We start from the raw sequence: 272,675 nt of genomic DNA on the forward strand, positions 1-272,675 counted from the left end.
TTTACTTTGAAAAAATTAGTGTGGTCAAAGCTGGCCGCTTGCATTAATCAAGAACGAAAGTCGGAGGTTTGAAGACGATCAGATACCGGAGGAAAGGTGTATGGGGAAAGGGTGTATGACAGGGAGGATGCTGCTGAGGGAAGAGGAGGAGATGACGGTGATGACGCCAGTCCAGCCCCTGCCTCTCGGCGCTCCCCCCGTGCTCTTAAATGAGTGTCCCTGTGGTCCGAAGCGTTTACTTTGAAAAAACTTGCCTAAAAGTCGCCATTAAAATCATCAATAAAAAGAAGTGCTTCCATGAAAATGTGGAGGACCAAAGCGTTTACTTTGAAAAAATTAGTATGGTCAAAGCTGGCCGCTTGCATTAATCAAGAACGAAAGTCGGAGGTTTGAAGACGATCAGATACCGGAGGAAAGGTGTATGGGGAAAGGGTGTATGACAGGGAGTTAAGGGAGGTAAAGAGGAGGGGAAAGTGTGTATGAAAGGCCATGGCAAAGTCAAATTTCCATTTGAGCGAGCGAGAGGGACGGCATAGAAAACGATGCCGACTAACCATTCACCACAGGAGGCCATGGGCAAGTCAATATGGGCCGCACTGGTTGGAACTACACAAATGAAATGCTTGCCCTGTAGCCAGGCAAAAACAGCCACAGGGGAAATGTGCAGCAGTGTTATCTTTTTTTTGGAAATATTTTTTAATTTTTTTTAAGAATAAAAGAAGTATTTAGCAGGAAAATGCTTGCCGACAACAATTTGCAAATGTGCAGTGTATTCCTTTTTTTCCCAGTATTTATTTTTTTAAAAGAATATAAGAAGTATGTGCAAATTTGCAGTGTTTTTTTTTTGGAAATATTTTTTAATATTTTTTTTAGAATGGGGATGATCTACAAGGGCAATGTTCCCGCATACAGCAGGCAATAGTTATTTTAGCGTACACTGGAGTAGAGGAGTGCCTCTTTTCTGGGCACCCCAGAGGCGAAGCCCAACAGGCAGAAAGGGACCGGCAGGGAACAACTGGGGAAAGGGTGTATGAAAGGGACTTGAGAGTTGGGGGGAAGTGTACACAGGAGTAGAGGAGTGCCTCTTTTCCGGGCACCCCAAAGGAGAAGCCCAACAGGCTGAAAAGGGACTGGCCGGGAACAACTGGGGAAAGGGTGTATGTATGAAAGGGAGTAGGGGGGGGGGGGAGCGTACACACAGGAGTTGAGGAGTGCTTTTCCGGGCACTCCAGAGGCGATGCCCGACTGGGGAAAGGGTGTACGAAAGGGAGATGGGGGAAGCGGACAGGAGTACTTTGGCCACATCATGAGGAAAGGTGAAGTCAAGCTGGGCTTTGAGAAGGAATGTAGTAGTAATTTAAGGCAACACAAAGCAAAGTACACATCAGGACAATGTTCCCGCATTCAGCAGGCAGTAATTTAAGGCAACACAAAGCAAAGTACACATCAGGACAATGTTCCCGCATTCAGCAGGGAGTAGTAATTTTAGGCAACACAAAGCAAAGTACACATGGTGATCAATGAGGGCAATGTTCCCGCATTCAGCAGGGAGTAGTAATTTAAGGCAACACAAAGCAAAGTAGTACACATCAGGACAATGTTCCCGCATTCAGCAGGGAATAGTAATTTAAGGCAACACAAAGCAAAGTAGTACACATCAGGACAATGTTCCCGCATTCAGCAGGCAGTGGTAATGTAAGGCAACACAAAGCACAAAGCAAAGTAGTACACATCAGGACAATGTTCCCACATTCAGCAGGCAGTGGTAATGTAAGGCAACACAAAGCACAAAGCAAAGTAGTACACATCAGGACAATGTTCCCGCATTCAGCAGGCAGTGGTAATGTAAGGCAACACAAAGCACAAAGCAAAGTAGTACACATCAGGACAATGTTCCCGCATTCAGCAGGCAGTGGTAATGTAAGGCAACACAAAGCACAAAGCAAAGTAGTACACATCAGGACAATGTTCCCGCATTCAGCAGGCGGTGGTAATGTAAGGCAACACAAAGCACAAAGCAAAGTAGTACACATCAGGACAATGTTCCCGCATTCAGCAGCCAGTGGTAATGTAAGGCAACACAAAGCACAAAGCAAAGTAGTACACATCAGGACAATGTTCCCGCATTCAGCAGGCAGTGATAATTTAAGGCAACACAAAGCACAAAGCAAAGTAGTACACATCAGGACAATGTTCCCGCATTCAACAGGCAGTGGTAATTTAAGGCAACACAGAGCACAAAGCAAAGTAGTACACATCAGGACAATGTTCCCACATTCAGCAGGCAGTGGTAATGTAAGGCAACACAAAGCACAAAGCAAAGTAGTACACATCAGGACAATGTTCCCGCGTTCAGCAGGCAGTGGTAATGTAAGGCAACATAAAGCACAAAGCAAAGTAGTACACATCAGGACAATGTTCCCGCGTTCAGCAGGCAGTGGTAATTTAAGGCAACACAAAGCAACACAAAGCACAAAGCAACTAAGGTGATCTACGGCACAGAGCAAGGTATCTCCGGGTAGCCCAAAACTGGCAAGTTGGCCTTTAAGAAGACCAGCTTTTCCACCGCAAGGGGGTCGAACGAGGTACGTTGGAGGGTGACGACATCTCCTGCCAGGCTGACCTTCTCACTCTGCACGCTAGTTGGTGGGCAGCTGAGAAACTTGCGTGCTACGGTTGAGAGGTCAGGCCATATATTGCTTCGGGAGGACCAGTATGCCAATGGATCGCTGTGTACAATCTCCTGAGGCTCATCAAAGTACCGATTGATGGAGAACTCTGCCGAGTCCATCTTTGCCGCCTGGGCCGACAAAGATGTTCCTTGCCCTGCCATCGAAACGATACTGTCGGTTATGAAATGCTCCACTCTCCTCTTTTTCAGCTGCAGTGCTCTTCCTTCATCCCTGGTAGGTGGCAAGGTGGGACTAATGTTATCGGTGCTGCCGTAACCGCTGGTGTTTTGGGGAGTAACGGCAGAAGGAATTTGCTCTGAGCGTTCCCCCACCCTCCGAGAGTATTCTTCTCTCACGAGCGAGAGAAGTTCGGCCTTCCACTTTGGCAGTTCTTTGGGGCAGACAGAGTCCTTGATGCAAGGGTCGCAGAGTGCTGCCAAAACATGAGTCTTACTCTCCGTCAACGGTAGAAGACGTTTACGGTGGGCAAAATTCAACTTTCTGACCACCTCCTGGGCCTGTGGAGTCAAGGGCCCAGCCATACACTGCAATGTACTTTGTCCACACAGCGACTCCAAATGGCTCTTCAAACGTAAGATGGCTGAGTAGTGCTTTCTGTCCTGAACGTTTTTCGGTGGCCAGTTTGAATGGTTCTAGGATCTCAACCAGCTGAGTGATGGTCATCCACTCCTGGTTGTTGGGGACCAGCTTGTTTATCAGAGCCGCAATTGACAGCGAGACAGCGTGGACTGCCCTCTGTTGCTCCACCATGCGCTCCAACATGATGTAGGTGGAGTTCCAGCGGGTGGGGACATCCTGCAGTAACCGGTGTTGTGGGAGGCACTCCAGGATTTGCCTATCACGCAGCAGTTTTGCGGACTTAGAGCTACGGTGGAAGAAGCCCGCGATTCTGCGGCAGCGCTCAATGAGTTGAGAGACGGCGGTGGCGCTGTTCTCATCGGGCCCCTTGAAGCCATCTTTTACGCAGTTATGCAGCAAGTGCGCCATGCATGTTACGTTTGTGAAGCCGGCACTTTCGACCGCCCGGATCATGTTCCTTCCTGCGTCTGTGACCATGAATCCCGAGTTAGTACCACCGGAATGAGTATGCCGCATCCAGTCTCTCATCATCCCTCGCAAGTACTCAGAAATGGTGTCGGCCCTGTGATCCGTATCGATCACCTCAAGGGACAGGAGTGCCCAACGATGACCCGAGTCTAGGCAACCCTCCATCTCCCACCAGTGAGCGGTCAGGGACAAATAGGAATGCCCTCCTCCCGTGCTCGTCCAGATGTCTGAGGTGAAATGTACATGGACGGGTTGTGACTTGTTCAACAGGGTTCTGAGACGTTGCTTGCATCCCTCGAACAAAGCGGGAATGACTGTTCGAGAGAAAGTTCTGCAACTTGGGATATTGTACCATGGTGCCAGGAGGTGAACAAATCGGCGGAAACCTTCCCGTTCCACCATATGGAAGGGCTGGTGGTCCAGAGCCATCATCTCTCCCAGGCGACGTGTTATTTCCTTCACTGATGGCGGCTTAAATCCAGATCTCACCCTTGTAACTTGCAGGTCCCAAGCATCAATGGTTTTCTGCATGGGGCCTGTTGGTGTGTTTGGAGTGCTCTGTGTACTGCTGCATGTGCTGGCGACTTCAACTGCGTCCAACTTCACATTTGGGTGGTGTCTCTTAATGTGCATCCTTAGCCCTGTTGTGGCAAGATGACTCATATCTTTTCCTCTGCTGACGCTCACACCGCAATGTCTGCAAACTGCCAAAGTGGCCCTCTGATTATGGACGTCGTAATGATCCCAGAGGAGCGATCTCGGCCTACCCCTACTACGCACTTCAGATGTACTCATGCTCGTGTTTGGACTGTCGGTGTTTGTGGAAAGGATTGTTGGTTGTTTCTGTGGCTCGCCCTCCAGCAGCATGCAGTCCTCTTGATCACTAATTCCTGTGGTGGAAGCAGATTCCATATTGTCTTCCTCCCATTCCTCAGACACGTCCGCCTCCTCGCCCTCCTCTTCATAACAAGTAGTATCAGAGGTACTTGGAAGGACATCAGGATCTGAACGTAGAGTCTTTCGAACTGATGAATAAGGAGGAGGTCCTGCCATCTCACAGCTGGTTGAAGCATCTGTGGGTGTTTCAATAACCATCTCGTCGGTTGAATGTTCCCTTCTTGTCAATGTGTCCATCTTCAGTCCCCTGCCTTTCTTAGGTATTCGCGATAGCACGTGGCCCTTGCGACTAGAAAAGCCGGGAAGGAAGCATTTAATCACAATGGTTGGAACTAAACAAATAATGAGCGAGCACTGTATTATATAGCAGTTTGTGTTGGCAAAAGGAGCGCACTGGTTGGAACTACACGAATAATGAGCGAGCACTGTATTATATAGCAGTTTGTGTTGGCAAAAGGAGCGCACTGGAACTACACGAATAATGAGCGAGCACTGTATTATAGCCCTTTGTGTTGGCAAAAGGAGCACACTGGAACTACACAAATAATGAGCGTCGGTTGAATGTTCCCTTCTTGTCAATGTGTCCATCTTCAGTCCCCTGCCTTTCTTAGGTATTCGCGATAGCACGTGGCCCTTGCGACTAGAAAAGCCGGGAAGGAAGCATTTAATCACAATGGTTGGAACTAAACAAATAATGAGCGAACACTGTATTATATAGCATTTTGTGTTGGCAAAGGGAGCGCACTGGTTGGAACTGCACAAATAATGAGAGAGCACTGTATTATAGCACTTTGTGTTGGCAAAAGGAGCGCACAGGTTGGAACTACACAAATGACAAACGCACACACAGGCACACAAAATTCTTCTCTTTTTTAAGGTTATTTTTTGAATTTTTTGAAGAATAAAAGAGAAATATTTATCAGAAATATTTAAAAATGGAAAATTAACCAAAAACTTGCCCTGCTGTGGAGCAAACACAGCCACAGGACAGGGACAAACGCACACACAGGCACACAAGATTCTTCTCTTTTTTTAGATTATTTTTATAATTTTTTGAAGAATTAAAGAAAAATATTTATCAGAAAAAATGGAAAATTAACAAAAATCTTTCCCTGCCCTGTTGTAGGGCGAGAACAATGCAAAAATGAAAGCAAGAAATGAATGCAAGCAATGAATCCCAAGAGCCAAGCCTCCCTCCCGATCCTCCCGTCTTCTCCCTCGCCTTCGCAATGAGCAATGCGGCCACGCGGAGCCGCTTTTAAAGGGCTTCCCAGCCAATCACAATCAGCCACGGTGCTTGGGTGCTTGGGAGCGCCGGATTGGCTCCCAGGGCACCCAGCATCCTCCATCCCTACAATGTCATTTCCGAAACGGGCGGAAGCTCGTAAAAAGGATGGAGGATGCCGTTTCGTTATTGAAAAACCCTTCCGGGTTTGAAAATATATCTTGAAATCATTTTGTAATTGTTAAATATAACGAATATTTAACGAATTACAAAATTAACGAACGAAACCGCCCAGGCCTAATAGATAGATAGATAGATAGATAGATATAGATAGATAGATATTAGGCCTGTAGGTTTCGTTTCGTTAATTCGTTAATTCGTATTAAAATCGTTTTTTTTTCATATCCGAAGCGATATCAAAACAATATTTTTAAACCCGGAAGGGTTTAAAAATATCGAAGCAGCAGCCCCATGTATTTTACGAGCTGAAGCTCCGCTCGTTAATGGCATGGAGGCTGCTGCTGAGTGGTGCTGCAGTGGTGCCTGGGAGCCAATCCGGCGCTCCCAAGCACCCCAGCAGTGCACCATGGCAGAAGCCGGATGGCGCGCGGAGGCCGCTTGTGAGCGCACGCGCCATCCAATGGGCTCTGGCTTCTGCGCCCCCCTCCTCCTCCTCCTCCTCCTCCTCCTCCCAGATGGGAGGAGGAGGAGGAGGAGGAGGAGGAGGAGGGGGGCGCAGGAGCCAGAGCCCATTGGATGGCGCGTGCGCTCACAAGCGGCCTCCGCGCGCCATCCGGCTCCGGTTCCTGCGCCCCCCCTCCTCCTCCTCCTCCTCCTCCTCCTCCCAGGAGGAGGAGGAGGGAGGGCGCAGGAACCGGAGCCGGATGGCGCGCGGAGGCCGCTTGTGAGCGCACGCGCCATCCAAGCGGCCTCCGCGCGCCATCCGGCTCCGGTTCCTGCGCCCCCCTCCTCCTCCTCCTGGGAGGAGGAGGAGGAGGAGGAGGAGGAGGGAGGGCGCAGGAACCGGAGCCGGATGGCGCGCGGAGGCCGCTTGTGAGCGCGCGCGCGCGCCATCCGGCTTGTGTGTCAGTGTATACCATGTTCCAGAAGCATTCTCTCCTGACATTTTGCCCACATCTATGGCAGGCATCCTCAGAGGTCTGTTGGAAACTAATGGTGAGTTATATATCATCTCTCTAATACTATGGAATGTCCAGGGTGGGAGAAAGCCATTGGTGACCATTACTGCAACATTCACACTTAGCCTGTTTGATCAAGAAAAATTTTTTTTCTAAAATGTTTTGTAAATAATAACGAAAATTCGTAAATAACAAAACATTTTTTTGGTAAGTTTTGTAAATATTTTTAATATCGAAACAAAAAAACACCCCAATTAAGAATCGAATTTAGAAACAAATTTTTTCTTGATCAAACAGGCCTAATAGATATGGATAGATTGTACTATATCATAAGCTGTAGTATTTGTTGTTGTACATTAGTTTAGTCGTCTCCGACTCTTCGTGACCTCATGGACCAGCCCACGCCAGAGCTCCCTGTCAGCCGTCACCACCCCCAGCTCCTTCAAGGTTAGTCCAGTCACTTCAAGGATGCCATCCATCCATCTTGCCCTTGGTCGTCCCCTCTTCCTTTTACCTTCCACTTTCCCCAGCATAATTGACTTCTCTAGGTTTTGCTGTCTCCTCATGATGTGGCCAAAGTACTTCAACTTTGTCTCTAGTATCCTTCCCTCCAATGAGCAGCCGGGCTTTATTTCCTGGAGGATGGACTGGTTGGATCTTCTCGCAGTCCAAGGCATTCTCAGAAGTCTCCTCCAACACCACAGTTCAAAAGCATCTGTCTTCCTTCGCTCAGCCTTCCCTAAGGTCCAACTCTCACATCCGTAGGTTACTACAGGGAATACCATGGCTTTGACTAGGCGGATCTTTGTTGCCCATGTGATGTCTCTACTCTACTATTTTATCGAGATTGGACATTGCTCTCCTCCCAAGAAGTAAGCGTCTTCTGATTTCCTGGCCACAGTCTGCATCTGTAGTAATCTTTGCACCTAGAAATACAAAGTCTGTCATGGCCTCCACACTTTCTCCCTCTATTTTCCAGTTGTCAATCATTCTTGTTGCCATAATCTTGGTTTTTTTTATGTTTAGCTGCAACCCAGCTTTTGCGTTTTCTTCTTTCATCTTGATTAGAAGGCTCCTCAGCTCCTCCTCGCTTTCAGCCATCAGAGTGGTGTCATCTGCATATCTGAGGTTGTTAATGTTTCTTCCAGCAATTTTCACCCCAGCTTTGCATTCATCAAGCCCCGCACATCGCATGATGTGTTCTGCATACAAGTTAAAAAGGTTGGGTGAGAGTATGCAGCCTTGCCGTACGCCTTTCCCAATCTTGAACCAGTCTGTTGTTCCGTGGTCAGTTCTTACTGTTGCTACTTGGTCCTTGTACAGATTCTTCGGGAGAGAGTTGTAGTATATAAGATACTATTTAAAGGAGGGAAGGGAGAGTGGGTTGGTGGGCTGCGTATGCGCCATAGAACCCCTTCACCTCAACATCTTCAGTGGCAGCGCAACCTAAAAAGGCGGTCCGCCATTCTGTGCATTATATATTATATTATATTATATTACGGGTTCTTATACCCCGCCCTTCTCATCCCGGAGGGGACTCAGGGCGGCTTACAGAAGCAAGGCACAATTTGATGCCAGCATCACAGAACAATCAAACACAAAATTATTGCAGATTCACAGTTAACAACAATTCATGCATTATACCAATAAAATCAATAAAACCAACAAAACCAATACAAACCCAATTCCTCCTCCCACACGGTCAGCGTTTGCTAACTCATAGTTCTCATTTTTCGATTCCACTTCTTCAATCCTGCTGGTCTTACTCGTCTGATTGTCTTATTTAATTTACAATAATATATATGGGTTCCTGAGTGAAATGTATATAACAAAAATACCACTTGTATAACATAAACAATGATATAATTCAACAACAGTATATAAACATGCTGCACTGTTAACCTCACAACGACAACAAACAGTATGGTGCAAACCTTTAGTACAGTCGTATTTTCTTATAAGTAGCTTGAGTAACAGCCTACCACAATTCAACAACAATATATATACATGCTGCACTGTTAACCCCACAGCGACAACAAACAATGTGGTGCAAACTTTTAGTACAGTCGTGTCTTCTTATAAGTAGCTTGTGGGACAGCCGACCACGACCGGTTTCGGCCTACCTCAGGCCTTCCTCTGGTGGACTGTAAGTGTACAAATCAACGTTTTACTACAGTAGCATACATATAGAACATCTGTATCATTAAACATCATAGGTTACAATACACTTTAGTACTTCCAAAAGTTATACACTTGAACAATAATACATTTGATAATACATTTAAATACTTACAAAATTATGCACATGAAAGTATGTTCTCCACGGGAGATACAAATCTTTTTGGGTTGGTATCTATACAAAAGGAACGTAATGTGGCTGTAAGTTTTGTAAATTATTAAGTTAAGAATGGTTATATTGTAGAAATATTCCAGTATTTACACTTAAGAGAGGGTACTCACGAGATACTCTGCTTTGAGTTTAGTTCTGGCTGCGAGTATGGGAAAGGTCTTTGGTATTCCTCCATTTAAAGGGGAAGAACTACTTCAGGTGAAGCTCAGTTAAAGCCATAGGAGCAAGGGTTGTGAACAGCAACCACCAGATGGCACTGTGGGTGCTCTCCATGTAATTAAGAAGGAATGCATAGTACAGTAAAGGTCCAGAAATTATGTGTAACAATTGTACAAATTTGTTTCATTCAAACCATGTGGGTATTCTGTCATTAATCTAAAAATCCAGTATGCTTCTCTCCGTAGAAGTTTGTTGTGGAAATCAATTTGTTGGGAATGAGTGACCATTTCAAGGATATGGAACTTAAAGTGTTCTGGGCTATGGTGTAAATCATCAAAGTGTTTGTAGAGTATAGACTCCCTGGAATGGTTTCTGATTTTACTCCTATGTTCAATAATCCTAGATCTTATCTCTCTGCAAGTTTGACCCACATAGGAAAGATTGCAACTACAAATGAGTAAATAAACTAATCCCTTTGAGGTGCAGGTCGCAAAATGGGAAAATTTGAACTCAAATGATAGATGTGGATGTACGAGAATTTTAGTTTCCACCAGTAGCGAACAAACTGAACAGTTTATATGGAAACCGGCAGACAAGGGTGGGGCCATAGTATTAATGAATCGCATTGATTACATGAATGAGATCCACAGACAACTGTCAGTAAGAGAACATTATCTCAATATAGAACAAGATCCCACACACCATATCCAGTCTATCATTAAAACAGTAACATTAGAAGGGCTTTCGCTTGGTTATATATCAGAGGATGTATACAAGTTTTTGCATACTCCATGTCCAAGAACTCCTGTATTGTATACTCTTCCTAAAATACACGGACTTCCGGTTGGGTTACTGAGGAGAGCAGACGCACTTGAGGGGAGCTCCGCATGACAACAGTAAGCTAACTTAAACAGACCTAAATGCCTTTCCTTTCAACAAAATAATTTGAATGCTGGACTAGACCAAACACACTGTGTTGCTGATAAGCTAATAAGCCCGGTGGCAACAACATGAGGAGAAAGAAACGCCTGAGAGAAGCAGAAAATAATACTCCCCTGTCAGCTCCTACACCCAAACAAAAGAGAATCTCTGACTTCTCCTTCTTTCCCTCTTTCCTTCCTTTCTTCTTTTTCTTTCCCTATCTCTTATCTTTCTTCCGTCTCTACCTGTTTCTTTCCTCTCTTTCTTTGCTCTTTGGTTACATCTTTCCTTCCCTATCTTTTGTTCCTTCTCTCCTTTCTTGCTTCTCTTTCTTTCTTTCCTTCTTTCCCTCCCTGCTTCTCTCCTTCCTTCCCATTTTCCCTCCTCTTGTTACTTCTTGACTGTCCCTTCCATTTAATATTGTATTTATCTCTTAGAAAGAAGGAAAGGAAGAAGGAAGGAAGGAGGGACAGGAAGGAAGGAAAAGAGAGGCAGGAAGGGAGTGAGGCAGGAAGGAGGGGATGAAGAAAGAAGGGAGGGAAGGAAATGAGGGGGAAGGTAATGAAAGGGAAAGAAGGAGAAAAGGGAGGGAGGAAAAGAAGGAAATGAAGAAGGAAGGAGGGTTAGGAAGGAAGGAAAAGGAAGGGAGGGAGGGAAAGAAGGGAAGGAAGGGGAAAAAAGGAGGGACAGGAAGGGAGGAAGGAAGGAGAGAGAGAAAGGAGGGAGATGAAGGAAGGAGGGAGGGAAGGAAATGAAGGGAAAGGAAATGAAGAAAGGGAAAGGAGGAAAAGGAGGGAGGTAAAGAAGGAAAGGAAGAAGGGACAGGAAGGAAGGAAATGGGGAGGGAGGGAGGGAGGGAGGAGAAGGAAGGAAGGAGGAAGGAAGGAGGGGAAGAAAGGAGGGAGGGAAGGAAATGAAGCAAGGGAAAGAAGGAGGAAGGAAAAGAAGTAAAAGGAAGGATGGATAGGAAGGAAGGGAAGGAGGGAAAGAAGGAAAGGAAGGAGAAGGAAGGAAGAAAAGGAAAGGAAGGAAGGAAGGAAAGGGAGGAAAGAAGGGGAGGGAGGGAGAGAAGAAAGTCCTTCATTCAAGCACCGTGGACCTTCCTCCTCCCCCTCCCCCCTCCTTGTGTGGATGCTCCGTGGATGCTCCGTTGCTGCTCCTTTCCCAGCAGGCTTTGAGGCGGCGTGCGACGCGGCGGGACTTGGAGTGGGCGGGGTTTCGGCTTTGGGGAGGAGGAGTGAAGGAGCATGGAGGATGGGGGCGTGGCCTGTCCCCCTCCTCTCCCCCCCCCCCCCGCCTTTCCGTTCCCTTCCCAGCACTCGCCTCTTTTGCTGCTCTCTCCTCCCATCGGCTGGGGCTTTTTTTCCTGCTGAGGGAAGGCTGCATGGGCAAAGGGCTCCACGTAAGCTAACTTGGGCTCTCCGGCTTTGCGTGGCGAGGGAGGATGGGGGCAGGGCTTCGTGGAGGGAGCGTTGGCCGGCAAGCCATGTGCGCGCGCACGGGGGAACTGGCGGCTGGCTGCCATTGCGCATGCTCAGTTGTTTTGTCGTTTTGTGGATGTGTTGTTTTGTTGTTCTTAATTCTGATTCTGTTTGTTTGTACCTAGTGGGTTAAGGAAGGTGCATGGGAATTTTGGTTGATTTCTGTTGGGGGGGTTTTTGAGTTTTGCTTCCTCGTAGGACGCCACTTCGGATTTTATATATATAGATAGCAAACTCCTCAAAACTGGTACTTTCACCTAAAAAAGTCTGCTTAACAGTTTGCCACTACAGAGGAATGCTTCCCCCTGGAACAACATCTACCACTCTAGAAGACATCTGCAACATTTGCTGAAAAGAGAAGTGAAACAAATCGATCTCCACTCTGTAGAAACACTGAGCTCTGACTACCATCATACAAGGGTGCTACTAAGCTTCTCCTCAGAACATATACCTTCACTACTGCTGCGCTTAAGATCTAATCTTGCATCAAAAGGCCTCTTCCCAAGCCGAGTGTTTCTCAATAACAGGATTCTTCCCCTCATCTCCAGAGTCAAACACTCTCAGCAGAGCACAGGAAGCTTAAAGGGATACACTCCTGAGATGCAGCCCCTTCATTTGGAAAAACCCTCTAAGGACTACTCTATGGATATTGAAAACCATGATCCTGAAACTGCAGATCTAATTACCCTGGACTACGAGACCCCAGGGAACCATGTTGAGCTGTCCAACCCCAGTGCCAATTCTCCACCTAGAATCTTTACAACAGCATCAATCGAAACCCCAACCAAACCCCACTCCATCAGTGACAATGCACCTTCTAAATCCACTACCTGCCTAATCGAGGTAAGCCTGGAAACGGGTCCTGCCAACAACATACTGATGCTGAATAAGGAGGAGAACGAGGCCGCCACCTTGACCCCAGTACAGTGCCTGGTACCAGAACTGCCAACGCTAAAACAGAACAAACCTATTACGGAAGAACAGCCTCATCGACAACACTCCGAAAAGAAAAGAGACCCCTACAACAACTGTGTGTTCACTGGGGACATTGGTGGCATCACACAAGTTGCAGATATAAATTGACTATCAGAACCTCCACCGCTTACACCACCAGGCAAGAATAAACTCAGCATTCTGACATGGAATATTGCAGGGTGGAAGTCCTCCATAAAAGATCCCTCTTTCCTAGACTACCTAGCCCAGCACCATATCATATTAATGCAGGAAACCTGGGCAGTAGATTATATATCAAGTAATGGATTCCAAGCCTACTCAACAAAGGCAGAACCCCCAAATAGATATGGGAGAGTCAAAGGAGGTTTAACAATCCTAATCTCCAACAAGCTATGGGTAAAGGTAACATCTCTTCCCCCGCTAATGTCAAATGTCATGGCCATCTTAATCCAACTTACTAACCACAAAGTGCTGATAATAAATGCCTACATACCCCCTATGAGGAAGAAAGCCCAAGTTAAAGCTGCATGGATGGAGCTAGAATCCTACGTTGAGGACCTTATAATGCAGAATCCTGATGCATCTATAGTGTTGGGAGGCGATCTTAACACAAGGATGGGCCCAGATGACCTCTCTCTCTATAAGCAGCAGAACTGCCCACCACCAGCCTGTGAGGATGAAGAACCCCTTCTGCCCCGCTGGTCCAAAGACCAGAAATCGAATTTTGCAGGCCTATGCTTAACCAGAACAACATATAGGCTAAATCTTCACATCTTAAATGGGGCGCTGAAAGGAGATTATCCAGGTGAATTCACCTTCCTCTCAAGTGAAAAAACTAGCACTATTGACTATATAGCAATCTCTAGGGATTTTATCCCCTATGCTAAAACTCTTAAAGTTATGTCTAAACCCGAGAGTGATCATTTTCCAGTTCTGCTTCAATTACATCTTCCCCCCCAGGAAATCCATTTAACGGAATCCTATAAATCTTCGATACAGCCTACAGAAGGATCCTATAAGTGAGCCAAGTGGACCCCACACATGAATCAAAGAATAACAGACCTGCTGGCGACAGAGCGGCTTACAAGCCTCCGCACTTCTCTGATCTCTGCAGAAACTCTCAATGTACTCATGGAAACCTACAGAAACATTGTCGAAGAGCTCCAAATTCAGTTACGCCAGGGCAATAATACAGAGGGGACACAGCTACTTCAGCAACCATATCAACAGTCACAAACATGGTTTGACAAGGAATGTCTCTCTGCTAAAAACGCCCTCTCCACTGTTTATCAGAGCTATAAACTCAATCCTACCCCAATGGCTGCAGAAGATCTCCTGCTGTAAAAGAGACAATACAAACAACTACTAACACGCAAGAAGAGAGAGGCTATGAAAAACAACTGGGATCGGCTCATACAAGCTGTTAAGGCAAAGGACACAACCACCTTCTGGCGCATTACATCTAACATACGAAGCTGGGACCGAACTGCAGTTGACTCCCAAATCCTGCCAGCAAGATGGGAAGTATACTTTCAAGAGCTATACAGGGACACCTATTCAGACAATGCGGGCACAAATTCTTGCTCTAATACATCAATGGAAAACCTCCCTATCTGGCCACCTGTGACCACTGCAGAAATAGAGAGACTAGTAGCCCAACTAAAAGCGGGAAAGGCACCAGGAGAGGATGCAATCCCACCCGAGGTCATTAAGAACAATTTGGATTTCTGGGCCCCTATCCTAGCATCTTTATTTACCTGTATTGATAAATATGGCCAAATTCCTAAGGATTGGGGGCTGGCAATTATTGTACCAATATACAAAAGAAAAGGGAGGCAGGACGATTCAGCAAACTACAGGCCCATTAGCCTCCTTAATACCATTAGTAAAATATACACAAGTCATCTGTATTGGAAATTGTTGGACTGGATGGAACAAGAAAACATGCTTGCGGAGGAGCAAGCCGGCTTCAGGGAAGGTCGGTCCACCATTGACCAGTGCATAGTTTTACAGCATCTTATAGAAAAATATACCTCCCAGAGAACATCTTCCCTCTATGCTGCATTCATAGATTTTAGAGCAGCTTTTGACTCTATCTCTCGTATCAAATTATGGGAAAAACTTGGGTCCACCTCAATAGATAGACGACTATTGCAATTAATTCGCATACTACATGAAGGGACCATATTGAAAATAAGATGTACCTCTCAAGGTCATCTAACTAAGGCCATTGAAACTGAGAAAGGTGTCAAGCAGGGATGTACTTTGGCTCCACTTCTATTTAACTTTTATATCAACTCCTTTACAACTTGGACTACCACCCGCCAAAACTGGCAGGAAGACACGTGTCTACCCTGCTTTACGCAGACAATGCAGTGATACTATCCAGAACTCAAGTAGGCCTGAAAAGAGCCTTGAGAGCCTTAACAAAATATTGTAATGAAAAACAGCTTCATCTTAATTATAAAAAAAACCAAAATTATGGTATTTGCGAAACGACCCAAGCATCATACCTGGAGACTAGATGGACACAATATTGAACAGGTCTCCAGCTTTAAATACCTGGGAGTATTCTATCACTGCACAGGAAACAAGAAATGTGGATTACGTAGCAGAGGCAGCACAAAAGAGCTCATATGCTATCCTAAAGTTCCTCAAAACGGGAGGAGGCCACTACATACCAGCTGCACTTAAGCTCTTTGAGGCAAAATCCATAGCACAAATGATGTATGGAGCCCAACTTGGTCCCTTCACAAACTATGCCCCTCTGGAGCAAGTACAATCAAAATTTCTAAGATCGGCGATGCAGGTCCCCAGATGTTTCTCAAACGCCACCCTGCGATTAGAGACAGGCCTTGTGAGAGTGGAGGCGAGAGTGTGGACAGCCACCCTCAATTACTGGCTGCATCTGTCTTTCTCAACATGTGGCCTTGCCCCATTAACTCTGAGAGATGAATTTCAGTCTACATGGAATAAGGCAGTGGCAATCAAAATCGCAACTCTAGGCTTCTCTCAAGGAAAACTGCTAGGTATGGGATGGGAACAAGCCAAGGATCTTATTAGACAACGGATCCTGGATACAGAGCGACAATCAGACTTAGCCTGCTCTCCAGCATTCACCAGTAGCGAAGATAACAGATATCTCATCGCTCCCATGCCTTACTTAGCTAACCTGGAGGTGCCTAAACACCGAAGAGCTTTCACTTTGGCAAGATGCCATGCCCTTCCATCGGCAGTACTGGAGGGGAGGTACCGGAAGACCCCTGCCCAGGAGATACTATGCCCGTGTGAGTCTGTCTACATCGAAACAACTGAACATGTGCTTCTCCAATGTGTGTTATATAGAGACATTAGAGCTAATTTCATCACTCCATGGCTTTTAAAACATCCAGGGCGCACTGAAAGATATTACACCTCCCTGTTGCTCTCAGACTCTTGCTCTGCAACAACCTACAGTGTTGCCAAGTTCTGTGCAGCAGCAATTAACATTAGACGGCTGATGACCGACTCCACCAGGCAACTTCCTGCTGGGAATATAGATAGAATGATTTGTAATAACTGAAATGCTGTAAATGCTCCCCTCTCATCCCTTTTATAGCTTCCCAGTCGTCTGATATTTGTTATTAGCCGCCCCCTATTTTAGATTCATACATGCACTTTAAACTGTAAGTTTAGTCTGTTTTATCTTTTTAATTTGTCTCTTTTATAACATGTTTTTAATCTGCTTTTATACCTGATCTACTTGGGAACTGCGATTCCCTTCCTTGGGCACCGATGCCCCATTCTGTACTGTGCTGGTCAAAGACCGTAATAAATCATTGATTGATTGATATTCCTAAAATACACAAGAATGTCAGGCCAGTTCCTGGCCGTCCTATTGTATCTGGATCAGGCTCTGTTCTGGAACCACTCGCCAAATTTGTGGACTATTATTTACAACCCTTTGTTAAACAGACTTCATCCTATGTCAAAGACACTAAACACTTTATCAATATTATTGAACCATTGGTGATCCCACCGGATGCGGTTCTAATGTCCGTAGATGTAACATCATTGTACACCAACATTCCCATAGAGGAGGCACGTAGTATTTGTGAATCTACCTTGAACAGGAGGTCTAATTGTCACCCGCCCACTTTCTTCTTGCTGGATCTCCTTGACATTATTCTTGAAAAAAATTATTTCAAATTTGATCAAAAATATTATTTTCAAGTACAAGGAGTAGCCATGGGCAGCCCTGTCGCGCCTTCTATAGCAAATTTATTTATGGACAATTTGGAGAACAACACAATTCTGAACCATATGAATAATCCTGTAGCACACAGTATCCTTAAATACTGTAGATTTATTGATGACATCTTTATCATTGTTAATACACACCATGGGCAGTCACTTTATTATCTTGGATTAACACTATTCACCTCAACATTAAGTTTACAGGCAATATCAGCTCCACATCCCTTGTGTTTCTAGATGTCTTGGGCATAAAAAACAATGACCGTTTGAGAGTAAAAAACCACCATAAAACCACTGACAGAAACTCTTTGTTGCATTACAATAGTTACCACCACTGGGCCTTAAAAAACAACTTGTCTTATACACAGATGCTCAGAATTAGGCGTAACTCCTCAACCCCCCAAGATTTCAATGATGAGGTTGAAGTGACTAAACATCAGTTTAGAAACAGAGGATATCCTGAACACATCATACAATCATCGTTTTCAAAAGTTGCCAATACCCCTAGATCTAAACTTTTAAAGGACACAACCAGACCTGAAGTTGATAGATTGATATGGCCACTCACTCTTACAAACATGTCTAATCTGGCCATTAGAACAGTCAGGAAATACTGGAATCTTATTAGAGACATCCCGGGATGCCAGAAACCCCCATTGATAGCACACAAAAGGACTCGAAATATTGGTGACATATTAGTACACTCAGATGTAACCCACAGAACCCCGTCCCCTAGGTCAGTTTTGGTCGGCAACTACCGTTGTGGACACTGTTCAGTTTGTTCGCTACTGGTGGAAACTAAAATTCTCGTACATCCACATCTATCATTTGAGTTCAAATTTTCCCATTTTGCGACCTGCACCTCAAAGGGATTAGTTTATTTACTCATTTGTAGTTGCAATCTTTCCTATGTGGGTCAAACTCACAGAGAGATAAGATCTAGGATTATTGAACATAGGAGTAAAATCAGAAACCATTCCAGGGAGTCTATACTCTACAAACACTTTGATGATTTACACCATAGCCCAGAACACTTTAAGTTCCATATCCTTGAAATGGTCACTCATTCCCAACAAACTGATTTCCACAACAAACTTCTACGGAGAGAAGCATACTGGATTTTTAGATTAATGACAGAATACCCACATGGTTTGAATGAAACAAATTTGTACAATTGTTACACATAATTTCTGGACCTTTACTGTACTATGCATTCCTTCTTAATTACATGGAGAGCACCCACAGTGCCATCTGGTGGTTGCTATTCACAACCCTTGCTCCTATGGCTTTAACTGAGCTTCACCTGAAGTAGTTCTTCCCCTTTAAATGGAGGAATACCAAAGACCTTTCCCATACTCGCAGCCAGAACTAAACTCAAAGCAGAGTATCTCGTGAGTACCCTCTCTTAAGTGTAAATACTGGAATATTTCTACAATATAACCATTCTTAACTTAATAATTTACAAAACTTACAGCCACATTACGTTCCTTTTGTATAGATACCAACCCAAAAAGATTTGTATCTCCCGTGGAGAACATACTTTCATGTGCATAATTTTGTAAGTATTTAAATGTATTATCAAATGTATTATTGTTCAAGTGTATAACTTTTGGAAGTACTAAAGTGTATTGTAACCTATGATGTTTAATGATACAGATGTTCTATATGTATGCTACTGTAGTAAAACGTTGATTTGTACACTTACAGTCCACCAGAGGAAGGCCTGAGGTAGGCCGAAACCGGTCGTGGTCAGCTGTCCCACAAGCTACTTATAAGAAGACACGACTGTACTAAAAGTTTGCACCATACTGTTTGTTGTCGTTGTGAGGTTAACAGTGCAGCATGTTTATATACTGTTGTCTTATTTAATTGCCAGATTGCCCGAAGGCCTGGTCCCAAAGCCACGTCTTCACCCTCCTCCTAAAGGAGAGGAGGGATGATGGTGCCATGATTTCCCCCGGGAGTGAGTTCCACAGGTAAGGGCCACCACTGAGAAGGCTCTGCTCCTCGTCCCCACCAGCCTCACTTGTGACAGTGGTGGGATGGAGAGCAGTGCCTCCCCATCTGATCTCAAACTCCGTGGTGGGACGTAGAGGGAGATACGTTCGGACAGATACACTGGACCGGAACCCTGCGGCCATGGATCCTTTCCATTAAAGAGCGGGAAGGGAGGGGTGAGTGGGTTGGTAATGGACGCATGCGCCTTGGAGGCCCTTTTTTTCTGAAGGGACGGGCCAGTTTGGGCACGCATGCGCTCAGTGTTCTTCTCGTCCTTAGAGCGGAAAGGGTTTTTTACTTACCTCAGAGGCGGCGCAAAACGGAAAGGGGCTATCCGCGCATGCGCGCTTGCCGCCTCCCCCCTTCTCCTCAGAGTCGGCGCAGAGCCGGGGCGGGAGAGGCCGCTCCTCTTCTTTCTCCTGGCGGGCGATGGGTTCGAAGAAGGACTCGGAATCGCCGCGCTCGACTACCCTCCCCACCGCCGCTCCCCCTTCGCCGCCACCTCCGCCGGCCAAATGCCCCGGAAGCGGTGGAGGCGGTAGCGCCAGGCGCCGCCGCCTCCTCCGCCTCCTCAGCTTCCAGAGCGTCTTCTCGGCCGCCGCCTCCGCTGCCTCGTCGGGGCCTGGAGTCCGGCGGAGGAATAAGGCCAAGGCCAGGCAGGAGGAAGAGGACGAGGCGGCCAAGAAGGCGGCTGAGGAAGGCCCACCGCCGCCGCCCCCTGCCCCGGAAGAAGAGGCCTCCGCCGCTGCATCTTTGGCCTGCGAGGTCTCTGAGGAAGCGGAGGAGGAGGAAGAGGATGGGAACGGCGACGGCAATGGCAGCGCCCCTCCGTCGCCGCCTCCCTCGGAGCTGGAGTGCCCCTTGTGCCTGGTGCGGCAGCCCTCGGGGAACGCGCCGCGCCTGCTCTCCTGTCCGCACCGCTCCTGCCGCGCCTGCCTCCGCCAGTACCTCCGCATCGAGATCACCGAGTCGCGCGTCCACATCAGCTGCCCCGAGTGCGCCGAGCGCCTCGACCCCGCCGACATCCGGCACCTCCTGAGGGACTCACCGCAGCTGGTGGCCAAGTACGAGGAGTTCCTCCTCCGCCGGTGCCTCGCCTCCGATCCCGACTGCCGGTGGTGCCCGGCCCCGGACTGCGGGTGAGAGGGAGGGAGGGAGGGGAGAAGGGTGCGAAGAGAAGGGCATGGAACGGGCAGGGGCAAACGACAACTCCCAGGATTCCATAGCATTGAGCCTTGGCCGTTAAAGTGGTGCCATACTACATTTATTCTACAATGTAGAGAAGACATGGGCAAACTTTGGCCTTCGAGGTGTTTTGGACTCCAACTCCCACCATTCCTAACAGCCTCAGGCCCTTTCCTTTTCCGCTTAAGCGGCTGAGGGGGAAAACGTTTGGAATTGTGGGAGTTGGAGTCCAAAACACCTGAAAGGAGGGCCGATGGAAGGCAGGAAGGGAGGGAGAATGGGGAAGAAGGGAAGGGAAGGGGGAAGAATACAGGAAAGAAGAATGGAGGGAGACTGGGGAAGAAGGGAAGAAAAGGTGGGGAAAGGATACAAGAAGAAGGGAAAGAAGGAAGAAGGGAGCGAGAATGGGGAAGAAGGGAAGGTGGGGAAAAATACAGGAAAGAAGAAGGGAGGAAGAATGGGCAAGAAAAGAAAGTGGGGAAGAATACAGGAAGGAAGAAGGGGAAGGGAAGGTGGGGAAGAATACGGGAAAGACGGAAGAATGGAAAGAGAGAATATAGAAGGAAGGAAGAATTATGATGATGATACTTTTTTATGCCTCGCTCTATCTCCCCAAAGGAGACTCAAAGCAGTTTGACATAAAAGCATGAGCGTACCATTTAAAATATACATTTTTAAAATAAACTTCGAAAGGGAGTTAAACACAGCCTTAAAATGTTCACAGTTAAAATCAGGCATTGTTATTGTTATCATGTCACAGCAATTTCCTTGTATTCTGCACAATTAGCATACATATTGTGATTGCCTCACAATGTCATAAAGAAGGGGTCCACAAACTTTTTAAACAGAGGGCCAGGTCGCAGTCTCTCAAACTGTTGGAGGACCGGATTATAATTTGAAAAAAATATGAATGAATTCCTATGCACACTGCACATAACTTATTTGTGCAGTTTTGTACACTTAAAACAATGCAAAAGTTAAAATAAAGAACAATTTCAACAAATATAAAATTATTAGCATTTCAATGGGAAGTGTAGGCCTGCTTTTGGCTGATGAGATAGGACTGCTGTTATTGTTGTGTGCTTTCAAGTCATTTCAGACTTAGGTTGACCCTGAGCAAGGGCCGGGTAAATGACCTTGGAGGGTTGCATCTGGCCCTTGGGCCTTAGTTTGAGGACCCCTGTCCTAAAGAATCTATAGTACTGTAATGCCTAAAGGAAATGACAGTTTTTTATTTATCGTGTCAGGCAACCAAACAGTTGTATTATATTTTTGGCAGAACAAACAAACAAACATACAAAAGACACAGAGTTTGCAAGCTTGGTAGTTGATTAAATGTCCTTTGACCAGTATCTGGCCACTTGGAGTGCTTCTGGTGTTGCCGCAAGAAGGTCCTCCATTGTGCATGTAGCAGGGCTCAGGTTGCATTGCAGCAGGTGGTCTGTAGTTTGCTCTTCTCCACACTCGCATGTTGTGGATTCCACTTTGTAGCCCCATTTCTGAAGGTTGACTCTGCATCTTGTGGAGCCAGAGCGCAGTCTGTTCAGCACCTTCCATGTTGCCCAGTTTTCTGTGCGCCCAGGGGGGAGTCTCTCATTGGGTATCAGCCATTGATTGAGGCTCTGGTGTTCCAGCGAGTGTCTCTGTAGATCTTAGAAAACTATTTCTTGATTTAAGTCATTGACGTGCTGGCTGATGCCCAAACAAGGGATGAGCTGGAGATGTATCTGCCTTGGTCCTTTCACTATTGGTTGCTACTCCCCGGTGGATGTCAGGTGGTGCAATACCGGCTAAGCAGTGTAATTTCTCCAGTGGTGTAGGGTGCAGACACCCCGTGATAATGCAGCATGTCTCATTAAGAGCCACATCCACTGTTTTAGTGTGGTGAGATGTGTTCCACATTGGGCATGCATACTCAGCAGCAGAGTAGCATAGCACAGTGGCGGATGTCTTCACTGTATCTGGTTGTGATCCCCATGTTGTGCCAGTAAGCTTTCATATGATATTGTTTCTAGCACCCACTTTTTGCTTGATATTCAGGCAGTGCTTCTTGTAGGTCTGGGCACGGTCCAGAGTGACTCCCAGGTATTTGGATGTGCTGCAATACTCCAGTGGGATTCCTTCCCAGGTTATCCTCAGAGCTTGGGATGCTTGTCTGTTCTTGAGCACATGTCTGTGTTTTAGATGGATTAGGGATCAGCTGGTTTTCCCTGTAGTAGGCAGTAAGAGTACCTAGAGCTTCGGAGAGCTTCTGTTCAACCATCTCAAAGCTCCCTGCTTGAGCAGTAATGGCATGATCATCAGCATAGATGAAGCTCTCTGTCCCTTCTGGCAGTGGCTGGTCATTTGTGTAGATGTTGAACATGGATGGAGCAAGCATGCTTCCCTGGGGCAGACCATTCTTCTGTTTCCGCCATCTATTTCTCTGGCCCTGGAACTCAACAAAAAAGCTCCTGTTTTGTAGCAGGTTTCCTATGAGGCAGGTGAGGTGGTAGTCCTTTGTGATATTATACATTTTTCTCAGGAGGAGGCAGTGGTTCACAGTATCATAAACTGCGGACAGGTCTATGAAGACAGCTCCTGTGATCTGCTGCCTTTCAAAGCCATCTTCTATGTGCCGAGTCAGGTTCAGCACTTGCAATGTGCAGCTTTCGCCTTTCCTAAAGCCAGCTTGCTGTGGGATCAGACATGGGTCTATTTTTTCCGTAATTCTATGCAAAATAAGTCTCTCCAGAACTTCGTAAAGGTGGCACAACAGGGAGATTGGTCTATGGCTTTTTGGGTCATTACGGTCTTTGCCTGGCTTCAAGATGGCGATGACTTGCTTTCCTCCAGATTTTGTGGATCTGATAGGATGCAGTGCAGGAAATGGCAGTGGTAGCTAGTCAGTAGGTTCTGGATCTTACTGACTTATTACAAGCAAATAAATTACTTGGTCCAGATGGAATCCATCAGAGAGTTCTTGAAGAGCTCAGATTCGAAATTGCCGCCCTTCTAACAAAGGTATGCAAAGTGCCTAAGAATTACCCTCTGTCACCGAACTGGCCAACACAATACCATTACTTCATCATCATATCATAGGCTATCACCTGTGGCTGAGTATGATTACTTTCCAAGTGTAGAATCTTGGTGGTGGATCCATAAGTGACTGAACACCTATTCTGGATCTACATGGTCTTTCTTTCACAATAAGGACATTGATTTCCAGATGGAAGGCGGTCCCGACAAGGGTTGGCTTGATGCTCCTTTCTCTTGGTCCATTTCTCCCTTTCATCCTCCATTTGTGCCTCATAAAAATCCACAGTTAACTCCAGTAACAGTTAACTCCAATTAGAACAGTTAACTCCAATTAGGTAACAGTTAACTCCAATTAGAATGCTCTAGGGCTAGGACTTCCTAGTTCTCAGTGTCTATGCCACAGTTTTTAACTGTAAACCCATCTTTACATTCTTTAGCTGTCCACTGACATTCCGTTTTCTGTTCTTGAGCTGAGGGTAGAGTACCTATTTTGGAAGACTGTGAGCAGGCATTTGGACAATGTGGCTGGTCCAGCAAAGGTGATAGCAGAGGATCATTGCTTCAGTGCTGGTGGTTTTGTCCAATATGCAGGATTTTTTGGAGGCAACACTGATGGAAGCATTCCAGAAGTTGAGAAGGACGTTTATAGATGGTCCACGTTTTGCAGGCCTACCATTATTTCAAAAAGAGTGAGGTCAAGCAAGGATCCAGGAAAAAGACCTGCCAGTTTGGGATCAGTTGGTGGAAGGGTGTGCTTCATAATACAACCCCCATGCCCCCCTCCCAATATCAGTGTGTCTCGGTCACTGGGAAGAGCAAGTGGGTTCAAGAGGTCCTGTTGTACTTATAGCCTGTTTATGGACTCTCATAGGCAACCTTTGGGATTCTGTATGAACTGAAACTTGGTCTGGATCCAGCAGGGCTCTTCTTAAGTTTTTATTAAGGGACATATGAGCTGTGCCTTCTGGTGAAGGGCTTTCAGCTCTGCACAGAGGCTAATTTAGTTCAGTATCAAAGATAGTATGTAGAAGGGTGCATAAAAGGTTTGTAGTTACAGAAGGATGGTTTTGTTCTCTGCTTCTTACATGTATTATGAAGGATCTTTTATCTGGTAGATTTCCTAGATTAGTTTCTCTGTGAGATGATGGCAAAAGCATTTTTCAAGATGCATAGCATGTAGCATATTGATGTCTTCTGCATCCCACCCATGCTTTAATCAGCCTCATATAGTGGCAAGCTTAGCGATTCTTCCTAGAGAGGTAAATTGCAGACATAACATGATGTGTTACCATGGCAATGCTGGTCTTCTGGTGCATCTGCATACAAATCTGGAACTACCTTTTTCTTTGTGGCCACAGCTCATACTGCTATCTGGCATTTATTGCTCCCTATTTTTCTCAGGGATGTTAGGGAAATTTCAGGGCATGAAAACAATGGCATTGTGTTGGCAGGATTGGATTGAGCAGAGCAGAATATGTGTTAGGTGGAGCTTTGTATGATGTACTTGTATTGACAGCAGGAGTGGAAGTTAGTAGGTAGCTTAGTAGATGAAACCAGAGAAGGAGCAGTATCATATCTACTAATAGATATTTTGATTCTGCTTGCTGTTTAGCAAACAGTGGATAACAGTGTTATCCTTCCACAATAGAGATACTAGTATGTTAAAGAAAACTCCAGAGTTTGCAGAGCAAACATATTTTAGAGACATCCCTCTTCTTCCCAATAGGACATAGAACAGCCAAATAACCGAGCATGCTCTATGGGCTGAAGCTACTTACTACTGAAGAAAAACAAAATACTAAGGAATGAGATGGAGAGAAAATCATTGAAGGTAATTTAGACTAGTGCATTCCCAGCTGAAAGACGTTGTGTTCTGGAGGTCCTACTTCTGCATTCTGTTCTCACACCAGACCTCTGCAGCAGCAGAAAGGCCAGAAGCTACTGTTACAGTTGAACCTTTATTCAGAAGTGACTTGAAACAGGTGGGGTAGGACAAATATGTGTGAATATAGCTGAGCTGACATTGGTGTTCGGCCACTGAAACCCTATGATTGTATGTGTAGTATGTTCAGAGGCAAAACATGAAAGAATTAAAGTAGACTTGAGAATTCTTGCTTTCTATTTCTACAGACTAAAATTCATTCTAATACTGTGTCAGTAATCTTGTTGCTATCAGCTGTCCTTTTAACTTGGGTTGTGAAACAGAATATGTGTGAGGCAGCAGTTGTCTCCTAGATATTAATGGGCCAAGATAGATCCCTGGAAGTTCCTCAGTTCTAAGAGTCGTGTTGAATAGTTAAAACCCATATCCCCACCTGTTAGGGGATTATCAGTCTTACAGAAGGGCAGTAGGCAGCATGAATTCTCCATCAACTGCTGACAGAAGGCTGAGATACTAGTTTTCCCATCAGACACAGACATGGTTCATTTGGACTTTTGTGCCCTGAAAGGAAATGTATATCCTGCAACATAAATGAGTTGTGCAAGATAAGCATACTGTCTCTATGTTAAATGAACTTTATGTGGGCTGCATTTCAAGAGCATTAAGTGCAGGACCATGGTAACTCCTTGAAGTAAGCAGGGGCTACATACTGCATTAGTTTTCTAAGGACAGTCCCTATAGTGTTCTCAGTAGAGTTGGCTTTTCACATTTGCAGGTTTCATTAATCACATATTTGATTGAAACATTCTCTCTAGAGCTTCCTGATGTTCTCTCAGTTTTAAAAATAACTAATCTTTGGATTCATAGGTTTTTTTTACTTTTGCAAGGGTACTCAGCAACTGTGAAGGGCTGACTAATTTAGTCTGGAAGTTACTAGTATAGGTAATAGATGGAAGACCCACCTTCTCTAAACAGCATTACAGCCTAAACCCGTGATGGCGAACCTATGACATGTGTATCAGTACTGACACACGTAGCCATTTCTACTGACATGCGCCCGCCGGATATTATTTGTTTATTTATTTTATGCCATTTAAAAAAATAAATAGGAAAGAAAGTACTTATTCCATAGAGAGAAACCCAGGCTGCAGTAAGCCTCCATAGAATCAATTCTGTGCATGCATGGAAAGGGGCCTCTTCCCTACTGCTCGCAAAAGCAGGCCGAAGCCCTGCCCAATCTTCATTTAAGTAAAAGCCCTGGGCGGGAAAGGCCATGCCTCTTCCTTGTACCTCCATTCCCATTGGCTGCCTGGAAAGAAGGCCCCACCCCGGGAATTTCAAAAGTTCCTGGGCCCACCTCTTCAGCCACGAACAATTCCTTTCTTCCTGGTTATGTGAGGCTGCTCCGCTGGTTCTTGAGCCAGGGAGCTCCACCCCCGCCCCACAGGCTGCACGCACAACACTGAAAATGGTGAAAAAAGGCAGCGTGTGAGGAGGTAGAATGAAGCCCCCCCTCCCCCACAGCTGAGTCCTGACTGCTGTTTGATTGAAGGTAAACTCTAAATCCAAGGAAATCCCAGATGTCTCCTCCTTCTCCTCCTCTTCTTCTTAATCAGAGGCTGAATGGCCATCTATCAGGAGTGTTTTGATTGTGTTTGTCCTTTATAGCAGAAAGGGCTGTATTGGATGGTTCTTGGAGGTCCCTTCCTACCCTAGAATTCGATTGTTGTTGTTGTTAAGCAGAGAGTGAATGTTCATATCTCAGGAGTGCTTTGATTGTGGGGCAGGATTGGATGGGCCTTGGAGGTGCTTTCCTACCCTAGAATTCGATTGTTGTTGTTGTTGTTGTTATTAAGCAGAGAGTGAATGTCCATCTGTCAGGAGTGCTTTGATTGTGGGGCAGGATTGGATGGACCTTGGAGATGTCTTCCTACCCTAGAATTCTATTATTACTATTATTATTATTATTATTATTATTATTATTATGCAGAGAGTGAATGCCCATCAGGAGTGCTTTGAATGTGGGGCAGGATTGGATGGATCTTGGAGGTCCCTTCCTACCCTAGGATTCTATTATTACTAATACTATTATTGTTGTTGTTATTATTATTAAGCAGACTTTCTCATTATTTAATTTTCCATACCACCAAACTGTGCCACCTCTCAGGCCAACAAGTGACAATCACTCATAAAAACACTAAAAAACATAGCAGAAGAGACTTAAAAAGCCAAAAATAAAAAAAAATCCATTACAATGCATGCACAAAACCACATATATACACATATACACGAATATATACATACACACACAATGCACATATACACAGAGTGGGCCACAGCAATGTGTGGCAGGGGCAGCTAGTTTAATATAAATATGTAAACGCCTTAATATTTAGGAAACATTGCAAAATAATATTGGTTTATTAAATTATTAAATAAACTAATACTATTTTGCAATATTACCTAAATATTAAGGAGTTTCATATTTAAACTGAATGATAAATAATATTACTTTGCTATATTATTCAAATATTTAAAATGCATTAAATTAAATGTCAAATTAAAATTCAACTTAGCATTTCATTTAATGCATTCTGAAATATTTGAGTAATATAGCGAAGTATTATTTATCATTTAATTTAATTTAAATATGTAACTCCTTAATATTTAGGAAACATTGCAAAAATATTTAATTATTATTAATATTTAGGTAACATAGCAAAATAATATTGGCTTATTTAATTATTAAGTAAATGAATATTATTTTGCATTGTTTCCTAAATGTTAAGGAGTTACATATTTAAATTAAATTAAATGATAAATAATATTACTTTGCTATATTACTCAAATATTTCAGAATGCCTTAAATGAAATGGTAAATTGAATTTTAATTTGACATTTAATTTAATGCATTTTAATTTAATGCATTTTAAATATATTTTAATATATGCCATATATATGTATGTATGCCTTAAATATGATAAATTAAATATCAAAATATTATTTTGCAATGTTAATTTATTATATAATAATAATAATAATAATAATTAGAAATACATTAAACAGCATATTAAATGCTAGAAATACATTTAAATTAAATTAAAAATAAATAATATTTTGTTGGGTTTTTAAAATTATATTTTTGTTAAACACTCCAAAAAGGATATTATTTACATAAAGAGAGGTAGAACAACATGATAAGAGAGAAAGTGGGAATTACAATTGGGAAGAGGTGAACACAACGATGGACAGGGTATAGGGATTTTATCTTTGAAGATCCCACCGCTATCACCAATTGCGAGGAGGTGCTTGTGTGTTGCTGAGGTTGACAACGGCAGGCCCTAATAATGGAGGTATTTTACCTTAGGCACATTTTAATCCCACTGCTGCCACCAATTGTACAGATGTGGATGTTATGGAGGGAATTTACCTCAGGCCTCAATTGTGTAGAAGAGTATATTATGGAGGAGGCCAATTATTATTTGTAAATTAAGGTAACTGCCACCAACGTGAGGTATTTGAGGTACCACCGATGAGATCTGGCTCTACAGACGCAGATTAATTGAGATGAGACGGTTTTCAACAAAAGATAACAGGTTTATTGTGTACAAAGCTTATGGTTGCAGGCTGTTAAATAACTTATGGAACTTGGAATATCACGTGGTTTATAATACAGTCCACTCTTCCAGATAACACAGCTTGTGGCTAACTTTCACTGAGGTGAAGCTCTCTGGTGAACAATGTTTCACTACTATAAATAGCCTTCCAATTTGATCTTCCCTCAATCAAATCTCTGATCTCTAGTCCTTCCTTAACTAGGGATCTTAATTAGGCTTCCTTTAGTCTTCTTTGACTAAAGAATCTGGCCAGGTTTCTTTCTTCAGACCTCCTAGACTGAAAAAACACCAGCCGCTCACCCACAAGCCTCTCTCTCAGGCCTTTCCAAGCCTCTCTCTGCTGTTTTTTTTTAAACGCCCATAACTTTTCCTGCTTGGCTCCGCCCACTTCTCCCTCTCATGAGCTAGCCAGCCTTGTCTCCTTGGCAACGCTCACTGTGGATTCAAACCAGATGACTCCAGTTTTAGCTACTGTTACAAACATACTCTAACAGTTAAACACAAACATAATAACAATGACTTCTGCACAACAATTATATATTTTTTGTTATTTAAACTAAATATTGCGAAATTATGGTTTTTTTCCTTGAAGTGACACACCACCTGAATTATGCTTGGTTTTTTGGCAAATTTTGACACACCACACTCAAAAGGTTGCCCATCACTGGCCTAAACTGATAAAACACATTGTTGCTAGTCATTGTTGCTACCTTACACAGAACTGTGCACTTAATTGTTACTTTAGAGGACATGTTATCTCATCTGTACCAGCTGTAACCTTCTTACCCAACTTAACCATTTTTCCATCTCACAGAATTTCTTCCTTCTCACTGCAATCCTCCTTGGGGGTTGTAGTGTAAGTTAGAGCCACATGCCATCTGATCTGCAATGTCTCACCAAACCTGGTGTCAGTTAATTGAAACTTTTCTCTGCTGATATTCTCCTCTGCTTTTATTCATCTACACTCCCCCCTTTTTAACTGCTATGACTGAAAGAGAGTCTGACCTTGGTTCTAGATCTGAAGCCCAATAAAAATAAGACCACCAAACTCACTGACATTTACCCCATCCACAGACAAAACTCAACAAAAATACAAAAATGCTCTGCTCCTAGAAATGGGTTTGTCAAAGTGTTGCATCTGAATCCCAAGCCCAAACTCCAAGCCATTATAGGAGATGGGAAACCTCATTTGATAATAAATGTGTACTCTTATGCTTGGAGTACACAATGTCCGTTGGGGGGTTTTTTTTGGCCATGTTAATTATTTCTGAGGTCTGAAAGGAAGTTACCTACATTTTGCCAGGATCTAGATCACTAGGCTAGGGCAATCTCAACTTAGTTCAATGCATCTTGTCAGGCTAGATGAGTTGTAAAGATACACTTTGTTTGGCACAGTCCATCATGAGCCCAGAAGGCAGTCAGCCCACTTGCTCTTGCTTCACTAACTGTCATGCCATTTTCTCCCCCGCTCCCCCCAGGTATGCTGTTATTGCCTATGGATGTGCCAGCTGCCCTAAATTGACATGTGAGAGAGAAGGGTGCCAGACTGAGTTTTGCTATCATTGCAAACAAATATGGCACCCAAACCAAACGTGCGACATGGCCCGCCAACAAAGAGCACAAACTCTGCAGTTGCAGACAAAGCACACCTCAGGCCTCAGTTACGGACAAGAATCCGGCCCAGGTAAATCTTTAAAGGCTTACAGGCTGGCTGCTGTTTCAGTTGTGCTGGGAAATGGTCATTGTGACTGAAAGTCTGGTGGAGAAAGCTACTTCTTGATGGGACAAATGGGGCTGAGGTGAAAGTGTAGGTGCTAACACTTAGCAGTGGTTGGATTGGAATGCCTTTGTGATCCCTTCCAACTCCTTAAAATTCTGTTTTTCTTTTTTTCCTCCAGTTAGTCTCATGCTAACCCTCAAAGTTCTGTTGCTGCTGCATTATTAACTGAAAAGAAGCTTGGAATTCTCAGTGTTTTAGTAATTGTGGTGGTAAACCTGTATTGCCAAGAGAGTCCATTAATAATGTACTAGCACACTATTTAATGTAGTTGTATGCAACTATTCTCCTCCAAAGCCTGAACACTAAAGAGATTTAAATACTTAGTTTTTTACATGACCCCTGAAAGCTTGTGTTAAACATCAAGCATGACAAAAGTGGCCAATTGAATAAAGAAAGTGGGCAATTGATTCTTATCATATACATCTAATAAAGTTTGAACAAAGACAGGAAGTTGCTTTATATCCAATGGGTTGTCAGCTTTGCCAAGTATTGTCTATTAAAACTAGGTCTTAGACAGCTCTTTCCCCATCACTTGCTATTTGATCTTTTTTAAATGAGAGATATCTGGGATCTGGCATATAAAACCTGTGCCTTATCACTGAGCTGTGCTTCTATATAGTACTCTCTTCTGCTTGTAAACTGTTTAAATCTGATGAAACTCAGAGGATATTCATAACATTTTAATGGATAGACTTATAATCTTGGACATGCAATCAGTTGGATAGGAGTTACTCCAGGACTTACTCTTGGAGCATAGATGGTCATAAAATTGAACAAGTTACATCCTTCAAATATCTAGGTGTAGTTTTCCAATCTAATGGTAGCAGAAGAGCTCTTGGGGATCAAGTAGCCAACACCGCTCAGGGGAGCTCAATTGCCATTTTAAAATATCTTAAGACAAGAGGGGGCCACTTCACACTGGCAGCACTCAAGCTGTTTGAAGCCAAGTCATTAGCCCAACTCTTGTATGGTGCTCAGCTGGGCCCCTTCCTCAGTTTTGCCCCATTAGAGGTGGTTCAGTCCAAGTTTCTGAGATCGGCCTTGCAGGTCCCTAAATGCGTTTCTAATGCCACCCTGCAACTAGAGACGGGTTTTATGAGAGTGGAGGCCAGGGTATGGGTGGCCATACTCAACCTCTGGCTCAGACTGTCCCATGCACCCCTTGGCCTTGCCCCACTAACCATGGAGGATGACTTCCAATCCACATGGAAGCAGGCGGTAGCATCCAAAATCTCCTCGTTGGGATTTTCTCCAGGTGTACTATTAGCTATGGATTACAATCAAGCCAAAGCACTTATTAAACAACGTATCACAGACACAGAGCGCCAACTAGATCTGGCCCTGGCTCCAACCTTCCTTATCAGTGAAGACAGCAGATACCTTGCCTCCCCTATGGCATATTTAACAAACTTAGAGGTTCCTATTCATCGAAGGGCTTTCACCCTGGCCCGATGCCACGCTCTCCCATCAGCTGTACTCGAAGGCCGCTACCGGAAGATCCCTTTCCCAGAGAGACTCTGCCCCTGTGACTCGGGTCATGTGGAAACAATAGAACATGTGCTCCTTCAGTGCCCGTTCTATAGGGATATCCGTTCCAGGCTTATCTTACCTCTGATAGACAAGCACCCAGGCCATTCAGGACAATTTTATATCTCCCTGCTACTGGCAGATACTAATTCAGCTACAACATACAATGTCGCAAAGTTCTGTGCAGCAGCATACAAAATCCGCCAGGAAATGACTAGTTCCAAAAGTCAGCTGTGTGTCCAGTAATCTTCCCTGAATCTACAATTTGGTGATGGATCTGGGCATTGTTTTTACCCTGTTTTTACCCTGTTTCCCCTTCTGCTCCCTCACCCATATTGTGCTTTTAGTAGTTATATTTATATTTTTAATGTACCAAACATGCCAGGTTTGTATGGAAATGTGACTCTATTTCCTGTGCTGGTCAATGACCGAAATAAATGATTTGATTTGATTGATTGACTTATAATCTTGGACATGCAATCAGTTGGATAGGAGTTGCCGATAGGCTGAGAAAGGCAGTATACAAATGCAGTAAATAAATAAATAAAATAATAAATAATAAATTAGTGATATTTGCGAGTGTTAATCTGCCAAGTAATTTAACCACTTTTTTCAAATTTAAAGGTGGCTGAAGTCACATGGTTAAGGCCCTTCTGTCTAACGATGAAAGATCTTTATAAATGCCAGTGCCTTCTAAGAATTTCCTTGATGTGTGCAGAACCTGATTAGCTTCTCTTCTTTACTCCCACAGCAGATGACATTAAGCCATGTCCACGTTGCAGTGCCTATATCATCAAAATGAATGACGGCAGCTGTAATCATATGACTTGTGCAGTGTGTGGCTGCGAGTTCTGCTGGTTATGTATGAAGGAAATCTCTGACTTGCATTACCTCAGGTAAGGTCTGGGTTTCCTCTGCCTTCAAGGCAACATTTGTTCCTGGATGCTTGTTGTCCAAACCAAAACTGCCCAAGTACACAGTGTCCCCATTAGGCTTTGTCTAAATATAGAACAGCTATAGTGGTTTTTGTTCTTACTCTGAGGCCCCTTCTACACTGCCATATGATCCAGTTCAGAACAGATAATCTGAATTTTATATGGCAGTGTAGAAGGGACCTGAGAAACTGAATCTTTGAGGAATAACAAAATTGGGATGGGAAGCACCTCTTGCTTTAAAAGCATTTGGTTTGTTTGGATCAGAAATTGTTTATATTCTCCAGATATTGTTGGACTAGAACTCCCAGCATTCCCTATTTTTCACTGTACTGGCAATGGCTGCTAATGCCTGCAGCCCAGAAACACCTGGAGACTGCATGAATTCCACCATTGCTGCAGGTGTATTTAGCCATTTGGAAAAAGAGGTTTCTAAGAGCTTTGTCAATCCATTTTTTGCTGTTTTGAATTCTGACCTTTTAAGGGCCAATTGTAAACTCTCTTGCAGTCCTTCTGGTTGCACTTTCTGGGGCAAGAAGCCATGGAGTCGTAAAAAGAAGATTCTCTGGCAGCTTGGGACGTTGATTGGTGCCCCAGTAGGTATTTCCCTCATTGCTGGTATTGCGATTCCAGCCATGGTCATTGGCATCCCTGTTTATGTTGGGAAAAAGGTGAGTGTAAGATCTTTGTATGCATAAGATACCAAACAAAGGGCTTGAACATTTGAGTGGGGTCATTGGGTCCTGTGGGTTGTTTTGTTGAGAGAGAGAGAGAGAGAGAGCAATCCTGACAATCTCTTGATACAGAAATGTATTGCATTTGGTGACCAATGATTCATGACATTCCTCCATAATAGGCCTGTGATGAACACTAACTGAATCTTAGTTATGTCTTGCCTATGTGATATCTTGGTAACAAAAAAAAGAACTTCCTTTGGATATACAACATTGATCATTGTTTTTCCAGCTCAGATTTGTGTTGGTTTGAGCAGCAGTGAGGGCCTTAGCATTCTTCAGTCTTCTTTCCCTTTTCTGGAGAAGATTCTGTGCTCTGGCCTGTTATGAAGTATCTTGAGTTGTAGGATGGTTTCCTTTCTTTTCCTGGTGGAATTGCCTGCTGTAGCTTTGATTCTTCCTCTGCCAGATTCACAGCCGGTATGAGGGAAAGAAGACCTCCAAGCACAAGAGGAACCTGGCGATCACTGGGGGCGTGACGTTGTCTGTGATTGCGTCACCTGTTATTGCTGCCATCAGCGTAGGTAAGCATCATGAGGTGGACTTAGAGGGAACTATGTGGTGGGCTACAGAACCCCTATGATCCTTGTAAACCTACTCTGGGTGGCTGGGAAGTCTCTCACACAGGTTCCTTTGGACTGGAGGAACTTCTGGTTCTGTTAATCCTGGATATAATTTACATCATAAGTGTATTCTGTGGAGGAACTTCTGGTTCTGTTAATCCTGGATATAATTTACATCATAAGTGTATTCTAATACCAAAAGTACACATTCAGTGACATAACCCATAATATTTGCAAGTAACGTGTGTTCCTTTTCCTTGCCAGGTATCGGAGTCCCTATTATGTTAGCCTATGTCTATGGAGTTGTGCCGATTTCTTTATGCCGGGGTGGCGGTTGTGGAGTTAGCACAGCCAATGGAAAAGGAGTTAAAATTGAGTTTGATGAAGATGATGGTCCAATTACAGGTAAAGACGTAATGCCTGTGTGATCTTTTGGAGAAGAAAATGTATCAGGGTTATGTTGTAGGGTTATGTGTAGAGTATGATTTTAATGCCAGGTTGAATACTGTCTCCACTTAAACCTCACAGGCATCTTTAAGCCTGTTTTGCGAGTAACACTTTCAGCATGCTTTGCTGTTCTATTCTGAAGAAGTGCTCCAAACTACACAACCCTTTCATTATTAAAGCTGCATTGCTTCTAGGGGTGGGCTAACTGGTTGGTTTAGTGTACGAATGCTGCTCTCAGGTCACCTTTTGCCTCACATGCCATAACTTATCATCTTGGGGGATTTCAACGTCCATGCTGATGCAGACTCTTGTTCATTAGCGGCTATGTACCTAGTGTCTACCATGAAGACACTAGGACTCTCGCTTTGTAGTACTGGGCCCACGCATAAGCGGGACACACGCTAGATTTGATTTTCAGCGCAGGAATTCAAGTGACCCAAGCCTCCACGATAGAGGTTCCATGGTCAGATCACTGCGCCCTGAAAGTCCGGTTGGAGCATGCCTACCCACCCTGCAAGGGCGCCAAGCCAATTTGGGCTCACCCAAGGAGACTTATGGAACCCAGTAGGTTCCAGAATGCTCTGAGGGATCTGGAGCCTGTCAGCGACTCGATCGTGCAGGTGGACACATGGAACATCAGGTTATCCAATGCACTCGACGAGATCGCGGGAAAAGAGACAGCTAGAGGGCGTGTGGCGAGAACTCCATGACGGAGCATCGAGATCAGCTTATGAGGCATTTAGGGAGTCCTATGAGCATTATATCACCGAGGCAAAGCAAGTATAAAATGCTTTGATAGCGTCTGCTAGCCCACGCCTGGCAAAATTGTTCAAAATAATTCGATCTCTAATGACGGTTCCTATCATCCCAAAAAGTGGTGATCGGGTCCCTTCAGCTGAGGTTTTTCAGAGCTATTTTGCAGACAAGATCTTGCTAATTCGCCAGGACCTCCCTGCCACAATTGATACAGTGAGAGAACTTGAGACTCCATGGCCACTTGCTGGGCCCATCCTCGACCGGTTCATCCCGCTGGACGCAGGGGCTGTTGATAGGCTCATAGCTGCAGCTAGACCGACCACTTGCTCCCTCGATCCGTCTCCCTCTTGGTTGGTGAAATTCTGCTTGGAGGGATTACGTGACCCTCTGTTGGAGATTATAAACAGCTCCCTTGAGCAAGGAGTTTTTCCAGAAGGTTCAAAAGAGGTGGTGGTCTCTCCCCTGCTGAAGAAACCAGACTTAAGATTGTTCGGTCCCCTCCAGTTACCGTCCAGTTTCGAATCACTCGTTCCTGGGCAAGGTGATTGAGAGGGCAGCAGCGGAGCAGTTGCAGTAATTCCTAGACGACACAGCCGGACTAGATACCTTCCAGTCCGGCTTCTGTGCGGGGCACGGGACAGAGACTGTGCTGGTCTCCATCACGGATCACCTTCGATGCCAGCTTGACCAGGGCGGGTCAGCGCAGCTTGTGTTATTGGATCTCACAGCAGCATTTGACACAGTCGACTACAATCTTTTTACCCCCACCGCCTTGCTGCCGTTGGAGTCAGGGGGGACAGCTTTAAATTGGCTGTCCTCCTTTCTTCACAACCGTGGACAGTGAGTGGAGAGGGGAGGCCTGGTCTCTGAGAGGTCCCCTTTATCTTGTGGGGTTCCTCAGGGGGCCATTCACTCCCCTCTGTTGTTTAACATCTATATGTGATCACTTGCTCAGCTGGTTCAAGGTTTTGGGCTTGATTGTTATCAGTACACCGATGACACTCAGCTGGTGCTGAAGATGGAAGGCCGACCGGACTCTATACCTGATTATTTCCATCAGTGCCTTGAGGCCGTTACTGGATGGCTGCATGCCAGCAGGTTGAGGGTGAATCCAGCAAAGATGGAGATCCTATGGCTGGGTCAACCGGGCAGTGGGGATATCCAGCTGCCTACCCTGGATGGTGAGGCGCTACGCTCATCATCATTGGTAAAGAGTCTGGGAGTCCTTTTGGACTCTCTGCTGACGATGGAGGCCCAGGTATCCGCCGTTAGCAGAACCGCCTTTTTTCACCTGCGGCAGGCTAAACGGCTGACCCCCTACCTGTCTAGGGACAACCTAGCTACGGTGATCCAGGCTACAGTCATCTCAAGACTGGACTACTATAACGCCCTCTACATTGGCCTTCCTCTGTCGGTGATCCGGAACCACAAGTTGGTACAAAATGCAGCTGCTCGGCTTCTTGCGGGAATTCCGATGAGATGCCACATAACACCAATCTTACTGCAGACCTTGCATGGTCTGGGGCTGATGTACCTGAGGGACCGCCTCACCCCCTACCAACCCCAGAGATCCCTCCTTTCTGAGGACCAAGATCTATTGGAAATTCCCAGTGTCAAGAACTTGCGTCTAACAGCAACCAGACGCAGAGCCTTTACAGCAGTGGCACCATCACTCTGGAATACTCTGCCACCTGAAGTCCGTGCCTTGTGGGACTTATCAGCTTTCCGTAGGGCATGTAAGACATACCTGTTTCGACAGCCCTTTGATTTTTGATATTGCTGTTTTTAAATTGTTTTAAATTGTTTTTAAATTGTGTTAGATTTTAGCCATTCTTGTAAGTTGCTCCGAGCTCCAGGGGAGTGACGGCATATAAGTTTGAATAATAAATAAATAAATAAATAACTTGTTTTTGGTGCAGTGGCGGATGCGTGGAGAGCCCTGAAGAATCCCAGCATTGGAGAGAGCAGCATCGAAGGCCTCACTAGTGTCTTGAGCACCAGTGGGAGCCCCACGGATGGGCTCAGTGTCATGCAGGGCAACTACAATGAGACGGCCAGCTTTGCAGCCCTCTCAGGAGGCACTTTGAGCAGCGGAGTGCTTTTGGGCGGGAAAGGAAAGTACAGCACGTAAGCATTCCTTTAGCCAGAGAATTCCTCTTAGAAATATATGCGGAGTCCTGTGGGATTTGGCCTCTGTTCATAACCCAAAACGAAGTGGCTTCTGTTTTACAACTCCTGAAGGGTATTTTCCTCCAACACTTGTACCATGGTTACTTTGCAAAAATCCACATGAACCAGTGACTTTCCAGATAACTAGGAAACTTCCTTCATCTTCCTACAGATGCTACTTTCTTAGTGAAATGAGAAGGTTACAGCACACTTGTTTCCTCCTAGTCAGCCTCCAAGTTAGGAGGATGTGTAGTCAGGCATCCTTCACACAATGAGTTTACAGCCCAGGAAGGTGCTGCTCAGACTGGGGCCCTTGGTTTCATTTGTAGAGTTCACAGGGGCTGAATAAACCTGGATTGATAGCACTTAACAAGAACAGCTCCAAAACATATATTCCACAGAAATTCTGTGAATCACTGAGATAGGCATGATTCAAGTGCTGCTCAAGAAAAAAAATGAGCAAAGTAAAGGTTCCGCCAGTTGAAGATGGGAGTGAAGCAAAATGTTGTTCTTCGAAGCTGAGTCACTTGATTCTTAACTCTTTTGATACTTTAAATGAGTCTTTTGCTGTAGTAAGTGGGACTGAGGGAAATGGTATCAAGACAAGCTTTTTAAACTGATTTCATATATTCGGCCTAGACTGGAAGTGCAAGCAGATGTGCAGAAAGAGATCTTCCCTAAGGACTCAGTCAGCCTGGGAGCCATCAGTGACAATGCAAGCACACGAGCCATGGCTGGCTCCATCATTAGCTCGTACAACCCCCAGGACAGGTAGGCCAGTCCAGCAAATGGTATCACGAGTTAAAGCCAGTGCTCTCTGTGGAAAGCTTGTCCCTTCAGCTTCTGATCCCTTCTAACACGCCTTTTGCAAAGGGAGGCATTACTTGCTTTCTGAGGTCTTTGCTTGTGTCTGGCAGTGGGATGTGAACAGAAAGCAGAGACCTGTTGTTGTTGCTGTTGTTCTTGCATTCATTTATTCCAATCTTTCCTTGACCATCTTGTAATTATGGGATTCGTTTCCAATTTCAATGGAGATATGCCAAACTTGAGTTGTTCTCTGTGTAGAAATGCTGGAGCAATAATTCATTCATTTATTTATTTACTTTGCTTGAATACCGCAGTTTCTCAGCCCGTAGGCGACTCAACGCGGTTCACAACAAGAGCAAAAAGTCAATCCAACAGGCATAAAATATTTAAAAAACCATTAAACAACATAATATACAGGGTAATAACACATCAATACCAACACATTAACGTCTCGTAACTAGAATCATGATCCAATTCGTCGTCCAAATTCCGTATCCTATATTCATCATGTACAATTGCACAGTTTATCCGAACGCCTGTTCAAACAGCCAGGTTTTTAGTTTTCTTCGAAACACCATTAATGAAGGGGCTGATCTAATGTCCAAGGGAAGGGCGTTCCACAGCCCTTTGGGCTGGTTTTAAGTGGCTAGCTTATATCATGACGTCTTTTTAAGTGTCCACAACATTTTTATGTCTTTTGGCTCTTTCTCAGATGGTTGGGAGGTAGAATGAAAAATGTATACTTTTAAAAAAAGTTTTCAGAGTTCTAGACTGAATTGCAAGCAGCATACAAAATATTGTATTGATGCTCTATGGTGTTATTCGTATCAAGGTTTGTAATAAATTTTGAAACTATTAACCCCAGAGAGTATCTATATATTTGTATGCTATCGGTATTTTAATGTAGATTGAGGGTTCATTCACTTTTTGTTAAGGGTTGTGTTTCTGATTTCAGTGGCTTTACCCTGGCACTAGGATAGTTTAAAGTTTGTCTTTCTTTCTGCCACTCGCTCTTATGTTTTTCCCCATCCCTATCAAACAGGATGCCAGGAAGGGTTAGAAATATATTTCTCGAAATGTGAACTGAGTGCTTGCTTAGGCCTTTTAAGATCATTCTCAGGACTGCTAAATTGCCTGCTCCCACATGATGGATTTAATATGGTTTAGACCTTTAAAGAGGAATTGTGTTTACAAGCAGTCTGGAACTTTCCCTTTTTGATTGCTGTTCACTATGAATACATGCCCCCTCCCTTTGGTTTTAGAGCGAAGCAGGTCCAGGTCAACTCCCAGGCCAGATCGAATATGCTAAACAGCACACTGTAATATCCTTTTGTTTCATGTACAAGGCAAAAGGCCAGATAATTCCTTTTCTGTGTGTCAACGCAAAACAGAAACTTTCCTCTAATCCTGCATCAGGGTGAAGGAAAGGCTGTGAAGCTCCCTAGGTTTTTAGTGGAATAAGAAATGAGAAGACATTTCTCTTTGTGTCTGTTTGTGCTTGTGTAGAGGTAATTCATTTTGTAGTGCATTTTTAAAAAGTAAGTGTTGTTAACATGCTAAACCCTTTAGGACACATGTGTCAAACATAAGGTCCCTGGACCAAATCTGGCCCTCCATGTCATTTAATGTGACCTTCCTCCAGATTCTGGACTGCAACTCTTACATTCTTCATCATTAGACATCTTTTTTTGTGTGTGTCAGGAACAACGAGAAATAGCAAGTTGTTTCTGGTATGAGAGACGATGTTCAAAGGATGCTCTGATGTTTTATGTTTTACTATCCTTGTGGGAAACTTCTCTCATGTCCCTGCATGGCGAGCTGGAGCTGAGAGGGGGAGCTCAACCCGCTCTCCCCGGATTCGAACTGCTGACCTGTTCTTAGCAATCCTGCTGGCACAAGGGTTTAACCCATTGTGCCACTGGGGGCTCCATTAGACATTATGACTAGAACTGATGAGAGTTGTGTTCTAGGAACATCTGGAAGGCTGCCGTTTCTTCTGCATAGTTGAGAGAGTGCGGCCTGAAATGAGATACAAGGCTTGTGGAGACAATGTCTTTTAGAAAATACCCTTTAACCTTTCCCCAATCTCAGAGCCACAAGGGCTGTTTCCATTATTCCCAGTCTGCATGATGGATAATCCAAGATGATGGGAGTTATCATTCAGTAACACCTGGGACACAAACTGGGCTAAAAAGCACCGATCACTATGTAAAAAATGATATAGTTGGTCCTCTAGGAGACAGGGAGTCTCTGATTCTACAGCCCTTTGAAGGCAACCATAATAAGGCTGATGTGGCCCTTGATGGAAATGAATTTGACACCCTTGCTTTAGGATCAGGAATCACAGAAGAAGTGACGACTAATACTAGAACTAACTCGGCCTTTTCCCTGCAGAGAGTGTAACAACATGGAGATCCAGGTGGACATTGAGACCAAGCCGAGCCACTACCAGCTTGCAAGTGGAAGCAGTACAGAGGACTCACTCCACGTTCAGCCCCAGATGGTGGAGAATGAAGAAGAGGAGGAAGAGGAAGGTGAGGAGGACCAGGAGCCGCTATGCCACCATCAAAGCTGTGAGCTGAAGGACTGCACGACCAGCCAAACTTGGGACATCACGCTGGCACAGCCGGAGAGCATCCGGAGCGACCTGGAGAGCTCTGACAGCCAGTCGGATGATGTGCCAGACCTTACCTCGGATGAATGTGACTCCCCCTACCCCCAGACCGCCGCCTGCCTGCCTGTTCCATGCCCCAGAGGTGCTGAGAGCCCAAGTGCCCACATCAGCCAGTGCGCCCAAGCTGAGGGCCACCAGCTGGAGGAGATCGTCTCCACTCTGGAGTGCATCGAGGCCCGAGTATGAGGCTGAACTGGTAGCTACCTCTGGAGAAAACAAGGAAGAAAGGAAGGAAGGAGCACACTGATTGTTACTCCCTCCATGATGGAGGGGCCCAACCAGGGGAGCTAAGGGTGGGGTGGGGAGGGTCAGAGTTTGTGGCAGCAGTGTTGGATGTGCCCCTGTTGCCTTTTGTTTGTTTCTAGTTCCCCCAAATGCTGTCCTGACCAGACCAGGGCAGGGCAGGTGGAGGGGACGTCATTTCTCCTATGAAGATAACGGGCCCTTGGTCTCTCTTTTTGTTCTTTTTAATTTATTGGTTCAAGTGCTTGGTGATGCTCTGTGAGTTGTGTGTAAGAGTGTATATAAAACATGTGCGTATATCATCATATGTCTGCCAAACATACGCCTAAGGAAATGCCTTTAAAAATAAAGATTTCTCTTGGCATTGTGTGAATCCTGTCCTCCTTTTCTCTGAACCAGCGTCTTTCTGTACTACATGGTTTGAATGAATCCTGGGTGCGGCTTTGAGGCAGTCTCAGCAAGAGTTGGATGGAAACATGTGCTTTTGCTGCCCCTAAGAGGCTTATCTGGTCCCTGCAGCTGTCATTTTCCATGGGCAAACTTCAGCCCTCTAGGTGTTTTGGACTTCAACTCCCACAATTCCTAACAGCTTCAGGTCCCATCTTTTCCTCCTCAGCTGCTTAATGAGACTCGAAGGCTCATAACAACAGCAACCGACCATTGCTGTTAGCAAAACCCAAACCACATTAATTCTACAGTGTAGACTAGGCACGGGCAAACTTGAGCCCTCCTGGTATTTTGGACTTCAACTCCCACAATTCTTCAGCTTAAGTGGCTGAGAGTGCAAAGGAAAGGGCCTGAGGCTGTTAGGAATTGTGGGTGTTAAAATCCAAAACACCTGGAGGGCCAAAGCTTGCCCATGCCTGCTTTAGGCAAAAGGTTGCATGAATCCTTGATGCATCTGGATGACAATGTTGTTAGAGTTTTTTTTCCCAGATGCTGATGGGATGTGCAGTCCAGCCACATCCTGAGTCCACTCCAGATATGTCAGGGTAGTTATTCCAAGGAATATGAAACAAGGATAATATTTTTGAAGTGAAGAATATTGTATTTACTCAAGTCTCATGCACCATTAAATCTAATAAGGACCTCAGTTTTTAAATCCCAGAAACACAAAAAAATATTTGCTGCCAAATGCAATGTGCAACAGCAAAAATTTTCCTCTTTGTCATTTGGTCATTACTATGGCTTCCTGCTTAGAATTCCTTCTTTAAAAACCAAATTGTTAGGACACCAAAGCTTTCAGAAATGCAAAACAAAACCTTGCATGTATACTGTAGAATGAACCCACTTTTAACTGCCCTGGTTCAGTGGGATGGAATCCTGGGGGCTGTAGTTTTACAATAATAATAATATTAACTTTATTTTTGTACCCCACCTCCATCCCTCTATGGCTCCGGCCCAGCGTACCTGTCCAAATGTATATCCTTCTACATCCTGCCTAGGAATTTAAGCCCCGCCCTTGTCACAAACGAGACTGGTGGGGACAAGGGACAGGGCCTTCTCGGTGGTGGCCCCCACCTGTGGAATTCATTCATCGTCATCCCTCCTCTCTTTTAGAAGGAATTTAAAAACATGGGTATGGGACCAGGCCTTTGGGTAATCTGGCAGACTGACAAGGACAATGACGACAAGAGCTTTGGAAACGAATTATGTATGATAAGCCGAATGGAATCACTAACTACAGAACTCAGCAAAACGATGGCCACCAGGCTGGCTTCTTTTCTAGTAGATTTTATTGTATCAACTCAATGTTTTAATTATTTATAATTACTGTTTGTTGTGTATTTTATTGTGTTTAATTGTAGGCATCAAATATGTGCCGCTGGAAGCCGTCCTGAATCCCCCACTAGGGGGTTGAAAAGGACAGGGTAAAAATACCCGAAATAAATAATAATAATAAATAATCTCCTCGAAGGGACTCGGGATGGCTTATGTATGGTACAAAGTACCTAAAACTATGCATAAAATAAACAAGAGTACAATACAAAAATAAAACCAATAGCATATAAAACAACAATTTGAACTCAGAACAGCACCCAATATCCTATGGTGAGGTCATAAAACATGGCCAACTGTAAATGAGAACAAGGGAATGGGATAGAGTAAGTTGTAGCTAAGGAACAAGGGCATGGGATAAAAGTGCAGTGCTGTGTGATTAATTGTGGACCATTGGGGCTAGACATTCTCAAAGGCTTGACTAAACATCCAAGTCTTCAATTCCCTCTGGAAAGCCTTGAGCTTTCTCTGCCAAAGAATGTGGATGTCTCACCAAACTACAAATCCCAGCATTGCATAGCATTACGCGATGGCTGTTAAATTAGAGATAATGTCCCTGAAAGCAGCTCCAAGGGATTCTGAAGTATCTTCCCCTTTTGCTTGGGCTCAGCACTAGGCTTACTGCGTGACATGAATTTAATGCACAACCTTATTTAGGCAAAGTAATTTAGCCAAAATAATAGGGCTGGGCGGTTTCGTTTTGTTAATTCGTAATTCGTTAAAAATCCGTTTTTTTTTTATAACGAAGCGATAACGAACCATTCTGGAGCAACTTAAAAATGAAATGAATTTTTAAATTCGTTTCGTAAATGCTTCGGATTTGTTATGTATTCGTTTCGTTATCAGTTTGAGGTCGTTTGGTTATTATTTCCGCATGTCTGGGGCAAGTTTTATAGTTGTTTTTTGTTTAATTAGTGAAAAAAATTATAATATCACACCAACAGTCAACAACAGAGGGAGAGGAAAGCTTCAGAAGTTCCCCCAGTCCCATTTGGAGGTTTTTTAGCATATTGCGCGGTCGCGTCCGCCATTAACGAATTGATTCGTTATTGTTTCGTATTTGTTTCGTTAATGTTTTGTAATTTTTTTTTTACATTTACGAAATTTTGTAAATATCGAACTTTTCAAAGGAAAATTTCGGAATACTTTTAAATATCGAAACGCAAAACCCCCCCAAAAACGAATCGATTTTAGAAACAATTTTTTCCGTTGTTACCCAGGCCTACAAAATAAGTGAGAGATTTGAGTAAATTATAGGGTATATGACCAGCTTGTGTGACAGCTCAGACCGCTCGAACTCCCCCGTCCCCCCTTTTTTACTGATATTTACCACAACTGAGGTCTCAATAAGAAGTCAAGGATTGCTTCTCCAGTTGTGCTGCAGGGAGCAACACGCACAAAGAGACGGAACAAGCTGAATCCAAGGCCAGAATTTGTGTTAGAGGCCTGGAGACAACTGTCCACTCAATGATAAATTTGCTTAAAGTGAGAGCGTCTTGTAATTCTGTGTTCCTCATTTGAGCGGTGTAGCCTAGTAAGAAGGTATCTGGAGGACGATAAGTTGCAACTTGCAAAGAGGGTGTGACACATGAATTATTCAGTGCATGGAAAGTGACAAGACATGAAAAAGTGGGATGTAATCTAGCATTCCCTTTAAGTAATGTTTTGGGCTGAGCTTTTGTGGATTTTAATCCGCTTCTTCAGATGCATTAATATACAGTACTAGCTGTGCCCTGCCAGGCGTTGTTGTAGCCTGTAGTAAGAATTTTCGAAGTAGAGGTGGATATCTGGACTGTTATGAAAGAGAGGTACCAACCTATTCCTCCCCCCACTTTTTTCTTTCCCTTCCCCTTTTTCTCCTTTCTTCCTTCTCTACCTGTTTCTTTCATTCCTTCTTTCACTCTTTGGTTTCATCCTTCCTTCTCTCTTTCTTTCCTTCCCTCCCCCTTTCTCTACTTCTTCCTTTGTCTCATTTCTTCCTTCCGTTTCCTTGCTTCTTTCACTTTTTATTTCCTTTTCTCCTTCCTTCTTTACCTCTTTCCTGCCTTTCCTTTCATTTCTACTTATCTTCTTCCTTCCTTCCTTTCTTTGGTACCTTTCTTTCCTTCTTTCTCTCCTTCCTGCCTTCCCCCCTTCCTTCTTTCCTGTCTTTTCTCCCCCAATAACATGGTAGAGTTCCTTCTAAGTCTATTTAATATAGTAATATATAGTAGTAACATATTATATAGTAATACATATAGCAATAATATATATAATACTAGCTGTGCCCTGCCACGCGTTGCTGTGGCCTATAGTAAAACTTATCAAAGTTGAGGTAGATATCTGGACTATTATGAAAGAGAGGCACCTACCTATTCCTTCCCCCTTTCTCTCCTTTCTTCCTTCTCTACCTCTTTCTTTCTTTCCTTCTTTCACTACTTGGTTTCATCCTTCTCTCTTTCCTTCATTCCCTCCCCCTTTCTTCCTTTGCCTTTCTTCCCTCCCTGTTTGCTTCCTTCTTTCCCTTTTTATTTCCTTTTATTTTACCACCATCATAACAATAACAATAATGCAATGCATTGCCTCCGGGACCTGACACCTCTCCCATTCCCCCTAAAAGGGTCTCATAGGAATAATAGCATCATAATAATCATAGAAATAACAACCTTTACCCGCCACACATTGCTGTGACCAACCTTCCCTCTTTCTCTCCTTCTTTCCCTCCTTCCTTCCTTCCCTCCCATCTTTCCTTTTCCTCTTCCTTCTCTATCTCCTTCCTTCCCCCTTTTTCTTTCTCTTCTGGCCTCTTTCCTTCCTTCTCTCTTTCCTTCTTTCCTTCCCTCCCTCTTTCTCTACATCTTCCCCCTTCCTTCCTCTTTCCTTCCTTCATTCCCTTTTTTCTTTCCTTCTCTCCTTCCTTCCTTCCCCCTTTTTCTTTCTCTTCTGGTCTCTTTTCTTCCTTCTCTCTTTCCTTCTTTCCTTCCCTCCCTCTTTCTCTACATCTTCCCCCTTCCTTCACTCCCTATTTCCTTCTTTCATTCCCTTTTTTCTTTCCTTCTCTCCTTCCTTCCTTCCCCCTTTTTCTTTCCCTCCCTCTGTCTCTCATTTCTTCCTTCTCTACCTCTTTCCTTCCTTCCCCCTTTTTCTTTCACTTCTGCTGTCTCTCTTTCCTTTCCTTCCATCTTTCCTTTTCTTCTTCCTTCTTTCTCTAACTTTCCTTCCTTCCCCCTTTTCTTTATCTCCCTTTCTCTTTCTTCCTTCTTTCCTTCCTTCCTGTCTTTCCTGGATTTTGACAGGGCGGGAAGGGGTGCGGTGGGGTTTGGAGGTGGCGTGAAGTAAAAGGAGGTAAGATTGGGGCAGGTGAGTGATGGAGCGTGAGGTTGTGGGTGTGTGTGCGGCAGCGGGGGGAGTGATGGAGCGTGGGGTTGCGTGTGTGTGTGCGGCAGCAGGGGGGAGTGGGGTTGCGCGTGTGTGTGTGGCGGTGGGGGAGTGATGGAGTGTGGGGTTGCGTGTGTGTGTGCGGCGGGGGGAGTGATGGAGCGTGGGGTTGTGTGTGTGCATGCGGCGGGGGTGTGTGTGTGCGGGAAGCGGCGCGGCGGGGCTTGGAGTGGGCATGGCTTCTGCAGAGGGAACTGTGTGGGCACGCCAGGGAACTTGCGGCTGGGCACCAATGCGCATGCTCAGTTGTTTTGCCGTTTTGTGAGTGTGTTGTTGTGTTGTTTTTCATTTTGAGTAGATATGTTTGTACCTTATGGGTTGTGTTATGGGCATGGGAATTTTGGTTAAGTTTCGTTGGGAGGTTTGTGGGTTTTGATGATTTGCCGTTTTGTGAGTGTGTTGTTGTGTTGTTTTTCATTTTGAGTAGATATGTTTGTACCTTGTGGGTTGTGTTATGGGCATGGCAATTTTGGTTAAGTTTCGTTGGGTTTTTTTTAGTTTTGTTGTTTTGCCGTTTTGTGAGTGTGTTGTTGTGTTGTTTTTCATTTTGAGTAGATATGTTTGTACCTTGTGGGTTGTGTTATGGGCATGGCAATTTTGGTTAAGTTTCGTTGGGGGTTTTTGAGTTTTGTTGTTTTGTGAGTGTGTTGTTGTGTTGTTTTTCATTTTGAGTAGATATGTTTGTACCTTGTGGGTTGTGTTATGGGCATGGCAATTTTGGTTAAGTTTTGTTGGTTTTTTTTAGTTTTGTTGTTTTGCCGTTTTGTGAGTGTGTTGTTGTGTTGTTTTTCATTTTGAGTAGATATGTTTGTACCTTGTGGGTTGTGTTATGGGCATGGCAATTTTGGTTAAGTTTCGTTGGGGTTTTTTGAGTTTTGTTGTTTTGCCGTTTTGTGAGTGTGTTGTTGTGTTGTTTTTCATTTTGAGTAGATATGTTTGTACCTTGTGGGTTGTGTTATGGGCATAGCAATTTTGGTACAGTTTCGTTGGGGGGGTTTTGAGTTTTGTTTCCTCGTTGGATGCCCCTAACAAATTTATATATATAGATTTATGTATTATATAGCAGTATATATAGCAGTAATATTAAAAATATTGTAATTATATATGGTGTGTGGGGGGGAGGAAGGAAAGAAAGGGAGGAAGGGAAAGGAGACAAGGAAAGAAAGGGTGGGAGGAGTAATGGAGAAAAGGAAAGGGAACAAGGAGGGAGAGGAAGGAGGGAAGGCAGGGAGGCAAAGAATTAAAGGAAGGAGAAGGAAGTAGAGAAAGGAAGGGAAGGAAGGAGGGAAGGAAGGAGGAGTTGGGGTGGATGAGAGAATGAGGAGGGGGAGGAGAAATTGTTCATCTGGATAGTAGTGGGAAAGAAAGCTGGATCGGGACCAAACTTGGGATGAATACTCAACATGGCCAAATGTGAATTCTGGTGGAAATTGGAGGAAATTGACCGTGGGGGCTGCTTGGATGTCCAGCTCAGCTGCAATTAATGAGGAGGTGGAACTGGGCTCTCCCTTTCCTTCCTTCCTTCCTTCCTTCCTCTGCTTCATTAGGGGCAGGGCTTACTGGAACCCATGAAGGCGGCACCCAAGGGGAGAGCTAAAGAGGAAGAAGGGAAGGAGGAAAGAGAGAAGGAAAGAGGGGAAGGATGAGGGAGGAGAGGAGGAAGGGAAGACATGAAGGAAGGAAATGGGGGAAGAGAGAAGGGAGGGAGAGAAGGATGAGGGAGAGAGCAAGAAGGAATAGAAGGAAGGAAGGAAGGAAGGAAGGAAGGGGACGAAAGAGGAAAGGGAAAGAGTGTGGACTACAATTTGCATGGCAGAGCATTAAAATGGAAATTCCTTTCCTTGGCCTTGTCTTCCTTCCTGCTACTAAATTGGACCTCCTCCTCCTCTTCTTTCTCCTCCGGCATACTGATTTCCAATCCCTACTCCCGAGGCAGGAGGGAGAAGGAGGAAGAAGAGGCCTCTCTGCCTCCAGCTGCCTTGGTCAGGCTGGTGAATGCCTTCCTGCTGCAGAACCTCAAGGAGCTGAGGCTGACTCCAGGCCGTTGCCAGCACAGGCTCCGCCACGTGCAGCTACCCTGTGTGAGCGATCGCGCGCACTCTCCCTACCTGTATGCATGCCCAGTGGCATCTTCTCCTTTTTTTAGGATTTGTAAGTTCTTTCTTTTGTTTTTTATTATTGATGGTCACACATTGTATGGTGAGGAGTTTTGTTGCCAAATTTGGTGGGTATTGGCCCAGTAGTTCTTTTGTTTTTAAGCCATTCATTACGACAGGAATCATTATATAGATTAGCAGTTGTGTTGAATACAATTGGACTGTATCAGGTTACAGAAGATGCCTGTTTGTAACTCTGGCAATAAACCTCGAGAGCAGTGTTTCTCAACCTGGGGGTTGGGACCCCTGGGGGGATCATAAAGGGGTGTCAGAGGGGTCGCCAAGCATCATCAGAAAACACATATTTCTGATAGTCTTAGGAACCCCTTCAGCAGAGGAGGCTGAAGATCTCTCTGCCTGTCCTTCTCTTCCATTTTGAAGCATTTTCTGTTGGTCACAGGAGTTCTGTGAGGGAAGTTTGGCCCAATTCTATCATTCTATATCAGAATGCTCTTTGATTGTAGGCGAACTATAAATCCCAGAAAATTTGTTTGAGAGGCGGAGCTCTCTGTGTTTAAAAATTAACTGTTTTGTTTGAGAGGCGGAGCTTCCTGTGTTTAAAAATTAACTGCTTTGTTTGAGAGGCGGAGCTCTCTGTGTTTAAAAATTAACTGCTTTGTTTGAGAGGCGGAGCTCTCTGTGTTTAAAAATTAACTTCTTTGTTTGAGAGGCGGAGCTCTCTGTGTTCAAAAATTAACTGCTTTGTTTGAGAGGCGGAGCTCTCTGTGTTTAAAAATTAACTGCTTTGTTTGAGTGGCGGAGCTTCCTGTGTTTAAAAATTAACTGCTTTGTTTGAGAGGCGGAGCTCTCTGTGTTTAAAAATTAACTGCTTTGTTTGAGAGGCGGAGCTCTCTGTGTTTAAAAATTAACTACTTTGTTTGAGAGGCGGAGCTTCCTGTGTGTTAAAAATTAACTGCTTTGTTTGAGAGGCGGAGCTCTGTGTTTAAAAATTAACTGCTTTGTTTGAGAGGCGGAGCTCTCTGTGTTTAAAAATTAACTGCTTTGTTTGAGAGGTGGAGCTCTCTGTGTTTAAAAATTAACTGCTTTGTTTGAGAGGCGGAGCTTCCTGTGTTTTAAAAATTAACTGCTTTGTTTGAGAGGCGGAGCTTCCTGTGTTTTAAAAATTAACTGCTTTGTTTGAGAGGCGGAGCTCTCTGTGTTTAAAAATTAACTGGTTTGTTTGAGAGGCGGAGCTCTTTGTGTTTAAAAATTAACTGCTTTATTTGAGAGGCGGGGCTTCCTCTTCTGCTTCCTGGTTACCCTATATAAACCAGGGTCAGTAATTAACTGCTTTGTTTGAGAGGCGGAGCTTCCTGTGTTTTAAAAATTAACTGCTTTGTTTGAGAGGCGGAGCTTCCTGTGTTTTAAAAATTACACTCATATAAAAATTACACTCATACACTCAGTAACCTACACTTTCACCCCTGCATACAGACAATAACATAAAACACACACCAAGAGGAGGTAATTAGCAACCCCCAGATGGAACAAACACAAAATCTTCCAGTCTCATGCACAAGCTGTGGCATGTTCAGCTTTTTCACACTACAATTACTCAATTATATTTGCCCCAAGTGTAAACAGATCACTCACATGGAACACAGGATCCGACAACTCGAGGACCATATTAAGACCCTTAAGGGCATTCAGGAACTTGAGCCGTTCTTAGACACCACATAGCATGCTGTCCTAGACACGCAGCCCATATCACATCAACATTATGGGGAGGCTCAAGAGGAGATCACCTGAGATGTGGACAACCCTCAGGCTTGGAGGAATGTCACCCTTAGAAAGAGACATAGGACCCGGAAGCCTCCTCAGAATACTTCTTCTCAGCTGCAGTTACACAATAGATTCCAAATTCTCACACAGCTATCACTTGACCAAGAAACACAACACATTGAGGAAGACTAGAATGGCTTAGATACTGATCAGTGGCTCATCCTTGACCAGTGTGAGGGGGATAGCCCTGTTTGGGACAACACTTCACAACATTCACACTTACACAATCATGCAGGTGTACCATCCCCAACCATAGACCAGGTGCAACAGGAACACATACAGGAGAATGCTAGGCTCTTGGATGAATCTCAATGGATTGTCCTTGATGAATGCACTGGGGATGTCGAGGAAGAGGACAACACTTTACACCTACACAATTCACACCAACAGGATCACTTTTCTGGGGACCTACACACTACAATGCGCAAAAGGGGCCCTGCCAATCCTGAAAGTAAACAGGTCTTGGTAGTAGGCGACTCCCTCCTTAGAGGAACGGAAGTCGTCATTTCCAGACCAGATGGGATGGCTCGAGAAATATGCTGCCTACCGGGGGCAAAAATACACCATATCACTCAGAGGCTCACCAGGCTCCTCAAGCCCCATCACTGTCCTCCCCTCATGTTGATTCATGTAGGAACCAATGATACTGCTAGGCATACTGTTCAAAAGATCACAAATGATTTTCGAGCTCTAGGAACAAAGCTAAAGCAATGTAATGTACAGGTGGTCTTTTCATCCCTCCTCCCAGTCATAAAACACGGTCCTACAAGGGCCAGAAAAATAGTACAGGTCAATGACTGGCTTAGAAAATGGTGTCAGGAGGAACGCTTTGGCTTCCTTGACCATGGCCTGCTTTTCCAGGAGGATGGTCTACTGGCAAGGGATGGGGTGCATCTCACACAAGTAGGAAAACACCTTTTTGCTCACAGACTCGCAAACCTCATCAGGCGCACTTTAAACTAGGCCCACTGGGGAAGGGGGACAACAGCCTTGCGAACAGTATTTTACCCATAATGTCCGGGAACCGCCAGAAGGCTAAACGGAGGGCTGCACAAACACAAAAAGGACCAAGTACCGAAAGCACAATAATCCCAATTAAACAGCTCAGGGGAAGATCTCAGGGGCTCACATGTCTTTACACTAATGCACAGAGCATGGGAAATAAACATGACAAACTCCAACTTTTAGCACAACACCACAAATATGATATCATAGGCATCACTGAAACCTGGTGGGATGACTCCTATTGCTGGAATGTAGACATCGAGGGCTATAACCTCTTTCACAGAAACCGAACAAAGGGGAGAGGAGGCAGAGTAGCCTTATATGTAAAAAACTCGTATGCTGCAGAAGAAATGCATGACAGCAATCCGGGAAACCAGCTTGAAAGCATCTGGATAAGAATCAAGGGAACTGGGACTCAAAAAGATCTTGTTGTAGGAGTCTACTACAGACCTCCAAGCCAGGAGGAAGAACTTGATGAAGTCTTCTGCCAACAGTTGACCAAACAGGCACAGAGAAGAGGTGTAGTAGTCATGGGCGATTTCAACTATCCCGATATTTGCTGGAAAACAAACTCAGCCAAGAGTACAAAGTCCAACAAATTCCTCGCTTGCCTTGCAGACAATTTCATGGTCCAGAAGGTAGAAGAGGCAACAAGGGGATTGGCTACTCTTGATCTCATCCTAACAAATGTGGAGGACCTGATCGATGTGGTTGAAGTGGTAGGATCCTTAGGGGCAAGTGACCATGTGCTCCTGCAATTTGAGGTACAAAGGAAGGCCAAAACTAAGACAAGTCAAACCTGCATTTTGGACTTTAGGAGAGCTGATTTCCAAAAAATGAAGGAAACGCTGAGAAGCATTCCGTGGACACAGATACTAAAAGACAAGGTAGTTACGGATGGATGGGAGTTTCTCAAGAGTGAAATACTCAAGGCACAGTTGCAAACCGTGTCAACAAAAAGAAAAAATAGGACAAGTGCAAAGAAGCCAGAATAGATGTCCAAAGAACTTCTAACTGTGCTGAGACACAAAAGAGACATGCACAAGAAGTGGAAAAAGGGAGAAATCACCAAAGAAGAATTCAAACAGCCAACAGCTGTAGGGAAAATGTCCGCAAGGCTAAAGCACAAAACGAGCTCAGGCTTGCCAGGGACATTAAAAACAATAAAAAGGGATTCTTTTCTTATGTCAGTAGAAAAAGGAAAAACAAGGAGGCGATAGGACCTCTTCAAGGAGAAGATGGGGCAATGCTGACAGGGGATAGGGAAAAGGCAGAACTACTAAATACCTTCTTTGCCTCGGTCTTCTCACAAAAAGAAAGTCATCTTCAACCTCAGCAAGACGGAGTGGATGAGGGATTTGAGGACATCCAACTCCAAATTGGGAAACAAGTCATACAGGAATACCTGGCCGCTCTAAATGAGTTCAAGTCCCCAGGGCCAGATCAACTACACCCAAGAGTATTGAAGGAACTAGCAGAAGTCATTTCGGAACCATTGGCAACCATCTTTGAGAGTTCTTGGAGAACAGGAGAAGTTCCAGCAGATTGGAGGAGGGCCAATGTGGCCCCAGTCTTCAAGATGGGAAAAAAGGATGACCCAAACAACTACCGTCCGGTCAGCCTCACGTCAATACCAGGCAAGATTCTGGAAAAGATTGTTAAGGAAGTGGTCTGCAAACACTTAGAAACAAATGCGGTCATTGCTAATAGTCAACATGGATTTATCAAAAACAAGTCATGCCAGACTAATCTGATCTCTTTTTTCGATAGAGTTACAAGCTGGGTAGATGCGGGAAATGTCGTGGATGTAGCGTACCTGGATTTCAGTAAGGCCTTCGACATGGTCCCCCATGACCTTCTGGCAAGGAAACTAGTCCAATGTGGGGTAGGCAAAACTACGGTGAGGTGGATCTGGAATTGGTTAAATGGACGAACCCAGAGGGTGCTCACCAATGCTTCCTCTTCATCCTGGAAAGAAGTGACGAGCGGAGTGCCGCAGGGTTCCGTCCTGGGCCCGGTCCTGTTCAACATCTTTATTAATGACTTAGATGAAGGGTTAGAAGGCAGGATCATCAAGTTCGCAGACAACACCAAATTGGGAGGGATAGCCAATACTCCAGAGCACAGGAGCAGGATTCAAAACGATCTTGACAGATTAGAGAGATGGGCCAAAACTAACAAAATGAAGTTCAACAGTGACAAATGCAAGATACTCCACTTTTGCAGGAAAAACGAAATGCAAAGATACAGAATGGGGGATGCCTGGCTCGAGAGCAGTACGTGTGAAAAAGATCTTGGAGTCCTCGTGGACAACAAGTTAAACATGAGCCAACAATGTGATGTGGCGGCAAAAAAAGCTAATGGGATTTTGGCCTGCATCAATAGGAGCATAGTGTCTAGATCTAGGGAAGTAATGCTACCCCTCTATTCTGTTTTGGTTAGACCACATCTGGAATATTTTTTTTAATCGTTTTTATTGAAATTTTCATTGTCAATACATCAATTGACTGGTTAATCATTGGTATATTGATTACGTCTTAAAAGCTAGGGAGGGTGGGTAGCCTGGGATGGGTTGAAGGGGGTTGGAGAGGTACCTTTCTACTGAATGGGAAGAGTAGCGGCGGAGTTTGAAAGGGGTAGGACGACCCTATTCTAACCGGGAAAAAGTGAGGGAAGGGGGGAGGGGTGTGCACATGGTTGGGATGTGAGGAGCGGAGTGTGTTAGTATATTTTTAAATCGTTTTTGTTTACTCATTGTTTTCCCCATAGTTGGTTAGTACTAGTGTGATCTTCTGAGTTGCTCTTCTTTCTTCTCTTGTCTTCTCCCTGTTTGGTATACGATTTTAATTATTTTCAAGATAGTTTCTGATTGGAGACCAGTCCGTTTTATTTCCGCTTACATTTTGCTTTGTTCTTAGGTGTTGCGTCAATATGTCCATGTTCCTTATATCCATTAACTTTAGTCTCCAATCCTCTAGTTTTGGAATTTCTTCATTTTTCCATTTGCTTGCTAGTACTAGTCTTGCAGCCGTAGCCATGTGGAATAAGAGTCTATCTGTGTTCTTGTCGGTCTCGAAGTCCAGCATTCCTAATAGATAATATTCAGCTTTCTTTTCTATCTGTAGTTCCAATATGTTAGTTGTTGTTCGATGTACCTCCGTCCAGAACTTTTTGACCTTCTCACATGTCCACCAAAGATGTAGGAAGGTGCCCTTCTTCTCTTTACACTTCCAGCATCTTTAGTCAACGTTTTTATAATATTTGGCTAGTTTATTTGGTGTTAAATACCATTGGAACATCATTTTTATCCAGTTTTCTCTAAGGCTATAGGAGTTGGTCCATTTTAGCTTTATCTTCCATATTTTTTCCCATTCCGTTTTATCAATGGTGTGGCCCAGGTTACTTGTCCACTTTGTAGTGTAGCTATCTATACTGTTTCTGTCCGATTTCCAGCTTAGTAGCATTTTGTATAGTTTCGTGATGCCTTTTCTCTCTGTGCCCATTATCCTTTCCCATTGTTTCTCTCTGTCATCGAATCCTTCTTTCTTGTCCTTGTTGAATGCTTCTATTATTTGTCTGTGCTGGAACCACGTAATTTCACCGTATGTTGATTTTATCTCTTCTTGCGTTTTAAGCTTGTAGCCTTCCCTGTCTTTCTTTAAGATGTCTTTATATCTGGGCCATTTTTCCCATCCTAGCTCTCTTCTCTGGGTTGCCTCTAATGGAGAGATCCATAGAGGAGTTCGTTGGTGGAATTTGTTTTTATATTTTTCCCAGATCTTAATGAGTGATGACCTTACGAAGTAGTTGCCGAAGTTTTTTTCGATTTTCTTCTTGTTGTACCATAGGTACGCGTGCCACCCACTGCGTAAGTCATGCCCTTCTAGCGTTAAGATTTTTGGATTATTAATCTTGGCCCATTCCTTTACCCAGTTCAATCCGCAAGCATCATGGTATGTTTGGAAGTCTGGTAATCCCAGTCCACCTTTATCCTTATTTTCAATCAAACTTGTGTATTTTATTCTTGATTTTTTCCCACTCCATACAAATTTTAGTATCTCTTTGTTCCAATTCTTGATGATTTGAGTATTTCTGATTATCGGGATGGCTTGAAAGAGGAAAAGGAGTTTCGGTAGTATTGTCATCTTGATTACCGAAATTCTGCCCAGTATTGAAAGATTTTGGTGCTTCCAATTTGCCATATCATTCTTTATTTCTTTCCACTTTGACTCATAGTTGTTCTTAAGCAGGTGAGAGTTCTTTGCTGTTATGGTTATTCCGAGGTACTTTATTTTATCTACTACTTGAATCCCACTTTTTTCTTCCAATATTTTTTGTCGTTCCTTGGTGATGTTTTTTGTTAACCATTTTGTTTTCTTTATGTTTATCTTTAGGCCCGCCAATTTGCCAAATTCTTCAATTTTATTTATCCATAATTCAAAATTTTCTATTGGGTCTTCAATTATACATATTATATCGTCCGCAAATGCTCTTAGCTTATACGAATATTTCCTTATTTTTGCACCTTTGAGTCGGTTGTCCTTTCTTATACTGTTTAGTAACACCTCCAGCGACATTATGAAGAGCAGCGGCGATAATGGGCACCCTTGTCTCGTACCTTTTGATATTTGGATATTATTTGTGGTGTTCCCGTTTATACTTATTTTTGCTTCTTGTATGTTGTAGATTGATTCTATTGAGTTGATGAAATAGTACCCCATATCTAGTTCTTTTACTAGTGCTAAGAAGAACTCCCAGTTAATCCGATCAAAAGCCTTTTCTGCGTCCAATGCAAGTAGTGCACATTCCTTGTCTATTTTTTTTCATAATATTCAATAATGTTCACTACTGTCCTGATGTTATCCTTTATTTGGCGGCGAGGCAGAAAACCTGCTTGCTCTTCTTGGATCCATTCGGTGAGGAACTCTTTTAGCCTTTCAGCAATTATACTTGCATATATTTTGTAGTCCACGTTGAGCAAGGATATTGGGCGGTAATTCTTTACGTCTGTTTTTTCTGTTCCTTCTTTGTGGATCATTATAATTTTTGCTTGTCTCCACGTGGTTGGTATTTTTTTTGTTTCTAGTTCCTGATTCATCAGTCTTTTCATTTTAGGTACTAATTCTGTTTCATATGTTTTGTAATACATGGCCGGAGTTTTTGGTCCCGGAGTTTTTGAGGTGTCTAACTTCTTTATTGCATTTTGTATTTCTTGGTTTGTAATTTCTTTATTTAAGTTTTCTCTGTGTTTTTCCAAAAAAATTTTCAAGTTTTTGTTCACCTAAATATCTGGTAATGTCGTTCATCTGGGGTTCCCTTCTTGAGTATAACTTGCTATAATATTCATTGAATTGGTTTATAATGTCTTTATCTTTTGTATATTCCTTTTGCTTGGTGATAATCTTTGTGATGAATTGCTTTTGTTTCTTTTTCCCGATCTTCCTTGCCAGCCATGGTCCAATTTTGTTTGCATTATAAAAGTGCGTTTGCTTCACAAATTTGAGTTTTTTTGCCATTATTTCTGTTTCGAGCTCTATTCTAATTTTTGGAGTTTTGCTATTGCATGGGTCAATTTTACATTTCCGGGATTTTGTTTAAGTTTGCTTTCTGCAAAGGATCACAGTTGTATTGTGATCCTTTGCATCTGTTCATTTCTCTTCTTGTTTCTTATTGCCATCAGTTGTATACATATTCCTCTTATCACTGCCTTTCCCGCATCCCATACTGTTTGCATATCTATGTCTTCTGTTTCATTTGTTTGGAAATAGTTGGTAATGTGTTTTCTGATTATTTGTTGTGTTTCTTGGTCTTTCAGTAGTGCATCATTCATTCGCCAGGTGCCTTGTCTTTTTCTTTGATTGTAGATTATCTCAATCGGGCTGTGGTCTGAATCCTGCCTTGTTAGAATTTCTATTCGATCTATTTTTGATAATAGTGACTGTGAGCTCCAAACCATGTCTATTCTAGACCAACTTCTGTGTCTTCCCGAAAAGAATGTGAAGTCCTGCTTGCCTGGGTGGTGATTTCTCCATGCATCTGATAGGTTTAGTTCTTCCAGCAGTTTTATCATGATCTTGGGTAACAAGTTTGCCTTTGTTATTTTCGAACTTTTAACCTCCGATTTTCTGTCGCCTTTACTGTTTATTATTCCATTGTAATCGCCCATTATTATTAGATGGTCGTATTCTTCTTCTTGAATTAGGCTTCTAAGTTTTTTTTGTGAATTTTGATTTGGGTCCATTTGGCGCCTAGATATTGCACACTAAAGTTTTTTGGTTGTCCATTGTTAGTTTTACTCCTATAATTCTCCCTTCATCGTCTTTGAATGCTTGATGTGGATCAAGTTCTGGGTTAGCATATATCACCACGCCTCTTTTTTCCCCCCTGCGCTAATGAGTAGAATTCTCTGCCTAATTGTTTTTGAGTTATATGTTTTGAGTGTTTTTGTGCTATATGGATTTCTTGCAGAGCGATCAGGTCATATCTTCCTTGTTTGATTCTATTAAATACTCTCCTCCTCTTGTTTGGCGAGTTCAGCCCGTTGATGTTTTGATTATAGCACTTAATTGTTCTTTCCATGTTCGTCCGGTTTTTCTACAATCCATTCTAGTGTTGCTGTTGCCGTCGATGTGTTTGGGGTTTCCTCTTGTTTTTCTGGTGATTCTGTTCTGCTTCTTTTAACTTGCATCTTTTGTCCTAGGATGTAGTGGTACTCTTGTTCTTCCTTATTCTTCCTTATTGTTTTCAAGAAGTCTATCGCTTTCTCCTCTGAAGTTATCCAGACCTTTTCATTGCTGTAAGTGGCCATTAAGCCCTCACCTTTTCCCATCTGAATCTCTTAAGTTCATCAGCTAGGTCTTTATATTTTTTCCTTTTCTGTAATGTTAGCTGTGTATGCTCTTTTAAGATAATAATCTTTTTGTCTTTATAGTATGGTGGGGATTTGGCGCTCTTCTTGAGAATTTCATCCCGAATGTGTTTCCTCCCAAATTGCACAATTACATCTCTTTCCACTTTGTGTTTCTTTGCATATCTTGTCGTTATCCAGTACGATCTGTCAATATTGGTCTCTGCATCCTCTTCCGATATTTCCAGTAGTTCAGCTGTAATTCCCACTATTATTTGCCTCAGATTTTCTTGTGATTCTTCTTGGATGTTTCAAAATCTTTTTTTAATTTTTTTAAATAAATTTTTATTAAATACATAGATACATAAATACATAGATAGAGGGAGAACAATATATAGCGGATAGTGCAGTAGGAAAAATACAGGGGTGCCCTGTTATTGGCGATACTCCCAAGGGATGTAGGGTGGGGAGGTAGGTAGGGAAGGGGTCGGGTGGAAATGGGGTGGGGGTAGGGGGGGGGGTGGGTGGGCTATGGGGTAGTTAAAAACTTTGAGCTTCCATCTATTCAATTAGGATTTTCTATAAATATTTTCAGTTTAGCTTCTTTAATGTTTCTTCCTTTCTTGCGACACTGGATTTGTGATTTACTCTTTTGTGATTTTATTTATTTATTTATTTATTTTTATTTTTAATAAATGATGTCTATTTTCAATTTCTTAAGGAAGACCTTTACTAAGCCCCAGTTCGTAGGTTTACTTGGGATGCCATGGTTTGGTGTTACCCAATATGTCAGTTCATCCATGGTCATTATATCAAGGATTTTATTGATCCAGTCTTCTCTTTGAGGGGCTTCTCTCTGTTTCCATTTTTTAGCGAATTCAATCCGTGCTGCTGTAATTAAGTAATGGAATAATTTGTCATTATTTTTTTCCTCCTTAATGTCATACATTCCCAGGAGAAAGAATTCTGGTTTGTTTTCTATTTGTATTCCTAAGATCTTTTGAATATCTTTTTGAATAATTGTCCAGTATCTTTTGGCTAAGGGGCAAGACCACCAGATGTGGAAGAAAGTCCCAATCTGGTGTTCGCACTTCCAACATTTGTTTGAAGTGTTTTTATAACATTTTGAAATGATTTGAGGAGTCAGGTACCACCGATGGATCATTTTGACAAGATTTTCTTTTAATTCATATGAGTAGGTTAATTTCATTCTTTGGTTCCAAACTTTCTCCCATTTATTCAGTTCAATTTGGTGGCCTATGTTTTGGGCCCACTTGATCATTGAGTCTTTTACTTGTTCCGTTTCGGTGGTCCACTCTAGTAATTTTTTTGTAGAGTTTTGTGATAAGTTTGTTGTTTGTCTTCAATATGCTGTCCAGGAAACCATTTTGATCAGCAAATTCTGCGATTTTGTCTATCTTGTAGATATCAACCAGTTGTCTATAGTTTAGCCAAGAGAGGTTAGGAAAGATTTCTTTTATTTTCTTTTCATCTTTAAGTACATATTTTCCTTCTGCCTTTTCTAGGATGTCGCGATAAGTAGGCCATTGTTGCCAGCCCATTTCTCTCCGGTGAAGGGCTTCTAGGGACGAGAGCCACAGTGGAGTTTTATTATATAGTCTTTTTTTATGTCTCTCCCATATTTTCATTAGGCCTGCTCTTATATAATGATTGTTAAAGTTCCTTTCGATCTTTGTTTTATCGTAGTGCAGATAGGCGTGCCAGCCTCGCCTGAGGTCTACACCTTCTAGGGAAAGTAGGTTTTTGTTTGTTAATAGGATCCAATCTCTGATCCATATCAGACCGCAGGCTTCATAATAGCACCTCAAGTCTGGGAGGCCAAGGCCGCCTCTTCTTTTGTCATCGATAAGTATCAGACGCTTGATCCTGGGCTTTTTCCCTTGCCATACAAATTTGGAGATGGTTTTGTTCCATTGCTTGAAGATGTTTACATTTCTGATTACTGGTAGGGACTGAAACAAGAATAGCATCTTGGGCAAGATGTTCATCTTTATTATAGAGATTCTCCCTAGCAGAGACAGCTTCAGATTTTTCCAATTGTCTAGATCCTTCTGTACTTCTTTCCATATCTTTTCATAATTGTTTTTTATTAGTTGGGAGTTTTTAGCTGTTAACGTTATTCCCAAGTATCGTATTTTCTCTACTACTTTAAATTCTGTTAGGGTGGAAAGCTCTTTCTTTCTTTTCTGGGACATATTTTTAGTTAGTATCTCCATCTTTCTTTTATTTATCCTTAGGCCCGCTACTGACCCGTACTCTTTAATTTTAGTTATCCATTTGGAGATTGTTTCTATGGGGTTGCTGATGATACACAACAAGTCATCCGCGAAAGCCCTTAGTTTATATCTTTCCTTATTTATTTTGATGCCTCTTAAGTCAGGATCCTCTCTGATAGAATTAAGAAGGGTTTCTAAGCTCAGGATGAATAATAGAGGCGATAGGGGGCATCCTTGTCTCGTGCCTTTACAGATTTTCAGGGGGCTTGATTCTTGCATGTTTATTATCATCCTGGCTTCTTGGGAGTTATAGATTGAATTGATGGCATTATGGAACTGATATCCTAAATCTAGTTCTTTGATTGGTAATTTTAAGTAATCCCAGTTGAGATTATCGAACGCCTTTTCGGCATCAAGACTTAGTAGTGCTAGTTCTTCTTGGTTGTTCTTCTCGAGGTATTCTATGGTGTTTAGAATAATCCTAATATTGTATTTTAATTGCCTGTTAGGCAAAAAACCTGCTTGTTCCTCTTTCACACACTCTTTCAAGAATAGTTTGAGCCTTTCGGCGAGTATACTGGCAAAGATCTTGTAGTCCACATTAAGGAGGGATATGGGTCTGTAGTTTTTTACATCCCTCGGGTCCTGGTTTTCTTTATGTAGCATTGTAATGTAAGCTGATTTCCAGGTGTTCGGTGGCGGGTTTTTTCCATCTACGATTCATTATTTCTAGGAGGTGGGGTGTTATTTCTTCTATCATTACTTTATAGTAGACCGCCGTAAACCCGTCCGGCCCTGGAGCTTTGTTGCTATCCATCTTTTTGATTGCATTTTTGATTTCCTCCATTGAGATTTCTCTGTTTAAGTTTAATCTTTGCTGATCTGTTATTTTTTGTAGCTTTTGTTTGCTCAAAAAGGATACTATATCTTCTTTTTTTATATTGTCCCTAGCATAGAGTTTTTGATAGTATTTATAGAATTGGCCTATTATGTCTTGTTCTTTAGTGTAGTGTTTACCCTCATTTTCAATTTCTGTTATAATTTGTGATTGTTTTTTCTGCCAGGTTTTCCTGGCCAGCCACCTACCTGGCTTGTTGGCATGCTGAAAGTTTCTTTGTCTCATGAATTTGAGTTGGTTGGCAATTTGGTCCATTTCTAATTTTTCCTTTTGGGAGGTCCAGGCTTTGAGTTCTTGTTTTAGTGTCTTATCTAGGGGGTTTCGTTTTAACTCGTCTTCTATTCGGGAGATTGGACAGGTCACATTGTCCATCCTTTGTTTTTTCAGTTTAACCTTAAGTGAATTTTGTTTAATGAAGTATCCCCGCATCACTGCCTTGCTGGCATCCCAGACAGTGTGCGGGGGGGTTTCTTTTGCTGCATTAATTTGGAATAATTCCCTTAAAAGGTCTTTGTTTTTATTGATGTCCTCCTCCGATCTAAGGAGATTGTCATTTAATCTCCATCTGAATGTCTTTTTTGTTTGCATTAAAGTAAATTCAATGGGGCAATGGTCTGATAGGGATCTTGGCAAGATTTTTATGTTAGAATTTTTAATGAGGACTGACTTGGATACTCAAACCATATCAATCCTAGACCAGGATTGGGGGCGGTCTGATAGGAAGGTAAAGTCTTTATCCTTGGGGTGTGTCGACCTCCACAGGTCTTTTAGGTTGAACTCCTCCTTCAAGTTTAGAAATGTTTTTGGTAACTGGTTCGCTTTGGGGTCTGATTTTCTGCCCGGCGCCAGTTTATCTAATTTAGCATCCATTACCCCGTTAAAGTCCCCAGTTATGATTAGATTATCGAAAGTTTGTTTGGATAGGTTTTCCCTTAGCTCTTTGACGAATTTCGTTTTCGGGCCGTTGGGGGCATATATGTTGCAGAAAAGCAGTTTCTGACCATTTTGATTTATGTTAATACCTATCATTCTGCCTTCTTGGTCTTTAAAGGCCAGATTTGTCACTAACCTTGGGTTTGCATAGATGACTACTCCCCTTTTTTTCTCATCTGCTGATGAGATATATTCCTTACCTAATATTTTTTGGACTAGGTTAGATGATTGTTTATTGTTTATGTGTGTTTCTTGTAGCGCAGTTAGGTCATATTTGCCTTGTTTTATTTGGTTGACCATCCTCCTCCTTTTCGATGGCGAATTTAAGCCGTTAATATTATTACTCCAGACTTTTAATTGCATTAGAATATTTTATTGTGTTATTACATCGGTTGCGTCTAAATCCAATTTGGGGGTGTTCAAGGTCATCGTTTCAGTGAGGTGGGTCGGGGATAGAAGTCTTGCCCTTTTGCTCTCTCTGCTGTCGTGGTCGTCAGGTGTTCTGTCTCTTTCCAGGTCTTTCAACATTCTTTTGTGAAATTCTTTCGCTTTTTCTTCAGATGTTATCCATAATTTCTCCTCTTTATAGGTGATCATCATTCCTTCAATTTTTTCCCATCTAAAACGGGTTTGATGTTTTCTTAAGAACTCTGCTAGGAACATGTATTTCTTTCTCCTATTAAGGATACTTGGGGGGTGTTCTTTCAAGATGGAGATTCTCTTTCCCTTGAAATATTGTGGCTTCTTGTTGTTTTCTCTTAGTATTTGTTCTCTGAGGTTTCTTTTTGTGAAGTGGACTATAACATCCCGTGCTACTTTATTTTTTTCCGCGTAGTTGGTCATAATTCTATATGATTTTTCAATATTTTCTGATATTTCTTCCTCGGGGCGTTCTAATAGCTCTGCTGTAATTTTGCATATTATTTTGTTGATGTTCTCATTAGAATCCTCTTCGATGTTTCTATATCTGAGCTGGTATTCTGTCTCTTTTATCTCAAGCTTTTCTTGTCTTGCTTCTAGCTTGCTACTCATGCTTTCCAATTTGTCCAGCCTCACCTTCAGATTGTCTTGTGTTTGTTCGATTTTCTTTTTATCTAGTTTGATTTCATTTACATCTTGTTGGAGTGTATGCAGTTTTTCTTTAATGCCACTTATTTCCCCTACCAGCTCTCCCTTCATTTCTAGCATTTTTTCCTGGAAGGCTTTCTGTGCTTCCTGTGACGCTTTTTGGTTTTCTGCAAGTTTTAATAGCTCCCTCAGAATGTCTTTTGAGCTTGGGTTGTCCGGTAGGGATTGTCTTTGTTGGGTTTTGGGCTCCTCTTTGTCTGTTTTTGTTTTTGGTGTAGCCATTTCCCCCCCTCTCCTTTCCCCTTTAAATCCTCGCTCTCTGTTTCCACCCCTTCTCTGTTATCTTTTTCTTCTTCTAGAGAGAGCAAGAGTTACAAAAATAATACTATTAATAATGATGGTAATTTTTGCCACCTATTTCGGAAAGTATTGGGTTTGTTGTGGGTATTGTTAGGGAAGTGTTTGCAGATTTAGTTTACAGATATGTTCCGTTGTTGCTGTGTTTGCCTCCGTAGCCTTTTCGCTTTAGTTTTTTAGCTTTGTTTTTACAGCTTGGCAGAAGTAAGTATCTGATTTTTTTTTGAATTTTTTAAAAATTTATTTATTTATTATTTTTTATTTGTTTATTTATTTATTTATTTATTTGTAACTCCCTCCCTACTCCCCCTCTTTTCGGCTCACTCTCCCTCTTTTTTTTTTTAATTATTTTTAATTTTTTATTATTTTTTATTATTTTATTTTTTATTTTTTTATTTTTTTTATTTTTTTATTTTTTATTAATTTTTTATTATTTTATTTTTTATTTTATTTTTATTTTTAAATTATAATTAATTGATTAATTAATTAATTTAATTTTAATTATTTTTATTTTATTATTATTATTATTATTGTTATTATTGTTATTTATATTTCATTAAATTAATATTATTTAGGGATGTGTATTGTGTGGCTATGCCCTGATCGTCTCCAGGCGCGGGGGGGGGGGGTAGGGGGGGCAGGGGGATGTATTTTTGGTTTTTGGTTTAAGACTTCCTCTATGGGGTTGATCTTGGATCTATCCCCTTGCTTACCCCCTTTCCTTCTCTTCTATCTTTTCTCCTGATTTTACTTCAGCCACTTTCCCGCTTTTCTATCTTGCCCTGCCTTTCCTTAGCGGAGTGTTTCCTATTTTGTACTTATTTTTGCCTCGCTACCCCCTTTTGGAGACTATTTTTCTCCGTTCTTTTTCTCAGTTCTTCTCTAACTTCCACTTCCCTAGCCTCACTCTTCCCCTCTATTATCTTCCCCTCTATTATCTTTGTTTCTTACTTCTTTTTCTTCTCTGTACGTTCCTATAGTACATCCATCAGTCTCTTGTCTTCCTTATTGTCTAGGTGTATTGAGTTGGTCTCTATGATAAGCTTTGTTTACTTCCTGCTTCCTGCCTCTTGCTTCCTGCTTCCTGCTTTCCTGCTTTGCGCTGCCCTGCTTTATCACAGCGCCATGTTTGCTCCCCGTTGTCCTGCTGCGAGGACCTCCCTCCTCGTCCCTCCTTGTCCGTCCTTGTCAGTTCGTTGTCGCGTTGTCACCTCTACTCCTCCGCATTGATCGCGACTCTCCCGTTGTCCGTCAGTCTGCACTCTGCCCTCGTGTGGGTCGGTCAGGCGAGCGGCTCCCTGCTCCCTCTTTATCTCAGTCCTCTTTGTCCTTTATGGCCGTCCTCTGCCGCCTCCTGGGTTTTCCCAATTCTTCCTCAGCCACCGCAGCGCCTCCGTATTGTTCCTTCTTGGTGGGTTTTCTCATAGACCCTTTCGCCACCAGGATATAACGGAACTGGTGTCCCTATTGGATCCTAAGGGGCCCCTTAGGGGTTTCTCGTGGCATGCGTTGAGATCGCCGAGTGCAGTGCTTTTTCCCTTTCAGGCTTCGTGCGGTTCCTCCCAGCCGGCTGGTTTCCGTCACTTTTGTCAGGTCAGCTGGGTAGTTTAGTACTTAAGTGTTTGGTTAATTGCCAGATTGGTAATTTGGTAGGTTGGACAGTTAGCTAATTGTTAATGGTGTATTAGCTTGCTGATTTATTGGAAGTTGGCTTTGTAGTGTAGGTTGGCTGATTGATGATTCTCTCTCTTCACATCTGGTGTTCCTATCCTCGCTGCTCGCTCCCTTGCTCCCTTCCCATATGTTGGAGGAGCATTAAAGGGAACGTAGTTCTATTACGAGGTGTAGCTTGCTATGCGTTTATTCAAAGACTTTCTTTATCTGATTTTCAATCACTAGGCTAGTCTCTTTAGTTTCAAAGTATTAAGGAAGTTATTCAAATCCTCAGAGGTAGATTCTTTGTTGTTTACACTTACTTTTGTGTTGTTGGTTATTCTTGAAAGCGGACAAGCCAGCAGTTGGGCGGAGGTTTCTTCCGCATCAGCTTCTCTCCGACCCGCTAACCCTTTGGGCAACCTTGCCGGGTCCGTTTTGTCACCCTCTTGAGGGGGGGGGGGCACTCCTGGACCGTCGGCGGTTTACCCCTTGGGCTTGGCAGTCTACCCGGTCACAAATCCACCAGGAAGAGGGAGCCTTCTTGGCTCTACCCGGTCAGAAAGGCGAAGTGTTCCAGGAGCTCTCAGAACACTCGACCTGCCGCCATGCCGTCCGCCCGGAAGTCCCGGAAGGTTCGGATGTTTCGAAATCTTAAGTAGTATTCCAGTTCCTTCTGTTCTGCTTGGTCTTGTCTTGCTTCTAACTTTTCTTCTCTTGTTTCTATCTCTTCTAATTTGTCCTTTATTTTTTCTTGCATCTTGCCTAGTTCGGCTACGTCTGTCTGGTTTTTCCTCATTTCTTGTCTCATTGCGTCCATTTCTTTCTTCATCTCTCCCAGCTCATTGGTGATCTCCTTCCTCATTTTCGCCATCTCTTCCGTTAAATCTTTCTTCAATCTCATTCTTTGGTCTTCGGCTACTTTTTGGTAGGCATCTTGTTTCTCTTGGTATGCCTCCTGTTGTTCTAATATTTTCTGAATTTCTTTTAATATTTCTTTTCCCGTAGGATTTCCAGACACTGAGCCTCTCCTTTGTTCTGTTGTGTAGAGAAATGTTTATTATAGAGTGTTTAATGTACTGTGTTTAAACTGTATTTAGGGTTTACATTAGTTGCTATGGCCTAACTGTAAGAGATAGGTTGCCATGGTAACAAGGCCTCAGAGGAGGTGGGCGGAGTTTAAGGAATAAAAGGTTTGAAAGCGACAGTTAATATTCAGTCCGGTGGATGAGACCCGGGGAAGAGGATCAGAGTCAGTTAGGGCTCTGGGTTGTGAAGCTGTGAGAATTCAGTTAGTTCTTAGGATTTGTGAATATTTCTTCAGCAAGAGAGCTGAAGGTGTTACCTTGTTAGATTGCTTAGGTTAAAAGAATCTAACAGAAGGGGTTTTAAGGATCGCCAGTAAGGAAAGACTGGTGATCAGTGGTTTGATCCGAGTATAGGACAAACAGTGTGGAATATTCACAATAGGGAACTCTGAAGTAATAAAAGCACTTCACTAAAGAAGGAGTTTACAGAATTGTAACATCAGAAGCTTGAACGTATCTCAAACTAGCCATTTTGTAACATCAAGCCTTGTGCCAAGTTCAGATTCTCAAAACTGCAACAATTACGTTCTGTTAACAATAAAACTTGTTCTCTTTGTATTTCAAACCTGCCTCCTCCATTGCTTTTATGCTTGGTGCATTCCACACTACCAACGTCACCTCACAACACAACTAAGGATAAACAGAGACATAAACCAGCGTCTCTAAACATATTGGTGGGATTAACGCTTGCTCACATGTTGGTTCTGTTTTTTCCAATTTTTCAATTTTTTCTGCTTTGGTCTTAGGTGTTGTCATGTTTAGCCAATTCTTCAGTGTTCTGTTAATTGTGATTTTTACTGACGTGTTGGGGTTTGATTTTCCTTCCGTGGTTGTTGTTTTGTGGTTGGAGTCGTTTATTGTTGTTGTTTCCTTTTTATCAGTTGTTATCTGGGTTTTCTAAATTAGTTTTGTTTGGCTGTCCTTGCTTCTGTGTCGATTTTAGTTTCTGTATCTGTGGGTTTTTACCTTTAAGTATCCTTGGCTTCTTTTCCTTCAATATTTACAGTATCTCCAATATCTTGAGTTGCAATCTATTATCTATTGTTCAGATCCTCGATTGTCTCGAACTCTCTTGTCGCTTTCTTCTTCCTTCTTCTTCTTCTTCCTTCCTTATTTATTTATTTATTTATTTGATTTTGTTTGTTTTTTATTTTTATTATTGTTATTATTATTTTTAGTTATTTTTTCTTTTCTTTTTTATTTTATTATTTTTTTATTTATTTATCTATTTTTATTTATTTTATTTTTTTGTGAATATTTATATATATGTATATATATGTATCACAATTGGTATTCTTACCCTTTGCGGCTTTCCTGCTCGCTTCCTGCCTCTCTAGGCTCCTTCTCCTCACACTTTTTTCTCCTCCTTTCTCCCACCTTTCCTGTCGTCACTTCCGCCTTCTCCCCTTCCGGAGCTCCACGTGGTTGTGGCTTTCCTTATAGGGAGGGAGTGCGCCTCACGGATACTCCGCTTCCGCCTTCTCCCTTCCCAAGGTGCCCCACGGGTACTTGGCTCCTCCTTCCTTGTTCTTTGCTTTGTAGTTAGTTGTTTCTGTGTGGGGGGGGAGCGTGCCTCGTGACTCTGCTTCTTTCTTTGTGTTGTCAAGGTTATGGGAGGGGGTTGCCGGGTTTGCCGGGAGGAGGTTGCCAAGAGGTGGATGCGGCGTTTTCAAGGTCGCAATGGCGGGTAAGATTTACTATTGTAGTTGTGGTTTGGTTTTTAATGGATTTTGCTATAACCTCTTTATTTACGAATCTTTAAGTCTTTAAGCTTTGCTTTTTGGTCTTTTTGCTTTGCTTTCGGCTCTTGTTTGGCGTTACTTTCAGCTTATTTTTTTTCTCCTGGTTTGTTATTAGTTTCTTTCTCTTTCCTTCTCTTTCCTCTCCTTTCCTTCTCTTTCCTTTACTTTCCTTTGCTCTCCTTATCTCTCTCTTTCTCTCTCCCTCCTTTCACTCTTTTCAGTCATTTCACTACCAGACTCTTACATTCTGGCTACACTCGGCTCTTTCTCTTATTCTCTCTACTCTCCAGTGTTTTGTTAGCCTTGTGCTTTCCGTTTTCTTCTCTTCTCTTTCTTCACCTTTTCAACTCAGTTCTGGTTGGCCCTCTGCCTCCTTATTCTGCATAAGGGGGGGGGGGGGGTTGAGTAACTCACCCTTTAATTTGCTTCCAACGTCCTTAAAAAGTGGCGATCGGTCGGCTGTAGTTCCCAGATCCAGTCCTGGTTGGGATACCCTGATGCCAGCCGCAGCCCTCTCCTGTCCGGGTCTGCCGGCAGGTCCCCTTGAGGGGGATCTGCACTCAAGACTGTCGGATGGGACGATGGGGGCTTTTGCATTGCTCCGGCACTCGATCCGGCCTGAGGTTAGAGGCTGGTTCGCCTCTGCTGGCTAAATAACGGGGTTGATCCAGAGGAGCTCCTCTTGGATCCTGCCAGCCGCCATGCCGCCAACCCGGAAGTCTGAGACCACATCTGGAATATTGTGTCCAGTTCTGGGCACCACAATTCAAGAGAGATATTGACAAGCTGGAATGTGTCCAGAGGAGAGCGACTAAAATGAGAACAAGCCCTATGATGGAGAACAAGCCCTATGAGGAGCGGCTTAACGAGCTGGGCATGTTTAGCCTGAAGAAGAAAAGGCTGAGAGGGGATATGATAGCCATGTATAAATATGTGAGAGGAAGCCACAGGGAGGAGGGAGCAAGCTTGTTTTCTGCTTCCCTGGAGACTAGGACACGGAACAATGGCTTCAAACTACAAGAGAGGAGATTCTATCTGAACATGAGGAAGAACTTCCTGACTGTGAGAGCCGTTCAGCAGTGGAACTCTCTGCCCCGGAGTGTGGTGGAGGCTCCTTCTTTGGAAGCTTGCTCCCTCCTCCCTGTGGCTTCCTCTCACATATGGCCATCTGTGGCCATCTGTCAGGGGTGATTGGCCATCTGTCAGGGGTGATTTGAAATGGAAGGGAAGACTATGGCGAATAGAAACTGCTGCAAACCAAATAACCAATAGTGAACCATGGGTTGAATTTATGGATGTTCAATGCGACATGGAGGAGGTGGGGGTGTTCCACCAGCCGAGGAGCCCCCATAGAAGTTGTGGTGGGAAAGGGGAGATACGGGAAAGGGAGACCTTTAATTCGGCCTAGGGATCGTGGAACAACATTAGTAATTCAAAATCGGTCTCCTGATATGGTAAATTGGTGTAACCAGGATGGCGGTCCCTCCGGATTGAAGGTGGTGCTACTGAACGCCAGATCTGTCAATGGAAAAATAACTTTCATCCAGGAACTAATCCTGGATGAACGGGCAGATCTGGCGTGCATCACGGAGACCTGGTTGGATGAAGCTGGAGGTGTGAACCTGACCCAGCTTTGCCCGCCAGGTTTCTCCATGCAGCACCAGCCGAGATCCGGTGGGTGGGGAGGCAGGGTTACCATGGGCTATAGAGATTCCATCCCTCTGACCAGGGGCCCCATCCCGCAGTCAACAAATTTTGAATGTGTCCACCTGTGGGTGGGTGACAGGGACAAAATAGGGATTCTGTTAGTGTACCATCCACCTCGCTGCACTACAGTCTCCCTACCTGAGCTAGCGGGGGTGGTCTCGGACCTGGCATTGGAGTCCCAACGGCTGCTCGTGCTGGGGGATTTCAATGTCCATGCCGAGGCTGCCCTATCGGGAGCAGCTCAGGACTTCATGTCTGCCATGGCAACCAGGGATGGGAGGAAGGTGAACAGAAGACACTTCCATCTTGTTTCCTGCCTATATCATCACTGAGAGGCCTCTCCCCCTTCTTGCACCAAGGGCTGCTCTAGCCAGAGCAAAGACAGAAGGGAACAGAAGACACTTCCATCTTGTTTTCTGCCTATATCATCACTAAGAGGCCTCTCCCCCTTCTGGCACCAAGGGCTGCTCTAGCCAGAGCAAAGACAGAAAGGAACAGAAGACACTTCCATCTTGTTTTCTGCCTATATCATCACTGAGAGGCGTCTCCCCCTTCTGGCACCAAGGGCTGCTCTAGCCAGAGCAAAGACAGAAGGGAACAGAAGACACTTCCATCTTGTTTTCTGCCTATATCATCACTTGAGAGGCCCCTCCCCCTTCTGGCACCAAGGGCTGCTCTAGCCAGAGCAAAGACAGAAGGGAACAGAAGACACTTCCATTTTGTTTTCTGCCTATATCATCACTGAGAGGCCCCTCCCCCTTCTGGCACCAAGGGCTGCTCTAGCCAGAGCAAAGACAGAAGGGAACAGAAGACACTTCCATCTTGTCTTAGAATTTACTATTCTTATTGTTAGTTAATTGTGAAAGGGGCAAGGGACAAAGCGAGCTGGAGATCTTGGGAAATGATAGAACAGGGGTGGGGGGAGATAAAGGGAACAGAAGACCATGGCAAGTTGAGATCCCAACAAAGCAAATAGCCAACAATGAAATACATATTGATATTCTGGATATGGAATGCTGCATGGGGGGGGGGGGGTCTCCTGATATGGTAAACTGGTGTAACCAGGATGGCGGTCCCTCTGGATTGAAGGTGGTGCTATTGAACTCCAGATCTGTCAATGGAAAAACAACTTTCATCCAAGACTTAATCCTGGATGAGCGGGCAGATCTGGCGTGCATTACGGAGACCTGGTTGGACGAAGCGGGAGGCGTGAATTTGACCCAGCTTTGCCCACCAGGTTTTTCCGTGCAGCACCAGCTGAGATCCGGAGGGCAGGGAGGCGGGGTTGCAGTGGTCTATAGAGATTCCATCCCTCTGACCAGGGGCCCCATCCCACAGTCAACAAATTTTGAATGCGTCCACTTGAGGTTGGGTGACTGGGACAGAATAGGGATTCTGTTAGTGTACCGCCCACCTCGCTGCACTACAGTCTCCTTACCTGAGCTAGCGGGGGTGGTCTCAAGCCTGGCATTGGAATCCCAGCAGCTCCTTGTGCTGGGGGACTTCAATGTCCATGCCAAGGTGGCCCTTTCAGGAGCGGCTCAGGACTTCATGTCTGCCATGGCAACCATGGGGCTGTCCCAGCAAGTATCTGGCCCCACTCATAGTGCAGGACATACATTGGACTTGGTTTTCTGCCAGGGATGGGAGGAAGGTGGCGGGGTCGAGGAGCTGACCATCTCTCCGTTGCCATGGACCGACCACTTCCTGGTCAGATTTAGGCTCACTGCACCCCCTAACCTCTGCAGAGGTGGAGGACCCATTAATTTGGTCCGCCCCAGGAGGCTTATGGATCCGGATGGATTCCTGATGGCTCTTGGGGAGTTTCCCGCCGCCTCGGTAGGTGATCCTGTCGAGGCCCTGGTCACTCTCTGGAATGGGGAGATGACTAGGGCAATTGACACAATCACTCCGGAACGTCCCCTCTCAAGTAGCCGAGCTAAACCAGCTCCCTGGTTCACCGAGGAGCTAGCAGCGATGAAGCGAAGGAAGAGGGAACTAGAGAGTGTGTGGCGTTCGGATCCGAGTGAGTGAAATCGAACACGGTTTGTGTCCTTTTTAAGGGCATATGCCGCGGCAATAAAAGCCGCAAAGAAGGCCTTCTTTGCGGCCACTATTGCGTCTGCAAAGAACCGTCCGGCTGAGCTGTTCCGAATTGTCAGGGGCCTTTTAAATTCCACTGCTCAAGGTGGGAACCCTGACGATTTGACTTCTCACTGTGAAGTTTTTGCTCAGTTCTTTGCAGACCAAGTCGCTTTGATCCGTTCTGGTCTGGATACCATGTTAATGGCAGTCTCTGAGGATGTAACACGAGCACCTGCTTGTCCAGTTTTGATGGATTCATTTCAATTAGTGAAACCTGAGGATGTGGACAAGATACTTGGAGGAATGAGGCCAACCACATGCATCCTGGACCCCTGCCCATCCTGGCTTCTAAAGGAGGCCAGAAGGGATTGGCTGAGTGGGTTAAGGTGGTGGTTAATGCTTCCAGCAAGCTTAAAACAAGCTATAATAAAACCGCTGTTGAAGAAACCATCACTGGACCCCACTAAATTCGACAATTATCGGCCAGTTTCCAATCTCCCCTTCTTGGGCAAAGTCTTGGAACGTGTGGTGGCCTCACAACTCCAGGTATTCTTGGTAGACACGGACTATCTAGACCCGGCACAGTCTGGCTTTAGGCCGGGACATGGTACCGAGACAGCCTTGGTCACCTTAGTGGATGACCTGCGCCGGGAGCTCGACAGGGAGAGTGTGTCCCTGTTGGTGCTGCTGGACCTCTCAGCGGCCTTCGATACCGTTGACCACGGTATCCTTCTGGGACACCTCGCAGGGATGGGTCTTGGAGGTACTGTTTTGCAGTGGCTCCAGTCATTCCTAGAGGGTCGATCTCAGAAGGTATTGTTGGGGGACACCTGTTCAACCCAACAACCATTGTCTTTTGGGGTTCCTCAGGGCTCAATATTTTCTCCCATGTTGTTTAACATCTACATGAAGCCGCTGGGGAGATCACTCCCAAGCTGCTAACCTGCGTCTTCAGGGGGAGTGTAACTCCGTCTAACGCAGGCTGTAACCCTATGCCCTGTTTGGCCTTATGACTGACCAGTAGAACCTCTGTCTTGTCTGGATTCAGTTTCAATTTGTTAGCTCTCATCCAGTCCAACACAACAGCCAAGCACCGGTTCAAGATCTGGACAGCCTCCTTGGTAACAGGTGAGAAGGAGTGACAGATTTGGACATCATCTGCATAGAGATAACACCTCAGTCCGAAACTCCGGATGATCTCTCCCAGCAGCTTCATGTAGATGTTAAACAACATTGGGGACAGAATTGATCCCTGTGGGACCCCACACAACAATGGTTGTGGGGCCGAACAGGTGTCATCTAGTAACACCTTCTGGGACCGTCCCTCAAGAAAGGACCGGAGCCAATGCAAAGCAGTACCCCCAAGTCCCATGTTTTCGAGGCATCCCAGAAGGATACCGTGGTCCACGGTATTGAAGGCCACTGAGAGGTCCAGCAAAAGTAACAGGGACACACTCCCCCTGTCAAGTTCCCGGTGAAGATCATCTACCAAGGCGACCAAGGCTGTCTCAGTTCCATGTCCTTGCCTAAAACCAGACTGTGCTGGATCTAGATAATCAGTGTCTACTAGAAATCCCTGGAGTTGTGTTGCCACCACACATTCCATGATTTTGCCCAAATAGAGGAGATTGGAAACTGGCCAATAGTTGTCGAATTGAGTGGGGTCCAGTGATGGCTTTTTCAACAGTGGTTTTATAACAGTTTGTTTTAAGCTTGCTGGAAACTTTCCTTCCTGTAATGAGTCATTAACCACCACCTTTACCCACTCCGCCAAGCCCCCTCTGGCTTCTTTTATCAGCCAGGATGGGCAGGGGTCTAGAATGCATGTGGTAGGTCTCACTTCTCCAAGGATCCTGTCCACATCCTCAAGCTGAACCAATTGAAATGAATCCAATAAAACCGGACAAGCAGGTGCTTGTGTTACATCCTCAGAGACCACTGTTAACATGGCGTCGAAGTCAGACCGGATCAACACAACTTTATCCGCAAAGAAACGAGCAAATGCTTCACAGCGAGCCATCGAGTCGTCAGGGATCTCGCTCTTCGGTGGATTTAACTGTCCTCTGATGACTCGGAATAGTTCAGCTGGACGGTTCTTTGCGGATGCAATATTGGCAGCAAGAAATAATTTCTGTGCCGCTGCTATTGCCATGTCGTAGGACCTTAGAAAGGTGTTCAGACATGTTTGGGTTGATTTGGTAGGCTTCCGACGCCACACGCACTCTAGCCTCCTCTTCTTTCGCTTCATCGCTGCCAGCTCCAAGGAACCAAGGAGCAGGTTTAGCTTGGTTACTCGAGAGGGGGTGCTCCAGAGCAATTGTATCAATTGCCCTAGTCATCTCATTGTCGCAGCGAGAGACCAGAGCATTGACAGAGTCACTAGACAAGGAGGTGGGAAACTCCCCAAGAGCCATCAAGAAGCCATTAGGATCCATAAGTCTCCTGGGGTAGACCATTCTAATGGGTCCACCACCCCTGCGGAAGGTAAGAAGCACAGTGAGTCTAAACCTGATCAGGTGGTGATCGGTCCATAGTAATGGAGCGATGGTCAGCTCCTCCACCTCGTCATCTTCTTCCCATCCCTGACAAAAAACCAAGTCCAATGTATGCCCGGCACTATGGGCCCATGGTTGCCATGGCGGTAATGAAGTCCTGAGTCGCACCTGATTTGGGGGGGGGGGGGGCTCGGCATGAACATTGAAATCCCCCAGGACTAAAAGCCGTTGGAAGTTCAGAGCCAAGTCCGAAACTACTCCTGCTAGCTCAGGCGGAGTGGTCGGTACACTAACAGAATCCTTATCTTGTCCTGGTCACCAATCCTAATGCCGATACACTCAAAGGATGACTGTGGGATGGGGCACCTGATCAGGGAGATAAAATGACTTTTGGAGCAGAGCAGTTCGAACAAGTGCAATCAAAGAAAGGAAATAGCGGTCATTACTGTTCTCTGCTAAAATTGGAATGAGGAGAAGAGCAACAGTGGCATTGAGCAGCGTGTCCTTGATGCAAAATCAGAGTGACCATTTATCTGACTGTCCTTCCCAGTTTTGAGAAGCAACATAGCAGTGTGACACAATTGGCACTTGAATAGTAGAGCGATCCATTCGGATGGGATCCTTAGAGGCCATCAGGTCTAAACCCCTTTCCCATGCAGGATCCCTATTAAAAGCCATGACAGATAGCCATCCAAAGATTGGTTTTACAAGGATTGAATTAAAAGTAAGGCCTCCATAACTCCTCAACAGATGGCAGTACTGGTATGCGGCAGGTACTGGCTTATTCAGTACACTCTCCTCTACAGTTCCATTTTGGTGGGAAGCCTTAGCATTGAATGGTTGTGTTATTAAATTTTAAACATGTTGAGGTGGGAACATCTGACTTGCGTGACAAACAAAGAGTTGATGTCCTGTGACAGCAACCACAAAGTTTCACAAACAAAAGATTGACAGATTGATTCAGGACGATAAACAATAAATTCAGAGCTTTACATAACATTGCTGCAAACTTTGAAATGACGGCTAACAAGGGTCTGAAAGGAAAAATGAAATGTTTTCCTTCAGCATGACAATGCCAGACCACACACTTCAGATGCCTCCACAGCAGAACTTCAGAGACTGGATCTCACTATCATACGGCACCCTCCATAGTCCAGATTTAGCACCGTCTGACTTACTTTTGTTCCCTATAATGAAAGAAGATCTGCAGGGACATCATTATGCTTCTGATGAAGATGTTGAGAGAACTGTGAGACGCTGGTTGTGGAAACAGTGTCGACTTCTTCTGTGAGAGCTTCAGAAAACTTGTTCATCGTTGGCAGAAATGTATCCAATTGTCTGGTGATTGTGTGGGAAAGTGAATGGTGGTAGTTAAAGAGCACATTCTAAGGATTATTTCTGCATTTGATTTATTAAAATATTCCCATCCAAACCCAAGTAACAAAGGTGGAGGCATTACTTTTCATTCAACCCCGTAAACTCTGAAAGAAGTCAATTGGATGTCAAGGGTTTTAACTTTCAGGAAGTTGTGAATGTTCAGCCTCAGGAACCCCCGGTGGCACAATTAGTTAAACTATTGTACCGAGAGAACTGAAGACCGATAAGTTGGAGGCTCGAATCCGGAGAGAGCACAGATGAGCTCCCTCTGTCCACTCTAGCTCCCTATGCAGGGACATGAGAGAAGCCTCCCACAAGGATGGTAAAACATCAAAACATTGGGGTATCTCCTGGGCAATATCCTTGCAGATGACCAATTCTCTCACACCAGAAGTGACTTGAAATTTCTCAAGTCGCTCCTGACAAGGGGAGAGGGGAGCCTCAGGAGTTTACAATGGCAAGCTGTTATGTGCTATTTCTAAATAAACTTTTAATCTATGAACAGTGGAGGCTGAGAGCTTCCATTGCCCTGAGGACAGTGAATTGATCCAATGTTTTAATGTGAAAAGAGCTATCCAAGGTGCTGGCCCTTTGCTTTAAAATTCAAGCTAAAACATGGAATTGGCACAGTTGCTGTTCAGAATGGAAGCTTTTAAGAAGTTGTGAATATTTTTGCTTCAGGGACTTACAATGACAAGTGGGTATGCGCTATCTATAACTATATCTATCTATATCTATATCTATACATATAATAAAAGTCAAAGTTTGTATGCGGCGGACAAAAGTGTGGCGGTGTGGCGGGAGGAGTATGTGCCAGCGTTCTGATTGGCTGCCGCTGTGGTGCTATTTGCATATGGTCTCTGATTGGCCAGCTTCAATAGGAGCTCCTGGTGGAGAAAAGAGTTCATGACAGAAACGGGGACATGAGAAGGAAATTTGAATATGGTCTCTGATTGGCCAGCCTCAATTCCAAGATTCCGAGATGACAAAGAGAGGAAAGGAAAAGGCCGGGGGCTCTGTCAGAAAATTACCAATACAGACCAAACTGGGCACACAGAGCCTGCAAGACCCACTCTATAGCCTACTGCAGTTTGGAGGAGGATGAACCATATGGATGATGGGACTTGCAATGCCTGCACTCCCTTCTTAAGACCATTACAACTGCCAACAATGATGGATCAGGATCACATTTTACACAGAGAGTCTGCATGACCCACTCTACATCCTGGTGCGGTTTGGAAGAATTTGACAATGGATGATGGGACTTGCAGTCACTTCACTCGCTTCCTGAAACCACTGAGACCCTCGCCAATGACTGATCAAAACCAAACTTGGCACACAGAGTCCCCATGACCCACTCTACATCCTGGTGCACTTTCAAGGAGGACAGACTATGGATGAAGGGACTTCAACTACCTCCACTATCTTCCCAAGACTGCTGCAACCCTCATCTAATGTCCGATCAAGACCAAATTTGGCACAGAGAGCCCCCATGACCGACTCTACATCCCAATGCTGTTTGGAAGAGGATGGAAAATGGATTATGGGACTTCCAGTACCTTCACTAACTTCCTGAAACCACAGCGACACCTATCCAAATACCAATAAAGACCAAACTTGGCACAGAGAGCTCCCATGGCCAACTCAACATTCTGGTAAGGTTTGGGGGAGAACAGACTCTGGATGATGGGACTTGCAGAACCTTAACTCACTTTCTGAGACCACTGCGACCCTCATCCAATGATTGATCAAGACCAAACTTGGCACACAGAGCCCCCATGACCCATTCTACATCCAGGTTCTGTTTGGAGGAGGATGGACCATGCACGATGGGATTTGCAGTACCTTCACTAACTCATAACTGATAAAGAACGCCTTTGCCACACAATGCCTTTCTATAATAACCCGGGCAGCGCCGGGTCCCCAAGCTAGTATATAATAAAAGTCAAAGTTTGTATGCATTGGAAGTGCGGCGGACGTAGGGCGGAGGGATATGTGGCAGCTTTCTGATTGGCTGCCACTGTGCTGCTATTTGCATATGGTCTCTGATTGGCCAGCTTCAAGAGGAGCCCCTGGTGGAGAAAAGGGTTCATAACAGAAATGGAGACATGAGAGGAAATTTGCATATGGTCTCTGATTGGCCAGCCACAATTCCGAGATTCCGAGATGACAAAGAGAGGAAAGGAAAAGTCCAGGAGCTACGTCAGAAAATTACCAATACAGACCACACTTGGCACACAAACCCCCATGACCCACTCTACATCCTACTGTAGTTTGGAGGAGGATGAACCATGGTTGATGGGACTTGCAGTACCATCACTCACATTCTGAGACTGCTGTTAACCTCATCCAATGACTGATCAGGACCAAACTTGGCACATAGACCTCTCATGACCCACTTGGTCCTGGTGTGGTTTGGCTGGGGATGAACCAGGGGGGATTATGGGACTTGCAGTACCTTTGCTCAATTCTTGAGACCACTGCAACCCTCATCCAATTACCGATAAAGACCAAACTTGGCACACTGAGTCTCCATGACACACGCTACATCCTGCTGTGGTTTGGAGGAGGATGCACCATGGACGATGGGACTTGCAATACCTGCACTCCCTTCCTAAGTCCATTACAACTGCCAACAGTGATGGATCAGGACCACAATTTACACAGAGAGCCCGCATGAACCACTCTACATCCTGGTCCGGTTTGGAAGAATTTGTCAATGGATGATGGGACTTGCAGTCACTTCACTCACTTCCTGAGACCACTGAGACCCTCGCCAATGACTGATCAAGACCAAACTTGGCACACAGAGTCCCCATGACCCACTCTACATCCTGGTGCACTTTTGAGGAGGACAGACCATGGATGATGGGACTTCAAGTACTTTCACTCCCTTCCCAAGATGGCTGCAACCCTCATCCGATCAAGACCAAACTTGGCACACAGAACCCCCATGACCCACTCTACATCCTGATGCTGTTTGGAGGAGGATGGACGATGGATGATGGGACTTCCAGTACCTTGACTCACTTTCTGAGACCACTGTGACCCTCATCCAATGGTTGATCAAGAACAAAACTTGGCACACAGAGCCCCCACGACCCACTCTCCATTCTGATGCAATTTGGAGGATGGACCACAGATGATGGGATTTGCAGTACCTTCACTAACTTCCTGAGACCACTGCGAGCCATATAAATAACTGATAAAGCCTCTCCTTGATACCCAATTCCTTTTCTAATAACCCGGGCAGCGCCGGGTCCCCAAGCTAGTCTATATCTATCTATATCTATATCTATATCTATATATATAATAAAGGTGAAAGTTTGTATGCGGAGGACAAAAGTGTGGCGGTGTATGTGCTAGCTTTCTGATTGGCTGGTTTGATGGTTGCTTTCATATTCCATTACAATGTTGTTGTATTATTTTGTTTTGTGCTGTTGTTTATGTATTTTGTATTTTAGGGTCTTATATTTTAAATATGTTGATCGGGCTTGTTCCCATGTAAGCCGCCCCATGTCCCTCCGGAGAGATGGAGGCGGGGTACAAAAATAAAGTAGTAGTAGTAGTTGTTGTTATTTGAAACACAACAAGATGAGTCTACAGCAGACACTCTGCTGGCTGTTGTATTGGTTGACACATTGGACACTTTCCACATTTCTAGGACTGTGTGATGTATTGGCAAATAATGCGTGCAGATCCCAGTAGGGTGGCCTTTTGCAGCTAGCAGCTCGTAATTTTGTCCACCCCGATTGTGTTGAAATGCAGGCCAAGGTCTTTAGGCACTGCACCCAGTGTGCTGATCACCACTGGGACCACATTTACTGGCATGTGTCAGAGCCTTTGCAATTATTATTATTATTATTATTATTATTATTATTATTATTAGGAGGAGGAGGAGGATGGCACAGGTTCAAAAGTATTTATTGAAGTAAAAAAAAATACATTCCTGATAGAAAAGGTCTTGGAGCTAGCTAGCTTACTACATCTCATCTTCTAAAGAGGTAAAAGGGTAAAAAGTCCATGCAGCTACATTTTGCCTAGAGAGAGACAAAATGTGCATCCTCATAGGTAGAAAGAAAAGCTGAAGAGTGGAATAATGGTGAATGGCCACATGGCCCAGCCCAGGGCAATAAAAATACATTTAAAAAGGGAAGTTGCCTCACAGATTTCCAATGATACATCATCAAAGGGGAGGAAACAGTGACAAGAAGGAAGAGTAAAGACAAAGCTGTCAAAGGCCAGGAGAGGACAGGCAGATCGCAAGGGGGCTTCCTTTGCGGGTCCATCAGAGAAGGCCTTTGACCCCTTCTCTGGAGAAGAGACCCTCTTTGGCAAGAGACACCCAGACCCTCAAGGGGTGTGTTTGCACGTCAGGGGTGCATCAAACAGCCCTTTGAGCCAAAAAGCCAAGCGGGATTTACACAAAGCAGCTAATTGTTTATTTGAAATTGTGCGCACAGACACACAGACAGATGCAATGGTGGAGTGTCTCTCTAAGTGCAAACACATGCTTGACACCAACACAGTCTAGCAGCCTTGCCAACTGCCTGGAGAACCACAGGAGCGAGGAGCAGCGAAGGCTCCTGTCCATCTGTTCGGCCTAAAAGCATTGACTGACCAGAGTCCATCCGTTGTGGCCGGGAATCATGACCAATGGCAATGGCTCCACTTCTGTGAACCTGGGAGGGACCCCCACTCACCTCTTGCGGCCTTGGTCATCACACAGCCATCTCTTTCACAAGAGCAAACAGAAATGCACAATGTTGTGCTTTTCAGGGCTTCATGCTTGGGCATTGCACATTTGTAAGAGGAGAGAAGCATAGAAAATGCCGATCTGTTCTATCTTTCGAATTAACGTGCTTGCATTCTGTTCATTTGAGACTGAAGGAGCAGGGACACCTCCAAAATGGATGCTTCTACCCTGGAAGCAGGGGCAGGCCCAAAGAGCTACTCTTTGGCCAGTCATTGCAGAGAACCTGCAAACTGGCTTTCCTGCCTCTGTCTGCTAACCTTTTAGGCCTAGCAAAGACTGCAGCAGCCTAGGATAAACACAAGGAGAGGCTGTTTCCAGCAACTAAAAGGTAATGCAAAACCCATGCTCCTGGGAGATGGAACAGTCCATACAGCTACATTTTGCCTAGAGGGAGGCAAAATATGCATTTTCATAGATAGAAAGAAAAACAAAAGAAAATAGAAAATGGAAAATGCCACATGGCCAGCGCAGGGTAATAAAAATACCTTTAAAAAGAAAATTCCCTTACAGAATGCCATTCCTATGTCGTCAGAGGGGAGGTGACAGTGGCAAGGAGAAAGAGTAAGGCAAGGGTTCGCAGCTTACCTAACCTTAACCCTAACCCTAACCCTAACTTGGACTCATCGTTGAGCCTGGAACCACAGGTTTCAGTGGTGGCAAGGGGAGTTTTGCACAGTTAAAACTTGGGCACCATTTGCACCCGTACCTTGGGAAGTCTGACTTGGCCATGGTGGTCCATGCTCTGGTTACATCCTGTATAGATTACTGCAGTGCACTCTAGATGGGGTTGCCTTTGAAGACTGTTTGGAAGCTCCAACTGGTCCAGCGAGTGACAGCCAGGTTGCTCACTGAAGCGGCGGTCAGTGAGCAAACAACTCCCCTCTTGCTTCAGCTCCACTGGCTGCCAGTTTGCTACTGAGCACAATTCAAAGTGCTGGCTTTAGCCTATAAAGCCCTAAATGGTTCCGGCCTAGGCTACCTGTCCAAATGTATACTCCCTATGAACCAGCACATAGATTAATGTCTTCTGGGAAGGTTCTGCTCTCAGTCCCGCCAGCCTCACCAGCGTAGCTGGTGGGGATGAGAATCAGGGTCTTCTCAGTGGTGGCCCCTCAGTTGTGGAACTCCCTCCCTAGCAACATCAGAGTAGCTCCCTCCCTATTAGCTTTTAGTAAAAGAGTCAAAACCTGGCTCTGTGAGCAGGCCTTTGGAAATTAAGGCAATGCAGTATTTTTGAATCAAAACCTTGTACAATTGACCTTGGAACTCAGAACGGCTAACAGCAAAATTCCATGCTATACAATAAATAATGTCATAAAACAACATACAATAAATAAGTTCTAAAATACATATAAAAACCATTCATCACATTAAAAACAACATCCAACTCAGTCCAAAATGCTATGGCCAAATAACTTTTAGACTATATCAAATCGTCCGTCAATCTGCAAATGCCTGACTCCAAAGCCAGGATTTTAGCTGCTTCCTGAATGATAGGAAAGAGGGGGCAGATCTAATCTTGCTGGGGAGAGTTCCATAGCTGGGGGGCCACCACAGAGAAGGCCTTGTCTCTCGTCCCCACCAAACGCGCCTGCGAAGATGGTGGCACCGAGATCAGGGCCTCTCCAGAAGATCTTAAAGTCCTTGATGGTTTATAGAAGATATGTTCAGACAGGTAAACCAGGGCCAAACCTGTGTAGGGTTTTGTAGGTTAAAACCAGCACTTTGAATTGTGCTCAGAAGCTAATTGGCAGCCAGTGGAGCTGGTGTAACAGGGGGGTTGTGGGCTCCCTGTACCCCACTCCCCTGAGCAACCTGGCTGCCGAGTTGGACTTGTTGCTGCTTCCGAACAGTCTTCAGAGGCAACCCCACGTAGAGGGCGTTACAGTAGGATGTAACCAGAGCGTGGACTACGGTGGCCAAGTCAGACTTCCCAAGGTATGCATCAGATGGCGGCCTGGCTCTACTGTGGTCCTTCTCATGCCACTCTCTTTTCCTTCACCTTTCTTCTTCTACCTCCTTCTCTTATTATTTGCAGTCAGTGCCGAGATGAGCCAGGGCTGTGCCAAGGGGTGCGACCTCTGCTCTGAGTTCAATGGCTACCTCCGCTGTTCCCCGAAACTCTTCATCCTCCTGGAGCGGAACGACATTCGCCAGACCGGCATTTGCCTCCCCTCCTGTCCGGGGGGCTTCTTTGGCCTGCGGAACCCAGACATGAACAAGTGCATCAGTGAGTCTCAAGGGGTGGGGAGCAAGTGGGGGCCTGGGGGGGGGGGCTGGGCCTGAGCTCAAAGTCTTCAGAGTGCCACGGTCAAAGATGGGAGTTAACATCCCAAGCCACCAGTGCTTATGTGCTAGCTTTCCTTCAAATTCCCTCCAAATGACAGGCCAAATACATTCCTTCAAATTGAACAGTGGTGGGCATCATGTCCGTGGCTTGGATGGAACGCCCTGAGATTTGATGACTCAGGAAAAGATGTGGTGGGAGGCGGGGAGGGCAGAGTGGACAGGCCTTAAAAGGGGCAGTTCCAGCTGATGAGTCTCATTTCTCTCCCTCTCTTCCTTCCTTGCTGGGCCCAGAATGCAAAATCAAGAACTGTGAGGAATGCTTCAGCCGCAACTTTTGCACAAAATGCAAGGAAGACTTATACTTGCACAAGGGAAGGTGCTATGCCCAGGACTTCTCAGCAGCCAACAGCACTCTGGAATGCAGCAGCCCTGGTGAGTCCCACAAAGGGGTCTTGCCTGGCAGGGCCAATACAGAAAAGGCCACCCCAAAATCTTGAGGGCAGGCATGAGCAAACTTCAGCCCTCAAGGTGTTTTGGACTTCAACTCCCACAATTCCTAACAGCCAGTAGTTGAAGTCCAAAACAGCTGGAGAGCTGAAGTTTGCCCGTGTCTTCTCTAGGGTCTCTCTCCAATTGGACATTATGAAGCAAGGAGATAAAGCACCACAGATTTATTTGATCACATATCTCCATTGGGTGGGCAAGAAAAAAGTGCCGCACTCTTAAGATGCAGCTCAGGGTATTTTATAGTCAAAGGTTTTAAGCATGAGCACACAAACTATTTCATTCACACTTCTCTTTCCCTTTTTTCTTTTCCGGGGCCTCCTTATCTGCAGTTTACAACAGCAATTCACAACAACAATTGCCCCTCTCGCAGGTCATCAAGCTCTGTCTTTTGAACTTTCTCCTCTTTCATCTATTCCCTTATTGCTTTGAGGAGAAAATTTCCCATCTCTCTCTCTCTCACCCCCCCCCCCCCTTTGTCTAAACCAGTGACTCTCAACCTTCCTAATGCCACGACCCATTAATACAGGTTCTCATGTTGTGGTGACCCGACAATCAAAATCTTATTTTTGCTGTTACTCCGTAACTGTAATTTTGCTACTGTTATGAATTGCTATGTAAATATCTGATATGCAGGATGTATTTTAATTCACTGGACCAAATTTGGTACAAAGACACAATACACTCAAATTTGAATACTGGTGGGATTGGGAGGGGACTGATTTTGTCCTTTGGGAGTTGTCGTTGCTGGGATTTATAGTTCACCTAAAATCAAAGGGCATTCTTAACTCCACCTACGACAGAACTGAAACAAACTTGGCACATAGAACTCTCATGACCAACAGAAAAAACTGGATGGGTTTGGTGGGCATTGACATTGCGTTTTGGAGTTGTAGTTCACCTACATCCAAAGAGCACTGTGGATTCAAACAATGATGGATCTGGACCAAACTTGGCACAGATACTCAATATGCCCAAATGTGAACACTGATGGAGTTTGGGGGAAATAGACCTTGACATTTCAGACTAATAGTTGGTGGGGTTTATAGTTAACCTACAATCAAAGAATATTCTGAACCCCACCAATGATAGAATTGGGCCAAACTTCCCACACAGAATCCCCATGACCAACAGAAAATACTGTATTTTCTTATGGTCGTTGGCGACTCTGACACCTCACTTGCGCCCCCCCCCCCCCCCGGGGTCCTAACCCCCCAAGTTGAGAAATGCTTCTCTAGCTAGATCTTGCCAAGAAACCCCCAAGAAACTGTCTTGAGGTCTTGGTAAGTTGGAGATGCCTTGAAGTCACACAACAATAACAAGTTGGATGAGAGACTTCTGTGTCCTTATCTCCGGCCACCTGTCTTAGGTCTTGCAGACTCAGCCACTGCTTCCTTGTTGGTGTCAGTCTATCTGCAATCCAGTCTCCCCATTTCCTGGAGCCATCTATCTTGTGCAACATTATCATTTTGTCTCATGATGCCGTCTTCCCCAGGGATCCAGACCCCGAGGTAGAGAAACACTGGTCTAAACCTTTCTCTGGTAATTTTCTACTTCTCTTCATTTCTCTTTGCCCCAGTCCCTTCAATGGGATGCTTATCTAATCCTCCCTTCTGCTCAATGTTTCAAAAAGAAGCCCATGGATGGACTTCTGCACCTTGTGCCCAGAGCTTCATGATGTTCCCCTCTGGTGTCACTGTGGGGGGCTGCATTCCCTTCTCCTGAGACTGGGGAACAAGAAAGATCAGCAACTGCATGAGGAACTCTCCCTCTCTCCCCAGAGAACCTCAGTGCAGACAGGAGGCAGTCTCGCTGTGTTCCCTTAGGTCCCCTCCTTCCCCTCTCTCTGCCAATCAGGGGGGTTATTTTGGATATATGCCTTTCCAGATCTGTGACTTCTTAGAGCAGCGGTTCTCAACCTGTGGGTCCCCAGGTGTTTTGGCCTACAACTCCAGAAATCCCAGCTGTTAGGATTTCTGGGAGTTGAAGGGCCAAACATCAGGGGATCCACAGGTTGAGAATCACTGTTGAAGGGCCCCAGGGTTTGATGAGCAATTGGTCCAAGATTGGTGTGTGTATAGCACAACAGTAATGGCAGGTGGTGGATCTGCACTAAAAAGCCTCCACCTCCTCTTTTCCTGTTGCAGCCCAATGTGAAATGAGTGAATGGGCCCCCTGGGGGCCCTGCTTGAAGAAGCGGAAGTTGTGCGGGTTCCGGAGGGCAATGAAGAGTGTTCCAGAAGGATCCTCCAAGCGCCCTTCAGGGAGGAGTCGATCTGTCCGGCTATCACAGGGCTCCGGAGGTGCGCGGTGCAGAGGAATCAGCGCCCAGAAGGTGAATAGGATTGTGAATTCTCTTTTGTGGGTCTTCGTGCTCCTCCCCACTCCTTTGCCATGAAAGCTTGGGGAAAACTCCAGACAGATTCAGCCCCCTCCATATCTGTCTGCTTCTTTTCTTTTCTGCTACCAATACCATTTATATCTTTCTCCTTAATGGAAAAACACCCGGGTGGAGCAGAATTTTACGAAATTTCCATCAAATGTACATTAAGAACAGACGCGGCAAAAGGTTAACAGATAAAGCCCGTCAGCAAGCAAACCCAATCCCTGCCAGGAGCAGAACAGAAACAGTTACCTCTCCAAAAACAAAATGCTTGTCAGGAGAAAGACTGGAATCCCATAGAAAAGGAAAAAGGCCAAGAGAATGACAATTGCTGACGATGGCTCATCCAAGGCAACCTCTTGGAGCCTAAGAGCAAACTGTGAAAAGGCCAATGAGAGAAGTCACCTTGGAACCAATAGCTTGAAATACAGCCCTGGAAGGGGAGCCAAAGCCCAAAGAAATGGCCTTGTGAGTTGTGGTTTGCTCTTCCGGTGCATTTTCTCTTTTTGGGGAATCTGACCTGTTAGGTTCAAAATAACCCTCAGTTGGGCTGATTCCACCATAAATATAGCAGAGTACCAGAAGCAAATTTCATAACCAGCAGAAACTTATGTGTGATGAGCTGGAAGAAGCTTTTATTTTCTTGGGATGGCACAGGATTGCAGTCAGAATTTTAGCTTCAGAAGTATTTATTGAAGTAAAAGAAATACATTATTGAGGGAAAGGGTCTTGGAACTCACTAGCTTACTAAATTTCATCTTGTAAAGAAGTAAATGGGTAAAACGTCCATGCAGCTACATTTTGTCTGGAGGGAGGCAAAATGTGCATCCTTATAGGTAGAAAGAAAAGCAGAAGAGTGGAAGAATGGTGAAAGGCCACATGACCAGCCCAGGGCAATAAAAATACCTTTGAAAAAGGAAGTTCCCTCACATAATTCCATTCCTACATCATCAAAGGGGAGGAGATAGTGGAAAGGAGGAAGAATAAAGGCAAAGCCCTTTGGGAAACATACATAGGAATGTGGGGTTACCCCTCAGACTAATCTTATCTCTAGTCTAGCTACTCATTGAGCTCTGGATACTTGATGACTTGTGCAGTCCAGGGATGAAACCCAACATCTCCACATAGTGGTGGAAATAGCAGTGGGGGTGGGGGGTGTCCCATGAATCCCATAGGCCATTTCCTCCCCTCCTCATTACATGCCTTCTTTTTAAAAATTAATTTTTATTGAGGTTTTTTAAAAAAGGGAAAGAGAAGTGGGATACATGTAAAGTGGGAGAACAATGGTGATATAGAAAAGTGGGGGGAAAGATAAATAAATGAAAAAGAAGAAAAAAAGTATATATATATATTAGGGCTGGGCAATTCGTTTCGTTAATTCGTAATTCGTTAAAAAATTCGTTAATTTTTGAATTACAAAACGATTACAAAACTTATTTTTAAACCTGGAAGTGTTTTTAAATATCGAAACGGCAGGCGCCAAAAAAATTTGTATTTCCGTCCATTTCGGAAATACGTAAGATGGCCGCCTGGCTTGCTGGGAGCTCTCTCTACCTTTCTTCCTTCCTCTAATAGGAAACGCGTTTTCTTCTACATTATGGAGCGTTCATTCGTCAAACAGAAACCTGCTTGTTTGCATTGACCCCCTTCCCCCCTCCTGAAAAGAAATCTGAACGAAGGGAAGCAATACGGCGGTGTGATGGGCATCATCTTGGTTTTTTCGATCCAATGGAGGGGCTCGATCCCAGGCTTAGTCCGGCGCCGTCGATCAAGATTGACCTTTAATTTCCTAGCACACAATTCTGCTTACATTTCCGTGGGCAGAACGGGTCCTCAATGTTTGCAGAATTTGAGGACAAACGGAAGGAAGCGCACAAATCAACCCCGAGTGGGGAGATAGGCTCGATTTCGTTTGGCGCTGAGAGGAGGCAACATGCGCGAGCTCCGGAATCGCACAGAAAAGAGCGCATGCGCATGTTAAGGACTAGCAATCTAATGGTAGAGTTCATGTTTATGTATTAGAAAAGCAGGCTGCAATTTCATTTCAGGAAAGGTTGAACGTGGGGAACGTTCCCAGCAATTTCAGGTGAAAAGAGGCTGAAGGATCCGACTGAAAGGCCTCGGGAGGTTAGGAGGGGAAAGTTGAACTTGCTTTGGGCGCCGGTGCAGCCACCCAGCCTCTTGTCTCCTTCTCCTTCGGACCTTTTGCGTCTCCCTCGGCCTGTTTATTTGGATAGCTTTTCCGCTTTGGAGAGGCGCGATGGTGTCCCAGGGCCGGCAGCTTTTTATAGCCAGCGAGGCCCTTCCTGTGTGTGTGGATTGCCCGCCGTGTCCTCCTGCTGTGGGTCTCAGAGGAAAAGATTCCAGGAGGAGGATAGAAAGGATCAAGGAAGCCTTCCATTATGAATCTGATTTCTGTTGTTATTGTTGTGGTGATGTGCGGCGAGCGAGCGGCGGGCGAGAGGGCTGGCCAGAGTGAGTGCCTGCCTTCCCTCAATAATAATTTCTCCTCCCTATTCTACTAAATTAATAATTAAATTTAAAAAATATTTTAAAAATATTGAAAAAAAAAGGGCGCCATCTTTACAAAATGTTTTGTAAATATTTACGAAATTTCGTAAATACCGAACTTTTTTTTGGGAAAATTTTGTAATTATTTTAAATATCGAAACAAAAAAACACCCCAATTACAAATCGATTTTAGAAACAAATTTTTGCGTTGTTACCTAGGCCTAATATATATATATATATACACACACACATATATAACCACACACAGAAAAAAACAAGAACCATAACAAAAAAAATTAAAAAAAGAAAAATTGAAAAAATCAGTGACTTCCATCTATTCTTCGGTGGTTGGGTATTGTGTATGTTCCTTTTCTTTCAACTTCTCAGTACATCATAATCCCCAGACTGGCCATTAAATGTCTCGGGAAACCATCCGCTGATTACATCAATCGTCCATCGTTTACATCTGTGAACCACAATAACCTTACCAATTTATATCTGTTTACTAATAACCTTACTGAATTGTTTACGAATCGCCTAGCGTAGCACCTTATTGCGTCCTTTGCCCTACTTGCTGCTAACTCCCTACTCAGCACTTTAACTTATTCCAGTCCCTCCATGCCACACTTTAGATAGCACTTGTGTTCGATTCTGGTTTTTCCTTGCACTTTAAGAACTTGCACTTTAAGAACTGCTCCAGTTGCACGCGATTGCGACGCTTATTGCAATTCTGATACTGTAAACTCTATTGAAGTGTCTACTACCATTACCCATGTGGTACCCTATTCCCCTATATGTATTGTACTTGGTATTAATTATTTGCGGAAGGGACAAGGGACGAAACGGGCTGGAGATTGTGGGAAATAATAAGCCGGGGGGGGGGGGGGGGATAAAGGGAATGGAGGAACATGGCAAAGTAATATCCCAACAAACCAAACAACTAATAATGGAACAGAAGTTAAGGTCATGGAATTGGACTGTGGCATGGAGGAGGGGAGGTGTTCCACTAGCTGGGGGGCCCCCATAGAAGTCGTGGTGGGGAGGGGGAGATGCGGGAAAAGGAGACCATTAATTCGGCCTAGGGATCGCATAACTACATTCGTAATTCCAAACCGGTCTCCTAATATGGTAAATTAGTGTAACCAGGTTGGCGGCCCCTCTGGATTGAAGGTGGTGCTGTTGAACGCCAGATCTGTCAATGGAAAAACAACTTTTATCCAGGATTTAATCCTGGATGAGTGGGCAAATCTGGTGTGCATCACGGAGACCTGGTTGGACGAAGCTGGAGTTGTGAATTTGACCCAGCTTTGCCCACCAGGTTTTTCTGTACAGCATCAGCCGAGATCCGGAGGGCGGGGAGGTGGGGTCACAGTGGTCTATAGAGATTCCATCCCTCTGACCAGGAGCCCCATCCCGCAGTCAACAAATTTTGAATGCGTCTACCTGAGGGTGGGTGACTGGGACAGAATAGGGATTCTGTTAGTGTACCGTCCACCTTGCTGCACTACAATCTCCCTACCTGAGCTAGCGGGGGTGGTCTCGAGCCTGGCGTTGGAGTCTCAACGGCTCCTTGTGCGGGGAGACTTCAAAGTCCTTGCTGAGGCGGCCCTCAGAGGAGCGGCTCGGGACTTCATGTCTGCCATGGCAACCATGGGGCTGTCCCAACAAGTATCTGGCCCCACCCACTGTGCTGGACATACATTGGACTTGGTTTTCTGCCAGGGATGGGAGCAAGGTGGTGGTGTTGAGGAGTTGACCATCTCTCCGTTGCCATGGACCAACCACTTCCTGGTCAGATTTAGGCTCACTGTGCCCCCTAACCTCTGCAGAGGTGGAGGACCCATTAAGTTGGTCCGCCCCAGGAGGCTTATGGATCCGGATGGATTCCTGACGGCTCTTGGGGAGTTTCCCGCCACCTCGGTAGGTGACCCTGTCGATGCCCTGGTCGCTCTCTTGAATGGGGAGATGAGCAGGGCAATTGACACGATCGCTCCGGAACGTCCCCTCTCAAGTAGCCGAGCTAAACCAGCTCCTTGGTTCATTGAGGAGCTGGCAGTGATGAAGCGAAGGAAGAGGGAACTAGAGAGTGTGTGGCGTTCGGATCCGAGCAAGCCAAATCGAACACGGTTTGTGCCCTTTTTAAAGGCATATGCCGCGGCAATAAAGGCCGCAAAGAAATCTTTCTTTGCAGCCACTATTGCGTCTGCAAAGAACCGTCCGGCGGAGCTGTTCCGAATTGTCAGAGGCCTTTTAAATCCCGCCACTCTAGGTGGGAACCCTGACAATTCGGCCTCTCGCTGTGAAGCTTTTGCTCAGTTGTTTGCAGACAAAGTCGCTTTGATCCGTTCCAGTCTGGACACCATATTAAATGCAGTCTCTGAGGATGTAACACGAGCACCTGCTTGTCCTATTTTGATGGATTCATTTCAATTGGTGAAGCCCGAGGATGTGGACAAGATACTTGGAGGAATGAGGCCTACTACGTCCATCCTAGACCCCTGCCCATCCTGGCTTCTAAAGGAGGCCAGAGGGGGATTGGCTGAGTGGGTTGAGGTGGTGGTTAATGCCTCCCTTCGGGAAGGCGAGATTCCAGCGAACTTAAAACAAGCTATAATAAAACCGCTGTTGAAAAAACCATCACTGGACCCCACTAAATTTGACAACTTCCGGCCAGTTTCCAATCTCCCCTTTTTGGGCAAAGTCCTGGAATGCGTGGTGGCCTCACAACTCCAGGTATTCTTGGGAGACACGGATTATCTGGATTCGGCACAGTCTGGTTTCAGACCGGGACATGGAACTGAGACAGTCTTGGTCGCCTTAGTGGGTGATCTGCGCCGGGAGCTCGACAGGGGGAGTGTGTCCCTGTTGGTGCTGCTGGACCTCTCAGCGGCCTTCGATACCGTCGACCACGGTATCCTCCTGGGGCGCCTTGCGGGGATGGGTCTCGGAGGCACTGTTTTATGGTGGCTCCGGTCATTCCTGGAGGGCCGTTCCCAGAAGGTGTTATTGGGGGACACCTGTTCAACTCCACAACCTTTGACTTGTGGGGTTCCACAGGGCTCAATACTGTCCCCCATGCTGTTTAATATCTACATGAAGCCGCTGGGAGAGATCATCCGGAGTTTTGGGGTACGGTGTCATCTGTACGCAGATGATGTCCAACTCTGTCACTCCTTTCCACCTGCTACTAAGGAGGCTGTCAAGGTCCTGAACCGGTGCCTGGCCGCTGTAACGGTCTGGATGAGGGAGAACAAATTGAAATTGAATCTAGACAAGACAGAGGTACTCCTGGTCAGTCGCAAGGCTGAACAGGGTATAGGGTTACAGCCTGTGCTGGATGGGGTCACACTTCCCTTGAAGGCACAGGTTCGCAGCTTGGGTGTGATCCTGGATTCATTGTTGAGCCTGGAGCCCCAGGTCTCAGCGGTGACCAGGGGAGCATTTGCACAGCTTAGGCTCGTGCGCCAGCTGCGCCCGTACCTCGGGAAGTCTGACTTGGTCACGGTAGTCCATGCTCTGGTTACATCCCGCTTAGACTACTGCAACGCTCTCTACGTGGGGTTGCCCTTGAAGATGGCCCGGAAGCTTCAACTGGTCCAGCGTGTGGCAGTCATGTTACTAACAGGAGCGGGATGCAGGGAGCATACAACGCCCTTGTTATACCAGCTCCATTGGCTGCCGATTTGCTACCGGGCTCAATTCAAGGTGCTGGCGTTGGCCTATAAAGCCCTAAACGGTTCCGGCCCAAGATACCTTTCTGACCGCATCTCGGTCTACGAGCCCATGAGGACTTTGAGATCATCCAGGGAGGCTCTGCTCTCGATCCCGCCTGCCTCACAGGCACGCCTGCCTCACAGGGCCTTCTCGGTGGTGGCTCCTCGGCTGTGGAACACCCTTCCCATGGACATCAGACTGGCTCCTTCCCTGATGATATTCCGCAGGAAACTAAAGACTTGGCTGTTCAAGAAGGCATTCGAACAAGAAGTGCAATAATTGGTAATGACGACAGGAATGGAACAACGGAAAATGATACTGGATTGTGGTTTAACGATGAGACGACGCGAATGGCTTTTTGTATTATTGATATTGTTGATGTTTTTGATGACGATGTTTTTGGTAATGCTAGATTGATTTTAGATTGTGTCTTGTAATTTGCACCCTGTCCTTTCTATGTTGTACACTGCTGTGAGTCGCCCCCGGGTTGAGAACAGCGGTATATAAGCACAGTAAATAAATAAATAAATAAATTCACCCCTAATTTCTACTTTCTTTTCTTCTATATTCTTAGTTCTAGTTTAGATTGCTTAAAATAATATTTTACTAGGTCCCAGTTCGTCTGTTGTTTAGGTAACCCTTGATTGGGTGTTATCCAATAAGTAAGTCTATCCATATTCATTATTTCTAATATTTTATATTGCCAATCTTCTATCGTAGGTGTTTCTTTTAGCTTCCAATTTGTAGCGTACACTATCCTTGCTGCTGTACATAAATAATTGAAAAGGGTCTCTTTATTTTTTTTTCTTTTTCCAAGTTCATCTTCCCTAATAAAAAGAACTCTGGTTCCAACTTAATTCTAGATTTTAATTATTTTTGATTCTGGCAGCCTAAGAACAAGCCATTAGAACAAATGCCATCAAAGCCAAAATTGAAAAGTTGGCAACAGATCCCAAGTATAGACTCTGCAAGGATGCAGATGAAACAAGAGATCACATCCTCTGCTGCTGCAAGAAGATCATGCAGACAGACTACAAGCAGAGGCATAACATCGTTGCTCAGATGATTCATTGGAACTTGTGTCACAAATACCATCTGCCTGTGACAAAGAACTGATGGGATACACCTTTCATACACCTTTCACTCAAACCATACAGCATATTTTATCATGACATATTCAGCAAGCCAGTCTATCTTTTGGAAGATGTTCTATTTCAGGGCGATGATAAATGAGTACCATTCCAGGCTGGAAGAAAGCAAGGGCTCCTCCCAGTCTTTGAATGGCTGCAGAGGAGCTTGGAGGCCAGAGCCAAAGAGGGTCTATCTGCAGCCCCCTCCCACCAAGGGCTTCCCTCTCAGAAAATGAGAAACACCGGGCTCTTTTGGGCCCAGTGATCCTGCCGACACTTGGCTTTTCTGGCAAGATGAGGGCTTTTCTTGGAGCCAGGCCACTCGTTGCTTCAGGCCTGACCTCAGAGACCAAACGTAGTAGGAACAAGAATTTCAGGACGGAATCTTAGAGTCAGAGGGACACCAGGGAACATCTAGTCCAACCCCCTTTACTCAGTAGCAGAAATATACAGCTAAAGCACTCATGGCTTCTTTTTCTAGATGTGAGGAAAGAAAGTATTGTTCCATCTGTTAGTGAATGGTTGACCAAACTGCTAAACTTTGAAGAATTTGATAAACTGACTTCTCTCCTCGGAAGACAAAATAATTTGAAGCCTTTTGGTAGAACAGTTATAGGTATATAGGTAGAACAGTTAAAGACAGGTCCGTAATGGCATTGAGTGACTAAAATACGCCAAAAGAAAGAAGAGCAAGGTTATGATAAAAGTTATACAATTATGTCACTTTTGTATACTTTATGTAGCTTTTACATGTATATAAAATGTATTTATTTATCGTATCAGAAGCAAACTGAGGGTACAGTTGTAATGTATTTAAAAAACACAACATTTTCCTAAAAACTTGGCATTATACTAAATATCATTTGACCAGTAGTTGGCCACTTGGAGTGCCTCTGGTGTTGCTATAAGAAGGACCTCCATTGTGCATGTGGCAGGGCTCAGGCTGGATTGTAATAGGTGGTCTGTGGTTTGCTCTTCTCTACTCACATATTGTGGACTCCACTTTGTGGTCCCATTTCTTCAGGTCGGCTCTGTATACGTGGTGCCAGAGCATGATCTGTTCAGCACCTTCCAAGTCACCCATTCTTCTGTGTGCCCAGGAGGGAATCTCTCATCTGGTATCAGCTATTGATTGAGGTTCCAGGTTTTAGCCTGCTACTTTTGGGCTCTTGCTTGCTGAGGTGTTCCTGTGAGTATCTCTGTAGATCTTAGAAAACATCCAAACAGGGGGTGGGCCAGGGATGTCACTGCCTTGGTACTTTAATTATTGGCTGCTACTTCTTGGTGGATGTCAGGTGGTGCAATACCGGCTAAACAGTATAATTTCTCCAGTGGTGTAGGGTGTAGAAATCCTGTGATAATGCGGTATGTCTCATTAAAGAGCCACATCCACTCTTTTAGCGTGATGAGATGTGTTCCACATTGGGCATGCATACTCAGCAGGAGAGTAGCAAAGTGTATGGGCAGATCTCTTCACTGTGTCTGGTTGAGAACCCCAGATTGTGCTAGTCAGCTTTCATATGATATTGTTTCTAGCACCCACTTTTTGCTTGATATTGAAACGGTGCTTCTTGTAGGTCAGAGCACGGTCCAGGGCAACTCCCAGGTATTTGGGTGTACTGCAATGCTCTAGTGGGGTTCCTTCCCAAGTAATGCTCAGAGTTCAAGATGCTTGTCTGTTCTTAAGGTGAAAAGCACACGTCTGTGTTTTAGATGGATTGGGAATCAGCTGGTTTTTCCTGTAATAGGAAGTAAGAGCACCTAAAGCTTCAAACCTCTCCAAAACACACACATATATAATTATAAGTATAAATTGCTTGTTAAGAGTTTGATACAGCAGAGTATCGTAAGACTCTATCATCCTGGTGTAGGGTCAGGAAGTTTTTGTTCAAATAGGATGCTCATATTTTACTATTATTAGAAGGTGTAAAATTACTACTGTTAATTGGTGGCTTTATATACTGTATCAATAGTTATGTTATAATGTGTACACTTTGGAAAAAGAATATTTTTTTTAAATATGTGTGGAAAGCAGAAGAAACAGCATGGGGAAAGTTGTCCTAAAAGGGAGAGAAAGATGAAAGGGACACTCCACAGAACTCCATGAACTGTGTACTCCATGGGGAGGCCTCGCCTTTGGGGTCCCCAAAGAGCAGTTGGACTGCCCCCTTTGAGCAAGATATGGATAAAAAGAGAAAAATGTTAAGTAGCAAAGAATGAGCAGCTATGCAAAAGAAATAAAGTGGCATGCAAGGCGGAAGGCCAGGATTCCCTCCCCTCTCTCTCCCCAGAGGACTCTCCTCCGCAGAGGGCAAGCCAGCTTGGTCCCCTTCCCAGCAGAGACGGATGGGGAGGATTATCTGTTCCGGCCATGTTTAATATAAATCCCGACTTTCTCAGTTCTGCTGGCAGGTCGGTGGAGTCTGTTCATGTGAAGCCCCCCAATAATAATTTACTAGTCTCAGGGCTCCATAGCAACGCAGAGAATGTATATACCTCCCTTGTGCCTTGTTTACATTGGAATGGATTGGCACTGCAAAGAGATCTCGGTTTATACTCTGCATGGTGTGCGCACCTTCACCTCATGACACTTTTTCAGTGGTCCAACTCAGCAGAAATGAATAATTAGGAAAAGGATACCAGAAAATACAGCTGCGAATTCCCTGTGATGAGTCTGCAGTAGGATTGCCCTAAGTAGGAAGCGACTTGAAGGCATACAATTGCCATTCCTGGACCATCCCTCATGTCAGCCACCTTCATCCAGCACATGAATAACTGGGGCAGGGTCTACCCTTTTCCCAAAGACAGTGGATAGGACTGTTTGCTGTCTCTCTCCCAGGAAAACCCAGTGTGTTGAGAGGAAGGCGAGACAGTCAGGCCTTTGAGGCTGTTTGTTTTGCTTATGTGTCTCCAGTTCCTCTGGATCCAGAGGCTTTGTTGAAATGACGCAGCAAAAAATGTCCTAAAGTGAAACACAACTGAGATCCCGGTTAACTGGAAAAGGCTAATAATAATAGCAGAAGAGAAAACTGGCAAAAGAAGGCGCTCCATGGACAGTTTCTGGCAAAAATTGAGAGCCAAATTGACAAAGAAAAAACATGGCTGTGGCTCACAAATGGAACTCTGAAAAAGGAGACGGAGGGCCTGATTCTGGCAGCCCAAGAACAAGCCATTCAAACCAATGCCATCAAAGCCAGAATTGAAAAGTCAACAACAGATCCCAAATGTAGACTCTGCAAGGAAGCAGATGAAACAATAGATCACATCCTCAGCTGCTGCAAGAAGATTGTGCAGACAGACTACAAGCAGAAACACAACACCGTTGCTCAGATGATTCATTGGAACTTGTGTCACAAATACCATCTGCCTGTGACAAGAATTGGTGGCACCACAAGCCTGAAAAAGTTACAGAAAATGAACACATCAAACTACTCTGGGACTTCTGAAATCAGACTGACAGAGTTTTGGAGCACAATACTCCTGACCTCACAATCATGTTAAAAAACAAAGTATGGATCATCGATATTGCAATCCAAAGCTACAGCAGGATTGATGAAAAGCAACTGAAAGAACTGAGACGAAACGAAGATTTACAGATTGAACTGCAAAGACTCCGACACAAGCCAGTAAAGGTGGTCTCAGTTGTGATCAGCATACTGGGTACAGTGCCTGATGACCTTGGCTTGTACTTAAACACAATTGGTGCTGACAAAATTACCATCTGTCATCTTCAAAAGACCACCCTACTTGGATCTAAATGCATTATTCGCCGATACATCACACAGTCCCAGATGCTTGGGAAGTCTCTGACGTGTGATCCAATATAACAGCCAGCACAGGGATCTTGTTTGCTGTGTACTAATCTTGCTGTATTTCAAAAAAGAATAACTTTATTCTTATATCCCTCTACAATCTTCCTGAAGGGACTTAGGGCAGTTTACAGATGGCACAACATGCCTAAAAGTGAATACAATATAAAATACAATAAAAAATATGCATATATAAAAACATCAATTAAGACTCACTGAAGCTGCAATCCTCTAACTGTAGCAGTAAATTACTGTAACCATGGCTGGGCTGTAAACATTAGGAATAAGTGCCGGCTGCAGTAATGGAGGGCATGGGATAAGGTGCACGATGTCCGACTTCCTTCGCAGGACAACTACTGGCTAAATTTGATTGTTCTTTTTTATTGTTCCACGTGAATGTGTAGGTTTGTGGGGCTGGAATGGATTAATAGGATTTCAATGGGAAAATTTGCTTAGAGATAAGAGCTCGGTCATGGAACAAATTAAACTCTTAAGTATCAAAGTATCACTTTATATATATATTACCAAATCACCTTGTCTGTCTCCTGAGGAATCTGTATAACGACCAAGGAGCAACAGTAAGAACAGACGATTGGTTCAAGATTGGGAAAGGCGTACGGCAGGGCTGTCTACTCTCACCCGACCTATTCAACTTGTATGCAGAACACATCATGCAACATGCGGGGCTTGACAAATCCAAGACTGGAGTTAAAATTGCTGGAAGAAACATTAACAACCTTAGATATGTAGATGATACCATTTTGATGCCTGAAAGCAAGGAGGAGCTGAGGAGCCTTCTAACCCAGGTGAAAGAAGAAAGTGCAAAAGCTGTGTTGCAGTTAAACATTAAAAAAAAAAAACAAGATTATGGCAACCAGACTGATTGATAACAGGCAAATAGAGGAAGAAAACATGGAGGAAATGACAGACTTTGTATTTCTGGGTGTGAAGATTATTGCTGACGCAGACTGCAGCCAGGAAATCAGAAGATGTTTATTTCATGGGAGGATAAAATACTGAAAAGTAGAGATATCACACTGGCAATGAAGATCTGCATAGTTAAAACAATGGTATTCCCCGTAGTAACCTGTGGATGTGAAAGCTGGACCATAAGGAAGGCGGAGTGAAGATAAGATTTTGAGCTGTGGTGCTGTAGAAAAACTTGCGAGTGCTTTGGACCGCAAGAAGATCCAACCAGTCCATACCCTAGGAAATAAAGCCTTGCTGCTCACTGGAGGGAAGGATATTAGAGGCAAAGATAAAGTACTTTGGCCACATCATGAGAAGACAGGAAAACTTGGAGAAGACACTTACTTAGATGATCCCTCATAGTCCAAGGATGATGGTCCTCCAAGTGATGTATCTTGGCAGTAGGTCCGTAGGTGGTTGTGGAGACCTATTCTTGATCCGCATGTTCTCCCGCAGTGAGGACATTGGTTTCCAGGTGGAAGGTGGACCCGGTCGGGGTTGGCTTGATGCGCCTTCCTCTTGGCACGTTTCTCTCTTTCATCCTCCATTCGTGCCTCTTCAAATTCTGCAGCACTGCTGGTCCCAGCTGACCTCCAGCTAGAGCGCTCAAGGGCCAGGACTTCCCAGTTCTCGTGTTTATGCCAGAGTTTTTAAGGTTGGCTTTGAGCCCATCTTTGAATCTCTTTTCCTGTCCACCAACATTCCGTTTCCCGTTCTTGAGTTGGGAGTTGAGCAACCGTTTTGGGAGATGGTGATTGGGCATTCGGACAACGTGGCCAGTTCAGCAGAGTTAATGGTAGAGGACCATCGCTTCAATGCTGGTGGTCTTTGCTTCTTCCAGCACGCTGACGTTTGTCCACCTGTCTTCCCAAGAGATTTGCAGGATTTTTCAGAGGCAACGCTGATGGAATCATTCCATGAGTTGCATGTGACAACTGTAGATAGTCCACGTTTCACATGCATATAGCAGGATTGGGAGGACAATCCCTACGGATGTCCTGGTCCTCAAACACTCTCTGCTTCATTTGGAAGAATGCTGCATAAGCAGAGCTCAGGCGGTGTTGTATTTCAGTGCCAATGTTGACTTTTGTGGAGAGGTGGCTGCCAAGGGAGCAGAAATGGTCAACATTTTCTAATGTTACACCATTAAGCTGTATTTCTGGCATTGGAGAGGGATTAGCTGGTGAGTGCTGGAAGAGCATTTTCATTTTCTCTATGTTCAATGACAGGTCGAGCTTCTTGTAAGCTTCTGTGAAGATGTTTAGAGTGGCTTGTAGGTCTCTTTCTGAATGCACACAGACAACGTTGTCATCAGCATATGGAAGTTCTAGATGTTGTTGTAACCTTGGTTTTGTTTTCAGGCAATTATGCTGGGGAAATGCCAATGTTCAAGTGCAGTGGTTCCCAACCTATGGTCCGTTGACCACTAAGTGGTCCGTAAGAACTAAAATATGCTCAGCGGCCTCACTGTTACTACACTGTTTCATCGAGAGCAACTGGTCTTGCAAAATCCTCTTATATGTCAGGGGGGGGGGGAGATGGTATGGATGGATGGTATCCTTGAAGTGTCTGGCTTGACCTTGAGGGAGCTGGGGGTGGCCACGGCCGACAGGGAGCTCTGGTGTGGGCTGGTCATAGACTCATAGAGTTGGAAGAGACATGGGCCATTCAGTCCAACCACCTGCCAAGAAGCAGGAAAATTGCATTAAAAGCACTCCCGACAGATGGCCATTAAGCCTCTGTTTAAAAGCTTCCAAAGAAGGAGCCTCCATCACACTCCGAGGCAGAGAGTTCTGCTGTTGAACAGCTCTCACAGTCAGGAAATCCTTCCTAATGTTCAGATGGAATCTCCTTTCTTGTAGTTTGAAGCCATTGTTCCGCATTGTAATCTTCAGGGCAGCAGAAAACAATCTTGCTCCCTCCTCCCTCTGACTTCCTCTCACATATTTATACATGGCTATCATGTCTCCTCTCAGCCTTCTCTTCTTTTTTTAAAATATATATTAAGATTTTCTTATTACATATTAAAAACAGATAGAACAGATAGAGGAAAAAGAAAGAGAATAGTAAGGAAGTAAGAAGGGAGAATTTAGTATGGGTGGGATGGGTCGGTAGAGAAGGAAGGGGGAGAGAATTTGGAATGCAGGTTGAGGGATTGCAAGGGAGGGGAAGACAAACATTGGGGTAGGAATAGAGTGTGAAAGTGTAAAGACTTAAAAGCACAGGTGTGAAGATTTGGGATGTCCCCTTCGTTCGGTCCGACTTCCTGGTGTTGTTGAAGAAGTTTCCTTTTCTTTCTTGTATGTCAAACTTCTGTTTCTGTTTATCACTATAGTTATTTTTGGCAGGTATCTCTCTTTTTCTATCTATCCATTCCATCCAAAATAATCATTTATTGGAGTCCAGTCGGTTTCTTTTTCTGTAAAACCTTTGCTTTTCTGTATTAAAAAGCTTAATCTGTCCATATTTCTTATGTCCACCAGCTTGGTTTCCCATTCTTCTATATCCGGTATCTCCTTCTTCCTCCATTTTTTGGCAAAGCAAATTCTAGCCGCTGTCATTGCTAGGGAAAGAAGTTTGTCCTTATCTTTGTTTAATTCCATTTTCTCATTTGAGAATCCCAGCAAAAAAATCTCTGGTTTCAGTGGTATGGTTATTTTCAGTATTTTCTGTAATTTTTGCTGTATGTTTTTCCAGTATGTTTTGGCTTTACTACAGCGCCACCACATGTGGTAGTATGATCCCTCGACTTCTCCACATTTCCAACATTTGTTGTTAAGTTTTTTATAGTATATTCCTAGTTTCTTTGGCGTCATATGCCATCTATAGATAATTTTTAGGTAATTTTCTTTCAAGTTATATGCCTTTGTGTATTTCATTTTTCTAGTCCAGATGTTCTCCCATTCTGTTAGAGATATTGTTCTTCCTATATCTCTTGCCCATCTTACCATTCCTTCTTTAATCCTTTCCTCTTCGGTATTCCACTCTAAGAGTTTTTTGTATGTTACTGAAATAGTTTTCTTCTGTGTCTTCATTATTTTATCCCAGGTGTTTTCTTCCAACATAAATCCCAGCACTTTATTTATTGTAATATTCCTGTATTTGTCTATATTGAAGCCAGGTCAGGTTCTTGTAATCTTGTTTTATCTTCTCATATGTCTTTAGTTGGTATTCTCATCCTGCTTTTTCTAGTATTTCCTGGTATTTAGGCCAATTCCTCCATCCTGCTTCTCTCCTTTGACAGGCTTCCATAGGTGAGACACATAGCGGGGTTTTAGTATCGATTCTGTCCTTGTACTTTTCCCACGGTTTAATGATGACCGCCCTAATAAAATGATTGCCGAAATTTTTCTCTATACCTTTTTTTTGTACCAAATGTAGGCATGCCATCCCCTACTCAAATTGAATCCCTCTAATTCTAATAATTTTTCATTTTTTAATTTAATCCAATCAAAGAGCCAAGTTAATGCGCAAGCTTCCACATATAAGCCTAAATCCGGCCTAGCCAATCCACCTCTTCTTTTTTCCTCTGTCATGTTTTTGAAATTTATTCTGGGTTTTTTATTTTGCCAAATGAATTTCCTAATGTCTTTGTTCCATTCCTTAATTCCTTTCTGATTTCTCATTATTGGAAGGTTTTAAAATAAAAATAGCATTTTGGGAAGAACATTCATTTTGACACTTGCTATTCTGCCCAGTAGCGATAGTTTCAGGTGTTTCCACTTCTCTAGGTCATTCTTTATCTCCTTCCATTTCGTTATATAATTATTTTGCAGGAGTTGTGTGTTTTTCGATGTAATGATAATTCCTAAATACTTTAGTTTTGATACAATCTTTATTTTCCATTTTCTTTAATCCCTTCTATGTTTTTCTTTGATATGTTTTTTGTTATTGCCTCTGTTTTATCCAAATTTATCTTAAAGCCTGCTAATTTGCCAAATTCGTTAATTTTCTCCAACCAACAGCCTAAGTTCTTGTTCGGCTCTTCTATAATGCAAATAATGTCATCAGCAAATGCTCGACATTTGTATGTGTTATTTCTGATTTTTGCCCCTTTTAGTTCGTCCGTTTCTCGAATTGTTTCTAGTAGTACTTCCAATGTTCGTATAAAAATTAATGGGGAAAGAGGACATCCTTGCCTTGTTCCTTTTTTTATTTCAATTGTTTTGCTTTCGTTTCCATTAATTGCAATTTTTGCTTGTTGGTTCTTATAAATTGCTTCAATTGAGTTCTGAAAGTAGAAGCCCATGTCCATTTCCCTAATTAATAATTTTAAAAAATTCCAATTGATGTCGAATGCCTTTTCAGCGTCTAAGGCCAGGAACATGACTTCTTTCTGTATATTTCTTTCATAATATTCTATCAAATTGATGATAGTTCTTACATTTTCTCTTTGGTGTCGATTGGGGAGGAATCCCGATTGTTCTTCTTTTATCCTCTTTGTCAACACAGTTTTAAGTCTCTCCGCTAATATGGTGGTGAATATTTTATAATCAATGTTTAGTAACGAAATTGGCCTGCAAATGGATCTTTGTTCTCTTTTGGAATCACACAAATTATAGCTTGTTTCCAGGTGTCTGGGATCCTCTGATTTTCCCTAATTTCATTCATAACTTTCTGCAAAACTGGCATTAATATTTCTTGTAGGGTCTTGTAATATATATATAGCTGTTAGCCCGTCCGGGCCAGGGGCCTTGTTCCCTTTCAGATTTTTGATTGCCAGTATTATCTCCTTTTCTGATATTTCCTTGTTTAAAGTTTCTCTGTCTTCTGATATTCTTTGTATTTTCTTTCTTCCTAAATATTGTAGGATATCTTCCTTCTTAATTTGTTCATCTTGATATAATTTTTTGTAAAATTTTTCAAATTGGCTCCTAATTTCAGTTTCCTGTATATACACTTTCTCTTTCTCTTTTATTTTCGTAACAAAGCTGTTCTCTTTCTTCTTTATTAGTTTCAGCGCTAGCCGCTTCCCTGGCTTATTTGTGTTTTGGAAATGGTCCGCTCAAATGAACTTCAATTGCTTTGCTTTTTCTTCTAAATCTAAATATTCTCTTCTGTAATAGCTTTATTTTTCTCACCGTTTCCTTGTTCTTTGGATCTCTTTTTAGTTCTATATCTTCTTTCTCTATTTCATCCGTAATTTCTTTTATTTTCCTTATTTTCTCCTTCTTCTGCGATTTCTGTTGTATAAAGTGTCCTCTCAGGACCGCCTTGCTTGCTTCCCACACTATAAATATGTCCACGTCCGATGTTTCGTTGATATTAAAGTACTCTTTCAGTATCTCTTTGTTTCTTTCTAAATCCTCTGGTTTCCTTAGCAAGTTCTCATTTAGTTTCCATCTCCAATTTCTTTCTTCATTTTTAATTTCCATTTCGATAGGGCAATGGTCTGATGTTGTTCTTGCTATTATTTTTATCTTGGTTGTCCATGAGGTTATTGATTGTGAGGCCTAGATCATATCGATCCTCGACCAGGTTTGGTGCCAGCCTTCTCTTCTTCAGGCTAAACATGCCCAGCTCTTGAAGCCGCTCCTCCTAGGGCTTGTTGTCCAGACCCTTGATCATTTTAGTCACCCTCCTCTGGACACATTCCAGCTTGTCAATATATCTCCATGAGGTCACGAAGAGTCAGAAGTGACTGAACAAATAAACAACAACAATTAAAAAAATTAACAATACAAAAGATCATGTTGAGCACAATACTCTGCTCTATGAACCTTCCACCCCCAGGATGAGGCCCAGGCCCAGGCTCTACTATGGACTGGGCAGGAGGACACAACAGAAGGCATAGGGCCCTCTTAATTGTTTCCCAGCGGTCACTACAACTTGTTCCCTCACTGCCATCTTGATGTTGCTGGGGTACCAAGTGTGGCCCTTGGTGCGTGTGCCGTCGCTCCTGGGAGCTATTATTCTCTTTTTTAAATAATAATAATGTTATTAAGTTTTGCAAATACATTTTACATAGAAAGTAGATCAGACAGTATGGGAGAAAGAGAGAAGAGAAAGAGCATACTTAAGTTATAGGGAAAGGGTTAAGGGTAGGGTGGGGTCGTGAAGGCAGTGAAGGAGGCAGAGAAAGGAGAAGAGAGAGAAGAGAGAAAAAAAGAAGAGAAAAAGTGCCTGCAGTGCAACTTCCCAAGGTCTTCCGAGAATATTTAGGGGTTGGTTTTAAGCAATTCTTCTCTTGTAACTGCCGACACATCTTTCCGTCTTTAAGTCAGATGCAGGACAAGTCTATCAGAATTGGTATTTCCTGTTTTTTTAATAAAGTCTTTAAAACCTGACCAGTCCGTTTTATTTTGTGTTCCATTTATTCTTTGGGATAGACTATCCATTTGAATAATATCAAAGACTCTTACTATCCATCTTCTTTGTACCAGTTTTCCCGAAGGTCACTGGCTACTGTATATTTGATTTTTTTTTACTCCATATTTCTTCCCATTGGCTCGTTAGGATACTGTGGCCTATGTCCCTTGCCCATTGTATTTGGCAGTTTTTTTATTTGTTCCTCCTCTGTTGACCATGTTAGCAATTGTTTGTATAGAATTCTGATTAACTTTTTGTTCTTTTTCATTATTATATCCCATGGGCCTTGGTCTTGGTGAAAGCCAATCTTTTCATCCTCTTTGAAACTCTGGTGTATTTGGAAATATTTTAACCATGTAATCTTTTCATTTAATTTTTTAATCTCCTCTAAGGGCTTTAATGTTATTCTGCCATCCTCTTTTTTTCTCTATTATTTCTTTATATGTTAGCCAATTTCCTTCACTTAGTTCCCGCATTTGCTTCGCCTCCACGGGGGATATCCATAATGGGGTGCTACTAAACAATCTAGGTTTGTATTTTTCCCATGTTTTGATTAGGGAGACTCTGATGTAATGGTTGCTGAATTTTTTCTCGATTTTCCTTTTGCCGTACCACAAATAGCTGTGCCAACCTGCTCTGAGGTTGTGCCCCTCCAAGGCTAGCATTGAATCATTTTCTAGGGTGGCCCATTCTTTTACTGCGACTAGATTACATGCTTCATAGTATGCCTTGAAGTTTGGTAACCCCAAACTGCCTCTTTTTCTTTCGTCCGTTAATATTTTCATACTTATTCTAGGTTTCCTATTTTTCCAAAAAAAATTGTTACATCTGTGTTCCATTTTTTAAATAGAAAATCGTTCCTAATTACTGGTAACATTTGGAATAGAAATAATAATTGGGGAAGGATCGTCATTTTGACTATTGCTATACGACCAAGAAGTGATATATTTTGGTGTTTCAATTTTTCCATCTTTTTGTATCTTTTTCCATAGTGGCTCATAGTTGTTTTTTATAAGAGCTGCATTGCTTTTAGAGATGGTAACCCCTAAATATTTTACTTTACTCACTATGTTTATTCCAGAGATTTTTTCTAATGAATCTCTTGCTTCTTTAGTCATGTTTTTAGCTAATAATTTTGTTTTTTGCTTGTTCAATTTGAATCCTGCCAAATTCCCAAACGTTTCAATATTTTTTAGCCATTACTTAATATTTTTTACTGGATTTTCAATTATACAGACGACATCATCGGCGTAAACTCTCAGTTTATATTGATTGTTTTGTGATTTTTATTCCTTTCAGATTTTTGTCTTCGTTTATGTTCCTTATTAGTGTTTCCATCACTAAAATGAAGAGCAGAGGGAGAGCGGGCATTTCTGACGCATTCCTTGAGTGATATTAATTGATTTTTTTTGCCTCCTGACCATTGATTATTAATGTAGCCTCTTGATTTGTGTAAATTGCTTCTACCGCATTTTGGAAATGGTATCCCATGTCTAATTCTTTTATTAGTAACTTTAGGTAACTCCAATTAATCTTGTCAAATGCTTTTTCAGCACCAATAAAAAGCAGTGCAAGTTGTTTTTCATTGTGTTTCTCATAATACTCTAAGACATCTATTAGAATTCTTGTATTGTCTTTTATCTGTCTGTTAGGGAGAAAACCAGCTTGGTCTTTAGATATCCAGTCCTTTAAAAATGCTTTTAGTCTTTCTGCGAGGATTATTGTAAAGATTTTGTAATATTGTAATCAAATAGGGTGGTTATTTTTAATTTCAGATGAATCTGTACCTTGTGTATTAAAGTAATGTTTGCTTTCTCCCAGGACTTAGGGTGAATTTTGTTTTTTAGTATATTATTTAATACTTTTTGTAGTAGAGGACTTATTTCATTACTGAATCTTTTGTAGAAGATGGCGGTATAACCATCCGACCCTGGCGCCTTGTTGTTCTTTAATTTTTTAATAGCTTCATCAATTTCATACATTGATATCGTGCCATTTAAAGTTTTCCTTTGGGCTTCTGATAGCCTAGGTAGCTTAGTATGACACAAGTATTTTGTTATCTTTTCTTCTGTTATGTCTGTTTTTTTGTATAGTTCTTGTAAAATTTGGTGAATTGGTCTGTGATGTTATTACCTTCCGTGTACCATTTCCCTTGGACTTGTATTTTAGTAATTAGGTTTTTATGTTTTTGGTTCTTTAGTTTATTTGTAAACCATTTTCCAATTTTGTTTGCATTTTGAAAGTAATTAACTTTCATAAATTTCATTTGTTTTTCTAGACTTTCTATTTGTAGGAGTTGGTGTTGTTTTTTGAGTGATTCTGATATAGGGATCAATTTTTTATTTTTAGGTTTTTTTTAGTAATTCCTCATTCTTGTTTAATTTTTCTAGAATCTCTTTAACTTCTTTGTTTTTATTTTTCCTGTTAATTATGTCTTGTTGAATTAGGTATGCCCTCATGACTACTTTCATGGCCTCCCATTGTATGGCATCGGATGCATATCTGCCTTTGTTTAAATTTAGGTATTCTTCTAACAATTTCCTATTCCTTTCAATATCTTTTTCTTTCTTCAACAAATTATCTTTCAGTCTCCATCTAAACAATGCTTCATTTCCTCTAATTGTCATTTCCAAGCTGCAGTGATCAGAGAAAGTTCTCGCGGCTATCATTATCTTTTTTACTTCTAGAGTCAGTGTTTTAGTTGTCCATGCCATATCAATGTGAGACCAAGAATTATGTCTTCCGGAGTATGTGTAGTCTTTTGTCACACCTTTATGATGTCTCCATGTATCTTGTAAATTTAATTTTTCTAGTTGTGATAAGAAATTTTTGGGAAGGAGGCTGGCTCTGTTTGTACCTGTAAGTTTTTTGGTGTTGCAATACGATTTGTCCAGGGAGGCGTCTACAACCCCGTTAAAGTCCCCAAGTATTATTAACTCATCCCACTTTTGATGTCTATATCCTTTTTTAGTTTCTTTATAAATTTCATTTTAGGGCCGTTTGGGCAGTAAATATTGCAAAATAATTTTTTTTATTCTTTATTTCAATTAAAATGCCAATATATCTTCCTTCCGGATCTTTAAAGATTTGTTTTGGTCTAAGCCAGTCTTTAGCATATACTACCACTCCTCTTTTTTTTTTCACAGCAGAATGTGTAGAATTCTTTTCCTAATTTTTCTTGGATTAAATATTTGGTGTGTCTACTTGCCACGTGCGTTTCTTGAAGAGCAATGAGGTCCGGATTCTTTTGCTTCAAGAAGTTGAATATTTTTTCTTTTATTATGTGAGTTGAGGCCATTAATATTATTGGAGTATATTCTTATATCCCTACTCATGAGTGTTTTCCATCATATCCCACTGCAGGACTTCTTGGGGTAGGACCAGCTGATAATTTTCTGGTGAGAACTCTCATAATCTCTTAAGTTCTCTTTCCTCTTGTCCGACTCTCATCATACTGGGTTTTCCTTCACTGTCCTCATGTTCCTCTCCTGTTTGGTCCTTTCCTTTATCCTGTCTGGTATTGGCGTCTCTTGATTTCTTCCCATTCACATTGTTGTGGGATTTACTTTGTGGGGGTTCTTGTGCCTTAGCCTTGATGTGATTTGTATAGAAAGTTTTTGCTGATTCCTCCGAGTTCAGCCAGTACCTTTTGTCATTCAATGTGACTGTGATGCCTTCTGTTTTTTCCCACCTGAATTTTATCTTCTTTTTAATAAGTTCTTTTGTTAAGAAGGTATATTTTCTCCTTCTGGCAAGGTTTGTTGAGTCACTTCCTTCATGATGATAATTTTTTGATCTTTGTAGAATACTGGTTTCTTTACGTTTTCTTTCAGTATTACATCTCTTGTACTTTTACGGCAAAAGTTGATCACCACGTTTCTTGCTGTTTTATGTTTTTTGGCGTATCCTGTTGGTACTCTGTAGACTCTCTCCACATCCTGGCCAATTATTTCAGTACTCACATCCAGTAGTTCTGCGAGCAGGGTAATCATTATCTGTTTGACATTCTCATTTTTTGATTCTTCTAGGTGTCTAATTCTTAGTTGGTATTCTAAGTCTCTATTTTTCTAGGTGTTCTACTTGTTGCTGTATTTTTTGGCTTATATTTTCTACTTTGTTTATTCTAATCTCCATTTTCCCTTGAGAATTTGTTAGTTTCTGGTTTTCCTTTTTCATTTTGTCTACATCCTCCTGTATTTTGCATATGTCTCCTTTTAATTCTGTCTTCATGCTCTCAATTTTGTCTTGCAATTCTTTATGATTTTCCTCCTGCTTAGCTGATATTTTTTTAATTTCCGCTAAAATAGTATTCAATAATGTTTCTTCTGTCAAAGAGTCTCTTTTTGCGTGCGTCTTTGCTGGTAGCTGTGGTTTCCCTTTTGCCCCTTGAGTCGCCATTGCTGTTATTCCTTGTTTTTGGTTGGTTTTTCAGCTCCTGCCTTTTCTTTTGTTAGGCAATGGGGGGTAACTTCCCCCCTAGTCTGGGGGAAGATTCCTTTACTCAGATGAGGGATGCAGAGGAAGGGTCTTATTGTTTAGCCCTCAGGGGGTTTTTTTGTTCTTATTTTTTTATTATTGTTATTATTTTTTATTATTATTAGTTATTATAGTTTACTTTTTTTATTTTATAAGACCCCTTGATTTTTTCCCTCCCCTCCTCTTCTTTCCCTCCTTTCCCCCCTTTTTTTCTTAAATTTCCCCCCTTTGAATTAGGCTTTTATTTATTTTCTCTTGTTTATTCTTATTTATTCTTAGTTGTTTGTTATTATTTTACCTTCTGTGTCCTTTAATTGCTTCCTTCTTTGAATAGGGTACTTCTAATTCTTCTAAGTTCTTCCCTTTCCTTTTTATCCTTTGTTCTTCTTCTTTTCCGTTCTTCTTCCGCCCTAATTCTGCCTTCTGGTGGTTTGCTTCATTGCGTTCTCGTCTGTAATCTCGCGATATTTCCGCTCTCGCTGATTCCCGCAGTGGCTTTCCCGCAAAGTCTCGCGAGATCTCGCGAGGCCTCGCGCAATCTCCTTTGTTCTCGCATGGTCCCTTTTCTTCTCACGCCGAGCTCCACACGTCTTTGTCATCCTGCTCCTCCCCCAATGGTGTCCTCCTCCTCCTTCTCCTCCTCCTCGTCGCGCTCCCAAGATCTCTTTCCCTCTCTCAAGGCCAACTGGGAGATAGGGGAGATAAGGCCTTCATCCCTGCTTTCTCCAAAAGTCCAGCGGTTTCAAGGTCAGTTTTCTCTTTTTTCTTTTAATTCATTTGTTTCTTCATGGCATCCCACTTTACTTTAGGGTACTTCGGGGTACTGGTATAGGAGGGATATGGGAGGGGAGTTTTCTCCAGTTTGTGTTCTCAGCCTTCTCAGCTTTTTTTAACGATTCTGTGTTTAAATTGTTATCAAGTTATTCTGGGTTTTAGGAGCTGTTTCCGCAGCTATCCCATGAGCCTTTCGCCCTCTGGCTCCCTACCGGCCAGCCCTCTTCGAGTCGGTCGTCGGTCGCCTTGGACTCTGGCTCCGGTTCTGCTGTCCCTTTCGGGAGGGAGCAATTCAAAGTTTAGCTCTACCCAACCGCAGGATAGGTGGCGCCACTCGCTCCATCACAGTGCGCCTGGTGAAGGAAGATGGGAGGCAATGCAGGGCAGACCTCCTGCAGGGAGAGAAGCCTCTAGACCACGCCCCCAGGCCCAAAGCCCCGCCCTTACCACCTCCCTAGGAGTGACGTCACCACGCTGCCCGGTGATTTCCAAGCAGCAGGAGGCAGAGCCTGCAGGCAGGTCTCACGGTGTGTCCCAGAAGTGCATCACGATCGACTTCCAGCGAGGCAGTTCTCTCATTGCAGTGTGCCTCCGTTGCGAACAGGTTCTTTTTATGGTTCCGGAGTCTTCTTTGGCCGCCATGATGGTGAAGCCGATGTTCAAAGGCCGAGCGACCATCAACCCTTCCCGGTCCAGCACCAACCCCGGTGAGGAGCGAGAGTGAGAGGGAAGGATGAAGGGCCACGCTTCCCATGTGCGGCGCGGATACGGGAGCGGGCCAATAAAGCAGGCCAAAAGTTTCCCAATCTGTTTTCCCAGCTGGTTTCAACTTCAGATCCCAGAATCCCCTGGCTGCTGTAATAGCTAAGGCCTGCAAGAGCTTTGCTGGGACAGCAGCCAGGGGATTCTGGGAGCTGCAGTCGAAACCAGCTAGGAAAGCAGTTTGGGAAACTTTTTTTAAAAAATATTTTTATTAAACATTTTACACGTCAACACAAGGAAAGAGGGAGAACAATAACAGAGAAGATAGAAAAGTAGGAAACCCCAATACCCTCCCCAGAAAAAAGAGAAAAGAAAAAGAAAAAAAAGGGGGCCGAAAAAACAAAAAAGGGCCCAAGACAAAAAACATAGACTATTCTAAAATGACTTCCACTCCAGCCTCGGGATCTTCTCTCATTTCTTCTAAAAAAAACTCATTTATGTTTTCTTGACCTCTAATGTCTTTCTATATTTTTCTTCTCGTAGTCATAGAAAAAAGTCCAATCTGTCCTCTTTAACGGTTTTCCGGTATTTTTCCTCAACAAAAAAGTTAATTCGTCCATATCTCTTATTTCTATAACCTTTTCCCTCCATTCGTCAATAATCGGAATCTGTTCATTTTTCCAATGTTTGGCAAAAATGATCCTTGCTGCTGTGGTAAAATATGTGAATAATTTGTCTTCATTCTCATCCAATTTTAAGTCTGAGTCCATAAAACCTAATAGATAATACTCCGGCTTCTTTTTGAACTTTCTCTTAAATATCTTTTGTAATTCTTCATGTATTAATGACCAAGACTTAGATGTTTCTTTACATGTCCACCACATGTGGTAAAATGTGCCTGATTGTTCACCACACTTCCAACATTTGTCTGAGACATTTTTGTACATATGGCTCAATTTGTTTGGAGTCAAGTACCATCTATAAAACATTTTATACCAATTTTCCTTCAAGTCCATAGCATAAGTATATCTCAACTTTTTATTCCATATTTGTTCCCATTCTCTAAATTGAATGGGCCTTCTCAAATTCTCTGCCCATTTAATCATGCATGTTTTCACCTGTTCAGTTTCCGTAAGCCATTGTACCAGTTTATTATAGAGTATTGTTACTACTTTCTTTTTAGTTTTTAATATTTTGTCCCATGTGTTTTCCTCCCAGTCAAAACCATTTTTTATCTTCTTTAAAATATTATTTAATTTGTATATAATGTAGCCAAGTTATATTACCAAAAGAGCTCTTAAGTTGTTCAAAGGATTTAATCTCCTCTTTGCCTTTATGCAGGATATCCTTATATCTCGGCCATACCCTCCACCCTAACAATCTCCTTTGGTGGGCCTCCATTGCCAAGACCCATAATGGTGTAGTTTTGTAGAAGAGGGCTTTGTATCTCAACCATGTCCTAAGTAGGGAGGCTCGCACAAAATGATTTCCAAAATTTTTTCCCTTAGTTTCTCTATTGTACCAAACGTACGCATGCCAGCCTACTCTCAGATCATGGCCTTCTAAATTTAAACATTTTTCCTTATCTAAAGTCATCCAATCTCTTATCCATGACAGGGCACATGCCTCGTGATATGTTTTAAAATCAGGAAGTCCCAGACCTCCTCTTGTTTTTTTGTCAATTAAATTTGTATAGTTTATTCTTGGTCTTTTCCCTTTCCAAATGAATTTAAGTAGGTCTTTCTTCCATTTTTTAAACAGGATCTGATTTCTTATTACCGGTATGTTTTGAAACAAAAATATAAGTTTTGGTAGGACATTCATTTTTATTAGGGATATTCGACCCAGAAGTGATAGGTTTAAATAACTCCATTTTTGTAAATCTTTCTGAATTTTCTTCCAAACAGTTTCGTAATTATTCTTCAAAAGTTGGCCATTTCTCGCTGTGATCCAGACTCCTACATATTTAATTTTTTTCACACTCTCTATCCCCAGTTGTTCTTGAATCTTTCTTTGTTTCTCCTTTTCCACATTTTTAAATAGAAGTTTCGTTTTCTTCATATTCATTTTGAAACTGGCCACTTTCCCAAATTCCTCTATTTTTATTAGCCAATTATATAAATTTTTGCCAGGATCCTCAATTGTTCCTAACAAATCATCTGCAAAAGCCTGTATTTTATATTCAAATTTGCCAATTTTCGCTCCTTTAATATTCTCGTCTTCTCTAATTTTCTTCATTAGGATCTCAACTGCCATTATAAAAATCAGTGGAGACAATGGGCATCCTTGTCTAGTACCCTTTAAGATCTCGAATTCTTGTGTCATTTGTCCATTTATTTTCACTTTAGCTTTTTGATTATTATAAATTGCATTAATTGCATTATTGAATTTTTCTCCCATGTCCAATTCTTGTATTAATATCTTAAAGAAATCCCAATTTAAATTATCAAACGCTTTCTCAGCGTCTATTGGTAAAATTGCAAATTCTTTTTGATGATTCGTTTCATAATATTCCAAGAGGTCTAGGACGTTACGGATGTTTTCTTTCATATATCTATTTGGTAAGAAACCTGTTTGTTCTTCTCCAATCCATTCGCTTAGAAATGTTTTTAATCTTGTGGCCATGATATTCGCAAATATTTTATAATCCGTATTTAAAAGAGAGATCGGTCTATAATTTTTAATATCAGTTTCTAAGGATCCTTCCTTGTGTATTACTGTAATTTCAGCTTCCTTCCATGAGTCTGGTATTTTCTGATATTTCATCGCATCATTTACAATGGCTTTAAGTGTTGGTATTAGATACTGTTTGAAAGATTTATAAAAGCCCGCCGTAAACCCATCCGGCCCTGGGGCTTTATCCGCATCCATTTTGTTAATTGCTTTTTCTATTTCCTCCTCCGATATCTCTTTAATCAATGATTCTCTATCCTCATCTGTTATTTTATTTAGCTTCATTTGGCCAATGTATTCCGTAATATCTTCTTTCATTATCTTGTCTTTTGAATATAATTGACTGTAAAATTTTCTAAATTCCTCTATTATTTCTTTGTCCGTCTTTAAGTCCCTCTCTTTGGTAGTTATTTTGGATATATGGTTTGTCTGTCTTTTTTTCCGTATCCAATTTGCTAGCCATTTCCCTGGTTTATTCGCGTTTTCAAAAGACTGTTGCTTTAAGAACTTCATTTGTTTAGCCTGAAGTTCTAACTCCACACGGGTTTTCTCTTGTTTTAATGCCACCAATTGTCTCTCTGTTTTTTTCTCTGGTCTCTTTTTTAATTCCAATTCCTTGGCTGCTATTTCACCCACTAATTCATTTATTCTTTTATTCCTTTCTCTATTTTTCCTTGATCCTTGTTGTATGAAGTGTCCTCTCAAAACTGCTTTAAGGGCGTCCCACACCACCTGTGGGTCCATGTCTTCCAATTTATTTATTTGTAAATAGTCCTTGATTATCTTATTGTAATATTCTTTATCCGACTCTGTTTTTATTAAGTTCTCATTCAATCTCCATTTTCTGCAATGATTTTTATGGTTGATAAAAATTTCTAAAGGGCAGTGGTCTGACAGATCTCGTGGTAAAATATTAATTTCCTTCACTTTGGCAGAGAGCTTCCTAGTTATCCATGCCATGTCAATCCTAGACCATGACTGATGTCTATTTGAGAAGAAGGTATAGTCTTTTTAATCTTTCTATTCCTCCAAACATCTTCTAAATTGAATTCTTTTTGGAGTTCCATGAATTTTTGTGGTAGTGTACCTTCCTTTGTTTTTCTTTTCTTCATATTTTTATCCATTTGGTAATCAATCACCCCATTAAAGTCTCCTACCAAGATCATATCGTCAAATTCCACTTCTTTCAATTTAGAATTTACGAATTCAATGAATTTTAACTTTGGGCCATTTGGGGCATAGATATTACAAATCAAAATTTTCAAATCTCCAATTATTATCTTTACTGCCACGCACCTTCCCTCCAAATCTCTAAAAACCAATTCTGATTCTATTGTTTCTTTTACATAAATCACCACTCCTCTTTTCTTTTTCTCATATGATGAGTGATACTCCTTTCCTATTTTTTTATTGGAGAGATGTGCAACATGTTTGTCACAGATGTGCGTTTCCTGTAGAGCTACTACATCATAGCTCAATTTCTTTAAACTATTCCATACTTTCTTGCGTTTTTAAGGAGAATTCAGACCATTAATGTTGTTTGAAAAACATTTTATTTGACGCTCCATCATATTATTCATTCCCATCCAAGCCCAGTCCCATGTCGCCAAATGCCATTTTCACTGATCCAGTTGCAGATTGTTCCGAACTCTGACCTTCTTTTTCTTCTTTTGGTGGTGTCGATCTCGGTGGTTTTGGGTCTTTTAGGAGATAGCTATATTCCTTTGGTGATTTATACCTTGCTATTTTATTTTTAATTCCCTTTCTTGGAGTGGACAATCTCCTTTCTTCATCTCCTTCTACTTCTGCTCCTTCTTCATCCTCTGCTTCTCCCATCTCTTCTTCTCCCGTTTCTTTCATAAGTTTATCATAGAATACCTTTGCCTTCTGCTCAGATGTCAGCCAATGCCTTTCTTCATTGTAAGTCACCATTATTCCTTCTCTTCTTTCCCACCTATATCTTATCTCTCTTTTTTTCAATTCTTCTGTTAGGAAGAAGTACTTTCTTCTTCTAGCTAAAGTCATCTGCGGGAATTCCTTCAGAATGGCAATTTTCTTTTCTTTGTAATAGATTGGATTTCTATTGCTTTTGTACAAAACATCATCCCTCAACTTCTTCCTTGTAAATTTCACAATCATGTCTCTTGCAGTTTTGTTTTTCCTCGCGTAGAATAACGAAATTCTATAAATTTGGTCCACTTCTTGTTCAAATTCATCCTCCTCACATTCCATACAACTTGCCAACATTTTGATTACCAATTGTCTAATATCTTCTTTTTCTTCCTCCACAATATTTCTAAGTCTCAATTGAAAGTCCATTTGAATCTGAAGCAATCTCTCTTGTTCTAATTCCATTTTCTCCCTTTGTTTATCCAATCCTTTTATCTTCTGTGCCAATTCTGCTTGGGTTCATTCTATCTTCGCCTTGGAGACTTTTAAATCTTTAACGTCTCCATGCAATTGCGATATATCTTTTTTCATCTGGCCGAATTCTTCCTTTATCTCAGTTTTCATTGCTTTGAATTCTTCCGTCATCTTTGTAATAATTCCTTCCTGTTTCTTGTAGTATTCCTCATATTTCGTTGTAACCTCATTCTTCAATTCCACCTTTAAAGCATCTTGTTTTTCCGATATTTTTTTTATTTCTTTCAACAGATTGTCCATCTTCGGATTCATATCTAAGGATCCTCTCCGGGGTTCTGGTTTACCTTGGGTGGTCATTTAGAATCCTTTCCACAAATTCTTCTTATTCTTATCAATTCCCAATAAGGTGGATATTCACTTTCTCCCCTCTATCGATTTCCAATTTATAAATTGTCAATTAATAATCTAATCAATATTTTTGTATCCAATTCATTAACTTAGTTTGATTTAATTAATTAGTTTTAGAATCTAAAATGACCAAATATTTTATTTTTGATAATTAATTAGTTCTGATTTAAGTATGGATTATGAATTAATTGTATAGTGAATTAATTTTGGAGCTATAAAGTTAATGAGTTGATGAATAAATTGCAGAATTTAAAATAAATATAAATATTCAAATTGATTTAATTTCAGCTTTTCCACCTCTCTTCTTCTATTTAATTCCTTTAAATTCGTCTACTTCTCGCTTTATCTCTTTAATTTCGTCTGCTTCTCGTCCTCGTCTATGATGATAAATTCGTCTGCTTCTCTTCCTGGCCTCCACCCTTCGATCGTCTGCTTCTCATCCTCGTTCCGTCTACTTCTCGTCCTCGATCTGTCACCTCCTGTCTTCTACTTCACCTCCTGGTCTTCAGACTCTTCATTTTATTATTTAATTTAATTTAATTTATTTATTTTTTGAAAAAATTTAATTTTTATTTCGGCCGCTCTATATCGTACTTTCTCTATGGTTCTTCAAAATGGCTTCCTTCCTCCTTCCGCCCCGTCCCTTCCGCCCTTCTGTCCTTTCCTTGATCCTTCCGATCTTCCAGTCTGTCACTTCCTGTCTTTGCCTTCTGTTGTCGTCACTTCCTTTCCCACCAATACAGCCTGATTGTTTATAGAGAAGGCCGAAGATAGACACAACAACTATGGCGTCAAGGTCGGAGTGTTCGCCGCTTATATATCCAATCCGGGGGGGGGGGGGGGCGGGCAGGGGATACCAGATCTACTCAGTCTTCTCTTATTTTGAATTGAATTAAGAATAGAGCGGCCTTTGGAAATTCAAATTGCCAATTTATATTCTATATTTTTTACTCCATCATCCGATTCTAATTGCTTAATTATAAATTTACTTATTTCTGTTCTTTAAAAAAATTGTACTATTTTATATCTGGAAAGCCAAATCTTAAATTGCTTCCTCTTTATTTTCTACGGCTTCTTTTCTTTATTTCTTTATCTCTCTATATTCCTCCAGGCTGTTTCTAGCTTGGATTTCTTACTTCATAAAATAATTGGGAAATATAGTTCCCGTTACCTGAGGTTGGGGTCTTTCTTGTGTCTGCACCCTTGTTGGGGGTTTCTTTCTTCTTCTTTCTTGCTTTACTGTGACTGGGTTGACGGCGGTTAGACGTGCCTTTCGGCTCGATCCTCGTGGGGTGGCTCGCTTTCCCCTGTGATGCTCAGACCCTCTCGACCTCTCCTCCTTGAGGGGGGAGGGGTCTTTGGGGTCTTCAAGCCCACCTTGGGATTTGCGACACCTTTGCAACTTGATCCGGCAAAGGGGGGAGCCTTAGGCTCAACCAAAACCACCACTACACAGGTCCTCGTCAGGAGCTCGCTCTTAACAAGGCTTCCCCATCGCCATGTCCACCGGAAGTTTGGGAAACTTTTGGCCTGGTGGAAGCCGCTGTCTTAAAGTGAGGGAGGAGCCTTGGATGAGCAACTTAAAGATGAAACTTGGGTCCCATCTATACTGCCATATAAAATCCAGATTATGTTCTTTGAACTGGATTATATGTCAATGGAGACTAATATGGGTTGTTGTAGGTTTTTTCGGGCTATATGGCCATGGTCTAGAGGCATTCTCTCGTGACGTTTCGCCTGCATCTATGGCAAGCATCCTCAGAGTTAGTGAGGTCTGTTGGAACTAGGAAAAAGGGTTTATATATCTGTAGAATGACCAGAGTTGGACAAAGGACTCTTGTGTGCTGTTGCTAGGTGTGAATGTTTCAACTGAATGGCCTGACATTGCCTAGAGCAAACTTTTGTTGAGAGGTGATTATATGTCCTTGTTTGTTTACCTTCTGTTATTGTGCTGTTGTAATTTTAGAGTTTTTTAAAATACTGGTAGCCAGATTTTGTTCATTTTCATGGTTTCCTCCTTTCTGTTGAAATTGTCCACATGCTTGTGTATTTCAATGGCTTCTCTGTGTAGTCTGACATGGTGGTTGTGAGAGTGGTCCAGCATTTCTGTGTCTCAAATAAAATACTGTGTCTAGGTTGGTTCATCAGGTGCTCTGCTATGGCTGACTTCTCTGGTTGAAGTAGTCTGCAGTGCCTTTCATGTTCCTTGATTCATGTTTGGGCAAGACTGCGTTTGGTGGTCCCTTTGTACACTTGTCCACAGCTGCATGGTACACGGTAGACTCCTGCAGAAGCAAGAGGATCCCTCTTGTCCTTTGCTGAATGAAGCATTTGTTAGATTTTCTTGGTGGGTCTGTAGATAGTTTGTATGTTGTGTTTCCTCATCAGCTTCCCTATAGATAGAATGCCTCTAGACCATGGGTTTGACGTCGAGCATGCTCCCCCCCCCCCAACAAGGGATGGTGACTTATAGTTCTGCAAAGGACAAAGGTACCAGACTGCACAATAGGGGTTAAGTCTTGGTCGATTTGCCAAGGCCTTAACAACAATGAGGACCCCATGAAACTTTGGGAATAGCTAGACCTTGGGGTCTCTGCCTCTCTCGGGAGCTGTAGTTCTCCAAGGATGCCAGGTCCATTTGGGACACTCAAGAACTCCTGCCAGGACCTTTGTGCAACACCCTTGCATTTTAGCCATCCCCTATGGACACCCTTTCCCTCCACATGGACAAACCTTATGAAATCTTGCCTTTTATGAACTTTAGATATATGAAATGTGTTTTCTGATTTCTTTGTGTGACAGAAGCCTTTCCCCTTTTCTTCTGACCTTTGTTTCCCCTATATACATGAAGAAATTCCACAAAAGGGACTACAAAGCCCCAAACATTCCAGGATTTTTTATCCACAACTTCCTTTTGCATGAACAATAACCTGGGCAGCTGGTGGCCCTCGGAGGAATTGCCCAGCCCTCAGATTGCCCCTTTGGCAAAAATCTTAATCATATTTCCTCCTGAAAGACAAAAGGCCCTCAAAAAACCTTTTGCCTTCGCTCTGATTATTTATTCCACTCAAAGCACAATAGATCAGGCTGGCTTGAGATTTCCCCTTTGTCTCGCCGGCCACATGGAATGGCATTTCCTTTGTTTACTTCTTTCCCAGATTCATTTGTGCTCCCTCATCCCACCTCCATCTCTCCTATTTTAATTAGAATTTTATTAATTTTTATATAGATTACAACGAAAGAGTGAGAACAATAAAGTATAGGAAAGTGAGGAAATAAAGAAAAAAGAGAAAAAAAGAAGAAACAAAAAAGTATACTAAAATCCCAAATAACCCCTAAAAAAAATTCTACAAAAATACACAAAAAAACACACAAAAAAGAAAAACAAAAAAATGACTTCCATTCCATCTTCTTGGATCATATTTTCTTATTATTCAAAAATATAAAATAAGTTCAAAAAGAAATTGTCTCTCTTGATTCTTATTTTCCCAAATTGTCCAGATATTCATGGAGATTATTCCAATTCGTTCTTCTTAGTATCATACTTGTATTTTTCTTCAACAAAAAAGTCAATTCATCCATGTTCTTTATTTCTCTGATTTTTTCCACCCATTTTTTCCACCCATTAGGTGGTACTAAGTCTTTCTTCCATTCTCTAGCAAAAACAATTCTAGCGGCAGTCATCATATATGTAAAAAGTTTATCCTCTTGTTCCGTCAGTTGTAGATCAAAATCTGTAAAACCTAACAAATAATACTCCAGTTTTCTTATTAATGTTCTTTTTAAAATCTTTTATGTCTCTTCATGAATTACCCTCCAAAACTTTACTGCTTCTTTGCAAGTCCACCACATATGGTAGAAGGAGCCTACCTGTTCCAAGCATTTCCAACACTTATCAGAAACTGTTTTATACATTTTAGCCAATTGTTTCGGTGTGGTATATCATCTGTGGAACATTTTTATCCAATTTTCTTTTAAATCCATTGCGTATGTATATTTTAATTTTTTGTTCCACATCTGTTCCCACTCTCTCATTTGAATTGGTCTTCTTAAATTTTGAGTCCACTTTATCATACAGTTTTTAACCTGTTCTTTTTCAGTCAGCCAGGTAAGTAATATGTTATAAATATTCAATATTACTTTCTTTTCTAATTTTAAAATTTTATCCCATGCTGTTTCCTCCCAAGAGAAGCCAATTTTTTTATCTTGATTGTAATATTCTTTAATTTGCATATAATGTAACCAAGTAATATTAGAAAATTTTTGTTTTAATTCCTCATAAATCTTAACATTGTTTGTATCTTTATTTAACAAATCTTTGTAAGTTGGCCATTTTCTCCATCCTAAAAGTCTTCGCTGATTTGCCTCCATAGGAGAGACCCATAAAGGTGTTTTAGAATAAAAATATCTTTTATATTTTTGCCATACTCTTAATAGGGATGCTCTCACAAAGTGGTTACCAAAACTCTTTTCTTTCTTTTCCCTTTCGTACCATAAATAAGCATGCCATCCTACTCTTAAGTCATTTCCTTCTATATTTAAAAAGTCTTCTTTGTTCAACAATATCCAATCCTTTATCCATATCAACGCACATGCGTCATGATATGCTTTAAAATCTGGGAGGCCCAGACCTCCTCTATTCTTCTTATCAATCAAATTATCATACTTTATTCTTGGTCTTCCTCCGGCCCATATAAATTTCAATATTTCTTTTTTCCATTTTATAAAAAGTGTTTGGCTTCTAATTATCGGGAGGTTTTGAAAAAGGAACATCAATTTCGGTAGTACATTCATCTTAATCAAAGATATACGGCCTAAAAGTGACAACTTCAGATGTATCCACTTTTGTAAGTCCTTTTGTATTTTTTTCCAGACTTCTTCATAGTTATTCTTTAGTAATTGTCCATTTTTTTTCGTGATCCATACGCCTAAATATTTACATTTCTTGACTATTTCCAGACCTGTTTGCTCTTTAATCATATCTTGTTTTTTCTTTTCTACATTTTTCGTTAATAACTTTGTTTTTGACATATTGATTTTAAATCCTGCAACTGACCCAAACTCTTTTATCTTCTGCATCCATCTTAATATATTTTTACTTGGATCTTCCATTATCCCAAGTACAACATCCGCAAAGGGTCTTATTTTGTATTCATATTTACCAACTTTGGATCCCTGTATCATTTGGTCTTCTCTTATTGCCTTCATTAATGGTTCTAATGCCATTATAAATATAAGTGGGGACAGGGGACATCCCTGTCTAGTTCCCTTCAGTATATCAAAGTCTTCCGTCGTTTGACCATTTATTCTTAGTTTAGCCTTTTGTAAATCATATATCGCTTTTATTGCATTAGTAAATTTATCTCCCATGTCCAGTTCTTGTATTAATGTCTTAAAGAAATCCCAATTTAGGTTATCAAAAGCCTTCTCTGCATCCAAGGCTAGTATGGCAAATTCTTTTTTTATGATTCTGTTCATAATATTCTATTAGATCCAATACTAGCCTTATATTATCCATAAATCTATTTGGTAAAAATCCTGTTTGGTCTTCCTCAATCCAGTTTCTTAAGAAATTTTTTACTCTCTCTGCCAATATGTTCGCCAAAATCTTATAGTCCGTATTTAATAAAGAAATTGGTCTGTAATTTTTAATCTCTGTCTCACAGGTTCCTTTTTTATGAATCAGTACTATTTCTGCCTTCGTCCAAGTTTCCGGAATTTTCTGTTCAGTCATCACTTCATTTAATACCTTTTAAAATAAAGGTATTAATTCTTGTTTAAATGTTCTATAAAATCCAGCTGTATATCCCGCCTCCATCTCTCCTGATTGGCTATCACCACCAGGTGGCAGAGGTCTCCCCATTGGTTCCTACGGACCACAGGTGCCCATCGCCCAATCATGGCAGGGAACAACAGGGAAGTCGGGGTGGGGAGTTTGAACTCTGCAACTTTGAATTTGCTATAAATATGACTGTATTGGTGTACTCCCCTCATGCTTAGCTTTGGCGAATTATTGCAGCTTTGCATCCATTTCAGCTGAATCGCATTAAACCTCGATGGCTTTTCTTCAACTGGTGAGACATTTCATTAGGAAATCAGGGGAAAATATGGGATGCTTCTCTGTCTCGCCAGGGAAAAAGAACTCTTTGATGAGTCTAATTGGTCTCTGCCTCCTGGCAAAGACGCTAAAGTTTAGCTCTAGATCAGGTTCAAATGAGTTATGAGCTCAAAACAGATATTTATTTGTTTATTTATTTACGACATTTACGTCACCCCGAAGGGGACTCAGAGCAGCTTACAAGATATATAGACATACAATATATTATATTATTAGCATAGTACAATATCAATATTTTATATTACTGTAGTATACTATACTATTATATTGTAATATTATTAGTAATATTACATGTAATATACAATATATTATAATATATTATTATTAGTAGTAGTATATTGTATTACATTATAGTATCATATATTTATGTTTATACAATATATTACATGATATTATATTGTATTAACATAGCACAGGAGACAATATGGATTATCTGCTTTGATAATCTGGGTTATATGTCAGTGTAGATCCAGCCTTAAGCCCCTTCTACGGGCCCTTGATAGGCCAATATCCCAGGATCTGATCCCCGTTTTTCTACTTAATGCTGGAATATATGGCAGTGTAGACTCATATAATCCAGGTCAAAGCAGATAATGTGGGTTATCTGCTTTGATAATCTGGATTAATTAGCATAGGTAAAAGGTTTTTCAAGAGGAATTTAATATCTGAAGAAAAAGGGAGGGGGAGAGCAGGAGGAAGAGAAAGAGACAAAGAATTTTGGGAAAGGCACTGCAAGAAAGGCGGTGCGGGGAGGCTAAAAGAATTGGGAATGGGGAAAAGGTTGTGCATGCATGCATGTTACTTTGCTTTGGACTATAAAAGGTACTGAGGAGCGACTCCGACCCCTTCTGCTCTGCCATATAATTCAGATTTTCAAAGGAGATCATCCACATTATCTGTTTTGAATTGGATTATATGAGTCTACACTGCCATATACATTATAACTGTATTATCAATTCGCCTCTGACATGATAAATGAATACTGCCATATAATCCAATTCAAAGGAGATAATCTGGATTTTATATGGCAGTGTAGAAAGGGCCTCAGTTTGCTCTGATCAGAGATAAAGCTGTAGCTGGATCTCCTATCTCCAGTATGTAACTGGAAAGGGAACAATACTGGGGACTCACTGAACTCCACCAATTGTATGATATCTGTGCTGTTACTGATGGAGACCTGCAATTGTAGATCGGCCAGCTGGCTCAGGAGGCCACAATATGCGGGACCGGGCCACTATCAGGCGCCTGAACATGTATCAGCAGAAGGAGTGCAGGTGAGAAGGGAGGCTGTGGAGGGAGTGAGACTGAGTGATGGAGGAGCAGGCCTCTTGGGCCAGCTGCCAGTTGGGCTCTTCAGTCCCAGCTTCCATCACAGCATGGCTTCTGTCACATCTTTGACAAAAAGTTCATGGAAGTATTGTGTTTTTTGGGGGGAAGGGGGCTAATTTTTATTGTATACAACTAAACGAACATGGGGGTGGACGGTGGAAGTGGGGCAAACAATAAAAAACTAAAAAAATACAAGTGAACAAACATAAAAAGGAATAAACAATAACTAACAAACTATAGAATTACGTTTTATTGCACCCTTACCCTCCTTCCCCACAGCCGTGAACCACAAGTTATGACTTCCATCACTACTACTTGTGAATCTTATGTCTATTAAAATCCACCCTGCCTTAATAAATTGCCATTGCAGCTACTTTATAATCTACATTTATTTTTCTTTCCAAATATCCAAGTGCCAGCCTCCATTTTTGGTGAACTCTTCATTATTTCCTCTCAGAATACAATTGGATAGCTTGGCCATTTGAATATAATCTAATGGTTTTTCTCTCCAATCTTTTATAAGCAGTTATTTTCCCCCTTTCATGATTTCACTGTTAGTAATCTAGCTGCAACAAAGCTATAGTGGAACGGCCCTGGATTATGATTTGGATTGTGTGCTTTTAATTGATGTTTTAATCATTGATGTTTTAATTTCTTGGATTTGAATTGTATTTGTTTATTTTATGGACATATATGTGTATGGCATCAAATTGCTGCCTGTTGTGAGGCCAGCTTGAGTCCCCTTCGGAGTGGGAAGGGCCGAGTATAAATGTTGTAAATAAATATATTGACATATTTCTTCATTTCCTTTGCTATTTCTCTCTCTAAATAGCCCTAAAAGACATTTTCTGTTTTTTTCTTAATCTTACTTGTAATAATTTTGTTAGTTTTTAAAAATCACATGGAAGTATTGTCAAACGCTTTAATGACCAGAGTATTGCATGGTTTGCGTGCTGTATGGTCGGGTTGTAGCAGCATTTTCTCCTTCTGATGTTTTGCCTGCATCTGTGGGTGGCAGGCATCTTAAGAGCATCTGGTAGTAGACAAGCAAGTAAGGTTATATATATATATATAACCTTACTTGCACATGGACAATTTCAACAGAAAGGAAGAAACCATAAAAAAAAACCATGAAAATGAACAAAATGTGGTTACAAGTATTAAAAAACACTAGAATTGAGACAGTGAATAATAAACACCACCCAGAGACAGTAGGTCTCCAAGAAGCAAGCAATCAAAGGCCATTGAACACCACCCAGAAAAAGGATGTCTCTTGGTAACAAAAAATTTGAAGGGAACAAGGGTCAGGCTACTTTCAGGCATATACCCTCAGTAATTGACTGCTATCTTTATGGTGACTCACATGCTAATGGGTGGATCTCACTCAACACATGCAAATCCAGTTTGCCAATTGAACCCTTTACACTTGGTTAAAAGACAATCGTTCTCTTTCTCCACCCTCCACATTCCACAGGTATATCTCCTCCACTTGCTTTACCACCATCAGATCTTCTGAAAATGCCAGCCATAGATGCAGGCAAAATCAAAAAAGGAGAAAATGCCACTAAAACATGGCCATACTGCCTGAAAACCACACAACACCTCACTCCATGGAAATCTTCAGGAAAAGGACAAAGCAAACCCCTCTCTGGCAGCTTCATTTCAGAGTCCAAACCTGGCCAAGGAGCATTGTCACTGAGGCAGGGAATAGCTGGGCTGATCCAGCCAAGCACCTCTTAGCAACGGAAAGGGAAGCCTATGTGCCTTTCAGCTAGTTTGTGTCTCGGTTGAGTTGTTGATTCGAACCCCACAATAGCCCCCTCCAGCACTCTTCTCTCAGCATCACAACCTGCTTACCTTCAGTCCTTGTGGGCAAGCTGCTTTTTTAAACAGAAGACAGGAGGCAAGAATTGCCCTGCCTCCAGACATTACAGCAGTGTTTCTCAACCTGGGGGTTGGGACCCCTAAGGGTGTCATGAAGGGGTGTCAGAGGGGTCACCAAAGACCATCAGAAAACACAGTATTATTTGATGGTCATGGGGATTCTATGTGGGAAGTATGAGCCAATTCTATCGGGGTTCAGAATGTTCTTTGATTGTAATGAACTACAAATCCCAGCAACTCCAACTCCCAAAAGTCAAGGTCTATTTTCCCCAAGCTCCACCAGTGTTCACATTTGCGCATATTGAGTATTTGTGCCAAGTTTGGACCAGATCCACCATTGCGTGAGTCCACAGTGCTCTCTGGATATAGGTGAACTACAACTCCCAAACTCAAGGTCAATACCCACCAAACCCTTCCAGTGTTTTCCATTGGTCATGGGAATTCTGTGTGGCAAATTGGGTTCAAATCCATCACTAGTGGAGTTCAGAATGCTCTTTGATTATAGGTGAACTATAAATCCCAGCAAATACCACTCCCAAATTACAAAATCAATCCTCCCCCAACCCCACTAGCATTTACATGTGGTTGCATTGGGTATTTGTGCCCAGTTTGGTCCAGTGAATGAAAATACTAGGGCTGGGCGGTTTCGTTCGTTAATTTTGTAATTCGTTAATTATTCGTTATTTTTTCATTTACAAAATGATATTGAAATATATTTTCAAACCCGGAAGTGTTTTTCAATACCGAAACAGCATCCGCCATCTTTTTTACGAGCTTCCGCCCATTTCGGAAATGACGTTTAAGGATGGAGGATGCTGGGTGCACCGGGAGCTAATCCGGCGCTCCCAAGCACCATGTCTCATTCTGATTGGGCGGGCTGCCCTTTAAAAGCGTCTCCGCGTGGCCGCATTGCTCATTGCTGGGAAGGCGAGGAGACGGGAGGTGCGGGCGGGAGGCTTGCTTCAGTTCTATTGCTTCAATCGCTGTTGGGACTCGGGAGAGAGTTTTGGGTGGGAGGGAGCAGGAGGCATTGCTTGCTGCTCTTGTGTGTTTGACTGTTTGTCTTTGGTGAAACAAAAGCTCTGTTTCACCCAGTTGCTGTGTGCCTGTGGCTGTTTTTGCCCCACTACAGGGCTAGCATTTTGTAAATTTTCTATTTTTAAACTTTTTCTGCTAAATATTTCTTTTATTATTTTAAAAAATAAAAAAATATTCAAAAAAAGAAAAAAAGCACATTTCTCTTTGGTGAAACAAAAGCTGTTTCACCCAGTTGTTGTAGCTGTTGTTGCCCCACTACAGGGCTAGCATTTTGTAAATTTCCTATTTTTAAACTTTTTCTGCTAAATATTTCTTTTATTATTTAAAAAAATTAAAAAAATATTCAAAAAAAGGGAAAAAAGCACATTTCTCTTTGGTGAAACAAAAGCTGTTTCACCCAGTTGTTGTGGCTGTTTTTGCCCCACTACAGGGCTAGCATTTTGTTAATTTTCTATTTTTAAACTTTTTTCTGCTAAATATTTCTTTTATTATTAAATTTTTTTAAAAATATTCCAAAAAAAAAAAAAGAAAAAAAATTCTCTTTGGTGAAACAAAAGCTGTTTCACCCAGTTGTTGTGTGTCCTGTGGCTGTTTTCGCTCCACAACAGGGCAAGCATTTCATTTGTGTAGTTCCAACCAGTGCGGCCCTTTGGCCAACACAAAGTGCTATAATACAGTGCTCATTATTTTGGCCACATCATGAGGAGACAGGAAAGCCTAGAGAAGACAATTATGCTGGGGAAAGTGGAAGGCAAAAGGAAGAGGGGCCGACCAAGGGCAAGATGGATGGATGGCATCCTTGAAGTGACTGGACTGACCTTGAGGGAGCTGGGGGTGGTGACGGCCGACAGGGAGCTCTGGCGTAGGCTGGTCCATGAGGTCACGAAGAGTCGGAGACGACTGAACGAATGAACAACAACAACAACAACATTATTTGTGTAGTTCCAACCAGTGCGGCCCTTTTGCCAACATAAAGTGCTATAATACAGTGCTCATTATTTGTCTAGTTCCAACCAGTGCGGTCCTTTTGCTAACACAAAGTGCTATAATACAGTGCTCATTATTTGTGTAGTTCCAACCAGTGCGGCCCTTTTGCCAAAACAAAGTGCTATAATACATTGCTCCTTCCTCCTTATTTGTGTAGTTCCAACCAGTGCGGCGCATTAGCCACCACAAAGTGCTATAATACAGTGCTCATTATTTGTGTAGTTCCAACCAGTGCGGTCCTTTTGCCAACACAAAGTGCTATAATACAGTGCTCCTTCCTTATTTGTGTAGTTCCAGTGCGGTCCTTTTGCCAACACAAAGTGCTATAATACAGTGCTCATTATTTGTGTAGTTCCAACCAGTGCGGTCCTTTTGCCAACACAAAGTGCTATAATACAGTGCTCATTATTTGTGTAGTTCCAACCAGTGCGGCCCTTTTGCCAACACAAAGTGCTATAATACAGTGCTCCTTCCTTATTTGTGTAGTTCCTGTGCGGTCCTTTTGCCAACACAAAGTGCTATAATACAGTGCTCCTTCCTTATTTGTGTAGTTCCAGTGCTGTCCTTTTGCCAACACAAAGTGCTATAATACAGTGCTCCTTCCTTATTTGTGTAGTTCCAGTGCGGTCCTTTTGCCAACACAAAGTGCTATAATACAGTGCTCCTTCCTTATTTGTGTAGTTCCAACCAGTGCGGCGCATTAGCCACCACAAAGTGCTATAATACAGTGCTCATTATTTGTGTAGTTCCAACCAGTGCGGCCCTTTTGCCAACACAAAGTAATATAATACAGTGCTCGTTATTTGTGTAGTTCCAAGCAGTGTGATGAAACGCTTCCTTCTCAGCTTTTCTAGTCGCAAGGGCCAAGTGCTATCGCGAATACCTAAGAAAGGCAGGGGACTGAAGATGAACACATTGACAAGAAGGGAACATTCAACCAACGAGATGGTTATTGAAACACCCACAGATGCTTCAACCAGCTGTGAGATGGCAGAACCTTCTTCATCATTTCGAAAGACTCTACGTTCAGATCCTGATGTCCTTCCAAGTACCTCTGATACTACTTGTTATGAAGAGGAGGGCGAGGAGGCGGACGTGTCAGAGGAATGGGAGGAAGACAATATGGAATCTGCTTCCACCACAGGAATTAGTGATCAAGAGGACTGCATGCTGCTGGAGGGCGAGCTACAGAAACAACCAACAATTATACTCCCTTCCACAAACACCGACAGTCCAAACACGAGCATGAGTACATCTGAAGTGCGTAGCAGGGGTAGGCCGAGATCGCTCCTATGGGATCATACGGCGTCCATAATGGAGGCCAACTCCATTTCATACATACACCCTTTCCCCAGTCGTTGCCGGCCAGTCCCCTTTCAGCCTGTTGGGCTTCGCCTCTGGAGTGCCCAGAAAAGAGGCAGTCCTATACTCCTGTGTGTACACTTCCCCCAAACTCCCAAGTCCCTTTCATACACCCTTTCCCCAGTTGTTCCCTGCCAGTCCCCTTTCAGCCTGTTGGGCATTGCCTCTGAGGTGCCCGGAAAAGAGGCATTCCTCTACTCCTGTGTACGCTTCCCCCCAACTCCCTTTCATACACCATTTCCCCAGTCATTCCCGGCCGGTCCCCTTTCAACCTATTGGGCATTGCCTCTGGGGTGCCCGGAAAAGAGGCACTCCTCTACTCCTGTGTACGCTTCCCCCCAACTCCCTTTCATACACCATTTCCCCAGTTGTTCCCGGCCGGTCCCCTTTCAGCCTATTGGGCATTACCTCTGAGGTGCCTGGAAAAGAGGCACTCCTCTACTCCAGTGTACGCTAAAATAACTATTGCCTGCTGTATGTGGGAACATTGCCCTTGTAGATCATCACCATGTGTACTTTTGCTTTTTTAAAAAAAAATTGAAAAAAAAGGAATACACTGCATATTTGTCATGGGTGAAACAAAAGCTGTTTCACCCAGTTGTTGGCAAGCATTTTGTTGGGAAATCATTTTGATAATTTTCTTTTTTAAAACTTATTCTGCTAAATATTTCTTTTATTATTAAAAAAAAATTTAAAAAAAATTTTAAAAAAGAGAAAAAAGCACATTTGTCTTTGGTGAAACAAAAGCTGTATCACCCAGTTGTTGTGTGTCCGGTGGCTGTTTTTGCCCCACTACAGGGCAAGCATTTCATTTGTGTAGTTCCAACCAGTGCGGCCCATAAGCCAACACAAAGTGCTTACAGTGCTCATTATTTGTGTAGTTCTAACATTGGAACTTTGAAAAACAACTTTACTTAGCTTTGTGTTGCCTACTATTACTACTGCCTGCTGAATGCGGGAACACTGCCCTTATTGATCACCATGTGTATCTTGCTTTGTGTTGCCTTAAATTACTACTGCCTGCTGAATGCGGGAACATTGGAACTTTTAAAAACAACTTTACTTTGCTTTGTGTTGCCTGAAATTACTACTGCCTGCTGAATGCGGGAACATTGCCCTTATTGATCACCATGTGTACTTTGCTTTGTGTTGGCTTAAATTACTACTGCCTGCTGAATGCGGGAACATTGCCCTTATTGATCACCATGTGTACTTTGCTTTGTGTTGCCTTAAATTACTACTGCCTGCTGAATGCGGGAACATTGCCCTTATTGATCACCATGTGTACTTTTGCTTTGTGTTGCCTAATATACTGCCTGCTGAATGCGGGAGCACTGTGGTCCTGCCCTTATTGACAATCATGTTTTACTATTGCCTGCTGAATGCGGGAACATCGCCCCACTGTGGTCCTGCCCTTATTGACAATCATATTTTCTTAGCTTTGTGTTGCCTAAAATTACTATTGCCTGCTGAATGCGGGAACAGTGCCCCACTGTGGTCCTGCCCTTATTGACAATCATGTTTTCTAAGCTTTGTGTTGCCTGAAATTACTATTGCCTGCTATTACTATTAAAGGAGGGGGCCCCTCCTGTAGCCATTTGTGCATTTAGCTTTCACAGTAGGCAAGCAGGCAGGCATTCCCGGAGCCCCTTACCACAGCCCCTTCCCGCACACGCACACATGCTGTCTGCGGGGACATTGGCCCTTTGGGGTACAGCACTTATTGAAAATCAATTTTACTTTGCTTTACTTTAAACTCAAATGAGTTACAGACACACACCTGCTGTCTGTGGGGACATTGGCTGCACTTATAATAACTCCCAGCACTTATTGAAAATAAAAAACCTATGTCTCTCTGGGGTGCCCAGAAAAGAGTGCCAGGCATAGGGCTTTTGTAATATAATAAGTATTGCCTGCTGTCAGTTTCAACCAGTGTTTGTATGCCACTCATTTTCTTTGGTGTCATTTGAGCCCTTAGCTTTCACAGCATCTCTGCCCATCTTTCCCCAGTCATTCCCTGCCGGTCCCCTTTCAGCCTGTTGGGCATCGCCTCTGGAGTGCCCGGAAAAGAGGCACTCCTCTACTCCGGTGTACGCTTCCCCCCCCCCCAACTCCCTTTCATACACCCTTTCCCCAGTCGTTACCGGCCGGCCCTTACAGGCAGTCTCACTGGAGCGCGACTGATATGCTGTGAAAGATGACTGCAGAGAGACACTAGGACTTGGTTAAGGCTGGGAAGGGTATTATTGGCCTTTGACTCCTTAATTTTGACTCCTTAACTGTTGGGCATCACCTCTGTACTCCAGTGTACGCTTCCCCCCCCCCCCCAACTCCCTTTCATACACCCTTTCCCCAGTCGTTCCCTGCCAGTCCCCTTTCAGCCTGTTGGGCATCGCCTCTGGTGTGCCCGGAAAAGAGGCACTCCTCTACTCCTGTGTACCCTTCCCCCCCCCCCAACTCTTTCCCCAGTCCTTACCGGCCGCCCTGCGGTTGTCATGTGTGCATTTAGCTTTCACAGCCTACATTTTCATGGAAGCACTTCTTTTTATTGATGATTTTAATGGCGACTTTTAGGCAAGTTTCTCTTTCGAAAGCAAGCTTGACCTCACCACAGGCACCTCTAAATAGAAAATATGCATAACCACAAAAAACAAGAAATAAATCCACAAAAAACAAAAAAACCCACAAGAAAACCAAAAAATAAAAAACCTACGTCTCTCTGGGGTGCCCGGAAAAGAGTGCCAGGCATAGGGCTTTTGTAATATAATAAGTATTGCCTGCTGTCAGTTTCAACTCCTCTACTCCGCAACTCTCTGCTCTACGCGTGCAACTGCTATGGTATGCCCATCCCTCCCAGAATTAACCGCAGTAAAGGAACGTACTCCTGCAGTTTGACGGAGTGCCTTTGACCCCTCACTTTTTTTCTCATGCCAGCTGTAAGTCGGTCCCCATCCCTGACCTATACAGTCACCCTCTTTTTTTCCCGTCCTCTTTAAAATTCCTCTTTACCTCCTTTGTCTCCAGGCAACTACTGCTTGATTACTGGGTGAGTCTGGATTGGTTGGATCTATCCAAATACAAGCACTGCAATTACTCTGGAACCCTCCCCCCCAACTCCCTTTCATACACCCTTTCCCCAGTCGTTCCCTGCCAGTCCCCTTTCAGCCTGTTGGGCATCACCTCTGAGGTGCCCGGAAAAGAGGCACTCCTCTACTCCTGTGTAGTGTGTACGCTTTCCCCCAACTCCCTTACCTCCTGTTGTGGCCAAAGTCCACTTCTCAGGCTACGTCTCTCTGGGGTGCCCGGAAAAGAGGGCGCCTGCGTAGGGCATTCATAACAAGGGAGCCATCGTTCCCTACCGCCCCTGGGGTTGTCATTTGTGCACTTCGCTTTCACAGCATCTCTGCCCATCTTTCCCCAGTCATTCCCTGCTGGTCCCCTTTCAGCCTGTTGGGCATTGCCTCTGGGGTGCCCGGAGAAGAGGCACTCCTGTACTACAGTGTACGCTTCCCCCCCCCCCAACTCCCTTTCATACACCCTTTCCCCAGTCGTTCCCTGCCGGTCCCCTTTCAACCTATTGGGCATCGCCTCTGAAGTGCCCGGAAAAGAGGCACTCCTCTACTCCTGTGTATGCTTTCCCCCAACTCCCTTACCCATAAACTACCTACCTCATAAAAAAACCCCACAAAAAACCACAAAAAAATCTAATGAAAAACCCATTAAAAATGAAGGGACTTGCATGTATATTTTTATTTTAATATTTATTAGAGAACAGCTGCTATTATGTATGTATGTATGTATGTATGTATTTAATTTACAGAAAAAAAGGAAAACAAAGAAACTCACCAAAAAACAGCTGCTATTATTTATTTATATATTTATTTAATTTATCAAAAAAAACCCACAGAAAACAAGGAATAAATCCACAAAAAAACAAAAAACCACAAGAAAACCTGAAAAAAATCACAAACTCCCCCAAAAAACCAAAAACCCCCCACAAAAAACCACAAAAAAACTTATGAAAAACCCATTAGAAATGAAGGCTTGCATGTATATTGTTATTTTAATATTTATTAGAGAACAGCTGCTATTATTTATGTAATTTTTATTTATTTAATTATTAAAAAAGGAAAACAGAGAAACTCACCAAAAAACTGCTGCTATTATTTATTTATATATTTATTTAATTTAAAAAACCCCACCAAAAACAAGAAATAAATCCCCCCAAAAACAAAACAAAAAAACAAAAAACCCCACAAGAAAACCAGAAAAAACCCACAAAAAAACCCACCCAAAAAACAAACAAAAATAATAATGAAAAAACCCATTAGCAATGAAGGGACTTGCATGTATTATTTATCAGAGAACAGAGCTGCTACATTTTTTCAGTACTCTTTATTTTATTTCCTCCCTGGGAGATAGTCAAGGCGGCTTGGTATGCCCATCCCACCCAGAACTTAATGAAATTTATGAACATTCCTATGAAGTTTGATGGAGAGCCCCATGCATTATTTTGGAACATTGGAACATTGAAAATCAAGTCTACTTTGCTTTGTGTTGCCTAAAATTACTATTGCCTGCTGTATGCAGGAACATCATTGCTTTTGTGACTGCCTTTTTGGGTTCTTTTTTCCTTCAACTGGTGGCATTGATTGCTTGAGGCTGGGGACACGGAGAAGTCCCAGTCCCTGGCAGTGGCTGTTGCTTGCCTTACTGAATCTTGGGAGGGCAAGCATTTAGTTGATTTTTATTTTTAACAATTTATTTTAGCGTTATATAATATTTTTATTTAATTAAAAAAATTACCAATTTTTTAAAAAAAATACCAAAAAATTAAAAAAAATTACAAATAAAAATTACAAATAATTATAAATAAATAGTACTTTAGTAGTGTAGTGTTGATCCTTTGTTTTGGTTGCCAAGGGGATTTATCCCTGGCAATCAGTGCTTTTTGGAAACTACTTTTTTACTTACTTTATTTACTTATTGCAGTGTATCATTTTGTAATACAGTGCCCCACTGTTTTCCTGCCCTTCTTGAAAATCAATTGGGGAAAATCAATGTGGGAACATTGAAAATCAAGTTTACTTTGCTTTGTGTTGCCACACAGTGATGTTCTCAGAAGTTTCCTTTGTCTTTGGATGACATTTTCTATGCATAGCTGGCGCCTGGTTTCTTCCTCTTCTCTTTGACATCCCAAACAGTGTTGGTTTTCTCTACGCGTGCAACTGCTATGGCATGCCCATCCCTCCCAGAATTGACCGCAATAAAGGAACGTACTTTGACCCCTCCCTTTTTTTCTCATGCCAGCTGTAAGTTGGTCCCCATCCCTGACATATACCGTCACCCCTTTTTTTTTCCCCATCCTGGACAAAAATTCCTCTTTACCTCCTTTGTCTCTGGGCAACTACTGCTTGATTACTGGGTGAGTCTGGATCGGTTGGATCTATCCAAATACGAGCACTGCAATTACTCTGGAACCCTCCCCCCCAACTCCCTTTCATACACCCTTTCCCCAGTTGTTCCCTCCCTGCTCCTGTTGAAACAAACTATGAAGATATTAAATGATGGCCAAATTATGTTGCAAATTATCTGGCAATTATATTTCAAAAAGGGCTGGACCAAAATGGGACACAAAGGCCGCAGACAGTCACTGGTTGTAAGTAACTACTTTTGAGTTAACAGAAAAGCAAAGAACACTGGATTTCCAAAACACACTTATTGCCAGGGAGAAATCCCCTTGGCACCAAAAAAGAGGAATAGCATCCGCCATCTTTGAAATGACTTCCACCAGTTTCAGAAAAAAAGAAAAGAAATTATTTCGTTATAATGAATTAAAAGTAATTAATAATTGTTAATTAATAATTGTTTTGGTGCCAAGGGGATTCTTCGCTCACACTTGAGTCTCAGGTGTCGGCGGTATCCGGGAGGGCCTTTGCACAATTGAAACTTGTGCGCCAGCTGCGACCGTACCTCGTGAAGGCAGATCTGGCCGGGGTGGTCCACGCCTTGGTCACCTCTAGAATGGATTACTGCAATGCGCTCTACGTGGGGCTGCCCTTGAAGACGCCTTGGAAACTCCAATTGGTCCAGCGTGCAGCAGCCAGGATGCTAACCGGGGCTCATTATCAAGAGAGGTCTACCCCTCTGTTTAAGGAGCTCCACTGGCTGCCATTTATTTTCCGAGCCCAATTCAAGGTGCAGGTGCTCACCTACAAAGCCCTGAACGGTTTGGGACCACCCTACCTGCGTGACCGCATCTCCATTTACGAACCCACATGCTCACTCCGATCATCTGGGGAGGCCCTGCTCGTGATCCCACCCACGTCGCAAGCGCGCTTGGTGGGGGCAGGGGACAGGGCCTTCTCTGTGGCGGCCCCCCGACTTTGGAATGCCCTTCCAAAAGACCTCCGACAGGCCCCTACTTTAGCAGTTTTCAGAAGGAACCTAAAAACCTGGCTGTTCTGATGTGCCTTCTCAGATCAGGAATCCCCCATCCCAAGTCCTAGAAGCACTTTAGCACAACTGATGTTACTGCACACCGCACCTTTAATCCTATGTTCCTCCTGCCATTTCAGCACTTTAACCCCTGTACCCCATTGTGCCAGCCGAACCAGTTTTAATAGTGCCTTGATGTAGTTATTGTTGTTATTTTGCTTAACTGTTTTGATTTGCTTTGTGTATTATTGTGTTATGTTTTGTTGTATTGTGTTTTGAGGCTTCGGCCTGTGTAAGCTGCATTGAGTCCTACGGGAGATGCTAGCGGGGTACAAATAAAGTTAATAAATAATAATAATAATAATTAATTAATATTACAAATAAAAACAAAAATAATAAAAGATCAATTTAACCCAATGCTTCCCCTCCCAAAAAAAGCCAGCACAAGCCACAGCACAAATGAAATGCTTGCCCTGTTGTGGAGCGATACTGCCACAGGGCACACAACAACTGGGTGAAACGGCTTTTGTTTCACCAAAGACAAATGTGCAATGTTTTCTTTTTTAAAAAATATTTTTTAATTTTTTTTTAAGAATAAAAGAAATATTTAGCAGTAAAAGTTTAAAAAAAGAAAATTATCAAAATGCTTGCCCTGTAGTGGGGCAAAAACAGCAACAGGACACACAACAACTGGGTGAAACAGCTTTTGTTTCACCAAAGACAAATGTGAAGACGTTTACGGATGGCGAAAGTCAACTTTCTGACCACCTCCTGAGCCTGTGGAGTCAACAGGGGCCCAGCCATAGATTGCAATGTACTTTGTCCACCCAGTGACTTACAAAAAAAAAAGGCTGTAGTGATCTACGGGTCCATGCTATCAAAATCAATCTGAGGATAGCCCAAAACTAGCAAGTTGGCCTTCAAGAAGACCAGCTTTTCCACAGCAAGGGGATCGAGTGAGTTACGTTGGAGGGTGACGATTGCAATGTACTTTGTCCACCCAGCGACTCCAAATGCCTCTTCAAACGCAGGATGACAGGGACCACATGGCTGAGAGTAGTGCTTTCTGTGCTGAAAGATTTTCAGTGGCTAATTTGAATGGTTCTAGGATCTCGACCACTGACTGATGGTCATCCACTCCTGGTTGTTGGGGACCAGCTTGTTTATCGGAGCCGCAATTGATAGTGAGACAGCGTGGACTGCCCTCTGTTGCTCCACCATGTGCTCCAACATCATGTAGGTGGAGTTCCAGCGGGTTGAGACATCCTGCAGTAACCGGTGTTGTGGGAGGCACTCCAGTTTTGCGGACTTAGAGCTACGGTGGAAGAAGCCCGCGATTCTGCGGCAGCGGTCAATGAGTTGAGTGACGGCGGTGGCGCTGTTCTCATCAGGCCCCTTGAAGCCATCTTTTACGTAGTTATGCAGCAAGGGCGCCATGCATGTTATGTTTGAGAAGCCGGCACTTTCGACCGCCCGGATCATGTTCCTTCCTGCGTCTGTGACCATGAATCCCGAGTTAGTACCACCGGAATGAGTATGCCGCATCCAGTCTCTCAAGTACTCAGAAATGGTGTCGGCCCTGTGATCCGTATCGATCACCTCCAGTGACAGGAGTGCCCAACGATGACCCGAGTCTAGGCAACCCTCCGTCTACCACCAGTGAGCGGTCAGGGACAAATAGGAATGCCCTCCTCCCGTGCTCGTCCAGATGTCTGAGGTGAAATGTACATGGACGGGTTGTGATTTGTTCAACAGGGTTCTGAGACGTTGCTTGCATTCCTCGAACAAAGCGGGAATGACTGTTCGAGAGAAAGTTTTGCGATTCAGGATATTGTATTGTACCATGGTGCCAGGAGGTGAACTGAACAAATCAGCGAAAACCTTCCCGTTCCACCATACTGCATGATTGCATGTTGCCTGGAAGATGATGGCTGGTGGAGAGCTATCATCTCCCAGGCAACATGCAATCAAGCAGCAGGCAGCCAATCCCGGGGGGGGGGGGGGCAGACCGGGAAAGGGTTTTGGCCTTCTCACAGCAGGCAAAAAGGCAGCCAACCCTGGGGGGGGGGCAGGGTCAAGCCCCCCCCCCCCCCGGGAGGTCCTAGAGGCTGTCTCACTAGGGGACTGATATGTAATGTTTTTTCATTTATAAATTAATTTCTAAATTATATACTTAATGATTTCGATTTTGAAGCCAAACAAACAACCAACCACCCACCCACCCAGTGGGAATTGGTCCTTCTTAACTTGCAATACTGCTACAGAAATTAGTATGTATGTATGCAATACTTCCCAGATAACTTTCAGAGTTTTTTCAAAGTGCAATTTCTGTTACTTTTTGTTACTTTTTCTTTCTTTATTTCTTATATTTACTTTCTAAGTTTTTATAACATTTTTTTATATTAATAATAATTTATAATTTAATTTTATATATTATTTTTATTATTATTATTATTTTATTATTATTAAATATGTATATTATTATTTATTTCATTTATATAATAATATATATAATAATATATTATTATATTATATTATTTTATTTTATATTATTTATTATTAATATTTACTATTATTATTTATAAATTATTATTATTTATTATTATTATTTATATTTATTTAAATTTTATTATTATATTATTGTTTATTTCATTATATTATCTGACTCAGTTTTGGCTACTTTATCTTATTACTTTTTTATTTAATATCTTAATATCTTATTCTATTTGATTATTTTATTTGATTTATTTTATGAAATGATTTTGTTTGTAGAGCATTTAGCATTGCGCAATCGCGTCCGCCATTTTAACGAATCGATTCATTATAATTTTAATAACGAATCGATTTGTATTTAATAACGAAGTTTCGGAAGTCATATTTTGAGCATGTGCAAGGTAGTCCGCCATTTTTACGAATCGATTCGTTATTATCTTAACAAATCGACCCCGTTTTAATAACGAAGTTTCGGAAGTGATTTGCGCATGCGTGGCGGTCCGCCATCTTAACGAATTGATTAGTTAATAATAACGAAATTTCATAAATATCGAACTTTTTAAAAGGAAAATTTCGGAATTCTTTTAAATAACAAAACGCAAAAACCCCCCAAAAATGAATCAATTTTAGAAACAAAATTTTCCGTTGTTACCCAGACCTAGAAAATACATCTTGCATATCTTATATTTACATTATGATTTATAACAGTAGGAAAATGACTGTTATGAAGTAGGAACGAAAACAATATTATGGTTGGGGGTCATCACAACATGAGGGACTGTATGAAGGAGTCATGGCATTAGGAAGGTTGAGAACCACTGCATTACAGGTATCTCCTACTATGAGCGTGTATGCCCATGCAGTATGGAGAAAATGGAAACTGCCAGGCATGTCCTTTTACAATGTCACTTCTATAAGAGGACAGGTATCTATCGATCACTTATAGAGTGGATAAGTTTTGTGCGGCAGCTATAAAAATAAGGGAACCGTTCGTTGGGATTTTAATGGACAAAGTTTTAACTTATTTATTATCCATACTGATAGATTTTATAAGTGTCACATATGAAGCCATGTAGATCGACTCCATAGTACGTCTTAATGTTAAGACTTTTTAAAAAAAACAACTCTGTTTTTAATATTATACACTTGGTCTGTGACCATAATAGTAAACTTCATCTATTCATTTTCTTCCTCACTAAATAAGAGCGGGAGCTGCCCTTAAACACACTCTTCTTTCTTGCCAGACCAGGGACTTCATTCAGGATAGTCCATGTTTGTAATCAGTAATAATAGTCATATTTCTTAGGGATGGCAGGTGGTGGGGAGATGTTGCCCTTAGAGCTCTGGCCCCTTAGAGCCTGCTCCAGAAGGAGACTGGAGCTAGGTGGAGCAAAGGCAGTTGCCTCCCTTAGGAACAAGGGCAAGGAGCCATGTCTTCCCCTTTAACTGTAAACAAGTCCCCGTCTTGCCCCGTGGTGCTCTGGCATGTGCTGCTTTTGCAGGAGCAGGTGCTAAATGGAAGCAGGCCTGCTTAAGCGCTCCCACTCCTCTCCCTGTGAACAGGGGCCAGGAGTGCAATGTGGAACCTCTTAACAGAGTGTTTTCCAGAGGCTCGGCTCCATTGCTTGGCACAGCCTGTGGAAAAGTGTCAGTCTTGAATAACAGACATTCTTGCCTCTGCTTCGCTAGCCCCATTGCCCTCCCACCTGACGCAGGGCCAAGGAACCCTTATTGCTTCCAGTCCTTAACTTGGAGCTGAATTAATGCTGTTCCATTGTTTGGCTTGAGCCTTTGCTTGGCCTTTCTCTCAGACGCAGGGTGCAAGAGGTTTGATTTTGTTAGTTGCCCTTTCTGTCGTCTTTCAACAAGTTTGAGAACTTTGATTGTACTTCTTTAGTCCAGCTGTCCACATTGACTGGGGTTTCCAGCCTTGTGTCAAGATGGAGGGGTTTGAACTTAGGACTGTGCCAGGAAAGAATTGGGACACTGATGGGACCCAGACTTAAGAGAGTGCCTACAAGACAAGCTGAACAGAGGCAATCTCTCTGTGGCTCTCTTATTTTACAGAAACAACCGTGGGCAACTGATCCGTCCACTGCAGTTCCAGTCAACAGTAGCAACAGGCACAGTGGCCCGAGTGGAGCCCAACATCAAATGGTTTGGTGAGTATGCCCTCAGCTCTACAACATGGGACAATTTGTCCTGGGTGGGGTTCCTTGGGAGGAGGGTGGGGAGGAAGTGGTCCTGGAGGCGACGGCAAGGGCTTTGCTGGGCTGGAGAGCCACCATCTTGGGCAGTGGTTCTCAACCTTCATAATGCTGCGACCCCTTAATACAGTGCCTCACGTTGTGGTGACCCCCAACCATAAAATTATTATTATTGCTACTTCCTAATTATAATTGTGTCACTGTTATGAATCATGATGTAAAAATCTGAAATGCAGGATGTATTTTCATTCACTGGACCAAATTTGGCACAAATACCCAACAACAGAACCCCATGCCATCATGTCAGCCACATGACCTTGGAGGTGTCTATGAACAACACCGGCTCTTTGGCCTAGAAATTGAGCACCAACTCCCAGAGTTGGACACGACTGGACTTAATGTCAGGGGAAAACTTTTACCTTACGTTATCCAATATGCCCAAATTTGAATACCGGTGGGGTTGGAGGGAAAATTGATTATGTCATTTGGGAGTTGTAGTTGCTGGGATTTATAGTTCACCTACAATTAAAGAGCATTTTGAACTCCACCAATAATGGAATTGGACCAAACTTGGCACACAGAACTCCCACAACCAACGAAAAATACTGGAATGGTCTGGTGAGCACTGACCTTGAGTTTGGGAGTTGTAGTTCCCCTGCATCCAGAGAGCATTGCAGACTCACACAATGATGGATCTGGACCACACTTGGCACAGATACTCAATATGCCCCAATGTGAACACTGGTGGAGTTTGGGGAAAATAGACCCTGACATTTGGGATATGCAGTTGCTGGGATTTATAGTTCACCTGCAACGAAGAGCCCTCGCCTGCTCTGCACCCCTGCCGGCCGGCGGGAGAGCGGAGCAGGCAAGGGCGCCTGGCACAAGGTCCTGCCCCAAAGGCCCCCGCCTGCTCCGCACTCCTGCCGGCCGGCGGGAGAGCGGAGCAGGCGAGGGCGCCTGGCACAAGGCCTTGCCCCAAAGGCCCCCGCCTGCTCCGCACTCCTGCTGGCCGGCGGGAGAGCGGAGCAGGTGAGGGCGCCTGGCGCAAGGCCTTGCACCAAAGGCCCCCGCCTGCTCCGCACCCCTGCCGGCCGGTGGGAGAAAGGAGCAGGCGAGGGCTGCCCAAGGAGCCACTCGCCCATCCCTCACCTCCTTCTACCATCAGAAGGAAGCCGCCCGCGGAGCCGCTCGCCCGTGTCTCGCCTCCTTCTGCCATCAGGAGATGAGGGACAGGCGGATGGCTTCGCACGCAGGGGGTCAGCCGCCATTTTGGAGGGGGCGTGGCCAGCCAATGCGGCTTTGCGACCCCCAGAAAATGGCCAAACGACCCCCCGAGGGGTCGCGACCCCCAGGTTGAGAACCGCTGCTCTTGGGCATGACGTGGGAGGCACTAGCATCAGAGATCCTCAGAGGGAGAGAAAGAGCTTGTAGCACCTAGTGACGCTTCCCCCTCAATGCAGGAAATAAGCGTGTGATCAAGCAGTCCTCTCTGCAGAAGTTCCAGGAGGAGATGGGGGTCAGTGATGAAAGACCCCTACAGAGTGGTCATGAAGCAGAGCACTTTGCCTCATCCATGACCGGATCAAGCCACATGTGAGTCCCCTGCTCCTCTGGCTGAGGCTTAGGCCGATTTGTCCTTCACTGAGCAGTCAGAGGTTTGAGCTCATGGTGCTCTCTCTCTCTCCACAAATCCTTGGGCACCCATCTGACTGTCTATCACTCTTATAAACTCATCTGAAAAACATTTTGTACTCCCAGCTGACCTGGGAATGCAGAAGGAAAACCTCCAACAACTCAGCATTGTAAGCAGAATGTTCTCCTTAGTCAAGCTGCTGACGCACACCCTGATTCTCTGCTGTTCAGGAAGATGGACAAGGTTTAGGGAGTCTTTGCTGCCTGAAACCAAGCTTCTCTGAGGAGTGGACAGTAAGAGGAATAGGAGGTTCCTCAGGTTGCTTGTCTTCTTTCTCTTCTTGGACTCTTCGCATGAATCTTGAACCAGGGAAGCAGTCAGCTTGAGACTGGCCACCTCTTTAGGCACTTCTTCCATCTCTCTCAATTTATTTTTTGTGTCAGGAGTGACTTGAGAAACTGCAAGCCGCTTCTGGTGTGAGAGAATTCTGGTGCAAGGACGTTGCCCAGGGGATACCTGGATGTTTTACCATCCTATAGGAGGCTTCTCTCTTGTCCCTGCATGAGAAGCTGGAGCTGACAGACAGGAGCTCATCCTGCTCCCCAGATTCCTGTGTTTTCTAGGATGTCAGTGGCAAGCATGCTTTTCTCTGTGCCTGTTCCCCCATAGCTGCATGTGGACCAGAAGCAGATTAGCATGGGTTTCATTGGCTACCCCACCATGGGGAAGAGCTCTACCATCAATACACTCCACTCCAAGAAGGTCTGCAATGTGGCCCCCATTGCTGGTGAAACCAATGCAAGTCTCCCATTTTTCTCTCTCACCAAGATGGCGACAAGGCAACAGCGACCCCGTTAACATTAGCGGGGCCAAATCATAATCCGCTGGAATCCTTGGCTTGCAGCCTTCATCCTGCTGCAAATCTGACAAGAAAATCTTCCTGACCTGTCAGGGTACCTGGCAAACTGAAAAAGACCAGAAGCCGTGCTGTAAAACCTTACCATCACTGTGGATGAAGCCGAGCTGCTCTGATGGCACTGGAATAGCAGGTAGGCTGTTTCCATCAGGCCTCTCCACCACCCGAATGTGGGCTCGGCAGGCCTCTTCGTCGCTCAAGCAGTGACTGCCCCTCCATAACAGCTCTGGGAGTGAGTGGGGGGGAATCAACCCCCGCCCCCCGGCCGCCGCCAGGCTGAGCCCTTCTCCATCTGGTGCTAGGCTGCACTACTTCCCCTCGCCGTCCCAGGAGACAGAGTTAGTTGGGACTTTCCATCGGGCCCCTACCATTCTAGGAAAGGGCCGAAAAACTTGCCTGATCCACACCGCCGCCTCCCTCCCCCTCCCCGCCAGCTAGGAGGGAAGCAAAAAGGAGCACCAGCCAGCTGTGGCCTGTTTGCCGAGCTGCGCCGCCAGGCCGCTCACTCCCCCTTGCCAGTCTGGAGGGGAGCTAATCTGGCTTGGACTAATCCATCGGGCCCTCTTTTATCATCTGGTAGGGGGCTGAAGAGCCGCTGGGCCACGTCGCCACTGCTTCTCTCACCCTGACCAACGTGGGAGAGAACAAAAGGAGCGTCCCCAGAGGTGGCCCGCCACGCCAGGTTTGCCTGCCTTTCTCCCCTCGCTAGTGGGTGAGAAAAGGGGCTATTCCATTAGCCACCCCCCCCTTTTGCCACCTTGGGGAAGTGGGGCGAAGAGCTATTGGGCCGAGTTACTGCTGCTCCCTCCCACGCCATCCTTGACCCCGAGAGCGGCGGAGGCCCTCGCCTTCAAATTGGTCTAAACTGCAGCAGAGAGTTCCGCAGTTCCTGGGAGCCAAGTTTGGGACCAACTGATGAAATGTGCCCCAGCAGACAGCTCAAAGCTAGGACTGCATTCAGCCTTCCTCACTTTCCCCCAAGCCCTGACTTTGTAACAAATCCCTAATAAAGGTACTTGAAAATTGCAACTTTTTAACTTTTCCGCTTGATACTTTGTGTCCTTCACTGCCTAAGCTAACCAATGCATGAAATAAACTCTTTCTGGGTTCCGGGGAACCACGAGCCTGCCTGGGATGCCTTTCTGGCATCCCAGGGAGTCCGAATCTACATCAATTGGAACCGCGGATAGGGAGATCTTCCTTTCGGATCCCCATATCCGCTAAAATCTCAAAATGGCGGATCGGCCTCATTTCGATGCCATATTTTTCTGTACTTGATTCTTAACCAAACTGCTATCTTGTTTTTCTCATTTCGGACCCCTACGCCCGGGAAATAATCTCTTTGTTTTAAAGAATATAATTTGACAGAAAACAGCTGATTGTCAGATTTTGCCGGCTCCGTGCAAACAGCTCATTTCTCCTTGCTGCTGCTCGTTCCTGTCCAGCCCTGCAACCGGGGACTTGCTGCGGCTGCCCCAGGAGACCTCGGAGAGGGGGCCGGGCAGGAGGCCCAGTCCTTGGGAAGGAGTTATAGTTCCCAAAGGAACAAGCCATGGACTTTGTTACCAATAAACTCAGCGGCTGTCCTGTTAACTTTTGCCAAGAAAAATGACTTTCTGCTGCTTGCTTTGAACGGCAAGCCGCGTCCACTTCCATGAACCCTTTCAAGGAACCTCCGAGTTTTCAAATAAAGACATGATTTTTATTATTAAATATCTGTGATGGGGACGGGATCTTCCCTGTATGAAATATATTGTTTAAATGTGTATGAAATATTGCTTGCCCTCCTGTCTAGCCCCCTGACTTTTTGCCCTAGAAAAATGTGACCAAGGACTGTTAAAGTGCCTGGGGGAGAGCCAAGCTTCCCCGAAACCAACCAAATCATCAAGCATCTTGCATGGACAATAGCAAGTTGAAACATCCTCTTGTTTGCTTTCTGAGTTTTGTCTGGCAGGCAAGGAAGTTTCTCTGGACACTTTGATTGAATCACAAAGGGACCAGGACAACCCCGTGGTCCCCTCGTCCCAGTCCTGTTTACTTCATTCAGATCTGAAGCAGGAAAACCTTTCTTAAAATAATTAAGCTTTGCTGGACAAAACAATGCCTCAAATTCCAGCTGGCCGGCTAGCGATAATCCCATAATTTCTCCAATTGTCCGAGGTCGTCCCGCCTTCTCTCTCCTGATTCGTCCATCTTCGGAGGCGAGAGAAGCGCGCTGATTGGCACTTCAGAGGCGGAGAAGCTTGCTGATTGGCCCAGAGCCAGGCGGGCCGCCAAGCCTCCTCCCAGCCGTTCAGGCTGTCAACCAATCAGCGTGAAGCCGGGCGGAGAGGGGCGGGTGGGAAATTTGAAATGTTTTTCTGTATTTTTGCTATAAAAATGCCTGTAAGTTCTGTAACGGCATGCTTGTAGTGGAAATATCCCTCCACTTGCATCCGATCTCAGCTGAATCGCTAATAAAGTCACCTCGGTCGCCAACTTCTTCCGCTTTGGTGAGGATTTATTATTTTAATATTTTCGCTGCTGGAAATTGGCTTTGCTGCCCTCACCAAGGTTCCAGGACCCTCTTTGGTGCGGTCCTCGGGATCTCCTCGGCTGGGATCCTCCTAAAAGCGGCTCGATATCATCTAGGGAGGGGGCGAATTAGGAGAGTCAGCCGGTTGCAGCCTTGTTGGCCCAGGTTGTGCCTTTAGGCTACCATTGCCCCCCTCGCTGGTCTGGGAGGGGTAAGCTGGCTGGCCTGGGATTGCCATCGGGACACCATCGCTTCGGGAGGGGAGAGCCATCTGATCACCAGCGGGCCCCTTCGCCCATTGTGCAGGGGTCGAAGAGCTCCAGGCCGCAATCAACACATCGCTGCCCCCCAATTGGGCAGGGTGATGGGGACACAGCCGGTTTTCGCTACGTTGGGCCTGCCTTGTCAGGAAAGGGTGGAAGCCTTTTTGGCCCGCCGCCAGAATCCCTTGTCACCATCTTGCCTCTTTCCTTTATTTTATTTTAATTTGTCTCTTTTTTCCCCTTTTCTGATTAGCTATTGTGTAGATATAGTTGGCTGTATGTTGTATGTTATTGTATGTGTTGGTTGCTGAGTGTGACAGGATTTATAACAGGAAATAGATAGGTAGGATAGTGAATAGGAGATAGATAGCATAGGATTGAGCTCAGAGAGGTGAACTGTATGAAGTGAGCCCAAGTGTATATGAGACTGACTGCTGAAGGCATAGGAAGGTTGTGGATGGTATATGATTGTGTATGTTGGTGAGAGAGTGTGAAGGGTTGTGCTTATTGGTGAAAGAAATTGTGGAAGAACATGGTGAGTATATGAAGTTGTAGAGTGACTGGAGGAGTGGTTGTTTGTGATGTGAGTTGGTTGTGAGTGAGGTTTTGGTAAGTGTGGAGTGGTGTTGTAGTATTGAGTGGTATTAATGATAGGAGTAGATATAGGAATGGCCAAAACAGAGTCTCATGTGAAGAACGATATATCACACTTGTGCGATCTCTTGGGAGAATCATTCAATCTTTTGTCACTTCAATTGAAGACTCTGAACGATAAAATGGATCTCCTCTTTAGAGGATTTGCCCTTATTATCCCAAGGGCAGACAATCTTTCATGTGCAGATCTGGCTGAGGACTTGTGTGTAAATGGAGAGAAAGGCTCATTGGACCTTGGGTTAGATGGAGGGATGGATCATGAGATGTCTGGGGGGGGGGGAGGGTTGTCTGGTATGCATGGAAATGAGAATATCTTGGACTGGCGGAGGACATTTATGGACATTCAGAGGACAACTGCTAATTTAACAACAGACTCTATTGCTCAGCCGACCGCAGTTTGTGGCCAGGAACAACATCTCCAAATGACAGACAATTTTGCGGTTGAGGTCGCTGATTTAATGATCAATTGAGGCAGATGGACCTCCAGGAGGGCTGTTTGTGACTCTCTGGCCCAAATCCTATCAAAAAGACCATGGGATATAAGACTAAAAGCCATAACCTGGCTGGGGAGGGACTATCAGTCACCTGATCGCTCCTCTTGTCTTTTAATTACACCGGAAGACAATTTATGGTTTGGCGAGCTGCTGGCAATGCGATCCTGCCTAAAGAAATGGGGCATTTCCATCAGAAGAGTAGTTGTGGACCCCCATATCCGCCCCCTTGGTGACACAGTGGTACCTTCTCGCCTTGTTCCATCAGGTCCCTGTGAGAATTCCACAAATAGCTCCCCGGTTAGGACCTCCCCTCCTGGCCTGTTTCAATTTGAAACCCCATCTGTTCCAGTTGTCCCTACACAATCGGCCACACTTTCCCGCCCAAGAACACTTCCCCTGTTCAGCCCACTCAGTTCCCTTGATGTCTCTCTTTCCAGTTTATCTGAAATCCAAGGGAGACTATACTCCAGCCTTACTTCTTCTGAAAGCTGACTAGCCACAGATCCCAACCATGTAGGGGGGGAGGGGGGACCGGAGGAGAGGGGCGCCATTCAGGTCGTGTGGGGGAGGAGATTTGCTGGTCACCAACGTCCCAGGGAGAAGCGCAACAGAGTCCTTGCGACCCTGGAGAAGGTAGGAAGTGGTAGGTCCCATGGCAGTCCCCTTGGTCTTAAGGTCCTGCTGATTAACGCCAGATCCGTCAATGGTAAGACCGCTGCCATTCAGGACTTGATCCTGGATGGGGGGGTGGATCTGGCTTGCATTACCGAGACCTGGTTGGTCAAGCTGGGGGGGGGGGGGTAATTCTCACTCAGCTGTGCCCACCGAGCTTCAGAGTGCATCAGCAGGCCATGCTGGGGGGGGGGGGGGAGAGGGGTCGCAGTTGTCTATCGGCAATCCATCGCCGTGGCCAGATGCTCTGTTCTGCAAGCATCTGGGTTTGACTGTGTCCACCTGAGGGTGGGGAACCATGATAGCGTGGGGTTTCTGCTGGTGTACCGCCCACCCCGCGACCCAGTAGATTCCCTGACTGAGCTAGCAGAGATGGTCTCCAATTCGGCCTTGGTCTCCCAGCGCCTGGTTGTGCTGGGAGACTTTAACATTCATGCTGAGACCTCCTTGACTGGTGCAGCTCAAGATTTCATGGCCGCCATGACGACCGTGGGGCTATCACAAATTATATCTGGCCCTACCCATCAGGCTGGACACACACTCAACCTAGTTTTTGTGGCGGACAGTGGAATGATCAGAGTGGAAGAACAGAACATCCTTCCTGTGTCATGGTGTGATCACTATCTGGTGAGTTTTAGACTTCTGCGACCCTTAACCTCCACAGGGGTGGAGGACAAATTAAAATGGTCCACCCCAGGAGACTGATGGATCCGGAGGGATTCCTGAGGAATCTTGGGGTTTTTCTTGCCATGGAGCCTGGCGATTCTGTCGACGGCTTGATCGATCTCTATAACAGGGAAATGACCAGGGCGATAGATACGATCGCTCCCGAACGCCCCATCATGTTGCGTCATGACAAGCTGTCTCCCTGGTTTACCGGGGAGCTGGCTGTGATGAAGCATACGAGAAGGGGGCTAGAGCGCACTTGGAGGAGTTCTTGGGATGTGTCTGACCGAGCACGGGTAAAGCCTCTCTTAGGGCGTATACCGTGGCTATACGGGTAGCCAAGGAGTCCTTCATGACTACCTGTATAGCGTCTGCAGCAAATAGATCATCAGAGTTGTTTCAGGTCGTCGGGGAACTCCTTCAGCCACCTGTGGTGGAGGAAACCTTCGACGACCCAGCAACTTGATGTTGCGAGTTCGCACACCATTTTGCAGACAAAGTCGCTCAGATAAGCCTTGAGCTCGACTCCCAATTTCATCACCGTGCCAGAAGAGGTGATTGAGGCATCTTTTTGTCTGATTTTGTGGGATTCTTTTAGGCTTCTTCTTCCTGAGACCGTGGAAGAGGTCCTTGGAGCTGTGAGGGCAACCACATCGGTCCTAGACCCTTGTCCGTTTTGGCTAATTAAATCGGGAAGGGAGGGGTTGGTTGATTGGTTTGTGTTGATCATTAACACATCGTTGGAGCAAGCGGTTTTTCCATCTCACCTGAAACAAGCTGTGGTTCGTCCACTCCTCAAAAAGGCTTCCCTTGACTCCACGGTGCTGAACAATTTCAGACCAATCTCCAATCTCCCTGTTTTGGGTAAGGTGCTGGAGCGGGTGGTTGCCTCCCAGCCCTAAAATCAACTACCTAGATCAGTCACAGTCTGGTTTCAGGCCTGGTCACGGTACCGAGACAGCCTTGGTCGCCTTGGTGGATGACCTCCGTAGAGACCTAGACGGAGGGGGGGGGGGGGAGTGTGACCTTGTTGGTTCTCTTGGACATTTCAGCGGCTTTCGATACCATCGATCATGGTATCCTTCTGGGCCGACTCTCTGGGATGGGTCTCGGGGGCACGGTTTTGTCGTGGCTCCGATCCTTCCTGGAGGGTCGATCCCAGATGGTGAAGCTGGTAGACGCCTGCTCGGACCCCTGGCCTTTGACCTGTGGGGTCCCACAAGGCTCTATTCTGTCTCCCATGCTTTTAAACATCTACATGAAACTGCTGGGAGAGGTCATCCGGAGTTTTGGAGTTAGGTGCCACCTCTATGCAGATGACACACAACTCTACTACTCATTTCCACCCAATTCCAAGGAGGCTTGGCTGCTGTGTCTATCTGGATGAGGAGGAACAAGTTGAAGATCAATCCCGACAAGACAAGGTCCTCCTGGTCGATCGTAAACCTGACCGGGGTATAGGGTGGCAACCTGTGTTGGACGGGGTTACACTCCCCCTGAAACCACAGGTCCGCAGTTTGGGAGTCCTCTTGGACTCATCGCTTACGCTTGAGGCTCAGGCGTCGGTGGTGTCTGGGAGGGCTTTCGCACAATTAAGACTCTTGTGCCAACTGCGACCGTTCCTCGCGAAGGCTGATCTGGCTGGGGTGGTCCATGCCTTGGTTGGATTACTATAATGCGCTCTATGTGGGGCTGCCCTTGAAAACAGCTCGGAAATTCCAACTGGTCCAACAAGCAGTGGCCGGGATGTTAACTGGTGCTCCTTACAGAGAGAGGTCAACCCTCCTGTTCAAGGAGCTCCACTGGCTGCCATTTATCTTCCGAGCCCAATTTAAGGTGCAGGTGCTTACCAACAAAGCCCTGAACGGTTTGGGACCAGCCTACCTGCATGACCGCATCTCTGTTTATGAACCCACGCGTTCACTTCGTTCATCTGGAGAGGCCCTGCATCGCAAGCGCGTTTGGTGGGGACACGAGACAGGGCCTTTTCCGTGGTGGCCCCCCGACTCTGGAACACCCTCCCCAAAGATCTTTGACAGGCCCCTACATTGGCAGTCTTCAGAAAGAACTTGAAGACCTGGCTGTTCCGATGTGCCTTCCCCGAATAGGAAATCTCCAATACCAAGTCCCAGAAGCACTTTATTAGAATTAAGATTGCCGCACACTGCAATCTGCACTCGCCCTATAATCCTTACATATCACCTGTCACATCAGCACTTTTAATCCTGTACCCTTTACTGTGGCCCGGCCCAGTTTTATTGTGTTTTGGTTTATTGTTTATTGCTTGTTGTTTTAGTATTGCTTTAATTGTTTTAATTTGCTTTAGGTGTATTGTTATGTTGTGTATTGAGGCCTTGGCCTTTGTAAGCCGCATCGAGTCCTTCGGGAGATGCTAGCAGGGTACAAATAAAGTTTAATAATAATAATAAAAAATAGTTGACTGTGATGGGATCTGAGAGGAGGGAAGTAAAGGGAGAGGTCCCTGTGAACCTCAAGGACTGAGGAGTGGAGGGAGCCCATGGCTCCTGTTTCTGATCTAGGAAAGATGCCTGGTGCAGAGGTCAGGATCCTTTAGCATCTCCAGGCCTAAGAGTCTAATCCTTACAGCCACAGCAATGACCCGGTCTGTTTCATCCCAACTTAAAGCAACAGCAGCTGCTATCTTGAATTCTTGCTAAAGAAATAAGTGTGAATTAATTTGCATTCTTTGCTCTGGCAGGTGTGGCAGTACATCACCTTGATGCGTTGCATATTCCTCATCGACTGCCCAGGCATAATCTATCCCTCTGGAGACACAGAAACAGACATTGTGCTGAGGGGGGTGGTGAGTCTGGAGGGAGGGAATACTGGCTGAAGTATTGTGTGGCCGTGCCTTGCCGTGCCTTCCCTTTTTGCAGATTACAAGGACAATGCATGGGCCTCCTATAATTGGTGCCTGCCCTTTCAGAGCCACCTATCCTTTTCCTTGCTGCTGCCTCTGGGCTTCAGGACAACTTCAAAGACCAAAAATTGGTTACTCGGAAGTAACACCAGCCCTCTGCTGTTTTCGGGTTCAGGTAGAAAAAATCAAGACTCCAGAAGACCACACTGCTGCGGTCTTGGAGTGGGCCAAGGCAGAATATGTCAGCAGGACCTACAAGATTGATTTTTGGGAGAATGCTGAGGACTTCCTGGAGAAGTTGGCCTTTCAGACGGGAAAGCTGCTCAAGGTGAAGGAGGCAGCCCTTTCTTTTTTGTGGGGTGGGTTCTGAATACTGGACCATTGTGGTTGCAGGCAGTTGGCAGTTACACTACCGTTTGGTTGTGCCAAAAGGCATTTGAGAAGTGATGGAGGGGTGAAGGGAGCAGCTGCCCTTGTGTGTCTCCCGTGACAAGTGGCAGGCCATGGCTGACAGTCAAAGGAGTGAATTGTAGAGGCATAGCATGGGAAGAGAGCATGGGGCCAGGCTAAAGGGCCACCCCCTGCCATGTGTACTAGGCTAATGAGTTTTCCACTGAGTTTCTCCCCAGGATTTCTTTCTCCCTTCTGTTTGTCACCTGCCTTGCATTTTGGAAGGGGCAGCTTGGCTCTGTCTCACTTTTATCTCTGGGTGCCTGTCAGTCCCAAATTAAGGGCTTCTGCAATTTGTTTCAGGGAGGAGAGCCTGATGTACGTACAGTCAGCAAGATGGTGCTGAATGACTGGCAGAGGGGCTGGATCCCCTACTTTGTGAAACCCCCGAACATGGACCCTGGACCCCAGGTAAAGCCTGTGTGGACATTGGGATGCATTAAGAACAGGAAGGTGCTGCCTTCACAGAGAAGGGCCTGTGGGGCTCTGCCTGGCAACCGGTGCACTCCAGTTTTTTCAAGTCAAAGCCTTCCTGAGCCCTGCCTGGAATGGCAGCAGCAGACATCATCCCACTCTTAATATGAAGGAGATCACAGGGGTGATCGTTCACTTTGCACATTCCCCAGTGTTCCTTTCATGTGTGTGTCAGCCTGTGGGCAATTAAAATCCTGTCAGTGGAAGACAATGTCTGGATTGGATTGTTGGTATGTACCTGGGTGTGTGTGTGGGGGGGGGGGGGGGGGACTATGGCATGCAGAGGCATTTCCATGTCCTCTCTCTCCTCCTTTCTGTTTTTCAGCCCACAGCAGCTCCATCAGAAGTCCCTGCAGCTGCCATTCAGAGCATCCCATCCACGAAAGATGTGGGGCTGACAGAGATCCCGGCAGAAGATGCTGGGAGTGATGACCGCCCTGCTTCTGTGGCCACGAGACCCTTGTCTCAGGTGCGCCAGAACTTTGGGAAGATCAATGTGGCACCTGAGTTCTCGCAAGAAGACCTGGTCCCTGTGGATGCAATGGTGGGGGATGAGAGCGACAGTAATCCAGAGGAGGACATTGAGGGGGAGGAGGAAGAGCAGCTGGAGCCGCATGGCCAGCTCATTGGGGCAGTCACCAGGCAGGACTCCAAGACACTGCTGAAGTCGCTGGATGAGAAGATCGCCAAGAAGTTCCTGGAGAAGGCCAAGCAGTTCTCAGCCATAAGGTGAACAGATTTACAAACAACAGGTTTTAAGTGGGAGGGCAATGCAGTTGGTACAGAACATTCTTGAGGTTTGGTAGTTTCACCCACAAAGAGACTGCCTTTCCCATCTGAGCAGAAGTGGCATTGCTGAAGCCCTTGGCTCCTGCACAGGCCAAACACAGGCTCCATCAGCAAGGGTTGAAGGCACAAGTGGGAGAACAGGGTTTCTAGGAACATAATAGTCTTATTTCCCTCTTTCCGGCAGGATTCCCAAAGGGCTGAGTGAAAAGGTCTTTGCCAAATCACAGCTGGGCTCCCCGACTGGAGCAGCAGAGGCAATGGGAGGTAAGGACCCACTGTTCCAGGAGCAGTTCAAATTCATTTCAGGGACTGGCTTAACTGTGGTGGGCAGGGTGCATGTGTGCATTTTCCTCTCAGGATGTGCATCCAGCTTCCTTAAGTTACTCATGCTGTTTTCAGTGTTGAAACCAAAGTGTCCTTGTTGTGGGTGGAGGGGGAGGGGAATCGGACGGGGACATTGGGATCTGTTATGTGTGCCTGGATGTGTCCTAAGCAGGAGCCTAAATAAGGCAAGTCAGAGAAACCCTTGCGCTGGAAGGTTTGGCTGAAATGCATTTAATGAAATGCTTTTTTTAGGCCACCCGAGGAAAGTTGGGAAGAGGAAGAAAGGAGGAGGAGATTGATGCTGATCTGGCAAAGAAACCTTGCAAGAAGCTGACTTCAAAGGAGATAGGTGCCGAGAAGCCCCCCATAGCTCCCCCTGCCAACAGAGCAGGCAAGATCAATGTCATGTACAGAAGGTTCAAAGAGCATATTACAACAACCCCAGAATGTCTTAACTCCTGCTTAAAGACCGGTGGGAAGGCTTTGGTGGCTTTTCTTTTGTCTCGGTACCTCCACAACAGGTTTCCCCTCCTTTGCCCTTAGTCTTCCTGTGGGCTCTTGGGAAGGCAGCACAGGCAGAGGCCTTTCAGCTGTGGCACCAGTTTATAGGGAGCCCTTTGCGTTTTATCCTGCTGTCTCCCTGGAGCCTGAGGAGGTTGCAATAAGAAGTCAACTCTTCTGCCTTCACTGCAAGCTCTTTTGGGGGGGCGGGGCGGGGGGTATTTGGGGCATAACAGCTTTTGGCTCTTTGTTGAGGGGCAGCTATTAGCATCAACATTTGCTTTGCTTCTGCAGCGGAGACAAGCGGAGCGGCAGCATCACTCCAAGAAAGTAGGAGTTCGCTAATATGAGACTCATAAGGTCAAGAATAAAAACAGGAACAAGAAGAAACGGCTGGCAAGAGAATGAAAACAAAGAGAAATAAACATCATCAATAGTTCCCTTGTCTCCCTCTGCTTTGAAGGCTTTCCCCTCTCTTTGAATGGCTGACTCTTGGAGGAGATGAATGCTCTACAGGCTTTTCAAGCAGAAGGCCATTTCTTAAGAGGTCATGAATTTCCATGGTTGGCACAAGGCAGTGAGGCTATTTCCATAAGCACACAGGTAAAACGTACAGTGCCCTTATTATCGGAACGAAAAGGCATGAGAATAAATTGCCTGTGGGTTTGAATACCTGAAAAACTCTTCACCTACCAAGAAAGACATGAGGAGCACCAGAAATTTAAGGGGAGAATAAGGCTGTTCGTATCAGGGAAATGTCTATGGAACACATTGGCCAAGTTTCAGAGATGTGACAGGACTTTAATATAGCTCTGCACAACCCTTTGTGGCCCAGTACTAACAGGCTCTTGTATAGAGCACAGTACTGAAAAGGTTTGCTGCTATTATTACATAAAAAATATTTTACAAAAACCCCAGAAAATGGGAATGACAGGCAAATACCAATCCAGAGAAACGAAGGCACTGGGTAGGGGCTTTCATTACTACGAGAATCTGAGGTGATCCAGGCAAAAAAGAGGGTCTCTTTGGGAAAGTGGGTGGGGAATGCTCAGAAGACCTGCTCGCTTGCAGCTAATAACACTTCCTGGGCGTGTCTGTGCAAAGGCCTACTTCTTTGGCGCAATGATGCCTTCAAGTTGTGCCTGAAATGCAAAAAGAAGAGAAGGCAAGGAATGAACCTCTCTCTCTCTGTGCTGCCAAAAGGTGTGCCTCTGTCTGTCCTGAGAGGAGGGGGAGCACTGGAATCTTCAAGAAGGGAGTGAGGGCTGCCCATTCAGTCTTACATTCCTTGTTCCATGTTTTATACATTAGTTACTCTCATTCCTGGCATGCAGAGCTACTGTGGTATGAACAGAGAGTGGAGAGCTGGCCAGCCACTCATACCACAGTAGCTCATACCACAGTAGCTCTGCATGCCAGGAATGAGAGTGTCCTGGCAACCAAGGTCTCCTTTCATAATGTTACACTTTAAAAGGAAATCCAGATGAAGTTGCTGAAATAGTGGTTTCTGCCTTCTACGCCCTCCTCCTCTGGCTACAAATGCCTTTGTTGCCTGATGGCTGGGCACCGAGTGCCAGCTGTCAGTTTGGAGCTTGACATAAGAACCAGGACAAGTTGACATGCTCCATTAGACAAGAGATGGGGCTGGTCAGCCACTGGGCAGGGAGTGGGGCCACATCCAATCTCACTTCTTTTGGAGCCAGCCAGCCAAGCTTTCCGAGAAACACAGCTTTCATCTCCCTCCATTTACGAAATTCCCAAACTGCTTGGAGGAAAGTAGATCTAACAAGATGGCTAACTAAGCAAGCACCCTTTTGGCTTGGCATTTAAGCAGACTTCTCCCTGCCACAAACAGGCCGTAAAACCAATTGGTGGAAGAACTCTTCACCTGTGCAACCCTTTGCCTCTCTTTAGACTGGGAGCAGGTTTGCCATAGTTACAGTGTCTCCTAGCCAGGGACGGGGTCTGGCATCCATCTCTTGAAGCAGCATGGGTGGAATGGCACAGGCCTCTCAGCCAGTAAAGCTTTGGGGCTGTTTCATTCAGCCAATCCTGGGTCCTCTCGGTCTTTAAGACCACTGCCAATCTGTCTATGTGGCATTTCTATGGGATTTTTTTTGGGGGGGGGGGGGGGTCAGAAAGGGAATGTCATTGACTCACTACTTGCAGTAATCAAGCCAAACTTGCCCATGGCTAAGAGGGAAAAAAGAATGACCTGTCAAAAATCAGCAATTCTTTGGGTTGGGGCAAAGTATCACATGAACAGAACTAAGAGATCAGCAAGGACCAACCTTGAGCTGCTGGTTGGTCCGTTTCAAGAACTGGACCTCCTCTGTGTGCTTCTTTTCCTCCACCTGCCGCCTTTCCAGCTCCCGCTTTTCAGTGGCATCACACTTGGCCTTCTGTTCATTCACTTGTCTCTCCAGGTCCCGCTTCTCTTCCTCCAAGTCTGCAATCTTAGGATAGAAGACATGGTTGCCGTGAGCGTCCATGGCAGCATGACGGCATCAAAGGCCTGCCCACCCCTCCCCTCCCTCTCTCCATGAGAGCGAGGCCATTCTTTTCCTTCCAGTGAAAGACAGCATCTGCTTACCTTCTTTTCCATGTCAGCCTTGCCCTGCTCAGCCTGCAGTGCCTTCCGCATCCCAAAGGCCACGCTGCTCTCGTAAAGGGTCTGGTAGGCCGCGATTGTCATCCGGATTTCATCTCTCACACGAAGCAGCAGCAGGCCCCGCTCTGCGCAGTTGATGGTCACTTGCCGGATCAGCTCATCTGCAAGGCAAGAGACATGCAATGATCTGGCCACCGGCTCTTCTGACCCAAGGCCTGATGCTGCTGCTCCACTTCCAAGGCCGCAGGGAGTTGGAGGCTGAGGCAGCTGCCACAGCCTCTGCAAAGTTGCCACCTTTGTGAGAGGACAGCAGCACCTGCACCCCCCCCCCCCCCCCACTTAACATCCTAAAGCGAGGCCTAGGCCATGATCTTTGGCAGGCCCCTCTGTCTACCTACCATGCTCTACTACAGGATTTAGGATAAAATGAGTCAGATTAAATGGTGACACAAAAGTAGTGCTTACATTTGTTTTAAAAATTATATTCATTTCTATAAGAAAATATTACAATAAGGTCAGTAACTAGATCTCAAAGAATTTTCCAGCTTTTGTTGAGGCAAATTTTGCAAGAATTCAGTAAAACTAACTTGCTGAGCTAAATCCTTTCAAGAAAGAGAACTGCTAGGCGATTAAATCACTGTGGCCTAGCTATGCTTCTCTGCCATGTGTCCCATGAATTTACCAGCCTGCTGGGCAATCTTTCAGCTAAAGAAGCAGCAATGGTTCTTGTACACAAAAAATTGGTTGAGGCTTGGTGCCCCCCAAAGCCCCTATTATCTATTCCTATCAGACACTAGAGGAAACTGCAATAGATTTATTTTGGCCAGAGCAAAGCTATTGGGTGTGCAAAAGGAAAATAGTGCTACAAGTCCTTTTATAGTGGAGGTTTCTAAAATTTCTAAACATTTACGCACAAGTATTTCCCCTCCCCCAATTCACACGTTTCTTTTTTTGTCCTATTGGCTCATCTTATTCACAACAATTTCCCGCTCTTTCTGTGCTTCTCTGCTCTTCAGGTCATAAAGTCCTTCTCTTGAACCGTCTCCTACTTTTTTCTCCTGCTGTGCAGCTGTTTTGACTAGCAAAGAGTTTCATTCTTGGTTTGTTGTAAATTTTTCGGGCCTTATGGCCATGTTTCATTTTTTCTTTTCAAGTCCTCCATTCCCTCCTCCTCTCTGCCTTGACTTCCTTTGGCTTTCTCAGTAAAATTTCATTCCCTCAATGAGCTGGCCCTGGCCTGGAAGCCCGCATAAGGCCTTTCTCGGCCAAGTGGGTAATAGTGATTGAGGAGAGGAAAGAGACAAAGACATTGTAGGAGGTCCAATCAATGATATTGTTAATTGATTGGGAAAGGGATAGGGGGTGGAGTGGATTGAGCTAACAGGAGTGGTCTCGAGCTTGGCATTGGAGTCCCAATGGCTTCTTGTGCTGGGGAACTTCAATGTACACGCTGAGGCTACCCTAGTAGGAGCGGCTCAGGACTTCATGTCTTCCATGACAACAATGGAGCTGTCCCAACAGGTGTCTGGCCCCACCCACAGTGCTGGACACATGTTGGATTTGGTTTTCTGCCAGGGATGGGAGCATGGTGGCGGTGTTGAGGAGTTGACCATCTCTCCGTTGCAATGGACCAACCACTACCTGGTCAGATTTAGACTCACTGCACCTCCTAACCTCTGCAGAGGTGGGGGACCTATTTAAGTTGGTCCACCCCAAGAGGGTTATGGATCCAGATAGATCCCTGATGGCTCTTGGGGAGTTTCCCGCCACCTCGGTAGGTGATCCTGTTGATGCCCTGGTCACTCTCTGGAATGGGGAGATGACTAGGGCAATAGACATGATTGTTCCAGAACGTCCCCTCTCAAGTAGCCGAGCTAAACCAGCTCCTTGGTTCAACAAGGAGTTGGCAGCGATGAAGTGAAGGAAGAGGGAACTAGAGAGCATGTGGCGTTCGGATCCGAGCGAGCCAAATCGAACATGGTTTGTGTCCTTTCTAAGGGCATATGCCGCGGCAATAAAGGCCGCAAAGAAATCTTTCTTTGCGACCACTATTGCGTCTGCAAAGAACCGTCCGGCTGAGCTGTTTCGAGTTGTCAGAGGCCTTTTAAATCCCACACTCAGGATGGGAGCCCTGACAACTCGGCAGCCTGCTTTTGCTCATTTCTTTGCAGACAAAGTCGCTTTGATCCGAGCGAGCCAAATCGAACACGGTTTGTGTCCTTTCTAAGGGCATATGCCGTGGCAATAAAGGCTGCAAAGAAATCTTTTTTTGCAACCACTATTGTGTCTGCAAAGAATCGTCCGGCTGAGCTGTTTCGAGTTGTCAGAGGACTTTTAAATCCCACCACTCAGGATGGGAGCCCTGACAACTCGGCAGCCCGCTGTGAACACCTGCTTGTCTGGTTTTAATGGATTCATTTAAATTGGTGAAACCCGAGGATGTGGACAAGATATTTGGAGGAATGAGGCCTACCACATGCATCCTAGACCCCTGACCATCCTGGTTTCTGAAGGAAGCCAAAAGGGGATTGGCCGAGTGGGTAAAGATGGTGGTGAATGCCTACCTTTGGGGAGGCAGCATTCCAGTGAGCTTAAAACAAGCTATAATACAACCACTTGAAAAAACCATCACTGGACCCCACCCAATTCATCAACTATCGGCCAGTTTCCAATCTCCCCTTTTTGGGTAAAGTCCTGGAACGTGTGGTGGCTTCACAACTCCAGGTATTCTTGGAAGACACGGATTATCTAGATTCGGCACAGTCTGGCTTTAGGCCGGGACATGGAACTGAAACAGTCTTGGTCGCCTTAGTGGATGATCTATGCCGGGAGCTAGACAAGGGGAGTGTCCTTGTTAGTTCTGCTGGATCTCTCAGCGGCCGTCGATACCGTCGACCACGGTATCCTTTTGGGACGCCTCACGGGAATGGGCCTTGGAGGCACTGTTCTGCAGTGGCTCCAGTCCTTCCTAGAGGGTCGATCTCAGAAGGTGTTGCTGGGGGACACCTGTTCTGCCCCACAACCATTGTCTTGTGGGGTTCCACAGGGATCAATATTGTCTCCCTTGTTGTTTAACATCTACATGAAGCCGCTGGGGGAGATCATCTGGAGTTTCGGGGTACGGTGTCATTGGTACGCGGATGATGTCCAACTGTGCCACTCCTTTCCACCTGCTACTAAGGAGGCTGTTCAGGTCCTGAACTGGTGCTTGGCCGCTGTAATGGTCTGGATGAGGGTGAACAAATTGAAATTGAATCCAGACAAGACAGAGGTACTCCTGGTCAATCGTAAGGCCGAACAGGGCATAGGGTTACAGCCTGTGTTGGATGGGGTTACACTCCCCCTGAAGACGCAGGTTCGCAGCTTGGGTGTGATCTTGGACTCGACGCTGAGCCTGGAACCCCAGGTCTCAGTGGTGACCAGGGGAGCATTCGCACAGTTAAAACTTGTGCGCCAGCTGCGCCCATACCTTGGGAAGTTTGACCTGGCCACGGCACTCCACACTCTGGTTACATCCCATATAGACTACTGCAACGCTCTCTGTGTGGGGTTGCTTTTGAAGACAGCTCGGAAGCTTCAAATGGTCCAGCGTGCGGCAGCCAGGTTGCTAACAGGAGCGGCACTCAGGGAGCATACTACTCCTCTGTTGTGCCAGCTCCACTGGCTGCCAGTTTGCTACCAGGCACAATTCAAAGTGCTGGCGTTAGCCTATAAAGCCCTAAATGGTTCTGGCCCTACTTACCTCTCTGAACGCAACTCCTCCTATGAACTGACTAGGACACTAAGATCATCTGGGGAGGCCCTGCTCTCTGTCCCGCCTGCATCACAGGCGCTCTTGGTGGGGACGAGATAGGGCCTTCTCAGTGGTGGCCCCTTGACTGTGGAACGCCCTGCCTGCAGACATCAGATCGGCCCCCTCCCTACTGGTGTTTCAGAGGAAAGTGAAGACCTGGCTGTTCGAACAAGCATTTGATTAAACAGTGTAATTGAACATAGGAATATGGAATAATGGATGATGAGACTGGATTCTGATTTTACTGTTGAGGCGCTAATGATTATTATACTGATGTTTAATGATTTATGTTACAATTGTTTTTAATTGCCCTATACTTGTCTCATGATGTTTTGTATCGATGTTGTTCACCGCTTTGAGTCGCCTGAGGGCTGAGAAAAGCGGTATATAAATAAAGTAAGTAAATAAATAAATCTAAGGGCGCAGGAGGGCACTGCCTGCCAGCCTGCCTGCCTCTTTTGTTGAGGCATAGTGTTGAAATATTTCTAGTCTATTCCCAATCAGAAACTAGAAATGATGAGATTAAAAATACAATAGTTTAATCTGCAGAATAATATGAAGGGGTGGTTACAATAAAGTCAAGTCAAAAAAGCACCAGGATAGTGCCATGTTTGACTGTTCTTCAATTCATTGTCTCTGCTCCTAAACTTGTTCTTAAACAATCCGGTTTTGAAAAACATTTGCTGTGCAATTTTCCCTCCTCCCATCTCTGTCAGTTCATTTTGCTCTCTCTAAAATTCTTTTACTCTTCACTCTCTACTCCCTACTCCCCTCTCTTTAACCCATTCTTAAATTTCTTGTAAAATCCACTTTTCACATCTTAGCCCCACCACTTTCCCCCTTTCCCTCCCTGCCTCCTCCTTACCAAAGCACTGGGAGTAGAGCTCCCTGCGGACGGGGCAGATGCCGGTCTCGCGGGCCTGGCGCTGCTGCAGCTTGAGGTCCAGCTGTTCTTGGAGGTGGACCACGTCCATCCGGGTGCTGGGCGTACTGGACACCTGCTGCGTCCACAGATGGTTCCCCTCTGTCCATTCTCTGGGGTGGGGTGGGGGAAAGAGCCAATGGGTCAGTCCCTGGTAGGCAGTCCTTCTGCCTCTCCCCTCCTCTGCCCAGGCTCCCAAGGGGCCCCAGGGCTGGCTCACCGTGGCGGGAGGATGGCGTTTAGGATCTCATCAGCGTGTTTCCCAGCCTCGAGGGATGGGGCAGGGGGCTTGCCCTTTGGAGGTGGGATCGGCGGTGGAGCGGGGCCTTGGGCGGAGGGGGGCGGTGTCGGGAGTGGAGGGGCAGGAAGTGGTGGTGGTGGAATCGGAGCAGTGGCCTTCAACGGATGGGCCTAAGGGGCAGGCAGAGAAACAGAGACAGTCCTGTCCACCAAATAACTATTAAACAGCCACACACTGTATTGTAATCCAAAGCAGTCTGAGATCATTCAATGAAGGCTGAGATACATGGGTAGTCCAAAGTCCTTTCCAAAATGTTCAAAGCCAAATTGTCTCACCAATACCAAGGCTGCAAGCCAAAACATATTCCACACACTAACATTCAAAGTACAGTCGATATTTCAAGGGTTCAAGGCACAAGACATATGATGCTCAAGGCTGCCACTGAACCGATGTTGCTACCCACAGCTAAATATTCCAGACCTCAGCTATTTATGCAGGTTTCTCAAGTGCTCCCACTTGAGAGTGGTAAGACTTTCATTGTCCACTTGGGTTGCTGTTGATTCTGTTCTGAAGCAGTGACTGCTTCTTTGATCTTTGGCTGCACCTGCTTTTGCTCCCTAAAGATAAAGTAAAGGTTTCCCCTTGACATTAAGTCTAGTTGTGTCTAGCTCTGGAGGATGGTGCTCTCTATTTCTAAGCCAAGGAGCTGGTGTTTTCTATAAACACCTCCAAGGTCATGTGGCCAGCATGACTAAATAGAGCATCGTTACCTTGCCACCGGAGTGGTACCTATTGATCTACTCACATTTGAATATTTTCTAACTGCTAGGTTGACAGAAGTTAGGGCTAACAGCGGGAGCTCACCTCATTCTGTGGATGTGAACTGCTAACCTTGAAATCAGCAAGTTCAGCAGCTCAGCGATTTAACCCGCCACCCTATTAAAGCCCAATTTGGAGGTTGGGAGAAGTAACCCTTCTTCTAGCTCCTCCTTTGTAGTAACCATGGCAGAGTTAGCGAGAGAGGACAACCTTTGCCAACCACTTCTATTCTTCTCTTCTCCTTTCTTCACACCATCCATCCATTCTCCCTCCTTATTCTGTTTCCTTCCTTTTCTTCCCCGCTCCCTTATTATCCCCCTTTTCTCTATTCTCTTTCCATGCCCTGGGAAGGAAAAGGGAAAGCGGGGGGGGGGGGGGAGAAGGATCTTTCTCTCCTCCTTTTCCCCCTTTCCTTCCCTTCTTTTCCTCCTTATTATTCCCTCCCTCCTTTCTGTAATCCTTCCCTATTTCTCCCCTTCCCTTCCCTCCCTTTTCCTTCCTTCCTTCATACCATCCATCCATCTTCCTTCCCTCCCTTCTTTCTTCCAATATCCCTTTGTTTACTTCCTCTAATCCCTTCCCATTCTTTCTTCCTTTTCTCTTCCCTTGTTTTCTCCTTTATTATTATTACCCCTCCTTCATTTTCTGCCTTCCCTCCTTCCCTATTCATGAACCTTCCCTCCCTTTCTTCTCCTTCCTTAATACCATCCATCAATCCATCCTTACTCATTTACTTTCTTCCCCCTTCCCTTAATATTATTATTCCCTTTCTTTCCTTCCTCTATTCCCTTCTCATTTCCTTCCTTCCTATCTTATTTAGTGATTTATTTATTTATGACATTTATATGCCGCCCTTCTCACCCCGAACATCCAATATATTATTAGCATAGTACAATATAAGTATTATATATATTGTGTTGTTGTTGTTCATTCGTTCAGTCGTCTCCGACTCTTCGTGACTTCATGGACCAGCCCACGCCAGAGCTCCCTGTCGGCCGTCACCACCCCCAGCTCCTTCAAGGATGCCGTCCATCCATCTTGCCCTTGGTCGGCCCCTCTTCCTTTTGCCTTCCACTTTCCCCAGCATAATTGTCATCTCTAGGCTTTGCTGTCTCCTCATGATGTGGCCAAAGTACTTCAACTTTGTCTCTAGTATCCTTCCTTCCAGTGAGCAGCCGGGCTTTATTTCCTGGAGGATGGACTGGTTGGATCTTCTCGCAGTCCAAGGCACTCTCAGAACTCTTCCCCAACACCACAGCTCAAAAGCATCGATCTTCCTTCGCTCAACCTTCCCTAAGGTCCAGCTCTCACATCCGTAGGTTACTACAGGGAATACCATGGCTTTGACTAGGCGGATCTTTGTTGCCAGTCTAATGTCTCTACTCTTTACTATTTTATCGAGACTGGACATTGCTCTCCTCCCAAGAAGTGAGCGTCTTCTGATTTCCTGGCCACAGTCTGCATCTGCAGTAATCTTTGCACCTAGAAATACAAAGTCTGTCACGGCCTCCACATTTTCTCCCTCTATTTTCCAGTTGTCAATCATTCTTGTTGCCATAATCTTGGTTTTTTTTATGTTTAGCTGCAACCCATCTTTTGCGCTTTCTTCTTTCACCTTGATTAGAAGGCTCCTCAGCTCCTCCTCGCTTTCGGCCATCAGAGTGGTGTCATCTGCATATCTGAGGTTGTTAATGTTTCTTCCAGCCATTTTCACCCCAGCTTCGCATTCATCAAGCCCCACACATCGCATGATGTGTTCTGCATACAAGTTAAAAAGGTTGGGTGAGAGTATGCAGCCTTGCCGTACGCCTTTCCCAATCTTGAACCAGTCTGTTGTTCCGTGGTCAGTTCTCACTGTTGCGACTTGGTCCTTGTACAGATTCCTCAGGAGAGAGACAAGGTGGCTTGGTATGCCCATCCCACCAAGAACTTGCCACAATTTATTATGATCCACACAGTCAAAGGCTTTAGAGTAGTCAATGAAGCAGAAATAGATGTTTTTCTGAAACTCCCTGCCTTTCTCCATTATCCAGTGGAGATTGGCAATCTGGTCTCTCGTTCCTCTGCCTTTTCTAAACCCAGCTTGAACATCTGGCAACTCTCTCTCCATGTATTGCTGGAGTCTTCCTTGCAGGATCTTGAGCATTACCTTACTGGCATGAGAAATAAGGGCCACTGTACAGAAGTTGGAGCAGTCTTTCGCATTTCCCTTTTTTAGTATGGGGATATAAGTTGATTTTTTCCAGTCTGATGGCCATTCTTGTGTTTTCCATATTTGCTGGCATATGGCATGCATCACCTTGACAGCATCGTCTTTTAAGATTTTAAACAGTTCAGCTGGGATCCCGTCGTCTCCTGCTGCCTTGTTGTTAGCAATGCTTCTTAAGGCCCATTCAACCTCACTCCTCAGGATGTCTGGTTCTAATTCATTCACCACACCTTCAAAGCTATCCTCGATATTGTTATCCTTCCTATACAGATCTTCTGTATAGGCTCGCCACCTTCTCTTGATCTCTTCAGCTTCTGTTAGGTCCATGCCATCTTTGTTTCTTATCATACCAATTTTTGCCTGAAATTTACCTCCAATGTTTCTAATTTTCTGGAAGAGGTCTCTTGTCCTTCCTATTCTGTTGTCTTCTTCCACTTCCATGCATTGCTTATTTAAAAATAGTTCCTTGTCTCTTCTGGCTAACCTCTGGAATTGCGCATTTAACTGGGCATATCTCCCCTTATCACCATTTCCTTTTGCTTTCCTCCTTTCTTGGGCTACTTCCAGTGTCTCAGCAGACAACCTTCTTGGTTTTCTTTTTCTTTGGGACGTACTTTGTTGCCGTCTCCTGAACAATGTTGCGGACTTCTGTCCATAGTTCTTCTGGGACTCTGTTTACTAAATCTAGTCCTTCAAATCTGTTCTTCACTTCCACTGTATATTCGCTAGGAATGTTAGTGAGATCATATCTAACTGGTCTGTGTATTTTCCCTGATCTCTTTAGTTTTATTCTAAATTGTGCAATAAGAAGTTCGTGATCTGAGCTACAGTCAGCCCCAGGTCTTGTTTTCACCGACTGGATGGATGTCCGCCACCTTTGGCTGCAAAGGATGTAGTCAATCTGATTTCGGTGGTGACCATCTGGTGAGGTCCATGTATAAAGCCGTCTTTTAGGTTGTTGGAAGAGAGTGTTTGTTATACACAGCGAGTTTTCCTGGCAAAATTCTATCAGCCTGCGTCCCGCTTCATTTTGTTCTCCCAGACCATGCTTGCCTGTGATCCCAGTTGTCATTTGACTTCCCACCTTGGCATTCCAGTCTCCTGTAATGAAAATAATGTCTCTTTTTGGTGTATTATCCAGTAGGTCCTGCAGATCCTCATAGAACTGATCTACTTCTGCTTCTTCAGCAGCTGTGGTTGGGGCGTATATTTGGATCACTGTGATGTTGAAAGGCTTTCCTTGCACTCGAATTGAGATCATTCTGTCATTTTTTGGGTTGTATCCAAGCACTGCTTTAGCGAATTTCTTATTAATTATGAAGGCTACTCCATTTCTTCTATGTTCCTCTTGTCCGCAGTAGTAGATCTGGTGGTCATCTGATGTGAAGTGGCCCATTCCAGTCCATTTCAGTTCGCTGACCCCCAGAATGTCTATCTTTAGTCTTGACATCTCACCAATAACAACATCCAATTTGCCCTGGCTCATAGATCTTACATTCCAGGTTCCTATGGTGTGTTGATCTTTAGAGCATCGGATTAGTTTTTCACCTCCAGTACCGTCGGCCGCTAGCCTTCCTTTCGGCTTTGAGCTAGCTGCGTCATCACCTCTGGGGCTAGTTGAACTTATCCTCTGCTCCTCCCCAGTAGCATTTTGGCATCTTCCAACCTGGGAGTCCCATCTTCAGAGATACCGACATATCTCTGGTTGTACTGGTCCATTTAGTTTTCTTGGCAAGGATACTGGGGTGGTTTGCCGTTGCCTTCCCCAGGGATCACGCTTGGTCTGACCTCTCTGCCACGACCGTCCCGTCTTGGGTGGCCCTTCACGGTTTCGTTCATGACATCACTGAGGTGCTCAAGCTCCAGCGCCACAACAAGGCGGTGACCCTTTGCTGGAGATATATATTGTACTATACCATTATTAGTAATATTACATGTTATATAAATTATATAATTATAATATATTATTATTAGTAGTATTATATTGCATTACATTATAATGTTATAGATATTATATGTATATACAATATATTATATCAGCGGTTCTCAACCTGGGGGTCGCGACCCCCAGGGGGGTCGCAGGGCCATTTTCTGGGTCTCGTCACGGCACCTCAGTTAGCCCCGCCCCCTTTTCAAAATGGCTGCCGGCCCCTGTGCCAGCCAAACAGCCAGGCACTCCAGGTCGGCTCCTCCTCCTCCTCCCACAAGGCTGCATGGAGTCAGGAGGAGGAGCTTAGAGGCAAAGGCACGCACAAGGGAGAAGGTCCACCATTTTTTGAGACCTTCTTGGGCCCTCGCTCCCTGGTGAGCTTGGAAGGGGTGGGGGTCGAGCAAAAGGCTCCCTGTATGGGCTGGCTCTTGCTGCCCAAGTTTGATCCAGGTCCATCATTGGGGGAGGTTGATTTCTCTGGTGTGAGTGAACTACAACTCACAGAAACAAAGGTCAGTTCCCCCTATAGCCCTCCAGTAAGCAAATCTCAGCATATCAATATGTGTTCCAAGTTTGGTCCAGTTTACCCTATCAATTATAAGCCGAGTTTTTCAGTCCTTTTTGGGCTGAAAAATCCTCCCTCGGCTTATATTCGGGTCAAGCCAGCAGTGGAGCCTGGAGGCGAGGCTCCGAAGCCAGCTGACCATGGAGGAGGACAAGCGGCAGAAGTGCCACAGGGGCCCCCAGGCGAGGCTCCTATGCCGCTGCTGTTCCTGACAATCCTTCTCCTCCTCCTCCAGCTGGCCATGAAGGAAGAAGAGGAGGAAGAAGAGGAGAAACAGCGGAGGCCTCACGGGCTGCTGCCGCCGTTTCCCCTCTTCTTGCTCCTCCTCCTCCAGCTGGCCATGGAGGAGGAAGAGAAGGAAAAAGAGAAGGGGAGCTGCTGCTGTTTCTCTTTCTCCAACTGGCTATCAAAGAGGAGAAACTGCAGCAGTGTCCCTTCTCTTCTTCCTCTTCCTCCTCGATGGCCAACTGGAGGAAAAGGAGAAAGAAGAGATGGGGCGCTGCTGTTGTTTCTCCTCTTCCTCCTCCAGTTGGTCATTGAGGAAGAAGAGGAGAAAGGGCATCAGTGCCCTATCAAGGCAGGCAGGCAGCAGGAGGATCGCAGGAGGGGGCGTCTCCTCTGTGCTTTCATTCCCCTCCTGCGATCCACCGGCTGCCTTGGGTTGCCTCCTATTCTTTTCCCTCCCGCTCCCAGAAGGGAGATCTGGAAAGTGGGGAGGGGCTTCTCTTTCACGTGCGGAAGAAAGCCTCCTCCTGCAATCAAGCAGCTGCCTCCGTGCTTCCTTTCCCCTCCCTGCTTTCCAGGTCTCCCTTCTGGGGAGAAGGGAAAGAAGAAAGAGGTGACCTCCAGAATTTGTCTCTCCTTGACTGAGCCAGAGGACATCTTCCTCCCTTCTCACCTCAGGTTTCCCCCTATTTTTAGCACCCCCTTTTTACACCTGCCTTTCCTTTTTCTAGTTTTCCCCTTCCTATACCAGTCTTTACTAAACCCATTCCCCTTCTCCTCTCTCTCTCCGCTTTCCTTTCCAGCCTTTCCCAGGTTCCAGCCTCTCTTTCCCATTTCAAGTTTTGTTTCTTTTCCCACTGTAGTTTCCCACTTTCCATCCCCCCTTTCCCATCTTAATCTTTCCCCCATCCCCAGTTGCCCCCTTCCCACTCCAATCTGACCTACTTTTCCAACTATCCTCTTTCCACCTCATTTTCTCACCTTTGCAAATGCCCCTTCCCATTCTAACTTTTTTCTGTTTCCAGCCTTTCTTTCCCACCCCCTTCCCAAGTCAGTCTCTCCCACTTTTCTCATTCATATACACACAGCCTTTCCCCCAAAATGTATACTGTAATTAAAATAAAACTATTGTAGTTTTTATATTATATTATTTATTGGTTTGGTTTTTGTTACATTTATTATTTTACTCACTTTGATGGCTGGGGAACTAAACATCCCAGGAAATCCCAAATGCCAAGGTCTATTTTTCCCAAACCTCTCTGGTGTTTTCTGTTGGTCATGGGAGTTCTGCAGGCCAAGTTTGGTCCAACTGAAGTGTCGTTGGAATTCAGAATACTCTTTGATGGCTGGGGAACTATATATCCCAGGAACTCCCAAAAGCCAAGGTCTATTTTCCCCAAACCTCTCTGGTATTTTTTGTTAGTCATGGGATTTCTGTATGCCAAGTTTGGTTTAATTCCATATCTGTTGGAGTTCAGAATGTTCTTTGATGACAGGGAAACTATACATTCCAGCAACTCCCAAATGCCAAGGTCTAGTTTCCCCATGCCTCTCCAGTGATTTCTGTTGGTCCTGGGTGTTCTGTATGCTGTGTTTGGTTCAATTTCATTTTTGTTGGAGTTCAGAATGCTCTTCGATGGCAGAGGATCTATACATCCCAGTAACTCCAACTCCCAAATGTCTTGATCTATTTTTCCCAAACCCCACCAGTGTTCAATTTTGGGCATACTGAATATTTGTGCCAAGTTTGGTCCAGATCCATAGTCATTTGGTTCACAGTGCTCTCCGGATGTACATCTTCCATAAATCACTGTCAATTCCTCCCAACCCCCTCCAGTATTTTCTGTTGGTCATTGGGGTTCTGTGTGCCAAGTTTGGTCCAGGTCTGTAATTCGTGGGAGTCGCAGTGGACTGTGGATGTCAGAGGTGAACCAGTTGAGGGTACTGCAGATCCCACCATCCCTTGTCCATACTCCCACAAGCATATTGTTTTTGTGATTAATCACTATGCTTTAATTATGTTCTATTTCTAACAATGAAAATACATGCAAAATATCTGATATTTACATTACAATTCAAATCAATAGCAAAATTATAGTTATGAAGTAGCAACGAAAATATGGTGTGCGGGGCACCAAACATGAGGAACTTTTTTTAGGGGTCACGGCATTAGAAAGGTTGAGAACCACTGTATTATATTATATTGTTCCCTTTTGTCCCCCCTCCCTCCGTTTCTTCCTTCCTTCGTGTCCTAGCTTAGCCTCCCTCATTCCTTCCTTTCCACTTCCCCCTTCCCATTTTCCGAGGCCTACTGACCTTGGGCGAACGCTTCTCGGTGTTGCGGCTCACCAGCACCGGCGTATCATAGCGGAGCAGCGAGTCCGCCGGGGGAATCATGGTGGCGGCGGGCCTGCTGTGCCTTCACCTGTCGGGCCTGTTTTGCCGCGGTTGCCATGGCGATCTTCGAGCTCAGGAGGGCATTGCCGCGGCGCACGTCCTGACGTCATCGTAGTGGGCCGGCCTCACGAAGGGGGAAAGGGCGCATGCGCATCACTTGTGAGAGCCGGAACCGGAATCTGAGAGCGGGAGAAAGGCGAAGAGGAGCCCGGCGCTTCCACAACAGTCGCCATGGGGGAGGAGGCCGAGCGCCGTCGTCGACGCCGTCACCACCGGAAGCGGAGCCCGTCCGGAGAGGGAAGAGAAGGAGGAGGGAGTCGCTCTCCGCCGAAGGAGAAGCGGAAGAAGAGGAGCCGGAGCCCCCGCCGAAGCCTCGTCAGAGTCAAGCAGGTACGAGGCGGCCCCGCCTGGGCCTTTCTGGGCGGCGGGCACGCCGGAGCCTCTGGCTGTATTTGTTGTTGTTGTTGTTGTTGTTGTTGTTGTCCTTATTTACTTATTTACGACATTTATATGCCACCCTTCTCATCCTGAAGGGGACTCAAAGCGGCTTACAAGTTACATGTACATACAATATATTATATTATTAGCACAGCACAATATTAGTTTTTTTTGTTTATGTAGAATCATAGAATCAAAGAGTTGGAAGAGACCTCATGGACCATCCAGTCCAACCCCCTGCCAAGAAGCAGGAATATTGCATTCAAATCACCCCTGACAGATGGCCATCCAGCCAAAGAAGGAGCCTCTACCACACTCCGGGGCTGAGAGTTCCACTGCTGAACGGCTCTCACAGTCAGGAAGTTCTTCCTCATGTTCAGATGGAATCTCCTCTCTTGTAGTTTGAAGCCATTGTTCCGTGTCCTAGTCTGCAAGGAAGCAGAAAACAAGCTTGCTCCCTCCTCCCTGTGGCTTCCTCTTGCGTATTTATACATGGCTATCATATCTCCTCTCAGCCTTCTCTTATTCAGGCTAAACATTCCCAGCTCCTTAAGCCGCTCCTCATAGGGCTTGTTCTCCAGACCCTTGATCATTTTAATTGCCCTCCTCTGGACACATTCCAGCTTGTCAATATCTCTCTTGAATTGTGGTGCCCAGAATCGGACCCAATATTCCAGGTCTGGTCTAATCAAAGCAGAATAGAGGGGTAGCATGACTTCCCTAGATCTAGACACTATGCTCCTATTGATGCAGGCCAAAATCCCATTGGCCTTTTTTGCCGCCACATCACATTGTTGGCTCATGTTTAACTTCTTGTCCACGAGGACTCCAAGATCTTTTTCACATGTACTGCTCTCAAGCCAGGCGTCCCCCATTCTGTATCTTTGCAATGTGACTTATATGATTTGTATTTTATTGATTGTTTATTGATGTGTTTATTGATGTTTTGTTTGATATACTTTGGGCTTGGCCTCATGTAAGCCACACCGAGTCCCTTGGAGAGATGGTAGCGGGGTACAAATAAAGTTTATTATTATTAGTAGTAGTATTAGTATTATACATTACTATATTGTACTATACCACTATACTGTAACATTACACGTAATATAAAATATGTAATTATTATATTGTATTATTGGTAGTAGTATATTGTGTTACATATAATAATATGGCTGCTGGTCTACCTCCAAGCCCAATTCAAAATGCTGGTTCTGACCTATAAAGCTCTATACGGTTCTGGCCCAGCATCCACCCCTACGTCCCACCTTGAAACCTAAGATCATCTGGGGAGGGCCTGTTCTGTCAACAACACAAATGCCCCTGGCAGGGATGAGAGACAGGGCCTTCTTGGCGATGGCCCCCCACCCATGGAACATACTCCTAACTGAGGTTATCTATTTATCGTGTCATCAGCAACCATACCATTGTATTACAATTCTAACAGAGCAAAAATAAACACACAGATTAAAAAGGAAAAAAAAACAACAACAACACACAGATATTTTGCAAACTTGGTAGTTGGTTAAATGTCCTTTGACCAGTATCTGGCCACTTGGAGTGCCTCTGGTGTTGCCGCAAGAAGGTCCTCCATTGTGCATGTGGCAGGGCTCAGGATGCATTGCAGCAGGTGGTCAGTGGTTTGTTCTTCTCCGCACTCGCATGCCGAGGATTCCACCCTGTAGCCCCATTTCTTAAGATTGGCTCTGCATCTAGTGGTGCCAGAGCGCAGTCTGTTCAGTGCCTTCCAAGTTGCCCAGTCTTCTGTGTGCCCAGGGAGGAGTCTCTCATCTGGTATCACCCATGGATTGAGGTGCAGGGTTTGGGCCTGCCACTTTTGGGCTCTTGCTTGCTGGGGTGTTCCAGCTAGTGTCTCTGTAGATCTAAGAAAACTATGTCTTGATTTAAGTCGTTGACGTGCTGACTGATACCCAAACAGGGGATGAGCTGGAGATGTCTCTGCCTTGGTCCTTTCACTATTGGCTGCTACTTCCCGGCGGATGTCAGGTGGTGCAATACCGGCTAAGCAGTGTAATTTCTCCAGTGGTGTAGGGCGCAGACACCCTGTGATAATGCGGCATGTCTCATTAAGAGCCACTTCTACTGTTTTAGTGTGGAGAGATGTGTTCCACACTGGACATGCATACTCAGCAGCAGAGTAGCATAGCGCAAGGGCAGATGTCTTCACTGTGTCTGGTTGTGATCCCCAGGTTGTGCCAGTCAGCTTTCGTATGATGTTGTTTCTAGCTCCCACTTTTTGCTTGATGTTCAGACAATGCTTCTTGTAGGTCAGGGCATGGTTCAAAGTGACTCCCAGGTATTTGGGTGTGTTGCAATGCTCCAGTGGGATTCCTTCCCAGGTAATCCTCAGAGCTCGGGATGCTTGTCTGTTCTTAAGGTGAAAGGCGCATGTCTGTGTTTTAGATGGATTAGGGATCAGTTGGTTTTCCCTGTAATAGGCAGTAAGAGCACCTAGAGCTTCGGAGAGCTTCTTTTCAACAATCTCAAAGCTCCCTGCTTGAGTGGTAATGGCACGATCATCAGCATAGATGGAACTCTCTGTCCCTTCTGGCAGTGGGTGGTCATTTGTGTAGATGTTGAACATGGATGGAGCAAGCACGCTCCCCTGAGGCAGGCTGTTCTTCTGTTTCCGCCATCTGCTTCTCTGGCCCTGGAACTCAACAAAGAAGCTCCTGTTTTGTAGCAAGTTTCCTATGAGGCGGGTGAGGTGGTAGTCCTTTGTGATATTATACATTTTTCTCAGGAGGAGGCGGTGGTTCACAGTATCATAGGCTGCTGACAAGTCTATGAAGACAGCTCCTGTGATCTACTGCCTTTCAAAGCCATCTTCTATGTACTGAGTCAGGTTCAGCACTTGCGATGTGCAGCTTTTGCCTTTTCTGAAGCCAGCTTGCTGTGGGATCAGACAGGGGTCTATATTTTATTATTATTATTATTATTATTATTATTAATAACTTTATTTGTACCCCGCTAGCATCTCCCGAAGGACTCGATGCGGCTTACACAGGCCGAAGCCTCAAAACACAATACAATAAAAAACGTAACACAACAATAAACAAAGTAAATCAAAACAATTAAGCAAAACAACAACAATGGCAATACATCAAGACATTATTTAAAACTGGCTCGGCCGGTGCAATGGGGTACAGGGTTAAAAGTGCTGAAATGGTAGGAGGAACGTAGGATAAAAGTGCGGTGTGCAGCGACATTAATTGTGCTAAAGTGCTACTATGGCTTGGGATGGGGGTTCCTATTCTGAGAAGGCACAGCGGAACAGCCAAGTTTTTAAATTCCTTCTGAAAACTGCTAAGGTCGGGGCCTGTCGGAGATATTTTGGAAGGGCGTTCCAAAGTCGGGGGGCCGCCACAGAGAAAGCCCTGTCCCGTGTCCCCACCAAGCGCGCTTGCGACATGGATGGGATCACGAGCAGGGCCTCCCCAGATGATCGAAGTGAGCGTGTGGGTTCGTAGATGGAGATGCGGTCGCGCAGGTAGGGTGGTCCCAAACCGTTTAGGGCTTTGTAGGTAAGCACCTGCACCTTGAATTGGGCTCGGAAAATAAATGGCAGCCAGTGGAGCTCCTTAAACAGAGGGGTAGACCTCTCTTGATAATGAGCCCCAGTTAGCATCCTAGCCGCTGCCCGCTGGACCAATTGAAGTTTCCGAGCCGTCTTCAAGGGCAGCCCCACGTAGAGCGCATTGCAGTAGTCCATTCTAGAGGTGACCAAGGCGTGGACCACCCCGGCCAGATCAGCCTTCACGAGGTATGGTCGCAGTTGGCGCACAAGTCTCAGTTGCGCAAAGGCCCTCCCGAATACCGCCGACACTTGAGCCTCAAGTGTGAGAGAGGAATCCAAGAGGACACCCAAACTGCGGACCTGTGGCTTTAGGGGGAGTGTAACCCCGTCCAGCACAGGTAACCACCCTATACCCCGATCTGGTTTACGATCGACCAGGAGGACCTCTGTCTTGTTGGGATTGAGCTTCAGCGTGTTCTTCCTCATCCAGATCAACACAGCGGCCAGGCACTCGTCTAGCACCTGAGGAGCCTCCTTGGAATTAGGTGGAAAGGAGTAGTAGAGTTGTGTGTCATCCGCATAAAGATGGCACCCAACTCCAAAACTCCGGATGACCTCTCCCAGCGGTTTCATGTAGATGTTGAAAAGCATGGGCGACAGAATAGAACCTTGCGGGACCCCACAGGCCAAAGGCCAGGGGTCAGAGCAGGCGTCTCCCAGCTTCACCATCTGGGTTCGACCCTCCAGGAAGGACCGGAGCCACGACAGAACCGCGCCCCCAAGGCCCATCCCAGAGAGACGACCCAGAAGGATACCATGATCGATGGTATCGAAAGCCGCTGAGATGTCCAGGAGAACCAGCAGAGTCACACTCCCTCTGTCTAGCTCTCTACGGAGGTCATCCACCAAGGCGACCAAGGCTGTCTCGGTGCCATGACCAGGCCTGAAACCAGACTGTGACTGATCTAGGTAGTTGGTATCGTTTAAGAAACTCTGGAGCTGGGAGGCGACCACCCGCTCCAGCACCTTACCCAAAAAAGGGAGGTTGGAGATTGGCCTGTAGTTACTTAGCACCGTGGAGTCAAGGGAGGCTTTTTTGAGGAGTCGCCGAACCACAGCCTGTTTCAGATTGGATGGAAAAATCCCTTGCTCCAACGATGCGTTGATAATCAGTACAAACCAATCAAGCAACCCCTCCCTGGCTGATTTAATGAGCCAAGATGGGCATAGGTCTAGAGGTGAGGTGGTCGCCCTCACAGCCCCAAGAATCTCCTCTACGGTTTCAGGAAGAACAAGCCTAAAAGAATCCCACAAAATTGGACAAGCAGATGCCTCCGTCACCTCTTCTGGCACTGCGATGGGATTGGAGTCAAGCTCAAGGCATATTTGAGCGACTTTACCTGCAAAATGGTGTGCGAAATCGCGACACCGAGCTGCTGGGTCATCAGTGACCTCCTCCACCACAGGTGGGTGGAGGAGTTCCCCCACGACCCGAAACAGCTCCGATGATCTATTTGCTGCAGACGCTATACGGGTGGTCGTGAATGATTTCCTGGCCACCCGTATAGCCACGGAGTATGCCTTAAGAGAGGCTTTAGCTCGTGCTCGATCAGACACGACCCGAGATTTCCTCCATTTGCGCTCTAGCCCCCTTCTCGCATGCTTCATCACAGTCAGCTCCCCGGTGAACCAGGGAGATGGCCTGTCACGACGCAACGAGATGGGGCGTTCGGGTGCGATCACATCTAACGCCCTGGACATCTCCCATTATAGAGAGTCACCAAGGCGTCGATGGAATTGCCAGGCTCCAAGGCAGGAAGAGCCCCAAGATTCCTCAGGAATCCATCCGGATCCATCAGTCTCCTAGGGCGGACCATTTTAATCTGTCCTCCACCCCTGCGGAGGTTTAGAGTCGCAGCCAGTCTAAAAGAGATCAGATAATGATCAGACCATGACACCGGAAGGGTGTTTTGATCTTCCGCTCTGATCATTTCGTTGTCCGCCACAAAAACCAGGTCAAGAGTATGTCCAGCTTGATGAGTGGGGCCAGATATTATCTGTGACAGTCCTATGGTCGTCATGGAGGCCATAAAGTCCAGAGCTGCGCCAGATAGGGTGGTCTCAGCGTGGATGTTAAAATCTCCCAGCACCACCAGGCGCTGGGAGACCAAGGCCGAATTAGAAACCACCTCCGCTAGCTCAGACAGGGAAGCTGCTGGGTCGCGGGGTGGGCGGTACACCAGCAGGAACCCCACACTGTCACGGCTCCCCACTTTCAAGTGGACACACTCAAACCTAGAAGTCTGCGGAACAGCGCATCTGATCACGGCGATGGATTGCCGAAAGACTACTGCGACCCCTCTTCCCCGCCCCCCTTGTCTGGCCTGCTGATGCACTCCAAAACCTGGTGGGCACAACTGAGAGAGATTTACACCCCCCAGTTCATCCAGCCAGGTCTCGGTGATGCATGCCAGATCCGCCCTCTCATCCAGGATCAAGTCCTGGATGGCCGCGGTCTTACCATTAACGGATCTGGCATTAATCAGCAGGACCTTAAGACCAAGGGGGCTGCCAAGGAGCCTACCACTACCCACCTTTTCCAGGGTCGCAAGGACTCTGTTGCACTTCTCCCTGGGATGTTTATGACCCACAAATCTCCTCCCCCACACGACTTGGATGGCACCCCCTTCCTCCGGAACCTCCCCCCCCCCCCTACATGGCCGGGATCTAGTCAGCTCCCAGAAGAGGAAGTCGGGCTGGGAAATAATCTCCCTTGGGCGTTAGGTAGGGGTGATTCTGATGTTGAGGTAGATAATGAGACATCAAGGGAGCTGAGTGGGCTAAATAAGGGAAGGGTTCTCGAGCGGAGAAGCGTGGCTGGCTGGGAGGGGGCGACCGGGGCAGATGGGGTCTCAAAGTGGTATGAACCAGGAGGGGGGCACTAACTGGGGAGCTAGTTGTGGAGTTCGCACGGGGGCCAGGTGGAACATGGCAATAAGAAACCCCGGAGTCAAACAAGGGGCGTATGTGAGGGTCCACAACTACCCTCCTGATGGTAATGCCCCATTTCTTTAGGCCAGATCGTTTAGCCATTAGATCACCAAGCCAAGTGTTGGCTTCTGGTGTGATTTGAAGACGGGTGGAGCGGTCAGAAGATTGGTAATCCCTCCACAACCACACTATGGCTTTTAGTCTTATATCCTGTGATCCTTTACCCAGAATTTGGGCCAAGGAGTTACACACTGCCCTCTTGGAGGTCCATCTGCCTCTGTTTACCATTAGATCGGCAATATCCACCGCAAAATTGTCTGTAGGAAGGTGTTGATCCTGAGTGCAAAATGCGGTGGGCTGATCCATAAGGCCTGATGGTATGTTGTTGGTCGTCCTCTGGGTGGCCAGCACAGTCCGCTGCCACTCCAGGATGTTTTCATTCCTATATAAGCCCAAAGGTTCTCCCTTTTCCTCCGATGACTCATCATTAATCCCTCCCTCCCTCCTTCCACCCTATGCTCCGCGTGATCTAAAGTGCCTTTCTCCCCATTTCGGCACAAGTCCTTAGCCAAGTCTGCACACTGAGAGTCATCAGTCTTTGGGGGATTGGATTGCACAGAAATTCCTGAGAAAGAGGCAAAACCTCTAAGGAGATGGTCCATTTTCTCGTTCAAAAACCTGAGTTGAAACAACACATGGTTGAACGAGTCCCTCAGGAGGTCGTAAAAGTGCAAAATGTCATTCCTCGCATGAGACTCTGCTTCAGCCATTCCTATGTCAGGTTAATTATCCCTCTCACCACAAAAACCCAACCCACTCTTACCAGTACTCTCACACATCCAACTTACAGCACAATCAATCACTCCTACAGGCGTTCCCCAATCTCATACTCTCTTCATTCTCTCACGTTTCATTCAACCAACTGAACCAACTTCCCCACTCTCTCACTAATCTATATACACACAACCACCATCCACACCTTCCTATGTAATTGCTTCTATCACGGACAGTCTCACGCGCTCTCCTGGGCCTCTTCACTCACACCACCTCAGGCAATCCCATCCTCTCCTAATAGTGATCCTATTTATTATCTGCACCTCCTAACTCAATCAGCAGTTAAAACATATAACACACAGCTAACTATAACTAAAATTAAATAACTGAAATAACAACTAGCCAAAGGGAAAGTAGGAAAAATAAAAATAAAAGACAGATGAGAGAAAGAGTCAGATGGCGGCAGCAACATCCTGCTTTCAGGCAAAGCCTGAAGAGTTCTTCAGCTCCTTTCCGGTGCAAAACTCGACGAACAAGTTCCCGGGCTTCGCCCTCCCAGATGGCAAGGGAGGGGGCAATGATGGCGCGGCCCTTTGAGCTCTTCCCTGGCCCCTTCCCGATGGTCGGAGGGGCCGAAAGGCCGTGTTCTTGCTGGGTCTTCTTCTTCTTCTCCCTCTCAGATGGAGAGGAGGGGGGTGAAGGCGGCACCGGCGCGGCCTAGCGCTTCTCCCCGGCGCCTATTGATGGATTAAAGGGCCGGGTGGGCCGCAGTGTGCCGGGTCTTCTTCCCCTCCCAGATGGAAGGGAGGGAGCGGCACCGGCGCGGCCTGGCGCTTCTCTGCGGCCCTTCCTGGAGGTCTGAGGGGCCGGGGGCCGCGATTCGCCAGATCTTCTTCCCCTCCCACTGGGAGAGAGGGGGACGGCAGCGGCACAGGCGCGGCCTGGCGCTTCTTCACGGCCTCCCTGATGGATTGAGGCGGGGGGGGGCGCGATTTGCCGGATCTTCTTCCTCCTCCCAGATGGCCGGGAGGAGGGCGGCAACGGCAGGAGCTCCTTCACGGCCCCTCCAGATGGTTCGAGGGGCTTGAAGGACCGCGGCTTCTCTTCACCCCCTCTCGGATGGGAGGGAGGGGGCGGCAACGGCACCAGCGCGGCTTGGCGCTTCTCCGCGGCCTCTCCTGGTGGACTGAGGGCCGGGGGGGGCCGTGAATTGCCGGATCTTCCTCCTCCCAGATGGAAGGGAGGAGGGCGGCAGTGGCACCAGCGCGGCCTGGCGCTTCTCCGCGGCCTCTCCTGGTGGATTAAGGGCCGGGGGGACCCGCGATTTGCCGGATCTTCTTCCTCCTCCCAGATGGAAGGGAGGAGGGCGGCAGCGGCACCGGCGCGGTCTAGAGATCCTTTACGGCCCCTCTAGATGGTTTGAGGAGCCTAATGGGCCACGGCTTCTCTTCACCCCCTCCCGGATGGCAGTGGAGGAGGGCGGTGGCGGCGCGGCCTAGTGCTCTTCCGCAGGCCTTCCCGGTGGTCGGAGGCCTACCCGCTAATCCGGTGCCAACAGCGATGATGGTAAGTTGGTCTTTCCCAATGTCCGGTTTGTTCAATGCCCTGATGAATCAGGGAGATATTCTCGTCAAAATTGCAACAGGATAGAAGCTGGGAACTGAGGATTCCAGCAGATTATAGTTTGGCCCCGCTGATGTTAACAGGGTCGCTGTTGCTTTGTCGCCATCTTGGAAAAAAAAATTCTATGCAAAATAAGTCTCTCCAGAACTTTGTAGAGGTGGCACAACAGGGAGATTTGTCTGTAGCTTTTTGGGTCATTACGGTCTTTGCCTGGCTTCAAGATGGCGATGACTTTTGCTTTCCTCCAGATTTTGGGGATCTGACAGGATGCAGTGCAGTTGTTTTTTGTTTTTTTGGTTTTTTTAATTAAATTTTATTTCGAAAAGATAATACACCAACCATATATGTTGCAAAAATGTACACATACACAAACAAACACACATACACAAACAACCCTCCATACAGTTACCCCTCCACCACCCCCCCAGTGCTACCCACCACCTTGACTTCCGTCACTAATCCACGCAGGATTTATGCACAACTTATTTAACCCTCTATACTTCTAATTCAACAAATTCCTCTTGTTTTTATTTCTTTAGCTCTCCCGTCAAGTATGCTAAGGCCAGCTTCCAGTTTCTTTCAAATATTTCATTATTTTCATATTTCAAATTGCTTGAAATCTTAGCCATCTGTGCATAATCCCACAATTTATCCTTCCAATCTTTGATGCTTAATGTTTTCTCCCCTTTCCAATTTTTGGCAATTGTAATGCGTGCAGCCGCAAAGCTGTACAAACAGATTTCTCTCTCTGGCTGTTCTAAACTGTCTCTGAATATCCCTAATAGGCACATCCCTGGGTTCTTTTTTACTTTGTTGTAAATCATTTTATTTGTTTCCTTTATTATTCTTTTCCAATAGATCTGCACCAGTTCGCACGACCACCATACGTGAAAGAAAGTCCCTTTCTTTCTTTTGCACCTCCAACAGGATCCTGTTTGTGAATTGTCCATTTTGGCTAGGAGGGCTGGAGTTATGTAGCATCTGTAGAACATTTTATATACATTATCTCTAATTGAAGCTGCCACTGTAAATTTAAAGCTATTGTTCCACAGTTTTTCCCAGATGTCAAAATCTATGCTTCTCCCTAAATCTTTTGCCCATGAGATCATGGGGGTTTTAACACGATTATCTTCCAAATTATAGTGTAGAATATATTTGTATAATCTGGCTATTAATCCTTTTTCCCCTTTATCTAACATAGTTTCCAGATCTGATTTTTTTGGAAGCAAATCCCCCCTTCTCGTCTTTTTTTAATCTTTCGTATAATTGATGATATCGGAACCCATCTTTAATACCCAATTCTTCTTTTCCCCTCAGTGCCCATTGGCCATTGGACCTGATAAGTAGTTCCCCATATGTTCTGACATCATCCTTGCAGATGGGTCTCCCAATGGCTTCTATTGGCCTCAGCCACAGGGGTATTTGGGTTCCATCCCTAATTTGTATCTTTTCCAAACATCTATTAAGCTTCCCCTAATTACATGTTTATTGAATGCCTTATTTAATCTCTCTCCTTCATACCAGAGGTAAGAATGCCATCCATATCTGATTCCATGTCCTTCTAAATTTAGAAGGACTAAATTTAGCAGTGCAGTTGTTCATCAGCTCCAGCAGCCAGTGCCTTGCTTTTGGACCAAAGTTCTTGATTTGTTCCATCCGTAGATAATCCAAGCCAGTTGCTTTGCCATTCTTACATTTGTTGAGAGCCATGTCCAATTCAGTAGATGTAAAGGGTTCATGAAGGTTGTTGTTCTCAATCTCTTGTTGTCTGGCTATTGGTTTCTTTCCTACTTTGGTGGCAAGGTTGGTGTAAAGAAGTTGATTGTAAATTGTATGATTTTAACTGTATTTGTGTTTGGATTAGTTGCACTAATGCTGGAGCGGCCTAGCTGAGAGGAGTGCGTTACCATGGAGACAATGCTGTAGAGAAGTGGGAGGAGCTTAGAGGGGAGAGTTTGAAAAACGACAGTTTAAGTTCAGTCAGAGTCAGAGTCAGAGTTAGGGTTTAGGGTTAGAGGAGTGAGCAGTCAGGAGTTAAGATTGGAGGGTGAAGAATTGGTAGAGGAAAGATTAGGAGGTTATAGCTGTAAAAGAGTGAATTGTGAAGCAAAGTTTCGAGGCTTTGGAAAGCCAGATTAAGCTACTGGAAGTTTCTTAGCCAGAGAGTTCTGATAAGGGAAACATAACCAGTATTCCGTTAGTCTAAAGAAAGGCTAAAGAACAAGCTTATTAAGTATCTGATCAAGGGAGGATCAGATAAGGGAGACATCCCTGTATTGGAACTTTGTTCTGTAATAAGTGCTTCACCTCAGGAAGATACTGTATAACCTGAAAAAGTGTAACATTCAACTAACCAAGCATTATTCTGAGTTCTATAAGAAAAGTTACAACTTGCAACCACACGCTTTGTGCTCAATAAACTTGTTCTCTTTTGTTTGAAGACTGCCTCACCTCCATTAATTCTGCGTCCAGTGTGCCATATCTCCCAATAATACCTCACATCACACATTGGTGGCACCATTAAGAGTAATAAATAATAAATCGTCCCTCCTCTCTCCTAAGACGTTACAAATTGGTGGCAGACGACGGGATCCGTTTAACAACTGATCAAGTGCCTTAAGACTACTTTGAGAATAATTTGTGAGGTAAAAGTTATTGAAATACGGCTACCAGACGACAGAAGAAGATTACCTCAGAAGCAGCCAATATGGCGGATACCAAAGCTGAAGGGACAGTTGTAGTGACAGTTAGAGAGTCACAGCCAAAAGTAGAAAGGGAAGAAGTTATGGAAACAGCTGAGGTAGAACAAAAGGAGGCTAAGAAAGAAAGCATAGATGAATTAAAGAGTGAATGTGAGAAGTTGAATATGGCAATACAAAAGTGGGATCAAGGCCAGGTACATGAAACATACATAATTTTAAAAGATACAGAAGTGCTGAGGAGTGACTCAGACTTAGTTTTGACAATGGCAGCATGTTTGAGGTGCAGAGGAGATTTAAACAGTGCCATAGAAGTCGTGGCACGAGCTGTGGAATGGCACCAGGAATTTCAGCCAGGGACTCCAGGCCATTTGTCCCTCATCAAGAGAGCCACAAGGCTCACAAAAATAGCCAGGAAGGTGGCTCAGGAGAATGAGGAAGACAAAAATGGCAGAGCTGCCTCTGGGCTAGATGGCGTGGCTAAAGGAGTGATACAGAAAGTTACTAAGGGGCCTGTCATGGTTGCCAGAGAAACAAAGAAGACAGAACCAAATAATGTGTCAAAGGAGAGTTCAGAAACAGAGCCTCAAGAGAAACAGTGTTTGTTCATTTTGTCAAACACCCCAACGGAGGATTACTTAGAATCCATTTCCATTGACAACAAAGACATGAGAGGATTACGGGACACAGGGTCCGAAGTGTGTATTATACATGCAGATATAATACCTCAGAAATTTCAGCATCCTACCTCTGAAATAAGATTAAAAGGCTTGGGACCTACAATACCAACAGCAGTAGTGTCTTTGCCAATAGAATATGGAGGTTGGAAGGGTATGTGGGATTTTGCAGTCAGTCCAGACATACCATACAGATGTTCAATTGGAAATGATCTGGCTAAAAAGATTGAAAACTGGAGAATGACGTGTGAGGAAGAAGAATATAACAACAAAAGCCCTGATCAAAAAGCCATGTGTTTCACCATACAACAGGATGGGGATGAGAATCCAGAATCTAGCACTACGGTTGCTGAGCTTATTAAGAAGACAGGAGGAGTCAGAGAAATTCAACAGGAACAAAGAGCAGAAGAACAACCCTATAGATTTATTGCTGAAGATGGTGTTCCAAATATAAAGTCAGAAGTGTACAGCCAGAAGAGACCATGCAAACGAGGAACAAGGCCTGCAGCAGAGCCGATTCCAGTGGCTGATTATTTGAGAGCCAGTGAAGAGAGTATAGAAACAATAGGTCTGAAAAGACAAGTGATAAACTCTGAGGAGAAAGAGGAATCCTTGACCTTAAAAGATGTATTTCCTTCAGCTCCACGTAAAGAAATTACCTCAGCCAAACTTTTTGACAAAGACAATAAAATAAAATCAAAAGAGAAAGCTGAAGAAAAACAAACTCTGGATGTGACAGTAGAAGCTGATGCGAGTTCAGAATATCCAGGGGTCTTCTGTGGAACAAAGATTCATACACCTGAAGGGCTAATTGAAGTTAAGATGACTTCTAGACATGATTCATCCACTATAAAAGTTCCAGATGATCATACAAAAGAAGTTCTAAAGATTGGAACTATAGCTGAAGATAAGAGTCTAAATGAAACTTATCAAAGAGCTGACATCAACAAAATGATAAATACAAGATTGTACCTTATGACAGATGATGGTGAAGAAGAGAGACATTTTTCTGAAAATAAAAACCAAGCTGATAGACTGACAAGAGAACTAATATACAGAGACTATATTGGTGGTGATAAAAAGAAAAAGCTGCAATTTCTAGCTTTGGAAGTTTGTCCAGATAGCAGTGATGAGCTTGCCATGAAGAAGGATAGTATTTGTGTTCGTTCTTCCAAGGACAGTGAATTCTCTTCAGTCCCAAGAAGAGATGTTCGAGGGATTCCAGATTATTCACTAAAATCTGATGCTACATTAAAGCAAGCCATTGTTCAAGCCCTGAAACTCGATGGAAACAGAACTGTTTCTGATAATTGGAAGGTCAGATTAAAAGAAGAAATCCCAGCAGCAAAAAAGAGAGCAGAAAAGACTTGCAGACGTCGTGTGAGAAAGAAAACCGTATCTCCAGGTCATCGAAAAGACATCTAAAGAAGACAAAAGAAGAAACCTAAAAAGAAGAAACGAAGAAGTGGAAGAAAGAAACTAAAAGATCATCATAAAGAGACATTGCTGTGGACAGTTGGTCCAATACAACCGAGGTTGTGTTTGAACCATGGGACATTGGACACTAAGACATCTATGTCAATGATCAAATGTGGGAGTTTAACTATTGTGTGAGCTATTAACAAATTGGGACCATATGTATGGAGAAAAGTTGTGGTATGGTATATAGATAAATGTCTTATAAATTGACCAAACTAGGTAGAAGGTCAATTATATATGTTAATGGGATAGAAACACATTTGGACAAGGATATTTGATGTTGATATGGAGAATTGAATAGATAGAGGAAAAGGTAATGTATGTGTAAGGTAGTATAATATTAAAGTGTGGTAGGTATATACGTTTGGCAATAGGCAATAAATATTTACGAATATATATATAAATATAGAAATGTTTAGATAGATTGTTTATATAACAAATATTAGAAATGTGAGACTTTGATACCACATCCATAGATGATACTAGAATTTCATAAGGTTAAAGGTTTATATGTATAAATTATAATGTATTTAACCATAATATGTTTGCATTTCAGAAATATTGTGTATTTAGATATTGTTGGATAATTTGTGGAATTATTTTTGCCCATTCCGGGACTGAGAATGGCCCAAAAATAACTTTTTCTGGGGGGGAAGGTGTAAAGAAGTTGATTGTAAATTGTATGATTTTAACTGTATTTGTGTTTGGATTAGTTGCACTAATGCTGGAGCGGCCTAGCTGAGAGGAGTGCGTTACCATGGAGACAATGCTGTAGAGAAGTGGGAGGAGCTTAGAGGGGAGAGTTTGAAAAACGACAGTTTAAGTTCAGTCAGAGTCAGAGTCAGAGTTAGGGTTTAGGGTTAGAGGAGTGAGCAGTCAGGAGTTAAGATTGGAGGGTGAAGAATTGGTAGAGGAAAGATTAGGAGGTTATAGCTGTAAAAGAGTGAATTGTGAAGCAAAGTTTCGAGGCTTTGGAAAGCCAGATTAAGCTACTGGAAGTTTCTTAGCCAGAGAGTTCTGATAAGGGAAACATAACCAGTATTCCGTTAGTCTAAAGAAAGGCTAAAGAATAAGCTTATTAAGTATCTGATCAAGGGAGGATCAGATAAGGGAGACATCCCTGTATTGGAACTTTGTTCTGTAATAAGTGCTTCACCTCAGGAAGATACTGTATAACCTGAAAAAGTGTAACATTCAACTAACCAAGCATTATTCTGAGTTCTATAAGAAAAGTTACAACTTGCAACCACACGCTTTGTGCTCAATAAACTTGTTAACTTTTGTTTGAAGACTGCCTCACCTCCATTAATTCTGCGTCCAGTGTGCCATATCTCCCAATAATACCTCACATCACACATTGGTGGCACCATTAAGAGTAATAAATAATAAATCGTCCCTCCTCTCTCCTAAGACGTTACAGTTGGGTTTCCCGTTCTTCAAGAGTTGGTGTGCTATCTGATCTGCCTTTATGTTGGCATGGGTATTAGTTTGTGAGGGGTCATTGCTCAGCTGTCTTAGCAACCTCCACACCTTCTGGCTGCTCCTGCCCATGTCGACCTCTGTGATCAGCTTGATCCACTTTTGATCCACTTTCTTGGCTTCAGAGATGGAGGACACAATGTTCTGCGCTGCCTGAAGAGTCTGCTCACTAACTGAGGTAAAATCTGCCATCTCCCTCCTAGCTTTTCAAAAGAAATTAAAGGCATGGTTTTGGAACCAGGCTTTTGGACAATAGATGCAAGCAGCACTTTAAAGGAATGTGACTGGAATGACGATATGGCTGATGAGACTGTTTTATTGTTTTAATGATGGCTTATATATTGTTAATTATGCTCTTATGTTTAATTGTGGTTTTAATTACTGTAATTTGTTATGTAATGGCTTCGTAATGGGGCCCATTGTAAGCCGTCCTGAGTCCCTCTTCAGGAGTTGAGAAGGACGGGATAGAAATGCGAGAAATAAATAAATAAATAACATTGTAATATTATTATCAGTATAATGTGTACATACAATATATTATATTATTAGCATAGCACAATATTGGTATTAATATGTCACTATATTGTACTATACCACTTGTAACGAGTTAGGAGAGAGGAGGGACGATTTATTATTTATTACTCTTAATGGTGCCACCAATGTGTGATGTGAGGTATTATTGGGAGATATGGCACACTGGACGCAGAATTAATGGAGATGAGGCAGTCTTCAAACAAAAGAGAACAAGTTTATTTTGAACAAAGCGTATGGTTGCAGGCTGTTGATAAACTTGGAAATACTTTGAGAACTTTACATGTAACTTGGTTGCAATACAGTTCACACTTCTGGATGTTACAACTTGTAATTGACTTTTACTGTGGTGAAGCACTTTCTTAAACAATGTTTCCTGAGGTGAATAGCCTTCCTGTTTGATCCTTCCGTGATCAAACCCCAGATCTCTAGTTCATTTCTAACTAGTGATCTAAACAAGCTTCTATTAGTCCTCTCTAACTAATGAAACTAATTAGGTTTCCCCTTCAGCCTTCCTAAACTGAAGAAACCTCTGACTATTCACAAACGCTGCTTCTCTACTTCCCACTCTCTCTCTCTCAACTGCTAACTCCGACTCCAAAACCCTAACTCTGACTGAACTTAAACTGTCGTTTTTCAAACTCTCCGCTCTAAGCTCCTCCCACTTCTCTACAGCATCGTCTCCATGGTAACGCACTCCTCTCAGCTAGGCTAGGCCGCTCCAGCATTAGTGCAACTAATCCAAACACAAATACAGTTAAAATCATACAATTTATAATCAACTTCTTTACACCACTATACTGTAATATTGTTAGTAATATTTCATGTACCATTAAATATATAATTATATTGTAGTATTATTTGTATTATATTGTACTACATTATAATACTATTATCAATATTATATGTACATACAATGTATGATTATTGGTATAACACAATATTGTTGTTGTAAATTACTTTATTGTACTATACCACTATAATGTAATATTATTAGTAATATTACATGTAATATAAAATATGTAATTACTGTATTGTATTATTATTAGTATTATATTGTACTACCTTATATTATTATCAGTATTATATGTGTATATAATATATTATATTACTAGCACAGCACAATATTAGTATTATATATTACTATAGTGTACTATACCACTATATCGTAATATTATTAGTAGTACATGAAATACAAAATATGTAGTTATTATATTGGATTATTAATGCCTTTGGGGAGTGACCATATATTCCAGTCCTGTTGTTTCACCTACACTGTTTCCCTCATATTGCACTTTCCCCCACCTTATTGAAAGTCTAATTCCACTGTTCAGTCCCCTACGAGCTCCTCTCCCACAAATGTACCTTTTCATTGTTATCTCATCCAGAGTTTCATTATTTTACTTGATTGGTTCGTTTATTTTATTGTGATGTTATTTTGTTGTCTATATTTTATGTTGCTGTAATGTATTATTGGGCTTGGCCTCATGTAAGCCGCTCCGAGTCCCCTTTGGGGAGATAGTGGCGGGGTATAAATAAAGTTATTATTATTATTATTATTATTATTATTACTACTACTACTACATTGTATTGCATTATAATATTGTTATCAATATTATATGTGCATACAATATATGATTAGCACAGAACAATATTAATATTATACATTACTATATTGTTGATGGAGGGAGGGACTCCCAACCAATGACACAGGAGACATGGTGGAACTCTGTCTTCCTGGCTTCCCTTCTTCACTCTGGACCCAGAGTGGCAGTTGGTGGTGGTGGTGGTGGGGGGGGGGGGGAGTATTATTACACTTGGGAACATGATTTCTGTGGTATTCAAATCTGACACTTGGCTTTTAAAAAACTAACTTTTGGCATCTGATTCCAAAAATGGCCACAGTGTGTGTATATATGTGTGTTTTTACTATCACATTAACTTTTTAAAGGTACAGGATATACCAGGCATGGGCAGACTTTGGCCCTCCGGGTGTTTTGGACTTCAACTCCCACAATTCCTAACACACGGAGGGCTGAAGTTTGCCATGCCTAAGATATACTTTCCCTTCATCCCCAAAAACATGCCAAGGAAAATAAAATAAAAAATGACCTGAATATACTGTTTAAATTAACACAGAACAATATTTTATTTTATTTTATTCACACTAAGGCTGCATATATCAGGCGTAGGCCAATTCCTAGGAATTACGGGAGTTGAAGTCCAAAACACCTGGAGGGAGGGCAGAAGTTTGCCCATGCTTAGATTCACCCTTCCGTTTTTATGAAAACTCTTCTAGGACAGGAAACAGGCAGCTGAAGCTGGTCTCAATCTTTCCTTTGCAGGAGCGAGAGGACCCCCCTCGGAGGGGCCACGAGGAGTAGCCTCATCGGGACCATTCCGGGCGGGAGAGAAGCGACAACAGGGACCAGCACCGGGGCCCTTCTGGCCAGAGGAAGTTCCACAGAGACGGCAGGGAGAGGGCCGTTCTGCCGGATCCAGAGCAGGAGGCCCAGAGGGAGTTCTACAACGCATGTCGGAGGGAGCGCTGCCAGCAAGTGGGGGCCAGCGGGGATGAGGAGGGCCTGGAGGAGCAAGGCCCTGGTGGAGCGAGCACGGAGAAGCCAGCCAATGATAACAAGCCCAGCTTCGAGCTCTCAGGTGCCCTCCTGGAGGACATCAACATTTTCCGGGGTGTGGTGATCAAGTACAGCGAGCCCCCAGAAGCCCGCATCCCCAAGAAGCGGTGGCGGCTCTACCCCTTCAAGAACAATGAGATCCTCCCAGTCATGTACATCCACCGGCAAAGTGCCTACCTCCTGGGACGGCATCGGCGTATTGCTGACATCCCCATTGACCACCCATCCTGCTCCAAGCAGCATGCTGTCTTCCAGTACAGGTCAGTCTGGACTTAGACATGGATTGTGTAGTTTAAATTACTGGTTTTAATCTTTACCTGTTTTTTAAAAAACTTTTTGGTTTTTAATGTATATGTTTTTATTTATATGTATATTTTTGCGGCATTGAATTGTTCCCTACTTGTAAGCCGCTCTGAGTTCCTGCTCTGTGATCAAATACAAAAGCCAGCATAGTGATCTTGTTTGCTGTGTACTAATTTTGTTATGTATCTGATAATAATAATAATAATAATAATAATAATAACTTGGCTAAGGGGAGCAAAGGGGGAGCTAGAGAAACAGTCGGTGAGCCACCAAATTAATAATAATAATAATAATAATAATAATAATAATAATAAGTCTAAGGAGAGCAGAGAGGTGCCCGGAGAAACATTTGGTTAACCAGCAAATTAATAGTAATAGCATGGCATAGTCAAGAACACACCATCATAAAACATTCAGTAAAATACATATGTTAAAATGTATTTCTATGAAATGCACATTAAATACACATTTGCTCTGACAGCTTTGTAAGTCAATTCAGGAAGCTTCTCCTGGGTCCAAAGGAGTGGAGAGGGAGCCAGAAAAATATTGGTGTGAAAGTAAGAAGTCTCTGGAGATGAGGGGAAAAGATGCTTTGGGAGGTATTGGGAGATTACTGGAAACTAGGGTAGAAAAGTGATTAAAGTATTAATGGCACCTGGGATGTAATTCTGGGTGGAATCTAGCTTCAGAGGGATGTATTATTCTGTCCTAACCTTGTGTTTCTTGCCAGGTTGGTGGAATACACCCGTCCGGACGACACAACGGGCCGGAAAGTGAAACCCTACATCATTGACCTTGGTTCAGGCAATGGCACGTTTCTGAACAATCAGCGCATCGAGCCTCAGCGTTACTACGAACTGAAAGAGAAAGATGTGCTGAAGTTTGGTTTCAGCAGCAGGGAGTATGTTCTCCTCCATGAATCGTCAGACACCTCAGAAGTGGAGCACAAGTTGGAGGAAGAGGAAGAGGAGGAAGACAATGAGGAGGAGGAATCCACTTGAAAGCTCTTCTGAAGAGGGAAGACTGGGCCTTTTTTTTGCAGCCAAACTAAGATCCAGACCAGACGGTTGAGGCACCGCTGCCCTGACACCTCTCACTGCCTTAAACTCTTGCGTTGGGACACTTTAGGGCTCATTTGCCTCCAGGTTCAGTGGTTGCGGGCCTTGACTGGCGGAATCAGCTCTTCAGTTGGTTCTGATCTATCCAGAGAAGCGAGGGAGCTTTTTGCGGACCAGGCAGGGAAGTGGCGTTTGCATTATTAAAAAAAACAAAAAAACTCTGAGACCACAAACCATACTGGACAAAAGCGGGGCCTTTCCCAAAATGACCAACTGTTATATTGATTTTGTTCTCTCCTGCCCCCTTCCTTCCCCATTTTGACAGCTGAAAAATAGAAGCTACTTATTATTTTTTGAAGTAGAATTTTGGAATATACAAAGCTTGGTGAATGTTCTGTGTAATGTCTTTGTTTTTTATTAATGTGTCAAAAGGAAAGAAATTACAAGACTTTTATGGATTTCTACAATGCACATAACCAGTTTTCAGGGATAAATGTGTATAATTAACTCCTAGGCTGTCCTGTCTGGAGTTTTAAAATGAGCATTTGGGCTCTGTGGATTTCTTACTGATAAAATGGGGGTGGGGGTGAGAGGGTGTTTGATGCAAGTGCTTTTGTGGCCACCGTGACTCTTTTCCCACTTAATGCAGTGGCTATAATTCCCAGAAAAAGCATGAGGAGAACAACCTCATCATGTGTCTCATGGGAGAGAGGACTGGGGAGGCAGTCCAGGGCTTTGCAGAGGGTTTAATATCATGTAAGCGTGGGGCCAAAGACCATTTATTCAGGCGGAAGGTGCCAGAAAACTGCTTGGGACAGCAGTTCGGTATCCTTTTCAATAGTCTGTATTTCTTAAAAAATTAAATATTTGTAAATTTAGTTTGAACATGTTGTTGTTGTGATAATTTTTCTCCAAGTAATTTACAAAGGGCAGGAAGATGCAGAGGGTGTGCATCTGGCAAGTGTTTTCCCTTGTTCTCATCATTGGGGAATCACTGGCCTTCTTCCATCTTATGCCCTTGTACTTATGAAAGGACTTGTTGTGGCTTTCATTTGGAACCAGAGACCCATAGTCCAAAGCATGCTTTTTCTCCGCCTTCCATTAGTCCCCATTGTGAACGAGGGAGGTGGTTAGATTGGGGCCTTTTGCCGCAAGGGATTTGCATGTCCTTGCAAGGGACCTTCCTGCAGAAGCAGGACCTATTGATCTCACATTTACATACTTTCAAAGTGATAGGTTGGCAGAAGCGGAAGGTCACCCTGCTCCTTGGATTTAAACCGCCGACCTTTCAGTCACCAAGTTCAGAAGCTCAGTGGTTTAACCTGCTGTGCCCCGGGGGCTCAATAAGGATAATATGATTTTAAAAACCCATAAAATGTCTTTTAGGGCTATTTAGTGAGAGAGATCGGAAAGGAGATGAAGAAATTTGTCAACATTGCTTTGTTGCAGCTAGATTAATGAAATCTTGGAAGGGGAAAAAATTGCCAGACTGTATTCAAATGTCCAATGGTATTAGAGGAGGAAACAATGAGGAATTTGCTAAAAAAAATGGAGGCTTGGCATTTGGATATTTGGAAAGAAAGGTAAATGTAGATTTTAAAGATGCTGCAAGGGGAATTTATTAAAGCAAATATAAGGATGGGTTTTAATAGACAAAAAACTCACAAGGAGTAGTTACAGAAGTCAGGTGGTGGGATCATGGTGTGGAATGAGATGTTGTGATTGTATAGTTTTTGCCTGTTGTTGTATTATTTGTTCTATTTGTTACTTGTATAAAATACAATTAATTTTTTAAAAGCTGAAAAAATAGCGTTCAAGATATGGTATAGTGCACAATGCTGAGGATTATATTTCCTGAACCTTTGTGTATTGTAACCTGCAAACCAATTGTTGTTTATTCGTTCAGTTGCTTCTGACTCTTTGTGACCTCACAGACCAGCTCACGCCAGAGTTCCCTGTTGGCCGTGGCCACCCCCAGCTCCTTCAAGGTCAGGCCAGTCACTTCAAGGATATCATCCATCCATACCATCTCCCCTCCCGACATATAAGACATATAAGAGGGTTTCGCGAGACCAGTTGCTCTCGTTGAAACAGTGTAGTAACAGTGAGGCTGATGAGCATATTTTAGTTCTTGCGGACCACTAGTGGTCCACGGATCATAAGTTGGGAACCTTGAGCATTGGCTATGCTAACTTGTTTATGAATTGTTGTTTATTTGTTCAGTTGCTTCCGGCTCTTTGTGACCTCATGGACCAGCCCACACCAGAGCTCCCTGTTGGCTGTGGCCACCTCCAGCTCCTTCAAGGTCAAGCCAGTCACTTCAAGGTTGCCATCCATCCAACTTGCCCTTGATCAGACCCTCTTCCTTTTTCCTTCAATTTTCCCCAGCATCATTGTCTTCTCATGATGTGGTCAAAGTACTTCATCTTTGCCTCTAATATCCTTCCATCCAATGAGCAGTCGAGCTTTATTTCCTGAAGTATGGATTGGATGGATGTTCTTACGGTCCAAGGCACTCCCGGAATTTCCAAAAGCGTCTATCTTCTTTTGCTCAGCCTTCCTTATGGTCCCGCTCTCACATCCGTAGGTGACTATGGGGAATACTATTGCTTTGACTATGCGGATCTTCGTTGCCAGTGTGATGTCTCTACTCTTCACTATTTTATTGAGCTTGGTGATTGCTCTCCTCCCAAGAAGTAAGCGTCTCCTGATTTCCTGGCTGCGGTCTGAATCCGCAGTAATCTTTGCACCTAGAAATACAAAGTCTGTCACTGCCTCCATGTTTCCTCCATCTATTTGCCAGTTATCAGTCTGGTTGCCATCATCTTGGGTTTTTTGATGTTTAATTGCAACCCAGATTTGCATTTTTGTCTTTCATCTTGGTCAGAAGGTTCCTCCTTTCCTCCTTGCTTTTGGCCACCAAAGTCGTAACATCTGTATATCTAAGATTGTTAAAGTTTCTTCCAGCAATTTTAACTCCAGCCTTGGATTCGTCAGGCCCTGCATGTTGCATGATGTGTTCTGCATACAAGTTGAATAGGTTGGGGGAGAGTATACAACCCTGCCGCACACCTTTCCCAATCTTGAACCATTCTGTTGTTCCATGGTCAGTTCTTACTGTTGCTACTTGGTCCTTATACAGATTCCTCAGGAGGGAGATAAGGTGATTTGATATCCCCATCCCACCAAGAACTTGCCACAATTTATTATGATCCACACAGCCAGGCTTTAGGATAGAGTGGAATGTTTATGAATAGAGGAAACCAAAACATTTGGGAAGCATGACATTCGAGAAAGGTGTCTACTGCCTATATTCAGTTCCAGTCCAGGCGTGGGCCAATTTCGGGAGAATTGTGGGACTCGGAAGTCCAAAACCCCTGGAGGGAGGGCCGAAGTTGATGCACACCTGTCAATCTAATCTCAACTGGGGCCGTAGTGCTGGGAGGGCTCTTCCCTCAGAGGCGGAGCTTAGTCGCACCCCGCCTCCTCCTGGCCTCGCCTCAGCCGCTCTGCTGCCACTGCTGGGCCCAGGCGCCTCGGGAGGCCTTCCCTTCTTCCCTTTGAGCGGGCCATGGCGGCGCTGCACGGGGGCGGAGGGGCCGGAGGAGGAGCGGGGAGCGGCGGGGGACTGGGCGGCGGGGCGGGAGGAGGCTCCTCGGGGGTGGCCAAGGCCGGCGCCCCCCCGCAGATCTCGGACACCCGCCGCGAACTGGCTGAGCTGGTCAAGCGCAAGCAGGAGCTGGCGGTGAGGATAGGGCGGGTGGGGAGGGGAGCAGGGAGGGGCGCTGCACTCCCCCCCAAGTCGCCTCCTTCAGGGACGCAATGGCTGATGGGTTGCCCTTCTTCCCTCCCTCCCGCACTCCCTCCCTCCGTCCAAACGCCGTCCCTTCTTACTCCCCCCTCTTTCCTTTGCTCTCTTTCTTCCCCTTCCCTTCTTTCCGTCCTTCCTCCTTCTTTTCCCTTCCCTCCCTCCCTTCCTCCTCCCTTCTTCCTTCCTTCCCTCCCTTCTCTCTTTCCTTCCTCCCTCCCTCCCTTCTTCCTTTCATTTTCTTTTTCCTCCCCCCCTCTCTCCTTCCTTCCCTTCCCTCCCTCCTTTTTCTTCTTCCTGTCTTTGCTCCCTCCTTCCTCTCTCTCTTTCCCCTTCCTTCCCCCTTCCTTCCTTCTTTCCCCCTCCCTCTTTCTTTCTTTCTTCCCTCCCCTCTCTCTTTCCTTCCCTTCCTCCTTGTTTCTTCCTTTCTTTCATCCCTTCCTCTCTCTCTCCTTCTCCTTCTTTCCATGCTTCCCTCCCTCCTTTTTCTTTCTTCCCGTCTTTCCTCCTCCCTCCTTCCTCTCTCTCTTTCCCCTTCTTTGCTTCCCTCCTCCTTCCTTCCTTCCTTTCTTTCCACCCTCCATCCGTTTTTCCTTCCTGTCTTCCCCCCTCTCTTTCTTTCTTTCCTCCCTCCCTCCTCTTTCTTTCTACTTCCTTCCTCCTTCCTTCCTTTCCCCCTCCCCTTCCTCTCTCTCTCTTTTTCCTTCTTCCTTCCTTCCTTTCTTTCCTCCCTCCCTCCTTCCTCTCTCTTTCCCCTTCCTTCCCTCCCTCACTCCCTCCTTCTTTCTTTCCTTCCTTCCTTCCTTTCCTCCCTCCCTCCCTCCCTCTTCCTCTCTCATACTTCCCCCTTCCTTCCTTCCTTCCTTCCTCTTTCTTTCCTTCTTTCTCTCCTCCCCCTCTTTCCTCGCTCTTTCCTTGCACTTCCCTCCTTCTTTCCCCCTCCTTCCCTCCCTTCTTTTTCCTCCCTCCCTCCCTCCTTCCTCTTTCTCTCCTTTTCCTTCCTTCCCTTCCTTCTTTCTTTTTGCTTTCTTGCTTTCTTTTTGATTCTTCCTTTTTTCATTCTTTCTTACTCCCTCCCTTCTTCCTTCCTCTCTTCCTTCCCCATGGATGCAATGACTTTCCTTTATTTCCTCCCTCCAACTTCCCACCTTTTCAATCTCCTTCCTTCCTCTCTTTCCTTCTTTCTTTCCTGCCCTCTTCCATCCCCAGGAGACCCTGGCCAACCTGGAACGCCAGATCTATGCCTTCGAGGGCAGCTACCTGGAGGACACCCAGATGTACGGTAACATCATCCGTGGGTGGGACCGCTACCTCACCAACCAGAAGTAAGCAAGGAAGGCCTGACACATTGAGGGGGGCAATGGGAGGTGCTCTGGTCCCTGGGCATTTGCAAAGTGCAGGAGTCTGCCCCCAGATGCAGCCAGGAGGCTCCAGACCCAGTGCCTGCTTCTCCTTTCTCACTGCCAGGAACTCCAACAGCAAGAACGACCGGCGGAACCGTAAGTTCAAGGAAGCCGAGCGCCTCTTCAGCAAGTCTTCGGTGACCTCTGCCGCTGTGAGTCCCTTCTTCCCATTCCTCTCCCTACTCCCAGGATGTTCTGGGGGGTGGGGGGTGGCACCCTATTTATTTATTATTTATTTACCTTATTTATATACTGCCTTTCTCAGCCTGAAGGCGACTCAAGGCGGTTTACAGTTTGCACAATTTGATGCCCCCAACAACATAAATTACCATTTAAACAATTAATATATAATATAAAACCAGTAAAAACATAAGTCTTCAGTGTCTCATTACTAAAAACATTTTCCAATCGCATCGTCCAGTCATTCCATGGGTCTAAATTTGCCAGTTACACTGCATTTGCAAAAGCTTGCTCAAAAAGCCAGGTTTTGACTTGTTTTCGAAATATTAGGAGGGAGGTGGGCCACTGCTGAGAAGGTCCTGTCTCTTGTCCCCGCCAAACGTGACTGCGAAGATGGCAGGAGGAAGAGCAGGGCCTCCCCAGAAAATTTTAGAGTCCTAGAAGGTTCATAAGGTACATTCGGACAGGTAAGCATCCAGCTGTGCACGGCCCAGCATGCACCTGCTCCTGAGCACACACATGGAAAGAGATGGCCAGAGAATTTGATGCCCATCTCAAGGGTCATGGAAGTTTTAATTTATTTAGATTTATTTACTTCACTTGTATACTGCTTTTCTTACCCGGGGTGGGGTGGGGGGACTCAAAGCAGTTTCCAACATATTTATGGCAAATTTTAATACCTCGCATACATATGAAAGCTAACAAAACAACAATAACATATAATTATCAATTAGATCATAAAAGTGTAACAACGTTTAGACCAGGGGCCCTCAAACAAAGGCTTGAAGGCCAGATATGGCCCTCCAAGGTCATTTACCCAGCCCTTGCTCAGGTTCAACCTAAGTCTGAAATGACTTGAAAGCACACAGCAATAACAATCCTAGGTTCTTGTGGGTTTTTACCGGGCTACAGAGCCATGTTCTAGAGGCATTTCTCCTGACGTTTTGTCTGCATCTATGGCAAGCATCCTCAGAGGTAGTGCTTGCCATAGATGCAGGCGAAACGTCAGGAGAAATGCCTCTAGAACATGGCTCTGTAGCCTGAAAAAACCCACAAGAACCTAGTGATTCCAGCCATGAAAGCCTTCGACAATACAATAACAATCCTATCTCATCAGTCAAAAGCAGGCCGACACTTCTCATTGAAATACTAATAAGTTTATATTTATTAAAATTGTTCTTCATTTTAATTATTGTGTTGTTTTTAAGTGGGTTTTTTTTTTTTGCACTACAAATAAGATAAGTGCAGTGTGCATAGGAATTCATTTATGCTTTTTTCAAATTATAATCTGGCCCTAGAATAGTTTGAGGAACTGTGATCTGGCCCTCTGTTTAAAATGTTTGAGGACCCCTGATTTAGACAATTAAAAAGTAGAGTTAAAACAAAATAATATAAATGTTAAAATCACATAACCCAGAAATCAGGGCCCAAGGCCATTCCAAATGTCAAGTAACAATTGCACATAATACCTGATGGTTCCTTGTACTGCTTACTGCCCAATGGCTTGGGATCTTAGATAAGTTTTTACTTTTTTCTGAAGGTAAGTAAGGAGGTTGCTGATTTCGTTGGGAAGGGAATTCCATAGTCAAGGGGCCACCATTGAGAAAGCCCGGTCTCTCTTCCCACCAGTCACACCTGTGAGCAAGGTGGGATCGAGAGCAGGGCCTTTCCAGATGATCTTAACCTCCGAGATAGTTCATAGAGGGAGATACTTTCCGATAGGTAAGCTGGGCTGGAACTGTTTAGGGCTTTATAGCCTAAAGCCAGCAATTTGAATTGTGCTCGATATCAGACTGGCAACCAGTGGAGCTGGCGTAACGGGGTTGTGTGCGCCCTGTACCCTGCTCCAATAACCGGTCTGGCTGCCTCCCGTTGGACCAGTCAGAGCTTCCGAACAGTCTGCAAAGGCAACCTCGCATAGAATGTGGGGAATTGTGTCTCAGGTCCTAATGGAGGCTGTTTGGGCAACGTGAATAACAAAACCATTGCTTTTCACATGGTTGGACCTTGTCTGTTGTGGAGGACATCACAGAAAAAGACCCTCTAGAGAACAATACGGACAACGAGACACCATTTGGGAGGCTCCCCTTGACCCTGCCCTCGAAGTGATAGATGGAATCTGTGGCATCCTCTCCAGCCAGCCTTGCTCCCCTCCTTTCTCCAATTTATTTATTTATTTGAAACATTTATTTTCCACCCTTCTCACCCTGCAGAGGACTTTGTGCAGAGCACAACATATATACGGCAAACATTCAATGCTGGGATATAAAACCATAAATCTACACAAACATTAAAATCACTTTAAAATCATTTACTTACAAACCATCTCAGGACACCATTCTATTATGGCCTCATTACACTGCCCCAAAGGCTTGGTCCCACAGACAGGTTTTCACTATCTTTCTGAAGGACAGGTGAGAGGGGGCTGATCTAATACTGCCAGGAAGGGAGTTCCATAGCTGAGGGGCAATCACTGAGAAGGCTCTCGTCCCCAACAAAGGCTCTTGTGACAGTGGTGGGAGCGAGAGTAGGGCCTCCCCAGAAGATCTTAGTCTTTGCAGTGGTTCATAAAGGGAGATGCATTCGGACAGGTAAACTGGGCTGGGGCCGTTTAGGGCTTTACAGGCCAAAGTTAGCACTTTGAATTGTGCTTGGTAGCAAACAGGCAGCCAGTGGAGCTGACGTAACATGGGATTTGTGTGCTCCCTGTACGCTGCCCCAGTTATTAACTTGGCTGCTTCTCATTGGACTATTTGAAGCTTCCAAACAGTCTTCAAAGGCAGCCCCTGGACCCTCACTCTCACTTTCTCTCTGCCCTTCTCATCCTGGCCTCTCTTCTGTTTTTCTAGGCGGTCAGCGCATTGGCTGGTGTTCAGGACCAGCTCATTGAGAAACGTAAGTTGGGATGGGTGTCTTTCCTCTGGTGCTGGTCAGGGGGCCGTCCCAGTCTCCTTCTGCCCCCCCCCCCCCGAGGCCCTTCATCTGAGGCTTTCCTTTGTTTCTCCTATCATGAAAATATTATTGCAGATTTGATAAATGTGTATTTAATATAATATATGGTATGAATGGAAGGATGTATGAATGGAGTTAATAATTTTGGGAGCACCTGTAAAAAGGCCTGCATTGATTAACTACCTGCTTGCTGGACTGTAATTAAAAGTTGCTAAAAAGTAAATTCTGATAAGAACTGAGAAAATGATAACAGAAATATTTACAATGCTAAGAGGAAAGTCAACATAAGATCAACACCAATCAAGAAAAATCAACATCTGGCCAGGAAACTGAGATGGATCCAGGATGGAAGGTGTCTATCCTTAATTTACAACTTTGGGACTACATCAGCAGAATATTCCTATAAAAGACTCAACCTAATAATTTTCAAAGTGTGACAGACAGAAATGCTGTTCACCCACTATGTTCCGCTCCATGGGAAGGAGAGAGATAGTGTACCATGGAGTGGCAGATTTGAAAGGGAACAGTCTGGTAACTTTGGCCTTCTTTCTCAAGGGAAGAGGAAGAAGTGTGTTTGGAGTCTTACATTTTGTGCAGAGAGTCAGGTTCTGCCGTATGGAAAACAGAGATCTGGTCCTTGGCATTCTGCTTAGGGAAAGGATGCATTTTGAAGTTTTGAAGTTATGAGTTTTGGAACTATGCGTTGGCATGCTGCAGGGAAGCAGGGTCTGGCCTAACAAGTGCTTCTCCAAGGAGGGAGAAAAGAATATGGTAATATTTGGCATACCAAATCACCTTATCTCTCTTCTGAGGAATCTGTATAAGGACCAAGTAGCAACAGTAAGAACTGACCATGAAACTGACCATGACCATGACTGGTTCAAGGTTGGGAAAGGCATACGACAGGGTTGTATACTCTCACCCAAGCTATTCAACTTGCATGCAGAACTCATGTGATGTTCGGGGCTTTAGGAATGCAAGGCTGGGGTGAAAATTGCTGGAAGAAACATTAACAACCTTAGATATACAGATGACACCACTTTGATGGCCGAAAGTGAGGAGGAGCTGAGCAGCCTTCTAATCAAGGTGAAAGAAGAAAGTGCAAAAGCTGGGTTGCAGTTAAACATAAAAAAACCCAAGATTATGGTAACAAGAATTATTGATAACTGGGAAATAGAGGGAGAAAATGTGGTGGCAGTGACAGACTTTGTATTTCTAGGTGCAAAGATTACTGCAGACGCAGACTGCAGCCAGGAAATCAGGAGACACTTCTTAGGAGGAGAGCAGTGACCAATCTTGATAAAATAGTGAAGAGTAGAGACATCACACTGACAACGAAGATTCACATAGTTAAAGCAATGGTATTCCCCATAGTCACCTACGAATGTGAGAGCTGGACCATAGGGAAGGCAGAGCAAAGGAAGATAGATACTTTTGAACGGTGGTGTTGGAGGAAAGTGCTGAGAGTGCCTTGGACAGTGAGAAGATCCAACCAGTCCATACTTCAAGAAATAAAGCCCGACTGCTCATTGGAAGGAAGAATAGTAGAGGCCAAGATGAAGTACTTTGGCCACAACATGAGAATAAAGGAAAGCTTAGAGAAGAGTATGATGCTGGGGAAAATGGAAGGAAAAAGGAAAAGGGGCCTACCAAGGGCAAGATGGATGGATGGCATCCTTGAAGTGACTGGAATGACCTTGAAGGAGCTGGGGGTGGTGACGACCAACAGGGAGCTATGGTGTGGACTGGTCCATGAAGTCAAGAAGAGTCGGAAGCGACTGAACAAATTAACAACAAAATATTTGGACTCATGATGATGACTTCATGTACATGTGTGTGAATAGTGATTGAAAATGTGATTCTCCTTTCTTTGTTTGTTAACCAAAGTAACTGAAAATCCAATGTAGTTGTATGGAGTCTGTATGTCTAAATGTTTTTCTGCAATCTGATATACCCTCTCACACTGGAAATTGCAATAAAAAGAACCTATGCTTTAAAGTTATTGAAAAGTCATTCATGACACCCCCTCTTCTCAAATTGTTGCTGCAGGGGAACCCGGCAGTGGAATGGAGAGCGACACATCACCGGACTTCCACAACCAGGAGAACGAGCCCAGCCAGGAGGAGGCTGAGGAGCTAGACTGCGCCGTCCAGGGGGTCAAGCCCCAGAAGGCCGCCTCCTCCGCTTCCAGCAGCCACCACAGCAGCAGCCACAAGAAGCGCAAGAACAAAAACCGACACAGGTGGGTCAGCGGGGCTGGGAATGGGCATTGTGGGCAGAGAGGCAGTGATGGGCTGGGAAGGCCTTCCCTTGGAAGGAGGCCCTCCAGACCCTCCCAGCCCAGGCCCCAGCATACCATATTGATGCCAATCTCACTTGCCATTGAATCTAATACGCACCTCCATTTCCAAAACCCTGAAACCAAGAAAAGTATTTGCTGCCAAATGTAATGTGCAGCGGCGAAAAATGTGTTCTTTGTAAGTCAGCCAAAAATGTGCACATTACTGTTGCTTCCTGTTTAGGATTTCTTCATTGTAAACAATTGTGCTAGAACATCAAAGCTTCCAGAGATGGAAAAGAAAACCTTGGAGTTCCATCTCTGCTGTAGAATGAATCCACTTTACCTGCCTTGGTTCAATGGTATGGAATCCTGTCAAAGAATCCTAGTTCAACAAGGTTTTGAGCCTTCTCTGCCAAAGAAACCTGGTTTCTCACCAAACTACAAATCCCAGCATTGCCTAGCATTCAGCCATGTCCTTTTAAATAGCAGTGCTATGGAATACTGTCAATCCTAGTTAGACAAGGTTTTGAGCCTTCTCTGCTAAAGAAGCCTAGGTCCTCACCAAACTACAAAACCCAGCATTGCATAGCATTCAGCCATGTCCTTTTAATTAGCAATGCTATGGAATCCTGTCCGACAATCCTAGTTTGACAAGGTTTTGAGCCTTCTCTGCCAAAGAAGCCTGGTTCCTCACCAAACTACAAATCCAAGCATTGCCTAGCATCCAGCCATGTCCTTTTAATTAGCAGTGCTATGGAATACTGTCAATCCTAGTTTGACAAGATTTTGAGCTTTCTCTGCCAAAGAAGCCTAGTTCCTCACCAAACTACAAAACCCAGCACTGCATAGCATTTAGCCATGTCCTTTTAATTAGCAATGCTATGGAATCTTGTCCGACAATTCTAGTTTGACAAGGTTTTGAGCCTTCTCTGCCAAAGAAATCCACTTCTTCACCAAACTACAAATCTCAGTACTGTATAGCATTCAGCCATGTCATTTTAATTAGCAATACTATGGAATCCTGTCCAACAATCCTAGTTTGACAAAGTTTTGAGTCTTCTCTGCCAAAGAAGCCTGGTTCCTCACCAAACTACAAATCCCAGTATTGCATAGCATTCAGCCATGTCATTTTAATTAGCAATACTATGGAATCCTGTCCAACAATCCTAGTTTGACAAAGTTTTGAGTCTTCTCTGCCAAAGAAGCCTGGTTCCTCACCAAACTACAAATCCCAGTATTGCATAGCATTCAGCCATGTCCTTTTAATTAGCAGTGCTATGGAATACTGTCAATCCTAGTTTGACAAGGTTTTGAACCTTTTCTGCCAAAGACGCCTAGTTCCTCACCAAACTACAAAACCTAGCACTGTATAGCATTAACCATGTCCTTTTAATTAGCAATGCTATGGAATCCTATCAGACAGTCCTAGTTTGACAAAGTTTGAGTCTTCTCTGCCAAAGAAGCCTGGTTCCTCACCAAACTACAAATCCCAGTATTGCATAGCATTCAGCCATGTCCTTTTTATTAGCAGTGCTATGGAATACTATCAGACAGTCCTAGTTTGACAAGGTTTTGAGCCTTCTCTGCCAAAGACGCCTAGTTCCTCACCAAACTACAAAACCTAGCACTGTATAGCATTAACCATGTCCTTTTAATTAGCAATGCTATGGAATCCTATCAGACAGTCCTAGTTTGACAAGGTTTTGAGCCTTCTCTGCTAAAGAAGCCTAGTTCCTCACCAAACTACAAAACCCAGCATTGCATAGCATTCAACCATGACCTTTTAATTAGCAATGCTATGGAATCCTGTCAGACAGTCCTAGTTTGACAAGGTTTTGTGCCTTCTCTGCCAAAGAAGCCTGGTTCCTCACCAAACTACAAAACCCAGCATTGCATAGCATTCAGCCATGTCCTTTTAATTAGCAATGCTATGGAATCCTATAAGCCAGTCCTAGTTTGACAAGGTTTTGAGCCTTCTCTGCTAAAGAAGCCTAGTTCCTCACCAAACTACAAAACCCAGCACTGCATAGCATTCAGCCATGTCCTTTTAATTAGCAATGCTATCGAATCCTGTCAGTCAGTCCTAGTTTGACAAGGTTTTGAGCCTTCTCTGCCAAAGAAGTCTGGTTCCTTACTAAACTACAAATCCCAGCATTGTATAATATTGAGCCATGTCCTTTTAATGAGCACTAAGATCACCATATGATACAAATCTAATTTTGGCCTGGTCATTTAGCCAAAAAAGTGGATGATCTGTGCCGGGAGCTCGACAGGGGGAGTGTGTCCCTGTTGGTGCTGCTGGACCTCTCAGCGGCCTTCGATACCGTCGACCACGGTATCCTTCTGGGACGCCTCGCAGGGATGGGTCTTGGAGGTACTGTTTTGCAGTGGCTCCGGTCATTCCTGGAGGGTCGATCTCAGAAGGTGTTGTTGGGGGACACCTGTTCAACCCCACAACCATTGTCTTGTGGGGTTCCTCGGGGCTCAATATTGTCTCCCATGTTGTTTAACATCTACATGAAGCCGCTGGGGGAGATCATCTGGAGTTTCGGGGTATGGTGTCATCTGTACGCGGATGATGTCCTGTTCAACATCTTTATTAATGACTTAGATGAAGGGCTAGAAGGCATGATCATCAAGTTTGCAGACGACACCAAATTGGGAGGGATAGCCAATAGTCCAGAGGACAGGAGCAGAATTCAAAACAATCTTGACAGATTAGAGAGATGGGCAAAAACTAACAAAATGAAGTTCAACAGTGACAAATGCAAGATACTCCACTTTGGCAGAAAAAATGAAATGCAAAGATTACAGAATGGGTGACGCCTGGCTCGAGAGCAGTACGTGTGAAAAAGATCTTGAAGTCCTCATGGACAACAAGTTAAACATGAGCCAACAATGTGATGTGGCGGCAAAAAAAGCCAATGGGATTTTGGCCTGCATCAATAGGAGCATAGTGTCTAGATCTAAGAAAGTAATGCTACCCCTCTATTCTGCTTTGGTTAGACCACATCTGGAATATTGTGTCCAATTCTGGGCACCACAATTCAAGAGAGATGTTGACAAGCTGAAATGTGTCCAGAGGAGGGCGACTAAAATGATCAAGGGTCTGGAGAACAAGCCCTATGAGGAGCGGCTTAGGGAACTGGGCATGTTTAGCCTGAAGAAGAGAAGGCTGAGAGGAGATATGATAGCCATGTATAAATATGTGAGAGGAAGCCACAGGGAGGAGGGAGCAAGCTTGTTTTCTGCTTCCTTGGAGACTAGGACGCGGAACAATGGCTTCAAACTACAGGAGAGGAGATTCCATCTGAACATTAGGAAGAACTTCCTGACTGTGAGAGCCGTTCAGCAGTGGAACTCTCTGCCCCGGAGTGTGGTGGAGGCTCCTTCTTTGGAAGCTTTTAAGCAGAGGCTGGATGGCCATTTGTCAGGGGTGATTTGAATGCAATATTCCTGCTTCTTGTCAGGGGGTTGGACTGGATGGTCCATGAGGTCTCTTCCAACTCTTTGATTCTATGATTCTATGTCCAGCTCTGTCACTCCTTTCCACCTGCTACTAAGGAGGCTGTCCAGGTCCTGAACTGGTGCTTGGCCGCTGTGATGGTCTGGATGAGGGCAAACAAATTGAAATTGAATCTAGACAAGACAGAGGTACTCCTGGTCAGTCGCAAGGCCGAACAGGGCATAGGGTTACAGCCTGTGTTGGATGGGGCCGCACTCCCCCTGAAGACGCAGGTTCGCAGCTTGGGTGTGACCCTGGACTCATCGCTGAGCCTGGAACCCCAGGTTTCGGCCGTGACCAGGGGAGCATTTGCACAGCTAAAGCTTGTGCGCCAGCTGCGCCCGTACCTTGGGAAGTCTGACTTGGCCACGGTAGTCCACGCTCTGGTTACATCCCGTTTAGACTACTGCAACGCTCTCTACGTGGGGTTGCCTTTGAAGACAGCTCGGAAGCTCCAACTAGTCCAACGCTCGGCAGCCATGATTTTAACAAGAGCGGAGCGCAGGGAGCATACAACCCCCCTGTTGCGCCAACTCCACTGGCTACCGATCTGCTACCGGGCTGAATTCAAAGTGCTGGCGTTTGCCTTTAAAGCCCTAAACGGTTCCGGCCCAAGCTACCTATCTGACCGCATCTCTGCCTATGAACCCACCAGGACTTTGAGATCTTCCGGGGAGACCCTGCTCTCGATCCCGCCTGCTTCTCAAGCTCGGCTGGCGGGGACGAGAGATAGGGCCTTCTCGGTGGTGGCTCCTCGGCTGTGGAACGCCCTTCCTACGGACATTAGACTAGCACCATCTCTAATGGTATTCCGCAAAAAGGTGAAGACCTGGATGTTTGTGCAGGCATTTGAGTAATTTAGTGCAATCTGGTAATGGAACATAGGAATGGAACAATGGACGACGAACCTGGACTACGCTTGGATGATAAGATTGGGTACGGTTGTTTTTTGTAATAATTGTGCATTGTAATTGCTTATTGGTAATTTATGGATAATGTGTTAAGTCAATTGTTATATGTTGTATGGAACCACTGCTCTTTCTACTGTTTTTACTGTTTGTGAACCGTTGTGAGTCGCCTTCGGGCTTGAGATATAGCGGTATATAAGCAAAGTAAATAAATAAACAAATAAATAAATAAATAAAAAGGGTGAGCATTAGATTCGAGTAAATACAGTAATTGCCTCTGTCAAGACTGGGTATTGCAGTAGAGAGGAGAAGACCTTTCTGTTGTCATATTTCCCAATATGTCACCCAAGAAGATGAGTTCTCCTTCCATGTCTCTGCATGCCTTCAATGACCCTGTGAGGTAGGACAGGTATTGAGAGAGATAAGGAGAGGGCTGGCCCACATTCACCCAGGGGTTTCCGCCTGGCCTTGTTCACTAGAACTTGGTGCAGATCCCATTCCTTCCAGCCTCGGCTTCCTCTGCTAAATGTGTTTACTCATTCTCATCTCACTTTCCAGGTGAGGAAGAGGATGAAGTGGAGAATAAAAAAGGAGGAAGGGGCTTAAATTTAAGGGGTGGTTTAAACACCTCAAGAACACATTAACCAAGGAGACGGAGCAGAATGAGTTGATGCAGAATAGGCACCTGCATCGGTGTGGCCAAATAGTTAGATCCCATGACTGCTGTCAGCAGGGAAAGTGTGTCTGTGATACCAGGAGGCAAGAAGAGGACAGCAGAGAGAGGCAGAGAACCATAGGATCATAGATTTGGAAGCGATCCCGAGGCCATCCAGTCCAGCCCCTTCTGCCAGACAAGAAAAGCACAATCGGCACCCTCTCAAGAGATGGCTACCGAGCCTCTGCTTAATAATAATAATAATAATAATAATAATAATAATAATAATAATAATAGGACATAGAGTTGGAAGAGACCCCCAAGGGCCATCTAGTCCACCCTCTCCATTCCTCTAGGCAGGAAAAACACAATCAGCACCTTCCCGACAGATCACTATGCAGCTTCTGCTTAATAATTGATTAATAATTGATTGCCAAATGTAAACCGCCTTGAGTCGCCTCCAGGCTGAGAGTTGCGGTATACAACTATAGTAAGTAAGTAAGTAAGTAAATAAATAAATAAATAAATAAATAGGGCATAGAGTTGGAAGAGATTCCCCAGGAGCCATTTAGACCTCCTCTTCTTTCTATTAGGCAGGAAAAACACAATCATCATTCTCCTGACAGATCGCCATGCAACTTCAGCTTAACAACAACAACAACAACAACAACAACAACAACAATAATAGGACATATCAAGTTGAAAGAGATCCCCAGGGGGCATCTAGTCCACCCCCTCCTTTCTGCTATTCTGGAGGAGCACAATCAGCACCCTCCCAACAGATGGTCATCCAGCCTCTACATAATAATAATAATAATAATAATAATAATAATAATAGGGTGTAGAGTTGGAAGGGACCACTAGGGGCCATCTAATCCATCCCCTCCATTCTTCTAGGCAGGAAAAACACAATTGGCACCCTTCCAATAGATGGCTATCCAGTCTCTGCTTAATAATAATAATAATAATAATAATAATAATAATAAATAGGACATAAAGTTGGAAAAGACCCCAGTTCAGCCCCTTTCTGCCAGGAAGAAAAAGCACCATCAAAGCCACCACCCCCCACCCCCCACCCCCCGACAGATGGACATCCAGCCTCTGCTCAATAATGATAATAATAGAATAATACAATAGAGAGTTGGAAGGGACCCCAGGGGCCATCAAGTTCAGCCCCCCTCCTCCAGGCAAAGGAAAGAGGGCTCTTTTTTTCCAGCTCCTCCAGTGGTAGGGAGTTCCAGAGTGAGAGTGGGCTCCATTTTCCTTCCAGAGGATGGAGGCAGGTTCCCGTGCTTAGTTCTGACCGGAGTACAGATTCTGTGAGATAAACCCTGGGTGTCTCTTGTCCTCCCTTCCATTTCTTTCCTGTGTGAGAGAGCAGGGAGTCGGGGGTGGCAATAGGGAGATACACCTTTTTTGCTTGCTGCCTTTGCCTCGTCTTGGCTTTTGTCCCTTCCAGTGAAGCTCTGTTCCTGGCTTGTGAGTGAGGCTGTGCTGTGTTTGTGTCTTTGCGTGTGTGTGTGAGAGAGAGAAATGCCTGGGCCAGGACCCTTCCTAATTGCTCCTAACTCTGCTTCCTGCCTCTTTTTTCACCATCATCTGGAGAGTTATTGACTTGGGAGTCTCCTGAGGGATCCAGAGCCTTCTGCTCCAAACACTGGTTATTGAGGCAACTCCACCATGGCTTCCAGGTACCTTTAGAGCAGACATGGGCCAACTCCGGCCCTCTCTCCGGGTGTTTTGGACTTTGGGCCCTTCCACATAGCGTATTGACCTATAAAGCTCTGTACGGCTCTGGCCCAGCTTACCTGTCCGAACGTATTTCCCTCTACGTCCCACCTCTTCTGGGGAGGCCCTGCTCTCAGCCCAACCTTTGGCGCAAACACTCTTGGCGGGGACGAGGGACAGGGCCTTCGCAGTAGTGGCATCCCTCCTCGCCTTCAGGAGGAAATTGAAAACATGGTTATGGGACCATGCCTTTGGGTAGCCGGCAGATAATTTGACAGTGGTAATAATTATAATGTTATGGAAAATGGACTATGGACAGGCTTCAGATTGTGTTGTGCTCGCTGAATTCATTTCTACATAAGGCTAGACAGCCGGTATTATTGCACTTTTATTAATGTTCTTTTTATTTTAACACTAATTTTAAAACTAATTTACTATGTTTTATATGTAATTCTGTATTATTTATATGTAATGGCATCGAATTGTGCCAGATGTAAGCCACCCTGAGTCCCCTCCTCTCTGGAGGGGGGGGGGGGGGTTGAGAAAGGCGGGGTACAAATGTTTGAAATAATAATAATAATAATAATAATAATAATAATGTAATATAACCCAGAATATCAAGGAAGAAAATCCCACAATATCTGCTTTGAACTGAGATATTTGAGTCCACTTTGCCATATATTCCAGTTCAAAGCAGATATTGTGGGATTTCCTGCCTTAATATTCTGAGTTATATGTCTGTGGGGCAGGGCCCTTCCATTCTTGGTAGGCTGTTAGGAATTGTGGGAGTTGAAGTCCAAAACACTTGGAGGGAGGATCCAAGTTGGCCCATGCCTGCTTTAGAGTCCCCTTGAGTTCCCTTTCCCTTCCTGCAGTGGAAGGGAAAGTCTGTGGCTCTTCTTTGCACAATTAATATCATTCTAAAATGCTCTCTTGCTTGGGTGGCTCTAATCAACTAACAGACTTTTAATTCCCTCGAATACTAATTTCTGTTGCTTCCTCTTTTCTTTCCTTTCAAACGCTGACCCTCAGCCCGTCTGGCATGTTTGATTATGACTTTGAGTAAGTTTGCCTTGCCTTGATTGGGGTTCTTTGCCCTGCTGCATAGACCTCCCCTCCTTCCCTGCTGTCTCCTGTCTTCCAAACCCCCTCCCAAGCCATTCTAACCCATAGTTTGTCTGTTTAATTGTAAGTATGTATATTAGGTTGTTAGGCGGGCAAGGTTTTTAAAATACAGACCAAAGCGCATCAGAGGTAACGTTTTATTTAATCTCCTTGGCAAATCCTCCCTTTCCCCTTCCAATCAGCTTCTCTCTTCTGCTTCTTTCCCTCTGTTTTAAAAAACAGACCAGATTCTACTGAGGGCCTTTTTATTATTTTGGACTTGGTTTGTCCTGCTTTGGTTTGTCCTGCTTTGCCCAAATGGATTTGGCAATTTCCTCCCACCTCCAGGGCCTCGTCGTCAATCTCAAAGCCAACCCTTCTCGAGGCACTTTCATTAAACAGGCCAATCTCGTGCATGCCTTTTGTGTGGGCTTCAGGGCTCTCCGACCCTCTGATTCTGTCCCCCCCTGATTGAATGGGTGCAAGTTGCCCTTTAGAGCCTATAATGGGGTCTGGGCTGAAGGTTACTGGTTGAACTGGGAGGTGGGTGGTGATAGTGGTGGGTTGCCATGCTCTGCCTGCAGTGGTATTGTTCCTGTCATGGATGACGGGGGAACCAGTTGCCACTGGACCCCACTCTTCATTTCATGCCCTTTTCTGCTTTGCAGGATCGATCTCAAGCTGAACAAAAAGCCCCGAGCGGTAAGTTTTACTTCACCACAGACACACCACCATCTTGTTCCCCCCCCCCCCCCCCCCGTTGTGCCTGGGTAAAGTGCAAGTGGGCAGGAGTCCAGTGGGATATGAAAGGTGCAGAATAATAGCATCATAGAATATTAGAGTCAAAAGAGACCCCAAGGGCTACCCAGTCCAATCCCATCCTGTCACAAAGGAATACACAATCCAATCCCTCCCAATAGGTGGCCATCCAACCTCTGCTTAAAAATCACAAGACAAGGAAACATTTCTTGCTTGGAAGCCGCCCTGAGTCCCCTCGGGGAGATAGGGCAGCCTATAATTAAATAATAATAATAATAATTATTATTATTATTATTATTATTATTATTATTATTATTATTATTAGAAATACAACAAGATGAGTCCGCAGCAGACAAGATCATTCTGCTGGCTGTTGTATTGGATCACACATCAGACATTTCCCAAGAGTCTAGGACTGTGTGATGTATCGGCAAATAATGCGTGCAGATCCCAGTAAGGTGGCCTTCTGCAGCTGGCAGATGGTAATCGTATTAAAAAACAAAGTATGGATCATCAATGTAGCAATCCCAGGTGACAGCAGGATTTAAGAGAACTGGAAAAGCTGACACAATGTGAGGATTTAAAGATTGAACTGCAAAGACTTTGGCACAAGCCAGTAAAGGTGGTCCCAGTGGTGATCAGCACACTGGGTGCAGTGCCTAAAGACCTTGGCCTGCACTTAAACACAATCAGCGCTGACATTATTATTATTATTATTATTATTATTATTATTATTATAGTTTGAAACGCAACAAGATGAGTCCACAGCCGACAGGATCACTCTGCAGGCTGTTGTATTGAATCACACGTTGGACACTTCCCAAGTTTCTAGGACTGTGTGATGTTTCAGTGAATAATGCGTGCAGATCCCAGTAAGGTGTCCTTTTGCAGCTGGCAGATGGTAATTTTGTCAGCGCCGATTGTGTTTAAGTGCAGGCCAGAATCTTTAGGCATTGCACCCAGTGTGCCGATCACCACTCGGACCACCTTGCCTGGCTTGTGCCACAGTCTTTGCAGTTCGATCTTTAAATCCTCATATCGTGTCACCTTTTCCAGTTGTTTCTCTTCAACCTTGCTGTTGCCTCGAATTGTAACATCAATGTCCATACTTCATTTTTTTTATTATTAGCACATTCCACTGCCTTCAGGAAGTTCTTCCTAATGTTTAGGTGGGGTCTCTTTTCCTGTCATTTGCATCCATTGCTCTATTGCAGAGTTTCTGCAATAGAGCAATAGACGCCCCTCACAACGTGGGAGTTGTGAGGGGGTGTCAGAAGAATCACCAGAGGCCATCATGTTCATGGGGATTCATTGGGAAGTTTGGCCCAATTCTCTCGTTGGTGGGGGTCCAGAATGCTCTTTGATTGTAGATAAACTATAAATCTCAGCAACTACAACTTCCACATGTCACAGTCTATTTTCCCCAAACTCCACCCGTGTTCACATTTGGGCATATTGAGTATTTGTGCCAAGTTTGGTCCAGATCCATCATTGTTTGAGTCCACAGTGCTCTCTGGATGTAGGTGAACTACAACTGTGGACTCAAACAATGATGGATCTGATCCCTCTCCCACTGGAGATCAGAACTGCCCCCTCCATTCTGACGTTCAGAAAACAGGTGAAAACCTGGTTATGGAGTTTGGCTTTCGACGAGTGAATCAATATTTCTGTGATTGGATGGATGACGACGAAAGACGAACAATGAATTTATTATGATGACTGACCATTGTTATTATGTGATTGCATTTTGCTATTTTAACGTTTTAATTGAATATGTTATATGATGTTTTTAATGATTGTTTTGTGATATGATTGTTGGAAACCGGCCCGAGTCCCCCGATAGAGGGGAGAAGACCGGTATCCAAAATTGCTAAATAAATAAATCTGAAAGGATGTCCGACTGAGGAGGAAGAGACAAGTGCCCACCAAACCCTTCAGTATTATCTCTTGGTCATGGGAATCCTGTGTTCCACGTTTAGATCAATTCCATCGTTGGTGGAAGTCAGAATGCTCTTTGATTGTAGGTGAACTATAAATCCCAGCAACTACAACTACCAAATGACGATGTCAATGCCTCCTAACCCTACAGATATTCAAATTTGGTTGCATTTGTGCCAAATTTGGTCCAGTGAATGGGGACTCAGAGCGGCTTACAAGATATACATACAATATATAATATTATTAGCATAGTACAATATCAGTATTATGTATTACTGATGTTGTACTATACCATTATATTGTAATGTTATTAGTAATATTACATGTAATATAAAATATATAATTATATTGCATTGTTATTAGTAGTATTACATTGTATTACATTATAATATTATAAATATATGTATATGCAATATATTATATTACTAGCTTGGGGACCCAGCGCGGCCCAGGTTATTAGAGAAAGTGGGTAAAGGGGATTCTGTATGCCAAGTTTGTTCTTTATTAGTCATTGGATGAGGGATGCATTGTTTTCAGGAAGTGAGTGAAGGTACTGCAAGCCCCATCATCCATGGTCCACCCTCCTCCAAACTGCTCCAGGATGTAGAGTGGGTCATGAGGGCTCTCTGTGCCAAGTTTGGTCTTTATTGGTCATTGGATGTGGCTCGCAGTGATTTCAGTAAGTGAGTGAAGGTATTGCTAGTCCCATCCTCCTCCAAACTGCACCAAAATGTAGAATGGATCATGGTGGCTCAGGGTGCCAAGTTAGGTCTTGATCACTCATAGGTGTGGGTCGCAATGGTTTTAGGATGTGAGTGAAGCTACTGCAAGTCCAATCATCCGTGGTCCATTGGCCCACAAACCCCATTTAGACGTAGAGTGGGTCATGGGGGTCTGTGTGCCAAGTTTGGTCTTTATCGGTCACTGGTCTGGGTTGCAATGGTCTCAAGAAGTTAGTGAAGGTACTGCAAGTTCCATCATCCATGGTCCACCCTCCTTCAACTGAAGCAGGAAGTAGAGTGCATCATGCGGGCTCTGTGTTCCACGTTTGGTCTTTATTGGTCATTGGATGATAGTCGCAATGGTTTCGGTAAGTGAGTGAAGGTACTGCATATCCCATCATCCACGTTCTTTCCTTAGAACAGCATCAGGATGTAGAGCTGCATCCATGGTCTATCCTCCTTAGAACTGCATCAGGTCATGAGTACTCTGTGTGACACATTTGGGCCTGGCCTGTGATGCAGAGTGCAAACCGAGGCCTATCTTTTTTAGTCAGGCCTTGCCAAGCGAGGCCTACCTTTTTTAGTCAAGCCTTGCCAACAGAGGCCTACCCCTTTTAGTCTGGCCTTGCCAAGTGAGGCCTACCTTTTTTAGTCAGGCCTTGCCAACTGAGACCTACTTTTTGTAGTCAGGCCTTGCCAAGCTTCAACTCCCTGGTCTGTGTGCCAGGTTTGGTCTTGTTCTGTCATTGTTGGGGGCCACAAAGTGTTTTTGACTTCAACTCCAACCATTCCTGACAGCTTCAGGCCCCTTTGCTATTTCCTCTGCTTCCTCGGAATATTGAGATTTGCCTATCAGAGACCATATGCAAATTGTACCACGGTGGCAGACAATCAGAATTTTGGAATTTTCAGGCTGGCCTATCAGAGAACATATGCAAATTGTACTACAGTGGCAGCCAATCAGAACGCAGCCACATACACCTCCCTCCTGTCCTTCCTCTGCATACAAACCCTGACTTTTATTATATACATAGACTAGTTTGGGGACCTGGCGCTGACCGGGTTATTAGGGAAAGTGGGTAATGGCAGTTCTGTATGTCAAGTTTGGTATTTATTGGTCATTAGATGACAGTTGCATTGTTATCAGGAAGTGAATGAAGGTACCTGAAATACCACCATCCATTGTCCACCCTCCTCCAAACAGCAACAGGATATAGAGTGGGCCATGGGGTCTGTGTGCCAAGTTTAGTCTTGGTCAGTCATTGGTTCAGGGTCTCAGTGGTTTCAGTAAGTGAGTAAAGATACTGCAAGTTCCATCATCCATAGTCCATCCCCCTTAGAACTCCATCAGGATGTAGTGTGGCCATGTGTACTTTGTGTGCTAAGTTTGGGCCTGGTCTGTGATTTGTAGGGGCTACAACGTGCTGTGGGAAGTGAATCGGGTGAAGGTACTGCAAATCCCATCATTAGTGGCCCATCCTGCCCTAAACCGCACCAGGGTTTTAAGTGGGCCATTGAACTTCTGTGTGCCAAGTTTGGTCCTGATCCATCATTGGTGTGGGTCACAGTGCTCTAAGGTGAGTTTCAGTACTGCAAGTCCCGTCATCCATAGTCCATCCTTGCACAGACTCTACCAGGATGTTGAGTGGGTCTTGCAGTGGGAGAGGGGTGGCTGCATGCCAGGTTTGGTCTTGTTCTGTCATTGTTGGAGGCAATACGGTGTTTTGGACATCAACTTCAACCTTTCCTAACAGCTTCAGGCCCCTTTCCTATTCCCTTTGCTGCTTCGGAATGTTCAGGGTGGCCAAGCAGAGACCATATGCAAATCGTACCACAGTTGCAGCCAATTGGAATATTGGAACTTTCTGGCTGGCCAGAGATCATATGCAAATAGCACCACAGTGGCAGCCAATCAGAAACCTGGCATATAAACCGCCACACTTCAGTCCGCCGCATACAAACTTTGACTTTTATTATAGACTAGCTTGGGGACCCGGCACTCCCCGGGTTATTAGAAAAGGAATTGTGTATCAAGGTTGGTCTTTATCAGTTATTTATATGGCTCGCAGTGGTCTCAGGAATTTAGTGAAGGTACTGCGAATCCCATCATCTGTGGTCCATTCTCCTCCAAATTGCATCAGAATGGAGAGTGGGTCGTGGGGGCTCTGTGTGCCAAGTTTTGTTCTTGATCAATCATTGGATGAGGGGCACAGTGGTCTAAAAAAAGAGTTTAGGTAGTTGAAGTCTCATCATCCATAGTCTGTTCTCCCCCAAACCTCACCAGAATGTTGAGTTGGCCAAGGGGGCTCTCTGTGCCAAGTTTGGTCTTTCTTGGTATTTGGATAAGTGTCGCTGTGGTTTCAGGAAGTGAGTGAAGGTACTGGAAGTCCCATCATCCATCGTCCATCCTCCTCCAAATAGCATGGGGATGTAGAGTGGGTCATGAGGGCTCTGTGTGCCAAGTTTGGTCTTGATCGGACAGTAGATGAGGATTGCAGCCATCTTGGGAAGGGAGTGGAAGTACTTGAAGTCCCATTATCCATGGTCTGTCCTCCTCGAAAGTGCACCAGGATGTAGAGTGGGTCATGGGGACTCTGTGCCAAGTTTGCTCTTGATCAATAATTGGCGAGGGTCTCAGTGGTCTCAGGAAGTGAGTGAAGTGACTGCAAGTCCCATCATCCATTGTCAAATTCTTCCAAACTGCACCAGGATGTAGAGTGGGTCAAGCTGGCCAATCAGAGACCATATGCAAATAGCACGACAGTGGCAGCCAATCAGAAAGCTGCCACATATCCCTCCGCCCTATGTCCGCTGCACTTCTACCGCATACAAACTTTGACTTTTATTATATACTAGCTTGGGGACCCGGCGCTGCCCGGGTTATTTGAGAAAGGAATTGTTTATCAAGGTTGGTCTTTATCAGTTATTTATATGACTCGCAGTTGTCTCAGGAAGTTAGTGAAGTTACTGTGAGTCCCATCATCTGTGGTCCATCCCCCTCCAAACTGCTCCAGGATGGAGAGTTGGTCATGGGGGTTTTGTGTGCCAAGTTTGGACTTCATCGGTCATTAATGAGTGTTGCAGAGGTCTTGGGAAGTGAGTAGAGGTACTTGAAGTCCCATCATCTATAGTCTGTACTCCCCCAAACCTCACCAGAATGTTGAGTTGGCCATGGGGGCTCTATGTTCCAAGTTTGGTCTTTATTGGTTTTTGAATGAGTATCGCTATGGTTTCAGGAAGTGAGTGAACGTACTGCAAGTCCCATCATCCATCGTCCATGCTTCAAACAGCACCGGGATGTAGGGTGGGTCATGGGGGCTGTGTGTGCCAAGTTTGGTCTTGATCGGTCATTAGATGAGGGTTGCAGCAATCTTGGTAAGGGAGTGGAGGTACTTGAAGTCCCATCATCCATGGTCTGTCCTCCAAACTGCACAGGGTGTAGAGTGGGTCATTGGGGCTCCGTGTGCCAAGTTTGGTCTTGATTAGTCATTGGCGACGGTCTCAGTGGTCTCAAAAAGTGAGTGAGGTTACTGCAAATCCCATCATCCATTTCCATTTTTTCCCAAATGACACCAGGACGTAAAGTGGGTCATGACAGGTCTATGTGCCAAGTTTGGTCTTGATCAGTCATTGCATGAGATTTGCAGAGGTCTCAGAATGTGAGTGAAGGTACTGAAAGTCACATCATCCATTGTCCGTCTTCCTCCAAAACTGCAGCAGGATGTAGAGTGGGTCATGGGGACTCTGTGTGCCAAATTTGGTCTTGATCAGTCAGTGGTCTCAGGAAGTGAGTGAAGTGACTGCAAGTCCCATCATCCATTGACAAATTTTTCCTAACTGCACCAGGATGTAGAGTGGGTCATGCGGACTCTCTGTGTAAATTGTGGTCCTGATCCATCATTGTTGGCAGTTGTAATGGTCTTAGGAAGGGAGTTCAGGTATTGTAAGTCCCATCGTCCAAGGTGCATCCTCCTCCAAGCTGCACCAGGATGTAGAGTGGGTCATGGAGACTCTGTGCCAAGTTTGGTCTTTATCGGTAGTTGGATGAGGGTTGCAGTGGTCTCAGGAATTGAGCAAAGGTACTGAAGTCCCATAATCCATGGTCCATCCCTGGCCAAACCACACCAGGACATAAGGTGGGTCATGAGAGGTCTATGTGCCAAGTTTGGTCCTGATCAGTCATTGGATGAGGTTAACAGCGGTCTCAGAATGTGAGTGAAGGTACTGCAAGTCCCATCATCCATGGTTGCAGTAGGATGTCGAATCGGTGTTGCAGGCTCTGTGTGCCAAGTCTGGTCTGTATTGGTAATTGTCTGACTCAGCCCCTGGCCTTTTTCTTTCCTCTCTTTGTCATCTCGGAATCTTGGAATTGAGGCTGGCCAATCAGAGACCATATGCAAATTTCCTTCTCATGTCCCCGTTTCTGTCATGAACCCTTTTCTCCACCAGGGGCTCCTCTTGAAGCTGGCCAATCCGAGACCATATGCAAATAGCACCGCTGCCCAGCCAATCAGAATCTTGGAACTTTCAGGCTGGCCAATCAGAGACCACAGTGGCAGCCAATCAGAAAGCTAGCACATACACCGCCACACTTTTGCCCTCCGCATACAAACTTTCACCTTTATTATATACTAGCTTGGGGACCCGGCGCTGCCCGGGTTATTTGAGAAAGGAATTGTGTATCAAGGTTGGTCTTTATCAGTTATTTATATGACTCACAGTTGTCTCAGGAGGTTAGTGAAGTTACTGTGAGTCCCATCATCTGTGGTCCATCCCCCTCCAAACTGCTCCAGGATGGAGAGTTGTTCATGGGGGTTTTGTGTGCCAAGTTTGGACTTGATCGGTCATTAGATGAGTGTTACAGAGGTCTTGGGAAGTGAGTGGAGGTACTTGAAGTCCCATCATCCATAGCGTGTACTCCCCCAAACCTCACCAGAATGTTGAGTTGGCCATGGGGGCTCTATGTTCCAAGTTTGGTCTTTATTGGTTTTTGAATGTCGCTATGGTTTCAGGAAGTGAGTGAACGTCCATCCTTCAAATAGCACCGGGATGTAGGGTGGGTCATGGGGGCTGTGTGTGCCAAGTTTGGTCTTGATCGGTCATTAGATGAGGGTTGCAGCAATCTTGGTAAGGGAGTGGAGGTACTTGAAGTCTCATCATCTGTGGTCTGTCCTCCAAACTGCACCAGGGTGTAGAGTGGGTCATTGGGGCTCCATGTGCCAAGTTTGGTCTTGATTAGTCATTGGCGAGGGTCTCAGTGGTCTCAGAAAGTGAGTGAGGTTACTGCAAGTCCCATCATCCATCTCCATTTTTTTTTCCAAATGACACCAGGACGTAAAGTGGGTCATGAGAGGTCTATGTGCCAAGTTTGGTCTTGATCAGTCATTGCATGTAGTTTGCAGAGGTCTCAGAATGTGAATGAAGGTACTGGAAGTCACATCATCCATTGTCCGTCCTCCTCCAAAACTGCAGCAGGATGTAGAGTGGGTCATGGGGGCTCTGTGTGCCAAGTTTGGTCTTGATCGGACATTAGGTGAGGGTTGCAGCAGTCTTGGGGAGTGGAGGTACTTGAAGTCCCATTATCCATGGTCTGTCCTCCTCGAAAGTGCACCAGGATGTAGAGTGGGTCATGGGGACTCTGTGTGCCAAATTTGGTCTTGATCAGTCAGTGGTCTCAGGAAGTGAGTGAAGTGACTGCAAGTCCCATCATCCATTGACAAATTTTTCCTAACCGCACCAGGATGTAGAGTGGTTCATGCGGGCTCTCTGTGTAAATTGTGTTCCTGATCCATCATTGTTGGCAGTTGTAATGGTCTTAAGAAGGGAGTGCAGGTATTGCAAGTCCCATCGTCCATGGTGCATCCTCCTCCAAACTGCACCAGGATGTAGAGTGTGTCATGGAGTTTGGTCTGTATTGGTAATTTTCTGACCCACCCCCTGGCCTTTTCCTTTCCTCTCTTTGTCATCTCGGAATCTTGGAATTGGGGCTGGCCAATCAGAGACTGTTCTGTCGCCACCGGGTGCAAACAAAATGTCTTTATTCTATAGAACGCACATTTTAACCCAGTGGGAAGCTGGGGTGCCCAAAGAAAGATTGTTAGAGACTTCCAGAAGTAATGGGCTTTAGAGTTCTTTAAAGGTACAAAAAAGTCTTTATTAAAGAACAAATCTTCAAACAACTTCAAGGCTTTACTATTCAAGTCTTTAAGAGACTGGCACTAACTTGGTTTAACTGTACTGTCTTAACATGAAGAAGAACCCTTTGTAATCTCTCCCAGGCCCCAAATGCGTCTGGAAACCGAGTAACCTACCAGACGAAGCTAGAAGATGTTTTGCTGGAATTCTGAGGTTCTGCAGTGCTGTCCTGTGGAAACTTCAGGGCTGTTTTCCTCTCTGGTGCTGATAGGCTGTGAGCTCTCAGCCAGAGCCTTTGGGACCTTTTCCTTCTGTTTCCCTGGAACTGGATGGTCACTGGATGACCCCTGGATGGACCCTGGATCACCTTTTTTTTAATGTATTTTTTTTATTGTGGATTTTCACATTGAATATACACTTCAAGTACACATACACAAGTCATATACACTTAAACATAGGCCAATACGAATACAAACATAGATAGGGATACCAGTACCATCGGATTCCCTATCCCCCAGTGCCCTTTCGAGTACTTCGGTAACATCTACTCGTGGGGTAAATGGCCGGGGAGGGAGGGTAGGGTACAGAAGGGAAGGGTGGGGGTGGGGGACAGGAAATAGGTGTGGTGACTCACAACATTATAAACATACAAACAAAAGTGACTTCCTCAACCGACCGCGAGGTAAAGTAAAACTAAATACTTGTATTAGCTAATCTTTCTGTAGTTAATTAACATCGTCATCTTTACAGCATTTATCAGGTAGTATTCATAGCATGATATCTTTCTTAGCCTTTAAGTACTGTCTTAAAGGTTGCCAATCAGTCATTCTTTTACTACTAACATCAAAAACCATACTTGCCAAGGAATCTAGTTCCATAAAATCTCTGATTTTCAGAAACCATGTTTCCACTGTCGGGAGTTCTTTTGATTTCCATTTACTAGCGAACACCGTTCTTGCTGCCGCTGAGAAGTGGTACAGTAACTTCTCCTTTTTTTTCCAGTTTAAAGTCTAATAAGTGTAAAAGATAGTATTCTGCTTTCAACTCAAATTTGATTTGCAGTATTCCCTGCACCTGCTGGTGGATTTCCCTCCAATATGATCTGACTCTCTTACACTCCCACCACATGTGCAGGTACGAGCCTAGATACTTCCCGCATTTCCAGCATAGATTACATGTGCCTTTGTAGAATTTTGCCAGCCTCTGAGGAGTTAGATGCCAACGTACAAACATCTTATACCAGCTTTCCGTAATAGTCACTAATTTTGCAAATTTTATTTTTTTCCCTCCAAATATCTTCCCACTCCTTAAGCAGAATGGTGTCCTAGGTCTACGGCCCAGGAGATCATATTTTCTTTTATGAGTTCTGTTTCTGTGGACCACTCAAGCAATTTCTTATAAAGCACTTTTATTATTTTTCTATCTTTCTTCATGACTGCCTCCCAGAATATCTCCTGAGGTGCGAAGCCATTTTTGCTATCCTCTTTGTAGCATTCTGTGACTTGTAGAAAATGGAACCATGAAAAATTCTCATCTAGGGTCCTTAGGGATTCGAGCGATTTTAATTTCCAAAGGTTTCCCTTTTTTTCCAACAATGACCTATATGTGTACCAAGTGCTGCTTGGGAACTCTCTTTTATGGAAGGCCTCTATTGGGGACAACCAGAGGGGCGTTTGACTATATAACCTGTTTTTATATTTTCCCCAGACCTTAAGCAGGGCCGCTCTAATAAAATGATTAGAGAAGTTCTTTTCAATCTTGGCTTTCCCATGCCATAAATACGCATGCCAGCCTCTCCTAATGTCTGCTCCCTCCAGATTTAATAATTTCTTCTTCCTTAGCAGGGCCCAGTCTCCTACCCAGGACAAGGCGCAGGCATCGGAATATAATTGTAAGTCGGGTAAGCCCAATCCCCCTCTCTCCCTAGAGTCTATCAAAGTTTTGTATCTAATCCTTGCTTTTTTACCATCCCAAATAAATTTCAGAATGTCTTTTTTCCAACGTATAAAACAGTAATTAGTTCTAAGCACCGGTATCATTTGAAATAAGAAGGTCATTTTTGGAAGTAGATTCATTTTTATCATAGCCACTCTACCCATCAAACTTAAATTCAGCTGTTTCCAACTTTCTAATTTTTTGCTTATGTCTCTCCAGACTAGTTCGTAATTATTCTTCACGAGTTGTGAGTTGTTGGCGGTTAGATTTATTCCTAAATACTTAATCTTATTCGAAACGCTATAACCAGATATCTTCTCTAATTCTGCTTTCTTATTTTTCCCAATGTTCTTAGTTAGGAATTTAGTCTTTGTCTCATTAATTCTCAGACCTGCCACTTTCCCATATTCTTTAATTTTACTCGACCAATCTTGAACTGTTTCGACAGGATTTTCCAATATGCAAACTATATCGTCCGCATACGCTTTAAGCTTGAATTCCTCTTTTCTAATTTTTGTTCCTCTCAGTTTACCATCTCTCCTAATTTCTTCTAACAGAATTTCTAACGATAAAATAAACAGCAAAGGGGACAGGGGACATCCCTGTCTAGTTCCCTTTTCCACATTTATGGCTTCAGAGAGTTGGCCATTTACTCGAATCTTAGCTTTTTGGTTCGCATATATAGCATTTAACACATTAATAAACTGGAAACCCATATCCTTTTCTCTAGCCAACTGAAACATAAATTCCCAACTCACACAGTCAAAAGCTTTCTCGGCATCGAGAAACAAAAGACCCATTTCTCTTTGGGGGTTTGCTTCATAGAACTCGATTATATTCAATATAGTTCTTAGATTTTCACACATCTGTCTATTAGGTAAAAACCCAGTTTGATCATCATTGATAATTTCGTTCAGCACCGTTTTCAGTCTGCTGGCAATTACATTTGCAAAGATTTTATAGTCGGTATTCAGGAGGGATATCGGCCTGTAATTTTTCACGCAGTCTTCTTCTGAGCCTTCCTTGTGTATTAAGGTCACCGTAGCCTCCTGCCATGATTCCGGGATTCTTCCCTCCAACATGATGTTATTAAATATTTCTTTTAAGTATGGTGTTAACTCCTCTTGATATTTCTTATAATATATAGCAGTTATCCCATCTGGGCCTGGTGCCTTCTCGTTCGCTAGGTTTTTTATTGCTCTACTTATCTCTTTATCCTCTATTTGTTTATTAAGGATATCTCTTTGTGCCTCCGTTAGTCTTTCCGGTTTATGTTTCGCCAAATGTTATTTCCTCCTCCTGCATCTTATCTTTTTTATATAAGTCTTTGTAAAAGTCAGTAAACTGTTTCCTTATCTCCTCATCCTCCACATATCTAATCCCATCTTTTGTGATTTTAGTTATGTATTGTAATTGTCTTTTTTCCGCACATTTTTTTGCTAATAGTTTGCCTGGTTTATTGGCCTGGGCATAGTATTTTACCTTCAGATATTTAAGATTTTTTGCTATCTGTTCTAATTGCAATGTGTTCCGTTGTTTCTTCAGCATCTCTAGTTCTAATTTGATTTTTTTGTTTCCAGGTTTCTTCTTTAGTGTTTTTTCTTTATCCTCTATTTTCTCTAATAGGGCTACTTGTGTCGCAATTCTTAATCTATTACGGATTGTTCCTTGTTTAATAAAATGTCCCCTAATTACCGCCTTACTGGCGTCCCACACCACCTCAGGCTTCGTTCCTTTATTCGTATTAAGTTCAAAGTATTCCTTAATTTTACTTCTGTAGAATTCTACATCCTCTTCTTTTTTTAACAGAAATTCATTCAATTTCCAACTCCTCTGCTGCTTTCCACCCTGTAGCTCTACTAGTATGGGACAATGATCCGAATTTGCTCTTGGCAGAATCTTAATCTTACTTATTTTGGTTATTATTGAATTCGATGCCCAAACCATATCTATTCTGGTCAATATTGCATGTCTATCAGAATAGAAGGTGAAGTCTCTTTTTTCAGTATTAAAAAGCTCTCTGGTAGTCTCCCCCCATTTATATGTCTTCTACTTTTTGCTGATTTATCATTAGCACAATCCATTACCCCATTGAAATCTCCCAACAGTATTAAATTTTCAAAGGATTGTTCTGCTATCTTTTTTCTCAGTGTTTTTATAAAGTTCGTTTTTGGACCGTTAGGCGCATATAGATTTACAATAAGTGTCTCTTGATTGCCTATACTTGTTTTAATACCTATGATTCGGCCTTCATCATCCTTAAAAGCCAAAGTGGCTTTACATGAATCCCTCACATAGAACACTACCCCCCTTTTTTTTGTGAGGCCAGCGAATAGAATTCTTTGCCTAGTTGGGGTTGGGTTAGATAACCACTGTGTTTTGGGATTACGTGTGTCTCCTGTAACGCAATAATATCATAATTTCCCTTTTTCAGAGTGTTGAAAATAAGTTTTCTTTTATTAGGGGAGTTCAACCCGTTTACATTATTAGAATATATTACTAATTTCCTCATTAGGTATTGTTTGGTTCTCCTGGTCTGAAGGTCCCATTCCTTTCTTTCCTTCCTCGTCCTCTGTGGAATCTGGTCTGGGTTGTTTTTTATCTTTTTTGGTCCATTCTGTATTTCTTGCTGAGAATTTCCTTGTCTCACCATCTTTGCTATGTTCTTCATTTTTGCCTGGATTCGGTTCTGGTTCTAAGTCTTTCTTAAGCTTTTGGTAAAACTCCTTCGCTTTATCTTCGGAAGTAAGCCAGTATTTATTTTCCTTATATGTTACCTGGATTCCTTCCAATCTTTCCCAACGGAATTTAATTTTGTGCTTTTTAAGCTCATCGGTGAGGAAATAATATTTCTTCCTATTATTCACAGAAGTATAGGAAAATTCCTTCAGGATAATCACATTTTTCCCTTTATACTTTATCTGTTCCTTCGATCTTGCTCTTAAAATCTCTTCCCTTACACTTCTGCTACAGAGAGTTACCACTATATCTCTCGGTACTTTGTTTCTTTTAGCATAGTTAGAATTGATTCTCCGAAGTGAGTCTATCTCTCTATTCATCTCTTCTATGGAGATCTTTAGTATTTCTGCAGTGATCTCAACCACTATGCTTCGTAGATTATCCTCTTCTTTCTCCTCAATATTCCTGTATCTCAGTTGAAATTCCGATTCTTTACTCGCTATAACTTCCTGTTGTCGCTCCATTTTCCCATTCGCTTCTTCAAGTCTTTTTATCCTGATTTCTGATTTCTCTTGATTTTTCTTTAGTTGTGCATTTTCTTTTTTTAGTACTTTTATTTCCGTTTGTGCAACATCCACTTCCCTTTTTATCTGTGCCAAATCTTCTTTCAATTCCTGTCTCATTTTTCCCATTTCCTTCTGGAAAATTTTTTCCATATTGTCCTGCATCTTGATTTGGTTGTCTTCGATCTTTTTTTCTATTTTCTCTTGTATCTTAAACATTTCAGCCATCAGATCTTTTAGGGAAGGCTCCTCTTGTGTTGAGTGTCTTCTCGCTGGAATTGGGATTCCTCCTTGGGACATTGCTTGATTTATTAAAGTGGGTGCTACATTGCTTGTTTTGCCTTGTTTGGATGGGGTCAAAAAATTTTCCATCTTGCCCTCCGCCATTTCCTCTGCTACGTGCTGGGTTGATTTCGTCTTCTTTCTCGCTTTTCTATTTTAATTTATTATTTTTATATTTTATTCTATTTTTTATTTTATTTTATTTTTTTTATTATTTATTTTATTATTTATTTATTTATATACTTATACTTATTATTGTTGCTATTGTTATCTTATTTTAGTTCCTTTGTTTATTTATTTATTTATATTTTAATATATTTTCCTTAGTATTATTAATATGATTATTATTTATTATTATTTATTTATATATTTTTATTGTTTTATTATTGTTTCTTATTTATTTGTTTTATTTTATTTATTATTATTTTTATTTTTTATTTATTATTTATTATTACTATTATTTTATTTATTTATTATTATTATTATTGTTATTTAATTTTTGTTCTTATTATTATTGTTATTTTCCCCCTACTTCTGCCAGATCGTATTAGTTAGTGATATAAAATTGTTTATTGCTTGGTATAGCTGCATAAACAAGTCTTTAACTGTCAGGTTTCACAGGCAGTTCTTCCCTTAAGTCCTCTTGCTTGCTGGTTTCCTCTTCTTCCTGCTTTCCTTCCTATTTTTTCCTCTAGTTCTCTGTTTCACACTTTCCACTGGTTCAAGCTTTCCTTTCTGTCTTTCCTCCTTGGTTCTCTCACTCTCACTTTCCTCCTCTTTGTCTCTGCTTTCTCTCCTTCTTTTTTTTCCCCCCAACACCGGCCTCCTCTTCACCCCCGTTCCCCGATCTCTTACCCCTCGTATACCAACGACACTGTCATCTCTTAATTTCTGCTCGGCACTTTCCAGCTACCACTCTCTCCAGCCACTTTCTTTTCGCCGTCTTTACTTCCTGTATATCGCTCTTGCGTCCTTACGGCACCAAGGCTCCTTTGCGCATGCGCAGTGTGCGACACTCTGCGTCTTGCGTCGACGACGCTCCCTTCTTCTCCACCGCGTTTGCGGCTCTTTCGAGCCCTCTGGGCGCTAACTCGCCGGCTTGCCAGACAGGAGATGGCCGCCTCCCTTGAGGGGAGACCGCTCCTCCCGCCCCCGCAAGACTCCCCGAGCTTTGCTAGCAAGCAGTCCTCAAATCCAACTGCTTGTGGGGCTTTAGGAGCCCCTTTCCCTTAGAGGGGTACACAGGACCGCTAAAGGCTTCCTAGAGCCTCAGAATCCTGCGTCCGCCGCCATTCGGCCTCTACCGGAAATCCGTATTTCCCCTGAAGGTTTTGAGGAATGAAGCCTTTCCTATGGGACTAGCTGATCTGCGTCCTATAGACTGGCTTCTTTGTGTGTGACTGACTGAAAAAATGGCCCCTTCCCTCCAAAATCTCAAAAAGGGGCGGGACCAGGGAACCTAACTATAATTGGCAGGTGGCTTACCCTATGATTGCAGCCTATAACAGGAAGCCACCCTGCTGCAAAATCCCAAGCCTGGGATTGCAAACAAACATTAACTGCAAAGCAAACAAAATAAGAGCTCCTGGTACAGCTGTACCAGCACACTCCTGGCCTAGATTTCTCAATGATGAGAAATCTACACAATAACAATGACAAATCTGATTTGGCAATAAACAATTATCCCTTCAATAACAACACTATATCACAAATTGGTCTGTGCAACACAGAAACATTGCCATTTTGGCACACTCTTAGTCTCACCTTCCTTACCAATCCGTCCGGACTTGGCAAGGTCTCTGTAACTTTGGCCAAAGGCCACTTGAAACGGGGTAAGGATTTGTCTTTAAGTAACAATGCCCCCAATTTGGAGATTAGGCTTAGAGTCTTCCCACTTCCTGCGACTCTGTAGTTGAGCCAGGTACGCTGCCTTCCAGCGTCTCCAAAACTGGTTGGCAAGAGTTTGTTTCCAGAGTGCTTTGTAAGATCCTTCGGGGACAGGGTCCATAATTTCCTGCCATTCAGGAGTCTTTTGAGTCAAAATGGACGCAGGAGTGAGAAGCTGTGGAGTATCAGAGACTGTGGTGATGGGCACCAAAGGGCGGCTATTTACAATTGCTGTCACTTCCGCCATCAAAGTAACCAAAACATCATGGGTCAAATTCTTGCACTCTAAAAACATAGCATTTAAAATCTTTCTACACAAACCGATCATACGTTCCCACCCCACCCCCCACCCACCCCCATGTGAGATGCATGCGGTACATTAAACAACCATGAAACCTTTTCTGTATTCAAAAAGGCTGAAGTATCCATACACTCAATGACCTCAATTTGAATGGCTCGGATAACTAAACAGGTGAAGATGACTGAAAAGAAACGCCTAGTCTCTCCTAATTATCTGAGCTAATTGGATAGCTACCACAGCAGCACAGAGTCCTAACCTAAAGACAGTGGCGTGAGATGGGGCAATCATAGCCTTGGCCATAGCACAACCTAAAGTGCAAGAACTAGAGTCTTTGCGTCTGGCATAAGCCACAGCTGCGATAGCTTTCTCTGAAGCATAGCAAAAGACATGGAGTTTGGTGTGCAAGCTCTGTAAAGGGCTCCTGGCCGTGAATTGGCGTGGGATGCTCAGCTGGTGTAAATCTTGAGCCTGACTGATTTGCTCTTTGGTCTTGGGATCGCGCTGCATCTTGCATCTCAAAGACTGCAGTCTCTTTTCTGCTACCTGTCTGTTGGGAGGCAGGGTAGGCCGGTCTGCTTTGAAGGGCAAAAGGGCGATCCGATTCCCTTCCTCGCTGAGAGCGACCTTGGCATTCATGATGTTCAGGAACGCTTGCTCATCTCGGGAGAGCACTGTGTTCTCAACATCCCGGGACACGTTGAAGATGGAAGAGAACTCAGATGAAACTCCTTGGCTGCAAACAGAAATGTGGCTGAGGCAACTCTGCGTGAGGGTGACTCTGCCACAGCTGAGGGTGTTGGGCTGTTCTGGACACAGAGAAGACAGAGGATGCATTCTGTCGACACATACAGGTCCCTGTATGGTCCATCCTAAAGGAGTCTTCTGTGCCAAAGGTGCACCAGGAGGACCTCTCTTCTCAACTCGGATGCTCATCAAGTTGGGGCAGTTGGATCCAATGAGCAGGACTATGTCAATGCCCAGCTCAAAGGGTGGAATGAGGTCCTGTAGTCCTTTTAGGTGAGGATGCCCCTGCATCATCTCTTTGGTGGCAATCTGGTCCTTATTCCGTGGGATGGACACACACTCAATAAGGTCAGGTAACTCAAAACAAATGTCCTTGCCACATGGCGAAATGATAAATCCAGATGCAACGCGGCCCTGTCTTCTTTGTTCACCAGTACAAGTAGAAATACAATAGTCAATAGTCTTTGCCTGCCCCTTAAAGATTTTGAAGAAGTCAGGGGTGGCCAGGGAACCGTCGCTTTGGTTGTCAAGGGCCACGTACATTTTCTTCTTCATCCAAGGCTTGCTGGCAGGAAAAACCTCTGCCAAACAAATGGGGTGGCAAATCCTAGTTTTTTTGGGCTGCCGCACAACTGGGTGCAGGCCACAGAGGGTGCCTCAGTGCCCGATGAAGGTCCAGCTGAATCTTCTGGGGAGCGTTGACTGGTGGCCCCGTTCTTGACCTTGGAGGGCACGAAATCCTTGTCATGCATGGCTGAGCAATGCTTTTCGGATTGGCACACCTTGCACTTTATCTTTTCTTTGCATGACTTTGACTGGTGGGGAGTTGCACCGCACCACCTGAAGCAGATCCTGGACTTCTTGAGGATCTCGACCTTGTCTGTGTGAGGCTTCTTGGCAAACTCCCTGCAGTCGGCCAAACTGTGGGACTTTGCATGCAGTGGGCACAAAACATCCTTGGGGTCAGCTGGAGATGAGTTGGTCTCCGTGGACTTGACGGCGATGTTTCTTTTGGTGCCACTGTCTGCAGGTTTCTTAGGGTCTTTGATGGACCTGTCCATCCTTGAAGTCCCATAAAGAGTTGGAAATCCCGTCTGTGGGTCGTTGAGTTTCATGGCGGCATTTGGAATAAAGTTCACAAGATGGGTGAACGGTGGGTAGACCTGATGGTTGGCCTGTTTGAATCTGAAGACTTCTTTGCCCCACTCTTCTTGTAAGGAGAATGGCAGCTTCTGGATGATGGCAGTTTGGGACAGATGTTGGTCCAGGCAGGCAAACCCTGGAAGATGTGGGTTTCCCTTGGCAGACTGAAGCTCAATCAATAAGTCTGACAAGTCCCAAAGCTGTTCAAAGTCCTTAGGCTTGAGCACCGGAAACTTGCGAAGTCTATCCATCAGTGAAGCTTCAATTTGGGTGCTGGACCCGTAGCACTGATCAAGCCTCGTCCATGCAGTGTCCAAAGCTCTATCTGGTTGGTCGATGAGAGCCGAGAAAATCCTTTTCACCTGCTGAGCCGATACTGGACCAAGCCAGGCGATCAAAAGAGTCAATTGCTCCTCAGAGGTGAGTCTTAAACTCTCAATGGCTCGCTGAAAAGTCCTTTTCCAAAGTAGGAAATCTTCTGGCCAGTCAGAGAATTTCTCCACACCTTTGTCCCTCAAATCTTTTCTCGGGTTCCTAAACAAAGACTCAAGCTGTGACTGAGGAGTCTGAAGGAAAGGGAAGGGTGTTTGGTCAGAGGTAAAGGTGAAGTTTTTTTGAAATCTAGAAGGTCCATTCCAAGGAACACCTGTGGCCTCAGGAATGGGCAAAACTCTGATTTCTGGGCTAGGCTTTGGTACCCGAGTTGGTGGCTGTGGGCTCCTCGCCCTGAATTGCTCGGCCAGCCTGCGTGGTGCAATGTCGCTGTCCGCATGCACTAGGTTGCCGTCTTGGAAACCAACGTGGGCTGGCAGAAGAGGTGTGGTTTGAAGTGTTGGCAAACGGTTGACATTTTCTTGAGACAGTTCTCCTTGTAGTGCCTTTGCCAAAATGTCGGCACGGACCCTTTTCTGCGCTGCCTTCTGCTGGATGTGTGACAACTTTAGCTTCACCTCTAACTCGGCTTGTGTCCGCTCGAAGTTTAGGCCTAAATCTGCAGCTGCTGCCTCAGCTTCAGCTTCGAGAACTTTTTCCTGCAACTCCATCCGCTTGGCTTCTTTGTTGTACAGGGCCGCCATTGTTGAGGAGCTGTTCCTGCTGACAGAAGACCCTGACAAAGAGCCCTGTCTGGTGCTATGCTTCCTGCTGGTGTGGCTGTGCTTGCTTTGGCCAGAAGCACCTCCCTGACTGCTCTGCACACTTAAAGCCTTTGGGGAACCTGAGATGTGAACCATGACAGCAAATTGCCTAAACAGTATGGCAATACAGGTAAAATGACAATTGGAGCAATCAGTATATCAATTACCAACAGTCAATAGAACATACAATATGAAAATGCAATATGCAGCAAATAACAGTAAATAGAGCAATGCAATATATCAAAGCATTAACAAAGCAGTCAGTGTAATGATGCAGGTATAATAAGCAATATATCAATGCAATTATGCACACACAAATGGCTTATCACTTTGAAGCAATGCAATAATGACAGATAAAGCAATTCAATCAATGCAGTTGCAAACACACTCAAACCTTATCACTTTACTGGCAGAATAGACACAGCATACACAATATTTCAAGTGCACATTACACCTTTGTTGAAAGGCTGTAAAAAGCCAAAAGGAGGGTGCAAAAGCCCTTCTGCAAACCGGAAAAGCAAAGCACCAAAGCTGTTGCAAAGCTGAGCTCCAAAAGGGTGGGAAAACCTTTCTTCTGGCTGGAAACTGTAGCAAAACTGTACAGGATGCAGCAGAGCTTGTTTGCAAAGACTGGAGGAGGACAGAAGCAAAACTTTGCAAAGCTGGCTGTGAATCTTCAGAAAGGGCGGGAAAACCTTGCTTCTGGCTGGAGATTTGCAAAGTGTTGCAAACTGTGCAGGGCTTCAAAAGAGGCGGGAAAAGCTGATACAAACTTGCAGGCTTCCTTTGCAAGGAAGGTGGAGCTTGGGCTGTCCTTCCAAGATGGCCGAAAATGAACAAACACAGGCAGATGGATACAGGTAATAGAACTAAAAATGGCTCTGTGCAGGCTCCCTGTTCTATACTGTACTGTAGCATTTAAAAGTCCTTTTTCTTTTACTCCCGGGTGACAAAGGTCACCAGCATCATTCCTCAATGTTCTGTCACCACTGGGTCTGAACAAAATGTCTTTATTCTATAGAACGCACACTTTAAACCCAGTGGGAAGCCAAGTTGCCCAAAGAGAGATTGTTAGAGACTTCCAGAAGTAATGGGCTTTAGAGTTCTTTAAAGGTACAAAAAAGTCTTTATTTAGGAACAAATCTTCAAACAACTTCAAGGCTTTACTATTCAAGTCTTTAAGAGACTGGCACTAACTTGGTTTAACTGTACTATCTTAACATGAAGAAGAACCCTTTGTAATCTCTCCCAGGCCGTCCATCACCTAGGCCTCGCTGGTCTGGGTAAAACTGCCGATCCCCAAATGCGTCTGGAAACCGGGTAACCTACCAGATGAAGCTAGAAGATGTTTTGCTGGAATTCTGAGGTTCTGCAGTGCTGTCCTGTGGAGACTTCAGGGCTGTTTTCCCCTCTATTATTATTATTATTGTTATTATTATTAACTTTATTTGTACCCCGCTAGCATCTCCCGGAGGACTCGATGCGGCTTACACAGGCCGAAGCCTCAACACAATACAGTAGAAAGTATAACATCACAACAACAAGGCAAATCAAACAATAAGCAAAATAATATAACACCACAATACTAAGCAAATCAAGCAATAAGCAGAATAACAACAAAGACAGTACATCAGGACATTATTAAAAACTGGTTCGGCCGGCGCACTGGGGTACAAGGGTTAAAAGTGCTGAATGGCAGGAGGCACGTAGGGTTAAAAGTGCGATGTGCAGTGACAATTTGTTATGCTAAGGTGCTACTAGGGCTTGGGTGGGGATTCCTAGTCTGGGAAGGCACAACGGAACAGCCAAGTTTTTAGGTTCCTTCTGAAGACGGCTAGAGTGGGGGCTTGTCTGAGCTCTTTTGGGAGGGCATTCCAAAGTCGGGGGGCCGCCACAGAGAAGGCCCTGTCACGTGTCCCCACCAAGCGCGCTTGCGACGTGGGTGGGATCACGAGCAGGGCCTCCCCAGATGACCGGAGCGAGCGTGTGGGTTCGTAGATGGTGATGCGGTCACGCAGGTAGGGTGGTCCCAAACCGTTCAGGGCTTTGTAGGTGAGCACCTGCACCTTGAATTGGGCTCGGAAAATAAATGGCAGCCAGTGGAGCTCCTTGAACAAGAGGGTTGACCTCTCTTGATAATGAGCTCCAGTTAGCATCCTGGCTGCTGCCCGCTGGACCAATTGTAGTTTCCGAGCCGTCTTCAAGGGCAGCCCCACGTAGAGCGCATTGCAGTAATCCATTCTAGAGGTGACCAAGGCGTGGACCACCCCGGCCAGATCCGCCTTCACGAGGTACGGTCGCAGCTGGCGCACAAGTCTCAGTTGTGCAAAGGCCCTCCCGGATACCGCCGACACCTGGGCCTCAAGTGTAAGCGAAGAATCCAAGAGGACACCCAAACTGCGGACCTGTGGCTTCAGGGGGAGTGTAACCCCGTCCAACACAGGTGACCACCCTATACCCCGATCTGGTTTGCGATCGACCAGGAGGACCTCTGTCTTATCGGGATTGATCTTCAGCTTGTTCTTCCTCATCCAGATCGACACAGCGGCCAGGCACTCGTCTAGGACCCGAGAAGCCTCCTTGGAGTTAGGTGGAAAAGAGTAGTAGAGTTGTGTGTCATCCGCGTAGAGATGGCACCCAACTCCAAAACTCCGGATGACCTCTCCCAGCGGTTTCATGTAGATGTTAAAAAGCATGGGCGACAGAATAGAGCCTTGCGGGACCCCACAGGTCAAAGGCCAGGGGTCAGAGCAGGCGTCTCCCAGCTTCACCATCTGAGTTCGTCCCTCCAGGAAGGACTGGAGCCACGACAGAACCGTGCCCCCAAGGCCCATCCCGGAGAGACGACCCAGAAGGATACCATGATCGATGGTATCGAAAGCCGCTGAGATGTCCAAGAGAACCAGCAGGGTCACACTCCCCCTGTCCAGCTCTCTGTGGAGGTCATCCACCAAGGCGACCAAGGCTGTCTCGGTGCCATGACCAGGCCTGAAACCAGACTGTGACTGATCTAGGTAGTTGGTATCGTCCAGGAAACCCTGAAGCTGAGAGGCGACCACCCTCTCCAGCACCTTACCCAAAAAGGGGAGGTTGGAGATCGGCCTGTAGTTATTCAGCACCGTGGAGTCAAGGGAAGCTTTTTTGATAAGTGGACGGACCACGGCCTGCTTCAAATTGGATGGAAAAATTCCTTGCTCCAGCGATGCGTTGACAATCAGTACAAACCAATCAAGCAACCCCCCTCTGGCTGATTTAATGAGCCAAGATGGGCATGGGTCTAGAGATGAGGTGGTCGCTCTCACAGCCCCAATAATCTCCTCCACGGTTTCAGGAAGAACAAGCCTAAAAGAATCCCACAAAATTGGACAAGCAGGTGCCTCCGTCACCTCTCCTGGTACTGCGATGGAATTGGAGTCGAGCTCGAGACGTATCTGGGCGACTTTATCTGCAAAATGGTGTGCGAAATCGCGACACCGAGCTGCGGGGTCGTCAGGGACCTCCTCCACCGCAGGTGGGTGGAGGAGTTCTCCCACGACCCGAAACAGCTCCGATGATTTATTTGCTGCAGATGCTATACGAGCGGTCGTGAATGACTTCCTGGCCGCCCATATGGCCACGGAGTATGCCTTAAGAGAGGCTCTAGCCCGTGTTCGATCAGATACATCTCGAGATTTCCTCCATTTGCGCTCTAGCCCCCTTCTCGTATGCTTCATCACAGCCAGCTCCTCGGTGAACCAAGGAGATGGCCTGTCACGACGCAACGAGATGGGGCGTTCGGGTGCGATCGTATCTAACGCCCTGGCCATCTCCCCGTTATAGAGAGTTACCAAGGCGTCGATAGAATCGCCAGGCTCCAAGGCAGGAAGAACCCTAAGATTCCTCAGGAATCCGTCCGGATCCATCAGTCTCCTAGGGCGGACCATCTTAATTTGTCCTCCACCCCTGCGGAGGTTTAGGGTCGCAGTAAGTCTAAATGTGACCAGATGATGGTCAGACCATGACACTGGAAGGATGTTTTGATCTTCCACTCTGATCAATTCATCGTCCGCCACAAAGACAAGGTCGAGAGTGTGCCCCGCTTGATGCGTGGGGCCGGATATTATCTGTGACAGTCCTATGGCCGTCATGGTGGCCATAAAGTCCTGAGCTGCGCCAGATAAAGTGGTCTCGGCGTGGATGTTAAAGTCTCCCAGCACCACCAGGCGCTGGGAGACCAAGGCCGAATTAGAGACCACTTCCGCTAGCTCAGACAGGGAAGCTGCCGGATCTCGGGGTGGGCGATACACCAGCAGGAACCCCACACTGTCACGGCTCCCCACCTTCAAGTGGACGCACTCAAACCCAGAAGCTTGCGGGACAACGCATCTGGTCACGGCGATGGATTGCCGGAAGACCACTGCGACCCCTCCTCCCCGCCCCCCTTGTCTGGCCTGTTGATGCACTCCAAAACCTGGAGGACACAGCTGGGAAAGGTTTACACCCCCCACCTCGTCCAACCAGGTCTCGGTAATGCATGCCAGATCTGCCCTCTCATCCAGGATCAAGTCCTGGATGGCCGCGGTCTTACCATTAACGGATAGGCTGTGAGCTCTCAGCCAGAGCCTTTGGGACCTTTTCCTTCTGTTTCCCTGGAACTGGATGGTCACTGGATGACCCCTGGATGGTCGCTGGATGGACCCCGGATCACCTTTGGATGATCCCCAGATGGCTATTTCTATTTCCCTGGAAAGTTTTGAGGAATGAATCCTTTTCTACGGGACTAGCTGATCTGCGTCCTATAGACTGGCTTTTTTATGTGTGACTGACTGAAAAAATGGCCCCTTCCCTCCAAAAACTCAAAAAGGGGCGGGACCAGGGAACCTAACGATAATTGGCAGGTGGCTTACCCTATGATTGCAGCCTATAACAGGAAGCCACCCTGCTGCAAAATCCCAAGCCTGGGATTGCAAACAAACATTAACTGCAAAGCAAACAAAATAGGAGCTCCTGGTACAGCTGTACCAGCACAGAGACCATATGCAAATATCCTTCTCATGTCCCCGTTTCTGTCATGAACTCTTTTCTCCACCAGGGGCTCCTATTGAAGCTGGCCAATCAGAGACCATATGCAAATAGCACCACAGCGGCAGCCAATCAGAACGCGGGCACATACTCCTCCCGCCACACTTTTGTCCTCTGCATACAAACTTTGACTTTTATTATATACATAGATATAGATATAGATATAGACTAGCTTGGGGACCCGGTGCTGCCCGGGTTATTAGAGAAAGGAATTGTATATCTAAGGTGGTCTTTATCAGTTATTTATATGGCTCACAGTGGTCTCAGGAAGTTAGTGATGGTACTGCGAGTCCTATCATCTGTGGTCCATCCTCCTCCAAACTGCACCAGGATGGAGAATGGGTCATGGAGGCTCTGTGTGCTAAGTTTGGTCTTGATTGGATGAGGGTCACAACGGTCTCAGAAAGTGAGTTAAGGTACTGCAAGTCCCATCATCCATAGTCTCCCTCATACATCACCAGAATGTTGAGTTGGCCATGGGGGCTCTCTGTGCCAAGTTTGGTCTTTATTGGTATTTGGATGATTGTCACTGTGGTTTCAGGAAGTGAGTGAAGGTACTGCAAGTCCCATCATCCATCATCCATCCTCTTCCAAACAGCACCAGGATGTCGAGTGGGTCATGGGGGCTGTGTGTGCCAAGTTTGGTCCTGATTGGTCATTAGATTAGTGTTGCAGCAGTCTTGGGAAGTGAGTGAAGGTACTTGAAGTCCCATCATCCATAGTCCGTCCTCCCCCAAACCTCACCAGAATGTTGAATTGGCCAAGGGGGCTCTCTGTGCCAAGTTTGGTCTTTATTGGTATTTGGATAAGTGTCGCTGTGATTTCAGGAAGTGAGTGTACTCAAAGTCCCATCATCCATCATCCGTCCTCCTCCAAACAGCATCAGGATGTAGAGTGGATCATGGGGGTCCGTGTGCCAAGTTTGGTCTTGATCGGACATTAATGAGGGTTGCAGCAGTCTTGGGAAGGGAATGGAGGTACTTGAAGTGGTCTTAGGAAGTGGTCTTACTTGTAATGGTCTTAGGAAGGGAGTACAGGTATTGCAAGTCCCATCGTCCATGGTGCATCCTCCTCCAAACCGCACCAGGTTGTAGAGTGCGTCATGGAGACTCAGTGTGCCAAGTTTCCTCTTTATCAGTAATTGGATGAGGGTTGCAGTGGTCTCAAGAATTGAGCAAAGATACTGCAAGTCCCATAATCCATGGTCCATTCCCGGCCAAACCACACCAGGACATAAAGTGGGTCATGAGAAATCTATGTGCAAAGTTTGGTCCTGATCAGTCATTGGATGAGGTTAACAGCGCTCTCAGAATGTGAGTTATGGTACTGCAAGTCTCATCATCCATGGTTCATCCTCCTCCAAACTGCAGTAGGATGTCGAGTGGGTCATGGGGGCTTGGTGTGCCAAGTTTGGTCTGCATTGGTAATTTTCTGACTCTGCCCCCTCTGGCCTTTTCCTTTCCTCTCTTTGTCATCTCAGAATCTTGGAATTGAGGTTGGCCAATCAGAGACCATATGCAAATTTCCTTCTCTCATGTCCCCGTTTCTGTCATGAACCCTTTTCTCCACCAGGGGCTCCTGTAAAGCTGGCCAATCCAAGACCATATGCAAATAACACCACAGTAGCAGCCAATCAGAATCTTGGAACTTTCAGGCTGGCCAATCAGAATGCTGGCACACACACCGCCACACGTCCGCCGCATACAAACTTTGACTTTTATTATATACTAGCTTGGCGACCTGGCGCTGCCCGGTTTATTTGAGAAAGTGGGTAATGGCAGTTCTGTATGCCAAGTTTGGTCTTTATTGGTCATTGGATAATGGCTGCATTGTTTTCAGGAATTGAGTGAAGGTACTTGAAGTGCCATCATCCATGGTCCACCCTCCTCCAAACAGCAGCAGGATATAGAGTGGGTCATGGGGGCTCTGTGTGCCAAGTTTGGTCTTTATCAGCCAATGGATGAGGGTGGTAGTGGTTTCAGTAAGTGAGTGAAGGTAATGCAAGTCCCATCATCCAAAGTCCATCCTCCTTCAAACTGCAGCAGGATGTAGAGCGGGTCATGGGGCTCTGTGTGCTAAGTTTGGTCTTGGATCAGTCATTGGATTAGGGTTGCAGTGGTTTCAGTAAGTGAGTAAACGTACTGCAAGTCCCATCATCCATGGTCAACCCTCCTCCAAAACTGCAGCAGGATGTATAGTGGGTCATGGGGGCTCTGTGTGCCAAGTTTGGTCTTGATTGGTCATTAGATGTGTTTTGCAGCAGTCTTGGACAGTGGAGGTACTTGACGTCCCATCATCCATGGTCTGTCCTCCTTGAAAGTGCACCAGTATGTAGAGTGGGTCATACGGACACTGTGTGCCATGTTTGGTCTTGATTAGTCATTGGCGAGGGTCTCAGTGGTCTCGGGAAGTGAGTGAAGTGATTGCAAGTGCCATCAACCATTGCCAAATTCTTGCAAACTGCATGAGGAGGTAGAGTGGGTTATACGGGTTCTCTGTGTGAATTGTTGTCCTTATCCCTCATGGTTGCCAGTTGTAATGGTCTTAGGAAGGGGGTGCAGGTATTGTAAATCCCATCGTCCATGGTGCATCCTCCTCCACACTGCACCAGGATGTAGAGTGCATCATGTGCCATGTTTAGTCTTTATCGGTAATTGGATTAGGGTTGAGGTGGTCCATCCCCAGCCAAATCATATGTGCTAAGTTTGGTACTGATCAATTATTGGATGAGGTTAACAGCGGTCTCAGAATGTGAGTGATGGTACTGCAAGTCCCATCATCCATGGTTCAGCCTCCACCAAAGTGTAGTAGGATGTCGAGTGCGTCATGGAGCTTTGTTTGCCAAGTTTGGTCTGTATTGGTAATTTTCTGACATAGCCCTTGCTCTTTTCCTTTCTTCTCTTTGTCATCTCGGAATCTTGGAATTGAGGCTGGCTAATCAAAGACCATATGCTAAATTTCCTTCTCTCATGCCTGTTTCTGTCATGAATCGTTTTCTCCACCAGGGGCTCCTATTGAAGCTGGCCAATCAAAGACCATATGCAAATAGCACCACAGTTCCGCCGCATACAAACTTTGACTTTTATTATAGACTAGCTTGTGGACCCGGCGCTGCCCTGGTTATTAGAGAAAGTGGATAATGGCGGTTCTGTATGCCAAGTTTGGTCTTTATTGGTCATTGGATAATGGCTGCATTGTTTTCAGGAAGTGAGTGAAGCTACTTGAAGTCCCATCATCCATGGTCCACCCTCCTCCAAACAGCAGCAGGATATAGAGTGGGTCTATGTAGATATGGTAATGGGGGATCTGTGAGCCAAGTTTGGTCTTGATCAGTCATTGGTTCAGGGTCATAATGGTTTCAGGAAGTGAGTTAAAGTACTGCTAGTCTCATCATCCATGGTCAACCCTCCTCCAAAACTGCATCAGGATGTAGAGTGGGTCATGGGGGCTCTGTGTGCCAAGTTTGGTCTTGATTGGTAATTAGATGAGGGTTGCAGCAATCTTGGGAAGGGAGTGGAAGTACTTGGAAGTCTCATCATCCATGGTCTGTCCTCCAAACTGCACCAGGATGTAGAGTGCATTATTTGGGCTCCGTGTGCCAAGTTTGGTCTTGATTAGTTATTGGCGAGGGTCTCAGAAAGTGAGTGAAGTTACTGCAAGTCGCATCACCCATCTCCAAATTTTTCCAAACGAAACCAGGATGCAAAGTGGGTGATGACAGTTCTATGTGCCAAGTTTGGTCTTGATCAGTCATTGGTGAGGTTCGCAGAGGTCTCAGAATGTGAGTGAAGGTACTGGAAGTCCCATCATCCATTGTCAACCCTCCTCCAAAACTGCAGCAGGATGTAGAGTAGGTTATGGGGGCTCTGTGTGCCAAGTTTGGTCTTGATTGGTCATTAGATGGGTTTTGCAGCAGTCTTGGGCAGTGGAGGTACTTGAAGTCCCATCATCCATGGTCTGTCCTCCTTGAAAGTGTACCAGGATGTAGAGTGGGTCATGGGGACTATGTGTGCCAAGTTTGGCCTTGATCAGTCATTGGCGGGGGTCTCAGTGGTCTCGGGAAGTGAGTGAAGTGACTGCAAGTACCATCATCCATTGCCAAGTTCTTCCAAACCGCACCAGAATGTAGAGTGGGTCATGCAGGCTCTCTGTGTGAATGGTGGTCCTGATCCATCATTGTTGGCAGTTGTAATGGTCTTAGGAAGGGAGTGCAGGTATTGTAAATCCCATCATCCATGGTGCATCCTCCTCCAAACTGCACCAGGCTGGAGAGTGCGTCATGGAGACTCAGTGTGCCAAGTTTAGTCTTTATCGGTAATTGGATGAGGGTTGCAGTGTTCTCAAGAATTGAGCAAAGGTACTCAACCACACCAGGGCGTAAAGTGGGTCATGAGAGGTCTATGTGCCAAGTTTGGTCCTGATCAATCATTGGATGAAGTTAACAGCAGTCTCAGAATGTGAGTGATTGTACTGCAAGTCCCACCATCCATAGTTCATCCTCCTCCAAACTGTAGTAGGATGTCGAGAGGGTCTTGCAGGCGCTGCGTGCCAAGTTTGGTCTGTATTGGTAATTTTCTTTTTTTTAATTAAATATCTTTTTTAGTGTTTTCATATTACAAAATCAGTAAAAAAAAGCACATAAAACAAAGAAAGAAAGAGGGGGGAAAGTATATAGGGGTAAAGATTTAGAGAGGGGGAGGTATGGTTTATAGGTGGGGGGGCAAGAGGGGACGGGAAATGTATGGGGTAAGGTAAAAGAGGATAAGTTCAGAGTTGAAAATAAAGTATAGATTAAAAAGAAAGATTCAAGAAAATTATTTTTTCCATCTGTGTGACCTCCAGGAATCGTCAAGGGTGGCCTCTTCCTTTTCTTTCTTTCCGTCTTCTCTCTTCTTCTCATAAAATTTGAACTTGATTTTAATTAGGTTTTTTTTTTTTTGGCTAAATTGCGTCTGATCCAGTCTTTCTATATATTCTTCGTTTCTTTACTCCTAGTTTTTTATCTTTAAATATTCCTTAAATTTTGTCCAGTCTGTTCCTGTTATTCCCTTACCCCTTTGTAATAAATAGTTTAAACTGTCCATGTTTCTGACATCCATTTTTTTTTCCAATCCTCCATTTTTGGTATGTCTTTCTTTCTCCACAGCTTTGCAAAACAAATCCTGGCAGCTGTGGTGGCGAGAAACAGCAGTTTATCTGTGTTTTTATCCATCTTTATATTTGTGATGCCCAATAGGAATATTTCTGATTTCAGTGGTATATTAATTTTCAGAATTTTTTGTAATGTACCCTGGATTTCCTTCCAGTAGGCTCTCGCTTTCTTACACTGCCACCACATGTGGTATAGTGTCCCCTCCACTGCACCACATTTCCAACATTTAGAGTTTGAGTTTTTGTAATATTTATTTAATTTGTGGGGTGTCATATACCACCTAAAAAATATTTTTGACCAATTTTCTTGCATGTCGTATGCTTTTAAATATTTTTTTTCTTCCAAATTATTTCCTATTCATCCAGCCCTATTGATCTGCCCACGTTTCTGGCCCATTTAACCATACAATCTTTTATTCCTTCTTCTTCAGTAAGGTAAAGGTAAAGGTAGTCCTCTGACGTTAAGTCCAGTCATGTCTAACTCTGGGGTGTGGTGCTCATCTCCATTTCTAAGCCGAAGAGCCAGCGTTGTCCTTAGACACCTCCAAGGTCATGTGGCCGGCATGACTGCATGGAACGCCGTTACCTTCCCGCCGGAGCGATACCTATTGATCTACTCACATTTGCATGTTTTCGAACTGCTAGGTTGGCAGAAGCTAGGGCTGACAGCTCCCCGGAATCGAACCTGCGACCTTTCGATCAACAAGCTCAGCAGCTCAGTGCTTTAATCCACTGCACCATCAGAGGCTCCTCAATTCTTCTTCAGTACTCCACCTTAATAGTTATTTTCTTTTTCACTGTTTCCCAGATCTTGTCCCATATATTTCCTTTAATTTCAAATCCCACCTTTTTATCTTTCCCGTAAAATTCCTGTATCTGTCTATACTGTAGCCAGGTCATGTTGGGGTAGTTTATTTTTAGTTCTGCTAAGGATCTCAGGGTTATTTCTTTCTTTTCCTCTTTTATCAATTCTTTGTAATTTGGCCATTTGATCCACCCTAGTTCCTTTCTTTGACAAGATTCTAGTGGGGAGATCCATATCGGGGTCTTGTTATACATCCTTTTTTTATATTTGTTCCATGTTTTGATGATTGCAGCTCTGACGAAATGATTCCCAAAATTCTTTTCTAATTTTGTCTTTTCATATCCAATATAAGCATGCCACCCCCTCCGGAGGTCAAAGCCCTCTAAGTTCAATATTTTTTCCTTTTTTAATTCGATCCAATCTGCCGCCCACGCCAATGCGCATGCTTCCGCATATAGACCTAAGTCCGGTAGTGCCAGTCCCCCTCTTTCTTTTTCATCCGTTAAATTTTTAAAATTTATCCTGGGTTTCTTGTTAAGCCAAATAAATTTTCTAATATCTTTGTTCCATTCTTTTATGCTCTTCTGATTCCTAATTATTGGGAGATTTTGAAAGAGGAACAGCATCCTCGGTAAGACATTCATCTTGATACAAGATATTCTTCCTAATAATGATATTTTCAGATTCTTCCATTTACCTAAATCCTTTTTTATTTCTTTCCAGACCTTCATATAGTTGTTTTGTAAGAGTTGTGAGTTCTTTGCTGTAATTATAATTCCTAGGTATTTGAGTTTGGAAACGATTTTTATCTTACTGTTTTCTTTGATTTGTTCTATCTTCTTCCCTGGTATATTTTTCACTATTGCCTCTGTCTTCTCCAAATTTAATTTAAATCCTGCAACTTTTCTGAATTCTTCAATTGTCTCCATCCATTTGTTTAAATTTTTGTTTGGTTCCTCAATAATGCAAATTATGTCATCCGCAAACGCTCTACACTTGTATGAGTGTCCACTTATCCTTGCCCCTTTCAATTCCTTATTTTCTCTTATATTGTTTAATAGTATTTCTAATGCTAATATAAATATTAGTGGTGATAGTGGGCACCCCTGTCTTCTTCCCTTTCTTATTGCAATTCCCTTACTTTCCTGGCCATTTACTATTATTTTGACATACTGTGTTTTGTATATTGCCTCAATTGAATTTTGTAGATAGTATCCCATATCCATTTCTTTGAACAATAATTTAAAGAAATTCCAGTTTAAATTATCAAACGCTTTTTCCGCGTCGATCGCTAAGAACATCACTTCTTTCTGTATATTTTTTTCATAATATTCAATTAAATCAATTATTGTTCTGACATTTTCACTTTGGTTTCTGCCTGGCAGGAACCCGGCTTGCTCCTCTTTAACCCAATCCATTAGGAATTTTTTAAGTCTTTCTGCTAGAATGTTGCTAAATATTTTATAATCTAAATTTAACAATGAAATTGGTCTATAGTTCTCTATCTTCTCAGGATCTTTGTTATCCTTTGGTATCACACATATGTTGGCTTGTTTCCATGTGTTGGGCATTTCTTGGGTTTCTCTTACTTCATTCAGTATTTTTTTAAAATACGGTGTTATCTCATCTTGTAACTTTTTATAATATATTGCTGTATACCCATCCGGGCCTGGCGCTTTGTTTGTTTTCAGATTTTTTTTATTGCTGCTTGGATTTCTTTTTCAGATATCTCCTTGTTTAGTGCCTCTCTCTCTTTTTCCGATATTTTTTGGATTTTCGTCTTTCCTAGATATCTCATAATGTTTTCATTTTTTATTTGGTCATCCTGATATAATGTCTTGTAGTACTCAAATTGTCTTCTTATTTCTCCTTCTTCAGTAATCGTCTTCTCTTTCATTTTTATTTTTGTTATGACTCCCGATTCTCTCTTTCTCCTTAATTTTCTTGCCAACCAGGCCTCGGGTTTATTTGCCCGAGTAATCTACTCTTATATATCTACTCTTATATATTTCAGTTGTTTCGCTCTTTCTTCTAGTTCCAGATATTCCCTCTCTTTTTGTAATTTTATTAGTTACTTGATGTCTTCTTATTCTTCGGGTCTTCTTTCAGTTTCTTTTCTTCGTTATCTATTTTATCCATTATCTCTCTTAACTTCTGTGTTTTTTCCTTTTTTTCTAGCTTTTTGTTGTATAAAATGCCCCCGCATCACCGCTTTTATGTCATCCGTGTCATTGATCTCAAAATATTCGTTCAATCTTTCTTTGCTTCTTTTAATGTCTTCTTTTAATAACAAATTATCGTCTAATTTCCATCTCCAATTTTTATCTCCCTCTTTAATTTCCATCTCTAATGGGCAATGATCTGAATCTAGTCTCGGAAGTATTTTTATTTTTTTAACCTTGGGGATGAGAGATGTGGAGGCCCAAATCATGTAAATCCTCGACCAGGATTTGTGCCTGGCCGAGAAAAAAGTATAGTCTTTGACTGCTTCGTTCTTATGTCTACAAACATCCTTCATTTTCATCTCTTCAAATATTCTTAGTAGTGTATTTGGCATACTTCCTAGTATTTTCTTCTCCTTTCCGCTTTGTTTTTCTTTAATTGATCTACCTTTTTTCCCATCTACCACACAGTTAAAATCTCCCAAAATTATTAGTTTGTCATATTCTTGTTTTACTATATTGGCCTCTAGTGTTTTAGCGAACTTGGACTTTGCATCATTAGGAGCGTATATATTGCAAATTAGTATCCTGATGTTTTGCCATAGAATTTTTACCCCCACCATTCTTCCATCCTGGTCCTTGAAGGCCAGTTCTGACTCAATGTTCTCTTTAATATATGTTACTGCCCCCCCTTTTTTTCGGATGATGATGCATAATACGCTTTTCCTAGCTTTTTGTTCTCCAGATGGGCAATATGTCTATGGGCTATATGTGTTTCTTGTATGGCAATTACTTGACAATTCTTTTTTCTTAAATTGTTAAAAACTTTATTTCTTTTACTATTTAATCCATTAATATTATTACAGTAAATTTTTAGAATGGTGTTCATATCAAAAGTCGCTTCCTTTTCCTTGTTGTTCTTCCGGTTCCCTTTCTTTTTGTGTTTCTTCCTCTTCTTCTGACTCTTCTCTGTTTCCCGGGGTCTCTTTTATCATAGGTTCCATTATCTGGTTAGGTCCTGTCAAATTCATTCTGTAGTTTTTGGGGTCTAGATCCTCCTTCTTCCGTGATGTAGTGCGTTGTCTTTTTGTCTGTTTCCCTTTGTGTTCTATTTCGTCTTCCTTCCTTTCCTCCTCTTCTCCGACTATCCCTGTGTAGAATTGTCTGGCCTTTTCCACTGTCTTGATCCAATACCTCTGTCCTTTGTAGGTAGTCATCAGTCCATCCTTTTCCCATCGCTATCTCATGTTTTGTTTCTTCAGCTCTTCAGTAAGAAAGGCGTATTTCCTCCTGTTGCTGATTACCTGACCTGGGAATTCTTTCAAGATCACAACTCTTCTGTCCTTGTAGCTTATCACTCTCTTGTTGCTAGCCTTTAGTATTTCATCTCTTGTAACCTTCCTAGTAAGTTGTACTCTTGTATCCTGGTCGGTTTTGTTCTTTCTTGCAAAATTTGTGTTAATTCTGAAAACCCTATCCATCTGTTCCTCCATGTATTGTGTTGTACATTGTAGCAGTTCTGCTAGGATCTCCGTGGCTTTTTCCCTTATATCTTCTTCTTTCTCTTCTCTTATGTTTCTTAGCCTAAGCTGGTATTCTGTTTCTCTCATCTCAAGGTTTTCTTGTCTAGCCGTTAATTTTTGATTTAATATCTCCAAGGATTTCATCCTCATGTGTGTTGTGTTTTGCTTCTCTTCTCTATCTGCATTCTTCAATTTAGTTGCTTTATCTCCTCCTTCATTATTTCTGCATCTCTTCTCATCAATCCTAATTCTTCCTTGATTTCCTTTTTCAGTTCCGCCATCTGTTCTTGAGCTATTTGTTGATACTCATCTTGCTTCTCATTCATTTCTGTTAGTTCCTGCTCAATGGCCTTTATTTCTTTCAACAATTCTTTCATTCTCGGGTCTTCTCCCAGGGATAGTCTCCTTCCAATGTTGCTGATATTACTTATACTGGTTGTAATTGTAGCTTCTTTGTTGTCTTTAGATTCCTTGTCTTTGTCCTTATTTGTCTCTTTCATTTCCTTTGTTTCCTTGCAATTCTTGGGTGTTTGCAATAGGCTTTCTTTTCCATTCATCATCTTTGTTGTTGCAGCCATTAGGGTCTTTTTTCTCTCTGTAATCAATTTGTTTATAATTTAGGCACTCTACTATTCAAAATGTCTACACTTTACATATATCTTGGTCCCCTTTTGGATCTAGTAGATTTTCTTTCTTTTATCCGTTTTTTCCTTATTTTTCTGTTCTTCTGATTTGGGGGTGGGGGTGGGAAAGGGGTTCATGAGGAAGGTGGAACCTTACGTATGGTCTGTTTGTCTTTTTTCCTTAAAGGCGGAGTATGGCCCGTTCCTTTCTACTCTGACCTTTCCTTTTGGACTTATTGGATGGCTTCTGTCTCCTCCCTTGTTCCTTTTCCCTTTTCTTTTGTTTCTGTAACTGTTTCTATATCTATTTATTTATTTTATTTTATTATTTTTATATAATTCTTTTATTTATTTTATTATTATTTATTTATTTTTATTCTTATTTTTTTATTTAATGATTTTAATTTATTTATTATTTAATATATATATATTCCATTTGTTTGTTTATTTATTTATTTATTTATTTATTTACCGTTGCTTCCGTTGGTTCTCCCTTCATTGCTTTCCTCTCTCCTCCCTTCTGTATGCCAGTCCTTCCACCTATGTTGTCTGTACTGTGCTTTGCCGCTCCACACCGCCGGTTCTGCGTCTCCTCCTTTCTTTCGGTCCTCCTCCTTTCCTTCCTCCTTCTGTTCCTTCCGACCTCACTTGTGTTGCAATTTATGTCTTCCCCTCTCTTAGTCTCTATTTCCTGCTTCCTGTTGACCTCCTCTCGTGTCTTCTCGCGATATCTCCTCTCTTCTCACTCTCGTTCTCCCCCCTTCTCGCGAAGCCTCCCCTCTGATGCAATCCGGCTTCGTAGACTAAACAAACACTCATTTCAAGGTCGGTCCCCTCTTCCTTCTCCTATGTTTGTTTCTTTGTTAATTTTGTACTTTAAATACTTTAAATGTTTTTTATGCTGAAGTTTCCTGTGGGCTATGGGTAGTTATGCATCCATAGATTTTATTGTTGAGTTAATAGAATATTTCTTTTGATTTGCTGCCTTGCAGCTTTATTGCTTTCTTGCACTACTGATTTTCTTTTCTTTGCTTCTCCAATCTTTTAATTTTCCTCGATATGCTTTGTTTATAATTTTTCCTTTTCTTTATTTTCTCTCTCCGGTCTATTGTCCTCTCACTTTATGTTAGTCTCACCAGCTTTTTCTCTCTCTCTCTTCCCCCCTCCTTCTTCCTTTGGGGTGATATTCTGCTTCACCGCTTCTGGTTTTCTTTGTCTCGCTGCTTATTCAAGTCTTTCCTTCCTTCCCTTGGGGAAGGGGATTCCCACCTCCCTCTCCAAGTCCTTTTCATTTGTAATACTCACTTTTCTTCCTGCTTCTTACTTCTTTCCAATTAAAATGTGCGTGGCCGAAGATGAATCGGGTTTGATCCCTGTCGCCCTGCCGCAACCCGCCGTACCTCGGGAGCCTTGCCGGGTCTTTTGGGCGACCCCTTCTTGAGGAAGGGGCCTCCTTTAGACTATCGGTGGCTTCCCCGGTTCCGCTGTTCACCTCGTCTCAATCCACGTTGGGGAAGGGAGCTATCGCTCTACCCGATCGCAATGGTCAGGGCTGGCACATGCCGGAGCGTCTAAGGTGCCTGACTCTTCGCCATGCTCGCACACCGGAAGTCCCCTGTATTGGCAATTTTCTGATACAGCCCCTGCCTTTTCCTTTCATCTCTTTGTCATCTTGGAATCTTTTAATTGAGACTGGCCAATCAGAGACTATATGCAAATTTCCTTCTCTCATGTCTCCGTTTCTGTCATGAACCCTTTTCTCCACCAGGAATTGTGTATCAAGGTTGGTCTTTATCAGTTATTTATATGATTCGCAGTTGTCTCAGTAAGTTAGTGAAGTTACTGTGAGTCCCATTATCTGTAGTCCATCCCCCTCCAAACTGCTCCAGGATGGGGAGTTGGTCATGGGGGTTTTGTGTGCCAAGGTTGGTCTTGATTGGTCATTAGATGAGTGTTGCAGAGGTCTTGGGAAGTGAGTGGAGGTACTTGAAGTCCCATCATCCATAGTCTGTACTCCCCCAAACCTCACCAGAATGTTGAGTTGGCCATGGGGGCTGTATGTTCCAAGTTTGGTCTTTATTGGTTTTTGAATGAGTGTCGCTAAGGTGTCAGGAAGTGAGTGAACGTACTGTGAGTGAACGTACATCCATCGTCCATCTTTCAAACAGCACCGGATGTAGAGTGGGTCATGGGGGCTGTGTGTGCCAAGTTTGGTCGTGATCGGTCATTAGATGAGGGTTGCAGCAATCTTGGGAAGGGAGTTGAGATACTTGAAGTCCCATCATCCATGGTCTGTCCTCCAAACTGCACCAGGATGTAGAGTGGGTCATGGGGGCTCTGTGTGCCAAGTTTGGTCTTGATTAGTCATTGGCGAGGGTTTCAGTGGTCTCAGAAAGTGAGTGAGGTTACTGCAAGTCCCATCATCCATCTCCATTTTTTTCCAAATGACACCAGGACGTAAAGTGGGTCATGAGAGGTCTGTGTGCCAAGTTTGGTCTTGATCAGTCATTGCATGAGGTTTGCAGAGGTCTCAGAATGTGAGTGAAGGTACTGGAAGTCCCATCATCCATCATCTGTCCTCCTCCAAAACTGTAGCAGGATGTAGAGTGGGTCATGGGGGCTCTGTGTGCCAAGTTTGGTCTTGATTGGACATTAGATGAGGGTTGCAGCAGTCTTGGGAAGGGAGTGGAGGTACTTGAAGTCCCATCATCCATGGTCTGTCCTCCTCGAAAGTGCACCAGGATGTAGAGTGGGTCATGGGGACTCTGTGTGCCAAATTTGGTCTTGATCAGTCAGTGGTCTCAGGAAGTGAGTGAAGTGACTGCAAGTGCCATCATCCATTGCCAAATTCTTCCAAACTGCACCAGGATGTAGAGTGGATCATGCCGGCTCTCTGTGTAAATTGTGTTCCTGATCCATCATTGTTGGCATTTGTAATGGTCTTAGGAAGGGAGTGCAGGTATTGCAAGTCCCATCGTTCATGGTGCATCCTCCTCCAAACTGCACCAGGATGTAGAGTGCATCATGGAGACTCAGTGTGCTAAGTTTGGTCTTTTTCGGTAATTGGATGAGGGTTGCAGTGGTCTCAAGAATTGAGCAAAGGTACTGCAAGTCCCATAATCCATGGTCATGAGAGGTCTATGTGCCATGTTTGGATCTAATTAGTCATTGGATGAAGTTAACAGCGGTCTCAGAATGTGGCCAATCAGAGACCAAATGCAAATAGCACCAATCAGAAAGCTGGCACATACTCCTCCACATCGCCACACGTCCGCCGCATACAAACTTTGACTTTTATTATGTATGTATAGATAGATAGATAGATAGATAGATATTATTAGTAAAGCATGGGAGACAAGATGGAACTGTCTTCAACTGTACACCCCTCCCTCTTCACTCTGGCCAGTTGGTGCAGGGGGTGGGGGTGGGGGTGGGGCTCCCAACTGATGATTATGATTCTGATAACGATTCATAACAGTAGTAAAATTACAATTCTGAACTAGCAACAAAAATAATGTTATGGTTGGGGGTCACCACAACATGAGAAACTGAATTTAAAAATACCAGAAAAACGCAAAACGGAATATCAACTAGGAACGGCTAAGGCGATGGAACGGTTGAGGATTTGAACAAGAAGACATAGTTTTTATAATGTTTATTATTCATTGCTTTTATTTTTTTTTAAATGTATTGTGATTGGGTTTGTTTTTTTTTGTTTTTTTGCTTTTTTGATGTATGTATTTTTATATATGGCATCTAATTAAAGTTCAACAGTAACAAATGCAAGATACTCCACTTAGGCAGAAAAAACAAAATGCAAAGATATAGAATGGGGGACACCTGGCTCAAGAGCAGTACATGTGAAAAAGATCTTGGAGTCCTCATGGACAGCAAGTTGAACATGAGCCAACAGTGTGATGTGGCTGCAAAAAAACAAAAAAACAAAAACAAAACAATGGGATTTTGGCCTGCATCAATAGGAGCATAGTGTATAGATCTAGGGAAGTAATGCTACCCCTCTATTCCGCTTTGGTTAGACCACACCTGGAATATTGTGTCGAATTCTGGGCACCACAATTGAAGAGGGATATTGACAAGCTGGAATGTGTCCAGAGGAGGGCAACTAAAATGATCAAGGGTCTGGAGAACAAGACCTATGAAGAGCGGCTTAAAGAGCTGGGCATTTTTAGCTTGAAGAAGAGACGGCTGAGAGGAGATATGATAGCCATGTATAAATATGTGAGAGGAAGCCACAGGGAGGAGGGAGCAAGCTTGTTTTCTGCTGCCCTGGAGACTAGGACGCAGAACAATGGCTTCAAACTACAAGAAAGGAGATTCCACCTGAACATTAGAAAGAACTTCCTGACTATGAGAGTCGTTCAGCAGTGGAACTCTCTGCACCGGAGTGTGGTGAAGCCTCCTTCTTTGGAAGCTTTTAAACAGGCTGGATGGCCATCTGTCAGGGGTTGGACTGGATGGCCTATGAGGTCTCTTCCAACTCTATGATTCTATGATCCTAATTGTTGCCGACTTGTACACCACCCTGAGTAAACCTTCGGGCTGATATGGGCGGGATACAAATGTCGTAAATAAATAAATAAAGGGGCCACGGCATTGGGAAGATTGAGAACCACTGCTCTATTGAGTCCCATTCTCTGGAGCAGCAGAAAATAACCTTTTCTCTTCCTCCTCCTCAATGGGACAACCTTTCAGATATGGAAACATTGCTGTCATGTCCCCTTCTCTCAGCCTTCTCTTCCCCAAGATAAACATACCCAAACCCCACTGTTTGATTTAGTGGATGAACTCTGGTTGGGACCAATCCTAGAATTGAAGTCCTGAGAAATGGAGCTGCACCAATGCATCCTTAGCTGCTGAAAGGGCTGCTTTGAGGCCACAAAAGTGCTGCTATAGATGTGAGGGGCCTGCCAGGGTCTCAATTTCCCAGAGGCATGAATTGGGGGGAGGGGTTGTGTTCCCGCTGTGTGCAGAAGGCCCCACATTGAAGCCTGCCTTTCTCTTCTCTTCCCTGCAGGACTACTAGGCTTCTCTGTGCCACTTCATCCAAGAACTCCTCCCCTCCTGACCTTCCCCTCCCGCCTTCTCTGGTCGCATCAAGAGACTGAATAAGCACAATGCTCTTTCCCAGACCATGCACCTTCTCTGCCGTTTGGGGCCCTGGTCCAAGGGCAACAGTTGCTGGAGTTGGCACCTTTTCTTTGGGAAAGGCAGGCCTCCGATGGACCGACTGGCCTGAGCCTCAACCATTTCAGGACATAGCCATCCATTGTGAGATGCTCCTCTTGATGTTCCCTTCTGCTTCTCTCCTGCTTTGGGTTCCAGCCTCAATTCTCTCGCAGTTTTCTTGTGTTGTTTTTTTTTTCTTTTTTAAAAATAAATCTTGATATTTAAATTTCTAGTTTTTATTTTTATTTTTTTAAAGTGAGTAAACGTGTGCTGCAGCCTATTTGGAGGCTGCTGAGCCCTTTCAAAGTGAAAGGAAGGCAGGAAGGTGTGAAGTCATTCCTTTGAAGGAAAAGGGGGATATCCGTTTCTGCCGTATGTAAATAAATGCAATATACAATCTTTTTTTTAAAAGATATTTTTATTATATTATACACACAGATCAGTAAGCCAAATTCCAAGTGTTACACATATAAAACCTAAATAATTCAACAAATATTAAAGATATTATAGTAATTTACACTGGTGTATATTACCTTATCTCCCTCCCTCCCTCCCACCCTCCCTCCCTCTTCAACCACAGTGTATTTCTAGCTAATCTTGCAGATCCAGCCACTGGTAGAGTCTTTGTGTTTTTTCTTTGATGTGATCGTTGGCTCCTCCATTTTTCACCCAGTTGAAGTAGACCTTCCATCTATTTGTAATGATATTTTCTTTGTCCATTCTTGGTGTTTGCTTGGTCATGATTCCTGTAATGTCTAACAGCACTTGGTCGTACATATAATCATTCCAATTAGTTAACGTCCATTTCGATTTGTCTTTCCATCCTCTGGCAATCACTGCATGGGCTGCTCTTATTGTTACCTTAAATAACTCCTGGCAATTAATTATTATACTCGGATGATCCAACACTCCCCAAAGTAGCAAATCATTATGAATTTGAATTCTTATCTGGAATATCTCCTGAATTTTTACTTGTATGATTTGCCAGAATTTTTTTATTTCAGAACACTCCCACCACATGTGTGAATAAGTACCTTTTTCTTTATTACAATGCCAACACTTCGAATTCTTTCCTTTTAACATATAAGCCAATTGTTCAGGAGTTCTATACCATCTTAATATCATCTTTTTTCTAATTCATTATATTTTTCTATTTTTATTTTATTCATGTTCCTAATTATTTCCTCTATTTCTCTTGACTGTAATGATTTAACTCCATTCCATTTATTACTTATTGCTCTAATCATAAACTCTTTATCTTCTACCATTAAATTATATATTTTTGCCACTGTTCCTTTACTTGTCTTTTCTCTTGCATTTAGCAATTTATCTACCTTTAGTTCTTCAGTGGGTTTTGCACCCTCTTTTTTTACTTTTTCCCAAATCCCTCTTAATTTTAACCAATTTTCTTTCCCCCCATTTTCCAAAAACTCTGGCCAATTAATTATCTCTCCATCTTGTTTCCACATATCTTGTACCCTCCTTAATCCCTTTTCTTCTAAGTTATTTGCTAACCTTTCGGGGAGTCCCATGCTCTTAATAGGGGTCTTTCCTGATATTTTATATGCCCATAGTTTTTGCCATTTTTGCCAACAGTCATATGCTACCTTTCTTGGCCCTGTTAGATTTTCTTTTATTTTGTTAATATCTCTGGTGTATAGCCTGTATTTTCCCCATCCTAGATTTATTTCATTCTCTACTTTTATCCATATATCTTCTCCCTTTAAACTTATTTCTAGTAGTGCTCTTAATTGGAAAGCCTCATAATAACATTGTAGGTTTGGAAACCCCCATCCAAGAAATCTCTTTGGGGTATATTGAATCTTTTTCATTATTCTGTTTTTCTTTTTCCCATATATCCATTCTCTCAAAGTGTTGTCCCATTCTTTTAATTGTTTATATTCTATCTTTATTGATAAAGTTTGGAAAAGATAAAGTAGTTTGGGAATTATGCACATTTTCAGAGCTTGTATTTTCCGTGGGATACTTAATTGCTTATCCCTCCAGGCTTTTATTTTTTCCTGAATTTTTTTCCATATTGCCCCATAGTTGGCTACTTTTAACTTGGTTATTTCTTTTGTAATAGTAATGCCTAAATATTTTATTCTATTTCTTATTATTTTTATTTCTCCCATTTTTGCCTGCAGCGCCTTCTGCTCCTTTTTCCCCATATTGTATATAAGCATTTCTGATTTGCTCATGTTGACTTTCAATCCTGAGTATCTTTCAAAATCTTTTAGAATTATTTGTATTTCCCTTATTGCTTCTACTGGGTTTTCCATTATTAATAAAATGTCATCCGCATAAAGATTTATCTTCAGTTCTTCATTCTTAATCTGATAACCCTTTATCCTGCCATTGTTTCGTATTCTGTCTGCCAGAGGCTCCATTGCTAATGCAAATAACAGCGGAGATAGAGGGCAGCCTTGTTTTACTCCTCTTTCTATTTTCAAGAATTTTGTTAGTCCTTCATTTACTCTTATTCTTGCTCTCATATTACTATATAACTCTTTTATTATTTTAGTAAATGAAGTTTCAAATCCGTAGTTACCCATTAATTGCAACAGATAATCATGGTTTAGTGAATCAAAAGCTTTGTATATATCTAACATTAAGAGTGCAAATTTTCTTTTTTTGTTGTGATTAAGAATGTTTAATACATTTCTTATAGGATGTGCGATGTTTCTACCTTTTATAAATCCGTATTGATCGTCCTTTACTATTTTACTTATAACCCCTTCTATTCTGTTGACTAATATTTTCGTGAATATTTTGTAATCTTGATTTAGGAGGCTAATGGGTCTATATGAATTAGGGTCTTCTGGGTCTTTCCCGCTCTTTCTCACTGTTATTATCTCTGATTCTCTCCATGTGTCTGGGGGCTTTCCTCCTATCATTATACTATTAAATAAATCCTTAGATTCTGGGATTATTATTTCTTTCGTTTCTTTGTAAAACTCTGCAGTGTACCCATCGCATCCCGGGGATTTTGCATTTTTCAGTGTATCAGTCACCTGCTCTATTTCTTGATATGTTATTTCTGCTCCTAGTTTCCTATTGTCCTCTCTATCTAATATCTTTGGTATATTTTCATTAAACCTTTCTCCATGTATTTGTTTTTTATATAAGCCTTGGTAGAAATCTTCAAATACTTCTCTTATTTCCTTATTTGAATTTACCTTTTTATTATATTTATTCTTTAACTGGTTGACTCTTCCTTTCTCTTTCGCATTTTTCAAATAGTTAGCCAATTTTTTCATTGTATTTGTATTTTGTCTTTGAAAATTATTTTTAAGAAATATCCCCTTTCTCCACAAATCCAAATTATCCCTTTCTTCTAATTGTTTCTTTAATTTTTCCAACTTTACTTTCACCTGCACTTGGTATTTACTTTGCAATAGCTTTTGTGTTTCCTCTATTTCTTTAACCATTATTTTTCTTTCTTTATCTTGCCGTTTCTTTACTGCCACTTCTTTTGCTATGCAGTAACCCCTAATAACTGCTTTTGCTGCATCCCAGACTACTTCTATACTTGCTGAGCCTCTATTTTCCTTCAAATAGTTTTTTATCTCTTCTAATAGTTCTTTTTTAAGTTTTTCTGTCTTGATTATCAAATTTTTATATCTCCAAGTTTTTATTACCTCTGTTTCATCTGGCTTGTCTAGCTTTAACTCCACTATAATAGGCGCATGGTCTGGAATCCAGATTGGTTGTGTTTCTGTATTTAGAATTCTAGACCTGTTAGTGTTTTTTATTAATATGTAGTCTATCCATGTGAAACATTTATGACTATTTGAGAAGTATGTTGGCTTTTGATTTATAGAATTTCCTTCAAATACATCCTCCAACTTCCATTCTTTTAAAAGGTTTTTATTATTTCTAAGGTCCATGTTAAAGTCTCCAACTATTAGCTCCCCTTGGTAGATTTCTTGTACTTTCTTGAACCACTTTCTAAAGTATTTCTTTTGTCCTTTATTTGGGCCATATACATTACCTATTGTATATTTCCTGCCATTTATTTTACATATCAACACTATATATCTCCCTTCTTTATCTATTGTTGTTTCTAATATTTCCAAATTTAATGAGTTTTTCATAAATGCAATATACAATCTCCCCATATTCCTGGGCTTTTTTCTGAGCGCACACTTTGCATAGTAAAGGCAGCACCTGAAGAACCCCTGAAATGCGAGTGTCCCTTGCCTTGGGACGGCACACCAACACGGGCCTCATTCTCTTTTCAGTGAAGATCTTGCGGAATTGATGGGAGGCAGGGGCAGACAGTCATGTGAGTGGGTTGTTGTGAGTTTTCCGGGCTATATGGCCATGTTCCTGACGTTTTGCCTGCATCTGTGGCAGGCATCCTCAAAGATTGTGAGGTCTGTTGGAAACTACGAAAATTGGGTTTATATATCTGTAGAATGTCCAGGGTGGGAGAAAGAGGTGTGGACATTTATTTATTTATTTATTTACCATGCAGCTGTGGACAAGTCTACATAGGGACCACCAAACACAGCGCCCAAACACGAATCAAGGAAAATGAAAGGCACTGCAGACTAGAGAAGTCTAGTCAACCAGAGAAGTCAGCTATAGCAGAGCACCTGATGAACCAGCCTGGACACAGCATATTATTTGAGAACACAGAAATGCTGGACCACACCAACAACCACCATGTCAGACTACACAGAGAAGCCATTGAAATCCACAAGCATGTGGACAATTTCAACAGAAAGGAAGAGACCATGAAAACGAACAAAATCTGACTACCAGTATTAAAAAAACTCTAAAATTACAACAGCAAAACAGCAGAGAGGAAACAACCAGGCACATCTTAACACCTCTCAACAGGGTATTTTCCCAGGCTCAGCCAAGCCTTCAAATGCTAATGAAGGTGATCAGTTGAAACATTCACACCTAGCTCCAGCAAGGAAGAGCTCCTTGCCCCACCCCAGCCATTCCACAGATATATAAACCCATTGTCCTAATTCCAACAGACCTCACTACCTCTGAGGATGCTTGCCATAGATGCAGACGAAACGTCAGGAGAAATGCCTCTAGAACATGGCCCTATAGCCCGAAAAAACCCACAAGAACCTAGTGATTCCGGCCATGAAAGCCTTTGACAATACAATAATAATAATAATAATAATAATAATAATAATAATAATAAATTATTTATACCTCACTCCATTTCCCCCAGGGGGACTTGGTGCGGCTTACATGAGGCCACAACCATCAGTAAAGTACACACAATATAACACAAAAGCATAACAAAACCAGAAAATAAAATACATAAAATGCAAAACCAATATAATAAGCGACACAACAATATAAAATCAAACATTAAAACACAAAAACATTCCCTTGGTTTTCCCTTGACATTAAGTACAGTCGTGTCCGATTCTGGGGGTTGGTGCGCATCTCCATTTCTAAGCCAAAGAGCCGGCGTTTATCTGTATACACCTCCAAGGTCATGTGGCCGGCATGACTGCATGAAGCACTGTTACCTTCCTACTGGAGTGGTACCTATTCATCTATTCACATTTGCATGTTTTCGAATTGCTAGGTTGGCAGAAGCTAGACATAAATTAAGCCCATTAACCCTAACCAATTTTTTCACAGGATGCTGAACCCAGGCGTTTTCAGCCCCTTCTCTGGCCAAAGACTTTTGCTTTTCTGTGGTTATGCGGTTATGGCTGCTTGGTCCTTTGCTGTTACAGCCGGCCACTGCTAATCCTGAGAGCATCCAAAAGCCACCCCCTCCCTGGCCCTGTGCTGCTTTCCTCCAATTTGATTAAGGCCTGCAAGATCTAAGATGGCTCCTGCAGCTCTCTGCCAGGCCTACCAAGCTGAAACTACCTAGCCTGTCTCTTCCTAGGCCCTGCCACCCCCCAACTGGCAAGGTAAGGGATCTTCACAGCTCACATCTCAGGTTCCCCAAAGTCTGAAGGTAAACCTTATAGCCTCCGTTTCCAGAGTTCTAGACACCCATCCCACAAAGCCTTAGATGTGCTTTTACAGCAGGAATCTCTGCTTACAGATAAGCTTGAAAGTGTATGGCTTTCTATTGTCGACCTCGACAGCCAGTTACAGCGTTCTGAGGATTTAGAGAAATCTCAGGACATCAGAACAGATCTTAAGATTTTGATTAATAAGTGGAGAGGCTTAGTTGATGACATCACTCCGTTGCTTAGTAAAATAAACAACCAGGATGCAGATTCTAGGGCAATTTGGTTTTTGAACAGTGTCAGGCGTAGGGAAGTTAGCTATGCTCATTTGTTTCATACAGCCAACTTTGGTCCCTCCCCCAGAAGAGACAAAGATGGTCAAGCTTCACCCGCTGGTAGTGTGATCCCTGAGCTCCTTAAGCATTCCCCAAAGGCTTTAAGTGTGCAGAGCAGTCAGGGAGGTGCTTCTGGTCAAAGCAAGCACAGCCACACCAGCAGGAAGCATAGCAGCAGACATGGCTCCACATCAGGGTCTTCTGTCAGCAGGAGCAGCTCCTCATGGATGGCGCCCATTACAACAAAGAAGCCAGGCGCATGGAGTTACAAGAGGAGATTCTTGAGGCTGAAGCTGAGGCAGCAGCAGCAGATTTAGGCCTGGGCTTCGAGCAGGTTCAGATTGAACTCCAGGCCGAACAAGCTACCTTGGAGGCAAAGCAGAAGTTGTCATGCATCCAACAGGAGGCAGCTCAAAAAAGGGTCCATGCCAACATCCTGGCAAAGGCGCTGCAAGGAGAGCTGTCTCAAGAGAATGTCAACCTTTTGCCAACCCCTCCAACCACGCCTCTTCTGCCAGCTCACGTTGATTTCCAAGACAGCAAGCTGGTGCATGCGGATAGCAACATTGTGCCTCACAGGCAGGCCAAGCAATTCAGGGTGAGGAGCCCACAGCCACCAACTCAGGCACCAAAGCCCAGCCAGGAAACCAGGGTTTCGCCCATTCCTGAGGCCGCAGGTGTCCCCTGGAATGGACCTTCTAGGTTTCAGAAGAACTTCTCCTTTACCCTGACCAAACATCCTGTCCGTTTCTGCAAACTCCTCAGTCGCAGTTTGAATCTTTGTTCAGGAACCCGAAGAAGGATTTGAGGGACAAAGGTGTGGAGAAATTCTTTGACCGGTCAAAAGATTTCCTACTTTGGAAGAAGACCTTTCAACTCGCCATACATAATTTGACTCACCTCTGAGGAACAACTGACTCTTATAGTCGCCTGGTTTGGTCCAGTATCAGCTCAGCAGGTGAGAAGGATTTTTTCAGCTCTCATCAACCAACCAGATAGAGCTTTGGACACTGCATGGACGAGGCTTGATCAGTGCTACGGGTCCAGCATCCAGATTGAAGACTTGCTGATGGATAGACTTCATAAGTTCACAGTGCTCAAACCTAAGGACTTTAAACAGCTTTGGGATCTATCTGAGTTATTGGTTGAGCTCCAGTCAGCCAAGGGAAACCCACAGCTTCCAGGGCTTGTCTGCCTGGACCAACACTTGTCCCAAACTGCCATCACGCAGAAACTGCCGTATTCCTTGCAAGAAGAGTGGGGCAGAGAAGTCTTCAGATTCAAGCAGGCCAACCATCAGGTCTACCCACCGTTCACCCATCTTGTGGATTTTGTTACAAATGCCGCCATGCAACTCAATGACCCACAGACGGGATTTCCAACTCTTTATGGGACTCCAAGGATGGACAGGCCCATCAAAGATTCTAAGAAACCTGCAAAGGACAGTGGTGCTAAGAGAAACATTGCCGTCAAGTCTACGGAGACCAACTCATCTCCAGCTTATGCCAGTAAGGATGTTTTGTGCCCACTGCATGCAAAACCCCACAGTTTGGCCGACTGCAGGGAGTTTGCCAAGAAGCCTCACGCAGACAAGGTCGAGATCCTCAAGGTGCAACTCCCCACCAGTCAAAGTCATGCAAAGAAAAGATAAAGTGCAAGGTGTGCCAATCTGAAAAGCATTGCTCAGCTATGCATGACAAGAATTTCGTGCCCTCCAAGGTCAAGAGCGGGGCCACCAGTCAGCGCTCCCCAGAAGATTCAGCTGGGTACTGAGGCACCCTCTGTGGCTTGCACACAGCTGTGCGGCAGCCCAAAGAAGACTAGGATTTGCCACCCCATTTGTTTGGCAGATGTCTTTCCTGCCAGCAAGCCATGGATGAAGAAAAAAATGTACGTGGCCCTTGACAACCAAAGCAACGGTTCCCTGGCCACCCCTGACTTCTTCAGAATCTTTAAAGGGCAGGCAAAGAGTATTGACTATTGTATTTCTACTTGTATGGGCAAACAAAGAAGACAGGGCCGCGTTGCATCTGGATTTATCATTTCACCATGTGACAAAGACATTAGCTTTGAATTACCTGACCTCCATCCCACGCAACAAGGACCAGATTGCTACCAGAGAGATGATGCAAGCATATCCTCACTTGAAAGGACTACAGGACCTCATTCCACCCTTTGAGCTGGGCATTGACATAGTCCTGCTCATCGGATCCAACTGCCCCAGCTTGATGAGCATCCGTGCTGAGAAGAGAGGTCCTCCTGGTGCACCTTTGGCACAGAAGACTCCATTAGGATGGACCATACAGGGACCTGTATGTGTCGACAGAATGCATCCTCCGTCTTCTCTGTGTCCAGATCAGCCAAACACCCTCAGCTGTGGCAGAGTCACCCTTATGCAGACTTGCCTCAGCCACATTTCTGTTTGCTGCCAAGGAGTTTCATCTGAGTTCTCATCTATCTTCGACCTATCCTGGGATGACGAGAACACAGTGCTCTCCTGAGATGAACAAGAGTTCCTGAACATCATGAACTCCAAGGTCACTCTCAGCGAGGAAGGGAATTGGATCGCCCCTTTGCCCTTCAAAGCAGACCGGCCTACCCTGCCTCCCAACAGACAGGTAGCAGAGAAAAGACTGCAGTCTTTGAGACGCAAGATGCAGCGTGATCCCAAGACTAAGCAGCAAATCGTTCCGTTTATGGATGACATGTTTTCAACAAGGTATGCTGAGTCATCCAGCCCTGGCTCAGACAAGGAAGAGTCTTGGTTCCTTCCTTTCCATATGGTCACATACCCACAGAAGCCGGAAAAGGTGCGCATTGTGTTTGATGCCAGCGCCAAATGCAAGGACATCTCTTTGAATGATGTGCTCCTGAAGGGACCAGACCTTCTCAACAGCCTTATCGGAGTCATCCTTAGGTTCAGGGAATCCAAGTATGCTGTCATCGCTGACATCTTCAAAATGATTTATGCATTCCTGGTCACACCGGAGCATAGAAAGTATTAAAAAATTTTATGGTTTAAAGACACCCAGGCTCTAGCGGATGTGAAAGCCTTCCAGATGCGGGTCCATCTTTGGAAACACACTATCTCCTGCAGTGGCCAACAATTGCCTGTGAAAGACAATGAAAAGATTTGAACACTCCTTTGACCCTTGGGTCACCCAGGCTCAAGAGTTAAACCAATTGAGCATGCCGTGCCATTCACGGCCAGGAGCCCTTTGCAAGGCTCGTTCACCGAACTTCATGTCTTTTGCGATGCCTCAGAGAAAGCTATTGCAGCTCTGGCTTACGCCAGGCAAAAGGACTCTAGTTCTTGCTCTTTAGGTTTTGCCATGGCCAAGGCCAAGATTGCTCCCTCTAACGCCACCATCCCTAGGTTAGAACTGTGTGCAGCTGTGCTAGCTATCCAATTAGCTCAGATAATTAGGAAAGAGACTAGGCATTTCTTTTCAGTTATCTTCATTTCTTTAGTTATCTGAGCCATTCACATTGAGGTGATTGAGTGTATGGATACTTCAGCCTTTTTGAATACAGAAAAGTTTACATGGCTGTTTAATGTACCGCATGTGTCTCACATAGGGGGTGTGTGGGAATGTATGATTAGTTTGTGTAGAAAGATTTTAAATGCTATGCTTTTAGAGTGTAAGAATTTGACCCATGATGTTTTGGTCACTTTGATGGCGGAGGTGACAGCCATAGTAAATAGCCGCCCATTGGTGCCCATCACCACAGACTCATTCCACAGCTTCTCACTCCTGCATCTATTTTAACTCAAAAGATTTCTGAATGGCAGGAAATTATGTACCCTGTCCCCGAAGGGTCTTACAAAGTACTCTGGAAACAAACTCAAACTCTTGCCAATCAGTTTTGGAGACGCTGGAAGGCAGAGTACCTGGCTCAACTCCAGAGTCACAGGAATTGGAATTGCGCCCAATCTCCAAGTTGGAGATATTGTTTTGCTGAAGGACAAAACCTTACCTCATTTCAGGTGGCCTTTGGCCAAAGTTACAGAGACCTTGCCAAGTCCGGATGGATTGGTAAGGAAGGTAAAACTAAGAGTGTGCCAAAATGGCAATGTTTCTGTGTTACACAGACCAATTTGTGATATTGTGTTATTATTGAATGGGTAATTGTTCATTGCCAAATTAGATTTGTCATTGTTATAGTAAAAATCTGAGGCAGCCCCGGTGTCCCGTTGGGCACACAGAATTTATGTCCTGTCTACAGTCTGATGTACAGGCCCAGCATGCAACAGCACAATACCATCTATACTAGCTCAGTTCTTCTCAATTCCTGTCTATAGCTCAATTAAGCTTATCTAACTAATATCTCAATTGTCTTCTCTAATTCTCAATTCTATAACTCAATTTAGCTTCTATCTCAATTCTCTAACAATTGTTTTTGCAGTGGTTTGTCGGAGCTACCTTTTTTTGGCCTCCAGCACATTCAATTGCTTCTTTAGAACTGAATAGGGCAGGGAGATTCTAAAATGGAGACTCTCCCCGGGAGGAAGGGTGGGCTCTAAAGTTACTCTCTGGGCCAGTCATTGCAGAGAAGGCCTGCAGACTAGCTTTGCAAACTGGATCTCCTACCTCTGGCTGCTAACTCCTTAGGCTTTGCAAAACTGCAGCAGCTCTGAAACAAAACAGGTTTCTTGGGAGACGGAACAGGATTTCTTTAAAAACAAAAGTGTTCAAACACCAAAGCTTTCAGCAATGGAAAACAGTGAGATAGATCAATGCAGTAGAATGAATCCATTTTAATTGTCTTGGTTCAATGCTATGGAGTCATGGGGGCTGTAGTTTGACAAGGTCTTGAGCCTCCTCTTGACCCCAAGAGCGGCGGAGGCCCCCGCCTTCAAATTGGTATGAACCGCAGTGGAGAGTTCTGCAGTTCCTGGGAGCCAAGTTTGGGACCAACCGATGAAATGTGCCCCAGCAGACAGCTCAAAACTAGGACTGCACTCAGCCTTCCATTACTTTCCCCCTCTCCTTACTTTATAACCAATCCCTAATAAAGGTACTTAAAATTTGCAACTTTAAACTTTTCCGCTTGATACTTTGTGTCCTTCCCTGCCTGAAGCTAACCCAAGCATGAAATAAACTTCTTTCCAGATTCCGGGCAACCGCAGGCCACCCTGGGATGCCCTCTGGGCTTCCCGGGGAGGACGAATCTGCGTCAATTGAAACCGCGGATACGGAAACCTTCCTATTGGGCCCCCGTATCCGCTAAAATCTCAAAATGGCGGACCAGCCCCGTTTCAATTTCATATTTTTCTGTACTCGATTCTTAACTAAACTGCTATCTCGCTTTTCTCATTTTGGATCCCTGCATCCGGGAAATAATCATTCTGTTTTAAGAAATAAATTTTGACAGAAAACAGCTGATTGTCAAACTCCGCCATTTCTGCACAAGCAGTCCATTTCTCTTTGTTGCCGTTTGTTCCTGTCCAGCCCCGCAACCGGGGACTTGCTGTGGATGACCCCTGGAGACCTGGGAGGGGGCCGGGCAGGAGCCCAGTCCTTGGGAAGGAGTTGTAGTTCCCCAAGGACCACGCCATGGATTTTGCTACCGATCAACACTGCACCTAGCTGCTAGCATTACCCAAGGAGAAATGGCTTTCTGCTGCTTGTCTTCGACTGCAAGCCACCTCTGCTTCCACAAACTTTCCCCAGGAGCATGGGACTTCAAGTTTTCAAATAAAAAAATCAATTATTTTATTAAATGATTAAAGATGTGGGATGGGAATGGGGTTGAATTTTGTATAAATGATAATGCATGAAGTATCACTTGTCTTCCTGCCTTTCCCCTTGACTTTTGCCCTAGAAAAAGTGACCAAGGATTGTTGCAATGCCCGAGGGAGGACCCCTGCCTCCCTTGAAACTCAATTTGATTATCTCACATTAGCATGGACAATAGCAATTTGAGATTTCCTTTCCTGCTCTCTGAGTTTGTCTGGCGGGGTGAGGAAGTCTATTTGGACACTCTGATTGATTTACAAAGGGCAGGGATGACCCCTGGGCTGCTCTGCCCTGATCCTGTTTGTTTTCTCCACCAAAACCCATCAAGGACAGGAAAACCTTTTCTTGTGGAGATCGCACCTAGCCGGCCAAGAACAAAGCCTCACATACCAGCTGGCAGGCTATCAGTAATCCCATCATTTCCCTCATTGTCCCCAGTTGTCCTGCCTCCTCTCTTCTGATTCGTCCATCCTCGGAAGTGTGAGAAGCGCGCCGATTGGCCCCCCAGAGGCGGAGAAGCTTGCTGATTGGCCCAGAGCAAGGTGGGCCGCCAAGCCTCCTCCCAGCTGTTCGGGCTGTCAACCAATCAGCGTGAAGCCGGGCGGAGAGGGGTGGGCGGGAAATTCAAAAGGTTTTGCTGTATTTTCTCTATAAAAATGCTTGTAAATTCTTTAGCGGTATGCTTGTAGAGGAAATATCCCTACACTTGCATCCGATTGCAGCTGAATCGCAAATAAAACACCTCGGTCGCCAAACTTCTTTCGCTTTAGTGAGGATTTATTATTTTAATATTTTTAACCGCTGAAATTTGCTTCGCTGCTCTCACCAAGGTTCAAGGACCCTCTTTGGTGCGGTCCTCGGGATCTCCTCGGCTGAGGAGACCCTCCTAAAAGCGGTTCAATATCACTCTGCCAAAGAAGACTGATGCCTCACCAAAGTACAAATTGCATAGCATTGAGCATCCAAGGAAGTCATGCTACCCCTCTATTCTGTCTTGGTTAGACCACAGCTGGAATATTGTGTGCAATTCTAGGCACCACATTTGAAGAGAGATATTGACAAGCTGAAATGTGTCCAGAGGAGGGCAACTAAAATTATCAATGGTTTGAAGAACAAGCCCTATGAAGAGTGGCTTAAAGAGCTGGGCATATTTAGCCTGAAGAAGAGAAGGCTGAGGGGAGACATGATAGCCATATAAACACGTGAGAGGAAGTCACAGGGAGGAGGGAGCAAGCTTGTTTTCTGCTGCCCTGGAGACTAGGATGTGGAACAATGGCTTCAAACTACAGGAAAGGAGTTTCCATCTGAACATTAGGATGAACTTCCTGACTGTGAGAGCCTTTCAGCAGTAGAACCCACTGCCCCGGAGGGTGGTGGATAGCCATCTGTCGGGAGTGCTTTGAATGAAATTTTCCTGCTTCTTGGCAGGGGTTTGACTGGATGGCCCATGAAGTCTCTTCCAACTCTATGATTCTATGATTCTATTTCAATTCAAGGAGGGATGGCATCCCTCAAATAGGAGCTCCTGGTGCTCCTGAAGCAGCTTCCACTTTTGCATTTGCTCAAAGATGACTATGATGAGAATGTAATGCAGTTTGGGAAGGTAATTTAGCCAAAAAGAAAAAAGAAAAGATAAGAAAAGGGGTGAGCATTACATTCGAGTAAATACAGTAGAAGCCCACTGGGACTTGCCATGTAGATTTTCTTTTTTTGTCAGGAGTGACTTGATAAACTGCAAGTCACTTCTGGTATGAGAGAATTGGCCGTCTGCCAGGATTTTGCCCAGGGGACGCCCAAATGTTTTTGATGTTTTACCATTCTTCTGGGAGGCTTCTCTCATGTCCCCGCATGGGGAGCTGGAACTGGCAGAGGGAACTCAACCTGATCTCCCCAGATTCAAACCACTGACCTGTCGGTCAGCAGTCCTGTCAGCACAAGGGTTTAACCCATTGCACTACCAGGGATGCAGATGGGATGATATAACCATCTGTTCAGCTGTGGACATTTTGTGCAGGGAAGCAGCTTCTTCTGTCTCCCTCGGGGGAAATTCCAAAGATATAATAGAACTAGCTGTCCCCTACCTCACGTTGCTATGGCCCAGTCTGTTGATCTAGGAAATAAAGTAATGAGTAAGTGTTGGTTTCTAATATATATTATTATGCTTGTGAGTAAACAGTATTTCTTGCTATGTCTTTGTCAGTGCTGATGTGAAGAGTGTTTGGTTTGCCCACTCTGGAACATGCAACATATCATTGTCCTTCTTTAAGGGTCCCTTTCACATGTATGATACTATATCTTTCTGTTGTTAATCTATCTATCTATCTATCTATCTATCTATCTATCTATCTATCTATATCAATGGCTGGATGGCTCTTTGTCAGGAGGGGTTTGATGACATTTTCTTGCCCTGATGAAGGGAGTTGGATTGGATGGCCTTAAGTATTTTCTGTTGGTTGTGGGGGTTCTGTGTGGGAAGTCTGCCCGGATTCTGTCGTTCATGGGGTTCAGAATGCTTGATTGTAGGTGAACTGTGAATCCCAGTGACTACAACTCCCAAATGTCAAGGTCTATTTCCCCCAAACTCCATCTGTGTTTATATTTGGGCATATTGAGTATTCGTGCCAAGTTTGGTCCAGACCCATCATTGCTTGAGTTCACAGTTGTCTCTAGATATAGGTGAACTACAACTCCCAAAGTCAAGGTCAATGGTCAGCAAACACTTCTAGTGTTTTCTGTTGGTCACGGGAGGCCTGTGTGCCAAGTTTGGTTCAATTCCATCGTTGGTGGATTTCAGAATGCTCTTTGATTGTAGGTGAACTATAAATCCTAGCAACTACAACTCTCAAATGACAAATCATAATTTTTTGACAGATAGCCACTCCTTGTGTTGGGAGACGTTTTGTTGCCAAATTTGGTGTGATTTCATTCATTGGTTCTTTTGTTTTGAAGGTACTCATTATGCACAGAGCATGGCTGGAATCACTGGGTTGTTGTAGGTTTTTCAGGTAGGAAGAGACCTCCAAGGGTCATCCAATCCAGCCCCTTCTGGCAAATGGGAAAAGCACAATCTAACCACTCCTTAGAGATGGCCATTCAGTCTCAATAATAATAATAATAATAATAATAATAATAATAATAATAATAAATGAATCCTAGGATAGGAAGAGACCTGCAGGGGACCTGCAGTCCAGCCCCTTTTGGGAAATGGGAGAAGCACAATCTAACTACTCCTGACAGATGGCCAGCCTCAGTTTAATAATAATAATAATAATAATAATAATAATAATAATAATGGAGAGGAAGAGACCTCCAGGGGCCATCTAGTCCATCCCCTTTTGGCATAAGGGAAAAGCACAATCTAAACACTCCTGAGAGATGGCCATTCAACCTGATAATAATAATAATAATAATAATAATAATAATGAAAGAATGCTAGCATAGGAAGAGACTTGAAGGGGCTATCCAGTCCAGCACCTTTTGGCAAACGGGAGAAGCACAATCTAACCACTCCTGACAGATAGCCAACCTCAGGTTAATAATAATAATAAAACTATAAACAATAATAATAGCAGTCCACTTACATCCGGAGAGCACTGTGAACCAAAACAAAGATGAATCTGGACCAAACTTGGGAAGAAAACTCGATAAGGCAAAATTGGTACACAGTGGAGTTTGGGGAAGACCTTGACATTTGGGAGTTGCTTGGGGGGGGGGGCTTCACTCTTTGACCCCACGTAGGACAGAAGGGGAAAGAAGGGAGGGAAGGAAGGAAGGCAGGAAGGAAAGACAAAAGATAAGGGGAAGAAGGAAGAGAGGAAGGGAAGGGTGGGAAGGAGGGAGGGAGGAAAAACGGAAGGGGAAGAAGGGAAGGAAGGAAAGAAGGCAGAAGATGAGAGAAAGAAGGGAAGAATGGAAAGAAAAGGTAGGACAGAAGGGGAAAGAAGGGAAGAAAAGGGAAGGGAGAGAGGGAGGAAAGATCAGAAAATAAAGGGAAGGAAGGAAGGAAGGAAGGAAGGAAGGAAGGAAGGAAAGACAGAGGATAAGGGGAAGAAGGGAAGGAAGGAAAGAAGGCAGAAGATGAGAGAAAGAAGGGAAGAATGGAAAGAAAAGGTAGGACAGAAGGGGAAAGAAGGGAAGAAAAGGGAAGGGAGAGAGGGAGGAAAGATCAGAAAATAAAGTAAAGGAAGGAAGGAAGGAAGGAAGGAAGGAAAGACAGAGGATAAGGGGAAGAAGGGAAGGAAGGAAATAAAGAAAGGGAAGGGTGGGAAGGAGTTAGGAAAAACAGAAGGGGAAGAAGGAAAGGAAAGGAAAGGGAGGGGAGGGAGGAAAAACAGAAGATAAGGGAAGGAAGGGAGGATCATAGCACTCTGGCTGCCCCATGGGTTATGGGGAAGCCGGGGGGTGGGGAGGTGAAAGAGGACCACCTGACCAGGAAGGCGAGTAAGACACAATGCAAAATGAGTGTCCATGGCATGACATTGTAAACTTCTCAGGGCTTTCCTATATATATATAGAAATGCTCATATCGTAATGAGTGGCTTAAATTGTGCTGAATTTGTAAAATCATAATGTCATTTGACATTTAATAGACTTTCCCTTAATCCCTCTTTATAATCCAACATTTTCACTTATCCAACATTCTGCTGCTCCATTTATATTCGATAAGTGAGACTTTACTGTATATGAAACCCCTGGAAGAGGTCATCCAGAGTTTTGGAGTATGGTGTCATATGTATGCGGATGACACCCAGCTCTACTACTTCTTCCTATCTAATGCCAAGGAAGCTGTCCTGACCCTAAACCAGTGCCTGTCATCAGTAATGGACTGGATAAGGGCAAACAAATTGAAACTTAATCTAGACAAGACAGAGGTGCTACTGGTCATTTGGAAGGCAGACCAGAGAATAGGGATCCAGTCTGTGCTGGATGGGGTTACACTCCGCCTGAAGACACAGGTTCGCAGTTTGGGGGTCCTCCTGGACTCTGCACTGAACCTGGAGGTGCCAATTATACCCGTTTCTTGAGAAGACAGATCTGGCCACTGTGGTACATACTTAAATACATTATGTCTGGATTATGCAATGTGCTCTATGTGGGGCTGCCTCTGAAGCATACTCAGAAACTTCAGCTGGTTCAAAGAGCTGCAGCCAGGTTGCTAATGGGCTAACTGCAGGGGGCTGACAACCCCTCCCCCACTCCATTGTTTCCCTGGCTGCCATTCTGTTACTGGGAACAATTCAAAGTGCTTGTCATGACCTTTAAAGCCCTAGACGGTTCAAGTCCAGGCTATTTGGCTGACCGCATTCCCTTATATGAACCTGCATGGGCCCTGAGATCTTCAGGAAAGGCCCTTCTCTTGGTCCCACCTCCATCCCAAGATTGGTTGATGGGAATGAGAGATAACAGGGCCTTCTCTCTCCCTGGCTGACTCATGACTCCTGAATTCTTTTCTTCCCAGGGAAGCTAGAATGACCCTTCCCTGATATCCTCCCATCAGAAGGCTAAAACCTTTTTATTCAGACAGGATTTAAAGAAGAAGGTTTTAAAATATCAAGTCAGGGTAGTTTTTCACCTTGAATATGTGTTAATGTATTTTAACATATGTAAGCCACTCCAAGTCCCTTCAGGGAGATGGTGGCTGGGTATGAGATTAAAGTTATTATAAAGTTACTATTAACTGTGATTTTAAAATACTGTTTATAGTTAATTCTGTTTTATTGTTTGCATATTTGCATATTTTAAATGATATGCTAATGCTTTTATGTTACCCTGCTTTGAGTCTCTGGGAGAGATAAAGCGAGGTATAAATATAGTAGTAGTAGTAGTAGTAGTAGTAGTAATAGTAGTAACTGCGTGGTTTTCTGGCATTGTATATTTCTACCGCTTCTGTGATTGTTCATTTGTATTTTGATTCTGTAGCCCACTTGTCGATGGATGTCCAGAATCAGCAGCATCCACCGCAGTCCTTTTTATCCTGGGTGTCAACTGAGCCAGTATAGACTTCGTTTTGGTTTCTTCTCCATAGTGCGAATGGGTTAGGTGCTCTTAGTTCCACTCCTCAGCTGAGACCTCACTGGCTTGGTTGAACCTGTTGGTAGTTACACTACCACCGGCACAGCTCTCAGCATTAGCACCTCAAAATCGAACTGCAAAAGCTCTGGCATAAACCAGTACAGGTGGTCCCCAGTGGTCATCAGCACACTGAGTGTCCTGCCAAAAGATCTCAGCTGGCATTTGGAAACAATAAACATTGACAAAATCACAATCTGTCAACTGTGAAAGGCTACCTTACTTGGATCTGCATGCATCATTCAAAAATACACCACACAGTTCTAGATGCTTAGGAAGTGTTCGACTTGTGATTTTGTGATATGAAATTCAGCATATAGATCTTGTGTGCTGTGACATAGTGGCATAAAAATAATAGAGAGGAGATATTATTGCCATGTTTAAATAATTGAAAGGAGAAACAGGCTTGTTTTCTGCTGCCCTGGAGACTAGGACTCAATGGAGCTATGGGTTCAAATGACAGGGAAGGACACCCACATGAACCTAAGGACGGACTTCCTGACGGTAAGAAGAGCGGTTATGTAGTGGAATTCTCTGCTCAGAATGTAGTGGAGGCTCCTTCTTTGGAGGCTTTCAAACAGAGGCTGGATGGCCATCTATTGGAGTGCTTTGATTGTGCTTTTCCTGCATGGCAGAAGGGAATTGGACTAGATGGCCATTGTGGTTTCTTCCAACTGCTTTGAGTCCCCCCAGAGGTGAAAATGGCGGTATATAAATACTATAAATAAATAAATAATAAACTCTGATTCTGTGACCGGGGAAAATGTTCCCACTCTGTCACTCCTCTTGGATATGAAGTCGATAGGAACTTTAGGAGGATCTGCCCCAGGAGAAGAGACCCTGGGACCCCACCAAAGAGGGATCGCTACTTTGGTGAGCTAGGAGAAACCTGATTTTCAGCAATCTTATTTCCCTAAAAATCCGAAAGAAATATCACCAAAGTTGAAGAAGCGGCACTGAGGTGTTTTTATTAATGATTCAGCTGAAAAGGATGCAATGTAGCAATCATTTGCCTACAGAACTTGTGGTTACAGAGATCAGAGGCTTTTTTTATAGGAAATACAGGCTTAGAAGTTTCAAAATTCCCGCTCCCCGCCCTCCTCCCGGCTCGAAGGTGATTGGCTGACGTGATAACAGCTGGGAGAAGGCACGGCTGCCCTCCCTGCATCAGAGCCCATCACAGAGCTCCTCCGCTGTGCAGGAGCCTATCAGGAAGCTCCCTCTGCCTCGGTGCTCTGGTGAATCAGGAGGAAGGAAGGCGGGACAAAAAGAAACAATGCTTTCATGAGTGGATTATAGGATTTTCATGTCCTGGGGCCCTTGAGTCCAAAAACCGGCCTTCTAAAGAAGCCAAGTCTATTGTCCTTAGATGGGTCTGTGATAATTAATGATTACTTAATCTGAGTTTTCCTGTCGCCATCAGATATGACACAATGAAGAGGCTGGGTGGATGTCCGTTGTGGAGAGTTTTGAATGAAAGAAACAGTTTCGGGGGAAAGAGACTTTTCGAGGGTTTTTTGCCCCCATTGTGATGTGATCAAAAGTTTGCCAAGTGAAACCCTTGTCTGACAGCCTGACTCCGAAATCAAACAAGGATTTTCAGTTCTATTTTTCCATGCACAAGTATCAAGATAAGAGTTCTTTTGTGATTGCTGATTGCCTTTTCAGAACAGCTGGCAGCTTCCTGGTTGATTTCCCCCAAGAAGAGGGGAAGGGGGCAAAGGGTTCAGAGCCAGGTCAGAAATATGAGGGAAAATACATGGGGAAATATAGGAATCACAAGAAATTGATATCAGACACCCCCTCCCTATCCCATCCGCCAGAGGAATTGATTAAAATAATAAATCCATAAAAGCGCGAGTCCATAGTTCATTCAGGGGAAATTCATATGTGAAAACGAGTTCTTTACAGTCCAAAATATTTTGTAGAAGGTCCAATAGTCACAAAAGGAGCTTGGTGATTTCCATTGAGCCAAGGGATGGAGTCCTGCAATGCCAAGATCAAACCGGTCCTCGCTCCTTGGGAAACTATAACTCCTTCCAAGGACTGGGGCCCCAAGGCCAGGCTGTATTCCCCGAAAGCCTCGCGGGGTAGCCGCACTGAGTCTCCAGGGCCGGGGCTTCGCAGGAGTGAAGAAGCAGCGAGGGCAGTGCAGCAGCAGCAGCGAGGCCGATCTTTTGAAAATCAGCTGTTCCCTTAAAATTATATTCTTAAAACTTAAAAGGTTATTCTCTGAGCATAGAAGCCCAAAATGCAAAAAGCGAGATAGCAGATAGTGTTAGAATTTAGCCAGGAAAAATATGCCATCAAAATGGAGTCAATCCGCCATCTCAAAGATACGGGGGCCCCAAGGGGTTTCCGTATCCACAGTTTGGGGGAGCGCAGATTCGGCCTCCCTGGAATGCCAGGAAGGCATTCCGGGCAGGCCTACAGTCTCTCCCACAGCCTGGAAAAGGTTAGTTTCATGCATTTGGATAGTTTCAGACAAGAAAGAGACACAAAGTATCAAGCTAGAGAGTTTAAAAGTTGCAATTTGATTAATCTTTATTTGGGGATTTGTTACATAGTTGGGGCTAGCAAGGAAGTGAAAGGAGAGAGCACACGGCTGGGAAGAGTCCCTGGTTTAGGCTGCTGCTGGGGCACATTTCATCAGTTTGGCCCAACTTGGCAATCAGGAACTGTGGAACTCCCTGCTGCTGGTCAAACCAGCTTGGAGTCAGGGGTCTGGGATGCCCTCGACAATAATTATAGTTATCCAGGTGCCAGGAAACAAAGGATAGTTAAACTATGGCAGATCTCCAGCCTTGCTTTGGACAAGCCTTTCCCTTCCCAACAGGCAATTTTGCGTCTGGGGTCTGCCAAAATGCAGCAGCACTAATGCCCCCTCCACCTCCTGACCAGAGTTTTGACCAGAGGCAACTCTGCAGTTAATCTTTAAGCCTATGTAAGAACTGGGGATTCCTCTTCCATCTCTACTTGGCCTGGGCAGGCTTTGCCTTCTGGGAGGGGAAGGGCACTGGGCCACATTTTCTGAGAAAGCCAATGCAAGCATATTTCAGGGGGCGCAGATACTCCCAATGTGTATACATGTATATATGTATGTACTGTACCTTTCTCTCTCTAATCTATCCCTGAGTGTATTAATGCCCTTGCCTTCCCCCCTCCTCATGTTCAGCAGGGCCTGTTTTGGCATGCAAATGCACCAGAGGATTGCAAACAGTGACTGCTGGCTGGCATATTTATTTATCTATTTATCTATTTATCTATTTATCTATTTATTTATTTATTTATTTATATTGGGTTATATAAGTAAATTATAACATTGTCTCAATCCCTTTGCAAAAAAGTGGGGTTTTTTTGTTGCGTATTCTCATAACATTCTGATGACTCCTGTTTTCCTATCCTTTACATTTCTATACTTATCTGCTACTTATACATATCCAATTTTTCCCTCTTCCCTCCCTCCCTCCCTCCCTCCCTCCCTCCCTCCAGGAACAGTTGTACGCCTGCTCTTTGTATTATTTTATTGGTTCGATGATGAAGATTGTCAGATTCATTTCCTTGGTGTTTGAACTTGTCTGATGGAATTATAATTGTTATAATATATTTTTGTGTTTGTTTGAGCAGAATTTTATACTTGGGCCCCCTGGTGGCACAGCGAGTTAAACCGCTGAGATGCTGAACTTGCTGACCAAAAGGCTGGCAGTTCAAATCCGGGGAGCAGGGTGAGCTCCTGCTGTTAGACCCAGCTTCGTCCAACCTAGCAGTTTGAAAATATGCAAATGTGAGTGAATCAATAGCTACCACTTTGGTGGGAAGGTAATGGCGCTCCATGCAGTCATGCCAGTCATATGTCCTAGGAGGCGTCTATGGACAACACCGGCTCTTTGGCTTAGAAATGGTGATAAGTACCACCCCGCAGAGTCGGACACAACTAGACTTAATGTCAAGGAGAAAGCTTTACCTTTACTTTTTATGTTTATGATGTTTATTTTAATTTGTTTGTATGTTTTTCCTTTCTGGCAATTAAATATTTTGCCTTATCTTGGAAACCACCCAGAGTCCTCTTGGGGAGATAAAGCGGTATATAAATAAAGTTATAATAATAATATCTTTACTTTTATGTTTTATGATGTTTATTTTAATTTGTTTGTATGGTTTTTCTTTCTGGCAATTGAATGCTTTGCCTTGTGTTGGAAACCACCCAGAGTCCTCTTGGGGAAATAGGATGGTATATAAATAAAGAAATAATAATAATAATAATAATAATTATTATTATTATTATTATTATTATTATTATTATTTGATTTCCCTTTTACTCTGGCTATAAGCCCTTTACATTTTGACTCCCAGTTCTCCTTAGGACAGGCAAAGGCAAATTTTGACCCTCCAGGTATTTTGAACTTCAACTCCCACAATTCCTAACAGCCTACCAACTGCTTTAGGATGTCCATTTGTATATTTAATTCTCCTATCCATGAAATATTTTTGAAGCATAATCTTGGCATTCACTTTCTAAGCATTTATGTGTTCTTTAGAGTTCCCACTTTGGAGGACGCACTTGCTTCAGTAATGGGTGCCATGGCCTGCCAGCCCCGGCACTGTGCCAGCCTTGCCTGCCTTCCCCTGAAACCAGCCTCAGCAAGCCTTGCCCTGCCCACCGATCCACACATGCAATGCAATGCAATGCAGTGCAATGCAATGCAACGCCCTCCTGCAGGATGTGGTTCTGGTCAGGTGATTTCTGGTGCTGGGAAATCCCCTGCGGAGTGCAATGTGAGGGAAAGTTCGGCACCAGGCAGGGAGGAGAAGAGAGGCCCTGCAATGGGGCAATGGCACTCCTTCCTGCTTCCCTGGTGATGGTGATGATGATGATGATGAGGAAGATGGAAGCAATGATGCACTGGGTTGGAAAGGAGAAAGGTGTCTTGCCAGAGACCAAACCATGTTCCAGGTGCAGCAATGGCAAAGCACAGGGCGGTTCTGGGTTCAGATCCCCTGTGGTCTCATTTTCAGACAGGAGAACTAGAGCAGTTTATTATTCTTATTCACATTCTTGAAAGTTTCATTTCATTTCAAAAATAAATATATTGTCGAAGGCTTTCATGGCCAGAATCACTGGATTGTTGTGAATTTTCTGGGCTGTATGGCCATGTTCCAGAAGCATTCTCTCCTGACACTTTGCCTGTATTTATGGCAGGCACCCTCAAAACATAAAGTATGTTTTGAATCTTATACATTTTTGTTATTTTAAATTTTTCCTCTAAACAACTTCCTCCCTTCTGAACTACAATAAAAAAAATTGACTTCCCAGCTTCCCACTCAAAGACATACTAATTGCAAAGTTATGTATCATCCCACAGTAAAACCCAGGGCTTGCAGCTGGCTTCTATGGACATTAAATCAATTCCAGGTTTCACTCTGACCTTTATCTAATGACATTGTCTAAGGTCATTAGACCTCACAACCTCAGAAGATGCCTGCCATAGATGCAGGAGAAATGTCAGGAGATAATGTTTCTTGAACATGGCCATACAGCCCAGAAAACATACAGCAACCCTGTGATTCCAGCATAAAAGCCTTCAACAATACATAAGGTGCTGAATCTTCTTTGGAGTTACGTGTTCAACATATGGATACCTCCTTTAAAGTTCAAACTAAAACCCAGAGTGGATGCATTTCTCCACACTGATGTGGATACTACCAGACACTAATGACAAAGTTTTACCCTACAGATAATACTGCCTCCATGCAAACATTGTATTCTGATTGCAAGGTCCAGGCGCCCTTTTATACTGCTCACTTATAAGCTCTGTGATTCCACATTGGGGGCCCCTTGTGGTGCAGCGGGTTAAACCACTGAGCTGCTGAACTTGTTGACCGAAAGGTTGGTGGTTCGAATCTGGGAAGTGGGGTGAGCTCCCACTGTTAGCCCTAGCTTCTGCCAACCTAGCAGTTTGAAAGTATGCAAATGTGAGATCAATAGGTACCACTTCACCGGGAAAGTAACGGCGCTCCATGCAGTCATGTTGGCCACATCCTTTGTCAGCCATAGCAGAGCACTTGATGAACCAACCTGGACACAGCGTATTATTTGCGCACACAGAAATGCTGGATCACTCATCAACCACCATGTCAGACTACACAGAGAAGCCACTGAAACCCACAAGCATGTGGACAATTTCAACAGAAAGGAAGAAACCCTAACAATGAACAAATTCTGGCTACTAGTATTAAAAAACCCTCTAAAATCATAACAGTAAATAAAAAACAATGCTCAAAAACAGGGGAATTCCAGACAAGAAACAACCAGGGCCAGCCAGCCCCCCCCCCAACAAAGTTTTCCCTCAGGCAGTAAGAAGCCACACCTTAAAACTGCTAGGCCATTAAATGCTAATCAAGATGGCCAGTTGAAACATTCACACCTACTTCAAACAGACAAGAGTTCTTTCTTCCACCCTG

At 44.2% G+C, this 272,675-nt stretch overlaps 3 protein-coding genes and 1 pseudogene across 8 annotated transcripts; 3 read left to right on the plus strand and 1 right to left on the minus strand.

Annotated features, from left to right (window-relative positions):
• The first annotated feature begins 19,431 nt into the window (after window positions 1-19,431).
• Window positions 19,432-150,641, plus strand: LOC137095230 (E3 ubiquitin-protein ligase RNF19B-like). 2 transcript variants are annotated; one of them, XM_067461660.1, is made up of 11 exons: window positions 19,432-20,239; window positions 30,281-30,486; window positions 32,861-33,005; window positions 33,550-33,712; window positions 34,185-34,299; window positions 34,603-34,743; window positions 82,855-83,046; window positions 83,397-83,537; window positions 85,757-85,944; window positions 139,548-139,642; window positions 150,560-150,641. In XM_067461660.1, exons 1-11 carry the CDS (start codon window positions 19,530-19,532, stop codon window positions 150,561-150,563), a joined length of 2,100 nt encoding a protein of 699 aa, XP_067317761.1. In that variant the 5' UTR covers window positions 19,432-19,529; the 3' UTR covers window positions 150,564-150,641. The 2 variants fall into 2 exon arrangements, with proteins under 2 accessions (XP_067317761.1, XP_067317760.1); XM_067461659.1 differs by lacking the exons at window positions 82,855-83,046; window positions 83,397-83,537; window positions 85,757-85,944; window positions 139,548-139,642; window positions 150,560-150,641 and adding exons at window positions 37,461-37,668; window positions 38,350-38,481; window positions 40,912-41,800 and having other exon boundaries at window positions 19,439-20,239.
• On the plus strand, window positions 149,357-153,140 carry LOC137095231 (nucleolar GTP-binding protein 2-like; annotated as a pseudogene).
• A 562-nt stretch (window positions 153,141-153,702) lies between these two features.
• On the minus strand, window positions 153,703-168,698 carry LOC132780357 (axonemal dynein light intermediate polypeptide 1). The gene is made up of 6 exons (XM_067461661.1): window positions 168,554-168,698; window positions 160,469-160,659; window positions 160,192-160,361; window positions 155,516-155,694; window positions 155,214-155,378; window positions 153,703-154,064 (listed from the first exon to the last, which is right to left on the minus strand). Exons 1-6 carry the CDS (start codon window positions 168,632-168,634, stop codon window positions 154,029-154,031), a joined length of 822 nt encoding a protein of 273 aa, XP_067317762.1. The 5' UTR covers window positions 168,635-168,698; the 3' UTR covers window positions 153,703-154,028.
• A 23,635-nt stretch (window positions 168,699-192,333) lies between these two features.
• On the plus strand, window positions 192,334-248,346 carry LOC137095232 (chromatin modification-related protein MEAF6). Of its 5 annotated transcripts, XR_010908816.1 has the most exons (9): window positions 192,334-192,605; window positions 193,878-193,993; window positions 194,136-194,223; window positions 197,101-197,146; window positions 199,253-199,445; window positions 207,313-207,342; window positions 208,053-208,086; window positions 227,540-227,738; window positions 247,969-248,346. XR_010908816.1 is itself a non-coding variant. In XM_067461663.1 (8 exons), the coding sequence occupies exons 1-8, from the start codon at window positions 192,432-192,434 to the stop codon at window positions 247,975-247,977; spliced, it is 690 nt and encodes a 229-aa protein (XP_067317764.1). In that variant the 5' UTR covers window positions 192,335-192,431; the 3' UTR covers window positions 247,978-248,346. The 5 variants fall into 5 exon arrangements, 3 of the variants coding, with proteins under 3 accessions (XP_067317764.1, XP_067317763.1, XP_067317765.1); XR_010908817.1 differs by lacking the exon at window positions 207,313-207,342 and having other exon boundaries at window positions 192,335-192,605; XM_067461663.1 differs by lacking the exon at window positions 227,540-227,738 and having other exon boundaries at window positions 192,335-192,605.
• The last annotated feature ends 24,329 nt before the right edge of the window (window positions 248,347-272,675 follow it).

Source organism: Anolis sagrei, chromosome Y (assembly GCF_037176765.1).
Source record: "Anolis sagrei isolate rAnoSag1 chromosome Y, rAnoSag1.mat, whole genome shotgun sequence".
Classification (NCBI taxonomy): Eukaryota; Metazoa; Chordata; class Lepidosauria; order Squamata; family Dactyloidae; genus Anolis; species Anolis sagrei.

Excerpts from the sequence above, each read along its gene's own strand:
- LOC137095230 (XM_067461659.1), top strand. The coding sequence starts at position 19,530 with ATGGGTTCGAAGAAGGACTCGGAATCGCCGCGCTCGACTACCCTCCCC. Across the intron at positions 33,006-33,549 it reads TCTGACTTGCATTACCTCAG|TCCTTCTGGTTGCACTTTCT; the intron begins GTAAGGTCTGGG and ends ACTCTCTTGCAG. Across the intron at positions 34,300-34,602 it reads TATTGCTGCCATCAGCGTAG|GTATCGGAGTCCCTATTATG; the intron begins GTAAGCATCATG and ends TTTCCTTGCCAG.
- LOC132780357 (XM_067461661.1), bottom strand. The coding sequence starts at position 168,634 with ATGATTCCCCCGGCGGACTCGCTGCTCCGCTATGATACGCCGGTGCTG. Across the intron at positions 160,660-168,553 it reads CCGAGAAGCGTTCGCCCAAG|GCCCATCCGTTGAAGGCCAC; the intron begins GTCAGTAGGCCT and ends CCTGCCCCTTAG. Across the intron at positions 155,695-160,191 it reads GCTCTACTCCCAGTGCTTTG|ATGAGCTGATCCGGCAAGTG; the intron begins GTAAGGAGGAGG and ends CTTGCCTTGCAG.
- LOC137095232 (XM_067461662.1), top strand. The coding sequence starts at position 192,432 with ATGGCGGCGCTGCACGGGGGCGGAGGGGCCGGAGGAGGAGCGGGGAGC. Across the intron at positions 194,224-197,100 it reads CTTCGGTGACCTCTGCCGCT|GCGGTCAGCGCATTGGCTGG; the intron begins GTGAGTCCCTTC and ends CTGTTTTTCTAG. Across the intron at positions 208,087-218,779 it reads TGAACAAAAAGCCCCGAGCG|CAGGGCCCAGTCTCCTACCC; the intron begins GTAAGTTTTACT and ends CTTCTTCCTTAG.